Source organism: Notamacropus eugenii, chromosome 5, assembly GCF_028372415.1.
Source record: "Notamacropus eugenii isolate mMacEug1 chromosome 5, mMacEug1.pri_v2, whole genome shotgun sequence".
NCBI classification, from domain to species: domain Eukaryota; kingdom Metazoa; phylum Chordata; class Mammalia; order Diprotodontia; family Macropodidae; genus Notamacropus; species Notamacropus eugenii.
The window spans coordinates 371,082,907-371,371,264 of record NC_092876.1 but is presented as its reverse complement, the minus strand read 5'-3'; the positions used below and the strand labels follow the sequence as shown (position 1 = coordinate 371,371,264).

At 38.3% G+C, this 288,358-nt stretch overlaps 1 protein-coding gene across 4 annotated transcripts; it reads left to right on the top strand.

Annotated features, from left to right (window-relative positions):
* Positions 1 to 163,272: 163,272 nt before the first annotated feature.
* Positions 163,273 to 287,601, top strand: RAI2 (retinoic acid induced 2). 4 transcript variants are annotated; one of them, XM_072614219.1, is made up of 4 exons: positions 163,273 to 163,773; positions 164,813 to 164,887; positions 206,982 to 207,040; positions 285,454 to 287,601. In XM_072614219.1, the coding sequence occupies exons 1-4, from the start codon at positions 163,692 to 163,694 to the stop codon at positions 287,227 to 287,229; spliced, it is 1,992 nt and encodes a 663-aa protein (XP_072470320.1). In that variant the 5' UTR covers positions 163,273 to 163,691; the 3' UTR covers positions 287,230 to 287,601. The 4 variants fall into 4 exon arrangements, with proteins under 4 accessions (XP_072470320.1, XP_072470321.1, XP_072470323.1 ...); XM_072614220.1 differs by lacking the exon at positions 164,813 to 164,887; XM_072614223.1 differs by lacking the exon at positions 206,982 to 207,040 and having other exon boundaries at positions 163,758 to 163,773.
* The last annotated feature ends 757 nt before the right edge of the window (positions 287,602 to 288,358 follow it).

Here is a 288,358-nt window from a genome sequence, read left to right as displayed (position 1 = left end):
AGATGTTGTGAATGGGAAACTCTCAGTAACTTGAGGTCACCTTAGTGGTTATATCAGGGAAGCAATAATCCAAACCTTCAGGCTCACCCATGGTGATGAGGTTAATTGACACGAAAAACAGCCCTGAAGGTAGAACAAACCCAACTGTTCAACAAGTGAGCAAATACAAGTCAAGGCCAGATTTACTTGTGTGACACTGGAAACACAGAAATCAAGTTGTAATGGGAAGCAGAAAGAAAATGTGACAAAGGTCACAGGCCTTGGATTTTTACCAGGTAAAGTCAAGAGGGTTTGGAGAAGCAGTCAGTTCTACAGGTTGGGACAAGGTAGGGAGAAAATCAGGTTAATAACACTAAGGAGACTGCCTGGAGCGTTTAGCCTTGACTGAGTTTGGTGATGTCTCCTTCACTGATGATAAGTTTGTGTATTCAAGCCTCCTTAATATTCCTATATGTTTTTATACATACCACAAAGCAACAACAGCAACCACTACCATACTAAAATTAGACATGGGGAGGCCTGCTCTGTTAAGAATTGCCTTCCCTCCAAAATTTTAAAAACAAATAAATAAGTGAATGATTGAATAGAATAAAAAAATTGTCTTTCCTCTGAGATCACTTCCCATTTACTTGGTATATATTTTGAATATATAATGTTTTTTGCATGTTGTATCCCACTTTCCATCTCACCCCCATTAGAATGTAAACTTCTTGAGGAAAGGGACCATGTTTTTGTTTTTCTTCTTATTTCTAGAGTTTAAGACAGTACCTGGTACGTAGTAGATGCTTGATAAATACTTATGGCTGAACTGTATTTTGTGTCCCAGGATTTCTGAACAAGTTCTTTCCATAAATGAAAGAATTGTGCTGTTGTGTCTGACTCTTTGTGATCCTCATTTGAGGTTTTCTCATCAAAGATACTGAAGTGGTCTGCCATTTCTTTCTCCAATCATTTTATAGGTGAGGAAACTGAGGCAAGCAGAGTTAAGTGACTTGCCCAGGGTCACACACCTAGAAAATATGTGAGGTTAGATTTGAATCCAGGAAAATGAGTCTTCCTGTCTATAGGCCTGGCACTGTATCCTCTGTGCCTCTACTATATTAGCTCCATCAAAAAAACAAAAACAAAAAACCCATGATTTTTAAAAATCATTTAAAAGTATCCTCTTCCTTCAAGATTTTGTTTAGGTGCCACCTTCCTTGTGAAGTCTCCCTTATTTCTGTCTCCTCATCCTTAGTGCTTCCAAATTCTTCTCCAAAAGAAAATGTTTTGGGGGAAAAAGGTGCCAAAAATTGAGTGGTCACCAATTCTATAATAAAAATGTGTAAATGTTGTTAGCAGACAATAAAAATAAAAACATTTAAAAAGTGTGAAAAAACTTAGTGTTGAAGTAACAGTGATGGGACTAAGATCCAGTTAGAAGCTCTTTTCACAGCTCTACTCTTTGGGTGTTCATTTAGTAAGAAAAGCACAGAGAGGCAATGTGGTCATAAAGGATGGAGGGCAGAATAGGATCAGAAAGACCTAGATCCACATCCTACCTTTGATATGTACTGGCTGTGTGATTCCGGGCAAGTCACTTAACCTGTCAGTACCCCTCCCTGCTACCTCCTTCCTAATCCCTTCCTCCCTCAACCCTCCTCCCCCCCAAAATGGAGCAAGCAGAAAGGAGGACAGAGGAAATTCAAATGAGGAGGCAAATTTGGAGGCAAAATGAATTTCGCTCAGCAAAGAAATGGGAACATTCTTTACACAAAAACATTTCATTTTTAGAACATTATCACATTGATATTACTAGAGATATTATTATTCAGTCATTTCCAATTTTTCATGACCTCATTTTGGGGTTTTCTTGGTAAAGGTACTGGAGTGCTTTGCCATTTCCTTCTCAAGCTCATTTTACGGATGAGGAACTGGGACAATCAGGGTTAACTGATTTGCCCAGGGTCACACAGCTCCTAAGTGTGTAAGGCCAATTCTGAACTCAGAAAGATGATCCTTTGTAACTTTAAGCCTGGCACTCTATCCACCTTACCATCTAACTGCTGTACTAGAGAGAGAGAGAGAGAGAGAGAGAGAGAGAGAGAGAGAGAGAGAGAGAGAGAGAGAGAGAGAGAGAGAGGGAGCACTTATTAATTGCTTACTCTCTTCCAGACATTGTACCAAGTGCTGGAGATATACATTATAAACAAACAAGACAGTCCTTGTTCTCAAGGAATTTGAATTCTGATTGGGAAAGACAACAACTCATACACGTAGAATGCAAGTTGGGAGGGTGTTTGATGAGGACAATGACTAAGTGAGCAGATGATATGATGTGGAGCTATTTCCAAAAGCAAGATTTTTGGAGGTGGGGGGAACCTAATGGCAAATATTACAAAACCATTATGATTTTAATTACATTTTTTACCTCATTTTGTCATCAGATACATTTCTAAAAAGTCACAAATAAAGGAAAACTTTGCATATCAAATCTGATTTTCCCATTTATTTACATCATTATTGCAAAAAGTTACAAACATTTCTAATCTTTACACTTGACTGACACATAGAATAAAAATTTAAAAGAAGGTTAACAGTCATTTCTAGCAGCATTTTGCTTTTGCTAATGCATTTAACCCTCCATTGTAATTCCTTGGAACTAAAGTTAGCCAAACAAGCAATCACAGGATCATGGGATCATAGGATTTAGAGCTGGAAGGGACCTTAGAGATCACCCAGACCCACCCCCTCATTTTCTGGATGGGGGAAAATCAATATGAAGTGTGAATTTTGCACACTCAGCAGAAGCACCATATGCCGAAATGCATCATATATTCACATTTCCTTAGGACTTCTTTTCCATTTTCTGGGATCCAAATGTTGAAGCAGCTGCAATGGTTAAACCAATCTCCCCCAGAATTCAGCAAAATTCCTGGGTGGAAGGCCTCATGGAGGTACTTATTCAGAAAGAACTCACCAGTTCACAAAGAACACTGCACTTATTTCTTAAAATGTTCTTTGAAAAAGAAAAAGAAAAATGTTCAGGAGACTCCTTTTCAATCCTCGTTAAGTTTTTAAGTACAAGCAACCTTTGAATGACACCACCAAGGGGTGGGTGGGGTCTTTAAAAATCTATTCCACAATCTAATCTAATGTGCATCTAATGCACATTATCTTTCAATATCTTTATTTTATTATCTTACAATATCTTTCCACTTTCTAGAATATGGATATTATTCAGCTTTGCAAAATATAGTTGCTCTTTAATTGATTAAGTGGTCAATTAAAATAATACACTGAAAGCAAATTGAATTAAAAAATCAGGAAAAGGAACTTGATTTGAAATTATATAGATACATATATACATATATACATACATATACATATATATACATTGTGTGTATATATGCATATGTGTGTGTGTGTGTATATATATATATATATATATATATATATATATATATATATACACATATATATATATATACACACATCCATCCATCCATACATATATACACCTTCATTGTTGCTCAGGTGCACCAACTTCTATTTCTTGAATCCTCCATGTTCAGGCTAAGGAAAGGTGAAATTAATGAGGTTTAAAAAAAAAAATGCTATCTTTAGATTCTCATCTTTTTCAATTAGTCATTTTCCAGACAAACCGCCAGCTGTTCATGGTTTGCTCTTTTATCAGTTCTTGCTAGGATTTCAAAATTCTAGATCTACAAGTACTAGGAAATGTCCTAACTTGCAGTCTAATTGTGCAAGGGTGTATTTTGGTCTCTGCTGCTGTGTCAGAGCAATGCTGGCGTTACCATGGAGATAGAGATGTTTGAGTCTGCTTTGTCACCTTTGCCCTGCTATTTAAAAACACACACTCACTGCAAAGCACTGGCAGCAGAGGGCTTTCTTTAAGAGGTCACCCACCTTTTTCTTTTCTCTCTTTTTTTTTTAACAGCAACTTGACAGATTAATGCCATTTTCATTTATGACTGGTATAAAACATAATGTAAATATCCTCTGACACAGAGCGAACTGGCAGCTTTGTATGTCCTCAAATCCCAATAAAAGAACAAGAACCTTAAAAGTTTCCTGGATCCAGTTCCCCCAATAATTTCTCCTGATTTGTTTCTGCTGTGGATTCTAGAGACTCCTCTGGACACCAGCAGCAGACATTGATCAGAATAAAACTATAAATAAATGAAAATAAACAAAAATAGCTGAAGGAAAATTATCCTTCAAATCGTTACTTTAAAAAGTACTCTTCTATATTACTGTGCCCTCAAAAACTATTAATATAAAGAATTCAGCAGATCATAGGAAGACTTTTATGAATTGGTACAGAGTGAAGTGTAAGCAGAACCAGGAAAATAACATAAAAAAGGACTGTTGTTGTTTAGTCACGTCCAACTCTTTGTGACCACATTTAGGGTTTTCTTGGCAAGAAAATATTGGACTTGTTTGCCATTTTCTTCTCCAACTCATTTTACAAGTGAGTAAATTGAAGCAAACAGGGTTCAGTGACTTGCCCAGGGTCCCATAGGTAGCAAGTGTCTGAGGCCAGTCTTCCTGACTCCAGACCTGGAACTCTAGCTGTCCTATAAAAGACTATGGTTATAACAATGCAATGCCAAATTAAAAAAACAAAACAAAACAAAACTGAAGCTGAGCATTGTTCATTGATCAAGTTTACACCTTTTTAATCTTCTTTATAGAGCTGGGTTACTATGGGTAGAACACTGCTATCTATGGGTTGACTATACTGTCATATTTGATAGATGTGTTGGTTAATTTTGTTGATCTGCTTTTTCCCCTACCTTTTTTATTGTTTCTTATAAGGGATGGGTCCCTGAGAAAAGATTACTGGCTTATGGAGTCATAAAACTTAGGTTCAAACATCACCTCTAATTCTTACTACGTATGTGACCTTAGTTGAGTCTTTTTAACCTCTTTAGTTCTCAGTTTCCTCATTTGTAAAATGAGGTATTGGACTAGATAGTTCTGAGATCCCTTCCACTTAGGAGGTAGGATAGAATATATTTTGAAATGAAGGTGATATAAAAAGACATCAGTAAAAATTTTCCCTCAATAAGCATCATCGTTATTTTATCAAAAGTGGACATTTTTCAATGATACGCAGCTCAGTCATTTTTTTCAGTCACCATGACCCCATTTGGGATTTTCTTCACAAAATTATTGGAACAGTTTGCCATTTCCTTCTCCCGCTCATTTTACAGATAAGGAACTGAGGCAAACAAGGCTAAATGACTTGTCTAGGGTCACACAGTTATTAAGTGTCTGAGGTTAGATTTGAACTCAGGAAGATGAATCTTCATGACTTTAGGCCTCTCTACTACACCACCTAGTTTCCTCTTTTGATGACATAAAAAGCCCCAAAGGATTGCCTTAGAGGATAACTGATTATCCCTATTCCATGTGCACCCAGTTGGGTCCGCATGAAGACCCTGAATCCACATTTGTCAACTTTTTCTATTCTTTTAGTACATCTTAAATGTCCCTTAAGCAAAGAGAAAAAATAGAGACAAATAGGCAAATAGATAAATGATATAAATAGACAGATGAGAGAGACAGAATTGCATATTTACATATATGTGTAGATATATCTCCTGGGAAACACTGAAATACTATTTGTTCATCTTGGTCAGAATTGATCATAGTATAGAGTTATGTATCAGCATAGAGAACAAGCACTAAATTGGGAAAGCTGCAACTGCTATTGAGAATGAGGCCTGCAGATGAGGATATTGGATATTTAATAGTTTCATCTCATCTTCTCAGAATCCTGGCACCGGAGATGTAGAAAGGGAAAAAAATAAACCCGACATAAACCATAAATAAACTGGCTGCCATGACATGGTTGTAAATCTCCATACATGCAGACACAGATAAATTTATTTTTTATCAAATCTCAGCCACAGTAAGCTCACACAAAATGACAGCTCTGTCTCCTTGTGACGGAGGACTGGCCCTCTCAATCTGCCATATTTCTTTCCTGCCCTGACCAAAAGGTCTTTGTGAGGCCAGTGTGATGGGCTAAGGCACGCTGTGTGAGCGATTGGGAAATCGCCTCAGCAACTCATTACATGGGTGGAGAGTGTCCCATTAAACTCAGCAGCCCATCCTGAGAAGCCAGATAAACCCTTGGGTTTTGACTAAGCTCAGAAAAGCACGAAGTGTATTACCACCATTCAGTTTTACAGCATGGATTCCGAACTAACGGCAGGAAACTTAAAATTGCCTGGCAAGGGAATCTGGACATTTCTATCACCTTGCTGTGTGCTTACAATCTTCACGTGGGGCCAAGGCTTCATTATATGACAGGGAAGGGAGATTGCAGGCCCCATTCCCCCCTGGCTCTCCTCAAAACTTAGCTGTCAGATTTTCATCAACAGTCAGCCTTCTAGGAGTCATAATGTTGTCCTGTAATCTGGGCAGCAAGAAAAAGCAAAGGGAAAGATTTCCCCAAGTTTCTATTAAATGAGTATTTCTGAAGGCAGTTCAAAATCATGAGAGACTCCTCAGTTTGAGCTTTGGTTTTCAGAAAGAGATATTTGACAAAAAGGCAAAGGATAGAAAATTTTAGATTATGTTAGTTAAAAAAAGATATAACCATACATATTATTATGAAAATCCAGATGCCATATTCCTTTTATGTGCATAATATTTTGTCCTTTATATTCAACAAACTACAAAATATCACATTATTTCTTTTGCCTTTTATTTGAATAAAGACAAAGATGAAATCTGATATTTCTTTTAATCAAGTGTTAGAGATTTCTAAAAGACCTGTCCCTTCTCTACCCAATCCAATCCAAATCAATAAACATTTCCTATGCTGGTCAATGTGCTAAATGCTGTGGATATAATTAATAAAAAGAAAGCTATTCTCTGAGCTCAAGTAGCTTAAAATCTTAAGGGGAAGGCAACACAGAAAAAGAGGCAGGATGGCTGAGATGGATGGGAACTGGAAGGTATCAGTCACAGACACAGTAGTATATGCAAAGTGGAGGAAGCTCAGAGTCAGGTTTCTGCTGTCTATGAAAAAAGGCATTGGGCAGAGTTTGGTACTCTTTCCTACAGTCCTCCAGTCTGAGGAGAGAAGAGACAGATGGAAATGGTGTCAGTCAAGGTTTCAGCTAGCCACATATTGAGGTTAGAAGTGACGAACTTATCCTAGGAGGGGCAACTTGTTCCAGGGAGGTGAAACCAGGCAAAGTAGCAGATGCAAAGTGGAGACTTCCCCATGGAATCCTAGGAAAATGAGAGCAACATTCACTCTAGTAAGAGCCTAGCACTGTGCCTTACACTTCGTAAGAACTCAATAAATACTTACTGAATTAAGTGGAATATTGATGAAGTTGAAGAAGGATGGGTATAATTTAACATTAAGTGGTTCTCTGGTTGGTGAGGATCAGACAAGTGGGAAAGTCAGCAGTGAGACAGCATCATAGGACTTGTAAGAGATAACCACTATTATGTCCAATCTCCTCCTTATAGAAAGAGACAGGTACACATGGAAGCCCATGCTAAACACCCTGTCTTTGAGTTTCTTACATTATTTTGATATCAATAATGAAACTGCATGAATGTGCTAGACATTGTGTGTGTGTGTGTGTGTGTGTGTGTGTATGAGAGAGAGAGAGAGAGAGAGAGAGAGAGAGAGAGAGAGAGAGAGATACAGAGACAAAAAGGATTCTCCTCAGTTAAAGATTGTTCATTTTTCACTCAAAGGATACCTAGTTACTTTGAGATAAATTAAGATTAAATTAGTTCAGCCAGAAGTGTGCTGGGCTTATTAAAAGCTGATTGTTAAATTTTTTAGTGTATTTATACCTCAGAAATCAGCAAACTTCACATTAGGGCTTGATTTTTTATTTTGTTAATTATCTATGCTTAAGAAAGGATGGAGAAAATGCTAATAATACAGATCAAATTTGTATCTGATGTATATTTTTTTTCAGAAAGCTGATTGTTAAATAAAATTTGCCAGCATACCACTGCCTGATTACAACTATCCTTGCAACACTTCTTAAACCCCATATGGGGTTGTGAAAAATTTGGCAACAGCAAAAGATTTCTCAACGCAAAATGATCAAAAGTTAATTCAAAGTCAAATGCATGATGAATCTCAGGTGTTTTTGCAGCACTTGCCCAAGTTGCTTCTCAGAACTTCACTGAAGCCTTGGTTCTCAACACAAAACATATGCACTTTGCACTGTGCATGCCCTCAGGCCACAGAACACCAACAAGGGGTTGAGAAAAAGTTGAAAAAGCTCTACTCTAGAGAAATTCTTAGTCCATTGTTTTTCTTACTTCTTAGTCAATAGAATGTTTTCAGAGTTATAGACTCCAGTACAATACAGAGTTACAGTAACTCCAGTTATTCACCCTCACCCGCCCATATCAGTCAATCATGAAAAAGTTTGATTCTCTGACTTGAAGAATGGAAAACACTTTCACAATAATAGCACGCAATCATATCGTATTTTCAGGTTTGCAGACTACAATATACATATCATCTCATACAACAAGCCAATGACATAGATGATATTATCCCCATTTTACAGATGAGGAAAGTGAAACTCAAAAGAGTTGATTTATCCAGCTAAAATAGCTTGGACTTCTAAGGGAAGGATTTGAACCCAAGTCTTCTTCACTCTGAGTGCAATGCTTTGTCCACTAAGCCACCCTGTTTCTAACAACCTCTTGAACTGTATAGAAAGTTAAACATCTAAACAGCTCTTTCATTTCTGTTATCTCATTTTGTCCTCTCATTTTCTCCAAAATGAACATTGAGTGGTTTAAGTGACTTACCCCAAATCACAAAGAAAGTTGGGTCCTAGAGTTAGGACTATAATATTGCTTTATCCCCATTCAATTCAGAATACATTCTGGAATTAGATTAGTCAGAGTGATATTAGATTGGAGTTTCTCATTAGATAGTGAGCTCCATGAAAACAGGGACTTTCTTTTCTGTTTCTTTGGAACCTCAGTGCTTAGAACAGTGCCTGGTACATAGTAGGCTCTTCACTAAGGTTTATTGAACAATTGACTAACTGGAGTTCTAGCCTAAGTAGCAAAGGCCTCTTGCATTTAATTTGCAAAAAGAAGGAGGAGAAGGAGGAGAAGAAGAAGGAAAATAAGAAGAAGAAAAAGGAGAAGAAGAAAAAGGAGAAGAAGAAGAAGAGGAAGAAGAAGAAGAAGAAGAAGAAGAAGAGATAATGGAAAGAGGACCTCTAGATGTAGGCTGCCCTAAGATTTGTCTCTTTTCTTATACATAGAGAAGAAGGGAACAGAATGAAATAGAGTTTTGGACAATACTTAAATATTGTATTTGTCAGATAAATGCATAATAAATTTTGTGTAGAGCTGAATTACAAGTACAACACTTTTTAAACCCCAATTTAAGGCAATACCATCTGTGTTTTAAGAAAGTAGGAAAAATAATTTTTTTCACACCAGATACTAGAATCATTAAATCCTCAAATTGGGTTTGAAATTTAGAGATAATGAGTAAAAATGCATTTATTAAGTAACTATTGCTATTTAACTGTGTACCAATTCAGGTAAATGGGCGGTATATGGGTATTCAATGAGGACTAGCTCCCCTGGAGTGAGGGATTGCCCAGGCCCTTTCAGGGCTGCTCATCCACCTTTGATGTCCACCTGACACTTGGTCTGTGGCTCCAAGAAGCTATAGCATGCAAAGAGAACACTCCCTGGTAAACTATTTCAGTAAATGGGCCAGGTTGAGGGTAACCAGTGGATAAAAAAATGTTGGTGAAGCATGTGAAGACGTCTCCCTCTGGAATGGGTAGATGAGAACAATTTGTTCCAACAGCCATGAAAGTGACTGAAACAGGCACTGTGAGTGCTTAGAGCTTGGTCAGACATCAAAGATGGCGAGGTCATTCACTGCATCCTGGATCATCACTGGTCATTCTAACTTTTTTCTTTCACTGGACTGAATTCAATGACTCTGGAAGATAGAGTGAGGCTATTTGTGCAACTCCACCTCATTTAAATCCAGTTCACACACAAGTCAAGACATCACTCATTCATGATGTCATTGGTCTTCTTTGAAAATAAAGGAAACACAACAACAATTGTATGTGTGTCAAACACTATGCTAAGCACTGGGTTATAAAATCAGAAGCAGAGAAAGTTCCTACCATCAAAGAGCCAGAAGACACACATATCAGGGTGGGAGTTAGGGAGGAGAACTTTGGTCCTAAATATTACAGAGATAGTGAGTGGGGATATAGGGAAGTAGACTGAGACACCCCTTCTAGGAATAATGACAGAGTTCATTTAATTATGGTTCCAGAACTAAATACTGAAGGAAAGGAGGTAGACACACATGCATCAACAAAGCCAGTGGCAGGGATGGCAAATAGGGAGTGAAACAAAGCATGACTGGGGTCTCCCTGAAATAGTGGAGTCGGTGACTCGGTCAAGTAGAGTCAGTCAGGTGAGTCAGGCAACAATAGTAGGTCCCAGGGCTGACACTTAAGAGATGAAAAGGTTAAAAATTCCACAGCATGGCTTCTGGTTAGGTGGCTAGGTCACTGATGAGATTGTTGAGAGGTAAAGTTCCCTCAAAAATTTTGTTTTCCTTCTTTTCGGCATAAGAGAGTGCTGACCCCAGGGGCTTCAGGTCCTTAAGGGACCTCTCAGCTCTATGTTCATGAACCTAGGTTCTAGGTTCAGTCTTAGAGGAGCTTAGATAGTTCTTTCTTTCTCATTGTCTCTGAATTTTACATTCCCAGCAGAACCAAATCACTGAAAGAAAATAGGTCTGGCTCATGTCTAGTGTCTCCACACAAGAGGGGAGAAAGATACTCAATGTACAATGTAGATGTAGATGTAGATAGGACAGCTATTTATTTCCTTAGAACAAAAAATGCTTAAAACACAATCACTCATAATCAGTTATTGACAAAACTTTAAACATTAAATGATAACTCATGACACCTATTATGCTCTCCTTGGAAATCAAAATAAGAAACATTTTATGAATCTTCTAAACTTCCATTTTACCTTCACTGTGACTTCACAATTTGAACAAATTCCTCAAGGTTCATGTCTTAATAGAATACTCCTAATTCTAGTCTGCTTTCACTAAGGGACCTAAGAGTTCCCGAGGTCTTGAATCTGGAAATGTCCATGTTAAGAATACTGTTCAGTCACCTGAACAGTCATGGGAAGAACAGAAGAGACAACCAGAGTTCTGAAGTTAGGCATGTGCCCACTGCCATGTATAAGCAGTTACCATATCTTGAGGGGTTAGAAGGATGGGAGGGGAGAGGGTCCTCTCTCCTTGTCTCTCTATTCTCTCTCTTTTTCCCTCTCTCCCTCTCTCTTCTTCTCTCCTCTCTTCTCTCTCTATCTCTGTCTCTCTCTGTCTCTGTCTATCTGTCTGTCTCTCTCTTTCCAGAGAAGTAAAAGAGAGCCTCCAAGAAGTTCCCACATGCACCCCAAATGGGAAAAGAGAAAGCACCAGGGGATGAAGTCACTCCTTTTAAAATCTAATGAGCAGACAGCTATTCCTGGCTCAGTGGTCAGTTGTCTGTGATGTGCTGCCTTCACAGGAATCAAGAGAGTCCTTCAGTGCTGATCATACATGTCCCTAGAAGTAGCTGGGGGAAACTGAGTTCAGGACTCCACATATTCCATGAAGTGTGCTCCAATTCAACCCCTGCTACTCTGGGAAAACAGGAAAATCTCACTGATGCAAAAAAATTAGAGAAAAAACAAGTAGGTATTATAGAAAACTTCAAATTATAAATTATTTTAACATAAATGAAATTTTACTACCATCAAGTGAAGTACTGTAGGGTCCTTAGTTCATCTCTTTAATAAACTGCTAAGAAATATTTCCAATTAGCACAATTATTTGGATGCAAATAGGTGCTTCCAAAGGGCTTGAGGGTACCTGAAAACAAGGCTTCTACTTTTAGAAGTCTGTGGTGTATAAAGGAAGAGCACTGAAGCAGGACTGGAGAAATTTGGGCATTAATTCTGGTCAAGTGTGCAAGTTATTTGACCTCTGTGGGCCTCAGTATCCCCAGTTGTAAAATGAGGGATAAGGATTTAGTCCAAATTACCTTTATGATTCCTTCTTCCCTCATCAAAATTCTACAAAGTCCTTTTAAACATTCCACCCTTGATGTTGTTTACCCTGGCCCTTTCTGTGAACATAGAATTTCTATGAACAAAGCAGACTTCTGTCCGGCTCCTGTTCAACTTCCTCTAACTTGGAATTAGTAGAATTCATTCACCCAAAGGAGTAATTTATTGTTCACTAAATAGAAGGCCCAGTGTTACTTGTCTAGCTGGGAGGCAGCACAGGACAGTGGGGGAAACACCAGAATGGGTATTCCGAAGCCTTATTTAAGTCCCAACCAAAACCCCACCTTCTCTAAGAAGCCTTCCCTAACCCCTTAATTCCAGTGCTCCCCTTTGTTATTTCCTATTTGTCCTGTATGTAGCTAACGTTGTATAAATTTGTTACCATGTTGTCTCCTCCATTAAAATGTAGGTTCCTTGAGGGCAGACTGTTTTTTGCTTCTTTTTGTATCCCCAGCATTTAGCATGGTTTCTGGCACATAGGGGGTGCTTTTAAAAAATGTTTATTGTTTGGTCAATAGTCCCAGATCTGCTACAAGTTTGGACTAGATAAGTTCTAAGATCCTTCCCAGTTCTAATGTTCTATGATTTGTGATCCTTGGTTATTCCTTCCCCAGAGGAAAACAATGTTACTTAACTTTCCTGCTCTGAAAAGTTCTCTGTTCCATATGACATCTCTTTTGCTCTTCTGGTTCTCTTGGTTTGGTCTCGACCAGAATGGCTGCATCTTCATGATATCATTCTCTCAGAGGTTGTTTTCAGTTGTTCTGTTCAATCTTTAAAAAAAAAAAAAATCAAATCAGGCAAAAGCTTGACCCTTGATCATTCATCCCCAATACTATCTGACAAGAGCCTTGTGAATAAATGAGTTTCCAGTGTAGGCAGAGATTACTGTTTTGTTAATTTTGAATAGATGGAAATAGACAGCAATCAACAAACCTTTGGCTAAGGGGAAAAATCCCTTTAACTCACATTTTCCTTCAATTACAAGGAGGACAAAGAAGCACATTGCACCATGTGCTTGAATAGATGCTTTATTATTCAAAACAAGCATCAAAGAGCATTATGTCCCCTATAGAAAATATGCAATCAGTGTTTAATTCAATGGTAGGATGCAAATTTAAATTCCCATAAGGGGAAGGCTGTTAATGCCATTTAAATTGGTTGTAAATTACAGATAATACGCTAGAGACTCGAATACAGATTAGTGGAGTATTGCTTTAGGAATCCAGTCCTACTTTGAACTTATTGTGTATTTATCTATGAAAAATAAGACCTTGAAGGCTTGTTTATAGCTACATTTTATTGCCTATCTTCTTCATTTCTACAGCGAATATTTCACTTTTAAATGCCATGAAATGGTTCAGCTAATGTAAGTAAATGGCATTATGTTCAAGACAGATTCACACTCTTTGCAGAGTAGCATTTCCTCACCAAAATATACATAACATACATATATGTGCATATATGTACATAGAGAGAAGAGGATGAGGGTATAATATATAGAGAATATGTGTGCATTTTCACATGAATTTAATAAAAAGTATTCTTCCTGTCAACTTTTCTAGCATTAGATGTGGTTGACAAATTCTGAGGTTACAAGACAACAGGCATTTTCAGGAACTTGAGACCTGTAATAACTCTTGCCACTTAAGCATGCCAATTACATGAAAATTATCTCCCATTTTCAGAGACTGACTAATTGTCATTGGTCTGCAGTTTGAATAGTATACTTATAGCTGATGAATTCAGAACAAGGCTATCACAGATATCTTGTGCCAAAATTCATCCCATTCAAAGAAGATTTGGGAGCTCCCAACTGGAAAAGGACATTTTCACACTTCTTAGAAGTAATAACTGTTCATTCCTTGCTCTGGATACATCCCTCAGGTAAAAAAAAATAAGTTTCTGCATGTAATAAACTAAATGAGGCTTATAATTCTCAATTTCCCTCTTCTTAGAACGTGTGACATTATTATTTACCAAAAATACAAAATGTAATCTTTGATAAATAATACAGTAAACAAAATGCACAATATGTGTGTGTGTGTGTGTGCTCATCTTTCGTTGCCAAAGAAGACCATGACATCAGAGAAATGATGACATGACTTGCACTTGACCTTGTTTTGAGTGAGGGAGGGCTGTCAGGTCACCAGCCTCACTTCTCCTCCAGAGCCATCTGAATCCACTGACCAGATATTCATCAGGATGACTGGAGATGACCCAGGATGAGACAATTAGGGTTACATATATATTTAATATACATCTGCACAATATATAGACATATATAAATATATATGGTATATTCCAGGATTCAGGATGGTTAGGGGATGGGGTATTTTAGTTAACTTAATATTCAAGTTAAATGAAACTTACTGTATAACACACATAATCCATTTTCCATGAATTTGAATACAACCAGATATCCTTAACTTTAGACCTAGGCTGAACAGATTTTTATTTTTTCTTTAATGATTCAAAACATGCTTCAAAATTTTATAGTAGCTCAGGGCTATTCTGAAGAATTCTCACTGTATAGTGTGCAGAATTTATATAGAATATATAAGATGCATAAAAATACTATGGATACCACATGAATGAGATTAGATGTCCATAACTTGTTCAGGGAGAACATCTTTTTTTGTAATATTCTTAGAATTTAACTTTTTAAAGAGCCACATTATACAGGGTGTCCCAAAAGTCTGTCAAAGCTCAAAGTTGAACTAAGACTTTTGAGATACTCTGCATGTCCTGTTTACATAGAGAAGTAGATACCTTCCCTCCTTCTATGTAAACAGAAGACTTTTAATATCAAAAAGGGAAAAGGAAGAGGAAGTAGCTGTTGGTCTGAGTTTGGTACTTTCACGGACCCAGACTTTCTAGAGCCTCATGGTTTCTGGGAATGGCAATACTAGTTGGTGCTTCAATGCAGTGTGTCTGCAAGAACTATAGGGACTGGACCTATTTTACAAAGAAGAACAAGGAGAGAGCAGCTGTGGGGCTCAGCCTGGGCCTCCTATGGTCCCAGGTCATCTGGAGCCTGATAGATTTTGAAAATGGTTCAGGGGATGCAGTTGTCCTATGATATTATAAAAATATGAGAGTTCCAGGAACTGAAGTAGACCATAGTATTGAGAAGGAAGGAAGGAAGAATTTAATCTGATAGTCTTGGAGCAAAAGCCAGATAGCTATTTTTCAAGTGTGTCAGAGAGCACTGGGGGTCAAACTCAGATAAAAATGGGGGCCATGAAACTATATATAGGGATCCCTTTGGACTGCATATTGTCTTAGAAAACTGCATATTAACTTATACATCTATTATATTTTTATTTATTTTCTTAAATATTTCCCAAGTGTATTTTAATCTAGTTCAGCACATTTGGGAATGTTACTGGCCCTAATGGGACCAGTCTGCTTGTTTTTGACCTCTTCTATATAGATTGAATACTTATTCAGGTAGGAGTTAGAGAAGAAGGATTTGGGGGGCCTTTCCAATTCTGAAATTCTGTGATTAGGTTTGGATCATATGTTTTTATTCTCAGAACTCCTTTAGACCTCAAAAACTATCCTGGATGATAGAGATTTTGTTTATAGAGGTTATTTCTATCAATGCGTTCCATATTAGAAATTAAAACATCTTAGTATCATCATATTCTGAAAGGGTCTCAGGGATTCTGGGGTTCCTGGACCAAGCTGGGACCACTGATATAAATCATATGATATCTGCACTACGGTGCTTTTCTGAATTCAACCTCCAAGTCAGTGATATTTAGTGGTAAGATTATAGCTCTTAGAATCAGGGAAGACCGGGGATTCTCATCCACACATTCCTTCTCCCATCTCCATGACTTTGTATGGGCTGCCCACCAAGCCTAGAACATACTCCTTTCTACTCTCTGCCTTTTAGAATCCTTAACTTCCTTCAGACTTAGCTCAAATGCCTCTTTCTACATAATAACTTTTTATGATTTCTCTAGCAGATAGTGATTCCCCATCAAAATTATCTTTTATATACTTTGTATACAAAATTACCTCATGTATGTTTATATGTGCAGATGTTATTTTCCTTGATAAAATAGAAACTCCTTAGAGGGTAGGAACTGTTTCATTTGTGTGTTTGTATACCCAGCACTTAGCACTATACTTCCCACACAGTAGGCACTTAATACATTCTTGTTGATTAGTTCTAGCTCCAGTTAGGTACAAATTGTGTGATCTTGAGTCTCAGTTTCCTCATTTGGAAAATGGGAATAATGATATTTTTATTATGTGCCTCATAGTCATGGTGAGAAAAATATTCTTTATAGACCTATAAAAAAGTTGGCTATGATTATTGCTTGCATCTGCTTGCATTATTGCATCTGTCTTTTTTTTATAAAAGTACCAAAGTTTGTGAGGTTTTTTTAAAATTATTTCAGCTTTCTAGTTGCTCAGACACTAGACAAGTGGAAGTTTCCTGTTTATAAGAGAAGGAAAAGGAGAGAGATTCATGTAATTTTCAGCTGCATTAAGTCACTCTGATAGAACACCTCATTTCACATTATTCCAAGTCAGGTGCACAGGATATGGAATAAAAAGAACTTTCATATGTGAGCAGCTCCTTGTTTTCAGCTTTGATGTGTTCTGGGCCAGTATATTTCAAATACAAACTAAAAGTGAAGGCAAAGTCTTCACATTTCTTCCTTAAGATCTTTCTTTCTCCAGCTATTCCGGAAGTTTGTTTTTATTAAACCTTATCAGTTTGTGTTGCAGCAGAGAGATTGTCTTCCTTTGGCTCTTAGCCCAGCCTATGAGAGGTAGGTGGATCAGGTGGTCCCCAAAGGTGGAAAGCAGTCCTGAAAAGGGTCTCCATTGTCCAACTCTATAAAGGTAAAGGAAATAGATCATCCTGTGACAATCACACGGGCATCCCTCTCTCAGTCATTGCTGGCAAGATTCTTGCCAGAGTCCTCCTTAATAAGGTGATCCTTCATGCAGAAGAAAGTCATCTACCTGAGATGTGGCTCCCGAAAGGTCCAATACAGTGTTTGCTGACCAACAACTCCAAAAGAAATGCCAGGAGCAGAACAGAGGTCTATACACATTTGTAGATCTGAATGCCTTTGATACTGTTGGTCATTAGGGCTTATGGAAAGTTATGTCAAAATTTGGTTGCCCAGGGAAGTTCATCAGGAGTTTCAGGACAGCATGCTTGCCCATTTTCTAGATAACGGATGATACTCTCCAGCTTTCCCAGGCACCAATGGAACAAAACAAAGTTATATGCATGCTCCCATGCTTCTTAGCATAATGTTTTCAACCATGCTGTCAAATGCCTTCAGTGAAGATGAACTCGGCCTCAAGGTGAGCTACCGCACTGATGATAAATGGTTCAAACTGAAAAGACTACAAGCCAAGACAAAAGTGGAGGAAGTGCTGGTATATGATTTTCTATTTACTGATGATTGTGCACTCAAAGCAGCCTCCGAAGCTTAGATGCATCAAAGTATGGATGGATTCTCTGCTTGTGCTAATTTTGGCCTAACAATACCAAGAAAGCACAGGTGCTCCATTGGCTACCACCACCACCACATCATCCATACATGGAATCATCGGTTACAACAAATGGAGAAGTTTTGAAAACTATGGTATCATAAGTTCACTTACCTTGGCAGTATACATTCCAGAGATGTGCATTGATAATAATGTTGACTCGCACATTGCCAGAGAAAGCTCAGTGTTTGGGTGGCTCTAATGGAAAGCACTGGAGAAAAGAGGTATTAGACTGACTTCCCAACTGAAAGTCTACAGAGCCCTTGTGCTGATCTCATTGTTGTATGCCTGCGAAACCTGGACATACCAGCACTATGCCAGGAAACTGAATTGCTTCCATTTGAATTGTCTTAGGAAGATTCTGAAGATCACCTGGCAGGATAAGATACTGGCCACTGCTATCCTTTCCTGAACGTGGACAAAGAGAGATCTTACCAACTGTACACAAAAGTGTTGAACATGGTTGGGAATTAGTATTTGGGTAGTGATGAAACTCTGCTATTATCATGATATTTCTGTCTGATCATCTGTTTCCCACCAAGCAATCACTACCATTCCTAGCCAGGAAGTATACCTCAACTATTTCCTACTGTTGTTGCATCTCAGTTGCTTCCTGCTGGGCAAAATTGCTACTCCAGTTGATTTTCAATTATCCAGATATCTTCAGGATCCTGTAATATAGTGTCAGCACCCACGAGGGATGTTGTGGTTAGTAAGCCTCTCCCCTGCAGGGGAGGTTAGAGTCTTATTAACTAGCTCTTTTATCTACTTCCACCATCCACTGGGGAAAGATAAATCTCCCCTCTGAACATTGGGCTATATCTCTGGGCTATATATCTTTTGTCCTCTGACTATACTCAGTGATAGCCCTCAATTAAGGTGCTATCTTCAGAGCTACCTGCTACATTGTAGTCTTCTGGTAAATAGAGGGATGGAGGGAGGCATGTAAACTCTACTAATTCATCCTTTTCTGTCAATAGTTATGAAACTCTTCATAGATCTTCTGTAGTAGTAAGGACCCCAACATACACTGGAGGGCTTGCTAAGAACACAGGTTCTTAGATCTGATTTTCTTAAAAGGAAAGCAACTTTTGAAAGTCAACAATCACTTTAATCAAGCACAATATCATTCACTTAGTTAAGGGGAAAAAATCAGCACCCTGAACTTCCAGGAAAATACAGAGAAATAAAAACTGACAAGACTTCCAATTGTCTGACCATACAACACAGATCAACAGACAGATCCAACTGTTTGACCATACATAGTTACCAGAGAGAGAAGCATCAACATCTAGGTTTGCAAAGCCAGGTGGCTCTTTAGTGGCTGCCCAGAGTCTCACCGGGGGAAATAAATACTTCCAATGAGTAAGCCCCCAAACAAAGCCTCACCTCAGAGTATTTATACACTATTCAGAGCAAGAGGGCAGGACCTCCAGTGCCTCAATAGAAATTAACAAAAGGTATTGAGGTCTATTAATGGGCAGGGAAGAAATGTGGTGCCCAGAACTGAACAGGATAATCTAGATGTGACCTTACTGGGGCAAAGTAGAGTGGGACTATCACCTCCTTCATTCTGTACACTATGCTTCTGTTAATATTGTCTGATATTATATTAACTTTTTTAGCTACCTTATTGCACTATTGACTCATCTTGAGCTTCTAAGTCACTAAAACTCCTAGAGTTTTCTTTTCAGAAGGTTATTATCTACCCACTCCATTCATGTGTGGTTGATGTCTTTAAAAATACAAATAGAATATTTTACACTACTAAATTTCACCTCATTATATTCAGGCCAATATTCAAGTTTTTCATGTTAGTTTGTGGTTGATGTTGATGATGTTTAGTTATTTTGAGTTGTGTCCAACTCTTTGTGACCCCTTTTGGGGTTTTCTTGGCAAAGATACTGGAGTTATTCGACACTTTGTTCTCCACTGAATTAAGGCAATTGGAAGTTAAGTGACTTGCCCAGGGTCACAAGTGAGTGTCTGAGGCCAGATCTGAACTCAGCTCTTCCTGACTCCAGGTCAATTATGAAATCTACTGTGCCACCATATTAGTTATCTCTCCTAGTTTTATGTCATCTCAAAATGTGATACACATGTCACATATGTAATTATTCATGTCTTTACTTTTTTAAAGTTAAAAAGCATAGGTCCAAGGATGAGTTCTTGGAATATCCCAGTAAAGACCTACGTCTAAGATAATATTGATCTATTAAGTGACTACTCTTTGGTACTCTGAATCAACCTAACTAAACTATCATATAGCCTAAAACTCTCCATGTTATTTTAGTATCTGAAATTTAGATTAATATCTCTATAGCATCCCTAATATACCAGTCTAAATAACGCAATCTAAAAATGAAATGAGATTAGTTCTTTATTGAACCTATCAGACACTTTGTGATTTCCATTTTATGTTCTATAATTTTGTCTGGAATTTGAGTCAGGTTCATGGGTCTATAATTTTCATTTATTCTTTTCCCTTATTTGAAAATTAAGGAAATATTTACTTACCTTCTTCCAGACATAATCCTAAAGCTCCCTCTTGCTCGCCTTTTAATAATTAGCAAAAATGACTTAACAGTTACATTCTCCAGTCTTTTCAGTACCCTGGGATATAGTTTATCTATGCCCAGTGAGTTGAATACATCAACGGCAGCAAGGTGATCTCTATTTCTCCACTTATGCTTGATTTCAATTTCATTTTTGTTCAGTCCTTTCCAGTACAAAGATCATTCTCATAAGAACACAAAAGAAAATAAGCTATGAAGGCAAAGAGAGGAGATTATTTTCCTTTTCTTGATGTGAATAATGCCATTTTAGAATAAAGTTCCATTTCAGTGTAAACAAGAAGTCACATCTAACCCTTGAGTTTTGCCTTCCTTTATCACCAATCTTAGGCAAGGTCAACAAAAATGACAAACAGAATCAACACCACCTTGGACTCTTTACGACAGCAACAGACTAAAAGATTTGGATGTCTCTGTCCCTTCCTCTGGAACATAACAAACTGCCCTTAAGGCCAGTGGCTGGATGTTTGGAAGGCCAACATGACCGTTTTCCATATACTATAAATACCTGTGGGAAATGGCTAATGTTCAGATGCTCTCTTGCTACATAGGTACTTCCTTTTCTGTGGCACAACTGACACGTTTCCTTGGCTTAGATGGTAATTTTGAATGAAATTAAGTCTTTTACTGAACTGTACCCTAAAAGATTAACAGGGAGTTTTCTTTTTTAAGACAAAGCAAAAGGTAATTTATTAGCTCTGCTTTCTCAGTCATTCATAATCAATCAACTAACTAATAAATATTTATTAAGTACCTACTATATATATCTGAAATCCTATCTACCCTAAATGTGATGCATCATTTCTTTGATCACTTCTTTTCCCCAATATAGCTAACCCTTTTCATAGTCCTCAGCATTCCCTACCAGTATCAGTTCATTCTGAGTTTGTATCTGTGGTCCTGTTTTTACTGGACCACACCATTATTTGCTTGTCTTCATCTTCACTTCTCTGCCCTTACTTCCAGCCTCTATTCACCATTTCAAAACCCTAAATTGGGGGAAGGGCTGTCTGTGTATACATATTGACTTTTTTTCCCCAAAAAACACTCTTCCCTTTTCCTTGTTTCTCTTTGTGTTTTCAGAATTTCATTCTTGAGAGTGGATTCCCATACCTCTTGGTCTGAAGTGTCCTTTTAGAACTTTATAGCATGACCTAGAGGAATAGAGTGATTAGCTTGGAAGCAGGGGAGCCTGGTTTTAAGAGGTCCCACCTCTGACCCTTGCTAGCTATATGACCATGGGCAAGGCATTTACGCATCCTAAACCTCATTTTTCTCATCTCCAAAGTGACTTAATAAAGTATATAAGACCTGCCTTATTTACATTGTTATGTGGTTGAAATAGACAAGGGAAGTGAAGCGGCACGCCAACTCTAAAGCATTGTATAAGTATAAGTAATCGCAAGCAAGGAATTCTACCTATTCTTTTCCTGAAACTTTGCACATGCGTTCTCCCAAAGTCTAGGGCGTGATTCCAAGATGTCATGGATCCTTCCCCTAAGATTCCTATTCAAATCCAAATCAACGATTTCTTTTTGGTTCATGGCAAAGCCAGATCCGAGATAGTGGGAGCCCTGGATGTTTCTTCAACATTTTAAAGGATGAAATAAAGTCAAATCAAAGCAAACCAAGAATTATTAGTTGCTCTGCTTATGAGAGACAGAGAATTCCAACAAGTTCCCCAGCCCTGTCATTACTATATCACGCTTTTAGGTCAAATTCATAATCAGTTTCTAGAACTCTTCATCCATTTCCTTCTTCTGTCCAGGGAGTCTATAATAAAGTCCCAGATAATATTATTTCTGTTTCTGCTTATGTTTATGCAAATGCTCTCCATCACACTTGCCCACCAGAATTGTCACATCAATAAATCTTGATTTATAATGTTCTACACTGACCTAACTTTTATTTCTCCTGATTCTTTTAAATAAGATATACCCAATCTACTCATGTATCCCATTCTCTCATATCTAAAGGAATTTTACCTCATAGGCTTCAGACACTTACTAGTTGTGTGAATCCAGGCACTTAACCCTGTTTGCCTCAGTTTCCTCATCTGTAAAATGAGCTGGAGAAGGAAATGAAAAACTAGTATTTTTGCCAAGAAAAACCTCACATGAGATCACAAAGAATCAAATATGACTGAAAGTACTCAACAACAAATATACCAAGTACTGTGTTAAACTTTACAAATATAACTCAGGGTACATGGCATGACCAGACCTGTGTTTTAAGAATATCAATTTAGCAGCAATGTGGAGAAAGGATTGAAGAAGGGACAATCATAAGTAAAAGAGAACAACCAGAAAGCTAATAAAATAGTCCAGAAGAGAAATGATGGGGCCTGAAGCAAAGTGGTGGCCATGTGAAAAAGACAAATGTGACAGATATTATGAAAGTAGAAATGACAAGACTAGTTAGGCTCTTCTATATGGTAGTTAGTTTAGTATGTCAGCACTCTTTGTTTTTAGTTCAAAGCTCTTTTTATTAAATTCACAAGACTTTGGGTAAATATTTTTTTATATCCCTTATTAGTTTTACTTCATTCTTGGTTAACTGCCACTTCGTTCCTCTCTTTAAAATTGTGGTCCAGAAATTGATGGTCAACAGTTTATAGAGAAGGTAAGCTGTCATTTCAATACTCCACATAACTAACCATAAAGACTTCAAAGATCAAGGATTTTAAAGCAAGGGCTCAGAGTTAAAAATGCTTATCATGATAGTTTCAGCTACTTCTCCACTGAAATATCCTCCCAGTGATGCTTAAGGGGCAGTGAATCATGGGACCTAACAATCTCCAAAGAATCAAAATTTGGGTGATTCAAAGGGCAATGGATCATTGTTAGGGGTTCATAAATAAGCTTCAATATAAAAGAGTGAGAAACAGTCTAGGAGGTAATATCCAAGAGATCTACGAAAGGAAAGGTCAGTCATGTAATGAGAATATGGGACAATAGATGGACAGTCCAAGTAGTACATTGGACCTCCACAGACTAAGAAAAGATGTAGCAGAAGACCTCCAGGATATTCTGCAGGGCCCCTGTAGAGGAAATAGATAAAAGTCACATGAGATAAACGCCACATGAAATGAGAACACATGGATAAATTGCAGTTTGCACCATTGGAGGAAATTCCTGCACTGATGAGTTCATAGAATTGTTGAAGTAAGAAATTGTGAAAAGTAAGCTATGTCACATTGAGAGCCTCTAGACACAATATTTCTCAAATTTTTTAGTCACAGGACCCCTTTATTCTTTTAAAAATTACTTAGCCCCCATCAAAGAACTTCTGTTTACATGTGTTATATCTATTGATATTTTATTAGAAATTTTAAAACTTAATATTATAGAAAAAAACAGTTGTGACCTCATGGATCCTCTTAAAGGGCTTCAGGAATCCCCAGGGGTCCCAGACCACACTCTGAAAACCATCGAATTAGAGTAAAAATCAGAAGAAACCACATGGGAACTGAGGAGTCTGAAAAAGTTTCCTATCAGGATTCTTTTTCCAGGTATCAAATTTTGGATACAGAAGGTTAAAAGGTGTTATCCTCCAGGTAGAACTGTCCTTTGACAGTAGATAGCTGCTCATTTTACACCCTTTCAGGGAGAGAATCCCCATGTGGTGCAGCTTGGAAATTCTTCCTTTTGCTTATCTCCAAAGCTTCATCCAATATATTAAGCCCATTTTCTTCTGTTCTAACTCTAGGGATGACCATTAATAGTTGACCTCTTTAATGACATAACTCTTCTCTCTTCTTTCCCAAAATAACCCTTTCTACCTTTTATAATCTTCAGTGTGCTTTTCTGAAATCCTCTCTAAGAAATCAATTTTATTTCAGTCAATTCAATTTAATTCAACAAACCTTGACTGACGTGAGTCTATTTGAGTCATAGAATTTTTGGTTGAGTTCCAAGGTCTGCCCAAATATAGTTCTTTAGTTTAGTCTAAACACTGACCTTGGGTAAATTTTTTGACGCATCTGAGCTTCATCTTTCACATTTATAAAATGAGGATGCTAGATGTGATATAAGCTGAAAGGTCTCTCCCAGCTCTTCCATTCTATGGTAAATAATGTAATGCTCAAGTAGTATGAGAAAGGGGCAAATTTGCTTTTTTGTATAGTCAAAAAAAAAACCCCTCTATGTTGTCTCTCCCTTTGACACATAGGTTGTCTAGGCTGGTTTCCATCAAAAGAGATCTTAAACCTTTCACCCCACACTTGTGTTTAGTAGCACATTCAATCCCTTAAACTAGCTCAGTCATGAAATAGAATTCCTAATTCAAATAAGGCTATACTACTTACCATAATCCTCCTCCTGACTGCCATATTCAACTCTCACTTACCACAAGAGATCAGAAGCTGTATAAGGGAGGGAACAGAAACTGAGCAATGAAAACTAGGAAAAGAGGAGAGTCAGGAAAATAATCCTAAAAAGTCCAGACTGCTGGCTCAGATTTCAATCAATGAACTAAGATTTCCTGTGGCACCAGGAATTGTAATATTGGAAATAAAGAGCTTGAAAGACAGAAATTTCTGTTGTATTTAGGAAAGAATGAATCTACAAAATGTTTCAAAAAACAAAAACAGGACATACCATCTTAATACTGTAACTTTCCCTATGTTTTGCTAGGTAGTGCACTGGATAGAGTGTTTATTTTGGAGTTATGAAAATCTGAGTTCAAATATAGACACTTAGTGCCTGAGATCCTAAGCAAGCCACTTAATCTCTGTCAGTCTCAGTTTCTTTATATAAGATGGGGTTAATAATAACTTCCCAGGGTTATTGTGAGCATAAAATGAGATATTTGTAAAGCACTTTCCAAAAATAAAAGCATTATATAAACATGGGTTAATGTTATTTTTACTTGTATACTATAAATAGTGTGATTTTTGAAATGCAAAAACATCTCTGAAACTCAGTTTCCTACTCTTTAAAATGAGGGATTTGAACTAGGTGGATCTGTAAGGTCCCTTCCAGTTCTGAAATTAAATCATAAAAGACCTTAGAGATTGAGTCCAACCATCTCATTTTACAAGTAAGGAAACCGAGGCCCAGAAAAGCAGCTTGCCTTCAAAGGTATGGATAATAAATCTGTAGACAAAATGCAAGGAATATTTTAACTTACCAATCAACTAAACAAAATTAAAATAAAAAGGTACACCTTACAAGTCTGCTTGTTTGCTTGTTCTTAATACTTTTAATTTCATTCTACTACTTTCTGAATTTGTGAAAAAAAAAATTGTGGAGCTGCATATATTTACCTTATTCCCCCTCTGAGAAGGTGGATGGTCTTGAGTACAGAAGAAATGGGGGAAGGGGAAAGGAAATGAGATGGAAACTTTCCTTGTTTCTCTTTTTTTCCTCCTAAAAGATATCAAAAGTATATACAGACAAATAAGTAGCATGAAAGGCAGAGAGATAGTTCTATTATGTGGGGGAAAAAGTACATCTCATTGAGTGAAGGAACAAATTAAGGAGTATGAAAGTTGGATATTTAGTCTGGGCAGGATTAGAAGGGAATAATAATTACAGTGATGATTAGGATGATTAGTTATTATTATCAATAATAACTAATATTTACACAACCCTTTAGGCTTTTCAAAACACTTTCATTAATTATCTCATTTCATTTTCACAATACTCCTGTGAGGCAGGTGCTATTAATAACCCCATTTTATAGATAGGGAAGCTGGGGCTCAGAGAGATTAAGTTAATTACCCATCTTTCTTTTAACTGATCCAGAAAGGTTTCAGGAAGAAGGTAACATTTATGGAATGATTTCAAATGATTAGAATAAGAATGACAGGATGCTCCCAGAATTAAAAATAACATCAGATATTATTGAATCTAACTCCCTACCTAATATTTGAATTCCCCCTAAATTTTATCCCCAAAGTGGTCATTCAACATTTGCTTAAAGATCCCCACTGACAGAAGCCCATTTCATTTGGGAAAAAAAAAACCCTAAAACTGTTATGAAGTTGCTTTTCTGTAAGAATATATACTAGACCAAAATCTGTCTCCTTGCAGTAATTTTGATATGATGCAACCGTAAGTTTAATTATCCAATGCTGAACACAGTGCTTGGTACACAATAAGTGCTTAATAAATGTTATTACATTTATTTTCAAATCCAAGCTCCCCTTTCCATCCCATGTCTAATCTTTCCTACAGTACCTCAATGACATCCATTGGTGGTATCAGTACCAACAGTGACACTCTCCAGGGTCTCAGTGTGACTTTACAATCTAAAGTTACTGTAGATCTTTGCTACGCAGAAGATTCAGGAAAAGCAAATATCCACAAGTGTTAGTCAACGTGGTGAAAAACACTAGGACCATCAAGACTCAGTTGGATGGCCATGACCCACAACATGCCAAAGTAAGATGTCACCTAATCTAACTTCTATCACAAAAGGAAATCTTTCTGCAACATGTCCAACAAGTGTCTATCTAGTCTGTACTTAAAAATATTTAGTGACAGAGCACTCACTGTCTCCTGGGACAACCCAATTCAATTTGGGAAAGCTCTACAAGAATCACAGAATTTTAGAAGTCATCTGCCCCAATAACCCCACTTGAGAGATGAAAGCCATAAGAGTTAAGGGATTTGTCCAAGATTACACAACCAATAAATCTGGATTTGGAACCCAGGTCCTGTCCACTACACCATCCTTCCTCAGTTCACTGAGAGTCGATGGGTATAGGTGATTGGGCCAAAGCCACTACTTTTCTGACTCATTCTGAATTATCAGTGTAGTGAAAGAAATTCTCTAGGTCCATTTACATTCTTCAACCTGGTATTTTGTTGTTGTTCAGTCATTTCAGTTGTGTCTGACTCTTTGTGACTCCATTTAGGGTTTTTAGGCTAAGATACTGGATTGGTTTGCCATTTCCTTCTCTAAGTCATTTTATAGATGAGAAAAGTGAGACAGACAGGATTAACTGACTTACCCAGTCACACAGCTAGTAAAGTGTCTGAGGTTGGTTTGGACTGAGGAAGATGAATCTCCCTTACTCCAGGCCTGGCACTCTATCTACTGCAACTCCCAGCTGTCCCTCAATCAGGTATAAGCATGATATAGGATTTTTGTAATCTAGTGTTAGAAAATACCTACTGCCCTCTAGGAAACTTGTAAAATGGTAATTTAGAAATATATCATTTATTTAAATCATTTTCTTTATACTCCTGTCTCTTTTTCATAGTAGTAGCAAGTTTTTTTTTTAAAAAAATCTTATCTTAGAATAATGATTTTAGAGCTTAGTAGAGACCCTAGAAATTCTGTAATTCAATCCTTTCTCTTTCTGTTTTACAGATGAGGAAACTGAGGCACAGAATTGCTCAGATCATACTTTGAGTAAATGTCAGAATAGGAATAGTTTCCCTGCCTGCCAGATCAGTATGCCCTACACACTCTCCTGTTTCTCTCTACATTATCCTAGGAAAGAAAATTCTTTTGAAATCTGAGATCTTTTGTTAAGATGTAAGGTGCGCTTTGGAATCATGCAGATGTTTTGACCAGCAGTACAAAGAACAGATAGTCTTAACCTGGGGCTTACAGATCCCCAAAGGCGTCAGTAGATAAATTTCTAGGAGGTCTATAAACTTGGATGGGAAATATGTACATGTACATGTGTGTATATATGTGTGTATGTATGTGTATATATGTACACATACATACACACACATAAAGATGCAAAGAGAGAAAGAACTAGCTTTATTTTTATTAACTTCTCTTGGAAATTTAGCTTTTCATTAGATTTAAAAGCATTATTCTGAGACAGGTTGCCAAAGGGGTCCAGGACACACACAAAAAGGTTAAGAACTCCTGAACCAAAAGAACAGAATAATATGGCAGAGCCTTGGAGTTGAGTAGGGAAGCTTGGTTTGTTATTCTAGGCCAATAGAGACTCAAGCCTTTTGAACCACTTCCAATTTCTTGAGGGAAATAGGGACACTCTTTATAACTGCTGGCCCCACCTATGCCACTTCGGGTTTGATCACTCCTTCTTCTTCCTTATCTGATGCCAAGAAAATTTTTTATTGGTTTCCCCCAAGGCTTTTCTCTAGGTGAGAATGATATATGGAGACTTGGGGCCATGACATGCCATGGCAGATTTCCCTTCTTGGGGATGTATTGTATACTCACTATAATTTTTTTTATCTCCATAGAGATAAACAACCCAGATGAGCCCAAGTCTCCCCCATCACCTCTCCACCTTTGCTCCATCTGTCTTCTTCTCACACTGGCAATGTCTTCAGCTTGATTGCATCTATCTCTTGTCAGTGAATTTCTCTCAGGAAATCCATTTAAAGAATCATCCAGTCTGACCAGGAGCTCTTCAATCCTGGACAAGTCAAGGTTTGAAGACTTGCTCATAGTCAAGCAAAACAAATTCCCACAGTTGGGTCCTAGAATTGAAAGGTATTCCCCATGATCTACCCTCTTCCCACCAAACTCTGTCTTTCTCATGCTATTTAGCACAGTTCTGAACCAAAACTCTACTTACCTACCCTACCCCCATCCCACATCCTCAAAGATGGCTTGCTCTAAACTCTCTATTCACGGGCAGAGCTGAGCTGACAAAGACATCCTAGGGCCAACAACCAAGAAGCTTTTCAGCCCTGTGTGACATCAGTGGAGGTAAGCAAAGCTGTCTATGTGAAATGAGAGATATTATTTGTCTCTTATGTTAATAATCAGTTATTAAATTAGGACTAAGGGTTTTTTCCCCTTTTCTACTTCCTCATTCAGAAATCAGCCCCTGTAGATTATTCAGGCAGCCTTTGAAGTGAAAGGCTGATAATGAAGGGGAAAACTCAAATCTTTTCAAAAGATAAAGAAATCTTATAGGTGAATTTATGGATTCTGGCTATTTTACTCAGACAGATCTAGGGGAAAGTAGGTGTTCCTTTTTGTCTAGATCAGGGGTGGCGAACCTGCGGCCTTAAGGGCACATGTGGCCTTCTAGGTCCTTGGGTGCGACCTTTTGACTGAATCCAAGTTTTACAGAACAAATCCTTTTATTAAGGGGGTTTGTTCTGTGAAGTTTGAATTCAGACAAAGGGGCCACATGTGGCCTTGAGGCCGCAGGTTCCCACAGGTTCCCCACCTCTGGTCTAGATTACCCTAGGTGGGGCATATGATTTCTTTGACCAAGATGGAGTCATCAGAGTCATGTCCCCCAGACCTTCATTAGAATAAGCCCACCTCTCATTATAAAATTCATTTTCTCTTTACTTGTTAACCAATCAAAGTTAATTGCCACTGTCAGGAATACCTACTCTTCCAAGGGCATAAAAGTATATGAATGGGTTCCATGAAGGGTCTTTGGCATTTGAGAGTGCCACTGACCCCTTTTATTAATTATTGCTTAGCATGATTAATACGATGATTAATTACCCAGAAACTATATCTTTTAGATACTATATTTTAGAAACTTTTAGAAATTATATTTTCACATGTCACACAAAGAAGGGCAAAAGTTACAAGCAGTCCAATGGAAAAGGCAGGGGAGAAAAACAGGAAGATTAAAAAGAAAAAAAGAAAGCAACCATTGTCCCTGACTCAGCTCTGTGTTCTAAACACTTCCCTATTTTCAGGACACTACACATGGCTCATGTCAATTTCCTTCCCACCCAATGATAGACTAGATCCAGGTTTACAATTAGATAACATCTCTTCCACAGAACATCCCCCATCTTCCTGCCACTATTCCATGCATAAAGCAGGCTCTGACACCACCTCACTAGAGTAAAGAATACTTTCAAAGCTCCGAGTATTACAAGAGTTTGCTTCTCTTCCAAAGAAAACATTAAGATGAAGGATTATCAACAAAGCAGAAGGGGGAGTGATTTGGAGAAGCGCAATCTACCCACAGTTTTGTACACAGTACAATGCAGGGTGAGTTGGCCAGCTGGATAAAGATAAGACAGATTATGTGTACCCAGGAGGGCATCCCACACATTACAACTCAGAGAAAAATTGGCATCCCAGAAAAACCTCGGGAACAGTAAGGCCTGAAGATGCTGTGTTCAATGGAATGCATTTCATGGTGTGTGGAAACATACATCTTGCAAAAACTAAATTTCCTTTATCACATGTTCCTTATTTGGATAAGTGGCCAAAATGGAGAACTATGTTGGAGATGAGGCCTAGGCTTAACTGCTTAGGATCTTCCCCTTCACTTCCTTTGGCTGTCTCCCATGCTGTGCCTCATCTCACCTACTGGGCTTCATTTAAGTTCCAGATAAAATCTCACCTATTCCAACCCTTCTTAATTTTAGTGCCTTCCCTCTCCTAATTATTTCTCATATTCTATATATAGCTTGTTTGATTATTGTTTTCCCCCACATTAAATTTTGAACTCCTTGAGGAAAGGGACTCTCCTTTGCTTCTTTTTTTATTCCCAGCTGAGAGAAATGATTATTTCTCTTTCAGACAGGCAAGTCACTTAATGTTGTTCTCCTCAGTTTCCTCATCTGTAAAATGATCTAGAGAAGGAAATGGCAAATCATACCAGTATCTTTGCCAAGAAAAACCCAAATGGGGTCAGGAAGAGTCAGACATGACTGAAAAATGACTGGACAAGTAGTGCACCAAGGAATGAGAAGCTCGACCCTTAAATTTCTGAACCACAAACCAGCAAGGCCATCATAGAGGACAGGAAGTTATTCCCATCTGAATCAAAACTTGTTGAATATCCTTCCCATAGAACGGCTAAGTGTAACTCATTTTGTTAACTTTTAGAGGTTCTAAGGTCTCATTTCATTTTCATCTCAAATTTGAACTACCAGACCAACCTGAGTCTGACCTGGCCTACAAAAATGCTTATTTATGTACAGCAGATTTTCTTCTACTACAAGCCTACCTTTTTTATACTACTCTCTTGGTAGATGAGGCTTGGTTGCTACAGATTATGGAATGCTATCATCTCAAAAGAACTGCAGTTTTGGGTGAGCAAGTGGGCAATGCAGAAACCCATAGTAAGTTTAAGACTGTGATGACTTGGGTAAAAAAAATATTGGTAATAGGGGTGTCCTGTGAAATATTTAACAATTGACACTCCAAGGAAAAAAATTATGCATGACACATTTTTAGATTAATCTGTATTACTAACATTTTCTCTACTACTTTCTTAAGTCTAAACAATCAACAAAATAATAAACCAAGCTCTGATTTGTAGTGTTTGCCAATTTTCTAGCAGTAAATGCTCATAGTGAAAATTTAATAATTGGCTCTCCCAAACCAGTATGAACTGATTTCAGCACAATCCTGCATAAAAGTTATCATGTATGATATATGATGTATGTGTGAGTAGAGAAGGAAGAGGGCCAGTCACATAGTGAGAGATAACAGAGAAGCCAAGTAAGGAGAGTAGCATAGACTGATGACTCAGGTTTCACTGGTATCCATGAAGCTAGTTTGTTCAGTTGTTTTTCAGTCATGTACAACCCTTTAGGATTTTCCTGGCAAACACACAGGAGTGATCAGCCATTTCCTTCTCCCACTCAGAATGAGGAAACTGAGGCAAACAGGATGAAGTGACTTCTCCAGGGTCATACAGCTAGTAAGTGTCTGAGGCCAGAATCGAAGTCATGAACATGAGTCTTCCTGATTCCAAGACCAGTGCTCTGCACCCCCTCACTACCCAACAGTGAGCTTCCTTCCTGGATGGCTGTCTGAATTCATGGCAGACTACTCATCTCCCAATTACCTGCTCCAGCAAAACCCTAAAATTTGAACGAGAACAAAATAATGAACAAGAAATTCAGTAAGAAAATGCAGTTAATGACTTCTTCCACCCCACGACCACACAAAAATCACCCAGAAACCAATAGGCAGTAAGAAAAATGGGTCCTCCAGCAAAGCAAGTACCCAAATAACAAGACATGTATAGCCTCTATATCTCCATGTAGTGTGATCACAGTCAAGAGCTAAACTTTCTAGAACAAAAATAAAATACTTCAAGCATCAGATAGAAGCTGTTCATGCACAACAGTACTACAGCTGGGATCATATAAGACTTGGCAGCTTTTACTATAATTGAGAAATCTTAGTATACAATATTCTCAAAGACAAAAGAGCTAGACTTACAATCAAGAATACCTTACTTAGTAAAAGCCTACAGAGGGAGGAATTGGGACTTTCATGGAATAGAAGACTTTCAAACATTTCCAATGAAAAGATCACAAATGAGTAGGAACTTTGAAAAAAGAACACAAGAGTCCAGAGGAATCCAGAAAGGTAAAATTACTCTCTTCTTAATTAGGATACCTAAGATTAAGAGAATACCAACACTGAAGAAGGAGTAGAGGAAATGGGTGTCAGGTGATCCTCATTTTTATTCAAAACAGAAAAAAACAGGGTGTAGAAATATATCCGATTCAACAGAGGAACAAGTTGGGGTGGTGTTTGAAAGAGTTTAACTTTGGGAAAGGAATAGTCACAAACAAAATAAACTTCCTGATTAAAGAGGAGAAGGGAAGCAGAGAACTAGACTGAACGGGAATGCTTTAGTTTGCCTCTCAGACAATTGGGGAATGGCCAAACAAATTGTGGTATATGGATGTAATGAACTATTATTATGCTATAAAAATTAGAAAAGAGAGGATTTCAGAGAATCCTGGATAGTACGAGATGAGACAGCATAAAGTAAGTAATTTTTACAAGGTTAACAATGTTGTAAAAATGACAGAAACAGAAACTCTAAAAGACTTGAAAACTCTGATCAACACAGAGACCAAACATGTCTCCAGAAGGATCTGTCATGAAGCATTTTACCTACCTTCAAACAGTAGGATGGAGAGGAGATTCAGAGAAATACATTTTTGAACAAGGTCACTGTGTAGATTCATTTTGCATGACTCTTTGTTCGACTGTTGTTCTTTTCTCTTTCTCATTGAGGGTAGGAGTTAAAGGAGGTTAACAATACTGGCGATTCCCTAGCCTCTCTAAAAAAGACATCCTTGTAACGTTGTTCCACATTGGGCCGTGTTCTCTCCTTTCCTCCCCACCTACATCATTCATTGACAGTACACAGCATCCTTTTACACAGAGATTTAGCCAATTGCCCCAATCAGTAACTAGTTGTGTCTGACTCTTTAGACCCTCCTTTGGGGTTGTTCTTGGCAAAGACACTGGAGTGGTTTGCCATTTTCTTCTCCAGTTCATTTTACAAGACTAAGTGACTTGCCAGGGTCACATGGTTAGTAAGTGTCTGATTTGAACTCAGGTCTTCCAGACTCCAGGTCAACCATTATTCACTGCACCATCTAACTGCCCCAGCAGCTAAGTAATATAACTTTGGACGAATCATAGGATCATAGATTAATCTGGAAGAGACCTTAGAAGTCATTTAGTTCATCCCTCACCTTTCACAGATGATGAAAATGAGGTTCGGAGAGGTTAAGTTATTTGCTCCAAGTCATTCAGAGAGCAAGAAACAGAGACCATGTTTCTATCACCTCACTCATTTTATCTCTCCACCTCCTCTTCTTAATCTCTAAAATGAAGAATCTGAACTGAATTCCTAAATTCCCTTCCTGCACCCAACTCCATGAGGAGGGTCTGTTGTGATGAGGATTGGCCGCTGGAAACCAGCACTTTAAATGCCTGAATGCTGAGAAACGCAAGAAGGATGGAGAAGTCATTAATTAGGTTATCACCGCTTTCTCAAACATCACAACTAACTTGCTGATTTTAATGTGCATTTATTTGTCCAGTGGGGCTCGCTCCCGTTAGACTCGATTAAGTGACTAACACAACAACAGATTTTGCCCTGTGGTTTAGCCGCTGGCTGCGGTTGACTGATACCCAAGCTTTTGACTCCCTGCTGCGCATCTAAACTGTACAAGCTGCAGTGAATGCATTTAATCCACATAAAAAGAACACAAACTGCACGTTAGCCTTTTTGAGTCTAGTAATCAGTTTTTCAGTTTACTGTGTGTCATCCTGGTCAAGGAAAGTATGGAAGGATGCAGTGAGAGATGCAGAGAGAGATGTGAAGAAAGGCAATCGGGGATGCAAGGAAGGATGTTGGGAGGGAAAGGGACTTGGTGGACTTTTTTTTTCTAAGTCAGGTGAAAAAGAAGTGTTTGCATTTTAATTGCATTTGATCTTCTAGTTTGATGACCCCTGTAATTTATATATTGTTCAGATTTAGTGCTTGCCGGGCTCCTGCTGCGCAGCTGATAACGTAATTTACTGCCACCCGGCACCCGAACCCATGGGGGGAGCGGGTAAAGGGGAGAAGCGGCGGTGGCTGCGACTACTTTCTCTCTTCCTTCCCTCTAGAGCTGATGCCAATCACCATCTTCGTGTGCAGGTGGGACCGAAAAGACCAATAAATGAAGCCCAGCTTTCCCTTTTGTTTACGTTTAAAGATAGTCATTTGGTTTCCCGCTGCAGATGCTATTAGCGGACGCCTCTGCAGTTTGTGAAGGGAGTGCGGGTGGAGGAAGGATTCTGAGCCATCCCAGGGCTCTTCAGTTAATTGGCTTAAAGCAAATCAGTCAAAAAGAACATTGCGTGCAGGAGTTCCCTCCCTTCATCCTTTGGCCCCTATCCTCCTTCCTCCTTCCTCTCCCCCGCCCCCCACCTGACTTTGCAGGAAAAGAAAGTAGAGGTAGCAAGTTGATAATAACGGTGAGAGAAGTGGAATGAGGACCTTCTGTATGAGTTAGCTTACCCATTATTTAGGGCAGCAGCCTGGCTGGTGATTTTTCAAGCAAACTATGAGCTTAAAGCAAATCTATGAAAGAACAAATTTCTTTCACTGCTATTATTTTCTTTTTCTTCAGGAGCACATTCAACTACCAGGTCCAACTGCTCAAAGAGGACAGAAAATAATGGTTAGGAACCTGGGGAGGAGGGAGCTGCCACAGGGCACTGCTTTTTTCCTACTGAAGGTCTTGCTTTAGTGAAGTCATAGGAACAGAGTTGGAAGGGACCTCAGAGGTCAACTAGTCCAACCTTGTAATTTCTCTCAAGAAAACAATGGAGGGTAAGTCACCTGCCCAAGATCACACAGATAGTGTCACAGGCAGGATTTGAAGTAAGGTTTCCCAGTGTCTGAGGACTGCTAGGTGGATAAGGCATTAGGTTCAGAATCAGAAAAATATCTTCTGGAGTTCAGTCCAGCCTCAAACACTAGTTACGTGACCCTGAGCAAGTTACTTAACCCCATTTGCCTCTGTTTCCTCATCTGCAAAATAATCTGGAGAAGGAAATGACAAACTTTTCCAATATCTATGCCAAGAAAACCCCAAATGGGGCCTCAAAAGTTGGGCACAACTGAAATGACCAACAACTCTCAGTGTCTATACTCTTTTCACATCTCCTTCCTGTACTCCAGACACACACACATATACACACACATACACATTTTTTGAGGGGAGGGGAGTAGACTATTAGAAAGCCTAAGCGACTTTTTGTTTTTTATCACAATCTTCAAGGACCTTTCTAAAACTGAAAGCATTTTCCCTTCTTGTCTGAGCCCAGAATCTCAATCACACCCTCCATTTCACTACTCTTTTCACCCAGCACTGGCAGGTTCCAGCATTCAATTTCCAACCCATGATTATAGGGTACCACCTATATGTATATTAGGCCTGCATACCCATTGTATCACTATAGGTCAGGGGTTCTTAACCTTTTTGGTGTATGGAGTGAAAGCACTTCACAGAATAATACATTTAACCACATAAAATACAACCCATAGGATCACAAATATATTAAAATTCAATTACCAAAACACTTTTTTCTTAAATAAGTTCATATACCCAAGATTAAGAACCCTAGCTCTAGGAAGTAAAATCATCTTTGAACATGATGAGCCCAAAACAACTTGGATGAGTACAGATAGCTTTCTCCTTTGGCATGGTACTCATTATAACATGATACTTTCTCAACATGCATGTTGAGTGAAGGAGTATGGGACAGGCTTGAATATAGAGTACAGGACCTGAGTTCAAGTACTGGCTCTGCCCACTTGTATTATTTTATTTTTGTTCTTCAGTTATTTCAGTCATGTCCAACTCTTAGTGACCCCGTTTGGGGTCTTCTTGGCAGAGATATTGGAATGGTTTGCCATTTCCTTCTCCAGCTCATTTTACATATGAGGAAACTGAGGCAAACAGGATTAAGTGACTTCCTGAGGGTCACACAGCAAATAAGTGTCCAAGACCATGTTTGAACTCAGGAAGATGAGTCTTCCTGACTCCAGGCTTGGTACCCTATCCACATTACCACCTAGCTACAAATGTATAATCCTAGGATGAAGTTACTCCATTGAAGTTTGCTTTAAAACAAATTCTATTGTGTAGTTGGCTATATTTTGTAATATATATTGAGTCATACAGCTCAATACAACATCATGGCATAATGAATAAAGAGTCAGGCTTGGAGTCAGAACGATCGGTTCAAATTCTGCCTCTGCCATATACCAGCAGAATGACCATGAACAAGTCATTTAACCTCTCCATGGTTCAGGCAGTACTCCAAGACTGTAAAATCCTTGTTTCTAAAGGAACTTTCTGTACCAAAGGTTCCCCAACTTAATGGAATGAGAGTTCTGGACCCCTCCAAATTTGATCAATATATTAGTTGCTAAGAATCCATTTTTCTTGAAATCTCAATCTTACATGGAGTTTTGTATATATATATATATATATATATGTATGTATATATATATATATATATAGTGTGTGTGTACGCACATATACATATATATGTATATTAATTTATATTCTATATAATATAAATTTATAATATATAATGTAAATTTATTTTATGACTTTTATACTACTACACCCAACCTTTCAAATTGATATTCCTAAAATACAGGTCTGACCATTTCATATCCCTGCTCAAGAAACTTTAAGACTCTCTATCACCTCTAACCTAAAATAACTTTACTGTTTGGCATTGAAATCTGGATCCAGCCTCCATTTCCAGGCTGATGTTACTTTCCCTCACTTTACATGCTAGCACAGTTGGTATGTTTATTGTTCCAGTACTCGATGTGAGTTGGGTGAAGGTATTTGCCAAAGGTGGATGAGCAGCCCTGACAAAGACTCATCAAGCCTTAACACCAGAGGTGCTAGTCTGCCCTGACCATACACACCATGGGGGTTGTCTTCTGACTTGAGCATAAGGTCTTAATGCACTTTCTAGTACACAGCAAGTACTTAATAGATGTTTGTTGAATTGAATAGAATTATTTCCACTACATGATATAGTGGAAAAGATATGGGGCTGGGAATCACAAACCACATTCAAGTCTTGGCTCTATCACTTAGCTAACTATGTGACCCTGGGCAAGACATCTAACTCTTCTAAACTGAAGTTTCTTCATCTGTAAAATTAGGGGACTGATCCAGATGATCTCAATGTCCTTTTCTGGCTCTGATATTTCTATGCTTCAGTGGTAAATCTGGCAAAGTAAAGCATATATCAGTAAAGTAGGACAGTGCCTAGATGTTCCAGAGCAAGTCTGTATCTCTGAGTCCCTGTTTTTCCTCCTCCTGTCAACCCAACCCACCACTTACATACTTCCACTTTTCCCCACTAATCTCCCATTACTAAAGGACCTAACCTGTAGCCTAATCCATACTGACTACATCGTTGGTGCAGCCCAGAGGAGAATCATAGAATTTTGCTCCAGGATCTCAACAAAATTCCAAGTCTTGCCAAGCAAACAGAATATTCTGGCAAAAGACCAGAGGGCAACAATAGTACTTTTAAAGTCTCTCAGTTTCCTTTATGCTGTGGAGTATTGGCAGTGGAGTTGGTTTCAATTTAAAATTTTCCTTAAAGGAAACTTAGCAAGGGTACATATCCCCCAGTGTGGCTTAAATGAAACACTGACTAATGCTACTCCATGACATGGCCAGCTGACTTCTTTGTGGGGGTAAGTCAAATGAAAGCCATTGCATGTAGAGGAGAGCCTTCAGTGGTTTTGCTCAGAAATTCCCTTAAACTACCAAAATAGGATGAGCATGCTTAATGCCCTCGGTGTCTTTCTAGTAGTTTCCTATGCATTTCTGAGGTGTGACTTTTCTATTCGTTAATGAAGCCATTGTATTATTTTCACTTGAGATATGACATAAAACAAAGAGTGGACCTGACTGAGCAGTTTCCATTGCAGTTATTTTAAGTTATTTCAACCTACCAGGGCCAAAAATAACCGAGATCAAGAAAGAGATAAAACTACTGTTTCAATCATGTGCAGCGGAAACTCCAATGGGTAAAATAACTGGGCAATAGACTAACACGGAGCCAATTTTTTTCCTCAGAAAAATTCTTGGGAACATCTGGTAGACAGCTATAAAGTTTTCTTGTTCTTGTTTGGGTTTTTCAATGTCCACTGGGTTTCTACTAGGTTAAGTGTCTTCTGCTTTTTAAAAGACTATGCTCAAAACACACCATAAATTAAATGATCTGTTAAGAATTGCAAGCATGTCTTGGTTACTTGTCATTTGTACCTGGCTATACTTTAAATGATGATGTTAGGAACATCAGAAACATAGGCTCCAGACATTTTCAATGAGTCCAACAAAGAAGGGAAAAGGTGCTGCCAAATAAATGTTCCTTCATGGAGATTAGGATGTTAATACCTATATTTCCAGCTTTTGATTAGTTGGTTGGTTGTTATCCTTCATTCTTGAAGAGTACCAAAATAACAGCACTGTGCTAGAGACAAGTTTCAGTGTGTCTGACTGTGGCTGATCAAATAAATACAAGCTCTGAAAGCTCTACCATGGTTGGGCACAAATAGTCTGTGTGAATATTTGGGGTGGATATTCTAAATTTTCTCATCCTGCATTTCCTTTGAGCTATTTCAGTTCTACTTTGTTCACATAGAGCACGGCACCTTCTCTAATGTGGGCTTGCCATGCTGAGCCAGTGTCTCCTATGTCACACAATCAATTTCAAAGTTCTTAAGTGAGACTTGAGAGTGTCCCTTATGTTGCTTCTTCTGACCCATTGAATGTGCTCATTTACTAACAATTATAAATAAGTTAAAACTAATATCTACAATTTTTTCCTTCAAAAAACTCATAGTGTCTTGGAGAATTGTGATTTCCATATATCTTAATGGCCTTCCCACTGTATCCAAAACCAAATGGTGGAGCTAAGACATCTATGGACCCAGCTTAAGATTGAGTGTTTTTCACCCAAATACTCCAACCTTAAGGACTCCTTGATACAAATTTCAGAGATACTGAAATTGTCATTTATTTTTAAGAATTCACGACTAGACTTCAAGCAATGAGAAAATCTAGGAAAGTTTTGTCAGTGCCAAGTGTCTAGCAGAAATAAGATAAAGATGGAATTCACAGGCATTTGGTGGGAGTGAGGGTCAAAAGGGACAACAATTTAGCTTCTTGGTTGATTCCTGTCCCATCTCCTCTTTCTTACTTATACCTCTAAAGTATTGGGCCAGTTTCAAGAGGAATCACCTGTTTGGTTACTATGTTCACATGTAGTAATAGCTAACATTTATAACTTTAAGGTTTGCAAAGAGCTTTATATACCATCTCCTTTGGTCTTCACAATAACCATATGAAGTAGGTGCTATTACTATTCTAGTTTACAGATGAGAGAAATGAGAAGTTGCCTTAACCAGCATCCCGAAGCTAATGTCTGAATCAGAACTTGAATTCATATCTTCCTGACTCCAAGTCCAACACTACTTTATCCACTAGACCACCTAGCTGCCTATACTAGATCATAAAGAAAGATAACTAAGAAATAAAAAGCCTATCTCTCATAGTATTTATAGTTTAGTTTAGAAATGTACAGAATTGAGGAAGGGGAAACAGTAAGAAAGAAAAACCTTGCTGGCACTCATCAGCCCTTTGTGTTACTGGACTAAACTAGATTTAGACTTTTGGATAAGTAAGCCTAATCCTGCTCACTAAACTCAACAGAAAAATAAACATCATACATTATTGAAAAGTCTTGGAACCATCATATTATGGAATTTATAGCACTTAGAGCAATTCCTGGAACGTAGTAAGTGCTTTATAAATGTTACCTATTATTGTTGTTGTTTGTAGTTCAGTTATTTCAATTATGGCCAACTCTTCATGACCCCATTTGGGGTTTTCTTGGCAAAGATACTGGATGGTTTGCCATTTCTTCCTCCAATTTATTATCCTTATCATCATCATCATTATTAATCTAAATGCTCTCTTTTCCCTCTCACAATACTCAGCTGCATCTCTACTTCCTCAAGGTACAGTCAGAAGGACCTTCCTTCATAACAGTCCTACTCTACACAATTCAATCCTATTCATCAAAAATTTATTAAGTTTATGCCACTTGTGTGGGGCACTCTGGTTGGCAAGACTTCTCTCTACATTACTGGTATTTGTTGTTTCACAGTCTTCCCATGGATGCCCAACTGTGATTGTAGTTGAAATTTCTGTCTTCCAGGTCTTTGTTGCCACTTTCAAACAGCTGGAACAGGTTTGCCTAATAATGTTGTATGGTCTTGTTGTAACCCATTTTTCCCAAGGAGCTAAACCAGAGGTATTGGCACCCAACTCTGAATTTGCTCCCCCACCCTCTTCCCCTAGGGCCATTTTGACAACAGAGAGATCAAAGAAAGTTTGATCTGTTTAGCTCTTTTTCCCTCATGGTCTTCTGATTATCCCCCAAATCAGTAGTACTCTAGTGCTGAGGAGGAAGAGATAGCAGCAAGTTGGATTTGTTGTTATTGTTTGGTTGTTAGTTCTTTTGTCTTATTTTTCAGTTATTTCATTGATTGAATAAATGGAGAGTACGAAGTGTTGGGAAAAGAGGCTGAGGATTTGAATCATCCCCACAGAGATGAATGGTGGGAGATAGGGAACTGAATGTGTAGTTTGTGACCACCTGCTTTTCTCTGAGAAATAACAGACCAGAAAAAATGCTTGTAAAATGCTTGGCAAATATACGGCATGCTATAAATGCTAAATAATGATTTCCTACAATATTCCAGTATTAACACTTTCCATGTGTGACTAAAGTGAGGAGAATGGGGAAACCTGGCTGGAGGAATCAACAGCTTTCTTTCCAGAGCCACTTGTATTTGCCCTGCAGAGCACATATATCTGATAGCAATATATCTAAATGCCATAGCAGCATACAGAAGAAAGGCAATTCAAAGCCCATGGATAATGGATCATTTCTTTAAAGCTAGAACATACTTCAGAAGCCATCAGTCCAATCCCTTCATTTAACAGATGAGAATAATTAAATGACTTATTCAAAGTCGCACAAGTAGGATCAAGGATGGGATGGCTTCCATCTACCTGGAAAGGTTATTGTGAGGTAGTATTTGTAAAGTGTTTAGCACAGTGCTTGGCACATAGTAGGCACTTAATAAATGCTAATTCCCTTATCTTTCCCTTCCTTCTAAAAGAAGAAGAGAACAAAATAATAAAAATACATAAATACATATTTATATTTCATGTATTTATACATAAATATATAAATAAAAGAGTGGGCTGCTTATTAGCTCAGCAAAAGAGAGAAGCCCTTATTGAACCAGCTTGTTTCTAGAAACCTTCCTATATTTAAAAGGTTATCAAAGAGGGCTGCAAGCAGCAGCTCCTTGAGGGCAGGGACTATTTTTTCATTCCATCTTGTTATTTCTAACGCAACTCAGCTTTGCACCATGTTATTGTTGTTCACTTCTTTAAGTTGTGTACACTTCATCATGATTCCATTGGGAGATTTCTTGTCAAAGGCACTAGAGTGGTTTGCCATTCTTTCTTCAGTTTATTTTACAGATGAGGAAACTAAGGCAAACAGGGTGGAGTGACTTGTCCAGGGTCACACAGTTAGTAAGTGTCTGAGACCAAGTTTGAACTCAGGAAGGTGAGTCTTCCTGACTCCAGGCCTGGAACTCTAATCACTACACCACCTACCACAGTAGGCAATTAATAAATATTTGCCTACTTGGGTTGCAGCAAATCCTGTGATCTTGGAAAAGTCACTTAACATCTGTACATTCAATTTCCTGATCTGTAAAATGGGTTCAGATACCACTTCTCCCCCAGATTCTTGAGACAGTAACTGTAAATATCTTTGTAACCACAAAACTCTGTGAGAATGTATGTTATTGTAATCAAACTGAAAGAAATTCATAGGAATAATTTCAAGGGTTGATTGTGACTGAACCCCAATGTAACTAAATCAGTAATTTGTTGCGTACCACTGAAAACCACTTTATCTAACATGATTTTCATTTGAACTTCACAACAATATGAAACAGACATTGATGTTATTATTATATTTTTTATTATTATATTTACAGACAGGGAAAGTGAGCCACAGAGAGTTGAAATGTTTTACCCACAGTCCCACAACCAACCAGTAAGTGTCAAAGGTAGGACTTGAACCTGGGTCCTTACAATTACAAGTTCAGAATTCTACCCTTTATACCACACTATTATATTTTCTAAATCCTTATGAGAAGAATCATGCCCCACCCCTCCACCCCCAAAATAGGGCAGTGCCATAACCTAAACTTTTCCTCAAGAGGAGTTTGTTTGTTAAGTAAATTAAACAATAAGAAGGATCCCAACAGGGTAAAGTGGGAGAACTGTAATTTGCATAATCAGTCTAGAGGTTGCCTTTGCTTCCCTTATTAAATTCAATGCCTGTGTCTATACCCTGGAATAAAAGAACCACGAAAAGATCCTATGGCTAAGATGAAAAGAAATTTCCTTTATTAGGTTGAACAAGGCATTTTTATATACAAAGGAAGCCTGTCCTGGGTAAAGTTATTTGGGTGTGATGATTTGGACATCAAGATAGGCTAGAAGAACATTTGCAGAATACTTTTTTTTTTAACTTAAAGGCAATCTTTACTATCAGAATCACTTTCATTAATTCATCCATTAATCGATCAAACAATCAGTTTTTGCTTGCCCCAGAGAGTATTTGGCCTTGTATTGTTCAAAGGATTAAGTGCTTTCCTACAAATAAGGCACATATTCACCTGTGGGAGATAGACAAGAGACAGTTCTTGTTGTTCGAAGACTAATAGTCCAACTTGTCGAGAAAGACAAACATAAGATAACTTCCCACAATGCCTATAAATTATCTTTCAGAGTTCAAGACTAAGCAAGAGAGCTATTTTGCCACAATTAAAAGTTTTGACACATTAAAAAAATCCTTGGTACAGGGTTCTTTTTTAGCATAGGGGATTTGGGAGTGAGGCTAGGATGAACCTAGTAGGAGTATCTTAGGTATCCTTAGTGGAGTTTACTTATGATTGAGCTCCAAACCATGCCAAGCTATAAATCACCCCACCACAATCTCATGAGCCCAACAACAACTGGTAAAGATGTGAGATGCCAAAGGGAAAGACAAATAAGAAGAGTTAATGAATAGAAATTAGCTGGTTCATGCCATACCTTTTAGAATCACACAAAATATGTCAAATTCTTCCCCCAGATATCTGCCCTTTGAGCTATCACATCCTCCCTAGGGCATCTAGGTGGATAGAGCGCTGGGCTAGAAGTCAAGAAGACATATATTCAAATCTAGCCTTAGACACTTACTAGTTATGTTATTCTGGACAAGTCACTTAATCTTGGTTTGACTCAGTTTCCACCACTGTAAAATAGAGATAATAATAGTACTTACCTCCCAGAGTTGTTGTGAAGGTCAAATGAGATAATCATTTATAAAGCACTTAGCACTGTGCCGACACATGGCAAGCACTTCATAAATACTGGTTTCCTTCCTCGCTAAGCATCCTCACATCTTTTAACTATTCTTCATATGACCTCTCCTCATATGGCAAGATTTCTAGTCCTCTGACTATTCTGCTTCTCATCCTCAGGTTGTATTTCAATTCATTTGCTTTAAGGTCAGAAAAGAATACATTACCCTAGATATGTCCTGAGAAACTCAATAGTACAATAAGACTTTTCTGAAGACCTGAACGTTATATTTCTACAAATGCAACCTAATATTGTCATTATCTTTTGGGGTAGTTACATCCTATTATTGACTCATGCTGAGTATATAGTCATCCAGTCAAACAAAACCTCTATGCTTTTTTCTTTTTTTAATTTATAGATTTTGCCTTAACAAAACAAAAACTGTACATAATCCCCAAGAACACTTAAGCAGAATAACAATAAAAATTGTGAATGATTATACATAAATGTATAAAATCTGCCATATATTAAAAGAAATGAGGTAATTTAGCTTTAAGGAGGTACCAACATTGTACAGTGAATTTGATTTAAGTTTTATTGTTGTCTTCTTTCATATAGATATAGTCAATGTGTATACTGTTCTTCTGATACTTCACTCCAATCATTTTCACATAAATCTTCCCATATTTCTTCAAATTATTCATTTTTCTTATTCCTTTTGGAACAATAATATTCCATTATGTTGACATACCACAATCTATTCAGACTTTCCCCATACACATTGTTGGAAATATAGTTTGTTTCCAACTTTTTACTTATCCAAATAGTAGTGGTATGAATACTTTTGTGTGGGTGTCTCTTCTTTCTCTTATTTTTTCTAGAGTAATGAGACAACTAAGTCTGAGGGAATGAACATTTTTGTTACTTTTATTGTATGATTCCTTATTATTTTCCAAAATAGTAAAGTCCATTCCCAGCTATAATAGCAGTGAATTAATATGCCTGTTTTCTCCCAGCCCCACCAACATTGAGATTTTTCATCTTTTACTATCTTTGCCTAGTTTAGTGGAAGTGAGATGTTATTGATCCAAAATCTCTCAGAATTGTTTTAATTTGCATTTCTCTACTTATTATCAATCAATAAACATTTAAGTGCCTACTATATTCCAGGCACTGTGATAAGTGCTGGGGATACAAAAAAAAAGGGAAAAGACAGTTCTTGCCTCAAGCAGCTTATAGTGTAATAGGTAGACAACATGCAAGCAGATATATGCAAAGAAAACTATATGCAGAAAAAATAGGAAATAAATAAAAGAAGGAAAGCACTGAAATTTCGAAGAGTTAGAGGAAGCTTCCTGTAGAAAGTGGGATTTTAGTTGGGACTTAAACAAAGCCAGAGAGAACAGTAGTCAGAACAGAGGAGGGAAAACATTCCAGGCATGGAGAGCATTCTAGAGAGAACACTCAGAGCTAAAGAGATGGAGTATCTTGTTCACAGAACAGTCAGAAGGTCAATGCCACTAGATTAAAGAATATGTATTGGAGAATGAAGCATACAAAGACTGGAGAGGTAAGAGGGGGCTAGGCTATGAACACTTCTTCAAGTAATTATTTGTATTTCTACTTTTGAAAATTGTCTATTTATATCTTATGACAATTTTTTGATTTCTTAATCTTATCTAATTTTGCTAATTTCCTATAGATTTGGACATTATACTTTTGTCAGGAATATGTAGTGAAATTTTTTTTCCTCCATCTATAACTGAATCCATTTAGGTTCAAGTTTTTATGATTGTTGTTTGACTTTTCTACCAACATATCTTGTTATATTGTTTTGTATGTTCACTAGAATTCCAGAGAATAACAAAGAGAAGTAAGAATGTTTTCTTAAGTGAAATATGCAAAGAAATAGAAGAAAACAATAGAATGGGAAAGATGAGATGGCTTCAAAAAAATTAGAGATATCAAGGGAACATTTCATTCAAAAATGGAAATAATAAAAGACAAAATGGAAGGGACTTAACAGAAGCAGAAGAGATTAAGCAGAAGTGGCAAGAATACAGAAAAGAATTATACAAGAAAGATCACTGATAACCATGATGGTTTGGTTACTGATCTACAACCAGACATCCTGGAGAATGAAATCAAGTGCACCTTGGGATACATTGCTAACAACAAGACTGTTGGAGATGATGAACTTCCAGCAATTTAAAATCCTAAAAGACAATGCTGTTAAAATACTGTGTTCAGTATACCAGCAGATTTGGAAAACACAACAGTGGCCACTAGATTGGAAGTTCATGGCCCAATCCTAAAGAGCAACGCCAATAAATGTTCAAATTACTGAATAATCATGCTCATTTCACACACCAGCAAGGTTATGCTTGAGCTTCTGTAAGCTAGGCTTCAGTAATATGTAAACCAAGAATTACCAGAAGAACAGGCTGGTTTTAAAAAGGCAGAGGAACTGGAGATCAAATTGCAACATTTACTGGATTATTAAGAAAGCTAGGGAGTTCCAGAAAAACATCTAGTTCTACGTCATTGACTATACTAAAGGCTTTGATTATATAGATCACAACAAAATGTGGCAATTCCTCGAAGAGATGGGAGTACCAGATCATCTTACTCATCTCCTGAGGAATCCACTTGCAGGCCAAGAAGCAATGGTGAAAACCAATCATGGAACAATTGATTGGTTGGTTTAAGACTGAAAAAGAAATACAACAATGCTGGATATTGCAATTTTTTTGTTTAAAAAGTTGGCCAGGAGGAATATCAAAAATCTCGCATATGTAGATGACACCACTCTGATGACAGAAAGTAAAGAGGAATTAAGAAGTCTCTTGATGAAAGTGAAAGAAGATAGTGTAAAATCTGGCCTGAAACTTAACAAATAAAAAACCAAAAAACCAAGATCTTGGCAAGTGGTCTCATCACTTCCTCAAAAATAGAGGGAGAAGAAATGGAAGCAATGTCAGATTTTATATTCTTGGATTCAAAGATCATTGCAGACAGTGAGTGCAGCCATGAAATTAAAAGACACTTGTTCCTTGGAAGGAAAACCATGGCAAATCTGGACAGCATATTAAAAAGCAGAGATATAACTTTGCCAACAAAGTTCTGTAAAATCAAAGCTATGGTTTTTCCAGTAGTAATGTATGGCTGTAAATGGGGACTATGAGGAAAGCTGAATACCACAGAATCAACACTTTTGAATTATGGTGCTGGAAAAAACTTTTGAAAGTCTCTTGAATAGAAAGGAGATCAAATCAGTCAATACTTAGAGAAATTAATTCAGGCTACTTACTAGAAAGTAAAGCTTAAACACTTGGGTCATATAATGAAAAGATGGGACTCATTAGAAAAGACTCTGATGTTGGGAAAGATTTCAGGCAAAGGGAAAAAGGGATGGCAGGGGATGAGAGAGTGTCATTGAAACAACACACATGAACTTGTACAGACTTTGAGAGATAGTGGAGGATAGAAGGGTCTGGCATGCTAAAGGGTCATGAAGAGTCAGACATTATTGAACAACAAAGGAGAAATTCAATCTTACATTCTGCTCATACAGTTAGGTACATGACTCCACACTCCCTTATCTATATCTCTGACTTCTTAATTACTTGATCCAATGTCTTCATTCTTTTCATTTTCTTTGCAGTTCTTAATATTGTTGACTACCCTTGATCAGCCATTTATTCCTTCTTACCTGATCTATTGAAATAGTCTTTTAATCAGTCTCTCTGCCTCTAGAGCTTTCACCCATTCCAATCAAAGTTGCTAAACAAAGTTGCTAAAGTGATTTTCCTAAAGATTACATTGCTAGACCTACTCATTAAACTCCAGTGATTCCCTACAACTTCTAGGATCAAATATCAATTCCAATTTGTCTTTTAATGCCTTCTCAGCCCAGTTCCAACTTTTCCAGTCTTGTTATGTGCTACTCTCCTTCAAATACTCTAGCCTTCCTACTCTTCCTCATGCATGAGACTTCATTTCCCATCTTTTTCCTTTGCACTGGTTGTCCCCCATGCTTGGCACACACTTTCTCCTCACTTCTGTGTTTCATTGTTTTCCTCAAAATTTGGTTCAAGTAATATTTTCTACACAAAAATTTTCTTGATCTCCCCCAACTGCTATTTCTGCCCCCCACTCCTTTACCTTGTATAGCTTTCCTATATACATAGGCATATATTGTATTCTTCCAATAACAGAATGTAAGCTTCTTGAGGTCTGAGACTTTTTGATGTTTGTCTTTGTACCTCTAGCATCAAGGGCAGCTAGGTAGCACAGTGGATAAAGTGGCAAGCCTGGAGTTAGGAAGGTTCATCTTCCTGAGTTCAAATCTGGCCTCAGACACATATTAACTGTGTGACCTTGGGCAAGTCACTTAACCCTGTTTGACTCAGTTTCATCACTTCTGGAGCTGGAGAAGGAAATGGCAAACCACTCCAGTATCTTTGCCAAGAAATCTGTAAATGGGATCATGAAGAATCAGTCATGATTGAAAGCACCAAACAACAATAATAATCCAGAGGAGCTGCTCTTCGCAACTTTTTGTCACTTCAGATTTCTCATAAAACCTATCAAAGACTAAGTTGTTCATGTCCAAATGTGCTCATTCAACCATCTATGATGATGAAAACACATCCCTATAAAAGTGCTGACAAATTAAATCAATCTAATAGCTCTATCCAAAAAGGAAATGAGGTTAATTTGGCATAAGTTGCTAAAATGAACTACTGCACTTGGTATTGCCAACAAAGACTGAGGTAAGGTAAAAGAAATAAATTCAGGACATTTCCTTTCTCTGCTACATTGAGTATGAAGTATAGGAAAGATATTTTAGTGTAAGGATGGTTATCAGCCAAACAAACAAATATTTATTAAAAGTTCTCTAAACTAGGAGGAAGGAAACAAGAATTTATCAGGTACTTCCTATGTGCCAAACACTGCTTAACAATTTATAAATACCGTCTCATTTGATCCTTACAACAGCTTTGGGAGGTAAGTGTTATTATTATTCCATTTTTAGAGCTGAGGAAATTGAGAAAGAAAGGGTAAATGACTTACTCAGGTTCACACAGTTAGTAAGTTTCCAAGGCCAGATATAAACTCATTATCATGCCTTCCTGATTCTGGGCTCAGCCCTCTATCAACTGAGTCACCTAGCTACTGTACAGTGCTATTATACTAATTGCTGTGGTCAACACAGAATTTATATGATCCCTGACATAAATTATTCTATAGTCAATAATATGTCAGCTCCATTTCCACCATTTGATACCCCTAAATACTCCAACATACGTATTAGTGCAATCTACCTTCACTACATACAGCTGGTTCCCTGCAAATGACCTGGAAATGACATAGCTTCTTTCTACAGAGCCAGTCCTTGGTACTTCCAGGAAGATGAATTTTAGTGACAGGGGCTTCCTCCAAGACAATGGACTGGTTCTGACTCTCAGGAGCTGTTTTTGGAGTAGCTTCCCTTCATGCTAGGCAGTGAAAGAAAGATGGCCTTCATTAAGAATTCAATATTTTTCATCTTTCTACCTCTTCACATCTGCCTCTTCCAGTTATACTACTGTCTTACAATCCCCTATTCTCCTTACTATACTAGCTGAAAGAATGATGGTACCATTTATGGAAATAAAGAGATCAAGTAGGAAATAATTTATAGGTAGTAGGAAGTTGGAGATAATTTCTGGAATCATTTGTGTATAAATGATACCTGAAACTATAAAGGTGGGAAGAATCCCTGAGGGAACAATCATAGAAGGAAAAAAAAGCAGTAGACCTGGAGATTTCTTTGGTGACCATTACTACCCTTTGGAAAAGGGAGATTACATTGAAGGAATATAAAATGAACAGAAAAGACAAATGCCTTGGATATCTTGAGTTAAAAGGTTTCAGAAAGGTATTTGTTGTTGAGACATTTTTCAGTCATGTCTGACTCTTTTGGGGTTTTCTTGGCAAAGATACTGGAATGGTCTGCCATTTTCTTCTCCAGATCATTTTACAGATGAAGAAACTGAGGCAAACAGGGTTAAGTGACTTACCCAGGGTCATGCAACTAATGACACTGTTGTTGTTAGTGAATTTATTTATGTGAAATGAATTTATGTGAGGGAGGACTGTGCAAAGTCACCAACCTTGCTATCTCCTCCCGGACTATCTGGGTCCAGGGGCAAAATCTAGATCAAGACAACTGTAGATGACCCTGGATGCAGCAGGAGAACCTGGTATTTTTAAGCTAAGGTCTTTAACAGATGTCAGTTTGATTGAGGCAACACCCACTTGGTGATTAAGGCTAGGTAAGAAATCAGTGACACTAGTGTCAGAAAGATAAGCACAGTCCAAAATAACTCACATACAAATTTAAGGCTTACAGACACTATGATATAGGTAGTAACACATCATTATTTCCATTTTACAAATTGGGAAACTGAGACATTGAAAGTTTAAGTGACTTTCCCATGTTTGATCAACTGAAAAATGATAGCTGGAAACCGACCCCTGGCTTTTGGTTCCAGGTTCAATTCTTCCATCTCTGTTACATCCTTGCTGCCTCTCAAATGGATTAAAAACAGTCTAAAGGTCAACAAAGACAACAAAGGAGAAATGGCCAAATGCTTGGCCTTGAGGAGGTCACTTAAGGTATTTGCAACATCTGAGGCACATAGGCACTTTAGAAAGAAAAGTACTGAGTAGGGGAATAAGTGGCAAAGACTGTACATTCCAAGGGGCTGCACCTGAAGGTGAAAACATTTTTGTTAACCTTTAACAAAGAAAGCAGTGGGAGAGAAGATAAGTTGTCTGCTCCCTGGGGAGGAAACAGATACAATCAAAGAGAGATAAAGAGATTACAGAGAAGCTACTGTAAATGATTCCTTTGCCCCTGTCTTCACTAGGGAATTGATGGATCAACTGTCCCTCCCACTTCTTTTCAGGGCAGTGAAGGTGCAATTCTAGGACGACTGAGAAAAGGGCAACCGAACAACTTGCAAAATTAAGAATGCTATAAATCACCCCAAATAGCGTGGCATTTGTCCAGGAATTCTAAAAGAGTCAGAGAAAAGGAATAACTAAGCTGCTAATGAAAACACTGCGTCTAATTCATCACTGGAAACAGGACTTTAGACTGTACTCAACATTTTAAATGTGAGGGGAGGAGACACTCGCTATTCTGCAGAAACTTATCCATCTGTAGAGGTATATCATGCTCACTGCAGATCCATTGTTTTGATGGCAAAAGGAGACCTTCAGATATCAGTATTAATCATATATCTGATTGAGCTAGGTACTGAAAGAGTTAACTGATAAAGCAACAGAGGAGAGGACGTAGCTTGGTGAATGTTATTCATCTTTTTTTTTCAAGAAGACCATAATGACATCACAAATAAGTGGTGCCTTGACTTGCTTATGAATTGGATTTAAGTGAGACAGAATTGCACAAAGTTGTCAGCCTCACTCTTTTCCAGAGTCATCAAAGTCCAGTGGCAAGACAAAATGAGGATGACTGGAGAAGGTCCTAGATGCAGTAGATGACCTTGGCATCTTCAGTGTTTTTCCAAGTTCTAAGCACTCAACAATGCCTGCTTCAGCCACCTTCATAGTCATTGAAACAAATTGTTCTCATTCACCCATTCTGCCAGGGAAAGTCTTCACATTCTTGGGGTAGACACCCCCATAACTCACTGAGGGCTTTGAAGTCAGTCGGTTTACCCTTAATCTGGTTTAAGCCTGTCTGCTGAGAGGGTTTTACCAGGGTGTAGCTGCTGTTCATGCTACTGCTTCCTGGAGCCACAGGTGAGAGTTGGGGGACAGGTGAATACCAAAGGTGGATGAGTAGCCCTGAAAGGGCAAGCCCTCACACCAGAGGTGCTAGTCCTCTCTGGGCACCCCATACACTCCAAACAAGCCTGGTGAATAAACAAGTATTAATGGAAGATACCAAGTCCTGAAGATCTTCTCTGAGGAACTCATAAGTGGTGACCACCCACTGGTGAACAAGGGGCATCTGAGAAACATCGTGGCAAGATTATAAAACTTCCCAGCACCTAGTAAGTGGTATCTGGTACAAAGCAGGTGATTAATAAATACTTGTGGTGGAAATGAATGGTCTGACAAGGGTTGAAAGATATTTGGGTGTAATTACAGAGCTAACAATAGGGGGAAATGTCAAATTCACTGACTGCCCTTTAGACCCAAGTTTCTTTAATCCAGCAGCCAGACTTAGCATCTCAGAACATCTTATAGGATCATAGATTTATAGCTGGAATAAACCCAGGGATTTATCTAGGTCCTTGGGTGCGGTCTTTCGACTGAGTCCAGATTTTACAGAACAAATCCTTTTATTAAGGGGCTTTGTTCTGTGGAGTCTGGATTCAGCCAAAGGACCACATTTGAAGACCCAGATGGCAACGTGTAGTCTTGAGACCACAGGTTCCCCATCCGTGATAGTCTAACCTTCTTATTTTATAGATAAGGAAAATGGGGTCCAAAGAGGATGACTTATTTAAGATCACACAGGTTCTAAGCAGCAGATCCAGGCTTTAAAGACTCCAAATCCAGGATTCATTGCATGACTTCACTTCATTCACATGACTTCATTCATCACTCAAACACCACTGGAGGAGGAAAAAAAAAAGGAGAGTAATTTCCTTATCTTTCTTCATCTTCCTAATGTTCCCAATCACAGAGACAGAAGAAAACAGCCAGAAAAGAAAAGTTTTCACTGTGGTGTTTTAGTTTTCTCATTTAAATGCAGCCCATTTACTTACCCTCCTTTTAAGGAGGTGAAAGAACGAGGGGAAAAATAAAATGACAAGAGGGAAAGGACGCCAGTTTATTGAGTTTAGATGAGATTAGAACAGAGCTATTTGTTCTTTGTTCTTGAAAAGGACCACTGACATCAGGAGGATAGTGTCTTGATTTGCACATGAATTGGATTTCAGTGAGGCAGAGCTGTGCAAAGTCATCAACCTCACTTTCTCCTCCCAGGTCATCTGAATCCAGTGGCAAGAACTAAGTAAGGATGACTCTAGATGACCCCAGATGCAGTGGGAGACCTTGGCCTTTATTCAGAACAGAGCATAAGGAATTCTGGAAGAACTAGGGAAATTTGCAATCATTTTATCTGGTAGGGGATAAAAACCAACAAGTAGTTGGTTCTTGCTAGCCATCTAGGATGAATTATTCACAGCTTATCCATGTGATAGTTGTTTCTACATAATACACGTTGTCCATGAGATAATTTAATTAATAAACATATGTAATGGTAATTTAACTGGAAAGATCTTTCCCATTCATTAACAGGACCATGTGACCTGCAGGGTCTTATGAAAGCCTGAGTCATGTGAATCTGTGGAGGGAGGAGTTTGCTGAATGAGTGGAACAGGAAGTGTAGAACATGAAGAGATGAAGCTAGAGCAGAGCTCAGAGGAAATTGGTCAGAGCAGTCAGAACTGAGGGAGAGGGAAAGGCAGGTAGGCTCTTGAATGTTGGTTTGTTTATGGAAAGGCTTGATAATGTATATAGACTTCTTGGTTACTATGATGGATTTCTTTGTTACTATGATAGATTTGGCTTTCTGGTGTTAACATTTGGTTTTCTGGTGTCTGAATAAATGTTTTGGTTCTGTCTTCCATGTGGAGAGTCTGTTGTATTTTGTGATTCAGAATTGTGCCAGCATATTCATGGCTGCCATAAGTACTTTGGCACTACAGTATATACCTTACATCAGTATTTTCTCAGTCAGGCATTGCAGTGCATGCTTTTAATCTCTGCTATCAGGGAGGCTGAGGCTGGCACATCTCTTGAGCTAAGCTAATCAAAGCTAAGTCAGAATCAATATAGCAGTCTAAGAGTAGATGAACCAGACTAGGTCAAAAATAGAGAAGGGCAAAGTTTACCACTGGGATCATAGCACAAGAAGGTCTAAGCATAGTCTTGTAATCTTCTAGCCCTTGTGAGATTGGAAGAAGAAGAAGAAGAAGAAGAAGAAGAAGAAGAAGAAGAAGAAGAAGAAGAAGAAGAAGAAGAAGAAGAAGAAGAAGAAGAAGAAGGAGGAGGAGGAGGAGGAGGAGGAGGAGAAGAAGAAGAAGGAGGAGGAGGAGGAGGAGGAGGAGAATGAGGAGGAGGAGAAGAAAAAGGAGGATGAGGAGGAGGACGAGCAGAAGTTAATATTTTTCCATTGTAACATGCTTGAAATGGAATTTTCAAACATTTATAAGTTTAAATTGCTCTAATCTGATTGTTTTTCTAACATACCCCCAATTCAAACTATTTCATCATTAATGAGGTGGTACGGAATAATGGAAAGAATGTTGGACTTGGAGTCCAGAAAGATCTGGTTTTGCATCCCAGCTCTGACACTTCTGAGTGGTAGGACCTTAAGCAAATAAATCCCTTCACTTCTCAGGATTTCAATTCCCTCTCTGTGAAATGGGGATAATAATATTTATGGCACACACCACATAGGGGTGCTATCACAGATGTTATTGTTACATTGTTACATATACATAATAATATTTCTCTCATGATAATATATCAAAAATGGATGATAGGGCTTTTCTGAAATGTATACATACCAAAGACTTATTACTTGGATTCAAACTATATGCAGAAACTTACAAGTGGAATTAACACCTTGAAGCATATAGCTCTTTTATTGCTAAAGCACATTTGTATCTATTAATACTTCCTATCTTCATGTTTTTGTTTTTGTTTTTTTTTACTCAAAACACTTCACAAAGGTGCCATGCCAAATCAGCTAGGTAGGGCAGAAGCACTGGACTTGGAGTCAGGAAGACCTGAATTTGGATCCAGCCTCTAATACTGACTAGCTGACCCTGGGTAAGTCACTTAAACTCTGTTTGCCTCAGTTTCCTTACCTATAAAATGAGCATAATAATAATTAAGTTTACTTCCCAAGATGTGAGGACAATACAATGTATTTGTAAAACATTTCACAAACCATAAAGTGCTACATAAATGTTGGCTATTATTACTATAAAACATACCCTATTGCCTGTAACAATACACATCTTGTTTTTTAATTCAACATCCATTCTTTCCAAAAAATATACCTTTTAGTTCTTTAAAACTCTCATATTCTTCAAACTACTACAAAAACAAAAGTAAAACTCTATATTAACCCAGAAGAAGACTTATAAATATTTCTGTCTAGTGTGGCTCTTTAATACTGAGTGCTCCCTTCTTTATTCTCCTATTTGCCTTTCCTGCTTATAGGACATGCCTATACTATTTGGCTTGTCCTTTTATTCTATTTATCCCTGCTTCTCCTGGCAGAATGGGCAGATGAGAATAATTTGTTCCAATGCCAATGAAGGTGGCTGAAACAGGTACTGTGGAATGCTTAGAGCTTGGCCAGACATCAAAGACACCAAGGTCATCCGTTGCACCCCACGCAGTCACCAATTGTCCTCACTTTTGTCTTACAACTGGACTTAAATGGAAGAGAAAGTGAGGCTGATGACTTTATGCAACTCTGCCTCACTTAAAGTCAACTCATGAGTGAGTCATGACATTGCTCATCATGATCTCACTGATCATCTTTGAAAAGGAAGGACCAACAATAACAACTGAAGAAACGGATGCATAGAAATATCAAATGGCTTGGTCAGATTCTCAGAGTTCATAGGAGATGAGCTCCAGAGTAAAACCAAAGGTTTCTGCTACTCAGTCTGATGCTCTTACAGCTAAAATGCAAGTACTCCTTATAATTAAAATTAAAATAGTCTTATTCTGGCAGGTAAATGAGAGACAAATTTCCACATCAGATGTTCCCATCTCACTGCTACAGACGGGAAACTGCATACAGTAGGAGCAAACATTAAATTAGTTTCTACCTTGTCTCTTTCTATTGAGACAAGTGTTCATACGCTTTTTTGTATCAGGGACCCCTTTGGCAATTAAATGAAGACTATGAACCACTTCTCAGAATAACGTATTTAAATGCATAAAATAAAATACATATGATTGCAAAGGAAACCAATCATACTAAAATATAGTTCTCAAAAAAAGTAAGTTCCCACTTCCCAAATTCAGAACTCGTGTTAAGGCAAATATCATGTAGTGATTTATGACAAAGGGGGAAAGGAAAAGAAGGGAGCACCTCCAATGAGAGCCAACTCAGTTGCCATATTCTTAGAGATGAACACAGAAAAAGCTTCAAAAGGCTATAAAGCCACATGTGGAACTAAGAAGATTAAAAAAAAAATACTAGTGGAACTAGTCCTCTACTAAAAATTCCCACTAAGGTATAAAGGTGACTTTGGGTTGTTAAAGTCAATGCTATTGGCAAAAAAGTACTAAATTTCAAAGCTTCCAGTATAGGGTTCAATGTTAAACTATTACTCTTGTTATCCCAAGTCTAGCTTAGGTTTCAACAGTTTTATCCCTGGAATGTCATAAAGTGATTAATTTCTGGGATCTAACAACTTTTAAAAATCATTTAACAAAGGAGTCCTTAATCTAAGGTCCTTGGACTGCTAGAGGTCCATGAATTTGGATGGGGAAGGGGGAAATTACATTTTTATTTGAATATAAAAGGTTTCCTTTGTAATCCTGTGCATTTAAAGCATTATTATGAGTATTAATATTATTATGAATAAAAATTATATGACAGAAAAGATTAAGAAGTTCTGAATTCTGATCAGTCTTAGAGGATAGGACATACAGCAATGGAAGGAATATTTCTACCAACAAAAGCATGGTTTTTCAAATGTGTAGGGGATTGATCAGGGGGATTTTCTAATCAACTTGATGAAGTTACAGAGCTGATGACTCTTGTTCAGGACTAGATGATAAGAGATATTCTTTTTTGTGCAAAGTGTGGTTTTGCCCAAGGCAAATGATTAAGTATCAGTGAATCTGGTTGACCCCAGAATGAATTGGAGGATTTAGAGCCACTCTTTGGTGTCTCTCTAAGAATGAGTTTCACTGATGGAGGCTTCCTCCAGAATGAACTGATTGACTTTGATTTCCTAGCAGCACAGACTTGGTTGGAACAAGACACACCTAGATCTGCCTTATTAGAGGTAGTCTTTGTCAAGAACTCAGCATTTTCACTTAAAAAAAAAAAGATTTTCCCATCTGATTTCCTTCCAGAGATATCCTAAGAATTTTTAGTTAAGACTTTAGAGAAATGCATAGCAGAGGTCAACATATGTTTGCCTAATTGATCCCAAAGAGGAGTTTCTAGACAAGGTAAGTCTTGAAGTCTTGTTTCTGAAGAACAGTAGGGTTGTCCTATGCAGCATGATCCCAGAGTCTAGCCCACTAGCCAGAGAAGTAGGATTTCCAAGGCAGTGTGCCTCTTTGGGAGAAAAGAAGAAATCATACATGCTGCCCTAGATGTCAGGCAGAGCAGCTTCAAGGGACCAAAAACCAGGTTATGGAGAATCAAGAGACTTGGGCTTGAATTTTGTGACTATAGTAAGCTATTTCAACTTGGTAAATCCAACGGGAAGGGAGTTGCCCATCTAGCTGCTACAAATGTGTTTCCTTCCTTTCAGGGAATACTGAATCCTTAGTGGATCTCTTGGGGAAAGAGGGGTTGTTGAAAAGGGACTCAGCAAATGTATAAGAATACAAGTCATTCCCCAAGTGATAAATGGTCAAAGGATATGAATAGGCAGTTTTCAAAGGAAGAAATTAAAGCTATCTATAGTCATATGAAAAAATGCTGTGAACCGCTATTGATTAGACAGATACAAATCAAAACAACTCTGAAGTACCACATCACACCTACCAGATTGGTTAACATGACAAAACAGGAAGATGATAAATATTGGAGAAGATGTGGGAAAGTTGGAACACTAATTCATTGTTGATGGAGTTGTGAGCTGATCCAACCACTCTGGAGAGCAATTTGGAACTATGCTCAAAGGACTACAAAAATGTGTATACCCCCTGACCCAGTAATATTGCTTCTAGGACTGTATCCCAAAGAGATCATAATAATGGGAAAGGGTCCCACATGTACAAAAATATTTATAGCAACTCTTTTGTGGTGATCAAAAACTGGAAATCAAGGGAATGCCCATCAATTGGGGAATGGCTGAACAAGTTGTGGTATATGAATGCAATGGAATATTATTGTGCTGTAAGAAATGATGACCAGGAAGACTTCAGAGAGGCTTGGAAAGACTTATATGAACTGATGCTGAGTGAAAGGATCAGAACCAGGAGAACTTTGTACACTGCAACAACCACAGTGTGAGAGGAATTTTTCTGGTAGATTTAGTCCTTCACAGCAATGCAAGGATCTAAAAATTTCCAATGAACTTTTGAGGCAAAGCACCTTCCACATCCAGAGAAAGAACTATGGAATTGGATCACAGAATGAAGCAAACCATTTTCTTTTGTGTTCCATTTTGTTTTGCTTTGTCTTATAGTTTCTTCCATTCCTTTTAATTCTTCTATTCAACAAGGCTATGGTGAAATTGTATTTAATAGGAATGTGTGTGTAGAACCTATATAAGATTGCAAGCTATCTCGGGGAGGGAGTGAAGAGGGAGGGGGAAGAGAAGAGGAGGGAGAGGGAAAACCTAAGATATATGGAAGTGATTATAGAACACTGAAAACAAACAAAATAATTATTTAAAAAATTAAAAATTATTGAATATTGGATTATTACCTAAGCAGCAGCTCCATGTTCCATTTCCTTCCAAAGGAAATGCAAACCATGAGGTGACATATCTGGAGTAGCAAATTGCAGAGCTAGATTCAAAGCCAGTTACCCTAGTAACTAATGTATTTGCTGCTATCCCCTGTGGCCTCTCCTTCATGTCTCTGGATCTCCATAATAGAAAGTGACAAAATCAGGATTTGAACTCAAACGATAGATAAAGAGCTACCCTTCTTTCAAGGTGTTATTTTTTTTGAAGGGGCAGGGGTTGAAGACTGACAGGGGGAATGAGGAAGGGAGGGCAGTTAGAGAAGACATAAGAAGAGGAAAAGAAAAAATGAAATATGACAGACACAGAAACGGGGGCTGTAAGGTAGTCTTTGAACAAGTGAAATCAAATTGTAAGATAAATTCAACCTTTGCTTTACTAAGCAGAGATTGCTGTCCTTTGAGGGTCTTATGAGACCCCAGTCAGACGGCTTAGAGACATCTGTTTTGCGCCTTCTACTCCTCGGTGGCACTGACCAAAAATGACATAGATAGATAGATAGATAGATAGATAGATAGATAGATAGATAGATAGATAGATAGATAGATAGATAGATAGACAGACAGATATAGAGAGAGAGACATAGAGACACAGAGGCATAGATATAGATGCTATATGTGTGTATATATACATGCACACACATATATTATATATATATACATATATATAGCTACACACACACACACATGCACAATACACTTTTAAATGGGTTTTTGAGTCTCATAACAGGCCTATGACAGATACTAGAAACTCTAACCACCCCCATTTTGCAGAGAGTGAAACTGAAGCTTTGAGGGATTCCATGATTTCAGAGTTGGAATTTAAACCCGTCTTCCTCACTCTAAACCTAGTAAGCCATCCACCAAACCATGGAGATGACCCATCTCATATGCTCCAGACCCTTTATTGGAAATACTGAAAAGATTAATTTTTATTTTAACTGCCCTCCCTGTTGAGAAACAAGAACTCAACAGATCTGCTTCTTTTCCTTTTTTTATGTGACACATTTTAATTTTATCCCTACATTTCTGTAGGGAACATGAGCCAATATGGCTGTCATTTGTCACTCTCTTGTTTGTGACAAGGCAGAATCAGTGAAATGGTGAGACACAGCAATTTCACAGTTAGCATGGGAATTACTGGGAATTTCATGGTGAGTTTCACAATAATTCCAATCTATTCAATAAGAGAAAACAATGCTGTGTAAATAAATCTCCTAAGCTCTTAGGTAGAACCCGGGAAATTACCTGGTGGAACCCTAAAGTCCAAGCTATTTCTTCTGCTTCCAGGGTTTTGAGATAAAAAAGTAATTAAAGTCCTTCCTAAACTGTTGGGGAAACAGTGGATTTTAAAATTGAAATTGAATGAAGCACTGCTATTCAGAGAAGGTCACATATGGAATCTAAACCAGCTGATGCTATCCCTTTATGGCATTTTCCCCCCAATATTATAATTGTGCTTAAAATTTTTCATTTCAGCTTTTATTTAATTAGTATCGGAAAAATGTGGACTCTTAAGGGCCTGAGCCCAACTGACAGCATGTGTTCATATGACACAAATATTCTGTTTAATGTTCATGCCCTATGCTATTAGTGCCATTTGTTTAGGGTTTGGTTTTATTTTAAACATTGCTCTGAGTAAAAGTTATACCACTAAACTCCATAGGGGTAGTTAATCTGATCTGCTAAAAATGTTGTTTTCAATCTAATCCTCTCCAGGGATTTAATTGGGAAATAAATATCTAACAGATTCTCTCTCTCTCTCTCTCTCTCTCTCTCTCTCTCTCTCTCTCTCTCTCTCTCTCTCTCTCTCTCTCTCTCTCTCTGCCCCTCTGTCTCTCTCTCTGTCTCTCCCTCCCTCTCCCCCTTCCCCCCAACTTCTTGCCTGAATCTCAGCTAAGGATACAGCTTCAGGGATATACAGCTTCCATCCAGCAGGTCATATAATTTATGAAGCCAGGCCCCCATCTTGGAAATGATTGGGTGGAGGAGGACCAGGAATATACCAAGTAATGTCACTTGAGGGACAAAGATGGGGGCGAATAAAGGATGAGCTATTCTGTCAAATGAGCCCTCACTTCCAAATTCTCACAGGTGTGCTGACTACGTTTTCTAAACCAAAACATCATTGAATGAAAAATAATTATCTTTTTATCTTATCTGTAAATGCTTCAGAAGACTGAAGTTCTTAAGAAAAACCCACAAGGCCTAGAATAAATACTAAAATGTAGAAACCTGGGAAGACTTTTATGAGCTGATGCAGAAAGAAAAGAACTGAACCAGGAAAACAATTTATACAATTATAATAATAATATTGCAAAGAAAAAAACTTTCAAAGACTCTAGAAATCTGATCAACCACAGTTCCAGCAGACCAGTGATGAAGCGCACCACTACCCTTTTCTTGACAGATGTGATACAAGCTGCAGAATGAGAAACGCATTTTTGGAAATGGCCAATATGGTATTTGGTTTTGCTTTATGTATATTTGTTTCAATGGTTTGTTTTGTTTTGTTTTACTTCAATTGGTTAGGTGGGAGAGAAAATAAATACTTGTTAGTTGAAAAAAAAATTTTTTTAAATGCATGAATGTTTTCCAAGGCTAACTTAATAGATTTCTAGCATCTTTTCCTTGATTCTATCTACAAGCTATCATATTCTATGGGGCATCACCAAATTTCAGTCTGGGAGCCCTCATAGATGAGGCATCAATAGGCACATAGTCAATTCCATCCAAAAAATGTGCCAACTATAGGCAAAGCACCATGCTATCTGATGAGGATGCAAAGATGAAAAATGGTAGTCTCTGGTAAGGAAATTACAATATAATGGAGGACAAAAGAAGATATCATATAAACACAGCTAAGTGGAATACAAGTAAAAGTCAGACAGGAGAAATCCAGACAAAGTGTTCTGGGAAAAATTGAAGAGGGAGAAATGAAAAGGCTTTCTGCTGAGGTGGGGATCATGAAAGGTTTTATATGGGAAATAGTATGAATCTGACCTTTGAAGGCAGAATAGGATTTCTGTAGGAGAGCTGAGGAAAGAGCATGCTCCAAGCAGGACAGAGTGTCTCCATAAACACTCAGGAAAGAGAAAGAACAGGAGGAGATCTGGGAACAACTAGCAGTTCAATTTGGATGCAACATAGAATATGGGAAGGAAAATGACATATACTGCATAAAAGTAATATGGTTAATCTTCTTTGCCTGAAGAATCCAGCTTTGGGAACTCTAACTTAAGAGCAACTTGGAAACCTTTCTGAATAAGATTTCAAAAATTATTAGCATATTAGGAAAATTTTACCTAACTGGGGCTGCAGTCAGGAAGACCTAAGTTCAAATCTGGCCTCAGGCATTTACTATCTGTGTGACCCTGGGCAAGTTACTTAACCACTATTTGCCTCAGTTCCTCTTCTATAAAATGGGAACATAGTGGAGAAAGAAATGGCAAACCATTCCAGTACATTTGTCAAGAAAGACAAATTCATGGGGTCACGAAGAGTCAGACAAATTTAAAACCATCATTATAAACATATTTCACGTTTATATGGTGCTTTTAGGTTATTTAGTACTTTCTTACTAAGAATGATGTACAGATGAGTAAAGTGAGACTCAGAAAAATTAAGTGACTTCTCCATGGTCACACAGCAAACAGCAGAGTTGGCATTCAAGCACCAGGTCTCTTGATTACAAGTCCGGTGCTCTCTCCACAAGAGCATGCTAACACGTGTGATACAGTGGAAACGTGCTTGATTTCCAAAGCCATCTTCACCCCAAACTACTTCCCAATTTCCTCCACCATGCTCTACTTACCAGTAGCCCTCACTGACAGATCACCACAATTATAATTTCTACAGAAAACACAGCCATGGGTCACCTTCATATAAGGAGGAGAAAAGTGAAATTCTTGTTTAGAATCTTTCAGAAGTCACAGCTAACCCCTTCCCCAAAATCTTTTTCTCCCCAGACCCTCTTCTGTGCAAATCAGAAATGGAAACATCTTTATAAGAATATCAGTGAGCAAATCAACTTTTTATTCAGAAAACTTTTTCCCAGTGTTACAGTGGTCTCTACTAATATTCTTAAGAACTGTTGTTATTGCACAAAATTGCCCTCCCCTCATGAATTACACTCCTCCCTCACCTCTTCCTAATAAAAGCTCTCCCTTTCTTCAAAGCTCAGCTCAGCTCAAGTGCTGGTTCAATTAAAAGGCATTTATTAAGCTTCTATGATGTGCCAGGCATTGAAATAATAGAATTTGCAAAATCTATTATCAAAGGAACTGGTTATTTTAGAAGACATTTACATTTCTTAAACATAAAAATAATTTCAATGTGAACTATAAATATAGTGTTCTCTGAGAGATATTTTTCAGTTTAAGAAATAACAAGGGTGAAAAGTCATTTTAAAATATCATTGCATTTTAAAAGAGGCTTGTATATGAATAACTATAAAATAATTGCTATAGACACACCAAGGGAGCATGAAATTGATTTTGGCAGGGCTCTGAAACCCAAGTTTGAAAATTTTGCACAATTTGTCTCTTTCAATTAAATATGAAATATTAATATGGCACAATCATGGTTGGCATTTGGGATTGGGGTAGGTTATAGAAGATGGTCTCTGTCCTAGGACAACACTCTTCTCTCTCTTCCCCTGTGACTTTTCTCTGAGCTCCTCTAAGTTCTGTTAAGAGCTGAGGCATGGAAAAGATGTAGTGGGTACAGGAGGAGGTAGACTGAATTATTCACCTCTATGGATTGCATACAGAAGCAAGAATAAATATCCCTGAACTTCTTCCTATGGTGCCTCACTACAAAGTCAGGCATAGTTGGTTGTCTGATGACCTGCTCCCTTCACTACTTGTGACATTAATTTGAGAGAACATTAATTTTGAATTTCTGAAGAAACCTAAATATCTCCCTACCTTAAAAAAAAATCTGCCTTATTAAGTTGGTCTGGCACCTGAAATTCTCACAATTAAGGATATCCCATAGCTTTAGAGGAATTATCTTTCCATTGACACACTGTTGAAACATACATAGGGAGTTCTGATATACTGGATAGAGGGCAAGAATAGCAATCAAGAGACAGGGATCCCAGGCTTTGCTCTGCTTCTAAATAATCAAGCAACATTAAGGTAAAAAACTAACCTGACTGAGCTCTTATTTCCTCACTTATAAAATAAGTGGGTTAAACTAGACAATCTTTGTTACTAGACAGACAGAGAGACAGAGAGACAGAGAGACAGACAGACAGACAGATAGATAGATAGATAGATAGATAGATAGATAGATAGATAGATAGATGATAGATAGATGATAGATGATAGATAGATAGATGATAGATAGATAGATAGATGATAGATAGATAGACAGACAGACAGACAGACAGACAGACAGACAGACAGACAGACAGATAGATAGATAGATAGATAGATAGATAGATAGATAGATAGATAAAGGATAGCATAGAGGAAGGTCTTAGTATGTGTCCAGTACTGTACTAAGTACTAAGAATACAAATAGAAGAGAACAAAACAGTTCCTACTCTCTGACCACTGTCACCTTTAATCTACCTTCCCTTTTATCAACCCCTTTTCCATATCTCTTTATCTCCTTCCTTCTTATTTCCCTGATACATAGATTTCTATGTATCAGTATGTGTATACATATTCATACAGGTTCAAACATCACTTACCACCACCACCTCATCTTCCCTCCACTAAAAAAGCTCTTGCAAGCTTTTCATATGTGAGAAAATTTCCCCCATTCTACCTCTCCTTTCCCGCTTTTCCCAGTGCATCCCTTTTTCTCACATCTTTTTTTGGGGGGAGGGAGGGATCAGCCCAACATAATTAACTCACATTTCATGCCCTCTATCTATGGTGAACTCCTTCTAACTGCTCTAGTAGTGAGAAAGTTCTTAGGAGTTATACATGTATCATCATCCCATATAGGAATATAAACAGTTTATTTTCACTGAGTCTCTTATAATTTCTCTTTCATGGTCAGCTTTTTATGGTTCCCTTGAGTCTTGTGTTTGAATGTCAGATTTTCTATTCAGCTCTGTTCTTTTCATCAGGAATGTTTAAAACTCCACTATTTCATTAAATCCTCATTTTCTTCCTGAAGGACTATACTAAATTTCAACGAGTAGGTGATTCTTGGTTGAAATTGTAGCCCCTTTTCTTTCCAGAGTATCATATTCCAAGCCCTCCACTCCTGTTTTAATATGGAATAATGTCATATCTGGTGTGATCCTAACTGTGACTCCATGATATTTGAATTGTTTCTTTCTGACTGCTTGTAACATTTTCTCCTTGACTTGGAACCCCTGTAATTTGGCTATAATAATCTTGGGAGTTTTAATTTTGGGATTTCTTTTAGAAGGTGATCAGTGGATTCTGTCCATTTCTATTTTACCCTCAGAATCTAAGGTATTAGGGCAGCTTTCTTTGATAATTTCTTGAGACATTATGTGTAATTTCTTTTTTTATCATGCCTTTCAGGTAGTCAAACAATTCTTAAATTATCTTCCTTGATGTATTTTCCATGTCGGTTGTTTTTCCTATGATATATTTCACTTTTTCTTCTTCTTTTTTCATTATTTTGATTTTGTTTGATTGTTTCTTGAGGTCTCATGCAGTCATTAGCTTCCACTTTCACAAAAATTCACAGAAGAAAATAATTTCTTAAAAATTAGACTTTTCCCCCATTCTAATTTTTAAGAAATTATTTTCTTCTGTGAATTTTTGTTCCTTCTTTTCCATTGAACCTATTCTGCTTTTTAAGTTCTTTTCTTCAGTATTGTTTGTGCCTCTTTTAACCAAGTTGTTAATTCTCTTTTCATAATTTTCTTGCATTGCTGTCATTTCTTTTCCTAATATTTCCTCTATCACTTATCTCTTTCTTTAACTCTTCCAGGAATTTTTATTGGGCTGGGGTCCAATTAGCATTTTTCTTCGAGGCTTTGTTTGTAGCTGTTTTCACATTGGTGTCTTCTTCTAAGTTTGTCTTGGTCTTCTTTGCTTCTTTTGCTTTTTATAGTCAAGTTCTTTTTTGTTGTTGTTTGCTCATTTTTTTAGTCTATTTTTTTACTTTAACTTTATGTTAAAGTTGGTTTCTGCCCACCTGGGAATAAGAAGGCACTATCCAAAGCTTTAGGATTTTTCATGCTACTGTTTTCAGGGCTAGTTCTAGAAGTCTGTAAGTTTTCAGTGCTTCCAAGGTGGTGTGATCCAGGGAGAGGTGTGATCACTGCTCTCCTGGTCTGCACCCTAGTCCCTATCTAGGAAGGGTCTCTGCTCCCCTGTAGCCACAAGTCCTCCTCTCCACCTTGCAGCTGCAACCCACAAGTGTATGTAGGCAACAGAATTACCAATCAGCACCAGTTGCATCCACTTCCAGAAATAAGTACCCTGTAATCTCTTTCAGGCCAGTTGTCTGACCCCTTTGCTGTCTCTGAGCTGAGAGCTCCAGAAGTTGCTGCTAGTGCAACTGTTGCTAACACCTCCAAGCTTTAACACTGGTGCTCCTGCCATGTTGCTCTTACCCCAGTGTCACAGAGCTCTCCTGCCAACATCCTAAGTTGTCTTAGCCTGGAAAAATGCCTCATTCTGACCTTGTGTTGGCTTTGCTGCTCCAAAATTTGATTTGAGGAGTTATTGTAAAGTAGTTGGGAGGGGAATGCTGGGAGAGTTCAGCTGGGTTGTTGTCTGTACTCTGCCATCTTGGTTCTGCCTCTTGACAATTCCTACTCTCAAGGAGCTTATATTCTAACAGGAAAAGGCAAAGGATAAAAGAGAGCTAGAAAGAGTCAGAGGACAGAGGAGGAAAGAGAGGAAAAATTATATATCTAAGGAGGTCAGATTGATGAGGAGGTGAGAAAATCAAGAGACTTAGTTGAACTGGGAACTGAGAATGAAGGTATTCTGGCTAGGTCTACTCAAGATAAGGTGATCCCAGCCCAGGATTCCACCAATTAGGAGAGAAAGCCCCACAAGGCTGAATAAGAAGTAGAACAGAACAGAAAACTGAGTTAAGCTAAGGTTTTAAGAATCTTCTTCCAGCTACCCCCTTTCCACAAAGTGCAATCAGTACCCTTGTTCAGGATCCCATCGCCTTTCTACTGGGCAAGAGCATGTTCCCTGGACTCCTTCTATTCAGTCTCTCCAGTTTTCAGACCTTTCTTCACCTAGCTGCTAAAACAATATTTCTAAAGTATGAGTTGACCAGGTCACTTTTCTATTCAAGAAGCCACAATGGCTGCCTTTTTCCAAACTCTTCTATTTGACTTTTAAAATAATCCAACTTACCTTTTCAGAAGTATTTCACATTATTCTCCCTTACAATCTCTCCATTGCAGCCAAATTGTTCCATCAACTATTGTCCTTCCACATATAACATTACATCTCCTACCACCATGCTTTTGCACAAAAATGTCTCTCTAAGGCACCTGATTGCACTTAAAGAAAGCTACAACTTCTAAGAGACAGAAATGAGAAGGAAGTGCATTCTAGGCCAGCGAGATGGCCAGGTATTAGAGATAGAAAATGGAGTATCATATGTGAAAAAGAGTAGGAAGAAAAGTTTGATTAAGGTGTGTATAATACATAATATGTCTCTAAAGATAGAATGGGGTTAAGTTGAAAAGAACTTTAAATACCAGCCAGTCAATAAACATTCATTAAGTGCCTTCTACATGCCAGGCATTATACTAAATGCCGAGGATACAAAGGTAAAACACAGCCACTCCTTTCGACAGTGTCATAGTCTAGTAGGGAAAACAAACATGAAGGTTAAAGGGAAGTAGTGGTGTCTACTGAGTAATGGAATGACCTAGGCAGACTTGCATTGTAGAAAAATTACTTTGGCAGCTGTGTGGGGAATTGACTGGAGCCAGTAGGAAATTGAGGCTAGAAGAATAAGAATTGAAGTAATGCAAATGAGAGGTGATCAGGGCCATGTGAATGGAGAGAAGGAAAAGATGCAAGAAATATGGAAGCAGAAACAACAAGGCTTGGCAGTTGATTCAATATACAGGGTAAATGATCATGAGAAGCAGAGATTGATAAAAAAGGTTGTGACCCCGACAGATAAAGGAAGTACATTCTCATATCTCCCAGTTGCTAGTGTCATCCTCTGGGAGAGGATGTCATATTAATTTCGTACATATGTTGTACCTAGTCTTCTGAATACATATACATGCTGTTTTCACTCTAAAAACTTCTCAAGAAATGATGGGGGCAGAGTCAAGATGGTGGAGTGACAGCAACTACTCACCTAAGCTCTAGGACAAATGCCTTCATATACCTCTAAAAAGAAAGTCTGAACAAATTTTGGAGAGGCAGAATCCAGTGGGAGACAGACTCTGGCAAATTTCCAACCCAGGCTGGAAGGTTGAAGGGAAGGATCTGTTGTGCAGGGTTGGAGGAGTGCATAGCACTCAGGCTGTACCAGTGCAGACCCTGTCATAGCAAAGCTGAGCAGGAAACCCCAGTCCATCTGAAGTAGTAGCAATGTGGATTCTCAAACATATCAGCCCAGGATGGGAGTCTAGTTGAATTGAGGGAGAGAGAACAACAGAACTCTGGGTAAGAGCAGTAGCCATTTCTGAGACTGTCAGCCTGCAGATTAAATGCCTCTAAGTCACCTACCTGAATTTCAGGGAGCCAAAACAGTGGAGCGATTGGGAAATGTTCTACTCCTCCCCTTGTTGACCTTGAAAAACCTATGGAATATTTCCCCAGGAAAAATCCCAGAAGAGTGGAATCAGCCAAAGGGGCAAACAGTATCTTAGCCTGTGAGGCTAGGAAAATGTGAAGAGGGGGTCCCTTTTGCTGTGGCTGAAGGAAACCAGTGCAGGACAGTAGTTGTCCCCAGACAGCTCCACAGCAGTGAACCAGGAGGAGATCCTGAACTCCAGGGGGGTGGAGTCCCACAATCTTCAACATCAGGGCCCCAGGAGTACCTTAGCACCCCAAGGGAATAGGGAAGATACCAATGCAAATAGGGTTCATCAACCACTGAGCTGGCCTGTGCTCAAGAGAGGAGACCTCCTGTGGCCAGACCACCCCTCCCCCACACTTAACCCACCTAGCTCCAGGGCAACTCTGGAGAAACTCAGAAAGACTTCATCTGGTCTCTGCTTTGGCACATCAACCAGCTCAGCACCAAGTAAGCTACAACATTCTAGCTCATAGCTGAAAGAACCAGAGGCTACAATACACAAAGTCTCAAGTTCAAAGAACAAGAACAGTGGGACAGAGCCCCTTATGCCCAAGAAGCAGAGACTTTAAAAGCAAGGCAAAGGGCAATCATCATGAGCAAGAAGCAGACCAGAAAAGATAAGACCATGGAATCTTTCTATGGGGACAAGGGCCAAAACCTGAATACCAAAGAGGTCAGCATTGAGACTGGATTCTCATCTGAAACTTCAGAAGGGAATATAAACTAGTCTCAACCCCAAAGAGAATTCTTGGAAGAGCTCAAGAAGGATTTTAAAAACCAAATTAGGGAAGTAGAAGAAAAACTGACCAATGATTTTAAAAATATGAAAAAAGAAATCAAAGAAGTATTTAAAAGGAAAATTGGACTGATGGAAAAGGAAGCACAAAACCTAACAGGGAAATTGGACAAACAGAAGAGGAAGTACAAATACTACCCAGAGAAAATAACTCCTTAAAAGAAACAATTGGACAGATGGGAAAGGAGAGGTGAAAGTTAACTGAAGAAAACAACTTCTTAAAAATTAGAATTGGGCAAGTAGAAGCTAATGACTATATGAGACATCAAGAATCAGTGAAACAGAATGTAAAGAATGAAAAGATAGAAGAAAACATAAAATATCTAATTGGAAAAACAACTGACCTAGAAAACAAATCCAGGAGAGAAAAATCTAAGAATTATTGGTCTACCAGAAAGCCATGAAGATAAAAAGAGCCTGGACAATATTGTCCAAGAAATCATCATGGTAAACTGCCCAGAAGTGCTAGATCCAGAGGGCAAAATAGTCATTAAAAGAATACACCATTCGCCTCCTGAAAGGGATCCTAAAAGGAAAACATCAAGGAATATTGTTGCCAAATTCCAGAACTATCAAGTGAAGGAAAAAATACTACAGGCAGCCAGAAATAAACAATTCAAATATTGAGAAGCTACAGTCACAATCACATAGGACCTTGCAGCTTCTACACTGAACGATCAAAGGGATTGGAATATGATATTCCATAAGGCAAAGGAGGTGAGACTATAACCAAAGATCAATTACTCAGCAAAGTCGAGCATGATATTTCAGGTAAGGAGATGGACATTCAGTGAAATAAGGAATTTACAGACCTTCCTGATGAAAAGGCCAGAGCTCAATAGAAAATTCGATCTTCAAACAGAAGTCCTAAGAGAGGCATAAAAAGGTAAACGGAGGAAAAAAACTTGTTATTCAATATGGACTACCTGTTTACATGCCTATAAGGGAAGATGATATTTGTTAATATTCAGAATTGTACGTATATTATGATATGTAAAAGGAATATACATAGACAGAGGAGGAGTGAGTATAAAGCAAATGATGTGATGATAAAAATATGATTTAAGGGTGCAAAGGGATTGTAATGGGAGATGTGAAAAGGAGGAGGCAGAAAATGGTAAATTACATCACAGGAAGAGGAACAAAAATATATTACAGTAGAGGGAAAGATGAGGGGGATGAGCATTGTTTCAGATTTACTCTCATCTAATTTGATTCAAGGAGGGAACAACAAATTTGGCTAAGTATAGAAATCTAACTAACTTTATAGGCAGTAGGAGGGGAAAGGGGTGAGAAAAGGGAGGGAAGGATAAAAGGGAGAGAAGAAGTAGTAAGGGAAAAAGAGAGTAAAAGGTAGTGGGGTTGAAAGAAGGGAGGGAATATTGAGGGAGGTAGTGGTAAAAAATTATAACTTTATTGTGGAGGGGAAGGGAGAAATAAAAGCATAAATGAGGGGAAAGAGGATGGAGGGAAAGACAGAGATAGTAATCATAACTGTAAATATGAATGTGATGAGCTCTCCCATAAAACAGAGATGGATAACAGAAAGCATTATAAACCATAATCCCATAATATGCTATTAACAAGAAACTCATTTGAAATGGAGGGATACACACAGGGTAAAGGTAAAATGTTGGAGCAGAATATATTGTGCTTCAGTGGATGCAAAAAAAAGCAGGGGTACCAATGCTAATCTCAGACAAAGCAAAAACAGAAATAGATCTAATCAAAAGAGATAAGGAAGGAAACTAGATCTTGTTACAAGGCACCATAGACAATAAAGCAATATCATTACTAAACTATGCTCCAAGTGGCTTACCATTCAAATTCTTAGAGGAGAAGTTAAGGGAGTTACAGGAAGAAATAGACAGCAAAACTGTACTAGTGGGGGACCTCAACTTCCCCCTTTCTGAACTTGATAAATATAACCTCAAAATAAACAAGAAAGAAGTTAAAGAGGTGAATAAAACTGTGGATAAGGTAGATATGATAGATATCTGGAGAAAACTGAATGGGAATAGAAAGGAATATACCTTTTACTCAGCAGTACATGGCACATATACAAAAATTGAGCATGTACTAGGGCATAAAACCTCACAATCCAGTACAGAAAAGCAGAGATAGTCAGTGTATCCTTCTCAGATTATAATGCAATAAAAATTATATGTAATAAAAGCCCATAGAAAGATAAACCAAAAATTGATTAGAAACTAAATAATCTAATCCTAAAGAATGAGTGAGTTAAACAACAAATCATAGATACAATCAACAACTTCACTCAAGAGAATAACAATAATGAGACAACCTACCAAATCTTATGGGATACTGCAAAAGCAGTTCTTAGGGGAGGTTTTAATATCTTTGAATGCCTACATGAATAAAATAGAGAAAGAGGAGATCAATGAATTGGGTATGCCAATGAAAAAGTTGGAAAAAGAACAAACTGAATATCCCCAAGTAAATACCAAATTAGAAACACTGAAAACCAAAAGAGAGAGTAATAAAATTGAAATTAAAAAAAAAACTATTAAACCAATAAATAAAACTGAGTTGATTTTATGAAAAAAACATTAAAATTGATAAACTACTAGTCAATTTTATTTAAAAAAGAAGAAAAGCAAATTACCAATATCAAAAATGAAAAGGGTGAACTCATCTCCAATGACGAGGAAATTAAAACAATAATTAGAAATTACTTTGCCCAACTGTCTGCACTTAAATTTAATGATATAAATGAGATGGACGGATATTTAAAAAAATATAAATTGCTGACATTAACAGAAGAGGGATTTGAATACATAAATAACCCTATCTCAGAAAGAGAAATTGAACAAGCCATCAATGGACTCCCTGGGAAAAAATCTCCAGGGCCAGATGGGTTTACAAGTGAATTCTATCAAACATTTAAAGAACAGTTAATGCAATATTATATAGATTATTGTATATCACAATTGTAAAATCACTATTGATTAGAGAGATGGAAATCAAAATTTGGGAAGTAGGAATCCTCCCAAATTCTTCTTGGTACACATATGATTTTGATACCTAAACCAGGAAAAGCTGAAACAGAAAGAAAATTATAGGCCAATATCTTTAATGAATATAGATGCAAAAATTTCAAATAAGGTATTAGCAAAAAGAATACAACAATTTATCACAAGAATAATACATTATGATCAGGTAGGATTTATGCCAGGAATGCGGGACTGGTTCAATATTAGGACAACTATCAGCATTATTGATCACATCAACAACATAACTAACAGAAACCACATGATTATCTCAATAGATGCAGAAAAAGTTTTTGACAAAATACAACACCCATTCTTATTGAAAACACTGGGCAGCATAAGAACAAATGGAACTTTCCATAAAATAATAAGCAATATCTACCTAAAACCATCAGCAAGCATTATATGCAATGGGGATAAGCTAGATGCATTTCCAATAAGATCAGGGGTAACACAAGGATGTCCTTTATCACCACTGTTATATATACAATGTGGTACTAGAAATGTTAGCTTTATCAATAAGAGAAGAAAAAGAAATTGAAGGAATTAAAAAAGGCAAAGAAGAAACTAAGTTATCACTCTTTGCAAATGATATGATGATATACTTAGAGAATCCCAGAGAATCAAGTAAAAAATTACTTGAAATAATAAATAACTTTGGCAAAGTTGCAGGTTACAAAATAAACTCAGATAAATGATCTGCATTTCTATATGGTACTAACAAAGCCAAACAGCAAGAGATAGAAAGAGAAATACCATTTAAAGCTATGGTATACACTATAAAATGCCTGGGAGTCTCCCTGACAAAACAAATACAGGGACCATATGAACACAATTACAAAACACTTTTTGCACAAATAAAGTCAGATCTAAGTAAGTGCGAAAACATCAGTTGCTCATGGGTAGGCCAAGCTAATATAATAAAAATGACAATTCTGTTTAAATTAGTATACTTATTCAGTGCCATACCAATCAAATGAACAGAATTATTTTCTAGAGTTAGAAAAAATAATATCAAAATTAATCTGGAAGAACAAAAGATCCAGAGTATCAAGGGAACTGATGAAAAGAAATGCCAGGGAAGGTGGCCTAGCCCTACTAGATCTCAAATTTAAAGCAGCAATTATCAAAACCACTTGGTACTGGCTAAGAAATAGAGAAGTAGACCAGTGAAATAGGTTAGGTACTCAAGACACAGTAGTCAATCAATATAGCAATGTAATGTTTGATAAACCCAAGGACCTCAGTTTCTGGGATAAGAACTCACTGTTTGACAAAAGTTGTTGGAAAAACTGGATAACAATGTGGCAGAACCTGGTCATAGACCAATGCTGACACTGTACACAAGAATAAAGTTCAAATGGATACATGATCTAGATATAAAGACTGATACTATAAACAAATTAGGGGAGCAAGGAATAGTGTATTTTTCAGATTTGTGGAGAATGTAGAAAGTTTTGACCAAACAAGAGATAGAGAACATTAGGAAGTACAAAATGGATAATTTTGATTACATTAAACTGAAAAATTTTTGCACAAACAAACCAATGCAATCAAGATTAGGAGGGAAGCAGAAAGCTGGGAAAGAATGTTTGCAACTAGTGTCTGTGATAAAGGACTCATTTCTAAAATATATAGGGAACTGAGTCAAATGTACAAGAATACAAATCATTCCCTTATTGATAAATGGTCAAAGGAAATGAACAGGCAGTTTTCAGAGGCAGAAATTAAGCTATCTATCGTCATATGAAAAAGTGCTCTAAATCACTATTGATTAGAGAGATGCAAATCAAAACAGCTCTGAGGTACCACATCACACTTATCAGATTGGCTAACATGACAAAACAGGAAGATGATAAATGTTGAAGATGTGGGAGAGTTGGAATACTAATTCATTGTTGGTGCAGCTGTGAGCTGACCCAACCATTCTGGAGAGTTATTTGGGCTACAATATGTACATACCCTTTCACCCAGCAATATCACTTCTAGGACTGTATCCACAAGAAATCATAAAAATGGGAAAGGGTCCCAACATGTACAAAAATATTTATAGCTGCTCTCTTTGTGGTGGCCAAAACCTGGAAATCAAGGGGATGCCCATTGATTGGGGAATGGCTGAACAAGTTGTGGTATATGAATGCAATGGAATACTAGTGTGCTATAAGAAATGATGAACAGGAAGATTTGATGCTGAGTGAAAGGAGCAGAACCAGGAACACTTTGTATAGAGCAACAAACACAGTGTGTGAAGAATTTTTCTGGTAGACTTCACAGCAATGCAAGGACCTAAAAAATTCCCAATGGACTCTTGAGGCAAAATGCCTTCCACATCCAGAGAAAGAACTGTGGAATTGGATTGCAGAATGAAGCAGATCATTTTCTCTTCTGTTATGTTTTCTTTTGTTTTATGGTTTCTTCCATTCATTTTAATTCTTCTATGCAACATGATTAAGGTGAAAATGTATTAAAAGGAACTTATGTGTAGATAAAATTGAATGCTCTCTGGGGAGGGATTGAGGAGGAAGGGAGGAAAGAGTGCAAGGGATGGGAAAATATCTAAGATACATGGAAGTGATTGTAGAAAACTGAAAACAAATAAAATAATTTTTAAAAATAAAAATAAATAAAAAGCTTCTCAAGTACAGGATTTGTTTCATTTTTGGCTTTCTATCTCCAGAACTTAGCACACAATGCTTCACACATAATAGGTACTTAAGAAATGTAAAATAGGACAGCTATGTGGGGCAGTGAATAATGTGCCAGGACTGAAGTTGGAAAGACTCATCTTTGTGAGTTCAAATCTGATCTTACTAGCTGTGTGACCCTGGGCAAGTCACTTCACCCTGTTTGCCTCAGTTTCCTAATCTATAAAGTGAGCTGGAGTAGGAAATGACAAATCACTCCAGTATCTTTGCCAAGAAAACCCCAAATGGGATCATGAAGAGTCAAATGTGACTAAAACAACTGAACAACAGCAAACAAAATGTAGAATGGATAAAAAAATTCTTTAAAAAAAAAGCAACCCGGAAGCAGGTAGCAGGTAGTAGACTATTAGCATACAGATTACTAGTAATCTAGCAGTTGTTGTAATAACTAATTATCATAGCAACTAATGTATCAACTAATCTGGATAATAGATTTGATTATTGGATTACTTATTATATTATTACTGAGACTAGGGGCCTGAGAGAAAAGGTTTGGGTTTGGTAAGTTATGATATGTATATGTGATGGACAAAAAGAAAATAGCTGGAGCTCGGAGCTTGGAGCTTGGAGGACATAGGACAGGTCTAGGTGGGTGTACCAAAAAATGGCCCTGAATTAAGAGAATAGAGGGAAGGGGAGAGAGAAAGGGGGATGGGGACTACGTGGAGCAAATATTAAAGGATACTGAAAGATAACTTTTCCTGCTTTAAAATGTTACTTGAGGTCCTCTGTGAAGGAAATTGTCAATCATGAAGTAGTTCAGTGCAGAGGACGGGGCACTGGACTTAGAGTCAGGAGTACTAGTGTTCAAGTCCTGTGCCAGACATTTACTAGCCATGTGTGATATTACGAAAGTCACTCAACCTCTCTATGCTTCCATTTTCTTATCTGTAAAATGAATAGATTGAAGTAGATGGCCTCAGAACTTTTCCAGCTCTAGAGCTCTTTGATCCTAGAAACAGTACAGATATTAAAAATGGCATACTGTGAAGGGTGGTACCATGGACAAAATATCATCTCTGAAGTTAGAGGACCTGGTTCAAATCTAGCCTTTAACACTGTCTATGAAACCTTGGAGAAATCTCTTAATCAACCTGGGTATTCAGTTGTCTCTTCAGTTAAAAAAAAAAAGAGGCTTTGGGCTAAATGGCTTCTGAGGTCTCTTTGAGTTCCAGGTATCCATGCACCTTTCTAAATAGAGCTTTAATTCTTTTATGTTTTATCCCATGGCAAAGTCACCAGAGTTATGTGGGCAAAGCAGCCACCCTTCTCTGTTCCTAACGGTGGTTTATAGCTAAATGCAGAGAATGACTTAACCTCCACTGTGGCTATATGCTCAGCATAGCATAATCTGAGGGCTGAAAAGTCATGCTTAGAGATTCTGGGTCTGAAGTAGAAGGTACATATAGTCAAAAATGTTACAAGCATCATAGAATTTGCAGCATTCTAGAGTTGAAAGGGAAATAACTCATCTACCATCTTATCAAACCCAAAAGAATCCACTTTTCTAAGCATCATAACTAATGTTTATAAAGTACTGCATTATAAAGCCTGCAAACTGCTTTCCATATATTATCCCATTCAATTCTCACAACCACCACAGGAAGGAAATTGTCTAATCATTACCTTTTTACTGATGAGAAAACAACCTGAGAAAAGCTAAGCCGCTTGCCCAGGTATTGCTCATCAAGACCCTAGTGGACCTGGAAAGGCTTGAGTTAACCTCACCATCCTTATATGATATAAGCTTAGGTTGAAGCCACATACCAGTTTGAATTAAATTTGCCTCCAGGTGGATTGAACTAGAACCCAATTAAGATATAACGTCAGCTTGAAAGACCCTGGCAGAGACTCCAGAGAACTTCCTTATTTTTCGCTTTTAGCCTACTTAACAGGAACTTTTACTGTCCTGACAACTGCTTTTTAACTATCTGGAGCACTGATTTTACCTGACAATATTTAAATGTTTTTATTAAAGAGAAGATCTATTCAATCCCTTGGACACCTAAGTGACTGGAGTGGATAGCCCAAGTGGATAGAGGGCCCAGACTGGAGTGATCAGGATCTGAGTTCAAATACGACCTCAGACACTTATTAGCTGCGTGACCCTAGGCAAGTCACTTAACCCTGTTTTCCTCAGTTTCTCATCTATAAAACGAGCTGGAGAAGAAAATAGCAAACCACTCCAGAAAACCCCAAATGGGGTCACAAAGAGTTGGACATAACTAAAACAATTCAACAACATTCAAGCCCTCAGACTCTAAGAGTTTTATTTCACCCAAAGGAGAAGCACAACAAGGACACCAGGGTCTCACAACAAGTAAATGTCAGGATTTTAACTCAGTCTTCCTGACTTTAAGGCTGTCCTTCTACCCAAAGTAGCTTAGTACACATGCAATTTTCCATTTCCATGACCCATGCTGAGCCCCATGCGTGGAATGCACTTCTTCCTGATATGCTCCTCTTAGAATCCCTTGCTTTCTACAAGACTCAGTTCAAATGTCACCTCTTCTTGAGGCCACTCCTTATTATGGCTCTTCCACCCAGTTGTGCCTGGAGATGGGAAGAACAGAGTTCAAATTTTTCTCCATAGAGAGGGCTTTGCTCTGAGCCTCAGTTTCCTCATTTGTAAAGTGGACTCTAAGGTCCCTGCCAGCCCTGTATTCACGACCATATGACCTATGACCTGCTGGCTCTCTTCCAGCTCTCACATGCTATGATTCTATGGTTTTATCTTTGATTATCAGAAAGAGATAAAGGCTCAGGTCCTGGGAAATGAGGCTGTGCAGCAATACTTTTGCTGTGGAGCTGAGTACAAATTTGATTAGTTTCCTAGTAAAGCACAATCGAGAAAGCAAACAAAGGCCTTTTCAGTGACAGGTAAATAGCATTACTGAGATTACTCTGAATACCATGTTTAATCTAATCAAGTCCAGTACCTTGGACAAAGGCAAAGATCACTAAAAGCCAATATGGCTCCATCAAGAAGAGGTCATGAATGATTAACCTCATTTCCTTTTTTGACAAGATAACGAGACTCATTGACCAGAGGAGTTATGTAGATATAGTATACTTAGGTTTCAGCACAGCTACTGGAAATCTTTCATGTTATACTCCTAGATTATGTATAGACAAGACCTCTAGACAAGAACTAGACGATAGTATAATTGGTGGGTTTGGAACTCAGTTGAATTACTCAAACCAAAGAGTAGTCATTAATGGGATGTGTCTCTAGTGGGGTGCCTGAGATCTGTCCCTGTCCCTATGAGTTCAAAATTTTTATCAGTAGTTGAAATGAAGGCAAAATAGCACACTGATCCAATTTGTAGGGGCAGCTAAGTGGCTCAGGGGATAGGGTGCTAGCTCTGGAGTCAGGAAGACTCATCTTCCTGAATTCAAATCCAGCCTTTGACATCTATTTGCTGCGTGACCCTGGGCAAGTTATTTAACCTTGCTTGCCTCGGTTTCCTCATCTGTAAAATAATCTGGAGAAGGAAATGGCAAATCACTCCAGGATCTTTGCCAAAAAAAACCCCAAATGGAGTTACAAAGAGTTGGATACAACTGAAATGACTAAACAACAACAATCAATTTGTGAGTAACCACTTAAAGGAACAGTTAGCATACTGTGTGATAGAGTCTGAATTCAAAAAGGTCTCAATAGAATAGAATGATGGGCCAAATCAAGTAAGAAAATTTAGTAGAGATCAATGTAAAGTTCTTCACAAGATTTAAAAATGAACTCCACAAGTATCAGATAGGGAAAATGGGGTCAGTTAACTGTTCTTGTGAAAAATTCAGTGGCCAGTTAGTTCAACTTGAGTCAAGTAGAACCCTCCCTCTTACAACTATCTTGTAATATATACATATATATATGTATATATATACATATATATTATATATATATAGATACACTGGCTACCCTAGTCCCTAGAGTCTGCAGGTCAGTTAGGTTATATTTTCACCATTTTACCCTTTCCACAGGGCTCTCCAATAACCTTAAGGGTTTAAGGGAGATCTGGGCTCTGTGCAAATGGTTCTAACCACTACTAACAGTTTTTTCCAACTGGAGAAGGGTTTCCAGTACCCTAGTTCCATTAGCCACTAACAGTCAGATTTACTTTTATGAGGAAATATTTACTCAAGGATATAATCACAAATATGATAACTTACTCCCCCAACACATAGGAGGCATAATCCTCTTCTACTTTATACTACTTCAGCCTCTGGGGAGGGGAAGGGGATTATGTTCATTGGCTTGGTTCCCATAGAACACATAGTCCCAGTTCCAAATCCAAAACTCCCCCTGACTCAAGTACCAGGTACCCTGGCTTCTCAGGTTTCCATAACAGTCTGGCTGGCTATAGCATCCTTCCTACAAACTTCGCTTCAAAGTCATCATGGTTAGAACTGGGGATCACCTCTAGTCCATGAAACCGAAGACTAACACCACAAAATAGAAACAAACACCCTCAGACCCATTTCTTGGAGCCAGAGGCAAAAAAAAAGGAGCAAAGGAAGGAAAATCCTTCCTCTCTCTCTCTCTTTTTTTTTTTTGATGAACAGATTTTCTTCTCTTTATTTTTCTGCTGTTTATGTGTGTATTTTCTTTTGTTACATGGCTAATATGGAAATACGTTTTGCATTACTTCACATGTATAATTGATATATTACTTGCCTTATGAGGAGGGATGAGGGAGTGAAAGAATTTGGAACTCAAAATTTAAAAAAAATGAAAGTTAAAATTTTGAAAAATATAATAGGGAAATACTCAACGAAATAAATTAACTAGATTTTTTTAAAATAATCGGTTATAGTTTTAGAGTTATTATGTCATACCTTAAGTTCTCTATCTAGAGTTCAAGGAAATGCTTAAAGGTAAGTTATCATTTCCACCCCTTCCCTGACCTTTGCCATCAAATCTCTTATTATTCCTCATCATGGCCCATCCCAGTTTTTTACTCTTCCCTTCCCTTTATTCTCCCTCCCCAATTATAGCTTGTTTTCTTCCTTTTCTCCAGACTTTATTGAGAAAATTCCATTGGATGTGGTGGGTAGGAAGTCACTGGGGATACATGAGATAACAATTTCAGTAGTGTGGTTGGGATGAAAGCAACATTGACCCATTTTCTTCACATAGTGAGGGTAAAGTTCCAGGTACTTTCTGGGTGATGCTCAGATTGACTTATTATTGAAATGATTTTTATGATTGCTTTATGAAGTTACACGAAAGGATTGCCATAAATACAAAGTATTTTAAACTTGCCATTAGTTTGTTTTATGGGGCAGCAAGGCGGGGTACTGGGACTGGAGTCAGGGAGACCTGAGTTCAAATCCAGCCCCAGACACCCACCAGCTATATGATCTTGGAGAAGTCATTTAACTTGTTTGCCTCAGTTTCCTCATCTGCAAAATGGGCATCAAAACAGCACCTACCTCCCAGGACTATTGTGAAGACCAATGCGATGACTGTAAAGCACTTAGCACAGTACCTGGCATGTTGTTGTTCTTGAGTCATTTTTCAGTTGTGTCTGACTCTCCATGACCCCATCTGGGGTTTTCTTGGCAGAAATACTGAAACTTTTTGCCATTTCTTTCTCCAGCTCATTTTACAGATGAGGAAACCAAGACAAATGAGGTTAAGAGAATTGTTCAGGATCACATAGCTGGTAAGTGACTGAGGCTGAACCTGAACCCAGGCCTGGTGCTCTATACACTATGCCACCAAGTTGCCCCAATTTGTAAGGATCTAAGGCAGCATTCAAACCCAGGCCTTCTTGATTCCATGTCCAGTGCTCTTCCACTCAGCTCTCTGACTCTCTATAACCCAGAGAGGGCAATGGTTGGAATGCTGGGCCTGGCATCAAGACCTGAGTTCAAATTTGGCCACAGATACTACTAGCTGTGTAAACCCTGGGCAAATGACTTAACATCTTTTTGCCTCAGTTTCCTCATCAGTAAAATGGGGACAACAATAGCATCTTCCTCCTAGAACTGTTGTGAGCATCTGACTAGATAATATTTGTAAGCTCTTAGCCTAGTGCCTGGCACGTAGTAGGTGTTTTTTAAAATAAATGTTGTTCCTTTCCCTTCCTCTCTCTGGATGAATGTTTATTGAATTTAATTCAATTAGAACAGTTGCATAAGTAATATCCACAAATGTGAATTCTTCTGCATTTGGCTTAAAATCCTACCCAGTCCTATTGGCTTCCAGTTGCTATAGTAACTTGGTATTTTTTTTATTTTATTTTTTATAAATTTATTTATTTAACTTTTAACATTCATTTTCACAAAATTTTGGGTTCCAAATTTTTTCCCCATTTGTCCCCTCCCCCACCCCAAAACACTGAGCATTCTAATTGCCCCTATCACCAATCTGCCCTCTCTTCTATCATCCCTCCCTTCCCTTGTCCCCATCTTCTCTTTTGATCTGTAGGGCCAGATGACTTTCTGTACCCCATTACCTGTATTTCTTACTTCCTAGTAGCAAGAAGAGTACTTAACAGTTATTCCTAGAACTTTGAGTTCCAACTTCTCTTCATCCTTCCCTCCCCACCCATTCCCTTTGGGAAGGCAAGCAATTCAACATAGGCCATATCTGTGTAATTTTGCAAATGACTTCCATGATAGTCGTGTTGTGTAAGACTAACTATATTTCCCTCCATCCTATCCTGCCCCCCATTGCTTCGATTCTCTCTTTTGATCCTGATCAAAATGATCTTTTGATCTTTTTTGATCTTTTGACTTCAAATTGATCCCTCCTCCCATTGCCATCCCTTCCATCATCCCCCCCCTTATCCCCTTCTCCCCCACTTTCCCGTATTGTAAGATAGGTTTTCATACCAAAATGAGTGTGCATTTTATTCCTTCCTTTAGTTGAATGTGATGAGAGTAATCTTCATGTTTTTCTCTCACCTCCCCTCTTTTTCCCTCCACTAAAAAGTCTTTTGTTTGCCTCTTTTATGAGAGATAATTTGCCCTATTCCATTTCTCCCTTTCTCCTCCCAATATATTTCTCTCTCACCACTTAATTTCATTTTTTTAAGATATGATCCCATCCTATTCCATTCACTCTGTGCTCTGTGTGTGTGTGTGTGTGTGTGTGTGTGTGTATGTAATCCCACTAACTACCTAGACACTAAAAAGTTTCAAGAGTTACAAATATTGTCTTTCCATGTAGGAAGGTAAACAGTTCAACTTTAGTGAAGTCCGTTATGACTTCTCTTTGCTGTTTATCTTTTCATGTTTCTCTTCATTCTTGTGTTTGAAAGTCAAATTTTCTTTTCAGTTCTGATCTTTTCATCAAGAATGCTTGAAAGTCCTCTATTTCATTGAATGACAATATTTTTCCCCTGAAGTATTATACTCAGTTTTGCTGAGTAGGTGATTCTTGGTTTTAGTCCTAGTTCCTTTGACTTCTGGAATATCATATTCCGTGCCCTTTGATCCTTTAATGTAGAAGCTGCTAGATCTTGTGTTATCTTGATTGTATTTCCACAGTACTTGAATTGTTTCTTTCTAGATGCTTGTAATATTTTCTCCTTGACGAGGGAACTCTGGAATTTGGCCACAATGTTCCTAGGAGTTTCTCTTTTTGGATCTCTTTCATGCGGTGTTCTGCGGATTCCTTGAATATTTATTTTGCCCTCTGGTTCTAGAATCTCAGGGCAGTTTTCCTTGATTCATGAAAGATGATGTCTAGGCTCTTTTTTTGATCATGGCTTTCAGGTAATCCCATAATTTGTAAATTGTGTCTCCTGGATCTATTTTCCAGGTCAGTTGTTTTTCCAATGAGATATTTCACATTATCTTCCATTTTTCCCATCTTTTGGTTTTGTTTGATGATTTCTTGGTTTCTCATAAAGTCATTAGCCCCCATCTGTTCCATTCTAATTTTGAAAGAACTATTTTCTTCAGTGAGCTTTTGGACCTCCTTTTCCATTTGGCTAATTCTGCTTTTGAAAGCATTCTTCTCCTCATTGGCTTTTTGAACCTCTTTTACCAATTGAGTTAGCCTATTTTTCAAGGTGTTATTTTCTTCAGCATTTTTTGGGGTCTCCTTTAGCAAGGTGTTGACCTGCTTTTCATGCTTTTCTTGCATCTCTCTTATTTCTCTTCCCAGTTTTTCCTCCACCTCTCTAACTTGATTTTCAAAATCCTTTTTGAGCTTTCCATGGCCTGAGCCCATTGAATATTTATTTTGGATGCTTGGGATACAGAAGCCTTGATTTCTATGTCTTTCCCTGATGGTAAGCATTGTTCTTCCTCCTCTGAAAGGATGAGAGGAGATATCTGTTCACCAAGAAAGTAGCCTTCTATGGTTTTATTTTTTTTCCCTTTTCTGGGCATTTTCCCAGCCAGTGAGTTGACTTCTGAGGTTCCTCTCCACACCCACCTTGCCTCCAGATCCGCCCAGCCAGTGCTTGGGGTCTGAGATTCAAATGCTGCTTCCCAGGCTCAGGGCTTTTGGTGGGGGCGGGGCTGCTATTCAGTGTGAGATTAAGTTCAGGTGCTCAGGTGGGGGTAGGGCCACCACTAGGGGCTCAGTTCCCTCAGCGGGTTTATGCTGAGGCCTTCAACAATGGATCCAAGCTCCTGCCTGCTTTGGGAGCCCCTGTCTGCTGCCGCCTCCACTGCTGCCTCCTGAGGGGGTCCGAGCTATGGGGACACCCTGCTCCGCTCTCACCAGCCAAAAAGACTCTCTTACTGACCTTTGGTGCCTGTGGGTAGAGGGACCTGAGGGCCTGCTGGAGATCCCATCCCTGAAGCCTGCTTGGATCTGCTTCTCTCAGTGCTGTGGCCATGGCAGGGCTGGGCTCTGCTGCAGGTCCAGTGCGCAACGGACCTTTGGGGTCAGTTTTTCCAGTCTCTCTGGAACAGATATCTCCTCCACTCTGTTGTTCTGTGGCTTCTGCTGCTCCAGAATTTGTTGGGAGTTCTTCTTTACAGGTATTTTATGGGCTGTGGGTTAGGAGCTAGCATATGTGTATCTTTCTACTCCACCATCTTGGCTCCTCCCCATCCTTCCTCTCTCATTGGTTCAGTTCTTAGCATCTTAACTGTGGGCGAAAAGGGATCTTCACACTACAAGTGCAGCAGATGAGAGTGGCCAAAAAGTTAGAATCATGAGAGTATGGTGGAAAGAGTGAGGAGGCAGCTCAGTTCACCAGTTTTAAAGAGGTAGACAGCTAATCTACCCATTTGGTAAAGAATGCAGCAAACTCCACATGTTAGGCAATCTAGAAATGATCCAAAGACCCCTCAAAAGTGCCTCCATGTTACATATTGCATGCCCAGACCAGCCCAGGTTACATGTATATCCTCATGTATACTTATTGTCTTCCCCACCTTTGTCTTTGCATCTAGTGCTTAGCACAGGACCTGGTTTTCACTGCTTAAGAAATGCCTGCTGATTGATTTGACCTAGCAGTCAAAAGAAAAAAAAAATCTAATACTATACTAGGCTTTATTCAAAGAGCAATCACACTGAAAAACAGTGAAGTAATAGTTCTACTATGCCTTGGTCAGACCATGTCTGCCATATTGTGTTTGGTTCTGGGCTCCACATGTTAGGAAAGACATAGATTAACCTGAAAGTATACTTCAGAAATATGAAACACTCTGTGCCAGGAATTCTGCTAAGTACTGGAGGTATAAATACAAGCAAAATTAAAGAGAATTTTTGCACTCAAGAGTTTATATTCTAATGAGGGAAAGCAACACATAAAAGAAAGCCAAAAAGGGTAGGGGATAACAATAATGGTAGTAGTAGTAGTAACAGTAGTAACAACAAACATTTATGTCGTGTTTTAAGGCTTGCAAAGTGCTTTGAAATATTTTCTTATTTTAATCTCACACCAACCCTGTGAAGCGGGTGCTATTATTGTCTGCACTTTACAGATGAGGAAACGAAGGTAGGCAGAGGTTAAGTGGTTAAGATCTCGACTTGGTACGAAGTATTTCATAATGACTGAAGCTACCCCAAAGTGCAAGGGACCACCTCAGTTGATAATGGGCTCCACGTCACTGAGGGTTTAAAACAAATACTGAACAACCATTTGCTGATGATGCTTTAGAAAGCATCTTATTTCACCTCCTTTCCATAGCTAAAATCCTGTAATTCTATTTTCTCAGATACAATAAAACAGCCTGTGCAAACTGTACTGGTGAGGAGCAGAGGGTGAGGAAATGCCACCAAATTCAGCCTTCAGGCTATGCCATCTTGTGAAGATGGATTTACATAAATAGGGACAGAGGGCTGGTTTACAAAGCTGCAGAGCAGATTTCTGATTGATGCAGAGTCTGTCATGATGGTAGAGCACCTTTTGAAGGTGATTAACAGTCAACTTTTAATCTTTAGATTCTAACCTTTAGAGAACTTAACAGAATAAAGTTGTGGATTTGCAGACAGGAGATATGAGTTTCGCTTTGGTTCCATTATACATATACCTTACCTCTGTGACTTTAGGGAAAATAACTTCTCTCTAGGCCTCAGTTTTGTCAATCGTAAAAAAGAGGTCAGATAAGATGACCTCTAAGGTCCCTTCTAGCTCAAAAATCTATAATCCCATGAGACTCTGTTTGTTTGTAAAAATACTTGAGCTGCTTCCAGGACCAGCAAGGCTCTGACCCATCCTGTCTTGTCACCTTTGCTAATATCTAGTTGTACCTTAAAACCAGCTCAGTCCTGACTCTATGATCAATCCTGGTGCTCTCAATGAGTTCAGAAATGACTAGTGGCACCCAAAGATGAACTGGCAGTTGGCATTTCTGAGACTGTTATATCAATTGGCACATTGAATACAGGTGCAGTGGAGATTAGCTAATGGTTTGTATTTAATTATGTAGGCAGTGACACAAGACTTTGAGGATGATAAAGCATCAGTAGAGTGAAGGAGAACTGCCAAGGATCATGGAGCACACAGAATAACTTGGGGATGAACTCTTTACCATATCGATTGACTAAAATTTCAGCCCAGGGATCACTATTCCTGGTTCCTGAACAGTGTCACTTTGTTTGAAAGAAACAGCCCAGATTTTACTTGGCAGAACATCATGAGAATAGTCAGATGTGAGTTCTCCAGAGGAAGGCACTGTGAGATGTATTACCCTATAATTTATTCCCAATATAGACATTTTCTTTTTTAAGGATCAGTTAACTTCAATGGAAAGATAGATCCCACTGAGAAAGGGTCAACAAATTCTCAGAGTTCTCTGCCCTTGGGGCCTATCTATGTCTTGTCTTGCTTCCTAGAACTGCCAAGAATCCCTATTATTCAGCATCCATTACTTCATTCTGATTTCCTTAATTGTGAGTTTATTTCTGATTAACTACCCACTACTCTCTACCTCTATTCATCCATACAGTTACTCATTCAATGAACGTTGATTAAGCACTTATTGCATGCACTATCTATGTGCTGAGAAAGAAGTTCAGAAGAGAAACAGTCTCTACCCTCTTGGAATTTAGTCTAGTAAAAATACACAAATACAGATAGTTAAAATATGTATTACAAGCGTGCAAATGAGAAAAGAACTTGACACATATCTATACTATGTAGAGTTTATTAGATATCTTTATGTGTATACAAATATGAATATTTTCTTGTCAGTCTTTATAAAAACCAAAAGAAAAAAAGCAGAAAATGTGAAACAAAGCTAATTTCTGACATGTTGCTCTCACTTTGAACCTTATACATTGCAAGACAGTCTCTCACACAACTATCCTAAGCCTTGCATGTTTTACTTAGTTCTGTAAAGGGGACCAAAGCATCTCTGTTTCATTCAGTTTTTACTCAGCTCAAATTTCGATAGTTACATGGATGGGACCTGTTTTTAAAATGGCATCCTGCCCAACTGAAATTGATTAAAAATCTTGGGATCTATGTAAATCTCTTTCTTGATTCTTCTGGAAACCAGGTGTTAAGAAAGAAGGACGTGGCAATAAGAAATTCTAGAAAAAAGACACAGTTAGAACTTCTAATAGGAACTGCAGTCAAGAAATTCAAAATTTATATTACCAAGTTAGCTAGAATTAATTACTAGTTTGGGCTATTTTTTAGAGGCTGGTAGAGAGATAAGAAAAGGGGATTTTATTCAAGAATCTTATGGATATTCAGTAAGCTCTCATGAAAGCCTAGTGTCTCTGAATTAAGGAACAAATCAAAATTCTTTTACCCATCAGAGATGGTGTGAGCTTTACTGACCAAAATATAAGTGGGAATTCAAAATAAAAGGAATTAAAGTAGTATAGTATAAAAGGGCGATGGAGGACTGAAAGAACCCTGGAGTTCTACTATTTCTCTAGGGAAATAATTGTGTGACCTCAAACAAGCCTTTATTTTTTCTTTTATTTATTTTTTAGGAAGCAACTGGGGTTAAATGACTCTCCCAGGATCACACAGCTTGTAAGTGTCTGAGTCTGGATTTGAATTCAGTTGCTCCTGACTCCAGGCTGAATGCACTATCCACTGAGCTGTCCCAAGAACATCTTTCTAAGTCTAAGTTTCTTCAACTGCAAAATGCCTTAGCCCCTTCCCTCAAGAAGCTCATACTTCAATAGGAAAAATTGTTACATGTACACAAACAAGTGATATAAGGTAAAATGTGATAAAGGATGGACCTAATGTGCTTTAAGAAAACTCAAAGAGAGAGTGGTCATTATTCAAACAGTAAATATTTTTTGAGTACCTAAAACATGTAAGTGCTATGAGAAAAAAGAAAATTAATTTCCTTTGTCTTCTAGAAGCTTATGTTTTCTGTGCCTCAGTTTCCTCATCTGTAAAATAAGTGCCTGTGCTACCTCTATAATAATAATAGTTAGCATTTATATAATTTTTTAAGATTTTCAAAATGTTTTGCAAATATCATCTCTTTTTACACTCACAAAGTGTAATTATAGGGAAGTATAATTATCCCTATTATACAGATAAAGAAAGTGAGGCAGGCAGAAGTTAAATGACTTGCTCATGGGCTTACCACTAGTAAGTGTCTGAATCTGGATTTGAGCTCTAAGCTTCCTAAACTCAAGGCTTCCTGTCTGAACTCAAGCACTCTATCTACTCTGCCTCTCTCATATGATTATTGCTCAGAAAGAGCTTTGTAAAGCACTACACAATGGTTAGTTCTTATAACACTATTCTCACTTAAGGCTTCATAGTGATGTCAATGACTCTAGTCTAGGGCATACTCTCCATCTGACTATGCATCCTGCATACAAAACTTACGTTCTAGGTCATGTGTAATAGGAAAGGAAGAAGGTTGAAATTGGAAAGAGGGAAAGGAAAGTTTCTTATGTAGGACCTAGTAAGTATGAAGGTTTTACTGAGGGATGTAATTTACTATGACATTAATGAGAGCTATTCAGCTGATTTATTTATTCTTTTCTTCCCAGGTCCTATGTCTAGGGGACAAGAAGAAGCTGGAGGTAGAGAGGAAAAGGCCCTCCTTTTCTTCATGCCCAGGAAATGCAGCTTTCCTTTCACAAAAGGGAAAGAAATAAACTCACCATTTTGTAAAGAATTTTGAGAGTCTACATTGGAACCATGGGTAGAGGGAAGGGTCAAATGTGGGAACTGGACATGATTTCATCTTCTCTGCCAAAGTAGACTGGAACTTTCTCTGCACCTTATACTCTCAGACAAGCTGTTTGAGACAATGAGAGGTTAAATGCCTTCCTAGGTCCACACAGTCAGTATGGCAAAGGTAAGTTTGAACCCAAGTCAGCTCACTTCTGAGACTGGCTCTCCCTTCATTTTTTGAACATAGTAAGTGTATAAAATATATCAGAAATCCTTTATATAGGTCCTAGAGTTGCAATTTGGGTCATTAGAAATAAAACAGATGACATTATTCTTGGTACATCAGCAGATGTAAACAATCTGTGTGGCTTTTGTCAGCACAACCCAAGAATAGCACAATGACACTGAAGAAGACCTAGATAGGGACTGTGAAAATGAACAAGGGATAAGATCACTGCCATATGAGTATAAATGAAAGTACCAAGACCTCCAATCAGGGAAGAAGTTTGAGAAGGTAATATGATCAAAATATAATTATTCATTCAATAAACATTTATTAAGAGGCCACTATTTACAAAACACTTTGCCAGGTACTGAAGGAGACACAAAATTTAAGTAGAATTGGATGCCTATCCCCATGAAGTTTACCATCAACCTGGGGGCCAAGACACATAGCACAGAGGGAGTATAAGGTATTTCATGATAACTGCACTAAAAATAAACTGCTATTTCTCCAAAGGGAGAAATCACCACCGAGAATGGAAAACGTGGAATTTGAATATAATTTTAAAGGATGCAATAGGTAAAAAGAGAAAGGGAACTGTAGTCATAGAGAATACTATGAGCAAAGATAAAAACTCAGAAAGCATAGAGAGTTGGGGGGAGGGGTCAAAGAGCAGTCCAGTTTGCTTTGAGTGGCACCGGATTGTCAAGAGTCATGAATGCCAGACAAAGGCTTTATTTTATAAGCAAAAGGGAGCCAGTGAAAATTTTTGAGAAGAGAAGCATCATGACCAGATCAGTAGAGAAGTAAATGGTGTGAAGGATGGATTAGAGGAGAAAAGATTATAGGCAAAGAAACCTCATTGGAGGTTGTCACCTCATTGGAGGCTGTCACTCATTGGAGTCCAAGTCAGGTCATCATTAAGTCCTGCATAATGAGAATGAAGACAGGAAGACAGGTGCTGGAGAGGGCTGAAGCCAACTCCAACAAGCTTGAAAAACAGATTGTTGAATTTTCAGTGTGAGCATTTACACCTCAGAAATTGGCTAATACTACAAATCAGAGCTTGATTTATTATTTTGTTAACTATCTAGACCTAAGAAAGTTACTAATGCAGAATAAGGTTAAAGGAGCATCATGCATATTTTTTTTTAGAAAGCCAGTTGTTAAATATTTATCACACATCACTGGATAAATGTGAGTTATTGTGTAATAGTGGAATAATTATCATATCAGGGGAATTTTATTAATCAGTTACTGTAGATTTTGGCAAAAGGATTTGACAAAATCCCTCAGGTTTGGAATTGACTAGATGATTGGACTCAAAGAACAGGTGTCAGATATATGCAGATAGATAAATAGATAGATAGGTAGATGATGGATGGATGGATAGGTAGATAGATGATGCATAGATAGAAGACAGATAAGTAGAGCATTTTTTTATTAAGCATTTTTTATGGGGAGAGAAAAAATACAAACAAGTAAGCTACTCTCTCCCCTCAAGAATCCTAAATCTAGTGAAGGAAAAAACACATAAAGAGGAACTGAAAAGGGTAGGAATGGTGTGGAGTAGTGTGGAAAGTGTTGTGGAGGCCTGGACCCTAGCAAAATAATTCACAAGCTGATATATCAGACAGAAGGGTAGGTTCCAAGTTATCAGTGTGGAGGAGGTCAATGCGATGCTCTGAGTAGAAGTATCATGGTGAAATGACTTCTTATAATTAGTGACTCAAAGTTAATCACTAATATCTCATAATTAGTGACTTGACTGAAATAGGGTGGAAGATTTATAGTCAATCACTAGGATTTATTCCTTTGCTATGTTCTGTTCAATATTTTTTAGCAATTACTTGAATTAAGGTATAGATGGCATGGTTATAAAATCTGCAGATAGTATATGTTAAATGGTAGAGTCAAGAGCCAAAAAGCTCTCAACAGAGTAGAAAGAGACACTGGATCTAGCGTGAAATCAATCAATCCACCCATCAGTCAACTAGCATTTATTAAGTGCTTATTATGTGTATTATGCTCAGCACTGGGAATAGAAAGGCAAAAAAACATGGACCCAGTTTTTGAGGAATTTACATCCTAATCAGCAAAGCAACATATACACATTCAGGTGTGGACAAAATACAAGGTAATCTTAGAGAGGAAGACACTTATAGCTGAGGGGACAAGGAAAGGTTTCCTGCAGGAGATGACATGCATGGAATCTTAGAGTAAGGAAACCAGGCATTCTGAAAAGTGGGGGTGATGAGGGGAGAGCACTGAAGGCAAGGGAGGTAGAAAGTGGGAAGAAGGCAAAGAATGGAGATGGAGGGTCATCTGTGCCAGTGAGACTGAACTTCCCATATGGAGGGAAGTCAAGTACAGAAAAGCTTTTATTTGATCTAAGATGTATTAGGGAAGCTCTGGGGTTCACTGGTTGGAGGCAGGGAGGTGGGAAACAGTGTACCTGACAGGATTGTTGTTGTTCAGTCATGTCTATCTCTTTATGACTTCCATTTGAGGTTTTCTTGGCAGGGATACTAGAGTGGTTTGAAATTTCCTTCTCCAGATCATTTTACAAATGAGGAAACTGAGGCAAACAGGTTAAGTGACATGCCCAGTGTCACACAGCTAGTGAGTGTCTGAGGTCGGATTTGAACGCAAGTCTTCCTGACTCCAGGCCCAGTGTTCTGTTCACTGAGCCGTCTAGCTTCCCCAAGCTACGTGACACAGTCAGACATATGCTTTTAGAAAATCACTTAACAATTGGGGAGAGGATCAGGTGGAGTGGGGAGAGAATTGAACCAGGGAGACCAATGAAAGATAAATCTAAAGTCTTATATTGGAGTTCAAAAAAATCAATCTCACAAGAGGGAAAATGAATGACTAGATAATAATAGCCTGTGAGTTAAAAATTCAACATCATAGTTAAATCAACTAGCATTGTTCAGTGCTGGAAGCATGGTATCAACAACCCAGGAGGTGATAACCTCACTGTCCTCAGCCTTGTTCTGCCCACATCTACAGTATTGTGTTCTGTTCTGGACACCACATTGTAGGAAGGAAATTGACAAATTAGAAGGCGCACACAGCGGTGAGGGACTTCATGCTCATGCCATTTAAGGAACAATGACAGGAAGTGGGGATGTTTAGCCTGGAGGACATGATAGCCATAGCCAATTATTTGAAGGATTATCACATGAAAGAAGGGTTAAGTTGCTTCTGTTTGGCCACAGAGGGCAAATTAGGGACAATGAATGGAACCCGCAAAGAAATAAACTTAGATTTGGCTTAAGGGAAAAAATTCCTAACAATTAACACTAACCACATGGAGTGAATAAATATGGAACCACCCAGTGAAGCCCATTCCTCCTTCCATTGTTACATGAACAGTTCATACCAACATACATGAAAGAGCCATTCATATTTATCCTCCTCATCTTCAGCTCTTAGCTTCCCCATCTCCCTTTAAGTCTCAGCTAAAATCCCATCTTCTATAGGAAACCTTTCCCATCCCCTCTTAATTCTAGTGACTTCCCTCTTCATATTTTTTTAATTCCCTGTTTATCTTGCATGCAGCTTGTTCGTATGTATGTTTGCCTGTTGTTCCTCCCATTAGATTATGAGCTCTTTGAGGGCCTCCTTTTGTATTCCTAGCACTTAGCATAGTGCCTGGCAAGCAGTAGGTACTTAATAAAGGCTTATTGAGTGACTGACTGATCAGATACAAAGGAGACCTTCTTACAAATAATTTTGTGCGGTTTTGACTAGAGAGGAGTGTCTAGGGATTTGCCTCTAGGTACTAAAATTTAGTAGGTGGCAGCTAGGTGGCAAAGTGGATAGAGAACTGGGTCTGGAGTTAGGAAGACTCATCTTCCCGAGTTCAAATCTGGCCTCAGACACTTACTAGCTTTTTTACCCTGGGCAATTCACGTAACCCTGTTTGCCTTAATTTCCTCCTCTGTGAAATGAGCTGGAGAAGGAATGGCAAACTGCTCCAGTATCTTTGCCAAGAAGACCTTTGTGGGATCACAAAGAGTCAGACATGACTGAAAATGATTGAACAACTAAAATTTAGAGGGCAACAAAATTTAACATCTGTATTCCTTCAGCGATTTAAAAAAAAAAAAGGAAATCATACTAGTTAATTTCCCCCCATGATCAACTTAATTTGCTTTCATTACTCCTTGTATTATTTTTACATCAAAAATTACAAAGGAAATTTGAAAACACATGCTATATTTCCTGCCCCAGGTACCTTCCATGCTACTTGTCCTAGGACATAAGATTGCTAACTATTGTTCTGATATTTTACTCCTCATGTCCATAGCATAGGGTTCTAGAATGGAGGTGTCCAACATGTGGTCCACCAGCCTTTCCCAAACCAAATTGAAATATGGTTGGGAAATATTTAACAAAATAAATAAAAATCGAATAAAGCATAGATAACATTATATTTTAAAACTAACATAATACATGACCCACAGGAATTGGTACACTCTGTTTCGACTTAAGCTTGACACCATTGTTCCAGACCCCCTTGGAAGTATGGCTGACACAGCCTTTGAAAGTTGAAAAAAGCTGACATGCAGAAAAATGGTCTCTGGAAGTGTTATAATCAAGAAGTGTTGCTGATGAAGCATTTATTCTCTCTCCCACCTTCATTCCAAATTAGTTGCAAAGGGCCAGGCTCTCAATTTCCCATGACATTAATAGAAACTTAGCAGGTCCATGGTAGATAATATGTAGCTTAGAGTGAGCACTAGTCTAAATCTCTCTGCTCCAACATATCACCTATCCACATTCTCTGACTTGTGTGTTTAAATGAGAAGAGATGGCCTGGAGATGCTGAAAGAAAATAATGGCTTATATCTATCTGTTCAGTCTAAAAATAAGGGGATAAAGGTGGGAAAGTAATGTGGTTTATATTAGAAATTAGTAAGTAAGATGATTTGCCCCTAACACAGATATAGCCTAATTACCTGGAAGGCAATGCGCCCTTGTAAAAATGTATTAGGCTTGGCAGTCAAAAGAACTGGGTAAGTTCTGATTCTAGTTCTGATAATAAACATGTTCACCTCCTTGAGCCTGTAAAATGAGGGGGTTGGGAAAGATCTTTAAATTCCCTTCCAGCTCTGGGATTCTGTGATTTTTTTTTAAAGCAGTGAGATATTTTTAAAAATTCCTTTAAGAAAAAAAAAAAGTTCTACCCCTTTTAAACTATAGCCCTGAAAATAGTTTTCAAAAAATCAGGTCCAGAGAAATTCTTTTTAGGTCACAAACTTTGCATGGGCCACAAACCCATTTACTAACCACCAACGTTTCCTCTGTTAGCCATCAGTGGCCCCTGTCTGGAACCCTCGTGGTTCTGCTTCTGACTTTCCACATTTTACCACTATACCTCAGGTGCCCCCTGCCATACTGGCCTGTTTTTACCATTGGTGAGTTCCTTCTGCGCTCTCCATTTTGGTGAAGGCCCTAGGCTCGACAATCTTCTTTCCTTGCCTGGCTCTGCTTCAGAATTTCCAGGCTTTGATACTACTCCCCCTCTTATGCACCTTGCCCCTTCCCTCATTCCTCAATTGGAGAGTAAATTCCCTGACTGGAGGCACAGTCTTTCTTTTTGCTCAAATATTTGCATAGTTAGCACTTAACACAATGCCTGATAAATGCTCGATGCCTATTGTCTTGCTGACCCATAGCACTTAATCAAGAGGGCATGGAGATGGGCATGGGCATTCACAGATACTCAATTTCCTATCAATATGAATTTCCATGCAAATGAGACCAAAAGAGAAAAGAAATGGGAGACGGAATGGAATCAGTTTCTCTAGTCCTCTACTTGATTTTTCACTGGGAGCCTGCTAAAATTTAATGGGAGGGGATGGGGAGAAGGAGGATGGCAATGTTTCAGTTTTTTTTTTCTTAAAGCATGCTAGCCCTCACTTCTAACCCAGTTCTCTTTTCTTCCCTGACCCCACTGAAATCTCTGACTGTGATTGGGTGGGTTTATTACCAGGACGGAAGTAAATCTTGTAACAAATCAAAGGTTCTTAAAATCTTTCTGCAAGGCAGAAAAACAACAATGATAAACTAAGGAGAGACATATAAATAGGTACCCATCAAAAAACTAATGACTTTGTGATGCAAACTTTTTCCAAAACCTATTCAGAAGAAAAAGTTTATACTCAGTCCACACAATACTCTGTACTCTGGTCTTCCTTGCTCTATGCCTTGATCTCCTTGAAAGCCAGCCCCCAACCAGGCTTGGAAAAATTGCTTAAACTGCTCAAAGTAGTCCAGCTCTATTGATAGTCTCCATTTATCTCCAGATATACAAGGGACCAGAGCACAAGGGAATCAGATGTGATCTAAAAAACCATGAAGACCAATATGATGGAGGACCAGACATTCTCTCTGATCTTCACCACAAGTGATTCAATTTTTTTGTGGGACTACATTATAAAACAGGAAGATGCTTGGAAGTGGGAAGGGGAAGAGAAGGTTAGGGGAAGAGTATGATGTGTCCAGGTCAGATTGAGGGCTAGCAAAGAGGCAAAGATGATCCTGAGATCCCTCAGGAAAAGAAAAACCTGGAGAACAGCATGTGGAGTGTGGGAGAAGGATTGTAAAAGGGGGGAGGCCTTGTTTTAGTGGTGGAGGAGTGGTCTGCTGATGAATACTCCTATGGGTAAAGATATTTGAGGGGAGTTCTGTGAAAGGAGATGGGGACCATGTGCTTTGTGTTGTTTATAATGCTTGAAAAGATGTCCTGCGTTGGGACTGACAGGAATTGGAATTCCCAGGGACAGCTGACGCTTGAGAGAGTAGGAAAGCATGGGCTCAGGGAGAAGACTTTGAGGTAAATCAGGAAAGAAAGCTACCAAACAAAAACAAACAACCCAAAAGTAAAAATGAATAAACAAGGATCTACATAATCAGGAACTTGGAGAGAGAGGCATTCTGTCATGGGATACTATCCTCTCTGAAAGAACTGGCATTTTTCTCAAAGGGGTGCACAAGAGAAAAAGGGAATCTGTGGGCCAAACTCTGTAAGGTAGTGGTAGAAGTTTTAACCCTATAAGGAATACAGAGAATAGAGAGGGACTAAATAAATATAGGAGTTATAAACCAGAGGATTAAGGACCTAGAGTAGACAGGAAAGGGAGGATAATGAAGTAAGTAAAGGCACAAAAAAATGAAATTTAAAAAACTAATTAACATGGGTAGTTCAAGGAAAGGAGAACAAGAGAATCTACTTAATCGAAAGGAAGAGGGTGGGGAGAATTAAGCCAGACAACAGAAAATAATAAAAACTCCAAAGGGAAAGGGGAAACAAATGGTATGAGAGATCAGAGTTCAGGGGAAGAGATCCAGTGGGGACGGGGACACCTTTTAAAAGATTAACCTAAAGTAACTGAAGAAACATAGTACTGTGTTTGCATTGGAAGAGGAGAAAAAAAGCATAACTTGGAAAAACAGACAATTACAGACAAATGAAGGAAACTACAAACCCTTCATAACTTTTAAGTGTGAATGGATTACCTAATCAAATTTTTAAAGTGACAAATTGGATTTTAAAAACCTTCAATTTATTGCATACAAGAAACACATTTAAAAACAAAGACATACAACATAAAACTAAGGGGATGGGAAAAAATTTTGCACCAAATCAAATTAATCCAAATACAGAGGCAATCGTGATATCTGACAGTAAAAACAAAACATCTAAAAAGTAAAAAAGAGATAAACAAGGAAACAATATTATGCAAAAAGAAACATGGGCAACAAACCAATATCAATGATAAACATATGCTTTAAATGCTTTATTATCCAATTTCATAAATGAAATACTAAGTAAGCTACAAGAAGACATAGATTAACATGATACTGACAGGAAACTTCAATATTCCACTCTCAGTTTTGGATAAGTCTTACAGAAAGATAAACAAAAGGAATAATATAGAACTGAACAAATTGCTAATGAAACTAGAGCAGAAAAACTTATGCATCTACTAAATGAGAGTGCAGAAGACTATTTCTTAGCACCACATGACACTTTCACAAAAATTAAGCATGTATTGAAGAACAAAGATATTACAAATATAAAAAGGTAGAAGTGGTAAACACATCCTTTACAAGCTATAATATACTAAAAGTAGTCATTATTTCAGGGACCACAAAAAACAGGCACAGACCAAATGGAGAACTAATATTAAATCTTAAATAATGCATGGGTCAAAGAACAAATCGTAGAAACAATTAATAATTATGTGAAAGAAAATGATATATGATGATGGAACATATCTAACTTCCTGGAATTCAACTAAAGCATCATCAGGGGAAAAATCTTATTATATGCAGCTATATGCTGACAAAATTGAGAATGCAAAAGAAACAAAGGAATACATTCAAAAATGTAAAATACTCAAACTGTGAGAAGATGAGATAGAAATCTTAAATAATCCCAGAAAAGGAAATTAAAGTAATTGTAAAAGAACTACTGAAGAAAACACTCCTGGTCCTGATGTATTCACTGGAGAATTTTATCAAACTTTTGAAGAACAATAAGTACCCATACTTCACAAATTATTCTCAAAAAATAAAGAAAGAAAGCATTCTATCAAAATCCTTTTCTGAAACAAATATGGTCCTAACACCTATACCATGGAAAGCTAAAACACAGAAGGAAAATTATAGGCCAATATCATTAATGAATAGTGACTCAAAAATTTTAAACAAAATGCTTTCTATAGAAACAGACTGCAGCAATTTATCTAGGAAACCATTTATTATGACCAAGCAAGATTTATACTAGGGATGTAAAGATGGTTCAACATTAAGAAAACAATCCAGTTAATCATGTTAAAGATCAAATCATCCCAAACTATATGAATATCTCAACAGATGGAGAAAAAGTCTTTGACAAAGTACAAAACTCATTTATAATAAAAAATGCAAAATATAGGCATAAAAGGACTTTTTTAATATCATAAAAAAACTTATCTAAAACCAAAAGTATCATGTGCAATGGGGATACACTAGAACCATTTTTAATAAATATGGGAATTAAGAAAGGGCGCCCACTCTCCCTTATTATTATTGTTTGCTATAGTTCTGAAAATGCTAGCAAAAAGAAGACAGGAGAAAGAAATTAAAGTCATAAAGATAAGTAAAGAGGAGATAAAACTATCCGTTTGCTAATGATATGATGGTATACTTGAAAAATTCTAGGGAATTGGCAAAGATACTCATTGAGTTAATTAATAGTTTCAATAAAGTTGCAGGCTACAAAATAAACCTTTAAAAATCTACAGCATTTCAAGGTAATAATAAACAAAATCTAAGAAGCAAAAATAGAAAGAGAAATCCCATTCCAAATAACTACAAAATGCATGAAATAAGTATGAATTGATCTACCAATGCATTTTTTAAAACTGTCTAGATTCAATTATGACGTATTCTTTAAAGGAACAAAGGATAATTTAAAAAGCTGGAGGAATACAGTAGTCATGGCTAGAACATGCCTATATCATAAAAATGAAAATATTTCCAAAATTAATTTATACTTTTAATGTTTTACCAAATTAAAAAGGAGATACTTTATAGAACTTAATAAAATAATAAAAAAAAGTTATTTGAAAAAATAAAAAAATCTAGAATATCAAAGGAAATTATAAAAAATGGCAGGGATGAAGGGGAAATAGCACTTCCAGACCTCAAACAATATTATACAGCAGCAGTCATTAGAACCATCTGGCATTGGTTAAAAATATAGCTAGATCAATGAAATAGACTAGACAAGGGAAAATACAATGGAATGTAATAACCTAGTATTTGATAAAGTGGAAAACACAAATTACCTAGGGAAAAAACTCTTTATTTGATTTTTTAAAAACTATTACAGAACTGAAAAATGGTCTGGCAGAAATAATTAGTTTTAGGCCACTACCTTATATATCCTAAATAAATGTTTGATTTTACTTTTAAAGGTCATACTATTAAAAAAAACAGAAGAGAAACACATCATATACTACCCACAACTATGGGTAAGAAATGCATTCTTAACCAAAGAGGTTGAGGCAATTCCAAAAGATAAAATAGCTAACCTTATATGAAACTAAATAGTTTCCACACAAACAAAATTAATGCACCTAGAATAAGAAGGTAAGAAGTTGAATGGGGAAAAAAAATCTCTATTACCTTTATCTGATAAGGATTTAGTATCCAAGACAAATATATTTTGTGTATTTGCGTGTGCATGTTTGTGAATGTGTGTGTACATATATTTACATATTCATGTGTTTTATATATATGTATATATATATATATATAAACATTCTGTATTCTATAAATGGTAAAATGATATGAATAGAAATGCATAGAAAAGAAATGCAAATCAAAACAACCAATAAGGTTTCATTTCACACTCTGAAATTGCAAAAATGGCAAAAATGGAAACAGTCATTTTTTTTTGACAAGGGAAGACTATGGAATAATAGAAATACTAATCCATTTTTGGTGGAACTGTGAACTAGTACAACCATTTTGGAAAACAGTTTGGAATTATGCAAATAAAGTGACTAAAATACCTATGTCCTTTGAACCAGATATTCCATCAATGGGCTTATACCCCAATGAAGCAATTAAAAAGAAGAAAGATTCCATATGCTCCAAAATACTTATAGCAGCATTTTTGTAATAGCAAAGAATTGGAAACAAAGTAAATACCCATCAATCACAGAATAGTTAAACAAATTGTAACATATTAATGTAATGAAATATTACTGTGACATAATAAAGTATTTATAAATACAGAATACAGATAAATACAGAAAAGCATGAGGAGATCTATAAGTAAGTAGAGGCAAGAAAATAATATACACATTGACTATAACAATGTAAATGGAAAGAATAGTCTCACACACACACACACACACACACACACACACACATCCAAAGTAAATGCAGCAAAATTACAAAAATCAAGCACGAGAGGTCACCCCAACCCACCCTTTCATGTAAGTGAGAGGTCAACAGGGGCTACACATTGCACATATTTTTTAACTTTTTGAATGCAATTATCATTTGTGTTGATTTTTTTTTCTCATTTTTCTTTTTCTTTTGTTTTTGTCTTGAAAAAACACTGTAATGGATGTCTGGAAGGGGAAAAGGAAAGGAAACTAAGGATAACTGTGATGATGTAAAAATAACAGAGATCAATAAAAACTTGTTTAAAAAAACATGCTGATGAGATGGCTTCATTTGTTTCATAAGTTCTTTTATGTACTAGAGGATGTAATTCTTCTACTAAAATGACCATTGTTTTTTCCTGGAAATCAAACAGGTTTGTTTACATGTCACTTACGTGTTGAAGCACAAAGCACATGCCGATCTTGAACATTTTGTAAAAGCAGACCGGGAACATAGCACCCGTCTGCTTTGCAGGCCTGCCTTTACAGAGACCAAATGGTACATTTCTATCTCCTGCTCTAAACGGCATGTCACCAACAAAGAAACCCCCTGCAATTGCAAAGTCAAGCTTTGTACAGAGCTCACAGCAGGCTTCAGACTTGAGATTTATGCCATCCAGGGCCTGGCATCCCTTTTTGCAGCATGTCAAGGGCACTGATGGATGTACAGTATGGAGAAGGCTGCTATTTAAATTTACACGTCATTGTTTTCCCTTTCTGTTGGCTTGGTCAGAATGCCTGGGGTACCCATATGAGTGGGCTACATTCCATATTTGTAAAACAGGCCATCTTGCTGCAAACTGCTGTTTTGTCACTCCACTGAACAGTAAGAACTTGGGGAAATAGATTATATGCCTTATTTTTGTTTAAATACTTGAGCTTCCCTCCCTCTTTTTCCCCTTATCAGCATTTTCCTCAAGGGAATGGAAGAAAGCCAAACTGATCATTTTTAATGCTTTTCCAGAAATGTCCTACATGAAAATGATGCTTCTTACACCTTAATTGTTTACAGAAGCTACAAGCAGTTTCATTTCATGATTTTGGGAACTTGCTATGTAAAAACACTTCAATATATCAAAATGCATTTTTTGTTTTAGTGAATTTCCTCTTTTTCCTGGAATGTTGTGTAGAAATGTTTCTTTGTTCCTGGGATGATATGGGAGCCTGATATGCTTTAAATACCATTCCTTTAAAATCCATAGATCTTCTTTATATCACAGCTCTCATTTGGTGAGGTATTTCTATGCGTTATTGAATTAGCTCATATTTCAATTTAATTTCATACAATATATTTTGTTTATATAGCATCATACCAGCCTCAAATTGTATGCAATATATAACATACATATACATGTTTAAAATGATAAAGGGTGAGCATTCAAAACCCCAGCAAAATTCTCATATTATTAGAGTGATGTAATACAATGTAATGCAATAAAAATGCAATTTGTCCCCAGGACAAATTGGACACAATGCAAAGGTCACTATTTTCAGACCCTAATTTGTGAGACACAGCCTGACATTTACATTGCATATCATTAAGGTCACAGCACATTATGTCATGTGTGAGTTGGACTGATTTTACATAAATTGCATGGTTTCTATATTATGACTTACTTGGATCCCAGTATATTTGCATTATAATGTGAAATCACATGGGTTTCCCCCAACACTACGACATTGGAGGTTCAGCAGACAGAAGAGGGGCTTGAAGGCTATTCTAGGGTATTGTCACTAAACAATCAGCCAGATTCCACCCCATTTAAAGACTAGTTTTGGGGATGTTGCCATTAGACCTAGATGAATACCCTAATTTGGGGAAATGGACTCAAGAGCCATATATTGAAAAGGATTATGCCAACAACAATAAATTCCTCCTTTGAAGCCTCTTCTATAATTTTCTAGTCTTATATTGAAAATTATTTTCTCCTTAGGCTTCTTTGTCAAGAGCCATACATTTCCCAAGAAGTTTCTTCCAGAAAGCTCTTCACTCTCTGACTTTTTTATCATTGTCCCCCAATTCTGCTAATGGTTTTCGCATTGCTTGACCTTCCCTATGCATGAACTTGCCCTTTTTTTCATAGATCTTTCCACTACAGAATCAATCACTGCTTCATCAGTCACGTACTTCATACAATCTTGAATCCCTTCAATAGAATCAAAACTAAAGATGATCTAGGCCAAACCATCCATTTTGTACATGAGAAAACTAGGGGTCAGAAAGAGCTCACAAAAGGGGACAAGTAGCCGAACCAGGATTTGAACCAAGATCCTTTGAATTAAAATCCATAACACTTTCTACTACACTAAGTTACCACCCTGGATCTTATTTGTTGACAAAAGGTAAATAGAGATAGTCTTGGGCCCTTTGACTGAAGTTTTTGATCACCTCAACCTCTTTGAGCTCCATTTTCCTATTAGTGGTATTTTGTTCCACTTCTTTCTTCCAGCCTCCAGTACTCATTCAATCATCATATATACAGTCATATCAAATTTTCCTGATTTTTTATTTGAATTGATTTCATTTTTAATTTGTGAAATAAAAAAGCATTTCCCTAATATAGTACAATAAAAAGATGATTACATATGAAATTGTAAATCAACAAATATGCAACAATATTATCATGCAAATTTCTTTTTTTCTTCCCTCCCCCCTACTCTAGAGATAACTACCATTAGACACAAATAGGTGTATATATATACATATATGTAAATTTATTCTATACATATTTCTTTTTATCAGTTCTTTCTCTAGATGCAGAGAATACCTTTCTTCATATGTCTTTTATACTTAATTTGGGTATTTAGAATAGTCAAAATAACTTATTCAATCAAAGTCATTCTTAAAACAATATTGTGAGGAGGGGGGGAGCAGAGCCGAGATGGTGGAGTGAGAGCAACGACTCACCTAAGCTCTTAGACAAACTCCTTCAGATAGCTCTAAAAAGAGAATCTGACCAAATTTTGGAGGTGCAGAATCCTATAGGAGACAGACTGTGGCAGTTTCACAGCCCAGGACAGATTGGAAGGTCCATGGGAAGGATCTGTTCCACTGGGGTGAGCCTGAAGCAAAACAGCAGGTGGAACCAGTGAAGTGGAAGCCCAGAGTAAGAGATGAACAGAGCTGAGTGAGTGACAACCTCTGAGCCCCAGATATCTGCCACAGCAGCTCCTGAAACTTTCAGCCCTCAGATTAAACATCTGTAAGTCACCTACTTGAACTTCCAGGAGCCAGGTTGGCAGAGTGATCAGTAAATGCTCTCTCCTCCCCCCCTTGATGAGTTGATGACCTCAAAAGAACCATAAAATATTTCCCCAGAAAAATCCTGAATCAGTGGGAACAGCAGAGGAGGCAGATAGTCTCATAACACCTGAGGCTAGGAAAATAGCTAAGGGGGATTCTTCCTACTGTGGCAGAGGTGAACTGGAAAGAGAGAGACCCCAGGTTGATAGAAACTCACACTAGGACCCAGGCAAGCCTCAGTGCTAGGAGAGGAGCCCCAGGAGGGGTGGAAACTTGCACTAGGATCTAGGAGTGCCTCAGCACTCCAGGGGAAACAGGAAGACAATAGGGCAGCTGGGATCACCATCCCCTGAGCTTGCCTTTGCCTCGGTTCAGTTGAGGAGATCTCCCATGACCAGATCACTCTTCCCCCACACTTAACAAGTTAACTCCAGGGCTGATAGGGGAAACACAAAACAAAAAGATAAAAAGACACCTGCTCTTAGCTTTTTCGTACAAGTCAGCTCAATACCAAGTTCCTCAGTTTCCAGCTGAAAGAACCAGAAGCCACAACACACAATCACCATCATGAACAAGAAAAAGCAAAAAAAGAGTGAAAAAACCACAGAATCTTTCTATGTGGACAAAGACCAAATCACAAATACCAAAGAGGTCAGTAGTGAGACTGTACTTCCATCTGAAACTTCAGAAGGGACTATGAACTGCTCTCATGCACAAGTAGCTCTCATGGATCAGCAGAAGAAGGAAATAGCAAAACTAGCCAATGATTTAAAAGTATGAAAAAAGAATTCACTGATGAGAACACCTCTTTAACAAGGAAAATTGAACAAATGGAAAAGGAAACACAAAACCTAACTAGGAAAATTAGACCAATGGAAAAGGAAGTATAAAAATTAAATGGAGAAAATAACTCCTTAAAAGGAACAATTGGACAGATGGAAAAGGAGATGCAAAAGTTAACTGAAGAAAACAATTTGATAAAAATTAGAATTGGACAAGTAGAAACTAATGACTCTATGAGACAGCAAGAATCAGTCTAACAAAACGTAAAAAATAAAAAGATGGAAGAAAATGTAAAATATCTAATTGGAAAAACAACTGACCTGGAAAATAGACCCAGGAGAGAAAATTTAAGAATTATTGGCCTGCCAGAAAGCCACAATGAAAAAAGAGTCTGGACAATATCTTCCAGGAAATCACCAAGGAAAACTGCCCAGAAGTGCTAGATCCAGAGGGCAAAATAGTCATTGAAAGAATCCACCATTCACCTCCAGAAAGGGATACTAAACTCAAAACCCCAGGAAATATAGTTTCCAAATTCCAGAACTATCAAGTGAAGGAGAAAATACTACAGGTAGCCAGAAAGAAACCATTCGAAAATCAAGGAGCTACAGTCAGGATCACACAGGACCTTCCAGTTTCTACATTAAAAGATCGAAGGAATTGGAATATGATATTCCATAAGGCAAAGGAGTAGGGACTACAACCAAGGATCAATTACCCAGCAAAGTTCAGCATAATATTTCAGGCAAGGAAATGGTCATTCAACAAAGTCAAGGATTTCTGGACCTTCCTGCCAAAACCCCAGAGCTTATTAGAAAATTTGATCTTCAAATGCAGGTCTCAAGAGAGACATAAAAAGGTTAACAGGGGGGAAAAAAACCAAAAAATTATTACTCAATTTGGACAAACTGTTTACCTCCTTATGAGGGAATATGATACCTGTTAATCTTGAGAATTGTACATCTATTATGAAATATAAAAGGAATATACATAAAGGGAATGGTATAAAGTAAATGGTCATGTTAAAAATATGATTTAAGCATGCAAAGGGATTGTAACAGGAGGTGTGAAAAGGAGGAAGCAGAAAATGGTAAATTACATCACAGGAAGAAGTACAAAATTATACTAGAGGGAAAGAGGAGAGGGAGATGAGCATTGCTTGAGAGGTATTCTCATCTGATTTGGTTCAAGGAGGGAACAATAAACTTAAGTGTATAATTCTAACTAGCTTTATAGGCAGTAGGAGGGGAACAGGGAAGAAAGGGGAAGGGAAGCTAAACGTGAGGGAAGAAGCAGTAAGGGTAAAGGGGAGTAAAATGGAGGGAGGCTAAAAGAAGGAAGGGAAGGCTGCAGGAGGTGGTGGTGGAAAGTGCAAACTATTGAGGAGAAGAAGGGAGATAGGAGAACCAAAAGTACAATCGGTGGGAAAGAGGATGGAGGGAATTACACAGATTGTAATCATAGCTGTGAATGTGAATGGAATGAACTTTCCCATAAAACAGAGATGGATAGCAGAATGGATTAAAAGCACATAATCCAACAATATGTTGTCTACAAGAAACACATTTGAAACAGGGGGATACACACAGGGTAAAGGTCAAAGATTGGAACAGAATATATTGTGCCTCAGCTGATGTAAGAAAAGCAGGAGTGGCAATCCTAATCTCAGATAAAGCAAAAGCAGAAATAAATCTAATCAAAAGAGATGAGGAAGGAAACTATATCCTGCTAAATAGCACCATAGAAAATGAAGCAATATCATTACTAAACATGTGTGATCCAAGTGATATAGCATCCAGATTCTTAGAGAAGAGGTTGGGGGAGTTAAAGGAAGAAATTGACAGCAAAACTATACTGGGTGGACCTCAACCTCCCCCTCTCTGAACTTGATAAATCTAACCTCAAAACAAACAAGAAAGAGGTTAAGGAGGTAAATAAAACCCTGGATAAGGTAGATATGATAGATCTCTGGAGAAAACTGAATGGGAATAGGAAGCAATATACCTTTTACTCAGGAGTACATGGCACATATACAAAAATTGACCATGAAAACCTCACAATCCAGTGGAGAAAGGCAGAGATAATCAATGCATCCTTCTCAGATCATAATGCAATAAAAACTATATGTAATAAAAGTTAATGGAAAGATAAACCAAAAATCAATTGGAAACTAAATAATCTAATCCTAAAGAAGGAGTGGGTTAAACAACAAATCATAGAAACAACAACTTCATTCAAGAGAATGACAATAATGAGACAACATACCAGATCTTATGGGATACTGCAAAAGCAGTTCTTAGGGGAAGTTTTATATATTTGAATGCCTACATAAATAAAATAGAGAAAGAGGAGATCAATGACTTGGGCTTGCAGTTGAAAAAGCTAGAAAAAGAACAAATTGAAAATCCCCAAGTAAATATCAATTTAGAAATACTGAAAACCAAAGGAGAGATTAATAAAATTGAAATTAAGAAAACTATTGAATTAATAAATAAAACCAATAGTTGGTTTTATGAAAAAACTAATAAAATTGATAAACCTTTGGTCAATTTGATTTAAAAAAGAAAGAAGAAAACCAAATTACAAAAGGGTGAACTCACCTCCAATGAGGAAGAAATGAAAACAATAATTAGAAATTACTTTACCCAACTTTATGCCCACAATTCGACGATCTAAATGAGATGGATGAGTACTTTAAAAAATATAAATTTCCCAGATTAACAGAAAAGGAAATTGAATACTTAAACAACCCCATCTCAGAAAAAGAAGTTGAACAAGTCATCAATAAACTCCTAGGAAAAAATCTCCAGGGCCAGATGGATTTACAAGTGAATTCTATCAAACATTTAAAGAACAGTTAATTCCAATACTACATAGACTATTTTTGAAAACTGTGGAAGAAAGAGTCCTCCTAAATTCTTTTTATGATACAAATATGGTTTTGATACCTAAACCAGGAAGGGACAAAACAGAGAAAGAAAATTATAGACCAATTTCTCTAATGAATATAGATGCAGAAATTTTAAATAAGATTTTAGCAAAACAAATACAGCCTCTTATCATGAGAATAATACATTATGATCAGGTAGGATTCATACCAGGAATGTAGGGCTGATTCAATATTTGGAAAATTATTAGCATTACTGATCATATCAACAACAAAACTAACAAAAACCACATGATTCTCTCAATAGATGCAGAAAAAGCTTTCGACAAAATACAACACCCATTCCTATTAAAAACAATAGAGAACATAGGAATAAAGGGAACTTTCCATAAAATAATAAGCAGTATCTACCTAAAACCTTCAGCAAGCATTGTATGCAATGGGGATAAGCTAGATACATTTCCAATAAGATCAGGGGTGAAACAAAGATGTCCATTATCACCACTATTATTCAATATGGTACTAGAAATGTTAGCTGTAGCAATTAGACAAGATAAAGAAATTGAAGGAATAAGAATAGGCAAAGAAGAAACTAAGTTAGCACTCTTTGCAGATAATACGATGATATACATAGAGAATCCCAGACATTCAAGTGAAAAACTACTTGAAATAATAAACAACTTTGGCAGAGTTGCAGGTTACAAAATAAACCCACACAAATCTGCATTTCTATATGTTAGTAACAAAGTCCAACAGCAAGAGACAGAAAGAGAAATCCCATTTAAAGTTAGGGTAGATACTACAAAATATTTGGGAGTTTACCTGCCAAAACAAACCCAGAGACTATACAAACACAATTACAAGACACTTTTTGCACAAATAAAGTCAGATCTAAGTAAGTGGAAAAACATCAGTTGCTCATGAGTAGGCAAAGCCAATATAATAAAAATGACAATTCTACCTAAATTAATTTATTTATTTAGTGCCATACCAATTAAACTATCAGATAATTATTTTCTAGAGCTGGATAAAATAATATCAAAATTCATCTGGAAGAACATAAGGTCCAGAATATCAAAGGGACTAATGAAAAGAAATGCTAGGGAAGATGGCCTGGCACTACCAGATCTCAAATTGTATTACAAAGCAGCAATTATCAAAACCACTTGGTAATGGCTAAGAAACAGAAGGGTAGACAAGTGGAACAGTCTAGGTACTCAAGACACAGTAGGCAAGGAATATAGCAACCTCCTGTTTGATTATCCCAAGAACTTCTGGGATAAGAACTCACTGTTTGACAAAAATTGCTGGGAAAACTGGATAACAGTGTGGCTGAAACTAGGCAAAGACCCATGCCTGACACCGTACACAAGAAGAAAGTCCAAATGGGTTCACGATCTAGATATAAATATTGATACAATGGAGAAACTGGAGGAGCAAGGAATAGTGTATTTATCAGATTTGTGGAGAAGGGAAGAATTTTTGACTAAAGAAGAGAAAGAAAGCATTATGAAAGCATTACGAAGTGCAAGATGGATAATTTTGATTACATTAAACTGAAAAGTTTTTCATAAGCAAATCCCATGCAACCAAAATTTGGAGGAATGTAGTAAATTGAGAAAGAATTTTTAAAGCTAATCATGGGCATAAAGGCTTCATTTCTAGAATATATAGAGAACTGAGTCAAATGTGCAACAATACAAGTCATTCCCCAATTGGTAAATGGTCAAAGGATATGAACAGGCAATTTTCAGAGGAAGAAATTAAAGATATCTATAATCATATGAAAAAATGTTCTAAATAACTTTTGACTAGAGAGATGCAAATCAAAACAACTCTAAGGTACACATCACACCTATTAGATTGGCAAACATGACAGAACAGGCAAATGATAAATGTTGGAGAGGATGTGGGAGAGTTGGAACACCAGTTCATTGTTGGTGGAGCTGTGAGCTCATCCAACCATTCTGGAGTGCTGTTTGGAACTATGCCCAAAGGGCTACAAAAATGTGCATACCCTTAGACCAAGCTATATCTCTTCTAGGGCTGTATCCCCAGGAGATCATAAAAATGGGAAAGGGTCCCACATGTACAAAAATATTTATAGTAGCACTCTTTGTAGTTGCCAAAAACTGGAAATCAAGGGGATGCCCATCAACTGGGGAATGGATGAATAAATTATGGTACATGAATAAATAAATGATTAACAAGAAGACTTCAGCGAGGCCTGGAAAGACTTATATGAGCTGATGTTGAGCAAAAGGAGTAGAACCAGGAGAACTTTGTGCACAGCAATGACCACAGTGTGTGAGAGTTTTTTCTGGTAGACTCAGATCTTCATGGCAATGCAAGGACATAAAAAAAAAAAATTCCCAATGGTCTTCTAAAGCAAAATGCCTTCCACATTCAGAGAAAGAACTGTGGAATTCAATTGCAGAATATAACAGATCATTTTTGTGCTTGTGTATATGTATTATGTTTTGGTTTTTATACGATTTCTCCCATTTATTTTAGTTCTTCTACACAGCATGACTGTAGTGAAAATGTATTCAATAAGAACGTATGTGTAGATACTATATAGAATTGTATATCATCTTGGGGAGGGAGGGGGTGGGGAGTAGGTAGGGGGAAAAAAATCTAAGTTTCATGGTAGTGGTTGTAGAACATTAAAAATTAAAATTAAAAATTAAAAAAAAAAGGTCAATCATTCAAGGGAAACCTTCCAAAAAAATGATATTTATTAGTCCCAGGCCTAGATTCAGGACGATGGATTCAAATTTGGCTTCAGATACTTGCAAGTTTGTGGCCATGGGTAGGTCACTTGACCCTGATTGCCTCATTTTCTTCACTTGTGAGATGAGTTGGGGAACAAAACAGCCAAGTACTTCAATGTTTTTTCCAAGAGAACCTCAACGGGTTCACAACGAATCAAAAATGACTTAAACCATTGAACATCAACAATAACAACAATCTCTTTATAAAATATAATTAGGAAACAAGGGAGAAAAAATTCATATGTTTATACTGGACAAGCATACCACATAGTAGCAGCAGCTTCTAAAGAATAAATAACTTGTTTCTGTCCCTGTATTAAACTGATTTTAATTATTTCAGTGTCATGTTCTTTAGTTGCAACTTCTAGTTTGGTTTAATTTTTTTAAAATTTGATTAGTGATGAGTAAAATGGATTTTATTAAGAAATATTTTAAAATGACTATTTTTTATTTTATTTAGGAAATTACTAAATGATAATTACAATGAATGTAGTTGGACAGAGCCAAATAATGAGTTTAGGAATATCTTCTACCAGCTTCCTAGATATTCCAAACATTCTTCCAAGCATTGGAAATCAGGACAATAAGAATAAGGTGAAAAAATTCATCTTCTAAAAGTGTTGTTGTTCAGTCATATGTCATGTCTGATTCTTTTTGACCCTATTTGGGGTTCTCTCAGTTCATCTTGCAGAAGAAGAAACAGGCAAGCAAGGTTGAGTGACTCGCTCAGGGTCACGTAGGTAGCGAGTGTCTGAGGCCAGATTTGAACTTAAGAAAGCAAATCTTCTTGATTCCCTTGGATTCTGGACCACCTAACTGTCCCTAACCCATAGTAAAAACAAATGCTTCCTATCTGACTGACTCACATTATGTCCAGAATGGAAAATTCCTGAAATCTAACAATCACATCTTGGAAGCCTATAGGGGCCACTGTAGTAGCCCTATAGGGGCTTTGCAAACTATGGTCAAACATCAAATTTTAACATTTTATTTCAAATATTTCCTTCTAAGTGGAGCTCAGCCATTTTCTGTAATGTATCTCTTACAAATTTTGCTCTTTTGAATGAAATTGTTTTAATGAGTAACATTAATATTTAAATGATGAACCAGTTACACTGCAGTGTGATACCAGCTCAGTGCTATCTCCACTGCTATTAAGTCTTGATCTACATCATATTTCCTGTGATAAGACTCTGAATTCCCATTTACACTAAGGGAATTCATTACTTCCTTTACTTCCCAAATCATCAATTTCATATGAGTCCCTTCTAGTTACCTGCAGAGTGAGTGAGTAGTCAAATGTACAAAATGTCCAGTAAAAATAGTGCTTGGAATGGCTTAAAATGTAATACTAATTGTAATGTCTGGAAAAAACCCCAAAAAACAATAATGCTATTACTGTATACAGTGTTCTCTCTTTTCATTTTACTCTTTGGTATTTCATGCAAGTCTTTCCAGGCTTTTATAAAAACATTAAGATCATCATTTCTTATAGCACAGTAGTATTCCATCATAGTCATATACCACAACTTGTTCAGTCATTCCTCAATTCATGGACATTCCTGCAATTTCCAGGTTTTTTAATCACTACCAAGAGAGCTGCTAAAAACATTTTAGAATGTATAGGTTCTTTTCTTTTTTCCTTCATCATGTTTAGAAGTAGACCAAGTAGTGGTATTGGTGGGTCAAAGGATAATTCCAAATTGCTCTCCTGATATTTAATTTAAATAAAAATAATTAAATTTAAAATAATATCAACTCCATGGAATGGTACTATGGGTCAGTAAGGACTACTGAAAACAAGTTCATAGATTAGAAGTAAATTTAAAAAGCAGTTGGTTAGGATACAGTGATGTTCATTACCACTATTCAAAATAACTACAGGAGCTATAGGTTATTTTGGAATATGTCTACCCAGATTCAGCCAGGAACTATATGGATCCAACTATAAAATACACATTGCAGAAATAAAGATAGGTCTAAATAATTGGAGACACATTAAATGCTAATGGGTAGGTCAAGTAAATATAGTAAAAATGTCAAGCCTGCTCAAATTAATTTACTTATTCAGTGCTGTGCCAAACTTCCAGAGGAATATTTTGTAGAGTTAACAACAATAATAATGAAATTCATGTAAGAGAAAAAAACAAGAAATTATCTTTGGATTCTATTGATGAAGGAAGAGCTCATAACCAAATAAATGATAATAAGGATCATACACGTTAAAATTATTGATCTTTATATAAAATTTAAAATCTTTGCACAAACAAAACTAATGCAGTTAAAATTAGGGGGGGAGACTTTGTAGCTAGTTTCTCTCAGAGACTCATATCCAAGATATAAAAGGAATTGATTCAAAGCTATAAGACAAAGAGCTATTCCTCAGTAAATTAATGATTAAAGGATATGGACAGGCTGTTGTCAAAGAAAGAAATTACAAGCTATCAACAAATATTCCAAATCACTAATAATAAGATAAATGAAAATGTTAGCAAATCTGAGGTTCCATCTCACACCCATAATACTGGAAAAGAGAATAAAGAGGAATATTACAAATATTGAAGGAGCTATGGTAAAATATTAGCTCACTGTTGGTTGAGTTGTTAACTGGTTTAACCATTCTGGAAAGCAATTTGGAACCGTGCCCATCAAGCGCCAAGCTGTTCATACCCATTAATCCACCCATTAACCCATTAATACAACTACATCGCCTATATCTCCCAAAGAAATGAAAGAAACATGGAAAGGATATATATGCAAATAAATATTTATAGCAACTCTTTTAATAGTAACCAAAAACTGGAACTAAAATCCCTTTAGGACATCCTTCAATTTGGGAATGGTTAAACAAATTGTGATATATAACTATAATGGAATATTAGTGTGCCATAATAAATTATTGAATGAACAATTTAAGAGGAAACTGAGAAGACCTTTATGAACTGATGCACAGCAAAATGAATAGAACTAGGAGAACAATTTTCCCAGTGATAAAAATATAGAGAAAAAACAACTTTTAAAAAACAACTTTAGAACTCTGATCAATGCAATGGTAAGGCCCAAGTTCAAAAGAATCAAGATAAAATGTGCTGCTCATCTCCTGACAGAGAGACAATTAACTTAAAATGAAGAAAAAGACACACATTTTAAGATGTGGCCATTGTGGGAATTTGTTTTGCCAGACTTAGAGTTGTGTATTGAGGGCACGATTTTTTAAAAATTTGCTCATTTCAGGGCAGGGAGTAGGAGAGACAAATTCTTTTTTAAAGAAAAGAAAAAACCCATAGGCTATTTATGCTATGGTATGCTCCATTTATTTCAGTATAATTTATTGCAATGTGGTGACATTGCTCTGAATTAAAACTCAGGCACTAAACCACAATACCAAAGAAGAAAGGAAAAAATACGTGGCATCATCTTGCTTTTGTATTTTTAAAAAACTGCATTGGTAAGACACATATGTTATATAATAAAATAATTTTTTAATAGAGTTGCCTGAGACACCAAGAGGGTACATAATTTGTGATTGTGTGTCATATTATGTCATAATATGTCATATTGTATGCTATAGGCAGGACTTGAACCCAGGACTTCCTGACTATAATTCTGAGGCTATCTATTGCATCATATTGTTTCTAATACATATATTTGATGCCATAAATTGTTTTCATAAGAAGTCAAGTGCATATATGTGTTGCAATGAAAGCTTTTAGTAGGGCTTTGAAACACACAGTAGGCCCAATTTTCAAACCTTACCTACAAATACTTTGCCCTGTCTCTGTGGACACTTACTCATACTTTCCAGTCAACATCCTTGGATCTGGAGCCTTTTCTACCTTAGCATATATCAACACATAAGTCCTATATTAACATATAACCATTTAAAATAATGTATAGAGGTCTGTTTCTGAAGTTTGTTTCCATTAATGTCTGGTGCCAGATTACCATATTCTGAAGAACACTCAGGAGGCAATTTAATGAAGAGTCCCTTTCTCCCATTCATATATGCTTAAATCTAAGACATGGAACCCTTGGTCCTATAAATTCTCTGGGCCAGTAAGACAATGAAAAAACCATTGTGAGAATATTGAAAAAGACTTGATGACACAAGCAGTGGAAATACACATCTCAGCCTAGCCACATTGGCCTATATTCATATCTCCAAATCTTGGCACAGTTCTGAGGGAGGTTAGGAGAATCTCCTAAGGAGAGGGCCATTTTGACACAGTATGTCAGAATACTTGTGGGAGTCATTGTACCTACACCACAGTGGTTGCCTGACATGCACCTAAATGGATTAAAAGGAGCTAGTCAATTTTTGTTCCTGGAGGGTGATTGAATATGGCATTATATTTAATAGCACCCGCAGCCAACCAAGACTTTGGAACCAGTTTCAAGCCCACACCTCTGTAGCCATCCAGAACAACTTTCCCTTTTGTCCCCAGTGACACTAATCCTATTTTTTACGTCAAGTTTAGATGTTTTTCCCCTCTAGCACTCACTCTAATTTATGGAGCATATAAAACCCTCACAAAGAGGGTGAGTTTCAGGAAATAACTTTTCCACATGAAGCTGTAATACACATCTTTGAAAAAGAAAAAGCAGCTACCCTATGTCAAGGACCCAGAGTCTGCTATTCTATAAATCTATTACAAGAATAAGATGTGATATCCACCACACACAGGAGTTAAGCTTCCAAAAATTACCATGTAGGACAATTATTGTTACTTTCCCCTCTGTATATAGAGTTCCCCAAGTAGCTAGATACAGGGCAGGACAGGATCATCTAATTGTGTCACCTTGAAAAGGTTACTTTCTCTCTCTAGGACTCAGGACCTTCGTATGACAAAAAAGATCTCTGTGGTCTATGCTTAACATAACATTATATGATTCAGTGAATTCATAGGCCCAGAAATCCTGTGTCTTCTACCTTCCATGACTGACATAATAATCGTGACCTTGGGAAAATCCTTGTTATCTCCATTTTCCCCATACTTACTTCAGTGTATCAAAGACTTCAGATTCAATGTGGGAATACCCTCTTTTGACAGATCAGCAACATATTTATAACTTAGAGAGTTGCTTAAGACTCAGAGAAACTGAGTGATTTGCCTATGGTCAAAGAGGTGTCAGAGGCAGTATTTAAATGGCCTCTTTTTTTCCTATTCATGGAGTGGGAATATTAGTTCAAGTGCCCAGGGAATCCATTGCAGGCTTGAAGGGTACTCCCTTTGTCCAGTGGAGTATAGATCTTGGGAAAGAAGTGATAGATATGATTGCTATGCCAATTATGAATAATGGAAGTGCCATCTCTTGGATTGGCCACAATCACTTAATGAACCAATCAATCAGCAAGCATTTATGAAGCATGTACTATGTAATGAATTTGCCAGGTGCTGGGCATACAAATACAAAAATTAAATAGTCCCCGATATCAATGAATTTAAATTCTACTGGAGAAGAGTAGATATGCATTTATAAAAATAATACAGATCTGTTAGCCCCTGAGGCTTGGGTTCCTTCTGCAACTAAAAGGTGACAACTCTGAGCCTGTGTGAAATAGGTTCAGTCCTGGGGAAATCTAGCCTCAAAGAAGCTCATTTTCTAGCTCTGCACATTCAACTTCAGAGCCCTTAGGAAGATCACTTAAAGCTTAGGTTTGGCTCAATTCTAAGGACTCCTCAAAAGGGATTAACAGAGTCACTTCTAGAAGCTGTACAAGGTGTGTCAGTTACAGGACAACTATTTCTATTTCTTCCCCAAATAAAATGCACATTGATAAAGACTTAAAAATGCAATAAATAACCAGTAATTCCTATTACACTCTTTCAGGAGGTAGACCTTAAATATTAAAACAAGAAATATCCTATGGGACTATTTCAAGCATTTCACTTTCACCTTGGTTCTGCACTGTCTGAAACAACTTATTTAAGATCCACCATCTTTTGTCAAGCCAAGGCATGGCTTGGATTCATGCCCTTGTCAGTGGCTGTAATCATCATAATAAGAAGCACTTTCGATTGCCAGTCCCCTGGACTTCTCAATGACTACAGTCCTTTTAAGTCCACAAAGTAGTAACCAAGTCTAGAAACATTAATCTCAATATCACTGTTAAGGAGTCACCTGTGCTCAAAGAAAGAAACATAAAGCAGAAGAGATAGCTAAGGTTTTGAGAGCCAGGCTCAGGCTTCCCTAATGTAGACCAGAGTCCACGTTTACTGCCATGTACAGGTAGTCACCACTACTGCAAGGGATGGGAAGGGAAAGAACAAATCCCTTCCCCACCCAATCCTGGGCAGTCCCAGTCCCAAGCCACTCATTCAGAAGTGAGGAAGAGATAAGCAAAAGTCGAGTTGTGTCTCTAATAACTATCAAGCGGGCAACTCGTACTTCTGTGGCCAATTCTTTGTGGCAGAGTGCCATTCCATACCCCTACCACTATCACAGAGACCATAAGACCAATAGAGGGATTACTTCATCATCCCAAAATAGAAGTCCTTCAGTACTAAGCCAAATGAGCCACCAGAAGTGATCAGGGGAGCTTAGTTCACCTCCATGCATACTCCATGACATGGCCCATCATGACATCTCCACAACTTCATGGGAAGGGAAATGAAACTTCATGGGGGAGGCAGGAAGGGCAGATGATCTAGAAAGAGCAGATCAAACTGAAGGCATTGGATCTGGTGATTTTCAGTATTCTCCACCCCCCCAGTCACATGAGTCTGTGGGAGAAGCTTATCTAATGGGCGGAGCAGAGAGGAAGTTGGACACAGCAGTTAGAACTGAGGGAGAGAGAGGAAGCAGGCAGTGAGCTGTGAGTGTTTGTTTGTGGGAAGGCCCTAACAGGGGGAAGGTTGGGGATGGTGCTGCCCCCTGCATTGTTATTGTGTATAGATTTCTTTGTTGCTGTCATGGATCTGGCTTTCTGGTGTTGGGATTCGATTTTCTGGTATTTGAATAAATGTTTTGGTTTTGTCTTCCATGTGGAGAGTGTTATGTTTTGTGATTCAGAATTACACTGGCATAGTCATAGCCACCACAGGGTCTGTGAATATCACATTGGTGCTACAGTATAAGACAACTACTTATTTCCTCCAAACAAAATAAATGTTTAAAACTCAAAAGACCCATGTTCCTCCTTGAAAAAGACTTAGAATATTATACAATAACCCTTAACTCACACTATACTACACTAAGAAACTGATACTGAAAACATGAAAGACTTTTTAAGGCTTCTTAAGAGGTATTTCACCTTCACCTGAGTTTCTTATTGTTCACTCCCTCAATTCACTGTCTCTATTGTCTAGCAAGTCAGCACATGGCTTGGATCCGTCCTTCTGCTGATGGCTATCTTCCTTGAGAAGGGTACAGTTAAACTGCTGCCAGTTATCACTAACTGGAACTTGAGTTTCTGAGGTAACCACCACTGGGTTCAAAAAGTTCTTATCTCATAATTAATGTCTGGTCACCTGTGTTCAGAAAAAGAGACAAAGCAGAAGAGGCAGCCAGAGTCTTGAGGTCCAGACTCAGGCCACACAACCCAGCACACTGTGCTCACTGTCATATATGAGTTGCTGCTGCTGCTATTGTTGGTTGGGGGAAGGGAAGGAAAGAAAGGAGAACTTTCCCACCTGAAGGCAAATTGGAAAGAGAGTTCTCAGAGTCTGAGGCTACATGTTCAAAAGAGAGAAAGAAGAGAATGAGAGCAGAAGTCCTTTCCTTTAACTTCCACTAAGTGGGTAGCTCTTGCTGATCAATGGCCAATCCTGTATGGAATAGGATCCACCATGATCACCACCACTGCCATGGTGACCAAGAGAAAAATAAGGATATTGCTCAATCATCCCAAATTCCAAGTCTTTCAGGACTGAATCACACATGCCAACAGATGTGACCAAGGAACCCAATTCAATTCCACTCATGCTCTATGGACTATGCTCTAACCAGAGAAAAGCAACTGTGCTCTCCAAATTACCACCATTACAATAAGATAAAGGAAATTGTGTTCATAAAGGTAAATTGATTTGTCCAAGGATGATGATGATGATGATGGTGATGACAATGACTAGCATTTATGTAACATTTTAAGGTTTGCAAAGTAATTTATATTATCTTATAAGCTACAATAACCCTGGGATGTAAGTGTTATTATTAGTACCATTTTACAGAGAAGGAAATGGAAGAAGGCAGGTGAAGTGATTTGCCCAGTGTCAAACATAATCATAATAGTTAGTATTTATATGGCACTTTAAGTTTTGCAAATATATACTTATTTATGTGTAAAATATAATATATTAATATAAAATATACAACTATACTATTAATATATTAAATTATATTATTGATTGATTTTTATATTTATAGCTATTAAATTAAAATACATTATTAGTATATTAAAAATATTAATAAATAAAATATAAAGATTATATGTTATCTTATTTGATCCTCGTGATAATACTGGAAGATAGTTGTTATTAGCCCCATTTTACACATGAGGAAACTAGTGGTAGGCAGATTAAGTGACTCACCTAGGGTCACCCAGCTAGTGTCTGAGAAAGCATTTGAACTCAAGTTCTCCCAACTCCAAGTCCAACATTCTATCCACTATACTATGTAACTTGTCCAGAGATACTGAAGGTCTATTAGCAGAGAGAAATGAGCTGGAAAGAATTTGCAGGGCAGTGGCAGTCAGCAAAAAGAAAAAGAGAAAGTAGAGGAGAGAGAGAGAAAGATGAGCCACCAGCCCTACAGGTACCTTGGAGCAGAAGACTTGGTTGACTCCACCAAATGTGCCCAACACCAGAAGGACTGAAGAAAGTTCCAAGAAAACATCTGTTTCCTACCCCCCACCACTGCTTTTCCTCCCAGTTCCTATCTGTTAAAAGATACTGTAATGCATTCTGCCATTTCTTTACCCCAATTTTTCCAGTGACCTGAACTAAATCTCAACCACAAAGAGACCAAGGGTTAGTTAGAGATAAATGTAGATACAAACTAAGGCAGAGAACCAAACCTTTGCCAAAATATTAGAAACTTTTCTAACTAAGACTTCAGAGTGTTTGTGTATTCATTTATAAACTTTTTGTTCAATATAAACTCCCTAAAGTAGCAAAGAATCATATGAAACCAAGGCATTATTATATTGTCCCTTTTCTTAAAAAAAGAAACAAAAAAACTATTTTAGCTTGATGTCGCTAACTATTACAAACTTGGCATTAAGTAGCAAATTCTCAAAATAACAAAGATTCAAACTCAGATATTTTCTGCCCATATCCATTGATTTCTCCAATATTCCATGTTGCCTCTCATCAAGTCATTTCAGCAAATGGCTAGTGTGCACTTACTCATGAAAAGCATTGTTCTAGGAGCTAAAGGAGATGAAAGGTGTAATTAAATGTAATTCTGTTGCTGTACAAGGTTAGGATAGTCAACAGTTTCTAGTCAATGGGCTATTTGCCAACTCTACATGTGTCCAGGGATTCTAGACTCAATTTCCCTAACCCTTAGCTGGAATCTCAGGCCCTTGAAAGGCACCACCTCTCCACCATACCCCCTTCAATTCTTCCTTCTCACCCTAGAACAGACTTCCTCCTGAGATTTTGACATATAAAAAATTTATAAGTGCCTCCATCACCATAAATCTCTTAACTATGGGTCTCCAAGAGTCTAGGAGAAATCTTCATCCTTGCCTCCTGCTCCCCTGGATGAAAATGATCCTTTCCTCTTTTGGAGTCTCCCAAACTTTTCCCTCTGGCTTTCAAGAAACAAGAAACTTACTGCTTCCTCCTTTGCCTCAATGGTTCTGAGATTTTTTGTGTCATGGATCACTTTACCTGTCTGATGAAGCCTATGGACTCCCCTGAATAATTTTTAAATGCATAAAATAAAATGCAGATATTAAATTCTTTTTAAAAGTTCAGAAAAATGCTCTAAATCACTATTGATTAGAGAAATGCAAAATAAAACAACTCTGAGGTACCACCTCAGATTGGTTTATATGACAGAAAAGAAAAATGATAAATGTTGGAGAAGATATGGGAAAATTGGAACACTAGTGCTTTATTAGTGAATTGTGAACTGATCCAACTACTCTGGGGAGCAATTTGGAACTTTGCCCAAAGGGCTGTAAAACTGTACAGGAAAAGGAATCACATGTACAAAAATACTTATAGCACCTCTTTCTGTGGTGGCAAAGAATTGAAAATTGAGGGGCTAATCATCAACTGGGGAACAACTGAACAAGTTGTGGTATGTGAGTGTAATGGAATACTATTGTGCTATAAGAAATGATGAGCAGGATGCTTTCAGAAGAACCTGGGAAGACTAACATGAACTGATGCTGAGTGAAATGAGAAGAACCAGGAGAACACTGTACAAAGTAACAGCAATATTGTGCAATGATCAACTATGATAGACTTAGCTCTTTTCAATAATACAACGATCCCAGACAATCCCCAAAGATTCATGATGTAAAATGCTGTCTACATCCAGAGAAAGAACTCTGGAGTCTGAATGCAGATTGAAGAATACTATTTTCACTTTTTTTGTGGTTTTTTCCCTTTTGTTCTGATTCTTCTTTCACAATATGACTAACATGAAAATATGATCATACATGCTTGTACTCTTTGGGAGAGGGAGAGAGAAAAATTTGGAACTCAAAATCTCATAAGAGTTAATGTTGTAAACTAAAAAAAAAATAATTTGAAAAAGACCCTCTTCAGAGGTAAAACTTCAGAGACTCCAAGTTAAGAGACTTCAGAGACTCCAAAACACTCCTGTGTCCAGGAGATCTCAAATCTCTAATCTTAGAAAAAGTCTTCCATCTTTGACTTGACTGTCTTATACTGTTGTGTTTTTTTTTAATGAAGCAGATTCACCAATTCTTTGTAATGACTGGTTTCTTATTTGTGAAGATGTCTTTTCTATCCTTTTACCCTAAACTGGAGCCCCTCCTCCTTGAAAATTAGGTGGACCCAGATGCACAAAATATAGGTTACCAGCATCCCCTCCTTTGAGCCTAGTCTCTCCCTGCTGCCCAGCACATAAAGTACCCTCCCAAACTTCTATTCTCTATCTAGCAGAGGGTATCTCTGATGGTCCTTCCACCACATTCCCTTTCTCAGGCCTTTCCTAACTCCCATGTATCGGTTGAGTAGTAACAACAGACACATCGTGGGGCTAGTCAGTTCTGCCCACCTTTTCTTGACCCTTCCATTTGTTCTGCTGCCTACTTCTCATTGCAGACTAATGGCTCCCGTCCCTCTCCTGGGGCAACTACCGTCTAGACTCCAGGTTCAAATTACAACAACAACAATAACAACCAAAAGAAATTTTTTCTTTAGAAAAAGGAAGGGAAAGCAACTTCAGGATGTTCCTCCAGACACAGAAATAGGTCATTGGAGCTAGGGAGGCCACACAAGGTCGGAGTTCAAACAGAGGAGATCAGAAATACACTGCCTTCTCAGAAGTGGCACCAGCCACTTCCTAGATTGCAGTTATCTTGAAATAAGGCTCCCGTGTTCTGTAAACATGTCAGTCTTATACTTCAGAATTGCTTTATTTTATCTTTTCCTCTACTATTTGGCATAGTCTTACACACACACACACACACACACACACACAAAACTTTATATCTGGTGAACTAAGATTGGTACACACTCGATCTAAGAACCAGAGTCCCAGAGTAGAATCCAGGTGTGGTGGTAGCAGCTGCAAAGATGGCCAAGGAAAGAGTAAGGAAGGCTGAAAATAGAGACATCAGAGATTTGACTTGAAGACCTATTCCCCTTGTTCCTATTTGAGGTACTGTCTTATACCACAACAAGGTAATGCTTTAATGGAAAAAAATGACTTAAAAAATTCTGGAATAGGAGGCCAAGAGCACATTTCCCACTTCTGCTATCAAGGACCTGCCTTCCTTTCACCCTTCCTATCCTGTACCACTGGGAACACCTTTAAGACCCTAGGTCCTTAATTCCTTATCCTAAGATAAGGAGCTTTAAGAAAGGAAGGACTTAAGGTGCTATGGAAATATGAAGACAGGGACTCCAGGACACCACAAAGAGTGAAGTTCTGGAAGAGTAAGATCAACTATTAGAGAAAACCTAAGGCACTCTTCCAAATAACTCTCCAGTTACTCCCTCTCGTATTGGAAATTTATGGTTAATGAAGGGGAGAGAATTAAAGTTCTTCCTCAATACCTTTTGTTAATTTCTATTGAGCCACTGGCTCAGAGGTCAGACTTTGGCCAGCTGCTAAGGAGCCCCTGGCTTTTAAAACCCAGATGCTGATGCTTCTTTCTCTGGTAACTATGTATGTATGTAATGGTCAGAAAGTTGGATCTGTCTGTTGTTCTGTGATGTATGAGTTACTTATGGTCAGACATTGGAAACCCTATCTGTTGATCTTTATTTGTCTGTTTCTCTGAAGTTCAGGGTGCTGACTTTTTCCCCTGAACTAAGTGAATGATATATGTGCTTGATTAAAGTGATTGTTGACCCCTCAAAAGTTGCTTTCCTTTTAGAAAAGCAGATCTAAGAACCTGTACAGCAGGCCCTTCCGTGTATGCCAGGGTCCTTGTTTTTACACCTCCTTTGCCTTCCAAGAGTGCCAGGGGGAAAAATATCTGTTTAAATTCTCACTGTTGTCACCTATTGCCTTTCAAAAGGGTTTCACTTCTTTCCTGGCTCACTGCAGAAACAATCTCACAGCTTTTACAGTATATCTGTCATTCCCCTGATCTACCATGTAAGAACAGTTTTCCTCTCCAATAACCCAGTTTTCCTGTCTAATAACCCTGTCTAAATGTGAACTAACATATGAAATTGGCCCAAGATGACATTCATATCACTACCATTTGCTAGTAATGAGAGAGAGATTCCTAAATGCATGGCCTTATGCTGGAAGTTATACACAAAATAAGTGAAGAAGGCCCTATTGTTGCTCACTGGAGTTTTTACTCTAGAACATGAGTTCTTAACTTTTTCTTCATCATGGACTCTTTTGACAGTCAGGTGAAGTCCATGATACTTTCTCAGCATAATTTTGTTTTTTTCCTTAATTTATAATTGAAGAAAATGTTAAATTTCATTTAGAAGTTAGTGAAAATAAGGATGTAATTTTTCCCCAATCCATGTTCACAGATGCATTGAAATATATGATCCCATGACCTCAGAAGCCCTCATCACCTCTCATGGGGACTGTTGCAAGAGTTTCTAATCTGTCTCCCTACCTCAAGTCTCTCCCTGAATACCCCACACATAGTTTCCAAAGTGATTTTCCTGTAGGAAAAGTCTAAGTATGGCACTCCTTAATGCAACAAAATCCAGTGGCTCCCTATGACTGATAGGCTCAAATACAAATTTCTCTATCATTTAAAGAACAACATAGTCTGACCCTTATCTGCCTCTCTAGCCTTATTACATATTAGTCCCCTTCATATACTCTTCAGTTTAGCCAAACTGGCCCTTTCTCTGTCCCTCACCCATGCAATTCTGTCTCCTGTTTCTGGTCTTGGCACTGGCCATCCCTCATGCCTGACATATAATTTCTCCTCACCTCCACCTCTAAGAATCCCTGCTTCCTTCTAGACTGAGTTCGGTTGTCACCTTCTCCACAAAACCTTTCCTGATGCCCCAAGATGCTAGTGTCCCTCCATAATTCTATACAGGCATATTTTGTATCTCCTTTCTAACTTAGAAATTCCTCAAGGGTAGGGACCATTTGCCACTGGTTCCCAGGCACCTGGCACCATTATGCTTAAATGTTTGTTGTGTGAACTTGGTCAAGTAACTTAACTTTCTGTAATACCAATACGACATTCACAGCACCTACAGGGATCACGAATACACTGGTGCAATTCTGACTCTCCACATGGAAGACAGAACCAAAACAATTATTCAGACATCAGAAAGCCAAATCCATCATAGCAACAAAAATCCATGTTGCCCAATGGACCAATAGAGAAAGATATGCACCATCCCCAAGCCTTCCCCCTGCTAGGTTTCTGACACACCAGCTCCATTAAACAAATCACGATCACAAAATCACTCATGCTAGCTGGCTGCCTGCTCACTCATGTCCTTCCTAGCTCTGATTGCTCTCAAAACTAACTTCCTCTCAGCTCTGCTCTAGTTCCACCTCTTCCTGTTCCACCCATTCAGCAAACTCCTTCCACCACAGGCTCCATGTGACTCAGAGTCATGTGACTCCAGCTTTCGTGTGACCCAGGTAGGTCACATGGGCCTATTAATGAATGAGAAAGATCTTTCCATTTTAAATTACTATTACATCTCCAAAGGAGTTAGTTTCCTTATCTGTAAAAATGAGGGTATTAGAATAGATGCAAACATGTGTCAGAACCATACCAGCTTGGGAGAGCTAATTGTTAAATTTTCAGTGAGAAAAAAAAATCCCAATGGTGGTTCTCAAGGCAAAATGCCTTCCACACTCAGAGAAAGAAATATGGAAGTCATTCGCAAAATGTAGCAGATCATGTTTGTGTATGTGTATGTTTTTGTGTATCATATTTTGATTTGTTATATGATTTCTTTCATCTATTTTAGTCTGACTACATAGCATGACTATAGTGAAAATACACTCAATAGGAAAGTATATGTAGAACCTATTCAGAACTGTATGCAGTCATGGGGAGGGAGGGAGTTAGTGGGGGGTAAGTGTGGGGGGATAAAATCTCAATTGTATGGCAGTGATTGTTAAACATTAAAAAATAATTTAAAAAAATAATAATAATAATAAAAATTTTCAGTGAGAGTATTTACACCTCTGAAATCAACAAATACCATGAATTAGGAATTTATTTATTGTTGTATTGTCTAGACTGAAAGTAATGGAGGAAAAAAGGGGGAAAGGATCTATTTGTACAAAAATATTTCTAAAGGCAATTTTTGTGGTGGCTAAGAATTGGAAATCTAAGGAATGCCCATCAATTGGAGAATGGCCAGACAAGCTATGATTGTGATGGAACATTATTGTGCTATAAGAAATGATAAGCAGGATGATTTCAGAAAAACTTGGAAAGACACATGAATTGATAAATAGTGAAGTGAACAGAGCCAGGAGAAGGTGGTACACAGTAACAGCAATATTGTTCAATGAAGAACTGTGAACGACTTCGCTAGTCCCAGCTACACAATGATCTAAGGCAATCCCAAAGGATTAATAATGCATACTATTGACCTGCAGAGGAAGAATTGATGTTGTTTGAACACAGACTGAAGTGTGCTATTTTTCACTTTCTTTTTTTCATTTTTTTTCTTTTATTTGAGTCTTATGCAAGATTACTATTATGGAAATATTTTTATTATTTATTATATTTATTTAAAATTTTATATATAAATAATATTATTTATTATATTATAATATTTAAGTATATGTATATAAAATATACATAATTGCACATGTATAACCTATATTTGCTTATCATCTCAGGGAAAGGGAGGGACAAGAAGGAGGAAGGGAAGGATAGAATTTGGAATTCAAAACTTTAAATAGAATTTTTTTTAATTAATGTAATAGCAAAAAGAATCAATAAAAATGTTTTAAATTAAAAATATTAAAGTGATAGAAAAAATGTTATAATGTTAACGCAGATTAAACTTTGAGAAGTGTTTGTGTACATTTTTTCTTTCTGGACAGTTGATTGTTACACATTTATCAGCACACCCTTAACAGATGGCCACTGAGTTTCCCCCACAATTTTACTGAGTTGTTCTCAGCTAGAAGAGACTTTAAGTGGAGGAAGTTTTTCTGAATTCCCATGCTAAGCATTAGAAAAAAAATTCTGGTCTTTGAGTTGGGGAATATCTGAGTTCAAAACCCTCTTCAGACACTTACTATATAATCTTAGGCATGTCATTTGATTTCCCTGACTCTCAATTTCCTCTTCTGTTAAAGTGAGGGAAATGGACTCAGTAACCTCTGAAGTCTCTCTAGTTCTAAATCCATGATCCTATGATCCTCTCTACCAATGCATTCAGAGGAAAATCAAACATTTCCGTCACCAAGAAAAGAAAAGGTATTCTTTCCCAAAAGACCAAATAATTGGACTGCAGCAAGGTCAAGATTTATTTTTAAAAGAAAATGAAATATGAAGGAGGAAATAAAGAGAACAATGGTGGACTGAGGTCAATTTCCAGGATCAAGATGTTCTAAAAAGGAAACACTATTTGCATCTGATTGTTTTACCAAGGGCTGAAGAATTCTGCCATAAAGCCACTCAAAGGCAGCAAGCTTGAAATCACAGCATGTTCCTGGTGAAGCCAGATGTCCTACAGCAGAAGATAATTTCTATCTCTATTGCATTCATGGGGGAGGGGGGGGAGGAAAAGAGAAATGATACATGCTAAGATGTCTTTTAAAAAGCAGCATTTGGGGGACTGTCCCTTTAAAGAATTAGTAGTTCAGTTTGGATTAGTTTTCATTATCTATTATATTCAAAGAAGATTATGATCAGCCACTCAGCTGGTGGCTCATCTTTGGCAAGCTGTAACTAAGCCTACAAGTGTGGGCACCTATTCCAAGGGGCTGGAATAGTAAGTTGGTTGCTGGGGCCTGTTGGCTCGACCTCTAGGTTGGATCCTCTCCCATTGGCTGGCAGGCTACTATATGGGATTGGCGCCAATCACATCTTGTTCTCCTTGAACACTTGTCTTAATCATGCACTATGGCAAACAGCTTCACAGCTGCAGGACTGTGGGTCTTCCATAGACAAATGGGCAACATCTTGAATGAATGACATCAATGGTTTCTGATCGAAGAAATTCAGTTTCCTAGAATTTTAAGCTAGAGAGGAATCTTAAGGATCATTAAATTCAATCCTTTCATTTTGCTGATGAGAAAATTGAGGTCCAGAGAGGGTAAAAAGATCATACCCAAGATCACACAAATAGGGAACAGAAGAATTAGAATTTGAACTTAAGACTTTTGATGCCAGATTCATTACTCTTTTCACTCTACCATTGGTCTTAAGAGTTGCTGCCTCTCAACAGATAGTGAGTCAGCTGAATCATGTGCAATTAGTTATTGGTTTTCTCTAGGACACTTGTGCCACTGGTAACCTCATCCTTCTCATCTTTTTGGATTCTGTTCTACCGCATAACTAGTGACACATACATAACTTGTAAGGCTGGGTCTATGCAATATTGCAAAGGAAAGGGCAATCTTTTGTATCCTTGATCCTCATATTTTGCCCTTTTCTGTGGTGTCCATGTCCTGTCATTGTCCAAATTCTCCCTCCAACCCCTACCAAACTAAGGAACTCTATGCAGATTTGTTCTTTTTCAAAAATTTCCCATACTCCAAAATTCTTTCCCCCTTCCCAATAAAACTCACATTTTCCTCCCACTGTTAAGCTCAGCTAGTGTTAAGGTTAAAATTCATCTGATTGAATCAACTTAGAGAGTCATTTGTATTTTGAAGGGAGATACTCCTTAACTCAAATCCTCTGATTTGTGGGATTTAGTCAATGTGCTTCAGTGGAATGAAAATTTTAGGCAATTGGGAAGGTTCTTGAATGGCAAAAGGAACCTTCCCTAATCCCTTAATAAACCAAAGGAATTCTGCCTATAGGCAAAGCTCATCCAGATAACAGTGCAAACCAAAGAAAGGGTTCATTTCCAAAAAGGTCTTGCTCTTTTACAATTTATATGTATGGTCTGAATGCCCTAATTTCCAGGCAGACCTTTATGATATCCTTTGCATTTTATGCACTATCTACTATGACAGAAGTTGGAGTTCCCACCTTGAAATGAGATTTATATTTTTAATTGATAGACTTAATTCTGGGAATAAATTCTAAGGAAATAGGGAGGTGGACATCATGGAATGCTAGCACTCTCCACTAAAGCTGGCACTACTATAATATAATCCTCTTCCTTTTCTTTCAATTGTGTCCAGTATATGAAAATAAAAAATAAAATTTTTTTCCAATCTCATTTTTAAAACCCTGCCATTCACTTTTTGATCTTATTTCAGTCACCAGTTTGACAATGAAGAAACACTTTCATTGTAACTCTGACAACTTATTAACAGTTTGTCACCTCTCTTTTTCTCATCATTAAAATGGACACAGTAATAATACAATATCTTTCATGGCTATAAGGAAAAATAAGAGAAATTATTGCAAAGCACTTTGCAGACATTGTTATTTTTATACCTATTCTCAGAAGATAGATGTAGACAATGGGAGAAGAAAAAACAAGGAGGGCACAAAGCTACAAAAAGCAAAAGATAGTCATAGGAAAAAGAGGGGTCAACCTGGCAGGCTGGAACAATGAAGAAACAAAAACCCAGTGAAATAATGTTCCTGGCCTCTAGCTCTTCCCCAAGTGAAATTCTTGAGGGCACGCAGTGGTCTGTCTCCTATTTCTCCCCGTTCCCTACACACACACTGCAGTCTCTTGCCAACAATACTCCCCAGCCTGTCTCCATGCTGTGCAAATTGCTATATCAATGCTAAATAATAACAGTTCTGAGTTGGTTAAAAAGCCTCCATGGAATGAATGTCTCCCAACCTTCAGCCTCGTCCTCCATCTCCCTGCCTGTCCTCCCCACCCCCATTCCAAAATTTTCCAACACATGTCTTCTTCAGGGTCAACCATATTGATTTGGCTTCACACAGAAAACTGTCTGAATCTCCTCACTTGGAGCAGCCAGATCCTCAGTGAGACTGGATGGTACGTGCAGAATCATGGCACACTGTGGCTGCCTGATACAGAATCGATGTTGTCAAGCAGATTGCATTTGTCTTCACAAATTGAAGTGTGCGTGTGTGTGTGTGTGTGTGTGTGTGTGTGTGTGTAGGGGGAGAGGAGGGAGTACAAATGGTTTCCTTACTGGAAAGCGCTTTTAAACAATGAAATTCTCCTTTGGTGATGTACTTCCAGGGTGGAGCAGTTTGGATCTTTTTAGTCAAAAAGCATAAACAGAAAATTTCTCACTCTGAGGTTCAAGACAGTCATGGATCAGCTTACCACTCACAAATCTGCAGATTCTCCCAATGAATTGGAGCAGACACTGAGCAGGCTTGAACTTTCCCCCTGTTCCTCAGAGGATTTCCATTACATCACTTTTTAGGAAAACTTTAATAATGGCAGACAGTTCAAACTTTTCAGCTCAGTCTTCTTCCCTATGTGGATTCTTGGTTATTTAAGTGTGCCAAGGCTCAGGAACTTCCCACCAAAACTTCATCCTCCCAATAAAGTCTCTTTTCTATTCTTATTAATGAAGAATGGTATATAAATAAATTATAAAATGGTTTAGAAAAATGAGAGGCCGCTAAGTATTAATGGCTTAAATCTGATCTCTCTCTCTCTCTCTCTCTCTCTCTCACACACACACACACACACACACACACACACATACTCCCCTTCTTTTTCCTCCCTCCTTCATTCCTCCAGTCCAGCACCTCCAATTACCCTCTGGACATTTCCCCACACATGGCCTGAAATCACCCTAAACTCTTGCAAATATGTAAAGTCATCACCTTGAACTCACCAAAAAAACCTCCTATCCTGCATTTTCACTTTGGCAGTCTGGTGAAGTCTATAATCCCCTTCAAAACAATGTTTCTAAATGCATAAAATATATACATATACATAATTTATATATAAAATATAAAAATGTGACCAATTATATTGAAATTCAAATATTTTTAAAAGTTCATAGACTGCTTTATTCTCTCAGCTGCCCAGGCTAAAAACTTAATTTCATTGATCCCTCCTTTCTCCTTCTTCTCCCACATCCAATTTGTCACCATGTTTTTACAAAGTCCCTCAAAATCATTCTCCCTGTTTATTCCTGCCCTAATGTCCTAGCACATGGTCACATGAGTACAATAGTCTCAGTTCTAGTATTCTTACTCCCAAACTCTCCCCTTTTAAACCAGCCTATACACTGCTTCCAGATTAATCTTTCTAAAACAATGAGAGACCTTGAATGCTCTCCTTGAAAGGACAAAGCAAATTCAGAACTCCTTAGTCTGACTCTTCAAAATATGACCTCAAATAACCATTCCAATCTTTTCATTTCTGTCCCTCCCCAGACAAACTGTCTGCTCCACACAATCCGATTTACTCACTGCCCCATGGCACAGAAGAAGATACCCTCCTTCCTTTACTCCTTTACTTATACCATTCTTCTTGCCTAGGATGCTCTCTGTTTTCTTTCTACCTATACAAACTCTTATGCTTCCTTCAAGGCACAATTCACATTTCTGCTTCTCTTTGAGTATCCCAGTCAAAAGTAATCTCATTTTTGTAGCCCTATGGGCATAGTTCCAAATTGCTCTCCAGAATGCTTGGATCAGCTCACAGCTCCTCCAACAATGAATTAGTGTTCGAACTCTTCCACATTTTCTCCAACATTTACCATCTTCCTGTTTTGTCATGTTAGCCAATCTGATAGGTGTGACAAAAGTAATCTCTTATAGTCTTTAGTATTTCTGATTTTCTTTTCATAACTCTCTAATTCCATCTTTGTTTCTGACTTTTTATGCCTCTGCTTCTGTCTTTTCATTTGAAAGATAGCATGACATAGTGAATAGAGAAATATCCACCCACTAATTGTGTGATCCTGTTCAAGTCGTTTAACTTCTTGGTGTCCCAGGTAGTTCTCTGAGACAATAAGTTACAGATGTGACATTTTAAATGTTCAGAAGAAGATGGTGGAGAAAAGCCAGGAAGTTGCCTAAGCTCTCCCCAGTTTCCCTTAGAAACAACATTAATTCAAGCCTCTAATTGGATTATGGAGCAACAGAACCTACAAAAAGATAGAGTGGAATAATTTTCCAGGTTAAGAGAGCAAGGGAGGATTTAAGGAAAGATCTGTGCTTATCCAACACAGAGAGTGTCCCCATATGCCAATGAGAGGAGGTTCTTAGATACACCACTGATCAGCTCCTGAGGACCTGCAGTCCCGGTTCAGCAGGTAAGTAGCACAGCAGGACAACTGAGAGGCCTCCAGCCCAGGCTCAGCAGACAAATTGCTAGCCCCAGAACCACAGCAAAGCAGGCACTACTAGGCCAGGCCACCTCAGCACAATGGATAAGCTGCCAGCACCTGAGCCCTATCAAACAAAGCCAGTGACCAGACCTCTGGCCCCCCAACACAAGAAGCTTGGGACAGTGCCTTTGTGCCCCAGGAGCAGAGCTCAACTTTAGAATCCAGGGAATAGGCTAAAAAATGAGCAAGAAACAGAAAGGAAAGAGCTCTGATCATAGAAAGCTACTATGGCAACAGAGAGGATCAAAACACAAAATTAAAAGAGGACAACAAATGTCTACATGCAAAACCTCAAAGGGGAATATGAATTTTTTCAAGTATTCTTGATGAAAAGACAAGAACTGAAAAGAAAATTTTTAACTTTCAAACACAAGAATCAAGAGAAGCATGAAAAGGTAAACAGGAAAGAAAAATCATAAGGAACTTACTAAAATTGAACTGTTCAATAGTTTTCTTACTTTCAATTTCACTAACCTCTCTTTTGATTTTCAGAATTTCTAATTTGGTCTTTAATTAGACAGCTTTAATTTGTTCTTTTTTTCTAACTTTTGTAGTTGCATGCCCAATTCATTGGTTTCCTCTTTCTCTATTTTATTTATGTAAGTATGTAGAGATATAAAATTTCCCCTAAGTTCTGCTTTGGCTGAAACCCATTAATTTTAGTATGTTGTCTCATTATTGTCATTCTCTTTGGTGAAATTATTGTTTCTATGATTTGTTATTTGGCCCACTCACTCTTTAGGATTAGATTATTTACTTTTCAAACAATTTTTCATCTAACTTTCCATGGACCTTTATTACACAAGGTTTTTTTTGGCATCATGATCTGAAGAGGATGTATTTAATATTTCTGCCTTTCTGCATTGGATTGTGATGTTTTTATGCCCTATAGCATATAGTCAGTTTTTGTGTAGGTGTCATGTGCCACTGAGAAAAAGGTATCTTCTTTCCCATCCCCATTCAATTGTTTCCAGAGGTCTATCATACCTAACTTTTCTAAAATTCTCTTCACTTCCTTAACTTCTTTCTTGTTTCTTTTGTGCTTAGATTTACCTAGTTTTGAGATGGGGAGGTTGAAGTCCCTGACTAGTATAGTTTTGCTGTCTATTTCTTCCTGTAAATCACTTACCTTCTCCTCTAAGATTTTGGATGTTATACCACTTGGTACACATATGATTGGTATTGATATCACTTTATTATCTATGGTACTTTTTAGGAAGATGTTTGCAATTATAATTGCTAACCCTGCTTGTTGTTTTTTTACTTCAGTTGAAGCTTAATATATTCTGCTCCAGTCTTTGACCTTTACTCTGTGTGTTCCTCTCTGTTTCAAATGTGTTTCTTGTAAACAATGTATTGTAGGATTATACTTTTAATCCACTCTGCTATCCTCTTCCTTTTTTGGGGAGAGTTCATACCATTCCATTCACAGTTATGATTGCTAACTGTGTATTTCCCTCCATTCTATTTTCCTCACTGTTTATGATTTTCTCTCTCTTTTTACCTTTCCCTCCTCATCAGTGTTTTACTTCTGACCAGCTTCTTTCAGTCTACTCTCTTTTCCATCAGTATCCCTCCCTCTGTTCACCAAGAAAGTAACCTTCTATTGTCTTACTTTTTTCCCTTTTTTTGGGCATTTTCCCAACCAGTTACTTGACTTTTGGGTCCTTTGTCAAGAGTAGGGTATATTCTGGAGTAAGATCTCAGTTCCTCCAAGGTGGCACAAGCATGTACACTGTTCTGGGAGCAGGGAGAAATTTTTGTGCCTAGAATCTGTGAGTAGTAGAGTTTCTTCTCCACAACCACCTTGCCTCCAGTTCCACCAAGTGAGCACTAGGGGCTGAGATTCAGATGAGCTGCTCAATTCCCCCAGGGGTTTTAAGATCAGGCCTGGATATGGGCTGCTGCCTGCCTTAGGAGCCCCTGCCTGCTGCTACCTCTTCTGCTGCTGCCTGAGGCCAGAGCTATGGGGAGACCTTGCTCCCTTCTCAGCCAGCTGAAAAAACTCTCTCACAGATCTTTGGTGTCTGTAGGTTGAGGGAATCTACACTCACTGGGGATTTTGTCCCTGAAGTCTGCTCAATCCTGCTCTTCCTAGTGTTGTGCAGCCAAGGTTGGGCTGGGCTCTGCTCTGCATCTGGTGAGACAGACCTTTCCCACTGGCCTTTCAGGTCACCCTGGGCTATAAATCTCCTTCACTCCATTGTTCTGTGGCTTCTGCTGCTCTTGGATTTGTTGAGAGTCTTTCTTTACAGGTATTTTATGGGTGGGGGGGGAAGAGCTAGTGTATATGTGTCTTTCTACTCCACCATCTTGGCTCCACCCCCCAAAGCAAAATTTTAGTAAAGAGATTATAGCAGTTTATCATAGCATAATACCATATGACCAGGTGGGATTTATACCAGGAACGTAGAGTTGATTGATTAGAAAAACTATCATCATAATTGATCATATAAATAACAAAGCTAACAGAAATGATATGATTATCTCAATAGATGCAAAAAAAGCTTTTGACAAAATACAGTACACATTCCTATTAAAAACACTAGAGAGCATAGGAATAAATGGAGTTTTCTGTAAAATGATAAGTAATATCTATCTAAAACCATCAGCTAGCATTATATTTAATGGGAATAAGCTAGAAGCTTTCCCAATAAGATCGGGGGTGAAATAAAGATGCCTTTTATCACCACTGTTATTCAATATTGTCCTAGGAATGGTATACTTAGAGAATCCTAGATAACCAACTAAAAAATACTTGGAATAATTAGCAACTTTAGCAAAGTTTCAGGATGTAACATAAATCCATTTAAATCATTAACATTTCCATATATTCCCAACAAATCCCAGTAGCAAGAGACAGAAAGCAAAAATCCATTTAAAATAACTGTAGACAATATAAAATATTTGGGAGTCTACTTTCCAAGACAAATCCAGGAGCTAAATGAACACAATTACAAAACACTTTTCACACAAATAAAGTCAGATCTAAACCATTAGGAAAATGTCAATTGGTCATGTGTAGGTTGAGCTAATATAATAAAAATGAAAATTCTACCTAAATTAACTTACTTATTTTGTGACATACTAATCAAACTACCAAAAATTTACTTTATAGAGCTAGAAAAATAATAACAAAATTCATCTGGAAGAACAAAATATCAAGAAGATTAAGGGAAATCAATAGGAAAAATGCAAAGGAAAGTGGCCTATCTATACCAGATCCAAAACTATAACATAAAGCAGCAATCATAAAAACTATTTGGCACTCACTAAGAAATAGAGTGGTGGATCAATGGAATAGGCTGGGTTCACAACAAACAGTAATAAATGACTATAGCAATTGACTGTTTGATTACCCCAAAGACTCCAGTTTCAGGGACAAGAAGTCATTATTTGACAAAAATTGCTGGGAAAACTGGAAAATAGTATGATAGAAACTAGGCATAGACACTACACCAAGATAAAGTCAAAATGGGTACATGATTTAGACATAAAGAGTGATACCATAAGCAAATTAGGAGAGTAAAGAATAGTTTACCTGTCAGATCTATGAACAAGGGAAGAATTTATGACCAAATAAGAGACAGAAAATGTTATGAAATGCAAAATGGATAATTTTGATTGTATTAAATTAAAAAAGTTTTCCACAAACAAAGGCAATGTAGCCAAGATTAGGGAAGCAGAAAGCTAGGAAACAATTTTTACAGTCAATGTTTCTGATTTCCAAAATATATAGAAAACTGACTTAAATTTGTAAGAATACAAATCATTCCTCAATTGATACATGATAATGGGCAGTTTTCAGATGAAAAATTAAAGCCATTTGTAGTCATATAAAAATAATCTAAATCACTATTGATTAGAGAACTGCAAATTAAAACAACCTTGAGGCACCCATCACACCTACCAGATTGGTTAATATGACAAAACAGGAAGATGATAAATGTTGGAGAAGATATGGGAAAATTGGAACACTAACGTATTGCTGGTGGAGTTATGAACTGATCCAACCATTCTGGAGAACAATTTGAAACTATGTCCAAAGGGCTATAAAACTGTGCATACCTTTTGATCCAACAATACCTTGATTAGGTCTACATCCCAAAGACATCATAAGAAAGGGGAAAGCATCCACATGTACAAAAATAATTAGAGCAACTCTTTTTGTGGTGCCAAAAAACTTGAAAATTGAGGGGATGCTATCAATTGGGGAATGGCTGAACAAGTTGTGGTATATGAATATGTGGTCAGGGAATATTATTGTGCTATAAGAAATGAAGAGCAAGTGGATTTCAGAAAAACCTGAAAAGACTTATAGGAACAGATGTTGAGATGTGAACAGGTGCGAAATCAGGAGAACACTATACACAGTAACAGCAACATTGTGTGAAGATCAACTATGATAGATTTAACCCTTCTCAGGAATACAATGATCCAAGACAACTCCAAAAGAAGACTCATGATGGAAAATGCTAACAAAATCCAGAGGAAAAACTACGAAGAATGAATGCAGATCAAAGTGTACTATTTTCACTTCTTTTTTGTTTTTTTTCTCATGGTTTTTCCCTTTTGTTCTGATTTTTCTTTCACAATATAACTAATGGGGAAATATGTTTAACATGTTTGCTGTTTTGAGGAAGGCAGAGAGGGAGGAAGAAATCAAAATCTTATAAAAGTGAATGTTGAAAACTATCTTTACATGTAATTAGAAAAAATAAAATACTATTAAGTGTGAAAAAAAGATTTTTAAAAATCCACTGGACTAATAAATAAAAATATTGCCTGTTTACTGTGTGAACCATTTGGTTGCCAAAGGGTACAAACTTATTAGAAAGAAAAAAAGTTCGAGACATAATTTCTGAGTAATTAATAATTTCATTAATAATGCTAGCCTTTTAATAAAAGATGACAGTGATACTCTTGGAGGCCAAAGACCCTCATGGAAGCAGGCTTAAGGTTTATGTGCCCTTGAAATTGTTCCACAACTCTGATTGGTTAACAAGTAATGAGAAAAATTGAATGTTGCAATCAGGGGCTGGACCTATACTAATAATCTTTGATTGTGTAATTTAGTTCTAAATTGCCTAGCCTTGGGCAATTTAATGTAAGAATTTATTACCAGCCAAATCTGTGTAGAGCAGAAGGACTTCCCCACCTTAGATTAAATTCTTTGTAAAGCTGAGTAGCATTATCCACAACTGAGGATAAAATTAATTCAACTTTCACAGACTGAGTTTTGCCACGAGGGTTTTAGAAAAACTGGGGAACTCTGGATATCTTGAAATCATTGGTTATTAATAATCGTTTCTCTCACAGAGCACATATGGTTCTACCTGGGCAGAGGAAATTCCTCACCAGGTAGAAATCACTGATCAGGAATATAGTTACAGAGAGGATTCTGTGAAGATGGCAGAGTAGGTCCGAAAATACCAAGCTCTCAAGATTTTCTCCCACAAAAGAATTAAAATAGCACTTTAGGGTAAACAAAGTGTGGGTGGAGATAAATAAGAATAGGAGCACAACTGAGGTCTTCCTGGGACCATTTGAGAAGATCGGAAGAAAAATAGTTTTGGTCCCTGTGAAGAGTAAACATGTCCAGGCTAGGTTCTGTTTTAACACCAAGCAACAAGCCCTGAGGCTAGTTGGTTTGAGAAGCAACCTTAGCCCCAGACACAGGAACTTAGACTCCCAAGATAGCGAGGGGACTTGGGCATTTGAGCCCAGGGAGACTGAGGGAATCTCTGCTGATAAGGAACACCAGTGGGGAAAAGGATTCAGCATATGCCAGGTGAGTGCAGAAGCAGTGGGGCAGAAAGCCTCTGGCTATGGGCACTTATCAGAGGTTGGAGATTTGGCTTTGGTTTCAGACAGAAGGGGGAGAACTGAAGATCTGGGAAAAGAGGTGCCATTTCCCATACCCCAGGGCTAGAGATGATTACTATTACCACAAAAATTGCACAGGCAAAGGAGAAAGAATCCAACCACAGAAAGCCATTATGGGAATAGAGATGCCTGGGTTTACCTTCAGAGGAGGATATTGAAGTAAAAAAAACCCCAAAGAGTAACTAATATCAATGGTCACCTGCCCAAAAGGAATTCTTAGAAGATCTTTAAAGAGTTTAAAAACCAAATGACAGAAATGGAAGAAAATGTAAAGAAAAATAAGAATAATCCAAGAAAACAAGAAGGTTATGAAAGGAAAGTCAACCAATTAGAAAAGGAAATCCAAAATCTTTTTTTTTTAATTTTTTAACACGGTTTATAATAGATAAAACAATTCAAATTTTTGGTCAGGCGATACTTCTTTTTAAAGCATTTACAATATGGACCACAAAAGAATTTTTTTTAAACATTAACCAACTGAAACACAAATAATATTTAAGCTGCTAACTTCACAAGCTCTTGACCTAATTGTCTCCACAGTATTGCTAAGAATTAAATGACCCTAACTTATTGTTGTTGGTCTAAAGTCCTATGCCTAATAGTTTAATTTTAGACTTAACCCCGGATGTTCCCCTACCAATAATCTATAATTGAATAGATCTGATATTAAATTTGCAAAGCTTTTGACTATAGGAAATTGCCACCAAGAGTAGGGACATTGCAGGGATACAATATCTCCCCAACTTCATGTCAGTTCCAGGCAGGATTAGATTATTCACTTGCATTCAGTCAGGCTTAAGGTCTGCCAGGTGTCAGTGGGGAAATTGAGTCAGGAGAATCCTACCTCAGCTCAGGCTGAACAGCCGCTCTCCCACCCTTCCCACGAGATCACCTTTTGCTGTTCATACCAGCATCTCACCAGCTTACTGACGTCATGGGTTGGAGGCTCAGATTGCCTTTCTTGCTACCCATACCTGGAGTTAGACTCAGAAAAAGTCACTTAATAGTCCCACAGCATCTAAAAAATGGCAAGTTCCAATAACTAGGTTTCAAATATGATTATAATTTTCATTTTGGCTAGGGAATATCTATTGAGGAAAGTCTTAAGTCGCTTACATGCCTTTCTATACATGTTCTAGTTCTTGATTAAATAGCAATCATAAAATCAAATTTACTATTAAAACCTTAACTTTTCCATCAATGCCAAATTTTACTTCCTCTAGGAAATTTAGACTGAAATTCTCTTCCCCAAACTAAAGATGTCATTGATTTATTCTCAGTAATTAATTCAGTCAATTGTTTTGATACTAATTGCTTTCCCTTCACTTTGTAACATGTGCAATTTTTCTCCCCATCACTCCCCTCCCCCTGCTTCCTAATATCTTGCATTCTGATTACTCCTTCCCTCAATGTACCCTCTCTTCTATCACACCCCACACTTCCCTTATCCCCATCTTCTCTCTTTTCTTGTAAGGCAAGATAAATTTCTATACCCCATTCCCTGTAGTTTTTATTTCCCAATTATATGCAATAAAAATTCTCAACATTCATTTCTAATACTTTGAATTCCAACTTCTCTTTTTACCCCACTCCCTCCCCAGCCCCACTGAGAAGGGAAACAATTGAATACATACTAAATATGTGTTCTTTTGAAAAAGACTTCCATAATAATCATGTTGTGTAGTACTAATTATATTGCCCTCTGTCCTATTCTATTCCTCCTTATTTTTTTCCCCTACAATTGACCTTGTCCCTTCTTGAAAGTATTTATTTCTTGTGACTCCCTTCTCCCATTTGCCCTCCCTTCTAACAATTCCCTCATCCCACTTGTCACCTCTTTTCCTTCTTTCCTGTGGTGTGATATAAATTTTCATATCAAATTTAGCAAGCATGATATTCTCTCCTTCAGCCACATGTGGAGAGAGTAGCTTTATTTTCCTCCCCTCCCCTTCTCTCTTATCTCCTCCATTGAATAAGATTTTTCTTATCTCTTTTATGAGTTATAGCCTGTCCCTTTCCATTTCTCCCTTTCTCTTCCCAAAATTTTCCTCCTTCACCCCTTAATTTTTTATTTTATTTTTTGTGTGGATATCATCTCTCCTGATATAACACACCCTGTACTCTCTATCTATGTGTATGTGTGTGTGTGTATGTACAATCTCTCCACCTACCCAGACACTAAGAAAATATTCGAGTTAAAAATATTTTCTTTCCATGTAGTAATGTAAGCAGTTCAGCTTTAGAGAATCTTTTATGATTTTTCTTTCCTATTTACCTTAACATGCTTCTTTTGATTCTTGCCTTGTGAGGTCAAAGTTTTCTATACAAATCTGGTCTTTTCCTCAACAAGAATGATTGTATATATCATTGAAAGACCATTTTTTCCTTGAAGTATTATACTCAGATTTGCAGAATAGGTGATTTGCAGTTCCTTTGACTTCTGAAATATCTCATTTCAAGCCCTTCAATCCCTTAATGTTGAAGCTGCCAGATCCTGTGTTATCCTGATTGTATTTCCACAGTACTCAAATTGTTTCTTTCTAGCTGCTTGCAGTATTTTCTCCTTGATCTGGGAACTCTGAAATTTGGCCACAATATTCATAAGAGTTTCTCTGTTTGGGTCTTTTTCAGGAAGTGATTGGTGAATTCTTTCAATATTTATTTTGCCCTCTGATTCTAGAACATCAGGGCAGTTTTCCTTGATAATTTCATGGAAGATAATGTCTAGGCTCTTTTTTTGATCGTGGCTTTCAGGTAGTCCTATAATTTTTAAATTATTTCTCCTGGATCTATTTTCCAGGTCAGTTGTTTTTCCAATGAGTTGTTCCACATCTTCTTCTATTTTTTCAAATTTTTGGTTTTGTTCACTAACTGCTTGGTTTAACTCAAAGTCATTCATTTCCCTGAACTCAATTCTCTCTTTCAACAAATTATTTTGTTCAGTGAGCTTTTGAACCTTCTCCTCCATTTGGTTAATTCTGCTTTTTAAAATCTCCTTCTCGTTGGCTTTTTGGACCTTTTTTTCCAATTGAGTTAGCCTCTTTTTAAAGCTATTATTTTCCTCAGCATTTTTTTGGTTCTCCTTTAGTAAACCATTAACTTGTTTTTAAGGTCTTCTATTGCCTGAGCCCAATTTAAGTTCCCTTTGGAGGCAGGGGCCTCGACTTCCTCTGACAGTATACTTTGTTCTTCCTCATCTGAAAGGATGGGGGGAGACACCTGTTCTCCAAGAAAGTAACCTTCTGTGGTCTTATTTTTCTTCCCTTTTTTGGGCATTTTCCCAGCCAGTACATTGACTTCTGAGTTTCCTCTCCACAACTGCTTTGCCTCCAGTTCCACCAAGCCAGCCCTGGGGACCAAGGTTCAAATAAGCTGTTCCCAAGCCTCAGGGGCTTTAGGCAGGGGCAGGGCTGCTATTTGGTGTGAGATTAAAATCAGCTGCTCAGGTGGGGGCAGGGCCATCACACAGTTCCCTCAGGGGGTTTACAATGAGACCTTCAACAGTGGATGCAGGCTATTGCCTGCTTTGGGAGCCCTGTCCACTGCTGCTTTTACTGCTGCCTCCTGAGGAGACCTGAGTTATGGGGACACCCCGCTCCCCTCTCAGTCAGCTGAAAAGACCCTCTCACTGACCTTTGGCACCTGTAGGTTGAGAGATCTGCGCTGCTGCTGGAGATTCTGTCCCTGAAGCCTGCTCAGATATGCTTCTCTCAGTGCCTCATGGCCAAGGCAGGGCTGGGCTCTGCTCCAGGTCTGGTGTGCAACAGACCTTTCCTGTTGGTCTTTCAGGACTCTCTGGGACAGAAATCTCCTCCACTCTGTTGTTCTGTGGCTTCTGCTGCTCTAGAATTTGTTGAGAGTTCTTCTTTACAGGTATTTTATGGGTTGTGGGGTAAGAGCTAAGCGTATGTGTTTCTTTCTACTCCGCTATCTTGGCTCCTCCCCTTGGAAATCCAGAATCTTAAGGAAGAAAAGGACACCATGAAAATTAGAATTGGGCAAAGTGAAACCAGTGAAACTATAAGAGATCAAGAAATAATCAACCAAAATATAAATAGTGAAAAAGTAGAAGAGAAAGTGAAACATCTTATAAGAAAAACAACAGATTTGGAGAATAAATCAAGAAAAGAAAATATTAAAATAATTAGACTAACTGAAGGTTATTATCAAAAAAAGAATCTTGACACAATAATACAAGAAAAAATTAAAGAAAGTTGTCCTGAAGCATTAGAACAAGGGGGGGGGGGGAGTAGAAATAGAAAAAAAAAACCAAAAGATCAACACTTAAAAGAGATCCTGTGAGGAAAACTCATAGGAATATCATAATCAGATTTTGAAATCCCCAGCTAGATTAAAAACATCAAGATTAAAACAGGTGGCACCACAATTAGACTCATACAAGACCTAGCAGCAGAGATATTGAAGGACTACAGGTCTTGGAACACAATATATCAATGAGAGAAAGAACTGGGGCTCTGGCCAAAAATATCATACCCTGCAAAGTTAAGTATTATTCTGACTGAAAAAAAAAAAAGAACATTTGATAAACTCTCAGATTTTCAAGACTTTGTTAACAAAAATCCTGAACTTAATAGAAGATTCGACATACAAGAGGAATATAAGGCATATATGAAAGACTCATCATAAGGGATTCATAAAGACAGACTGTTTACTTTTTATATATGTAAAATGTATGTCTGAGATGCTTATTAATAATTGGGTAACTCATAAAAAGATTGGAATAAAAATGACTATGATATTAATTTTAAAAGAAAAATCATTTAGGAACAGCTAAAAAGAGTAATTATTATATTCAAAAGATGTGAGACAAAGAACTGACACAGGAATTAGATGGGGGAGGAAGGCTGGTAGTTCTGGTAACCTACTTTCATTGGGAATGGGTTTGAGAGGGAACAATACATATATATATTTATAAGAGTATATAAGTCTTCTAAATTTATAAGAAATAAAGTGGTAGAGGCATAGGGAGAGGGGAGGACAAGGGAGGGATCTTTACAGGGGAGGGTAAGGGAATAGGTGAAAGGGGGTATAGAAGGGTGTTTAGATTTATGGGAATGGAAAGATAAGGGAGGGTTCCTTGGAAGGGGGTAGGCAGGTAATAGGAGGGCAAGGTAGTGAGAAGAATTTAAGTAGAGGAGGAAGGAGGGACAGGAAACGAGATAAGCTCAAACATAAAAAAACAAAGATCAGGAGCAGAATATGCTGGGGTAAGTATATGTCTATATATGTATGTATATATGTATATAGCTATAGCTATATAAAGAAATATCTAAATTTTATTGTAGCCTTCGGGGGGGGAGAAGGGGAAAAAAAGCAAAGTAAGAAAGTGCATAGCAGAGAACAAAAGAACTCACAAGAAAGCAAGAAAGATGGACAGTTTTCAACAGAAGTATTATTTATCATACAGGCTTTCTTGAAATGAAAATTTATTGTTACACAATTTGAATCCTTTCTTTATGTTCTGCTATACATATGACATGCTTTTTTAAAAACTTTGTATTTAAGTTCCAATATTTAAGTTAAGTTTTTGTTTCTTTTTTCTATTCTATATTTGTGTTCTGGCATTTGAGTCTAAAATAAAATTTTAAAAATAAAATTTTAAAAATACATTTACAATAATATTTCCTCCTCTCCTTCTCCCCCTAATACACTGACAGAAACTATATGTTATACTGTTTTGTATTGACTACAGATCCTGTCCAACACAACTTCTCAGTAAATATTTGTCAAATGACAATGGGTAACTGAAAGAATTTAGTATGTTTAGGTAACATATGCCTAACCCTTAAGATTGACCTCAAAAAGGATTAAAAGGCCCTTTTGTAATGTGCCCCTTAGTGTCTCTGACAGTCAAACTACTAAGCTTGTCAGTAGATTATCAGTCAGATCCTGTTATATTGAGGTAATTTTTATGCTCTTTAGAAGTACAAAATATTTGATTAAAGTTTTTTTGATGAGCTAATTAAAACTTGGCAATTAAGACAGGTCTCAGAAAGGCGTCTATAAAGAAACATTTTTTAAAGATAATTCAAATTACTCTATAGTGATGGCTCCCTAGCTACTAGGATCAGGAAATCATAGATATGCTGGGAAATGTTTAACAATATCCTCCATGAAGTATATATATGTATGACACACTTTTAAGTTTAAACTGTATCATTTACACTGTTTCCACCACTTTCTTATGTCTAGACAATCAACAAAATGATAAATCAAGTCCTGATTTGTTGTGGTTGCCAATTTTTGAGGTATAAATGCTCACACTGAATACTGAGCACACCTGTGCAAGAAATCTATTTAAAACAATTATGGAGTAGCAACTTCAACAAGCATTTGTTAACCTCCACTGGATATAAGGCAATGTTCTGCCACCTTACCTTCCTAAAGCTTATAGGTGTTTCCAACAAAGAGAAGGGCATAGCAGCCAATGACCTATGTGATCTTAAGCAACTCAATGAATCTACAAAATGAGATCATTGAAATAGATATTTTCTAAGACCCTCAAAGTCTGCAAGTCTAAGATTCAAATGGTGTCAATAATTATACCTATAGTACAGGTAGTTTTATTAGGGTCAAAACAGAAATGAAACCACTTCAGATCACCAATGAGGTAAAATTTCATGTGAATAAATGTAAATTCCTGTATTTAGTTTCAAAAAGTCAACTGTACATTAATAGGATTATGCATACATGACTAGAAAATTAGCTATATAGTAGAGACCTAGAGGGGTCTAATGGACTATAAGTTTAATATCAGTCAATAGTACAACACAACAACCCCAGAAACTAACGTGATTTTCCTTAGGCTGCATTAATAGCCACAGAGTACTCCGAATGAGGGAAACTGTAGTCCTACGTTGCTTGGTATTAATCAGACCATTTCTTATGTATTTTGTTTAGTTATAGGTACCATTTTATAGGAAGACCACTTGTAAGATGAGAAGCATCCCAAGGAAGAGGAGAAGAATGGTGAGGATATTTGAGAGCATGTCCTTTGAGAACCAATTGAAGGAGTTGGTGATATTTAGCCTGGAAAAGACATAGAGGGGACAGGATAGCTGTCTCCCAATATTGAAATAGTTGTTTCAACCACCACAGCATGCCTTTCACAGAAATGCAAGGACCTAAAAAATTCCCAATGGACTCTTGAGACAAAATTCCTTCCACATCCAGAGAAAGAACTATTGGAACTGGATGGCAGAATGAAGCAGACTATTTTCTCTTGTATTATGTTTTGTTTTGTTCTGTTTTCATGGTTTCTCCCATTCATTTTAATTCTTCTATGCAACATGACTAAGGTGAAAATGTGTTTAATAAAAATTTTAAAAAGATTCTGAAAAAAAAGAAATAGTTGTAATGTAACAGTAAGATTATACTTGTTCTGCTTGACCCTATGAGCAGAGCTCAGACCAAAGGATAAAAGTTACTGGGATGTGGGATTCAAATTCACTATAAGTGAGGGGAAAACTCTCCAACAATTAGTTCTGTCCAAAATTGAACCGGGCAGCTTTCTGGATTAGTGATCATTGCAGATTTTCAAACAGAAGCTTCAAAACCATTTGTTGGTGATTTTGTGAATGCAATTTATGATTTGGTAGGGATTGAACCAAATGACCTTTGAGATGGAGATCCCTTCCATCATGGTCTACGGTGCTATGGCAGAAGTTTTTAACCTTTATTTGTCATGAACCTTTTTGGCAGTCTGGAGAAGTCTTTTGGCCCCTTTCTAGGATAATACTTTTAAATGTATAAAATAAAATATGTAGAATTACAAAAGTAGCCAATTATATTGAAATAAGCATGTGGTTTGTTTGAGGATTTTTTGCCAATCCAGTTCACAGATTTCATAAACTCTATATAGATCCTTCCATGTTTTTGTTTTGATTTCAGTCAAGTCCAACTCTTCATGAGTTTTCTTGGTAAAGATACTGGAGTGGTTTGCCATTTTCTTCTCCAGATCATTTTACAGATGAGGAAATAGAGGTCAACAAGATTAAGTGATTAACCCAGAGTCATACAGCCAGTAAGTGTCTCAGGCTGCATTTGAACTCAGGAAGATGAGCTTTCCTAACTCCAGGTCTAGCACACAAACCACGATATCACTCAGCTGCCCTTCTTTCTATGTACCCCAGGTTAATAATCCTATTTTAAGATAAAGGAAATGTCAGTAACCACAGATGGGTATGTAGATAAAAGTCATAATGACCACTTACATATTATCAGTATTGATATAATTACTTGTAGTTGGACATTATAGGTTATTCTGTAGTTTATATATCTTTTTAAGAGTTTTTCTGAACCTCAAGGTTCAGTGGAAATGGAAAATTGCTGCCAAAAGATTATAATTTGAGTGGTGAATAAATCTAAATTATCAGAATAGTTGCTTCAATTTTCCGTTAAGAATTACAGGACTGGCAGTAACTATAACAAGTAAAATAATAATTGTATCATCTCTACACCCCCAGACTTCATTGGGTCAGGAGAAGATGCCTAGGAATGTAGGCAGAGGGCGTCTCCAGAGTATAGACTAAAGAAGTAGGTTTGGAAAGGTTTTATTTTCCTAAGGAGCTTTGCAAAGTTAGGCCTGCCTCTGTTCTGCAGAACTGTCAAGTTATTGATGCCAGTGCCTTGCCCTACAAGTGAAGTGAGCCAATTATTCTTCTCAATGAATCATCTCTGCATCACATGAATGATATCTTGTGGACATGAACTTAGATTCTTTCATACTGAGTAATAATTTATATAAACTTACTAATTCTTACACCAGTCATTTATAAACCTGATATTCTTTCCAAAATCATTGGCATCTCACCTTCTCTCACAGTTGTGATTTAATAGCTGGACTCTGAGGTGAAGGCTCACATTATTAAAGTATCATAACTTCACACATTTTTAAGAAAGGAAGCAATGGCTCTGCTTGTGGATTAGGCACTTGGATGTACTCCATTAATTCTTTCAGTTATGCTGGAGCTTCTTATAGAGTTTAGAAATGTAAGTGATATTGGAGATCATCTATTATTTTACAATCTAGGAAAATCAAGCCCTGAAAAAGCAAAATGGTAAGAAGAATAGTTAGGACTCAAACACAGCACCTCACACTTGAAGGTTCTTTCCACTATACCATGCTTCCTTTACCCTGTTCAGTTATTTTTGAGTTGTGTCTGACTCTTCCTGACCCTATTTGGGGTCTCCTCCTCCTGCCTTTCACTCTTTTCTCAATCCCTTTCAATCTGGCTTTAGATCTCCGGACTCATGTGATACTACTCTCCCCAAAGTTATCAAGGCTCTCCTAATTGTCAAATCTGATCAAAGTCTTTTCTCAATCATCCTTGTTCAGTGTGTGTGTGTGTGTGTGTGTGTGTGTGTGTGTGTGTGTGTGTGTGTGTGTGATTCCTTGAATTTCTTTCTACCTATCTGACCATTCCTTCTCATTCTCCTTTACTAGATTATCAAATATGTCCCACACCATAACTGTAAATCTGTCCTAATCACTTCCTTGGCTTCAATTATTTTTTCCATGTAAATTGCTCTCAGATCTATATATCCAACTCTTAGATGAACTCTAGAATGATATGAACAACTGTATGTGGGACCATAGGCATCTTAAACTCAATATGTCCAAAATAGAATTCACCATCCTCTACCAACCCACCCACCCTAGCCCCCCCAAAAAACTCACCCATCTTTTCATTATTTGAATTGATAAAGCATTTTTCCAGTTATCATGGTTCCCGACATCTAAGTCATCCTTAGTTCCTCATTCACTTTCATTCCCCATATAATCTATGCTACCAAAACAAAACCTCATATCTCCTATCCTCATAACCCCACTTCTTATGGACACCTAGTTTAGGTCCTCACAACCTCTCACCCAGACAACTGTAATGGGATCCTAACTGTGCTTTAGTCAAATTGATCTATTTAGTACATTATATACAACATCCATTTCCTGTGCTGTACTTTGTACAATCTGTATCCCCATGATAATTCTATGTTTTCTTCTCATTTTTTCATTTAGAATCCCTAGACCACTTCAAAGTTCAACTCAAGAACCAAATCTAAAATGAGACCCTCTGTGCCCCTCCCAATGGACTTGTGCTGCTCCACCTGGAAATTACAGACAGTTCTCACTTGAAATAAGTGGATAGTTCAGTTCTGCAGATCTCCACATGAAGCAATTTTGCCCAAGGACTTGGGAGAGGGGAAAAAGGGAGGGAGGGAGAAAGAGAGGCAGGAAGGAGGCTTCATGGACCAGTGAATGGAGAGGTTGCTACAATTCAAGGGCATGTTTAGCCTGGGGACAGAGAATCAAGAGTAAGAAGCAGAAAACTCATGCTGGGTCCAGCCATTTTGGGGACCTGTCCAGAACCAAGAGGAAGAACACAGTGAGTGGAGGGGAGAAATAGATATGTGGGGGCCCTGACTCATAGTGGGTGGGTAGATAAAAGTCTCTCTTGGCACTGGAGATCTCAAACAAAGTCACCTTCCCATGGCAGCCATGGTGGTCTCTCTGTACATCCATTCTTTTACTTTCATTTGGAGAGTTTATCTTTTTTTTAGGGATTTTTAGAGGAGTAAGGGGAATGAGAGGCCAGAGAGTGCCAAGTTCTGGGACAGAAGTATATATAGAGAGAGCACAGTACTGTACAGTAATGTTAACATAGGTGTTTTAAAAATAATTTTTATTAAAATTAAAGTTTAATAATTTTAATAATTTTCCAAATTCTTTAAGTGATGTCACATTTGCCTAATGCAAATTTACATAAAATAACTGTCTGTAAAATGAATTTGCTTTGTATTTATTTCATATTTACATGTATCTATACATGTTGCTTTCCCCCAGTAGAGTAAGAAGTTTCTTTGAGGTTTGGAATGATTCATTTTGTCTTTGTACTCCCAGTACATATATTTATATACTGGCAAATAATTACAAAATATCAAGAACAGTAAATGCTGGTTGATTGAATGCCAGAGCAATATCTTTCTAAATGGTGCCCTAGCATTCCCAAAGTATTTTAACTCCTAGAAAACAGTTTAACCAGGGATATTATCTTCCTAATAGGCTCCAAATTGGTCTCTACTTCCAGTTGATTTTCTCTGTAATTCATCCCTTATATTCCTAAAATCAAGATCTGCCCATTTCCCTCCTATTAAAAAATCTTATATGGATCCCTGTTGCCTCTAAGATAGGACAGGATATTTAAAGTTCTCCACAATATGACTTCCTCTCCTACAGGAAATATTTCCTCTCTCTTTTGAAATTGTTTTATATAGCTGTGTATGTAATAATAATAACTAACATTTGTATAATATTTACTATGTGCCAGACACTGTTTTAAGTGCTTTACAATTATTATCTCATTTGATCTTCCCAATGAGTTAACATGCTGTTATTTATATAGATGAAGAAAATGAGAAAAACAGAGGTTAAGTGACTCTCCTAGGCCACATAGCTGGTGTGTGAGGTTGGATTTGAATGCAAGTCTTTCTGACTTCAGGCCCAGCACCCCATCCACTGTACCATGTAGCTTCTATGTGAAAGGTGGTGTTCATCCTTCCTTTTCAAAGAGGATCAAATAGTGGATAATGATGGGTGATGTCTTGATTTGAGAGTGAATTGAATTTAAGTGAGGCAGAGCTGTTCAAAGTCATTAGCCTCACTCTGTTCCAGAATCACTGAAGTTCAGTGGCAAGACAAAAGTTAAGACAATTGGCAATGGTCCAGGGTGCAGGAGATGACCTTGGTTTCTTTGATGTCTAAGCAAGCTCTAAGTGTTCTACTGCTCCTGCTTCAGTCACCTTCACGACTCTTGGAACAAACTGCTCTCTTCTGCCCATTCTTCTGAGGGGAGTGTTCACATGCTTGGGGTAGACAACCCCCCAACTCACCAATGGGTTTGAGGCCCTTTGTTTGCTCTGGTTTAGCCTGGGGTGTGGCTGTTGTGCATGCTACAGCTTTTTAGAGTCACAGGTGAGAGTTGGATGAAGTAGAAAACAAAGGTGGATGTGCAGCCCTGAAAAGGACTTGGCAAGCCCTCACATCAGAGGTGATACTCCTCCCTGAACACCCCTATGCCCATAAAAAAACAACCTGGTGGCTTCTCTCTGTGTGAAAGGTAGTAGAGCTCTAATGGACAGAAATTCAACCTAGGAGTCAGGAAGACCTATGTTCAAGTTCAACTGACTGTGTGATCCTTGGATGCATCACAATGTCTCTGCCCCAGGCAATTCTTAAAGTCAATAAGTTATAGAACCTTCATTACTACATCAATGAAATTATTAGTACCTCTTCCTTCTTCAAAAAAGAAAAAAGACCAAATTTTGTATGATAAAGAGTACTTCACATCTCTGTATATCCAGCATCTAGGACAGTGTTTCCCACCTTTATAAAGGTTGTTAAACTGAATTGAACGCATATAAATGAACATAGAAAATAATTTCTAAAATGTATTTATCAAAATACATAGACATTTCATATTGAATGGTAAAACAGTTCAGATTTTTGTTCTCCATACCTTGGACTAGTCATTTGACCTCAATACCCTTTACTTCCCTCATCTATAAAATGAGAGGGTTAGACAAAATGATTTCTAAAGTCTTTGCAGCAAGTTTCTCTGATAAATATCTCATACCCAAGATAAATAAGTAATTGATTCAAATTTGTAAGAATAAGAACTAGTCCCCAGTGGTCAAAGGACATGAACAGGCAGTTTTTGAAGGAAGATATACAAGTTATCAACTGTCGTTCAGTAGCTTACTTGTGTCCCACTCTTTGTGACCCCATGGACGATAGCATGAGAATACTGTCCATGGGGTTTTCTTGCAAAGATACTGGAGTGTTTGTCATTTTCTTCTACAGTAGATTAAGGCAAATAGAGGCTAAGTGACTTGTCCAGGGTCACACAACTAACTCTATCCACTGAGCCACCTACTTGCCTCAAATTATCAATAGTCATTTTGAAAAACAAACAAAAACTTCAAATCACTAATAATCAGAAAACATGCAAATTAAAGTAGCTCATAGCACCTATCTCCCAGGGCTGTTGTGAGGATTTAATGAGTTAATATATGTAATGCACTTGACATAGTGTCTGGCAATAGTAGGCATCGTCTAAATGCTTATTCCCTTCCCCTTCCCTTCACAGGTTCTACTTCATACACATCAGACTGAAAAAGATGACAAAAGAGTAAAATAACAGATGTTATAAGGATTGTGGGAAAACAAGGACATTAATGCACTGTTGGTAGAACTGTAAACTGGCCCAGCCATTCTGGAAAGCAGTGTGGAACTATACCCAAAAGTCATTAAACTGAGCATACTCTTTGACTCAATTCTAGGAATAAAACCCAAGGAGATGAAAGAAACAGGAAAAGAACCCATATGTACAAAAATATTAATAGCAGTGCTTTTTGCAGTGGCAAAGAACTAGAAACCAAGGTACTATCCATCCAATGGGGAATGGAGTTGCAGAGAAATTTGTGAAGATATATGCGAATTGAGAAAGAGTGAAGTAAGCAGAACTGGGAGAACAAAATTGTTGGACACAATAACAACACTGTAAAGACAAATACCTTTGAAAGACATAAAGAAGTCCGATTAATGCAATGACTAATCACAATTCCAGAGGACAAATGAGGAAGTATGTTACCTACTTTCAGAGAGAGAGGTGATGGACTCAAGATATAGAAGAAGACAAAGTTTTGGATATGGTCAACACAGGAATTTGTTTTGCTTATTTGTACATATTTGTAACAAAGGTTTTCTTTTTTCTTTTTTAAGGGAAAGAGATAAGAAAAATAGAAAGTAAATTTTGTTTAATTGAAAACATCAAATAAAATGAAAGTTACATAAAAATATATAACAAAAATGATCTCTAATGCCTTTTTAGATCTAAAGCATAATAATCACCTTATACGAGGTCTCTGCTTTGCTTTATATATTTGTGAGGGTTTTTTCTAGAGGTTTGTTTTAAGAGTAGTCTCTTTGAAGAAGAGTTTCCATTTAGATAAAAAGCCCATAACCCACATAATCTGCATTTTTTGAAATGGTCTACCCATCAGGAAGTCAGATTGGGGAAATACTGTGGTATAATAATTATAGCAATTAAAGTGAAACATGTTTTGTAATTTACAAAGCCCTCTACATCTCCTCTCCATGATTTACTAGCCATGTTATGCTGAACAAATGAAACCCTGAGACTAAAGTTCCTTGTCTGTAAGACAAAAAGCATATGAAGAAGCATCAGGGGGACACTGAAAAGAAGACTGATCTTGGAATCAAGAACATCTGGCTTCCAGTCATCCTGACTCTGACATATACTAGCTGAATGACCATGAGCAAGTCACTTAACTTTTCATTGCCCCAGGTAAATCTCTAATATTTTAAGTGATGGAAGGCCATATCTTCAAATGTGGAGGAAGATTCCACACAGGGAATTCCCCATGTCAAGTCCAAGGTCTGGAACCAAAAAAAAAAAAATGGTATAAATAACACTTGCATTTCCTGTGTCACAAAGTTGTCATCAAAAAAGCAATGGACACCTTAAAGTACTAAATGAATGTGACTTTTAATAAAAAGATTAACATCTTTTGGTCTTATTACGAAATCTATCCTTCCCTCTCCTCTCTCTCTCGAAACTTCCCTTGTAACAGAGAACACAAATGAGAGGAAAAAAAGCTGTTTAACAAAGTTAAATAAACACATCATGTCTCTAGTATTTGCAGTGTTCTACATACATAGTACTGCACCTTTGCAAAGAAAAGAGGGAGGCATACTTCTCATCTGTTCTTCAGGTTTAGTCATTACAGTTACATAGCATTCCATTCCATGTTTTTATCTTTCCATTTACATTGTGGTACTAATTTTATATATATATATATATATATATATATATATGAAGTACACTAAGATTTTTGAGGCACCCTGTATGTACATACAATACATATATATGTATATATGTATATATATATATAACTTAAATCTTACATCATATATACATATATATATCACCCCCCTGATTCTGTTGACTTTGCATCAGTCCATGAAAGTCTTTCTCATGCTTATCTGTAATCTACATATTCATCATTATTTATAGAGCAGTAATATTCCCTTAGTTGTGCACCATGATTTGTTTAGCCATTTTCCAATCAATGAGCATTTCCTTTGTTTTCAGAAGAATGTGACTTATTATTATAGGTAATGGAAAGTGACTTGTTATTGTAGGTAATAGAAATATTGTCATCTCTTATTTTACAGAGAGAGGCAGAATGAATAAGGAGTGAACTCAGAATCCTGATGACTGTGGTTAAAGGCCCACATCAGATACATATGGATAGTAATGCTAGGTAAATAAGTTAATAATTTCTCAATGATGCAAGCAATTTTCTAGGATTTGAAGTTGCTGCACAACTGCAGAATTGAATTTCCTCAGTGACAAAAAAAGTTTAATTACAAATGAGGAAATTGGGGTTTGAAAGACATTAAGCAACATTTCTGGAGTCACTTAACTATTACTAGCAGTCTTCCTGGAGTCAGGAAGACTTATCTTCAAGAGTTCAAATCTGGCCTGGGATACTCAGACAGCTTTGAGATCCTGGACAAGACATTTAAACATGTTTGCCTCATTTTCCTCATCTGTACATGAGCTAGAGAAGGAAATAACCACTCCAGCATGGAGAAGCTAAGTGGCACAGTGGGTACAGTGCCAGACCTAGAGTCAGGAAGACTCATCTTCCTGGGTTGAAATCTGGCCTCAGACATTTACTAGCTGTGTTACCCTGACCACATCACTTAACCCTGTTTGCCTCAGTTTCCTTATCTGTAAAATGAGCTGGAGAAGAAAGTGGCAAACCACTCCAGTATTTTTGTCACCCAAACCCCAAATGGGGTCTTGAAGAATCAGATACAGTTCAACAACAAACTCCTTGGTTCGTTTATAGGGGAAACATTCTTACCTAGTGAAAGAAAAAGGAAGGAAGGAAGGAAGAAGGAAGAGAGGGAGAGGGAGAAAGAAAGAGAAGAAGGTAAAAGGAAGGAAGGAAGGAAGGAAGGAAGGAAGGAAGGAAGGAAGGAAGGAAGGAAGGAAAGTCAAGGAAAAAATAAGAAGACCAGAACCAGAATTCAGTTCCAGCTCTCCAGATATCCAATCCAGGCCTCTCTTCTACTAACCCCACAAGTACCAATGGCATAAAGAAAAGACTCAGGAAAAACATCACTATGCAGAAATGGATAACCAAGCACAAATTATTAGACAATAGTAAACCTTCGTATAACGTCCTATGCATGCCATTGACTACAATACATTAGGATATAAATAGGATTTTCTATTGGGGAAAACAAAAGGGAGATCTTCAAAACAGTATTAGAATTCATTTCCAGCCAGCCCTACTCTCTCCAACCTATCCCCTCTAAAAGAAAAAAACTCCCTTCATTTGGTAATCATTGCCCAATAATTGACATTTATTTAGAGAAACAGCATGGTTCAGTGTTGGAAAGTGCATTGGAGACAGAAGTCCTTGGCTCAAATTTTATCTCAAATACTGCTCAATTAACATTACAGAGCCTCAGTTTCCTGATCTCTAAAAGGGAACACTAAAATTTGCATTAATCATCTCACATGGTAGATATAAAAATGCTTTGTCAGCCTTGAAGTACTATATGGATTGTGATTTATTAAGCACCCTTCCTATGCAGTAAACACCAATGGTAGAGAATCAGAGATAAATATCATTTATTAACAACAATAACAATGAAATAATAGCAATAATAACTGACCTTTATATAATACATAGAATGTCATCTCCTTGAAAGTAAGGGTTGATTCATTCTCTCTCTCTCTCCTCTCTCTCTCTCTCTCTCTCTCTCTCTCTACATATATATATAGTACAACACGTATTAACCACTGAATAAACATATATTCATTGATTGTATAAAGATTTGCAAAGCACTTTACATAATGTCTTATTTGAGCTTCAAAACAGCCCTGAGAGGAAGGCTTTATAACAGATAAGGAAATTGAAACTCAGAGAAATCGAGACACGTGGTGGAGTTAGGTGGTTGTAGTGTGCAGAAAGAGTGACGGACCTAGGGTCAGTGAGACCTGAGTTTAACTCAGGCCTCAAATACTTACTACTTGTGTGACCTTAGGTAAGTCACTTATCTTCTATCTACTTCAATATCCTTATCTGAAAAATAGAAATAATAATAATGACACTTACCTCCCAGATTTGTAATGAGCATAAAATGAGAAAATATCTCTAAAGTGCTTTGCAAATCTTAAAACATTATATAAATGCTAGCTGTCGTCATTGTCAATGGTGATACAACCTGCAAGCCTAGAAAACAAGATCTGATTCTAGCTCTGTCAGACTCCCAGTCCAGCACTCTATTCACTATATTAAACCATCTGTGTACATAATGGAAAGAGAATACATCCGTTCATTTACCAGAGAGATAACTGATATATCCCATATCTGAAGTCATTTTTTTCAGCAGAATGTGGTTCTTAGGTTTTAAAAATGTCTGCAAAACTCTACGTACTTATATCAGACTACTAATTCAGGAGCTCTACAATCTAACATCTGCCCTGCTATGCAGTGCTTGTGCAATCTTTGAGGAACCACATTTCTGATCAACCCCCCCGGTTTTTTCCTCTATAAAATATGAACAATTATAGTCACCTACCTGGCAAGTATATGTAATGAAATTAGATAATGTCTATAAAGTGCCTGGGAGGGCAGTACTTCATTATCATTGTCTACTTGATTAATTTTAAAATAATTGCAGGTAAGGGCATTTTGTAGATTTCTTTTACCATCCTTTATCAGATCTACTTCTGCCAGCCCTGGGAACAGAGCAAGAACAAAGTAAACACACCTGAAAGCCTTCCAATTTTCTTTCTTACAATCAGAGAATTTTAGAGCTGTCAGGGACTTTAGAGATTATCCTGTCCTATCCTTTTGGGTTTAGTTTATTTCTTTGAGACCAAATTCACACTGTCTCAGATTTCACCAATAATGGCAACAGTAGGCAGATGAGGTTGCATTTTAGATTTGCTTCTTTCCTTTTCTGCCATTCAGTCATCCCATCATCTGCAAAGATAGAGTTTTTCCATCTTAGTGCCCTAAACTAACACCATCACCACCTACTTCAACTAACTTCCACCAGCTCCTCTCCATCATACCCATTTTCTATTCCTCTTTCCTTCCTCTGTTTCATATAAATGACCACAGAAGCCTACAAAACTAGTTTCTTTTTTCTTTCTTTCTTTTTTAAATTTATTTAAGTTTTCAATACTCATTTCCACAAAATTTTGAGTTCCACATTTTCTCCCCATTTCACCCCAAAACGTCAAGCATTCTAATTACCCCTATCAACAATCTGGCCTCCCTTCTAACATCCCTCCCTTCCCTTATCCCCATCTTGTCTTTTGTCCTGTAGGGCAAGATAAATTTCTATACCCCATTACCTGTATTTCTCATTTCCTAGTTGTATGCAAGGACAATACTCAAAAGTTGTTCCTAAAACTTTGAGTTCCAGGGGCAGAGCCAAGATGGCGGACTAGAAAGACACACTTATGCAGGGTCCTCCCCACAGACCATAAAATACCTATAGAGAGGGACTCTCAACAAATTCTAGAGCACCAGAAGTGGAGAACAACAGAGTGGAGGAGATTTCCAGTCCACAGTGACCTGAAAGGCCCACGGAAACGTCGGCTGCACCAGATGCGGAGCTGAGTGCAGAGCCCAGCCCAGCCTTGGCTGAGCCACGGTGCAACCAGACGCTGGGAGGAGGACACCTCGGGGGCGGAATCTCCAGTCCCAGTAGTGGGGACTCAGATCATTTGGCCCACAGGTGCCAAAGGTCAGTGACAGAGTTTAATCAGCAGGCCAGGAAGGGAGAAGGGCTTTCCCATAGCTCCAGCAGCAGGCAGCAGCCACAGAGCCTGCACAGCAGCCAGTAGGGAAGCTCTGTAGTTGAATCATAAAAACCCCTAGGGGTATTGAAGAGCTGAATCTTACCTCAGCCCTGGGTGGAGGACCTGGCCAAGCTGGTCTTTGTCTCAAACTAAATGGCAGTCCTGCCCATCCAGCTTATCTGAAAATCAGCCTCTAGTGCTGACGTGGGAAATGGAAGCCTGGTGGCTATGGAGAGGTATCTGCTAAGATTCTGGGCTTAAAAATCCCTCTCTGCATCCAGACCAGTACACGCTTGATTGTGCAACCTTGGAGGAACTGAGATCTCACAGATTCCCAGACTATACCCTACTCTTGACAAAGGACCCAAAAGTCAAGTAACTGGTTGGGAAAATGCCCAAAAAAGGGAAAAAAAAATAAGACTATAGAAGGTTACTTTCTTGGTGAACAGATATCTTCTCCCATCCTTTTGGATGAGGAAGAACAATGCTTACCATCAGGGAAAGACATAAAAGTCAAGGCTTCAGTATCCCAAACATTCAAAATAAATATTCAGTGGTCTCAGGCCATGGAAAAGCTCAAAAAGGATTTTGAAAATCAAGTTAGAGAGGTAGAGGAAAAACTGGGAAGAGAAATGAGAGAGATGAAAGAAAAGCATGAAAAGCAGGTCAACACCTTGCTAAAGGAGACCCAAAAAAATGCTGAAGAAAATAACACCTTGAAAAATAGGCAACTCAACTGGCAAAAGAGATTCAAAAAGCCAATGAGGAAAAGAATGCTTTAAAAAGCAGAATTAGCTAAATGGAAAAGGAGGTCCAAAAGCTCACTGAAGAAAATAGTTCTTTCAAAATTAGAATGGAACAGATGGAGGCTAAGGACTTTATGAGAAACCAAGAAATCACAAAACAAAACCAAAAGAATGAAAAAATGAATGAGAATATGAAATATCTCATTGGAAAAACAACTGACCTGGAAAATAGATCCAGGAGACACAATTTACAAATTATGGGATTACCTGAAAGCCATGATCAAAAAAAGAGCCTAGACATCATCTTTCATGAAATTATCAAGGAAAACTGCCCTGAGATTCTAGAACCAGGGGGCAAAATAAGTATTCAAGGAATCCACAGATTATCGCCTGAAAGAGATTAAAAAAGAGAAACTCCTAGGAACACTGTGGCCAAATTTCAGAGTTCTCAGGTCAAGGAGAAAATATTGCAAGCAGCTAGAAAGAAACAATTCAAGTATTGAGGAAATACAATCAGGATAACACAAGATCTAGCAGCTTCTACATTAAGGGATTGAAGGGCATGGAATATACTATTCCAGAAGTCAAAGGAACTAGGACTAAAACCAAGAATCACCTACTCAGCAAAACTGAGTATAATACTTCAGGGGAAAAAATGGTCTTTCAATGAAATTGAGGACTTTTAAGCATTCTTGATGAAAAGACCAGAGCTGAAAAGAAAATTTGACTTTCAAACACAAGAATGAAGAGAAGCATGAAAAGGTAAACAGCAAAGAGAAGTCATAAGGGACTTACTAAAGTTGAACTGTTTACATTCCTACATGGAAAGACAATATTTGTAACTCTCAAAACTTTTCAGTATCTGGGTAGTGGGTGGGATTACACACACACACACACACACACACACACACACAGCACAGAGTGAATTGAATAGGATGGGATCATATCTTTAAAAAAATGAAATTAAGCAGTGAGAGAAATATATTGGGAGGAGAAGGGGAGAAATGGAATGGGGCAAATTATCTCTCATAAAAGAGGCAAGCAAAAGACTTTTCAGTGGAGGGAAAAAGAGGGGAGGTGAGAGAAAAACAGGAAGTTTACTCTCATCAATTAGACTAAAGGATGGAATAAAATGCACACTCATTTTGGTATGAAAACCTATCTTACAATACAGGAAAGTGGGGGAGAAGGGGATAAGCAGAGTGGGGAGGATGATGGAAGGGACGGCAGTGGGAAGAGGGAGCAATTAGAAGTCAACGCTCTTGGAGAGGGACAGGATCCAAAGAGAGAATAGAAGCAATGGGGGGCAGGATAGGATGGAGGGAAATATAGTTAGTCTTACACAACATGACTATTAGAGAAGTCATTTGCAAAACTACACAGATATGGCCTATATTGAATTGCTTGCCTTCCAAAGGGAATGGGTGGGGAGGGAGGGATGAAGAGAAGTTGGAAGTCAAAGTTTTAGGAACAACTGTCCAGTACTGTTCTTACTACTAGGAAATAAGAAATACAGGGAATGGGGTATAGAAAGTTATCTGGCCCTACAGGTCAAAAGAGAAGATGGGGACAAGGGAAGGGAGGGATGTTAGAAGAGAGGGCAGATCAGTGATAGGGGCAATTAGAATGCTCAGCGTCTTGGGGTGGGAGGAGGGGACAAAAGGGGAGAAAATTTGGAACCCAAAATTTTGTGAAAATGAATGTTAAAAGTTAAATAAATAAATTAGAAAAACAAAACAAAACAAAAAAACTTTTGAGTTCCAACTTCTCTTCCTCCCTCCCTCCCCACCCACCCCCATTGGGAAGGCAAGCAATTCAATACAGGCCATATCTGTGTAGTTTTGCAAATGACTTCCATAATAGTCGTGTTGTGTAAGACTAACTATATTTCCCTCTATCCTACCCTGCCCTCCATGTCTTCTGTTCTCTCTTTTGACCCTGTCCCTCCCCAAGAGCGTTGACTTCTAATTGCTCCCTCCTCCCACTGCCCTCCCTTCCATCATCCCCCCCACCCTGCTTATCTCCTTCTCCCCCACTTTCCTGTATTGTAAGATAGGTTTTCATACCAAAATGAGTGTGCATTTTATTCCTTCCTTTAGTCGAATGTGATGAGAGTAAGCTTCATGTTTTTTCTCTCTCACCTGCCCCCTTTTTCCCTCCACTGAAAAGTCTTTTACTTGCCTCTTTTGTGAGAGATGATTTGCCCCATTCCATTTCTCCCTGTCTCCTCCCAATATATTTCTCTCTCATCCCTTAATTTTATTTTTTTAACATATGATCCCATCCTATTCAACTCTCCCTGTGCTCTCTGTCTGTATGTGTGTGTGTGTGTGTGTGTGTGTGTGTGTGTGTGTGTGTGTAATCCCACCTACTACCCAGATACTGAAAAAAGTTTCAAGAGTTACAAATACTGTCTTTCCATGTAAGAATGTAAACAGTTCAGCTTTAGTAAGTCCCTTACGACTTCTCTTTGCTGTTTACCTTTTCATGCTTCTCTTCATTCTTGTGTTTGAAAGTCAAATTTTCTTTTCAGCTCTGGTCTTTCCATCAAGAATGCTTGAAAGTCCTCTATTTCATTGAAAAACTATTTTTTCCCCTGAAGTATTATACTCAGTTTTGCTAGGTAGGTGATTCTTGGTTTTAGTCCTAGTTCCTTTGACTTCTGGAATAGTATATTCCATGCCCTTCAATCCCTTAATGTAGAAGCTGCTAGATCTTGTGTTATCCTGATTGTATTTCCTCAATACTTGAATTGTTTCTTTCTAGCTGCTTGCAATATTTTCTCCTTGACCTGGGAACTCTGAAATTTGGCCACAGTGTTCCTAGGAGTTTCTCTTTTTGGATCTCTTTCAGGAGGGGATCGGTGGATTCTTTCAATATTTATTTTGCCCTCTGGTTCTAGAATCTCAGGGCAGTTTTCCTTGATAATTTCATGAAAGATGATGTCTAGGCTCTTTTTTTGATCATGGCTTTCAGGTAATCCCATAATTTGTAAATTGTGTCTCCTGGATCTATTTTCCAGGTCAGTTGTTTTTCCAATGAGATATTTCACATTCTCATTCATTTTTTCATTCTTTTGGTTTTGTTTTGTGATTTCTTGGTTTCTCATAAAGTCATTAGCCTCCATCTGTTCCATTCTAATTTTGAGAAGTATTTTCTTCAGGGAGCTTTTGAACCTCCTTTTCCATTTAGCTAATTCTGCTTTTTAAAGCATTCTTCTCCTCATTGGCTTTTTGAACCTCTTTTGCCAATTGAGTTAGCCTATTTTTCAAGGTGTTATTTTCTTCAGAATTTTTTGGGGTCTCCTTTAGCAAGGTGTTGATCCACTTTTCATGATGTTCTTGCATCACTCTCATTTCTCTTCCCAATTTTTCCTCCACCTCTCTTACTTGATTTTCAAAATCCTTTTTGAGCTCTTCCATGGCCTGAAACCACTGAATATTTATTTTAGATGTTTGGGATACGGAAGCCTTGATTTTTATGTCTTTCCCTGATGGTAAGCACTGTTCTTCCTCATCCAAAAGGATGGGAGAAGATATCTGTTCACCAAGAAAGTAACCTTCTATAGTCTTACTTTTTTTTTCCCTTTTTTGGGCATTTTCCCAACCAGTTACTTGACTTTTGAGTCCTTTGTCAAGAGTAGGGTATGCTCTGGGGATCTGTAAGATCTCAGTTCTTCCAAGGTGGCACAATCAAGCGTGTACACTGGTCTGGGAGGAGTGAGAGATTTTTGTGCCCAGAATCTTAGCAGATTTTCCTCTGCACCAGCACCTGGCCTCCAGTTCAGATAAGCTGTGGGGGCAGGGCTGCCATTCAGTGTGAGATAAAGATCAGCTGGTGCATGGCCTCTACACAGGGCTGAGGTAAGAATCAGCTGCTCAGTGCCCCCAGGGGTTTTATGATCCAACAATGGATGTGGGCTGCTGTAGGGGCTGCTGTGGGAACTGCTGCCACCTGCCCAATGTGGCCTCTGGGGCAACTGTCTGAGGCTAGAGCTATGAGACCCTTCTCCTTTCTCAGCCAGCTGAAAAAACTCTGTCACTGACCTTGGGTGCCTGTGGGTTAAGGGATCTTCAAACCACTGTTACTGGGACTGGAGATTCCATCCCCAAGGCGTGGTCATCCTCCTCCCAGAGCCGAGCCAAGGCTGGGCTGGGCTCTGTTCCATGCAAGGTGCGACAGACATTTCCCATGGGCCTTTCAGGTCACCTTGGGCTGGAAATCTCCACTCTGTTGTTCTGTGGCTTCTGCTGCTCTAGAATTTGTTGAGAGTCTTTCTTTACATGTATTTTATGGGCTGTGGGGGGAGAGCTAGCATATGTGTATCTTTTTACTCCATCATCTTGGCTCTGCCCCCCCAAAACTACAATTTCTTAAAAGCAGTGTTAACACATTATTAACAAACCTTAGGCTGCTAGCAGGATGGGGGAGGGGGGTGGAAACATTGTGGATAGTGTTTCCTGGCCAGATAGCTCTGTTCTCCTCAGTTCTCTGTTCTTGCTCTTATAACACTGCCGCACCTAAGTTTCTGTTTCCATGGAAGCTTTCATTAGACAGAGGACAGACACTTTTCCTAAATGCCTTTTGAGTCTGGGACCAGGGGTGTGCTGGTAAATGTTTTACAACTTTAGGGGTAGGATAGGATATTCAAGACACTTTTCGATTTAATTTGCTTTATTAACACTTTCTTACATTTAGAAAATCAAAATCAATGAAGCCATGATTATTTGCCAATTGCTGAGGTGTAAATGCTCACACTGAAAATTAAACAATCTGTTCTTGGGAAAAGATTCTAGCTGGCTCCAACACACTGCTGGATTAGGACCCTGATGTCTGCAGCACAGTGTAGTTAAGGACCTAGGTTCAAGCTGCACTGCCTATTAGCTATATTATGTTAGATGTCACTTAACCTTGCTCAATTGATTTGGAGAGAATATGTGTACTATCCACCTCAGAATGTGGTGAGAATCAAATAAGATGATTTAATTAAACTCAAAAAATTAAGTTCCTACTATGTGCACATCCCTGTGCCAGTTCTAGGAGCACAAAGCAGAAAAAAGATTCAGTCCCTAACCTCAAGGAACTTAGAGACTACTAAGTGAGACATGCCATGCACACACAATTAAGCATGATGTGAAGTAAAACATGATAGCACTAAAGGAGAGATCCAACCTAAGTACTCTAGGAAAAACTGGGGAGGGAGAGATCACTTTCAGTGGCTGAGATCAGGGAAGGAATCACTGAGGATATGGCACCTGAGCTGAGCTTTGAAAGAAGAGAAGGATTTTACTAGCCAGAGAACAGGAGGGAGTGCATTCCAGGTGAATGCACAAAGGCGGGAGACAGCAGGATGAGATCCGGGAACAGCTGTTTGTGCGCTAGGACTGGAACATAAAGTGCTGAAAGGGCCCAATTTGAAATAAGGCTAGAAAGGTAGATGGGAGTCAGACTGGGTGTGGATGACCTTAAATGCCAAACTAAGGGGACTTTTTTTTTTTTTATCCTGCAAGAAATGGAAAGTCACTGAGGTTTATGAAGGGGAATATGGGCTTTATACTTGTAAAGTCCTATATAAATCTTGACTCTTAGTTTTTCTTGTTATTTTTTGGTAGGTATCTATGTCAATGTATTTCTGTGAAGGATAATCCACCTATCCCATATTCTGTCTCTGAAAGTGGCAGCAAAGAACATAGGTCACCCTCTATAACCCTTTGTAGAGGTTTTATCAGAATTAAAAGCTTAGGAATGTTCCCTCTCGCCCCCCAAAAAATTGCTATCTATTTTAATGACCCATGAACTTGTCTAAGTACATCAATTCAACTAGATACTTTTAGCGGTGACCGCAGCAAGGCTTTTAACCTCACATAACCTCAGTCTGCTCATCTGTAACAGGGGGTAATAATATTTTCACTGTTAAATAAGGTGGTTGGGGCGGAAAGTGTTCTGCATTAAAGTATTTTATAAATGAGAATTGTTGTTGCTATCAGTCAAACTCTGCAAGGTCTTTAGCACCTAGGAGACCACACTAACCACTATCACTACCACTACAACCACTCCAGCAGAATGCAATTGCCCTGGGAGCAGAGCATAATACCTCGCACATAAGTAGGTGATTAATAAAGGCTTGTTGAATTTGAACTAGATTGAACTCAAATATTTGGCAGTGTTCTCATTTTAGATCCTTGGATTCCAAATTCAGGCTTCTATGACACATTTATGGAAGAACACATTTCCTTCTAAAGATGTTATTAATCAGTGGATGGGGAGGCAGAATTAAGACCTCCACTGTTGTTATTTCATAATTATTTTTCCCTCTCTGCCCTGATATAAGTTGTATACTGCTAAATTTTACCTTATTCCTCCTTTCAGAAAAGAAAATTAAGTTTCTCCCCTCCCCCAAAAAATGCCACATTGGGCTCAAAAGACAAATCGGTTAGAAATAGACCCTTTTGAAGTGGAAATTTGTGTTCCCACACTAACTATAACTGGACCTGTCTCCAACCTGTCTTCCTTATCCTGGATAAGGAAGCACCATAAGCAACACCAAATTCTATATCAGAATATAGAATCACAACACTTTCAATGTTGGGATTTATATAGGTTCAAAATTTCTGAAGGGAGAATGAAATTCAGGATTCTCGGTGCCTTAAAAAATGTCTGATTTGTTCAATCTTATCCTCTAAAAAGTGTTTTTTCGGTTTCGATTTAAAAAAAAAAACAGGCAAAACTGTTACAGATTTTAATGTAATGTGGCTGCATCCTGTGCTTTAGCAGCACTATTTTCTGTGGTTGAGGCTTTTTTTTTTTTTTTTTGGATGGCCTATACAACTACCAGTACTGGGTCCATCTAGAAATGGTTTTCATATTCTAAGATCTTATTTTAGAGAGGGAATTCTACTTTTGGGATGTGAGAGATCTTTCTTAAAACCTCAATCGGCATTTGAAATTTCTCTTTGTGTCTATCTCTCCTTCAGGTTCCTGTAGCCTTCCTTCTATCCCTCTCTTTATCCTTTCCTTTCCTTTCTTCTCAGACATCATGGCCTTTTCCTCCCATCCTGACTGTAGTTGTCATCCTTCTCATGTCTGGATTTGATTTCCAGTCTTCTGTTTCCCTCACCCTTCCGTCCCCCAAACCCACAGCTTCCCTTCACTGCTTTTTCATGTCTTCAAGTTCTCTTAAGGCGAGACCCCAGGCGACTCCTTCACCGTCTCTCCTTGTTCCCTTCCCTTTGGTCACCTCTTCCTCCAGCTTGGCCCACAGAGGAGGTGAGGACACCTGCCTCAGCTTCTTCTACTCTTTTCCGCTTTTTCCCCTTTTCCTTTTCCTATCCTGCTCCCTTCTCTTCCTCCTCCTCTCAGTCCTCCTACACCTCCCCCAAGCCCTCCCCTTCCCCGCCTCCTCCCTCCCACTTGGCTCCAGCCAGGGAGAGAGAGCGAGCCAGAGAGCTGGAGAGATAGACACAGACACACAGACACGCTCACGCACATACACACACACACACGCACACGCACACTCAGACTCCCGGCGGTGGCGACAGCGACAGCGGCTGCGACTCCTCCAGCTGTGCACCCCCCGCCAGGCGGGCGGCGGCCCCGCGGAGACGGAAGGGCAGGCAGACTAGAAGCCCGAGAGTTCCAGCCTCAGCCCGGGCCCCGGCCCCCCTCCCCCCGGAGGAGGCAGCAGCCGCTGGGAGCCCCAGGGTTGGAAGGGGGTGCTGGTGTGGGGGCAGGGTGGGGGGCAGCCGCTGTCCCCTGATCCCTCTGCTGGCGGCGGCGGCAGCAGCGGCCGCAGCGGCAGCAGCGGCAGAGGCAGACGCCACCAGCGAGGTGACACTGCGGTCCATGGAAGGAGCTCCCTTGCGAGCTCCCAGCGGCTGCAGCGGCGGCGACAGCATCTCTGCGGGTCCGGAACCAGCAGCGCGAGGTAAAAGTCCGGCCAGCGATTACAGCTCAGGGAGAGCGGGGATGGAGGAGGAGGGAAAGGCAGCGCTCGGAGGCACCGAGCTATGCAGAGCCACATACAGACACATACACCCACACAATCACCCACTCTCCCCCCACCCCCACCCCCGCACACAACATACACCACAGCGCGGATGTGTTGCGTAGCTGTCACACCTACGGTAGCGGTAGCAATATCCATCCAAGTGGTAGCGTGGTGGAAGGTAGGTAGGGAGTCCAAGTCCCAGAAGAAATCGTAGCAGCGGTGAGCCAGGGTGGGGGGAAGGGGCGGGGGATCGAGGAGAGGTTGTGCTGGGTCGTGATAGTTGATTTTTGTTGTTTGGGGATGGGAGGTGGGGGACGAGGAAAGAAAGGAGGAAGGGGAAGAGTTGAGAAGGAAAGGAGATGGTTACAAGATACCGATAACGAAAGCAACGGGCCCCGGGGAGCCCGGGGGGGGGGGGGGGGCGCTAAATCAGAGGTGGGATCCGCGAAGTGGCAAACTGATTATAGGGAGAGGTCCAGGTTGGTCTGTTTACGGGGCAGGATTGGGGTACTTTGGTGCCTGGAGGCGTTGATGGTGCCATTGAGAAAGAAAAGGCAGCGGTTATTTAGGGGAGGAAATGTAGGGTGGGGGAGTGGGTTGTCCTGTCATTTCTTAGAAGGTAATGTTAAAAGACCGACAACTAGAATAGGGTGGGTACTTCGCAGGTTGTCCCTGCTGACAGGTCGGTCTCCCCAAAGAGTATGATGCTTGGTGGGGACTTAGGACTAGCCTACGTTCTATTGGAACAGAAAGGCGGCTTTGTAGGGGGCTGCAGGGTGGGGTGGGGCGGGGCAGGGGTAGGAAAGTGATTTTTTTGTATGTGTGTAGTCATTTTGGGCAGATACTGAGCTAGAGGATTGAACGGGAGAAGGCTGGTAGGGCAGATGCAGCAGCGTTTGAAGTGACTCTTTAGTAATAAAATTGCGTTTGGGAAAAGAGATTATGGAGCTGCAGCTTTTTTTTTTTTTTGCCCTAGCCGGAAGAAAATTATGCCTTCCAGGCTCCTTCAAAAAATGGATTCTATTGACGTATATCATGCCGCACTGGAAAGGTTGGTTGAAACTTGGATTCTGCCAGATTCCTCTTTGTGACTTTTTGCTAGCGCATAGAATCCCGAGCCATAGGCCAAATCGCCCGATTCATGCTTATCATCCCCCTACCTTTTCCCCAGAAATAAACGTCATCTTTTGCCCAGGCATCAAATGCCTAGAACTGAGACATACAGATTCTTGGGGTAACAGGGTTTCCCAGTTTGGGCTGTCTGCCACGTTCAGGGCTCAACAGCTTTACCGTTCCTTGAATTTGGATGCATTTCAGTTCTGCCTTTGGTGTGTCTTTTCCAGCCGAAGGAGTTAATTTCGTTTGTGCAGAGGGTTGTTTGTGGGGAAGGTGGAGAGAGAAGGTTGTTTTGGGTGTGTATATGTGTGTGTGTGTGTGTGTGTGTGTGTGTGTGTGTGTGTGTGTTTCTTTTAATCCATAACTATTGTTCCACCGGTGCCCGAAAGAGGTTTGCATGGTTAGTGAAATGAAATCCCGTCACAGTTGCTGTTTAGGGTTAGAAATGTTGCCAAACAGCTGCTGCTTTGTGTTTGAGAGAGAGAGAGAGAGAGAGAGAGAGAGAGAGAGAGAGAGAGAGAGAGAGAGAGAGAGAGAGAGAAGGTGTGCGGTGGAAAGGATTGTCACCCTGTACATAGCACAAATTTGGTCTCCCTCTGCAGCCTGCCAAACTTTTATGAATATTCCTTTTGTAAGAATGAAAAGCTTAATTGATTCAGTACACTTTCCAAGTGAGCAAGCATCTTTACATTAACAATGGCTTAAGAACTAAAATCAAAAAGGGAGGGGGAGGAATAAAAAATGAACACCATGGTTAATAATTAATTTTTATTAATTTATTAATCACTATCAGCCCGTATTGTATTTAGCTCTTTCTTCCAAAGTCAGGTAGAAGAAATGCATACAGAACCAAGCTGAATTTGCAGCAAAACCTAGGAATTTGTTAGCTCCATGGATAAGATTTCTGGGAATGGAAATTCTCATCTCTCCTCTTTGTAATGGACCCAATGATTGCTTGCTCTGAACTAGGCAATCATGGCTTATGAGCTGCTGCGTCAGTGCTCAGCATCCTGAGCTCACATTATCTGGCATTTTAAAGTATGTGTAAATATTTTGCTGAAGATAAGCTACATCAACAAAATGATACCCGGTAGAGACCAAGTGTGCAGTGATGGTAAATAGATATGACCAAGCAAAGTTTTGATAACCACTTATTCTCATGACCCCTTCTATTTCATTTTTCTTTGTTTTTGTTGGTTTAACATTATCTCATATCCTCTGGTATTATCCCTTTATTTAGCTGATTCTTGAAAGCTTATCTTTGGAGCACAATTGAAAAACAGCCAGCAGGAAGAAAATCTTTTCTATCACATATACTTCCCTTACTTTTGAAGAGCAATTTAAGTGCCCTCATATTCAATATGATCTCTATAAATCCTAGGAAGGGCAGGTTATTATCTCTATTTTACAGATAAAATTGAGGTTCAAAAGGTTATAAGGACTTGTCCAAGGTCTCACAGATAGTTGATTACAACCAAGTCTTCTCACTTCTGGTTCTTTGCTCCTTCCACCACAGCACACTTCCTCTTCAGTTAAGTGACTTTGATAAGTTTAAAAATATAGTAATAAATGTATCTTTGTTACATGAGGTGAGAGCCATCTTTTATAGCTTTTGTAGTAAGGAGAAGGAAGGAATGAGACAGAGACAGAGAGACAGAGACAGAGACAGAGAGAGACAGAGACAGAGAAAGAAAAGGAGAGAGAGAGAGGGAGAGAGAGAGAAGAAGGGAGAAAGGAAGGGAACAATTTACTAGAGTCCCTCTATATTTGTGTATAATGAAAATACTTTTTATCTTGTCTCTTTAATGTTTTTTTTCAAGGGTGAACGTATGGAATTCTGCCACTGTGGGGAACTGGTGATGTTCCAGAAATCACAGAATAAGGCATATTAAGTGTCAGCTTCCATACCCCACTGTAACAATGAACTTGCAGTCACATCCTGCTATAGACTGCTATAGACTGGGAATGTGCTTTAGAGCAGGTTGACAGTTGTTTGGTTTCTTTGCAGTACGGGCAGATGTCCACTAGGGGCTTCATTGAAACAGTTGTCGCATCTTGCATGTGACCAAAGGCAGCAATTAAACTGACTCAAGGTGCCATTTTGCCCCCAATCATGCCACCTTTTTGTGCAAAGAAGTCACAGATTTCCAAGAGTTTTGTCAGTCTGGAAAGCCCAGTACCAGGAACGAAGAAGAAGATAATTTTCTAGGGCATGCTGTTTGCTAATAAGAGAATGAGAGATTGGAAAATACTGTTTGTGTTTATACTCACATGTATGTTCTGAAGACAATCACATTGGTCATTTGCCAGTTGCAGAAAAAGTTGCAAGACCTTACATGACAAGGGGGAGGACAGAGTAATATCAAATGGGATAATGATTGTAAACTGCTTTGTGAATCATAAACTGCTCTGATAAGCTATCATTATTATTGGGAGTATAATAACAGGCGATATCAGGAGATCTGTTATTAAAATGTCTTGAAGTTCAAGGTGGAAGACAACTTGGTGTAGTGGAAAATGGGCTGAATTTGAAGTTAGAAATATAAGCCCCTGCTCTGTCTCCTACTATCAGTATGACCTTGAGCAAATGTATTTTCTCTGGGTTTCAGTTTCTCCATTTATAAGTGAGGGGGTTGAGTTGACCAGTGAGGTCCCTTTTACCTCTAAATTTATTGAGCATTTATGATTAGGACCCAAATCAATATGGTCCTCAAAAGAGGAATATTATATCTGCTTTACAATGTAGTTAAAAAATAAAACCTCCATTTCTATAGCTGTTAAGTGACTAGATGACTGAAGTAGGAAATAGTGAAGGTCTTTTACCTTTAGGATAGGGATTAAAGTAGTGGGAACAAGTAAGAGCAATAGAGAATTCCCATACTGTCTCAATGGCCAGAACAGAAAAACAGTCCCACTGCACTCCCTTGGTAGGAGATTTATCAGGAAAGACATATTTCCCTGAAAGGGAAGATGCCTTAAGTAGGCTTTTGCTTTCCAGCTCCTCCCACATCTGCAGGATCTGGCCAAATATGTAGATTTTAATATGGTAGATAACTTTCCAATAGCCTGTCCAAATCCCAGTCTTTGCTGGAAATAGTTTAAAGAGGTGACATTCCCCCTCTATTTCCTCAAGCTCCTGCTTTTTTTCCCCAATGAGGGCATAGTTTCTGGTCCCTCAACAAAAGGAGGTACTTGATTTAAAATAAAATTTCACTTGGCTGATCTGAGATCCTTTTCCCACATGGGAAGTCTAAGAAGATATGTTTCATTCAGTTTTTCTTATGTTGAATAAAATCTAGATATGTTAGTTGGAATATTGGTATGTCAGAAGATTGTGAATTACTTTCATAGGACCTTTAAGCTAGAAAGTATCTTAGAAATTATCTAGATCACTGTTTCCCAAATTGTATTTTCTGGGTCTCTGGTGTTCTGCACAGTGTTAATGGAATTTCCATGAGAAAATGTCTGTGTTCATACTATTTCTCCCTTAAGAAAAAAACATGAAATTATTTATTCATCAAAAGTGCTTATTGTGACATCAGTTTTATTAGGCTTAATTCCCTCCCTTCTGTTCTAGAACATCCCTGATTCCTACCCCTTTTTTTGAGCCAGCTAATTATAAGATCTATTGATATATTTTAAGCCAAAAATGTTTTATGATCAGATTGGTCTGGAAAATGTTGATCCCTCTTCTCTGATAAATGTTTAATCCCTCTTCTTTAAAATAAGGACACTGTGGCATGGAGAAGAGAGATGATCTACTTAAAGCCACACAGCTAGTATACAGCAGAGAAAATTGGCTTCCAATTTCCTATTTTGATACTCATAACTTTGTTTTCTGAAGGGTAATATTTTTAGCAAATGAGGCCCAGAGATAATGTGCTTCTACCTCTCCCAATATTTGGTTTTCCACACTGCACGTTGAAAGATAGAAGTTGCTGGAATCCCAAATATATTCAATGCCCCAAGGGTCCTTAAATGACAAATCATTGTATTTATACCTGAGAGCTCCTGGGGCCTGGGACCTCAAAAAGGATCAGGGAAATGTGGACAACAAAATGGGAGCTGACTGAGACTAGTTGAGAAATCATGACAAGAAGAGGACAGGAGAAATTAAGGGTGGGGGAGAAATGTTTAATCATGCTGTCCTCATGAAGAAAAGTTTGTGCTAGGTCAGGTTCAGGATTAAGAATGATTTTTAGTTGAGGACTAAATAGACAAATGTGAAGTTCAGTGATAGACTTCACATTGCCCAAGATAATGCAGGTAACAGGTAACAGGTGACAGAATCAAGATTTACTCCAAATCCTATGTTCTTGCCACTGTAGTGGAGAGTTTTCCAGAGGGCACAAGGGCAAGACTGGTAATTAATCTTTGGATAACCCCACCAATGGTTGCTATCTTAAATCCTGTTACCTGATTATCTTCCTAAACTCATGTCATCTTGCAGATGATATCTATGACTATATAGCCACTATTTATCACCCTCTCAACAGAAGACCAGTCTTTCATTTTCAAGTGCTTACTGGACAACCACGGCTGCCCACACATCATGGCTTTGCTATCACTTCTGTATAAATGTCTCTCAGATCTGTATCTCCAATCCGAATGCTTCTCCTGAGTGCCAACTCCATACTTCCATCTGCTTTCAGAACACTAGGGAGGCAGCATGGGTACAGTGGAATAGCATTGGTTCTGAAATCAGACTCTGGGTTCCAGTCCCTACCTCTGATGCTGACCACTTGTGTGACCTTGGGAAAATCACTTAACCTCTCTAGATGTCATCTTTACCTTGAGTAGGTTGGACTAAATTGCCTTGGTATCTCTTCCAGTTATGATTCCTACTAGTACCTCAAGCCCAGCATGTCAAAAACTGAACTCATTTTCTACTCCAAATTTGCCCCTTCACTTCTTTCTTTTCACTGATGTTACCTCCATCCTCCCAGTCATCCAAGTGCTTTGGTTCTCTGCTTTTTGACTCAATTCCCTGTATCCAAATTGGTTGCAAAGTACTGTTGATTGTCTCTGGTCAGTTTCTCTCACATCTGTCCCTTTTCCCCATTTCCATCATAGTTCAAACCCTCATCACCTCTCTGCTGGATTATTGTAATGGTCTCCTAACTGACTTTCCTGTCTCTAGTCTATCCCCTTCTCCAGTCTATCCTTTTACACTGTTAATTCAGTAATATTCCTACAACACTGTTTTGTAAACCTCTACTCAAGCTTTTCAGTGGCTCTTCATTAGCTACCAAAATAAAATGGAAACTCCTTAGCCTGGGATTTTAGGTCTCCACAATTTGGCTTCAATCTACCACTCAAAACCTTCTCACACTATTTTCTGTTATATACACTAAGCCAATTGTACTACTTATTCAGCTAATTGAACTGCTAATTACCCCTTATTCTTGCCCTACCCTCTTCTCTCTCAGACTCAATATTAAAATGAATTTCTTACTTCCACCATCTCCATACAGTTTTCCCATATCTTCTCCTTTCCCAACGCTACCCTAGTGAAAGTAATATCTTCCCACCTTGAACTTCTCCTTATCACATGCTCCCTTGTGTCATAGTTACATATATGTGTGTGTTGCCATTCAGTCATTTCAGTTCTTTCCTCTCTTCACGACCCCATTTGGGGTTTTCTTGGCAAGGATACTGGAGCAATTTTTCATTTCCTTCTCCACCTCACTTTACAGGTGAGCAACTGGGGCAAACAGGGTCAAGTGATTTGCCCAGGGTCACACAACTAGGAAATGTCTGAGGCCAAATCTGAATTCCAGAAGATAAGTTTTCCTGCCCCCAGACCCAGCACTGTCCACTGGGCCACCTAGCTGCCTCTGCGTATGTGTATATGTATATACATATATTCTTATATGTAAATATATTTCTGTATGTGTGTTTATATATATATGTGTGTGTGTATGTGTATATCTGCATTAGGTAAACATATGCAGATATATCCATATCTGTATCTGGTTTATCCCTCTAGAGTATAAGCTCCTTGAAAACATCTTTGTATGCCCAGTGGCTAGCACAGAGCCATATATATAATATATATAATAGGTGCTTTAAATTTTTCTGTCGATTCAGTTTTAACGTAAGCAAGACTCGATTGTAAGTTCCTTTACTGGATTATACAATAGGGTGTCAAGGGAGGTGAAACCATACATTATTAATCCTTTCATTTATCCTAGTGACTTAGCAAGGCACTCTGCACAATTGATACCTAATAAATGTTTGTTGAATGAATGACTCAAGATCCCTTATTATGTGATTTGAAATTGTGGATTTAACTCAGCTAGAACACTACTGTATCACACACCTTTAGGTACCCTAGGCAGGATATAATAACAGCTAGTAAAGAAATTAAATTGGCAGCAGCAATAGTATTTCTGAGCTCCATACATGATCCTTCTTCTTATCAATAGGCCAGGAATACAAACTTGGGTTCAGACAAGCACACACACACACACACACACACACACACACACACACACACATCCATATACCTAATTTAATAATGTTTCCTGTATCTGGTTCACTAAATTAGATTGCAAATATGTAATTGTCATTGAAATAACTTGGATGAATTTGGTGATCATCTATCACAGATTATTGTCTGAACAAGCAAGGTTGGTGGTGGACCAGGATCCTAATTCTACCTACCATCTTAGAAACAGTTCTCCCAATACAGAAAAAATTACAGTACTCAAAACCCCCATGTCTCTGTTGCTTCACAATATTCCGTGATGCAGGGGATCTTTTGGAAAGCTCACTAATTTCATTTCAACAGCTGAAAAATCAACAAGCATTTATCAAATACCTATAACATGCAAAGCACTCTGCTAGGTTCTGGAGTACAAGGATAAGACATTCTTTGTCTTCAAGTAGCTTATATTCTGCTAAGGTTATGTAACATGTATACAAATAAGTAAATACATAGTATCTACGAAGTTATTTCAGGGGGATAGAACTCTAACAACTGAAGAATCACACAGATACACAGAAACATACAAATGCCCACATATACACACGCCACGCAAATTAGTGCGGTGATTTTGAGATATTCTGGTTCATGATTCAATGAGTGAATTTTGGACAGTACAAAATTCAAACTGTCACATCCCCTCCCTTCTGAGCATTGGTATGACTGGTAGGCTATTTCCAGGAACTATGCATAGCAGCCTAACGCCTGTTGGTTGTTGACTACTGGAGTGGAGAGAAGTGAGGTATCCTGATTAGAATATATCTATTCCTTCCAGTTCTGTTGAAGATACATATACTGCTTCAAAAATACGATGCAATGCAGAGAAGAGGTTTTTCAAGGGGCAAAGAGAAAGGAGGAATTTTATAGCCTATGTAAAGTATTCAAATGATATTTTGAGTCTTCATCCTGCAAGCCTGTATATTTAGAGACTGGCTGAAAAAACTTTCAAGAGATAGGGTCCTAAGGTCCAATTCTGACCATATATCACTGCACTCTCAAAAAGCTATCTTCAGTAGCTTTCTGGTCCCTAGGATAAAATGCATACTCCTCAGCTTACCATTTCATCTCTCTTCATTGTGGTCCCAGTCTACCTTTCTGAACCTATTTCCTACTACTCTCCTTCATGCATTCTATATATCAGTCAAATTTGGAGTATTAACTCTTTCCCCAAAGCAATAGTCAATTTCCTGCCACCAAGTATATGTACAAATAGTCCTCCTTGCCCAAAATGAATTTCTTCTTCATCTCAGTTTCAGAATTTTTATCTTCCTTCAAGACCCAATTCAGACTCCATTTGATTCTCCATTCATATGGCTACTGCCTTAGGCCAGGTCCTAATCAGCTTTCACCAGAACTAAGGCCTCTTATATCCAGTGTCTCCTCTCTCTAATATTCTCCTACACATAAAATTCCAAAATAATCTTCCAATGGCCCAAGTGTGACCATATTACTCAAAAATCTTCAGTAGCTCATTAATCTTGGGATACAAGATGGTCTACTAGAAAAGGCCCTACTTTTAGATCTGGGTTCCAATCTTAAATGTGCCATTGGACTTTGCATAAGTCACTTTTTGCCTCAGTTTCCTCATCTATAAAATGAAAGTGTTGGATCAGATGTCATCTAAAGCTCCTTACAATCTATGATTCGTATTGGCTCTCAGATAAAACACGCATTCCATCAGTCTAAGACTCTCATTCTTAATTATTTTATATTATTCCTTTTCATGCTCTTTAAAAAAAAAAAGAAAAGAAAACCTGTCTATTAGCTTGTTCTACAACTCAATATTCCCTTGAAGAGCCTATTTTCATACACAGAACATACTCCTTCACCTCCTGCCTCTTAGAATCTCCAGCTTCCTTTGAAATAAGCCTTTAAGGCTTATTTCAGGTGTCACCTATTATGCAAGCTTTTCCTAATTCCTTCCTCCTCCCCACTCCCAGTTGTTAGTGCTTCTTCTTCAAAATATCTTGCATTTGTGTGTACATATTTTATTTCTTCCTTAGAATATAAGCTCGTTGAAGGCAGGCACTACAATTATCCCTTCCACATTGCAATCGTGGTTTGGATATATCAAGGGTTGGCATAAGAAATTAAAAGAGAATATTTGGGGAGTTTTTCAGAAGCTGCAGACAACATGCAAAGGCCAGCACACAACACAGAAAAAGCTCAGAAATTCAAAATGCATAAAATATATGTATAATATTGTATATCAACATATTTTATATTTTAATACCATTTATTTAATACCAATTATAATTCAGACTTCTTCTCTGGTCCAAAGGGAGGGATAAAATAATTTACACAGATTTTCCAGATTATGGGGTGCCACATCTCTAACCCCAGCTATGTGGAAGGGATAACTGTATTTGTTTTCCTACATTTGGATTCCCAGGGCTTTCCATGCTATATGTATTTAATAAAAGTTTACTGAATTTAATTCAATTGAATTTTTCATTTTCCCATGATTTATCAGGAAAGTTATGGTTTTCCAAACCTCTAGTCAGCTTCTGGTCAGTTCATAACTTATAATGATTCATAATTTAAAGCTGGAAGGGACCTTAATATTTAAAGATGAAAAGAACCTTAGAGTTCATCTCACACAGCTTCTGTATCTTATGAGTAAAGACCCCGTAACCCTTGAGATGAAGGCCACACAGGTAATTTGAACTCAAAACCTCTGGCTCCAAATCCAAGGTTGTTTCCATGGTGCTGGAATGTTTTCCAAAGAATGGGTCAAAGCAAGACTGATCCACAGCAAATTGTGACAGAGCCTTGCCTCTGTTAGGAATCCCTTTTTTTCCATAAAGTGCCCTCATACCCCACTCCCCATCAAAAAGTTGCTTGTATTAACTTTCTTAAACATTAAAGTACTTGCTGCTGCTTGCTGCTGTTAGAGAACCTTGACATCAGGAAGGTTATGCCATGACATGCAAATGAAATGGATTTAATTGAGTGAAGGTGTCACCAGCCTCGCTTTCTCCTCTGGAGTCATCTAGGTCCAGTGGCCAGATATGAATCAGGACAACTGGAAATGACCCAGGATGCAGTGGGGGACCTTGGCCTTGTGAAGCTAAGATCTTTAACAGGTCTCAGTTTGACTGAGGCTTATTAAGATATCAATGACTAATAAAAGCTTAAAGTGTTACCCTTCCTAGGGGAGGGGGGAGGGAATAAGAATTTATATGGTAGCTGCTATGTGCCAGGTACTATGCTAAACACATTAGAGATATTTTCTCATTCCTAGGGATCTTTGCATTTTGATAGTATACAATTAAGAGATAAAGATCTATGGATAGAACTTTAGGCATCTTCCAGTAAGATGAGGAAAGAGAAGAGATGGATATAAAGTTCTAACTAGAAGAAAAGATTAAAAAATAACCCTAACAGCTCTTTTCTGTCAACTTTGGTCTTAAAATCCCTTTTATATAATTGACACTTATACAGCGCTTTACCTACAGTATCTCATTTGATCATCATAATAGAATTACATCTTTGAGACAGTACATGAATTGCCCCAAGTCACAGAACTAGTCTGTGTCAAAAGTAAAATAGGAATTTGGGTGTCCCCTTGCCCTAAGTTCACACTTAATTCCCATACTCTATTGCTTACATGAGGGTAAGACTCTGAAACTGATGTCCCATGTATGATTTCTGGATCATCCACAGTTTTCCTTTTTCTAGGCTATTCCCTCTTCCAGTATTACGTACAATGGAGTCTTGGCAAAAGGCAAACAGAATTTGAAGGTCATTCCCATGAGAGACTTTTCCACTGGATCATTTTATATTTGGTATAAGTAGAAAACTCCTGGGGCCTTTATTCAGTGTAGGGCCCCCTTATATGAATAGATGAAATAATGAAATTGGGATCAAAGATGATGATTGATAAGATTGGGTGAGCCCTGGGGCTCACAGGTCACATAGGGCACTTCCCCCAAAACAGGAACTTTGGCTGACCTCACCCAGGCTTGTTGGAAGGAGGTCATTTTCTTTCCCATGGTAAAGGCAGATTGTTTACAGGAGCACACGAAGAATATTGCATTCCAGGGGAAAAATAATTAATTAGCAGCCAGAGCTCTGAAAAGCCTCTCCAGCTGCACTCCCTCAACTGTTCATTTTCAGCATCCGAATCAACCCTGGGTGGCAAGAAGGGTTCCTTTATTATTGGTGGTGGTAGTGATGGTGGTGGTAGTGGTGGTGATGGTTGTTGTTCTGCTTTTTGTGAGGAGGGGGTTTCTTCCACCCCCCTCAACCTCTCGCCTTTGTGTATCTGACTACTTCCCTTCGAAATTCAGAGAAAGGAATGGCAATCTCGAAAGGCTCTTGACAGTTTTGTAGTATAACCATCAGGCACTGCCTTTCAGAATCCTTTGTATTTTCAAGAGCCAAGTTGTAAGATGATGGCGCACCCTGGGCGTTCATCAGCTGCCAACCTTGCATTCCTCTGGCACGTCTATGCACTGACAATTCATCCTGGTGCAACATTCTAGAGCTGAAGGGAGGGCTTTTAGGAAATTGCTAATAGTGACCACTACGTCTGCCCCTAAGAAGCTTTGAAAACAGTTTATTGAAGGAGAAAACAAAGCAACAAAAACCTCCAGCCCAATCTAATACCTAGACTTAGGGCTCCGAATTCCTTTTGCCCACTATTAAACGAAACAGGGGAGCCAATATGCAAGCCATTGTCTCAGCATCAAGGGCATTTGGAAAGTTAGAAAGGCAGAACCAAAAGAATGGGCTTCCTGTATTGCAGCCCAAAGATGGATCGGTTTGAGGGCATCCAGCAAACCTTCGGGGACTCAGCAAGCCCTTCTTCTTTTGGAGGGTCCCCTTTAAAATGATATTCTTTGAATGCTGGAAGATGAGCGCCCAGCTGGACAGAGTGTGTAGAGACGACTTTTCCCAGGGTCAGTGTTTTTCTGTAATTGCAGGCGAAGCAAAATAGAGCAGTGTATTGATCTTGGTCTCATATGGAATTGAATATAAAAACATTTTATTTTGCCATATATTAATTTCTATCCCATGAACCATGTAAAGGGAAACTTTATTTTTTTAATTAATCTTCCTTGCCCCCAGTGCTACTTCCTCAGAGCACCGATTACCCAGTGAGAAGCTATTTCACCTCAGCAGAAAGAAGATAATGATTATTTATTAGTTTCTCATTAGACCAACCATTGATTTCAAAGGAAATAGGGTCTTCACATAGTGAGTGCTGTTATTCACATTCAGGAAGGTCAAATATTTGGACTTTATTCAGAGCAATATTTGGCATTAGATTTGTGATTTTAAAATTGAATTTAAAGATTAATGTGTATATATACATATATCTGCTTAATATACCTCTGTATGCAGTTTTTAGTATGCTTATTAGGATTGTAAAACTTTAGAATTAGATGAGTCCTTAGAAATCCTCTGGCCCAAATCCTCATTTTACAGGGATTGGAAACTGAGGCCCAGACTGATTAAATAGCTTGCCCATTTAGTAACTGGCCAATGTAGTGAAACATTCTGAGTCCAAATTTCAATATTTATTCCATCATATCACCCTGATATATTTATGCACTTAATTTGTACCTAACAATATTAAAATTTTGACAGATATGTCTATAAGATTGTATTATCTAGGTAGTTATTGTATTTTATGTTTGTTTAAGCAGATAATTGCATAAATAATTGGTAATTTCTGGAAACAGCCTGCTAGCTTAAGTTTCCTCGGGTCTGTCATATAGAAGAGACTTTTCCTTTCTTAATTCTTTTTCACATTCTCTTGATTCAAGTCCATACTCCCAAATCATCTGACACTTTTCTTCTGTTTCCCCTATTCCACACACTATAATTTCTAATAGAATGTTCTCTTAGCTTAAGCCAATTAATTTGACCCTTTAGTGTACTTGGGAGAGAACTGATCAAAAGATAGTAATAGCTTTGCTTCAGATTTTAGCATCTCTTTTACCCTCCACTAACTTCTAAATTTTACAGTCCTGTTGAGAGTATGAATCTGTTCTGGGAAGATAGATATATTTTGCAAAATTACTAGAAATGGAAGCCTTTTTTCTAAGTAGATTTTTCTTTTTTAAAATTTGTTTCTACTCAGTAATCCTCTTTAGGTCATAACTTTCTGGGATATTCAATGTCAGTAGAGATTCTCAGATCTACTAACTGGGACCTGATGATTTTTTGATTAAAAAATGTTAATAGGAAAATGCAATTAGTTTACACTGATAGTTTTCTAAGAAATAAACTTTGTTTTTTCACATGAAACTCCCAAGGATCTTTTTTCTAAGTCTTCTAAGCCTAGTAAAGAAAGACTGATTAAGATGGAAAAATACCATCCATGTCAATATGGCCCAGGCAGCCAAGTCCTTTAATTTCAGGGGGCAGACAGCTTGAGGCCCTGGAGGGGAAGGGGGAAGTGTTCTCTTGGACATGTCTATTTATTTTTCAGATAAGCCAAGGGAAGGAGATCCTTTCTGAAACTGTCCTATAAAAGTCTAGAATTTAAATTTTTAGAAAACACCATATTTATAACTTTTTTGCTGTTGTTTACACCACCTTCATCTCAGGATATATGCCAAGGGTATGCTGGTAATAATTTAACAATCCAGTCTCTGAAAATATACCCATGACACACTTTTAACTTTCAAGTTAAACTTGCATTATTAATTGCATTATTAATTTTCTCCATCATTTTCTTCAGTTTGGACAATCAATAAAATAAAAAAAAAACAAGCCTAGATTTGTAGTGTTTGCCAATCTCCAAAATATAAATGCTCATTGAAAATTTAACAATCAGAATTGGTCAGAGCTGACTTTAGTGCACCACCAATATCCTTCTCCACCACCTCCTTACTCCCATCCAACTTTTATTGCAAAGATTTAAGAAGACAGACATAAAAAAGTTCAGCAAAAGCAATATATTGATCATGACAAACAGTAAATGTATTATTTCACACCCATAGTCCCACACCTCTGTAAAGAGGAAAATACATTTTTCCCCCAGTTCTCCTTAGTAGTCAAGATTGGTCATTATAATTGCATAGAATTAAGTTTCAGATTTCTGCAAAAAATTTTCCCTAGAATCAAAACTTAAATGTAGTACTTCTCCAGGCTTAGCTTGTATGCAAGGAAACTATGATAGGGGAATTGTGTACACACACATATACACACACACAGAGGCCAAATAATGCTTGTTATCTGAGTGTCAGAAGAAGCAGTTTTAGTCTTCAGTGTCACAGTTAAAAGGGAGGTTTAGAATTCTGTTTTAAAGGAAAAAGTATTTTCAGTATATTTAGTCTGGGAAGATAAATAATTGATTAAAAACATATGACATTTGGTAATTCTTAGGGTTCAATTGCTAGCAGATCTCAAGACAGGGCACATATGATGGATGCGACACTGCTAAAGGAAACAGGACCATAAATCTGGGGCCTAAAGACCAGTTCCATCGGATAGAACATTGCCTCTGCTGCTAACGCACACCCGAGGAATGGTGTGTTGTTAGTCAAAATAATGGCAGTGAGAATGACTGTGAAAAACATTTAGGTCCTTGTCATAAAAATGCAAACAGTCTTCCTGCAATAGGGATAAGCTAAGTAAACTCTATTGCAGCTGTATCAAGTAGAAACAGATTTGAATTTGGACCTTTTTTATAAAAAAAAATTGAGATGCTTATTTATAGCAAGTTGGACAAAGTCTGCCACTATCTTTCACAGTTCTGGAAGAGTGTTTCCCAGATGGCGCCATTATTAAGCTCGGCTGAACCTGTCCTGACTTTGAACAGTTTATGGTGACTGGAGATAAACCTGGATTTATTTTTGCAGATTAAAATGGTCATTGATTAGTTAACCATTGATGGATGGGAATAGTGTTAGCCCACATGATATATTTTGTGTTTTATGAATTATTATACATAGTAGGGATGAGTGAAAAAAATTTGAAATAGAGGCATACTTGATCGATTTTTATCATTTTTCTCTGAGCATTTAAATTTTGATAAGAAAAAATAAATAAGATAAATGTGCAAAAGTGAACTGATATTTTTAAATTTTGGCAAAAGAAAATTTTAATAAAAGAGTCCCCCCTCTACTAGGCTTCTGAAATGATTCTATATTTTTAAAAAATGTGCAAGAACAATTCAAATTCACTACAGGAAAAAAACTTATTCAAAATCTACTCACTTTTCAGATGATAATATCTTTAAATATTAAAATATTCAGGTCTGAAAGTTTGCTTAAGGATCTTTCATATTTCATCCTTTGTATTTTTAAGAAGGTTCCCACATACTTACAATTAGTAATGCCAGTAAGACAATGCTTGTCCTTATTATTCATACCTAGACCTTAAGCCTTATTTACACGATTATGATATAAGTTTAATTCATTCAAGCTAACATGTACCAAGTGCCTCTGTGTAAAGCACTGTGCTTAGGGGCTGAGGGTAATGGAAAGTGTCGATAAGATTCATTCTCTGCCCTTGAAACTTACAGGCTAGTAGGAGGATAAGGCACATACACAGATAAGTATAATACATTAAAGTGGTGCAGAAAAAAATGTGTGGTAAGAGATGGGGGAGGAGGAAAATTGTTACCCCCAGAAGGTCAGAAAAAGGTGGATAGAGTATCATGTGAGTTGGGTTTTAAAGGTAGGTTAGTAATTCAGCAGGGGAAAGGGGGAAAGGCACAATATTCTAGGCATGGCATGAGAAAAGACATAGGGGCCAAAAAAAATATGCAGTATGTCCAGTCAATACCTCAATTTCCTTACCACCTATTCTCTCAATAACATCTGCAATCTGGCTTCTGCCCCCCACTACTTTATTAAAGTTATTCTCTCTAAGATCACCAGTGACCTCTTAATCACTAAATTCAAAAGCAGTCTAATTTGTCTAAACTCAAGCATAGAGTATAGAGGAGTGTAGTATGAGATGAAGATGGAAACTAATCATATTAACGACAGTAAGAATAGCTCATATTTCTATAGCACTGCAAGGTTTGCAAATCACTTCCTATATACATATATACATACATACCTAGAGTCTTAGAGTAGTTTTAAGCTATACCAAGAAGACTTTGGGGATATACCTTATTGTCTCATTTGAAAGACAGAAAGGCATTAGATGGTGAAGGACTATGAATAAAATAATAAAGTTGGAACTTTGTTCAGGGAGTTATCGAAGCCTTATGAGCAGAGGAGTGTTAGAACAGCATCTGAGTTTCGAGAAATTTGCCTGGCAGTGAGATAGATAATGGAGTGGAGGTGAGAAGATCTATAAGATCATTACAATAATAATCAGGCAGATGGTATTGAGGGCCTCTTCGAAGTTACTCGTAGTAAGAATAGAACAGAAAGGGGCACATGCAGGAGAGTGCACTGGTTGCATCGAGAGGACTTGACAACTAGGAGAAAGAAAAAGAAAGAGAAAGAAAAGATAACACCAAAGCTTTGAACATGACAGATGAAATGAATGATGACAGAAATAGTAATATTGGAAGAAGGAATAGATTTGGGGAAAAATTAAACTTCAGGGGGTTTGGGGAGAGCAAATGCATTTATTAAGTGCCTACCATGGTAGGCCACGCACTGTACTAAGCACTTTTTACAGATATCTCATCTGAGCCTCACAACAGCCCTGTTGTTATTATCCCCATTTCACACTTGAGAAAACTGAGGCCAGCAGAGGTTGAGTGACTTGCCAAGGGTCACACAGCTAATAAGTGAATCGACCAGGGCAAATTCATTAGCATAAATAAAAGACACCTCAAAAGGTACGCCCCAATGGTAGTGAATCAACAACTCTCTGTCTCTGTCTCTCTCTGTCTGTGTCTCTGTGTCTCTTTGTCTCTGTCTCTGTCTTTGTCTCTCTCTCTCTCTCTCTCTCTCTCTCTCTCTCTCTCTCTCTCTCTCTCTCTCTCTCTCTCTCTCTCTCTCTCTCTTTCTATCTTTCTGGCTCTGGCTCTCTCTGGCTCTACCTAAAATATAACTTTTTCCATTCTCCCCTAAGTTTGTTTTTTTTTAATGATGTGACCTTTTATATTTCAGCTTTATGTCCTAAGCTCCTGTGGAGCTTATTATGGTATATGGTTTAAGTTACTGGTCTAAAGCTAATTTCTGCCAAACTGCATGAAGGCAACATATTAATATGCTAAATAAACTAAGAAAAATTTCAGTTGATAGCCAGATTATAGGTCATATTTATGAGATAGATTGATGATGAAACAGGCTTCTTAAATTATTTGTAAAAATTTCATCACCTAATTTCTGAGGAAAAAATGGTAAAACAAAAGCAAAAACAAACAGACAGAGAAGCCAGAGCCACAATAGTCCAAAGGGATCACACAATCAGACATTGACAAGATTAGATAACCTGACTGTTTTTTCAACACTGTTAGGATCATGTGAAAACACAGGAGACTGTCTCTTACAGTTCTACATAGTTGTTCTGTGCTGTTTTGTTCTGGAGTGTATGTGTATAAGCTTGTGTGTGTATGTGTGTGTGTGTGTGTGTGTATACACACATATGTGGAGGGATCATGTGGGCATAGAAAGTTATAAAATTCCTTGGGGGATTTTCTGATGAAAAACAATTCAAGACCTGCCAGTGTAATATAATGATCCTTCCCTGGGGTGATAACATTAGAATAGAGGTTAAAGAAAAAGAAGAAAGATATCCACATATTCAAGAAAATGAGACTTACTGGACATTGGATCTAAAGATTTCCAACCTTCTTTTGAGGCTCTTAAATTCAAATTCTCCTTGAGAAATCGGCTTATGTCAAGTTGCCACCTTAGATGGTCCCAGAGAATGGTATGGTCATTCTGCTTTCCTGAAGGTATGACCAGTTGCATAAATACTGGTTGGAAATCAGGATGTAGTGACCCATGCAAGTTGTGAGGAAAAGCCATAAACCCAAAGAAAAAGTTCATTCCATGATTTAACTACCCATATATATGTGTGTCTATGTGTGTGTGTGTGTGTGTGTATATATATATATATATATATACATATATGCACACATATATATATACACACACACACATATATAAAATGTATCCTGATTCCCTGACCTTATACATTACATAAAAAATTCGTATGTGTGTATATGTCTGTGTATGTATCCTGATTCCCTGACCCTATCCAGCACGTTAAAAAAAAGTCCCTACAAAGAATAGAATATTGTCAATCTTTGTCTCAGTGTTCTTGGACTTAGGTTCAAGGAAAGGCATTTTTTTAAGTGATATAATTCAGTGCTAAACTGTTGCCTCCTGCTATTCAGCCAGTCAGTCAACAATATTTACCCAGCCCAGCTAAGGAGAGTTCAGAGTTCACTAAAGTGAAACTATGATATGCTCAGACTCATTTCCACACTCCTTATCCCTTGAGACATCCCTATCCCAATCAGAATGCTTATTCAAGCAGCAATTTATATCTGGTCACTCCCTTGGCAGTTGTTTCTTAATGCGTTAATTGTAATTATCAGGTCCTTGGAGAGAAGATGTAGAGTTAGGTTGTTTGAAGGAAAAGGCAATATTCCCAGCCACTGGTTGGACATGCATGATGATTAATGAAAGCTTGGATGGAAACAACCTTTCCCCTCCTGTATCTAGTATAGCCAATAAGATGAAAAACGAGCAAGAAATACAACTGGGAAGGAAACATCAAATTAGCAAAGAAATGGATAATGTGGCTATGGTTTGTATCTTTTTATTCAGTGCATTCCAAGGACATCTTGATGTCTTTCCCTTTTAGGAGTGTCATGGGGTGAGGAGAAGGATAGAGGTGAAAGGGTAGATGATGGGAAGAAAGAACAGGGAAAATGGGGATTTGATATTGGCTACCTTAGCTCAATGAACAATATTGAACATCTTTTGTCTATTTCTTGAAAAATGACTGCAGTGTAGTAGACCAACACGCAAAATGGAAGTCAGGAAACAGGATTTCTAGTCCTGCCTATGACAGTAACTGATTTCATGACCTTGAATAAGTTCAGGGATCGCAAAGGTCCCCTAATCCAAATACATCGTTTTATAGAAGAGGAAGTGGAGGCCCAGAGATACTAAGTGCCTTATATAACATCATAAAATGTAAAAGTAGAAGGATTTGAACTCAGGACCTCTGATTCCCAATCTAGAGCTACTTTTACAGTACCACCTGGGTTCATCTCTCTGAGTCTTGGTTTCTTCATTTGCAAAAATAAGAGAATTGGACTAGACAATCTTTAAAGTTCTTGCTCTAGGGCAGTTACTTGAATCACAGGATAGCACACCAGCCCTAGAGTCAGGAGGGCTTGAGTTCAGATCTGGCCTTAGATATTTACTAGCTGTGTGACCCCAGACAAGTCACTGAACCCTGATTGCCCCCAAAAAATAAAATTATTTCTCTGACATTGTATAAGAGTAGCTGTAGTGAGTCAGAGAACGGGATACATTTAGGATTAGACACTGAGCTATTTTAAGAGCATTTGTGGAACAGGGGAGGGAAGACTGTGGAACATTAACTGTAGTTACTATTTGAAAATCAGGGGGATTGGTTTTATATTCATGAGAATAATAGGCTTATTCTCTAGGAATCAGAAGTTGATCCTATTCTAATATCATGATGTTTGCAGTATTTATCTAACAACTCATTTATATCTAGCCCTAATACTGCAGTATAATGAGGAACTCTAGTTTCTAACATTGAATAGACATGAATATAAGAACAGACTGTAATTTTATCAATGTGAGGGGCTCCCAGTGTGAAAATTCCTTTCACCAATATACGAATCCTAGAGAGTTGCCTGAGGCAGGGACATACTAGTAAAATGCCTTGCATGGGATCACAGGCTGCTAAGGATCAGAGCTGGGACTTCTCCAACTACAGCCTTCTAGCTACCATACCATGTTGCCTCTATAAAACTCTGAGAATATCTTCTTTGAAAACATAATTTTAAAAAAAGTCTGGAAGTCATCTCACTATATTCATATGCAAATCCATATTCTTTTCATAACACTTGAGTTTCACAGGAGCAATAAGGAATTAGAGGTTTTCCAGTGTAACTTTGGTACCTAGCAAGTTCTTGAACAGGACCATGTTCAATTAATTTTGATGATGACAAGGCCCCAACCCTCTCTGGCCAATGTTTCTTTTATTATATTTTATTGGTCATTAGGTGTAGAATATAAGTCACATGCCACATCTCCATGCCAAAGCAAAAACCTATGTAAAACAATCCTATTCTACCTCATTTCAAAGAGAGCCCTTCCCATGTTATCATCTGAATTATCATCCAAAGTACTGCTACTACCACCTCCTTCCATCCTCACTCCCTCATATACGCTGGAAGTAAAATCTGAGATTCTTCTAGGTTACCATGTAACATCTAATAGACCCCGAGATTTCACCTCATACCCAGCACGTTGGCAAAGATGATAAAAGATGGGAACAATTAGTGTTGGAGGGTCTGTGGAAAGATAGAAGCGTATATTGTTGATAGACCTATGAACCGATCAAATCAATCTGGAAAGGAATATGAATTTATTCAAAAGGGTATGTAAAGTGTCCATACAATTTGACCCACTGACTAGGCATTGACCAAGAAGGTCAGTGACAAAAAGAAAGATATCAAAATATTTATAGCAGCACTTGTTACAGTAGCCAAGAACCAGAAACAAAACAAAATAGATGTCCATTGATTGGAGAATGTCTTAATTAATTTGGTACATGGATGCAATGAAATATTACTGTGGTATAAGGAATAATGAATATAATTAATACAGAGAAGAGTGGGAAAATGTACGTGGGCTGATACCAAGTGAAGTAAGCAGAATTGGGAAAATAATATACAAAATCACTACTACAATACGAATGGAAAGGAAAACAGTAAAACAATCTAGACTAAGTTGTTGTTGTTGGTTCAGTTGTATCCAACTCTTCATGACCCCATTTGGAAATTTCTTGGCAAAGATACTGGAGTGGTTTGCCATTTCCTTCCCCAACTCATTTTACAGATGAGAAAACTAACTTGCCCAACATCACACAGCTAGTAAGTGGCTGAGGCTGAATTTGAACTAAGGTCTCTCTGACTCCAGGCCAGTGCTTAGCCACTTACCTAGGTACTACAAAATTAAAATGCTTTGCCCCTCAAGAAGAGTTAGGAAAAAATACTTCCCCCAGCTTCTTTGCAGAGATAGGGGATCATGGGGGGAGAAGCCTACATATAAAGTCAATTTTTTTATTTGTTGATTAGTTTTGCTGATTTTTTTTCCCCACATTTTTCCCCTTTTTTTATAATGGAGGATCTCTGCAAAGGGATTCAGGAATGGATATAGTAAGAAATGTAGGTGTTATAAAAACAAAAAATAGCAGTAAAATTTTATTTTTTAAAAATTATCAGAACTATAATCTAATTGATCCATTTTATTTTTAAAATAAGTTTTTTGATATCTTTTTGTAGTTTCATCACAATCCTTTCCCTATCCTCCTAGTCACACCTCCAAACTGAACCTTCTCTGCCACAAACAAAAAGTCCAAATCTGACAATATCAATATTCTGTCCCACATATACTGTATTCTATCCAGAGAGGTCTTCCATCTCTCTACTTTGAGATAGCAGGTATATTTTATCATGTTATGTGGGCCTTTCACTGCTTTTTCAATTACTCATACTTTGATTTCTTTGTTGTGTATATTCTTCTGGTTCTCCTTATTTTGTTCAGTGTCAGTTCATACAAATCTTCCCACATTTCTCCTGGTTTCTCTCTCATATTCATTATTTCTTCCTACATACTAATGTACCATTACATTCATAATTGCAATCCACTATCATCACCATCAAAGTTTTCATTATCACCACCACCATCACCATCATCATCAAAAAGTATTTATTAAGCACCTAATTGCATGCAGCCAAACTCTAGATTTTGTAGATTTTTGCACTAAGAAAGGGGACCTTGATGCAGATACTGATACATATTCTTATCATGAAGAAGAAAAACATTCAAACCAGACTAATGGACACTGACATTTTAATATCATATTCTGGCCTAAGGGCAGTTATCATCAAAATTCACTGAACAAACCTGGTTGAGCAACATCATTGACATATAGTTTGCTAATAAAACATGGCATCTAGCTTAGCCCAGTGGCTAGTGACTAGACACAGTTCAGCCAGTGTGCTGGAATGCCACAACTGATGTCTGTGATACTGTGGACCATCATTTGGTGGTATGACTGGAAAGTCTCCAAAACATATAAATGGTCAGGCAAGAAAAATAAGACTGAATTTTCTAACTAATTGACTCTCTTTAAGTTGTTGTCACCATGGCTATTCTTTGGATTAAAGTTTTGTCTATAACAAAGCAATCAACCAATCAATAAATATTTATTAAATGACTGTGGTGTGTCACGTATTGGTTAAGTTCTGGAGACAGAGACAAAATTAATAAATAATATAGAAACCTTTATTACTATATTCTTATTACATTACATATACTTATTAACTATAGTATTATATATACTTGTTACTATTCTCTTGTCCATTTGAATCCCATAAGTATTTATTAACTATAAATATTATTATTAACTGCCTATTTAATAGACTAGGGATTGCTAGGGATTGGGAATACAAAGGCAAAATGAAAAAGTCCACCTTCAAGGATTTTATATTCTAATGGAAACATACAAACAGATAAGTCTGTATGTGACAGGGAGGCTGCACATGAGCTGAACATTAAAGGAAGCAAAGAATTCTAAGGTCAAAGTGAAGGAGTGCATACCAGGTATGAGGCACAGCCTGGGCAAAGAGATAGAAGTAAAATGCTAAGTAAAGACTATATTCTGGTATGTTGTCTTTGATTCAAGTCTAGAACTGTTCCAAAGAGAAAAGGAAAAAAAACAGAAAAAAACAACATACTATTTCAGCAGGCTATTAAATGGTCATAAAAAGTTATTTTGTACACTGGGCATTTTTGCCCCTCGCTCTCCACGTTCAATTCCATGTTGCCAAATTGGAAGTGCTCCCAAGGACTGCTGTCTGCCTTGGCCTCCCCTCAGAGACGCACTGGACTGGACTCTGTCTCGGTTGTTTGGAAATATGTTTGGTTTCTATCCCTGTTGGTTAACAAACCAACAGCAAGATGGATGCTTTGGTTGCCCTGATGGAAGCAGAAGAAACTCAGGCTGGCCAAAAGTTACTGTCGTAGACAATGTTTGTTGTTCATCTATTTTCAAAGAGGACCAATGACATCATGGCATGATGTCTTGCTGTACACAGGGATTAGATTTAAGTGAGGTAGAGTTGCACAAAGTCATCAGCCTCACTCTTTCTTCCAGAGTCAGCTGTGGAAGCATAGGACTGAGAGTCAAAAGACCTGGATTCAAATTCAAGTTGTGGCACTTACTTATTGAAGGACTTTAAACAGCTGGTCTCTTCAATTTTTCAGTTCTCTTTCTCCTCTTATAAAGTGAAGGGGATAGACCAGATGCCCTCCAAGGTTCCTTGGGATCCAAATGTATAATTACTCTACAATAGGGGGCTAAAACTGGGGGCCTGCCGGTTACCTACAACCCCCTAAACTTTCAAAGCCTGACCACATGAAAATGTAATTGGAAAATGTTTAGCAAAATAAACAAAAGTACAGTAAAACATAGATAATGTTAATGTGTGGTTTTTAAAGTCAATGTGCATTTCTATTTGACACCACTGCTGTAGAATATAGATGTCCCCTCAAAACAAGGAAAAAGGGAAGTATTTGTGTAGCACCTACCGTGTACCAGGCACTATGCTTAATGTTTTGTTGGGGGCAGGGGGAGTTTAGGTGTTGTTTTTAACAAATATTATCATATTTGATCCCCATAATAACCCTACAAAGTAAGTGCTATTATTATCCCCATTTTGCAGTTGAAAAAACTGAGACAGAGAGTAAATAACTTACCCCAAGTCAAATAGGTAGATGGAGCAGTAGATAGATAAAGTGCCAGGTCTATAGTCAGGAAGATGCTTCCTGAGTTCAAACCATAATTACTAGCTGTGTAACTCTGGGTAAATCACTTAACTCTATTTGCCTCAGTTTCCCCATCTGAAAAATAAGCTGGAAAAGGAAATGGCAAATAACTCTAGTATCTTTGCCAAGAAAACCCCAAATGGGGTCACGAAGACTTGGACGTGACTGAAACAGCTGAACAACAACCAGGGTCACACAGATAATAATTATCTGAGGCTAGATTTGAACTCAAGTCTTCTTAACTCCAAGATCCAGTACTGTATCCATTACACTACCAAACTGCCTCTGAAACTAAAAATTATATCTTTCAGTGCTTCTGAACATTGATGGCCAAAGAATATAGTGAAGCATTCCAGAACAAATTCTAGAGTTAAGAACTAAATTATTGCCTTTAAAAGTAGCCAAACAATTCCATATGACTTTAGATCCAAAGACCCCAAAACTAGAAAGGTGTATAGACAGAAGAGAGTATAACCTCATTTCTTTTTGACTGGATAGTATTATATAATCTGTTTAGTTCCAGAACTGTTTAAATTCTGTGGTTATGCTAGACCTTTATTACACCAAATGTAACTTAAAACAATCTAGGGTTTAGAAATCTTTTTTTTTTCTATACAGGAATTGATTTTTTTTTGTTTCAAATTTAAGATCAAGCCATATTTTGTCAGGATGTCTTAGTAGAAAAGTGCAACTAGATAGCACAGTGGGTAGAGTGCTAGACCTAGAGTCAGGAAGACTCATCCTCCTTAGTTCAAATCTGGCCTCAGACAACTACAGGGCAAGTCACTTAAACCTGTTTGCCTCAGTTTCCTCATCTGAAAAATGACCTGTAGAAGAAATGGCAAAACCACTTGAGTATCTTGGCCAAGGAAACCCAAAATAAACCCAAAATGGGGTCATGAAGAGTTGGAGATGACTGAAAAGTGATTGAACAACAACAACCTATTAGAAAGAGCTCTGAATTTGACTATTTAGTACCAACATGACTTTTGGACAAGTTACTTAACCTTTCAAAGCCTTAATTTCCTCATCTTCAAAATAAGGAGACTGGAAAATCTGGTCTCTAAGCTCTCTTCCTGATCTAAAGAAAAAGGTTCTTCATAATCATGTTTTAATATGCATCAACAAGACCTAGCTAACTTTATTGTTGTTTAAAGTACGAAAAAAATACAGAATAATTTGCAACAAAGACTCAAATTATAATTTATAAATGACAGAGATCTATTCTTTATAACTGTTTTGAAGCTCAATTTCAGTTTTTAAATGTTTCCTTTTTTCTCCTGTTTCTCTTGCAAAACAATAACTAAATGAACAATATGACATAAAGCTCAGGGCAGAACAATTTTTAAAAGAGAAGTTTAATAAAACATTTTTCTTGTTAGACCCTGGTGTTATCTTTAAGATTAAAAATAAACAGCAAACTCATGTTTTTAAAAGTTATGTTTAAAAAAACTACTCAGGGAAATTAAATAACACTATCCCACTATCCCATATCAAAGAATAAAAGTAGCATGGGAATAAAAACACTGAGATTCCAATCTTGTGACCTCCAAACCTTTTATTGCATTGTAAGGATGGGCAATCTAGAAATAGATCAGGAAAAGAGAAGAGGAAAAGATGGCAGGTACAGAGAATGGCCTACAACACTTTGAGACAAAGGACTAAGAAGCAGTATAGAATTCTAATGACTTTCTGCAAACTATGTGGCCTATTCCTGCCATGAAAGAAACAGTAGAGCCCACAATGAGTCTTTGGCCATCAGAACACTGCTCCCTAGGCCTCTGCTTCCCAGGATGTTCCCAGAAGTGAAAATAAGGCTGACTGTTTATATTGTCCCCACATCCCCTTCTCTCCAAGAATGGCTAATTTAACTCCAAGAAGATTGCTTGGTTGCCTCAGGATTGAGGGAGATTTCATATGAAAAATGAGGCAGCATGCCTTAGCAGCTGCCTTAGAGCCAGGAAGACTTTCTGTATAACATTAAAAGAATTTTTTTTGTTTTTTTCTGATAATTTTTTTAATCTGATATCTCAAACATTCAAACCACAAAATATGGTGAACCCCCAAAGTTGCTGACCTGGGTAGAGGTAGTTTCTTCAACAATTAAATCCTAAGTCTGGCTTGCATCCCACTAAATCATTACTTATTGTTTTCTCTTTACTCATGATAGTACAGAGCTGACCCAAGGTCCTTCAAGGCAATACCAATGAAGCATTGTCTTGGGCCAGTAGGAGGACCTCTAGTATGGATTTGGGGATTGACTTAGATAGATTAGTCAACAGGCATTTTTGAAAGTAAGTATAAGGGAGTTATGCTTGAAAGCCCTGGACCCAATCAAAGAAAAAGGGCCAGACAAGAAAGAGTTGACCTAATTGTTAAAGATGTAGCCCCAGAGGAACCACTATGTTCCTCATAAAGAGATCTCTTGTCTCTACAGCTTGTCTGTGAACTTTTCAAGAGGAGAGACTTTATATTACAATATTACTCTGTCCACCTGAGGTATTCAATGTCAGAACTTGCCAAGACCTTAGAAGTTCTAATCTAAGTCCATAATCTTGCACAGAGTAAATGTCTAATTATGCCATGTGCCCTTGCATCCTGGGCAAGTCGTCCTGATGAATATTAGGCCACTGGACCCAAATGGCTCAGGAGAGGAAAGTGAGATTGGTGACCTTACACAGCCCTCCTTCACTCAAATCAAAGTCAACTGCAAGTCATGTCATCATCTTGATGTCATGGTCCTCTTCCAGAATGAAGGACAAAGACAACAATCCTGGTGCCGTCTTTTAGACTAAAGATATTCTTAGCCTTTTTTGTGTCATGGACACCTTTGTGACAGTCTGGTGAAGTAGGAGTCTCTTATCAGAATGTTGTTTTTAAATACGTTGTGTTACAAAGGAAACTACTTATGTTGAAATAAAGTTATTAATTTTTTTTTGAAAGTAAGTTTGCAGATCTCAGAACTCTTTTTTGAATCAGGGGTCCCTGTTCTGTAGTTAGGTCCTAGACTTTCAAGAACCACTGATCCCTTACCCTATGTCTATCAATCATTCAAGGACAAACACAGCTATGTCTAAAAATGCTCATCACTAGAAGGTGATACTATCTGTGTTGGTAGAAGGAGCACCTACTTTAAAAAAATGACAGGTCCTAAAAACATGGGCCTTAGAGTCGGAAGGGGATCTTGGGAGTTGTCTAGTTGCAACACCAGTTCAATACTCACAGCAGCCACTATGGATATGCATATGTATTTCCAGGGTAAATTTGCAAAATATAAAACTCTCTTCCTCAAAGACAAAACCAAAATATTTATTCAGATACCAGAAAGCCAATTCCACCATGATAACAATGAAGTTTGTACACATTACTAATAAAAGGAGCACCACCATCCCCAAGTCGTCCTTCCATCAGGCCTCCCCACAAACAAGCTCCCCTAGGCAAAATTCCACCCTCTCTCACCCACACTAGTGGCTCTACCTCACTCTCTCTCGGCTCCACTGGCTGGGTCAAAGCTCAAAGCAGGTCACATGGGTCTATTAAGGGGCAAGGAAGGTCTTCAGATTCCCTTAATATTACGCTAGTCCACTTACCTCACTTTATGCTTGAGGAAACTGAGGCTCAGAAAGGTGAAGAGGTTTACCTAAAAGTCTCTCAGGGTATAAGTGGTGAGCCAGGAGTTGACTTGGAGTTTTACTGACTCCAAATCCAGTCTTCTGTCCCTCTATATCATACCACCTCCTCAAAGTACAGAAAGAATGATAAGAAGGAATATGAGAAATCATCTAATTTATTACAATAAGGAAACTGAGGCTTAATGGAGTAAAGAAACTTTCTTAAAGTCACACAGATAGTAAATAAGTGGCAATGATGGGATTCAAACCCATGTGCTCCAACAATGCCTCCTGTTTTGCTAATATGTTGTTTCTTATATTCAGTATATCATTCAGCAAATTTTTTTTTCCTTCTTAAAGCAGTGGTAGAGTACGGTTTATGGCTTAGTCTTTACTTAATTGTCTTTTTGACTTGGGAAAACCAAAAATAAAACTAGATAAAGACATACTCTAAAAAAAAGCCCCTATTTTAAAAATACCTTATATGGCATTTTTTCTGATTATAGATATTGACAATATACTTTGTTAGTTCTGTTGGCAGAGAGGGGATGGGAGGAAATAGTGTGCTTTTAATTTTTTTCTTTCTTTGTTTCTGCTTTGAGACCCTGCAGCTGCCACTACTGACCGGAAGAAGGAGTCCATGCCTATTTCCTTTCAGACACATGGCTTGAAAGCAGGTCTGTTGTCAAGCATTTGGCTGCCCTAGCACCCAGAGTCGATAAAGTGCTGAGGGTATCACCTCTGTCAAAGGCAGGGAGAGAACTGACCTTATCTCTTTTAGTGAGGTCTCTGCTGCCTTAAGCAGAGAAACAGAACTGGAAACATTATGGAATGAGACAGAGACAATACAACTGCGACAAGTGCTCTGAGCCTGTTGATGTTTCTGGTAAGCCAGAGCCAAGCAGATTCATTAAAACATCACATCAAATGGGGACATTTTTTCTTGGACTTCTCACAGCATCCCCTTGCCAGTCTGTGATTGATATGGTTCCCTAATAGGTTGCATTGGCTTTTTAGCTGTTTCTTCCCACTATCCACACCTGCCTTTTTCTCTTTCTGCATTGAGGGCACAGCTAACTATGGAACACATATTGTAACCCATTTGGAATGGTATGAGAAATGAGCTCATTCTGTGCCTCTGTCCATGGAGCACTGACTGATTGAATACATGCCAGACTGTCAGAACTATGAAACTGAAATTCCCTAATCCTCCCTTGCCCAGAACTGCTCTCTGGGAAAGAAATAACATCTAATAGGAAATGTGTTGCTAGAACTGAAGATAAGATTTCACAGCTGGTACTTCATTAATGAACAAAATGGAATACACAAGACTGTAGAGGATGGAACTTATAGGAAACGTGTTTTCTCAATCTTAGGTTCAAAAGCTGTGTTCCTGGGTCCAGGCGATTAATAAAAATATTTATATTTTAGCTATGTATAATGCATTTTTGTTTCTATTGAAATGAACTATTTGTATACACAGATGTTTCCTGTGGACTTTATATCATTGCTTATACTTTTTCTGAAATAACATTTCCAACTGAAAACAAAATCTCATGCTATCAACTTAAGCCCTTCACAAAATCTATTTGTCTGAATGAGCATGTATTTATTCCTAGGGTGGTTTTATTTGGTCTGGTTTGCTTTTTTCATTTTTTAAAAGTGTGAGGGCATTTAAAAAAATAAACCTAGACTCTATATTCTGTCTCTTATAAGTAGATCCAAGATTGAGAAATTATTACAATGTTTTCTCTTGGCATCTAGTGCATTTTGGGACCCATTCACACAATTGCTCTCATGGCTGATATATGATAAGCTCACAGTGTTCATTTCACAGGAGTCATCATAAATGATGTCTGCCCTTTTGCACACACCTGGTGGTGTTCTCATTCTGCCTTTACAAACTTCCCAAAGCATTGTTCTAATAGAGGAGGCAGTTCGGCCCTTTAACTCCAGCCTCACTGGAATATTCTCTAGTTTGGCTTCTATGACCCTTCTCTTAGCACTCGGAAAGAAATTAAAAATATAAACCATAGGAGAGTATACCAAAGGAAGGAAATGTGGTTTTACATATCAGCAATATTTTTTATGATGATCCTGCCTTAATTGAAAAATGGCATAAAGCCCTTATGAAAAATTAAGCTTTGGGAATTGCTACCTAATATCTCAGTGATGAATGCATATTTTTTATCCATTGGTGGTTACTGTCAGGGAATTTTAAAATAATAGGGCAGTATGTTGAAATAAGAAATCATTCTGTATCATTTGAGGGGGCATGGCACCATCCTGTCTGGCTAACACTACTCTAAGAGCCTCAGTGCCAGGGGCTGAGCAAACTGGATCCTTTTTAATAGAATTTACGTCCAAACCAGTAAATGAGTTTTGATGCTGCGTGTGGTTACCAAGAAGAACACTGAATGTACTCAGAGTTCTAACACTCTTGGGAAAAACTGCACTTGGGAGGAATGAAGCACCTGGTTTCTTTGGACAAGAATGAAACTGTGACTGGCAATGGCGAAAGTCCTACTACACAGATCAAATGGTCCTTTCTCACCATTAGCTGTAAGACTGCAGGAAATGGCTAGCAATGCATGGTAGGAAATTGGCCCTCTAAACCAATATTTATCATTTTTGCTGTTGTTTTTAAGTCCTTTCAATTGTGTCTGTCTCTCCATGGCTCCATTTGGGGTTCTCTTTGGTAAGTATACTGGAGTGGTTTGCCATTTCCTTCTCCATCTCATTTTACAGATTGGGAATCTAAGGCAAACAGCATTAAGGAACTTACCCAGGGTCACACAGCTAGTAAGTGTCTGAGGCTGAATTTGAACTCAGGTCTTCCTCATTCCAGGCCCAGCACTCTATTCACTGTGCCACCTAGCTGCGCATATTTATCATACAACATGCTATAACTGGAGCTACCCCTGCCGCCACTCTGAGCAATAAGTCAGGCTTAGGGTTACCACCTTGGTGGTAAGAACTCTCTGTGTAACCTCCAACAAATCATTGAACCTCTCGAGGTCTTGGTTTCCTCATCTGTAAAAAGAGGGGATTGTCTTAGACAACCCGTAAGATGCCTTCAGCCTCCAAAAAGTGATACCTCGCAACTAGAACAAGTGGAGAATCAATTATTTCATAAGCAGTTATTTAGCTTCCTGTATGGGTCACACAATGTGCTTGTTGCTAGGAATATAAAATAAAAATGGTATAATGTCTGTCCTCTAGAAACTTACATTATTCTGGGAAAAATAGCATATTTACATGTAAGTATAACATGGATGTAGCATCAACTCCCAACACTTCCTTTTCTCTGGGTTGGGTCTGGCTCTCTAATACCACCCACACCAATGCTGACAGGTGTAGGGTTCCCAGATTAGTGGCTGCTCATTTTCATAATCCTAAGGATAACCATGGTAGGGAGAAATGCTACATCTACTACTCACAATTGACTGTAGCTCCTGAGCCCCAACTGATGTGCTTCCCATTTAAACAAATCACTTAAGAAAACACTATTAACTCTGGATCATGAAGTATTTTACTAAACAAGAAGGTCAAAATAAAAATAATTATATCAGCCTACCCATAAACATGGGTGTACTCTTCCACTAATGTATACAGTGTCCATGTGAGAAAGTGGGCACCAAATTACAGAAATCCTAACAGAGTGACACAGGAGTAGGGAAAACCACATGTCCAGCACAACTTATAAGTCTGTATTATAGTTCTTGATGGCCTTAGGGAACAGTCTGTGCTGTTGCTAGATGAGATCTTGGCTCTTCTGAGCTTCTCCTGTCTCTCACAGGTCAGAGCCACCTCTCCACTGGCAGCTGCTTTCAGGCCTCTGAAGCAGTGTTAAGTTCTTTTGTTAAAAACAGAGACCCTAAGCTTAAGAGTCTTCAGAAATATTCAGGAGCTCTTGTGTGGGGTCTGATAGCTTACTCAGAATAGTTTCCCTGATTCTGAAATACATATTTATTTAGTTTTGAATACATATTCATTTAGGTTCTCAAGCCATATGTAGCAGTAAAGAGCAATGCAGGTAAATATCTGAGGTATTTCCAACTTGTGAGAACCTGCAGCATATAAGGCAGTCTAGCCTTTGTCTTCCCAGTCAGATCTTCAGCAGAGAATCCTCTTTCCTCCAATCAGCTTCCAAAGAGTAAAGCTCTTTGGAACTCCAATCAGATCTGTTCCCCAAAGCAGCTGCAAATTCTGCCTTTCTCTGTTTAACTTTTCTCAGTTGGGTTCAACTCAAAAAAGTTGCTTTTTTTTCCTTCTTTGTCTGTTTCAAATTACTACTTCACTTTTACTCCTTTTTCATTTTGTTTTGTCTCTCCTGTGCATGATTCTTGTTTAGTTACTGACTCCTGCTGCCAAAGTAGTGTCTGCTAGAGTTAAGCGTCTCACTTCCACCTTATAGTGGAAAGCCAAAATTCAAATTGTCATTAATAGCACAGAGAAGAAATATACAATTGACTCATATTTATAAAAAAAAAAATGTTAGTTATCTACATTTCCCAACTATGGGCCCCAAAGTCCCCAAAACCATCATATGTAAATGAACTGCTGGACAACAAGACACTGGAGAGAGAGTTATGACTAAGAAGAGCAGACTTTCACACTTAAAGATGGAAGGCACTCCAGCCATATTTTCCTTTAGTAAGTCCTTTTTTCTCTCAAAAACTGTTTTCTCTCAAGTTCTCACAGTGCTTTCCTTTGAAGGTATCTTTTCTTTCAGGTCCTCTTAGAACTGTCTATACTTCTAAGTTATTTTTCTGAAATGCTGTTTATTCTTACACATGTCCTTTTTTGCCTCTTTCAAAAAATAAAAATGTCCACATCCAAAAGGGAAAGTACCATAAGTGTGTGTGTGTGTGTGTATCTGTGTATTTGGCATTGAACCACCAAACCACTGCTAAATACATATGTATGTGTGTGTGTATACACACACACATACATATATATACATACATATATATATTTAGCAGTGGCTTGGTGATTCAGTGTTATGCTGTGTACCAAAGGCAGCCAGGTGGTGCAATGGATAAAACACTGAGTGTAGAGTCAGGAAAACCTGAGTTTAAATTTGGCCTCAGATGCTTACTAGCTCTATGACTCCAGGCAAATCATTTAATCTATGTCTACCTCAGTTTCCTTAACTGTAAAATGGGGATAATAATAGCACCTACCTCACAGAATTGTTGTCAGGAGTAAAAGAGATAATATTTATAAAGTGTTTAGTGCAGGCATATAATAGATGCTTAATAAATGCATACTTCCTGTGCAGATAAGCAGAATTGTTACTTACTCTTACTTGTTTCTTTTATCCTTCAGTGTGGAAATCTGCTCTCCTTGGGCATGATTCTCTCTCCAGCCACACAATGGCTCTTTCTGTCTGGGAGGGATTTTCTTCTCAAACAGCCCAGAGAAAAAAGGGGATGAAAATGTTGAAAACTCCATCTAATATACCAGTTCAGCTGGTCACAACACTCTCCAGTTACTGCTGCCTCATTCAGTCATTGCCTAGATCTGGGTACAATTTATCTCTCCGAGCTAAGAAGTTGTAAAAATGAATCAATAATTCTCCTTTTTCAGTCCAGAGACCCCAGCCAGAGATGGATTAGTAATGCAAAGGTTAGCCATGTTTACCATAATGACTGGCTTACAGGCAAAGTAAACAGTAGGGCAAATCAGGTTTTAGAAAACATAGATAAGTTTGGGGAAAGAAGTATTGGGGGAGGGGAGTGAGAGAGAGAGAAACAAAGACAGAAAGACAGAGAGACCAAGAGACAGAAAAAACGGAGAAATCACTGCCTCGGGTCATCAATCTGGGGGTGTTGTCCTTCTCAACACTCTTCATACGCATTCCCAAGCACAGTCCTGGTGCCAGAGTCCAGAGGAGAGCTAGTGGTTACTTCCCTCCACACCATTTTTCTCTCAGTCCACTTGACTTTACTGATCTTAACTGATCTTAGGTCGCCTTCAGCACTGGTGTATTATCCCCCCTTATGGGTTCATTTTCCCCTAATTCCTTAGGATAAGAAGGACCTGTTTATAAGTCAAAGACTGATTGTCAGTCACAGGTCAAGATGACATCTTGGGAGATCTAGGAGGGAAAATATGGGTGTGATTTCTGCCCAAACTAGCAGACATCCATTTCAGTGTCTTGATTTTCTCAGAACACGAAGACAGTGTACAAATTAAGTAGAAAGTATGGGGGAGGTGGTAGGGGTGGGGGTGACAATGACTATGATAGGTCCATTAATTACTGGAGGGGCCAAGAAAAGCTCCATGTAGGAAGTAGCACTTGAGCTGAGCTTTGGAGGAAGCTAGGAATTTTGCAAGGTGGAGGTGAGGAGGGGGTACATTCCTGGCATGAGAGACACCCTGTGCAAATACCTAGAAATCAAAGAAAGAATGCTTTGGGGGAGGAACAACCAGAAGGCCTGTTTGACTGAACTGCAAAATGAAAGAAGGGGGATTTTAATAAGAAAAATTCCAAGTCCTTTCCATTCTCCACAACCTACTGGTTACCTTGTCATGCCCAGCTCTGCCTTCTTGGGACAGAACTATAAATTTAAAATAGAGCCAGAAGCAGATCTCAAAGCTCCATAAAAGTGACAGCTGGCAAATGACAGCAGTAGGCCAAGTAGTTAGGTAGCACAATAGACAGGGAGCCAGACCTACAATTAGAAAGACCTAAGTTCAAATCCATCCTTGGACACCTACTAGTTGTGTGATCCTGGGCAGGTCACTTCATTTCTTTTTACCTCAATTTCCTTGACTTTAAAATTGGGGTAACAATAGCACCTACTTCCCAGGGTTGTTGTGAGGGTGAAATAAGTTAATAAAGGTAAAGCATTTAGCACTATGCTTGGTACATGGTAGGCACTTGATAAATACTCATTCCTTCCTCCCAAGCCTCTCTTACTTCCTCTCAAGGCAGACAGCCTGGAAAAAAATTTCAGGAATACAACGGCAGAGGACAAGCTGCTACCTTCTTGTCTAGCAGAGAAGCCTGGATTTCTCAGCTGTCTGTATAAACACCAGAAAGTTGACAAATCTAAGCCTGTTCACTACCAGCAAAGGAAGTGGAATTAACAAAAGGGCAAGGAGAACATCCACGGTAATTAACTACTAGATTTGTGCAGAGAAAGCCAAATTAGACATCTTGCTCAAAAGATATAGGTGTGACCTCTATTCCGAAGGAGCTTACCTTGTAGTTGGGAACACACACACACACACACACACACACACACACACACACACACACACACACACACCCCAGCTGGAAAAAAACATGTTTATTTAACAATAAAGCAGCCAGTTAATATAAACTGAGTATAGACATCCTATAGAAGAGGAACAAACTGTTAGATTAAGTTGGTCAAAAAAGACCAAGCAAAGAAGAGGTCCTGTGCCACCTTCTAGGGGAATTCTTGGGAGATTTTGTTTTTTGGTGTTTGGTGTTTGGTGTTTGTGTGTTAAGTGACTTGCCCAGGGTCACATAGCTAGTGAGTATCAAGTGTCAGATCCTCTCGCCCCCAGAGCTGGTGCTCTATCCACTGCTCCACCTAGCAGCCTACAGGGGAATTCTTTAGTGGTTAGCGCTCTCTTCCTTCTCCCCAAATAATTATATGGAATATGAGGCTTGGAATCAGGAAGACCTGAGTTCAAGTCCAGTTTCAGACACTTACTAGCTATATGACCCTAGGCAAGTCATTTAACCCTGTTTGCCTCAATTTCCTCATCTGTAAAATGAGCTGCAAAAGAAAATGGTAAAACCACTCCAGTATCTTTCCCAAGAAAACCCTAAATGGACTCATGAAGAATTGGGCATGACTGAACAATAACTCCCTTCTCTCTCCCAAGTATTATGCATATTTACATATCTGTCTCTTTGTCCCTGAAACCTAGAAAAATGCTCTGCACATTTCATTTTAGAGAGGAGATAGGTGAAACAGTCATGTGATTTCATCTGTGGTGTGCTTCTGGTATGGAAAGCTCTACAAACAATGCAGGTCATCAACTTAACCATGATTTATAGTACATCTTTTAATATCATCAATATCTTCAGCTTATATCCCGCCATTATCCTTGAATATATCCCTTCCTCTCATCTACCCAGGATACTATACCTTCTAACAAAGAATAAAAAAGAATAAAAAGAAGAAATGATCAGGTCAGCAAAACTATCTAATACATCAGCTGAGTCTGACAATGTCCTCCCAGCCCTAGTTCCCCATCTCCGAAAAGAAAGAAGGGAGGTACATTTTCTTTTCTTCTCTCTTCTCCAAGGTCATTGTATCACAAATTATTCAGTTTCAATTCTTCGTTGTTTGCTTTGTAACTTTGAAACAGTAATAGTTTGAAATAGTAATAGTTTTAGAAAGAGTTGCCTAGGGCTATTCTTGGGGCAAGAAGCTAAGTGATTTCCCTGAAGGTCACTCAGCTATTATTATGTGTCTTCCTGAATACAAGGCTGGATCTCTCTCCACTAGGTCATGCTGTCTCATAAATATAACCAGAGCTGAAAAGGACCTCAGAGACCATGTAGTCCAACCCCTTCCTTTTATAGTTTAAGAAACTGAGGCCCAGGGAGATTAATTGATTTTTCTAAGGTCAGTGTCAGAGGCTGCTTTGGTGTTGCTGTTCAGTTGTTCACAGTCATGTCCAATTCTTCATGACTCCATATGGGGTTTTCTTGGCCAAAATACTGGAGTGGTTTGCCATTTCCTTCTCCAACTCATTTTACCAACCACAGTTCCAGAGGACCGAGAATGAAACATGCCATCTACCTCCTGACAGAGAGGTTATGGACTCAGGCAATAGATGCAGATTGAGACAAATTCATCTGTCCTTACCGGTTAGTGTGGTTAATCATTGTGTTGATTAGAGTCCTTAGGTGCTTCAAAGTTGTTTGTCATTACAGTGATGTTATTATGTAAACTGTTGGTCTGGTTCTGCTTACTTCCCTTTTCATCAAACTCATATGTATCTTCCCTTGTTTCTCTGAAACTGTATTTGGGCAGCATTGTATAGGGAAATTCCTGTAATGAGAAGTCAAATGGGTAAGCTATGGTTCATTGGTTGAGAACCTTGAATGTCAAGCTGAGTGTCAAAACTATAGACAAGAATGTGTGACTACATTCACGCTTCTAAACCATTTATCTCCTCTTCCCATTGAGAATTCAATAGAACTTTTAAATCAATTATTTTTCATCTTTTTGGTGCCATGGATCCCTTTGGCGGCCATTCTATAGAAGCCTATGACCCCCCTTCTCAGAATAATATTTTTAAATGCATAATACATAAGATTTATATATATATGTATATATATGTGTGTATGTATATATACATATAGATATACATGCATACATATATATATATATATATATATGTAATTGGTTTCCTTTGTAAAAAATAGGCTCATGGACCCCCTGAAATCTACCTACAGACTCCATCTTAGGAACCCCTATTTTAGATTTGTCGAATTTCCATTTATGTAATTTTTCAGATATGTGGTTCTATAAAATCATAGACTCTGGGTCTGTTTATTAAGAACTGTAGGAAATCTTAGAGGAAGGTAGGTGAGCAGACCATTGGACCTGGGATCACAAGGACATGAGTTCTGCCTCAGAAAATAGATATGTGACCCTGGCAAATCATTTACTTTTCTGGGCTTCAATTTCTTCATCTATAAAATGGGGATAGTAATAGCCTCTATTTCTTAGGGTTATTATGAGGATAAAATGAGATGATGTATTTGTAAAGTGCTTTGCAAACCTTAAAATGACATATAAATAGTATTATTATTATTTAATAATATACTACAAATACTATTATTATTTTTAAAATACTTTAAATGCTGTTATAATTTAATCCTAACACCCATTTAACAGATAAGGAAATTGAGGTCCAGAGAGGTAAACTCACTTGCCCAAATCATAAAGCTAGTTATTGGCAGAGCTGACATTAGAATCCAAATCACTGAAGCCTGGCTCAATGCTCTTTCTACTGTCCCACTTCCTTCTGCCCCCAGGACTAATTAATGTCTAGATTTCCAGTCTTTCTCACAAGCGCCTGCTGCCATGTACTGCTATGTTTCAAAAACACAAGGGCAAATACAAGACCTGTCTTTTTACTACTCTCTTTTCCTTCTGCTGTTGAAAAGACCATCTCTGTAAAATGTTAACTTGAAAAAAATAAATAAACATTTAGAACTGCAGCATAAAAATATGGTAGTTCAAAAGTGCTGTATACAGGCTGCTGACAAAAATTGAGGGAGAGAAATGTTTTTTGTTGTTGTTGTTGTTCTGACCAATGTGAAAAACATTCTATGCTTTAGTTCCAATTATTAAGATGATAGAGATTTTAAAATAGCAACTGCCAATCTGAGTTTCTTAAGGAAGTTAATGATTTAGATTTTAGTCTGCATCTTTTAATTTGATTTTTTAAAGTTGCTGATGAGGTAAGTACCTATGTGTAATGGCATATATATGTTTAGCTGTTTTTCAGTTGTGTCTGACTCTTTGTGACCCCTTTTGGGAGTTTTTTTGGCAAAGATACCACTTTGTGTTATATATGTAGATATATGTGTATATCTACATATATGTATATACACATACATACATATATAGACAACTAAGTGGATTAGTGGAAAAAGCATGGGGCCTACAGGCAGGAAGACCTGAGTTTAAATTTGGCTTCAGACACTTACTGTGTGACCCTGGGTAAATCACTTAATCCTGTTTGCCTCCATTTCCTTAACTGTAAAGTAAGCTAAAGGAGAAAATGGCAAGCTTACTTTATGTATATGTGTATATACATACATGTATTTACATATATAATATAAAGTGTTATTTATATGGTATTTAGTACTTTAAGGTTTGCAAAGTACTTTGCAAATATGATCTCATTTGACCTTTACAACATTCTCTATGAGGTAGGCATTATTATTATCATCATTTTACAGATGAGGAAACTGAGACTGAGAGATGGTAAGTGAATAGGTCTAGGTTACACAACAAATAAGAATCTGAGGTCATATCTGACTTCCTGACTTTGGTTCCAGGGCTCTGTCCATGGTGACACTCAGTTGTATTCATGGTATGACTTGAAAGTGATTTAAAAAAAAAAAAAGTGTAGCCCAAGTATTGGTTGGGGAACAATCAAAATAAAGCAGAGAGACCAAATTAGCTTTTCTCTTGGGATTATTTGAAAAGACTCAAATCAGGGTAAATGCTGAACTCTGCTGAAATACCCAAAGAAATATTTTTGTTTTGTTTGCTTTGGGTAGACTTTTGGCCGTTGGCCAAAGGTAACACACCATCAGTGAAAATCTCTGCACCCATGAGAGCTTTTTCAGAGATATATTCCTGTCATCCCATTTCCTTGCTCCTCAGAAACAGAAAAGGCTGGAGATGTGCTGGTTCTCCCTGGTTTCCATGGAGCAGAAGTCTAGGAGGACAACAAAATATACAAGCCAGTGCACAAACCAACCCACTTGTACTTGAAGAGTCAAAGGGTGATGGAAGAAAATTAGTTCTAGAAGAATGAGCTTGCTATTATGAATAATAATAGACTTGCATTGTGATTGCTTCGGTTTCATATCATATAACCCCACAGGAGATAATTATGGAAAAGAAAGAAGAGGCAATTGTGAACATCGTCATGGAGGTTATGGTATGCTGAGGGAAGTAATGTGGTCCAATGGAAATAGTTATGGATTTGGAAATAGGAGATGTGGGTTCAATTCCCCACAAATTTTCTGGGCAGCCTTCAACAAATTTTTTTTTATTATTGTTTCATTTTTTTTATTATTTTTTTAAAATTATTTTATCTGTTTTTAGTGTTCTACAACCACTTCCATATATCTTAGATTTTTCCCCTCCCTCCTACCTCCCCACCCCCTCCCTGAGACAGCATACAATTTTATATAGGTTCTGCACATACATTCCTATTAAATACATTTTCACCTTACTCATGTTGCATAGAAGAATTAAAATGAATGGGACAAATCATAACACAAACCAAAACATAATACAAAAAAAAGTCATCTGCTACATTCTGTGATCAAATTCCACAGTTCTTTTCCTGAACATGGAAGGCATTTTGCCTTAAGAGACCATTGGGAACTATTTAAGTCCTTGCATTGCAATGAAGTACTAAGTCTACAAGAAAAATTCCTCACACACTATGGTTGTTGCTGTGTACAAAGTTCTCCTGGTTCTGCTCCTTTCACTCAGCATCAGTTCATATAAGCCTCATCTTCGTGTCCATCGTTTCTTATAGCACAATAGTATTCCACTGCATTCATATACTACAATTTCTTCAGCCATTCCCCAATTGATGGGCATGTCCTCAATTTCCAGTTTTGGGGCACCACAAAGACAGCTGCTATAAATATTTTTGTACATGTGGGTCCCCTTCCCATTTTTATGATCTCTTGGGGATACAGTCCTAGAAGTGGTATTACTGGGTCAAAGACTATGCACATTTTTGTAGCCCTTTGGGCATAGTTCCAAATTGCTCTCTAGAATGGTTGGATAAGCTCACAGCTCCACCAACAATGAATTAGCGTTCCAACTCTCTCACATTTTCTTCAACGTTTATCATCTTCCTGTATTGTCATGGTATTCAATCTGATAAGCATGATGTGGTATCTCAGAGTTGTTTTGATTTGCATCTCTCTAATCAATAGTGATTTAGTGAATTTTTTCATATGACTATAGATAGCTTGAATTTCTTCCTCTGAAAACTGCCTGTTCATATCCTTTGACCATGTATCAGTAGGGGAATGACTTATATTCTTTTACATTTGATTCATTTCTCTATACATTTTAGAAATGAGGCCTTTATCACAGACACTAGTTGCAAAAATTCTTTCCCAGTTTTCTGCTTCCCTCCTAATCTCGATTGCATGCAAACCTTTTCAGTTTAATGTAATCAAAATTATCCATTTTGCACTTCACAATGCTTTATTCTTCCCTTCTCCATAAATCTGATAAATACACCATTCCTTGCTCCACTAATTTGTCCATAGTATCAATCTTTATACCTAGATCATGTACTCATTTGGACTTTGTTTTTCTGTATGGTGTAAGGCATTGATCTATGCCTAGTTTCTGCCACACTGTTATCCAGTATTCCCAGCAATTTCTGTGGAACGGTGAGTTCTTATCCCAAAGCTGGGGTCCTTAGGTTTATCAAACAGTAGATTGATATATTCATTGACTACTGTGTCTTGAGTACCTAACATTTTTCACTGGTCTATCCTTCTGTTTCTTAGTCAGTACCAAGTCATTTTGATAATTCCTACATTATAATACAATTGCACAAATCTTACAAAATAATACAATTGAGATCTGGTAGAGCTAGGCCACCTTCCCTAGCATTTCTTTTCAAGAGTTCCCTTGATATTCTGGACCTTCTGTTCTTCCAGATTAATTTTGATATTATTTTTTCCATCTATAAAAAAGTATGATCTGATAGTTTAATTGGCATGATACTACATAAGGAAACTGATTTAGGTAAAATTGTCATTTTTATTATATTGGCTTGGCCTACCCATGAGCAACTGATGTTTTTTCCACTTACTTAGATCTGACTTTATTTGTGCTTAAAGTGTCTTGTAGTTGTGTTCATATAGTCCCTTGGTTTGTTTTGGCAAGTAAACTCCCAAATATTTTATAGTGTCTATCCTAGCTTTAAATGGGATTTCTCTTGCTATCTCTTGCTGTTGGGCTTTGTTACTAATATATAGAAATGTAGAAGATTTGTGTGGATTTATGTTGTAACCTGCAACTTTGCCAACTTAGTTTCTTCTTTGCCTATTCTAATTCCTTCAATTTCTTTTTTTTCTCTTATTGCCACAGCCAACATTTCTAGTACCATATTGTATAATAGTGATGACAATGGACATCTTTGTTTCACCCCTGATCTTATTGGGAATGCATCTAGCTTATCTCCATTGCATATAATGTTTGCTGAAGGTTTTAGGTAGACACTGCTTATTATTTTATGGAAAGTTCCATTTATTCCTATGTTCTCCAGTGTTTTCAATAGGAATGGGTGCTGTATTTTGTCAAAAGCTTTTTCTGCATCTATTGAGATAATCATATGGTTGCTGTTAGTTTTGTTGTTGATATGATCAATAATGCTAATAGTTTTCCTAATATTGAACCAGCCCCGCATTCCTGGTATAAATCCTACCTGATCATAATTTATTATTCTCATGATTAATTGCTGTATTCCTTTTGCCAAAATCTTATTTAAAATTTTTGCATCATTGTTCTATAATTTTATTTCTCTGTTTTGACTCTTCATGGTTTAGGTATCAAAACCATATTTGTATCATAAAAAGAATTTGAGAGGACTCCTTCCCCAATTTTCCCAAATATTTTATATAGTATTGGAATTAGCTGTTCTTTAAATGTTTGATAGAATATACTTGTAAATACATCTGGCCCTGGAGATTTTGCCCGAGGGAGTTCATTGTTGGCTTGTTCAATTTCTTTTTCTGAAATGGGGTTATTCAAGTATTCAACTTCCTCTTCTGTTAATCTGGGCAATTTATATTTTTTAAAATACTCATCCATCTCATTTACATTGTCAAATTTATGGGCATACAGTTGGGTAAAGTAATTTCTAATTATTGTTTTAATTTCCTCCTCATTGGAGGTGAGTTCACCCTTTTGTAATTTGGTTTTCTTATTTCTTTTTTTAATCAAATTGACCAAAGGTTTATCAATTTTATTGGTTCTTTCATGAAACCAACTCTTAGTTTTATTTATTAGTTCAATTGTTTTCTTAATTTCAGTTTTATTAATCTCTACTTTGGTTTTCAGTATTTCTAATTTGGTATTTACTTGGGGATTTTCAATTTGTTCTTTTTCTAGCTTTTTCAACTGCATGCCCAATTCATTGATCACCTCTTTCTCTATTTTATTCATGTAGGCATTCAAAGATATAAAGCTTCTCCTAAGAACTGCTTTTGCAGTGTCCCACAAGATTTGGTAGGTTGTCTCATTGTTGTCATTCTCTTGAATGAAGTTGTTGATTGTTTCTATGATTTATTGTTTAACCCACTCATTCATTAGGATTAGATTGTTTAATTTCTAATTAATTTTTGGTCTATATTTCCATATTCTTTTATTACATATAATTTTTATTACATGAGAAGAACGAATTATTCTGAGAAGAATGCATTGACTATCTCTGCCTTTCTGCACTGGATTGTGAGGTTTAATGTCCTAGTACATGGTCAATTTTTGTATCTGTGCCATGTACTGCTGAAAGAAAAATATATTTCTTTCTATCCCCATTCAGTTTTTTCCAGAGATCTATCATATCTACCTTATCCACAGTTTTTTTTCACCTCCTTAGCTTCTTTCTTGTTTATTGTGAGGTTAGATTTGTGAAGTTCAGAGAGGGGGAAGTTGAGGTCCCCCACTAGTATAGTTTTGCTGTCTATTTCTTCCTGTAGCTCCCTTAACTTCTCTAAGAATTTGGATGCTATATCACTTGGAGCATACATGTTTAGTAATGATATTGCTTCATTGTCTATGGTACCTTTTAGCAGGATATAGTTTCCTTCCCTATCTCTTTTGATTAGATCTATTTCTGCTTTTGCTTTGTCTGAGATTAGGATTGCTACCCCTGCTTTTTTTACATCAAATGAAGCACAATATATTCTGCTCCAACCTTTTATCTTTACCGGGGAAACATACAGGGGAAAAGAAAAACTTGTTACTCAATATGAGCAAACTGTTTGCATCCCTACAAGGGCAGATGAGACTTGTTAATCTTGAGAATTGCATGTTCATTATGTGTGTTTCCCTCCATTTCACATGTGTTTCTTGTAAACAACATATTATTGGATTATGGTTTTTAATCCATTCTGCTATCCATCTCTGTTTTATGAGAGAGTTCAGCCCATTCACATTCACAGTTATGATTGCTAACTGTGTTGTGTAAGACTAACTATATTTCCCTCCATCCTATCCTGCCCCCCATTGCTTCTATTCTCTCTTTTGATCCTGTCCCTCCCCAAGAGTGTTGACTTCAGATTGCTCTCTCCTCCCATTGCCCTCCCTTCCATCATTCCCCCCCACACACCCTGCTTATCCCCTTCTCCCCCACTTTCCTGTAGTGTAAGATAGGTTTTCATACCAAAATGAGTATGCATTTTATTCCTTCCTTTAGTGGAATGTGATGAGAGTAAACTTCATGTTTTTATCTCACCTCTCTTCTTTTTCCCTCCACTAAAAAGTCTTTTGCTTGCCTCTTTTATGAGAGATAATTTGCCCCATTCCATTTCTCCCTTTCTCCTCCCAATATATTTCCCTCCATCCTCTTTCCCACCATTTGTGCTTTTAGTTCTCCCTTTTCCTCCACAACAGAGTTATAATTTTTTACCACCTCCTCCCTCAGTCTTCCCTCCCTTCTTTCAGCTCCCCTCCCTTTTACTCTCCTTTACACTTACTACTTCTTCCCTCTCTTTTAGCCTCCCTTCCCCTTTCTTTCCCCCTTCACCTCCTACAATCTACAGAGCACGTTAGATTTATGTACTCAAATTGGGTGTTCCCTCCTTAAACCAAATCAGATCAGAGTACCTCTCAAACAAAGCTCATCTCCCTCCCCTCTTTCCCTCTACTGTAATATAATTTTATGCCTCTTCCTGTGAGGTAATTTACCATTTTCTGCCTCCTCCTTTTCGCATCTCCTGTTACAATCCCTTAGCACCCTTACATAACATTTTTATCATTACATCATTTACTTTATACTTGTTCCCTCTATCTATGTATATCCATTTTATATTTCATAATGAACATGCAATTCCCAAGATTAACAAGTATCATCTTCCCTTGCAGGGATGCAAACAGTTTGCTCATATTGAGTAACAAGTTTTTCTTTTCCCCTGTATACCTTTTCAAGCCTCTCTTGAGACCTTCATTTGAAGATCGAATTTTCTATTGAGTTCTAGTCTTTTTATCAGGAAGGTCTGGAAATTCCTTATTTCACTGAATGTCCATCTCCTTGTCTGAAATGTAATGCTCAACTTTGCTAGGTAATTGATTCTTGGTTGTAGAACCAGCTCCTTTGCTTTGCAGAATATAATATTCCAATGCCTTCGATCTTTTAATGCAAGGTCCTGTATGATCCTGACTGTAGCTCCTCAATGTCTGAATGGTTTCTTTCTGGCTGCCTGTAGTATTTTCTCCTCCACTTGATAGTTCTGGAATTCGGCAACAATATTCCTTGGTGTTTTCCATTTGGGATCCCTTTCGGGAGGTGAGCAATGGATTCTTTCAATGATTGTTTTGCCTTCTGGATCTAGGGCTTCTGGGAAGTGTTCCTTGATGATTTCTTGGAAAATATTGTCCAGACTCTTTTTTTCATCATGACTTTCTGGTAAGCCAATAATTCTTAGATTTTCTCTCCTGGATCTATTTTCCAGGTCAGTTGTTTTTCCAATTAAATATTTTACATTTTCATCTATCTTTTCATTCTTTAGATTTTGTTTGACTGATTCTTGATGTCTCAATAAGTCATTAGCTTCTACTTGCCTAATTCTAATTTTTTATCAAATTTTTTTCTTCTGTTAACTTTTGCATCTCCTTTTTGATCTGTCCAATTATTCCTTTTAAGGAATTATTTTCTCCAATTAGTTTTTGTACTTCCTTTTCCATTTGCCCAATTTTCCCAGTTAGGTCTTCTGCTTCCTTTTCCATTTGCCAATTTTCCTTTTTAAGGAGCTGTTCTCTTCGGTGAATTTTTATCTCATACTTTTAAAGTCGTTGGCCAGTTTTTCTTCTATTTCTGTAATTTGGCTTTTAAAATCCTTCTTCAGCTCTTCCAAGAGTGGTCTTTTTTTTTTTATTAATTTATTTAACTTTTAACATTCATTTTCACAAAATTTTGGGTTCCAAATTTTCTCCCCATTTGTCCCCTCCCCCACCCCAAAACACCGAGCATTCTAATTGCCCCTGTCACCAATCTGCCCTCTCTTCTATCATCCCTCCCTTCCTTTGTCCCCATCTTCTCTTTTGTCCTGTAGGGCCAGATAACTTTCTATACCCCTTTACCTGTATTTCTTATTTCCTAGTAGCAAGAACAGTACTCGACAGTTTTTCCTAATACTTTGAGTTCCAACTTCTCTTCATCCCTCCCTCCCCACCCATTCCCTTTGGAAGGCAAGCAGTTTCAATATAGGCCATATCTGTGTAGTTTTGCAAATGACTTCTCTAATAGTCATGTTGTGTAAGACTAACTATATTTCCCTCCATCCTATCCTGCCCCCCATTGCTTCTATTCTCTCTTTTGATCCTGTCCCTCCCCAAGAGTGTTGACTTCAGATTGCTCTCTCCTCCCATTGCCCTCCCTTCCATCATTCCCCCCCACACACCCTGCTTATCCCCTTCTCCCCCACTTTCCTGTAGTGTAAGATAGGTTTTCATACCAAAATGAGTATGCATTTTATTCCTTCCTTTAGTGGAATGTGATGAGAGTAAACTTCATGTTTTTATCTCACCTCTCTTCTTTTTCCCTCCACTAAAAAGTCTTTTGCTTGCCTCTTTTATGAGAGATAATTTGCCCCATTCCATTTCTCCCTTTCTCCTCCCAATATATTTCTCTCTCACCACTTAATTTCATTTTTTTAAAGATATGATCCCATCCTATTCAATTCACTCTGTGCTCTGTGTGTGTGTGTGTGTGTGCACGTGTGTGTGTGTGTGTGTGTGTGTAATCCCACCCACTACCCTGATACTGAAAAGTTTCAAGAGTTACAAATATTGTCTTTCCATGTAGGAATGTAAGCAGTTCAACTTTAGTAAGTCCCTTATGACTTTTCTTTGCTGTTTACCTTTTCATGCTTCTCTTCATTCTTGTGTTTGAAAGTCAAATTTTCTTTTCAGTTCTGATCTTTTCATCAAGAATGCTTGAAAGTCCTCTATTTCATTGAAAGACCATTTTTCCCCCTGAAGTATTATACTCAGTTTTGCTGGGTAGGTGATTCTTGGTTTTAGTCCTAGTTCCTTTGACTTCTGGAATAGTATATTCCATGCCCTTCGATCCCTTAATGTAGAAGCTGCTAGATCTTGTGTTATCCTGATTGTATTTCCTCAATACTTGAATTGTTTCTTTCTAGCTGCTTATAATATTTTCTCCTTGACCTGGGAACTCTGAAATTTGGCCACAATGTTCCTAGGAGTTTCTCTTTTTGGATCTCTTTCAGGAGGGGATTGGTGGATTCTTTCAATATTTATTTTGCCTCCTGATTCTAGAATATCAGGGGAGTTTTCCTTGATAATTTCATGAAAGATGATGTCTAGGCTCTTCTTTTGATCATGTCTTTCAGGTAGTCCCATAATTTGTAAATTGTCTCTCCTGGATCTATTTTCCAGGTCAGTTGTTTTTCCAATGAGATATTTCATATTCTCTTCCATTTTTTCATTCTTTTGGTTTTGTTTTGTGATTTCTTGGTTTCTCATAAAGTCATTAGCCTCCATCTGTTCCATTCTAATTTTGAAAGAACTATTTTCTTCAGTGAGCTTTTGGACTTCCTTTTCCATTTAGCTAATTCTGCTTTTGAAAGCATTCTTCTCCTCATTGGCTTTTTGAACCTCTTTTGCCAATTGAGTTAGCCTATTTTTCAAGGTGTTATTTTCTTCAGCATTTTTTTGGGTCTCCTTTAGCAAGATGTTGACCTGCTTTTCATGCTTTTCTTTCATCTCTCTCATTTCTCTTCCCAGTTTTTCTTCCACCTCTCTAACTTGATTTTCAAAATCCTTTTTGAGCTCTTCCATGGCCTGAGCCCATTGAGTGGGCTGGGATACAGAAGCCTTGACTTCTGTGTCTTTCCCTGATGGTAAGCATTGTTCTTCCTCATCAGAAAGGAAGGGAGGAAATATCTGTTCACCAAGAAAGTAACCTTCTATAGTCTTATTTTTTTTCCCCTTTTCTGGGCATTTTCCCAGGCAGTGAGTTGACTTCTGAGGTTCCTCTCCACACCCACCTTGCCTCCAGATCCACCCAGACAGCGCTTGGGGTCTGAGGTTCAAATGCTACTTCCCAGGGCTTTTGGCGGGGGTGGGGCTGCTATTCAGTGTGAGATTAAGTTCAGGTGCTCAGGTGGGGGTAGGGCCACCACTAGGGGCTCAGTTCCCTCAGGGCATTTATGCTGAGACCTTCAACAATGGATCCAAGCTCCTGCCTGCTGTGACGGACCTTTCACATCAGGTTTTCAGGTCTCTCTGGAACAGAAATCTCATCTGCTCCGTTGTTCTGTGGCTTCTGCTGCTCCAGAATTGGTTGGGAGTTCTTCTTTACAGATATTTGATGGGCTGTGGGTTCGGAGCTAGCATATGTGTGGCTTTCTACTCCTCCATCTTGACTCCTCCCCCCAAGAGTGCTCTTTGTGCTTGGAACTAGTTCATAGACCCTTCTGAAGTTTCAGATGGGAGTACAGTCTCAATGTTGACCTCCTCAGTGTTCGTGTTTTGGTCCTTATCCCCATAGAAAGATTCTATGGTCTTTTCTTTCCTGCTTTGCTTCTTACTCATGATGAGGCTTTTTGTGTTGTGGCCTCTAGTTCTGTCAGCTAGAAGTTGAAGAACCTGGTGCTGAGCTGGCTGGTGTGAGGAGGCAGAGGCCAGTTGAAGTCTTTTTGTGTTTCCCTGAATTTGCCCTGGAGCTAACTTGTTAAGTGTTCGGGAGGGCTGGTCTGGTCATGGGACATCTCCTCAGCTGAGCTAGAGCAAAGACAAGCTCAGCAATTGGTGATCCCAGCTGTCCTAGTGTCTTCCCATTTCCCCTGGGGTGCTGAGGCACACCTGGGGTCCTGGTGTTGGTGGTTGTGAGGCTCCACACCCCTGGGGCTCCTAATCTCCTCCCGTTTCACTGAGGTAGGGCTGTCTGGGACAGCTCTGGTCCTGCATTGTTGCCTTTCCACCACAGCAAGAAGAATTCTCCTTAGTGATTTTCCTGGCCTCATGTGTTACAAGAGTGTTTGCCCCTTCTGCTGAGTCCACCGATCCAGGATTTTTCTGGGGAAATATTTTATGGCTCTTTCAAGGTCAAGAAGGGGAGGGAGGCAAGAGCATTTTCTGATCACTCCACCATTTTGGCTCCCAGAAGTTCAAGTAGGTAACTTACAGACATTTTATCTGCAGGCTAATAGTCTCAGCAGCAACCACTGCAGATACCTGGGGCTCCTCTGCTCTCACTCACTCAGTTTCACTGGACTCCCATCCTGGGCTGTTATGCCTGAGATTCTCCTTCGACAAATTATTTAAGGTCTATAGGTCTCAATTTCTATGTGTATTAAATAAGGGGTTTGGTCTTGACAACCTTTAAAGATCCTTCTAGTTCTAATAATCCATGAATAAAGAAAAAACAGAAGACCTATCCAATGCCTATGTATACAACCCACCTCTTCCAGAAATTCAGCTGACTTTGCTACACAGTCACCTGCTGTGCAGAAAATGAGAACAGTGTTTTCAGAGGGTGGGACCCCAAAGGAAATTGTTTGCAGCATACAAAAGTGAGGAGCAGAACGTACATGAAGAAAATAGGACATTTATAGGAAAGGGGGGTGGGGAGAAGGAGGGAGGAGAAAATAGAAGACATTTCATCACAAGGCATTCACAGGGGAATTTACTAAAACGATGCTGGGTACCCTCTTCAAAAACAGGTGGAAAAGATGTTTCCTAACAGTTTTTAAGGGGAGGAAAAGGACACAGTCTGATGTCTTTGTTTACTTCCATAGCTGTTTGCTTTCTGAGATGTCACCATCAAACAGGGATTTTAGCATGAGTGATGATGCTGCTAATGATGATGATGATGATGTTGATGCTGATGATGAGCAATGGAAGAAGTGAATGATTACCCATAGTACCCCTGGAGCTCATTGCTAATGCTTAAATTATAGGAAAAGACTTGCTGCCTCCCCATTCCCCAGTGAGTAGGCTAGATCTCCCAGGCTCACTTTTGTTGCCTCCAAAGTGTTCTTTTATCCTGCTTTATACTATCCTCTGCCCTCTCCCTGGATATTTAGACTGCTTCTCACTTCTTTTTCCTCCTGCAGAAATGCTAGCCCTCTCTCATTCCAAAACTGATTGGCATTTCTCCCAGTATGGAGCAGTGAGGACAGTTTGTTGTGAGGTGCAGCATGTTTCTTCTCTCTAGGTCAAAGCATTAAAATCCCAGGGTGGATTCTAATTTTTGCTGAGTAGTGTTTTATATGCAATAAAGGACCTGGAATGGAGACGAGTCATGGGGTCATAGATCTTAGAGCAAGTGTTCTTAACCTAGGGTCCACTGACACCCAAAGATTCTGTGGATAGACTTCAGGGGATCTGAGCACTTGTCAATATAATTAGTTTCCTTTGTTATTCTGTCTTTTTTTATCTTGTGTATTTTTTAAAAAATATATTTTGAGAAAACCTCACAGGGAACAAAAGAGGTATGTGCCACAAATAAGGTTTAAAAGAAATTTTATCTAGAAGGGCCCTTCAAGGTCATCTGGTCCAATCCCTCCCTCTCCCATTTTACAGATGGGGTAAACAGAATTTTAGAATCAGAAGAGACATCAGAGGCCATTTATTCCAACCGAAATCTGAGAAAGAATCCCCACCATAACACCTTTGACCAGTAATCTTAACTGGTTGTCCCTCAAGTCTCCATCTTGTATCTTCTTACCTTTTTCATCTACACTCTTTTTCTGAATGATATCATTGACTTTCATGGATTTAGTTGTTGTCTCTATGCAGATGACATATACATACTGTTTTTTCCTTTCTTCTATATAATATCTATATCTCCATATATCTCTAATATAATTTTTATTCATATATTAATACCTTTCATATATAGTTATAACATGTCAATAATATATTTTTATAAATAATCTTCATATCTATATATCTCTCATTTATATATATTTACACACACACATATACACATAGTTATCCTTTCTTGAGCTCCATTCGTTACTCTCCAACAGTTTATAGGCCATTTTGAATTGATTACTTCAAAAGTATCCCAAACTCAACATGACCATAAAGAAATTCATTATCTTTCTGTAAATTCATCCTCTTCTTGCCTTCTCTATTTTTGCCAAGGAAAATTTTTTAAAAAGAAGTTGTTGTTTTTTTTTAATCAAAGCAGAGCTTCAGAAGAAAGGAAAAATCAAATTAAATAGTGCATCCCCTCTATCTCACTTGAAAGTTTTAATGAATGGGTCATATACATGACAGCAGCAAACTTAATACATTATTAATTATTTTTTATTTGAATTTGTATTTAGCATAACTTCCTGTATGGAAATTGAGCTCTTTTCAGTGATTTCTTTAGGTCAGTTAGAAAATCTCTTTCTCCTCTTATTTTTCCTCCCCCTCCTCTTAGTGGAATGGGCTGGAGACATTCAGGCAGATTCCAAAGATGCCTTACTTATTCAAAGGGAGTCATGTGTGCCCTGGAAGAATCTGGCTAATTTCATGGCCACAGTGTCTGCAGGATACACCCCCATATGCCATATAGGGATCAGTTAAAGACACTAGAGATGTCTGGCCTACATATGAAAGGACTTATGGAGAGACATGATAACTATATTTAAGCATTTGAAGGGATTATTAGAATCACAGAGTTCATAGAATCTAAAAAGTTGGGAAGGACTTGAGTAAGAACACTACTAGAACATTCAAAAATCATCCAGCCTCTGCTTGAAGACTTCTAGTGATGTGAAAACAATGATTTCTTGATGCAATCCACGCTACCTTTGAATACTTCTAATCCTTAGGAAATTTTCCCTTCCACCTGACCTAACTCTGCTCCTCTGAAGCATCTGCCCACTGTATTCAATTTGGTTCTCAAAGACCAAGCAGGACAAATATATAGGCTAAACTACTAGGTAGCACAGTGATTAGCATGCAGGGCTAATCTGCATGCTAGGAAAACTCAAGTTCAAATCCAGACTTAAACACTTGATCTGTAACCCTGAGTAAGTCACTTATCATCTATTTGCCTCAATTTCCTCAACTGTAAAATGGAGATAATAATAGTACTTACTTCCCACAGTTGTGAGGATCAAATAAAATAATATTTGCAAAGCACTTAACACAGTATCTGGCACATATAAGGCGTTCAATAAATGCTTCTTTCCTTCTTTCCTAAGTAGTGAAGAACACTGAAGGGGATTGAGATAGGAAGAGTCCATCATAGAGAGCAGCATAAGGTCCCTCAGAAGCAGAAAAGCTTAGGCCTCTGTAAAGAGTTCTGTCTGGCTAGAGTAGACAGTAGAGTATTCAGCAGAGCAGAATAATATGAAGGAAAGATGGGAAGGTAGGATGGTACCAGTTTGTGAATCTAAGGTATTTTAAAGTATAGGTGATAGGGACCCCATGAAGGATCTTAAGTAGAAAAAGGCCATGGTCAGGTATAAACCTAAGGGAAATTAGTCTATATTGCATGAATTAAGTTAATCTCAGTTCTTGAGCTCCTTGAGGAGGGAAGCAGGTAAAGATAAGAAGATATGTTAAGAGGTTAGAGTTAATTATGCTTAGCTCCAGAAGGCAGGATTAAGAACAGTGAGTGGAAATGAGCCAGATTTCAGTTGATTTAATGGGGAAATGCCCTAATAATTACAGCTATCCAAAAGTAGAATGGAGTGCCTCCCTTGGAAGGTCCTGCATTGCCCATTATTAGAAATCTTTGAGTAGAGCCTGGATAACCACTCTTCCTATACACTATAGGAAGGATTCTTGAGCTGATTAAAGCTGTCTTTAACAGCTAGGGAGTTCTGTGATCCCCTGACATCTGTTCTTGCTGGAGATGGGTACTAAGTAGAATTGCATTGACCTGGAGCTTGCTGCTCCCCCAGCACCCAGGGCTAGGACCAAAGACCTTGTTGGACCAATACCCCAAGTTTCAGCACCTGAGGAGGCTGACAATTAACAGCCTCTCTCGAATTCCTTCCATGCCCTCACAACCAGTACCTCCCCTAATTACAAATATATGTGGATAGATACTCTCCCCATCCAGGTCCCCTGGGGGGAGCTGTCTCTCCAGGCACCCCAGGGCAGCCAAAGAAGCAGGAGGCACTGCCAGATCATATGCCTCCAGGGATATCTACTCAGGAGAAGCTAGGCCCTGGACACCTTTTGTGATGTTGTAGTCATAGCAATATCATAGATTATTTAGCACTTCATGGAAAGGAAAGGAAGGGGAGGGAAGGGGAGGGGAGGGAAGGGGAGGGGAAGGGGAGGGGAAGGGGAGGGGAAGGGAGGGGAGGGGAAGGAAAGGAAAGGACACTTATTGCTACAAGCCAGGCACTTTGCTAAATGCTTTACAAGTATTGTTTCCTTAGATCTTCACAATAGCTCTGGGGCATAGCTATACCATCTCCATTTACAAGTGAGGAAACTGAAGTAGACAGAGGGATTCAGAGACTTGCTTAGGGTTCACACAGCTAGTAAGTGTCTGAGGCTGGATTTGAATTAAAGTCTTCTTGACTACAGGTACAGTGTTCTATCCATACTTCTACTACTTTCTCATTGCATTTTTTTCCCCTCAGCTATGTGGAACTCCTGTCCCTAATTGCTTTAGCTGTCACTATGATAAAAGAGAGAGAGAGAGAGAGAGAGACAGAGAGAGAGACAGAGAGAGAGAGAGAGAGAGAGGAAGAAGGAAGGAAGGAAGGAAGGAAGGAAGGAAGGAAGGAAGGAAGGAAGGAAGGAAGGAAGGAAGGAAGGGAGGGAGGGAGGGAGGGAGGAAGGGAGGAAGGGAGGGAGGGGAGGAAGGGAGGGAGGGAGGATGGAAAGAAAGATAAAGTTGGGTTATCTAGGTAATCCCATGGGCTTCTATCTTGAAAACCACAATGGTTTCACCAGATTTCTCCCCAAATTTCCAAGCCACTCCCTCTCACCTTGGTTTCAACCTATGGAGTTAGAGAATCTGGATATATCTCCATTTGACTATTTATTATACTTGTGATCTTGAGAAAATCAGTTCCATTTTCTGGGCCTTGGTTTCTCCTTCTGTAAAATTAAGGTCTTGGAGACTAGGTGATGCCTAAGAGTACTTCCAGGTCAAAATTTGAAGATCCTGTGACCACAAGGAAATTTGGTTACCTCTTTTTCTATCATCCCTCAGTGTCAGGACCAGTGACATTAGACGAAAAATGAATTATTTAAGCCACCATAAAGGATTTTTTATTGTTGTTTTAAAGGAATTGTGTAGCAAAACTTTTGTGGAGGAAAATTCCATCAAGCAGATAATCCCACCTACTCTGACAAAAAAAAAAAAGCTTTTTTTCACACAGAAGTTTGCGATAAGCATAGTGTACCTTTACTGAGAAAATGGAAGCTGTCTTGACTTGACCAGAGGATATTATTCAACTGTAACCAAGAAAAAAGAACAGTTTTTCCTATTAGCCAAGAAAAGAACAAGAATAGTTGTTTTGATGGTTGTTGTTGAGATTTGAATGGGGAGTGGTAGCAGTTTAAAAATCCCATTTTGTCTTTGGCACCTCGCTGCACAGGCAAATTTGTAAGTGTGCAAACTGTGAAATGACATCCTCTTAACCTTTCTGGATTCACTGTTTGCCTGGACCAATCTGTGACAATACACCATGCACATCTTCTCATCGTTTTGCTGTTTCACTGATTGTGGAAAATGCCTAGTTAAAACTAGGTCAGAGAGGTTCATGACTTCACTTTGCCATTAATAGATGTCTGAATGGCACAGTCGGTGCCTCTGAATGTGACATTTGTACAAAACAAAGGGGATTACCCACTAATGATCTGAAGCAAGAGTTCTTAGTTTCTCTAGCATACTGTTGGGAAGATTTTGTCAAATAAAAGCAAATGCAAAATACTGAAAATATGTGTTTAAAAGCAAACAAAAGCTGGATATTCTCACTTTTAGTCTGGCACTTGTCTCTCTTGATCCTGCTCCTGAGGTGGTTATTCACCACTTTGCTTTGTCTTTTATGCAAAAGAAAAAATAACATATCCTTTCTCCTCCAGATGGAACACCCTCACAGCCCCATTGCATCCCAACTCCTAGTCATCCCTTCGTATAACTGCCTTAGAAATAGCTCATTTCTTCCTTCTTGTTTCTACCTCCTCCTTCTCCTGCCCACTCTTCCTAGTGTTGGCTTTTGTAGTCAAATTATTTACAGTAGCTCTGGAGAGCATTTTAGGATGCCGCTTATTTAGTAGGCCCTGTGGAAAGTAAAACTGTGTCACATTATAATGAAGCGAATGCAATCTAATTCAACAGACATTTATGAAGAGTTTATTGGGTACGAGGCACTGTTCTGACTTCTGGAGGAATTGCAAAAGTGAAGAAAATAGGGTCCTTTCCCCAAAGATCTCAGTGCCTAAGGAAAAGAAAAAGTACTAAGACTGGAAGAGTTGTATAACTTTAGGCTGAAGGCTTCTGGGAGCAGATTGGGACTAGCTACACCTTGAAGGCTGGGTGAGATTTTAATAACCAGAGGTAGGTGGAGTAGAGTACATTCTAAGCGGATCCATAACTAGGTTGGAATGACTGAATCTTTGTTCTAGGTCATTGAAATTTAGTGTACGAGTGAAACTTGTAATTACTTTAGCAATATAGAAACAACTGAATTTAGCACATGGTATTTAGAAAGAATAATTAGTTGCATGATAAGATCACAGGAGCATAATTTTAGGACCTGGAAGAGATTTCATAGATCAACTCTCATCTTTACAACTGAATAGACCAAGACCTGTTAAGGTTTAAGTGACTTGTTCGGGTCAGACAACTAGTAACTGTAGCAACTTAAGGAGGGTCCCACCTTCTTTCTATCTCCCTCATTGTGATGACTTCCCTATCAGCAACTCATGGTTTTCTGGGATTCTCCCTCCACCATCAACTGAAAGTCCATAAAAGTTGATCGGAGAGTAGAGTTTATGAAGCTTGTCCTGGATGTCAAAATTGTTGGTTACAGTTCTGACTCTAGATATAAGAAAAGACTTGCAATTAGTGTAGGAAGGAAGAAAGGAAATGCAGCTGTGTCAGAAAGGTCTAGATATTGTGTGTGTGTGTGTGTGTGTGTGTGTGTGTGTGTTCATCCTTCATTGCCAAAGAAGACCATGCCATCAGAGAAATGATGACATGACTTGCACTTGACTTTGTTTTGAGTGAGAGAGGGCTGTGCAGGTCACCAGCCTCACTTCTCCTCCGCAGCCATCTGAATCCAGTGACCAGATACTCATCAGGATGACTGGAGATGACCCAGGATGAGGCAATTGGGGTTAAGTGACTTGCCCAAGTTCACACAGCTAGTGAGTGTCAAGTGTCTGAGGTGAGATTTGAACTCAGGTTCTTCTGACTCCTGCACTGGTGCTTTATCCACTGCACCACCTAGCATTCAGTAAAAGAATTTCATTCTCTCTTATTAGGTAATACTATCAAAACAGCATCCATCTACAATAATTTTCTTAAAGCTAATTAACACCAAAAAAAACTTCCCTTTTTTCTCATTCCTACCAACAAAAAGCGAAGCCACAACCCAGTATAGGATGTTCTATGTATTTTCATAATTAATTAGAAAAACAACTTCAAATTCCTTTGAAGTTCTACAGGAGCCCAGAGATTCCTCACCATTGGCTCCACAACTGCTTAGGGAAGGAGAAAGGATAAATCATCCTAAAATCAGGCCATAAAAATTCTCTGAAATAACAGCCAGGTAATAAATTAACATATACATGACCTTTAAAATGATCATTACCAGGAAACAAAATTCAGCAAACATCTGGGCTGCTGCCTGTCACTGAATGATGTGATGCAAGATGCAGCCACTAGAAAGACATTTTCAAATGAGTCTTAAATTCAGAAAGCTGTCTTTTTTTTATTATTTTTAAATCAACTCCTTTGTTTGACAAAGCCTAATTTCACTAGAATTGACAGGGCTCCTTTTCACATGAGTCCATTTAACAAATGAGAGTGAATAACCGTCTCCTGCAATTTCATCTAATTCAATTTGACAGCCAAACCAGGTAGGTATAATAATGCTTTATACATTACAAAGAGCTACCCTTCCCTGGAGGTGGCACAAATGCTTTCCATGTGCATCATGGCAGGCCTCATGGCTCAGGATGGGCACTCAGGGTGTACAGCTCCCTTTTCCTGACTTTAAGCTAGTATCTCTGAATGTACCTTGGACATATGGAGCCATGACAAATACCATAGAAAAATAAAGGCATGTGCACACCCATTTCATTGTGAATAGGGATTTGGGAATGCCCCAAACCCAGGTTACTTTATACCAATGATTTTTAGCATAACTAGCATTACTAGAGTATCTTCCCTAGGAGCTCAAATTCCCCTTCACATGGATTACTCCAGTGTTCTCACACTACCTTTAATGAATAATAGAACTTGACTGGTATGTTTTTGCTTGTCCTCCTTTAACTGGATATTAATCAAGCATTATTAAGTACCTATAAATCATCCTAAAATCAGGCCATAAAAATTCTCTAAAATAACAGCCAGGTAATAAGTTAACATATACATGACCTTTGAAATGACCATTACCCGGAGACAGGATTCAGCAAACATCTGGGCTACTGCCTGTCAGGTAATGTGCTAAGTACACAGCTAGGTGGCACAGTGCATAGTGTGCCAGGTCCAGAGACAGGAGGACTCCTGAATTCAAATCGGGCCTCAAAATCTTCCTAGCTGTGTGGCACTGGACAAGTCATTTAACTTGGTTTGTCACAGTTTCCTCATCTGCAAAATGAGCTGGATTGTAAATGGCAAACCATTCTAGTTTCTTTGACCAAAAAAAAGAAAGAAAAACAACCCCAAATGGGGTGATGAAGAGTCAAATATGACTGAAAAACAACTGAACAACAATAACTAAGTGCTATGGATACAGAAATAAAAATGAAACCATCCCTGCCCATGTAAAGAACTGAGGTCTTCCTGACTTTCTGGACTACCAGGTCCAACACATTCCAATGTGGCATTTAGTGGCCTTATTGGACTATATGACTTTCAAGGTCCCATGCATTGCTATATCTGTGATCCTCTTTCATCTTGAAATCTATGATCTTCTTATGCCTATGAATCACACAGTTCAACAAGTAGAAAATGATTCTCAATAACTGAAGGAAATTGAAGGGGACCTTTTTATCTGAAACCTGTCCTGTACATTCTGTACAATGACACCAATAATGAACTAAAAAGTACTGAACACTATGCAAGGCACTAGGAATACAAAGACAAAAAGAAAATAAGAAGAAAAAAAGAAATTGTCCATGGGATATATTAGTAAGCATTTAACAACTGGCTGGAGAGGGGGAGGATTTTGCCCGCCACACACTTTTAAATTTAATTTACGTTGTTACATTTTCTCCATCATTTTCTTGAGTCTAGACAACAAAACAGTAAATCAAACCCTGATTTGTAGCTTTTACTGTTTTCTGAGATGTGACTGCTCACACTGAAAATTTAACAATGGGCTCTTCCCTCAAGGACTTTTTGTGCTGCACTCTGGATCTGTAGCCAATTTTCATTTACCCAGACTGGTTAGGGGATGCACTGTTCTTGTTAGCTGAATATCCTGCCTAACTGAAAATTACCCTGCACACAAATTAACCATATTCAGAGAAATGCAATGGAATATTCTTTCATTTCTCTTTTATGATCTAAAAGTCACATGTAGATTTTAAAATGCCTCAGAGTCATCATTATGAAAATTACTTCTCACCCAGCACTGTGAAAGAAATTTTGGTAGCTGCAACTTTCTGGTTATTTGGGCTGTGGATAAACAGCCTACTCAAAAGAAATTTAGATATAAAATTTATATACAGTATAGAAATGTATTTATATATACATATGTATATGTGTATATTTATTTATTTCCCCCTAAAATAAATCCAGTACATCATGAGTCATCTCTATCTGCCACTTAACTTACCGGTCAGATATCTATGGTAATTGGAAGGTGAGTACATCAATAATCCTCCTCCTTCTACAACCAGCCAGATCCTGGAATTCCACTAACACCTGTCTTTACCACCAGGCAAAACCAAGAACTTCTCATCTGCCCTGCTACAATACAATATTCCCTCCCCTTCTCCTGACCCCCACCCCAGTCCCTTGCACCACTTACTCAAGTACTGTTAATCAAATGAACATGAGGTACCTTCTGTTAAGGACAGGACCATCAGTTTCCCCATAGCCTTCCTCAGAATCCCTTTGATTCCATGATTATGTGATCTTCTTCAGCCAGAGTTCTCTTCCCTGGCCACCATTTGCAATTCTCTCATACCCATTCACATCAGCCTTCATCCCTCTTCCACCCTACCCTATCCTTCCATTATATTTTCTAAACCCCTGGTTGTATTATTAACAAAATGCTCTTCATAGAACCATGTCCTCACCCCAGAAATTACTTTCCTTATGTATTTGGCCTTCTAATTACATTTTATTCCCCCTAATATAAGTTGCTAAAGAGCAGGGACTGACTGTTTTTGTCTTTGTATCTCCAGGAGTGAGAACAGTACCTAGAATATAGTAGGCAGTTAATAAATGTTTGTTAAATTGAATTATCTCCCCAAAGTGAAGGAGTATTCAATTAGTTGCAGGCATATAGGCAGCAAAACTAGATAATTAAGATACTCTCCACCCCGCCTCCCCAATTCAATTTAAGGCCTATATTATGCGATTTTGTCATCTTCATTACTCAAATTAACCAGAAAATTGTCAGCTCTGTCCTTTACATGTTGTTGCATAGATAGCCTCTTAAGAGAATTGATTTAAAGCGGTGATGTCAAATTCAAATAGAAACAGGACCACTAAATGCAACATAAAGATCCTGGCAGACATACTTCTTTGATTTTAAAATGTAATAGTATCTAAGTTTAATATATTTTTGTTTTATTAAATATTTCCCAATTACATTTTAATCTGGCCACAATTAGGATTGTTGTGGGACCATATGCTGCCAGTACACTTTCTATTTCACAACTCTGATTTAGAACTGGACATGACCTATAGTGATCCAAACCCTTTCACTTTACAGATGAAGAAACTGGAACGAAAAAGACTTAACCAAGTAGCACAGGTAGGATTTGAACCCAAGTCCTCTGAATCCAAATTCACCGCTTTTTTCATAGCACAATGTACGTCCTTGAACCTCAGTTACAATTCCCCCATCTTCTTCCTAAATCATAGAAAGTCAGATTTGGAGATACATTGAGGATCTCTAGACATTGCAAGGAGCAGCTAGGGAGCATAGTGGCACAGGATAGTGTGCCAGGCTTGGAGTCAAGAAGACTCATCCATCTGAGTTCAAATCTGGCCTCAGACACTTCCTAGCTGTGTGACCCTGGGCAAGTCACTTAACCCTGTTTGCCTAATTTATAAAATGATCTGGAGAAGGAAATGGCAAACTACTCCAGTATCTTGGTCAAGAACACCCCCCAAATGGGATCAATGGGTTTATTCATCACTGAAATAACTCAACAACAACAACAATGTAACCTTGAACAAGGTACTTTGTGGGCCTTGATTTGCAAAGGTATAAAATGAAAGGATTGAACAATATGAGCTCTAAGATGACCTTCCAGGGATTTAGAAATAGAATTACTTTGGCTCACTAGTCCTTTCAAACTTAAAGCAGTATTATAGCAGATGTTCTATCTTCCAAATAGTCTTCTAACGAGCATTTATTAAGTCACTCTATTCTAGGCACTGTGCTAAATGATGGAAATTTGCAACAACAACAAAAAAAAGGCAAAACACCATCCTTGTCCACAAAAAGCTCATATTGTAATGGGAGAGACAAGTTCTGATCTAATTATCAACCTTGTGGATCTTCTGTAAATCCTAAAGGCCTAGCTGAGCAACTTTATTTGATTGTAGAATTCTTGGTTTTAAACTGTCTGCTGCTGAGGCTCCCCTGCTGAAGACCCTTTTCTAAGCAACTGGGTGGTATGGCGAATAGAGCAATGGACCTAGAGCCTGAAAAACCTGGATTCCAATCCTCTGAACCTGGGCAAGTCATTTAATATCTCCTTTCCTCAGTTTCCTCATTTGTAAATGGGGATAATAACACCTGCCTTGCAGGGCTATTGTGAGGATGATGTGCAAAGTACTTTTCAAACCTTAAATGTAAAATTTAAATGCTAGTTATTACTATTGTTATTACTTTCTGAAGCGTTCAGTTCAATGATATAGTATAATTCAGTTCAATTCAATCATTAGGATATAAAAGGCACTAAAGGATGTTGGGAATGTTATTGTTCTTTCTTCATTTTGAAGAGGATCAGTGACATCATGAGGTGATTTGGATTTAAGTGAGGCAGAGTCACACAAAGTCAGCCTCACTCTCTCTTCCAGAATCATTGAAGTCCTGTGGCAAGATAAAAGTCAGTAGAATTGTCGATGGCCTGGGATGCAGTGGATGACCTTGGTGTCTTTGATGTCTGACCAGTCTCTAAGCCTTCCACAGCACCTTCTTCAGTTTTCATGGCCATTGGAATAAAATGTTTTCATCCACCACTGGGGGAAGTCTTCATATGACTGGGATAGACATTCCCCTAATTCACTGACAGCTGGTCGATTACCCTCCACCTAATGTAGCCCATCTCCCAAGACAGTTTCACCAGTATTGGCCACTGCACATGCTACAGCTTCTTGGAGCCACAGATAAGAGTTGGGTAAAAGATAGAAACCAAAGATGAATGAGCAGCCCTGAAAAGGGATACTGGGAATACAAAAAGGAAAAATGAAGTAGTACTATCCTCTGGAAGCTTACAACTTTAATAAGGAGAAAGGTATGCACACAAGCAATTTTAATACAAGGTAGAATGTGACGTTTGTTCTCTTACCCTATTGTATTACAGGCCAGACAATCAGACGAATGAGGATTTTAAGATGCCTGGGGCAAATAATATCTAAAGTATTTTGGATATACTTGACCTTTATAGAGAGAATCATGGAATCAAGACGTTAATGCCAAAAATTCAGCATGCTGAATAACAACAGAACAGAATATGATTCTAAATGACTAAAACTAATAAAATGACTAAAAACTAATTCCTTGCCTTAGGGTCCCAGTTCATTATCTTGGTAGAGATTTTGTAAATTTATTTTTTACTTAGAAATAAATGGCAGCTGTCATGAAATCAAAGAAAGATATTTTGAAGCAAGTCCAAAGAAGTATATTAGGTACAAAATATCCACTGAATATTGTGCCTTCTCCTCAGGCATGCTGACCTTCAGGCAGGACTCACAGAGACAGGGAAAGAAGATTCAGTTGAACAGAAGGCATCTTTCCCTTTCCCCAACCTCCTACCTACATTGCCTTCATTGTTAAGCACCCTGAAGGAAGCCCATCTTGGCTTAGTAAATACAGATGACAGGGGAAAGAGGACCTTTGAGATGGAAAGACCCAACATTTTGGAATGAGGGCTTAGGAAGGCACTGTGGTATAAAGAAAAAAGAAGTCAGTCCTAAAGTAAGGTTTTTGGAATTTCAGGGCCTCTTGTTTCCAATATAAATAAAAATAAATGTCTTTTTGTTCAATATAATAGACAGTGTGTTTGCAAAATAAGTTCCTGCTGCCCATATTTATAGCATTACAGCTTTAGGCCTGAAAGGACCTTTAAGGCCATCTAATCCAATCCCCTCATTTTACATGAAAGTTGATCTTTTCTAGAAAAGGGACTAGAAAATATTGTGTTAATCTAATTATAATATTGCAACAAGTGATCCTTTTATTTAGTAGGGGGTTCAGTCTCATAAGTAAATCTGAATAGAAGCCACTGGCAGATGAAAAAAATGATAAGCCAGCCCTCCAGGTGACCTTGGAGGTCACTTAAAGGTGAGTTAATGAGGCTAGAAGGGCATTTCTGAGAGGAACCCAGCTGCAGAAGAGAAACATGGACCTAGAGAATAGGAAGCCTTGTGAAGCTGGGAGAGCAGAAGTTTATTTGTGAGGAAACTGAGGCCAAGAAGTGAAGTGGTCTTACCCAAGACTACAAGTGGCAGGTGGAAAAATAAATTTTTTCTAGACTGGCGCTCTCCTTTCCATCTAGGACTTATTTTGTCAGTCAACTGATATGCTTTTCAGACTTATTTTACAAGAAAGATTTATTTCATCTTTGCCTCAGGGCCTTTGGGACCCTTATCTGGGTCCCAGTTTTTTCATCTTTAAAAAACGAGGTTGGACTAAATAATGTCTAATTTCCCTTTCACAGATTCCATAGTCCTAGTTCAATCCTAGCAACATTTATTCTGTAAACAGTTTCTCTGATCCTTTGCCTGTAGGCAAAGTAGAAATAGAGGAGATTTTTTTGCCACAGATTTTAAGTTGTTTCTTATCTATTTAGAAACATCCTGGATGAATGTGTAGGGCTGTATGTTTACTGCTCCATCTAGATGATCATTAAAGCAAGGGGATTTCTAAAGGAACTCATTTTTTTTCTTCTGGTGGAAGCAACCCAATATATCTCCCTGCCGTTGATGTTGATTGATAAAAGTTCATTATCTTTACGTCCCTGGACAGTACATGGGTCTCTCTCATTGACCTGGTGATATTTCAGAGTGATGATCACTTTTCTTGGATAGTCTCCAGATTTGTAAAGAACTGATAGCAAAGTTATAGTTTGTGGGAGAATGTCTGGTAGCAACTACTTTTGTGTCCCATTCATCAAGGCATTGACTGATTTATGGTTTCTACCTTCTGGCTTATTTCTCTTATTGTTCTGTATTGCTTAAATGTTTTCATTTGCTTGTGTCCATCTTTAATAATTTCATTTTTTGAAATTCCAGTTAAGGGATGAAAGTATTAAATGTCAACAATTTTTTTTTTTTTGCCAAGTTCAGTAACTAAAAATAATTCTTCTTTACTTATTTATGTCATGTTATTCACAGAAATAATGGAACTGGAGAATTTCTCCTACCATATCACGGATGGTCACAAAATTCTAGCTTGGATTTTTTTTAATAGAAATGATTGATTCTCACGAAATCATCTGGGATATATTTGTAATGTAGAACCCTTTCTAATCTAATTTTAGCCAGAATCAGAAGTTATTTTGAACTTTTAAAGTATTATTTAAAGCTTAGATTTTTATATAGTAAACCCTCTTCCAACCTGAGAGTCAGACAAGCATGGTGGATGGAGAGTGCTCAGCCCTGGAGTCAATAAGACCTGGATCCACACTCTGCCTCCTATATATACAGATTATGTGATTGCAGGCATGTCACTTAACCATTCCATGACCCAGGCAATTCATTAAGATTGTTAGTAATAATAAAAACTTAACATATATCTACATCTATTTTTGTTGTTGTTTAGTCATTCAGTCATGTCCAACTCTTTGTGACCCCATAGCATGCCAGTCTATTCCGTCTTTCACCATCTCTTAAGGTCTGTCCAAGTTCATGTTTGTTGTTTCCATGACACTACCTATCACTCTTACCATCTGCCCTCATCTTCTCCTTTTACCTTCAATCTTTCCCAACATCAGGCTGTTTTCTAGTGAGTCCCATCTTCTAATTATGTGGCCAAAGTATTTAAAACTTCAGATTCTGTATTTAACCTTCTGGTGAATTAATTTCTTTAAGTACTGACTGATTCCTTGCTGTCCAACGGATTCTCAAAAAGTCTATTACCACAATTTAAAAACATCAGTTCTACAGCACTCAACTTTCCTTATAGTCCAGCTCTCACAGTCATACATTGCTACTTGGAAAAGCCATAGCTTTGAGTATACAGAACTTTGTCGGGAAGGTTATGTCTCTGCTTTTTAGAATGTTGGTCCAGATTTGCCATAGCTTTCCTCCCATGGAGCAAGAGCATTTTAATTTCATGGCTGCAGTGACTGTCCACAGTGATGGTTAAATATTGCTTCCATTTCTTCTTCCTCTGTTTGCCAGAAAGTAATAGGACCAGTTGCCAAGATCTTAGTTTGTTTTTTTTTATGTTAAGCTTCAGATCAGCTTTTATACTCTCCTCTTGCACCCTCATCAAGAGGCTTCTTAATTCCTCTTCACTTTCTGCCATCAGAGTGAAAGCATATGCATGTCTGAAACTGTTGATAGTTCTCTTGGCAACTTTAATTCCAGCTTTGGATTCATCCAGTCTGGCATTTCATGTGATGTACTCTGTTCAGTAAATAAGGTAACAATATATAGCCTTGTAGTACTCTTTTTCTAGTCCTTAAACCAATCAGTTATGTCATGATCGATTCTCACTGCTGTTTCTTAGCATGCATAGGACTCAGAAGACAAGTATGGTGATCTGGTACTCCCATCCCCTTGAGAAATTGCTTATTTTGTTGTGATCCACACAGTCAAAGCCTTTAGTATAGTCGATGAAGCAGAAATGATGTTTTATCAGTTACCCCCTTGCTTTCTCCATAATCCAATGAATGTTGGCAATTTGGTCCCTAGTTCCTCTGCTTGTCTGAAAACCAGTCTACTTTTCTTGTAATTCTTAGTTCACATATAGCTGAAGCCTATAGAATTGCTTTAATCATTTTAGTACTGTCCATGGAGTTTTCTTGGCAAAAGCACTGGAGTAGTTTGTCATATCCTTCTCTGGTGGATCACTTTTAGTCAGAACTCTCCACTATGACCTATCTGTCTTGGGCAACCGTACACGACATAGTTTAATTTCACTGAGCTATGCAAGCTCTGCCATCACAAAAAGTCAGTGATCTGGGTGGGGGTGGGGGGCGGGTATCTATATTTACAATGCTTTAGTATGTGCCAGGCACTACTGAACACTTTACAATTATCTCACTTGATCCTCACCACAACCCTGGGAGGTAGGTGCTTTTATTACCCCCATTTTGCAGATGAGAAAACTGAGGCAAACAGAGATTAAGTAACTTGCCAGGGTCACAAAGCTAAGTGTCTGAAACCAAATTTGAACTCTGATCTTCCTGACTCCAGGCCCAGAACTAAATCTATCCAGTGTACCACCTAGCTGCACCATTGCATAAATTGTAGAGCAGGTTCCTACTTGAATGAACGGAGGGAGTTTCCTCACTGTTAGTTCCCCAGACTAATGAAATCACAAATCAGAACAAATATATATGTATATGCATGTATATATTATACATGTGTGTATATATGTGTGTGTATGTACATATATGTATACATATACACATAGTATGTATATGCATTTTAATGTAAGGGCTAAGGGATTTCTTTTTTTTTTCCAAACTCTCCAACATCAAAGGTAATCTAGATGCTGTGCACCATACATTTTTATATATGTTTAGTTATTATTAAAACCAGAGGTCTTGGCTATTCCAGTCACATAAATTCTAAAACAGCTTTCAATTTATATTCACAGGGGTAAAAATAAGAAACAGAGAATTACAGCAGTCACCTTTAATAATAGGAATTCAGCAATGAAATTTAGACTTTAAAAAGGAGAGATTTTTACAAATGTGGATTCAGAGCTCTTCAATAAGCTTATTTAATTGATTGTAATGAGGCTGAACATCTTGTTAGAAAAACAAGTCTTGAAAGTGAGGATTGACTATTAAATGGAAAAGTAAAGGCATGTAGGTACTAAACGTAGGGACAGAGAGGATTTTTTCTTGGACAGAGTCTAATACTATTAGTGATTTTGTTGGCCCTATGTGAATTTTTCCTGACTGTTTCCTAGAATCAGAGGGAGTAGGGTGGATCATCTAGCCCAATGGCGTCAAACCATACATAAGGATCCCTGTAGGCCACATATTGACTTAGTTTTAAAATGTAACATTATCTGTGTTTTACCATATTTTCATTTATTTTGTTAAACATTTCCCAAGTACATTTTAATCTGGTTTGGGCCTCACTCAGGAGTGTTGTGGTCTTGCCAGTGGGCAGCGGGTTTGACACTGCTCATCTAACCCTTTCCTCTCTCTAGAGGCCAGTGTTTCCCAACTGTTAATCCTCAGCAGATTTTTACCAGTCTGAGGTTTTACTACCTATAATTTTTTTTTAATGTAGCCCTTGACAATTTCCTGAAGTTCTGGGTTCACATAGGCTTCTTGAATCTTGGCTTAGAGATATATTTACTAGTCAGTCAGTGGAATTTTAGTAATGGAATTAAACTTAGATTTAAATTCTTACTCTATCACTTGTTGCCTACATAACTTAGGTTGAACAAGTTATTTTAACTCTATTGGCCTTAGTTTCCTCATCTGTAAAATGAATGGCTTAAATGCCATCTGAATTCCCTTCCATTTCTCTAATGATCCTCTCTCCTCTAAGTTTCATCCTACCCCATGGTCCATTATTATTCTATCCAATCATTTTCCTACCATTCCCTTAGTTTATGGCCTAACATTTAGACCATTTGCCTCCCCTTCTCTGGGGAAGCTGTGCTGCTCAGCTATGGTAATCCTGAACACTAACTATGTACCTGTTAGAAACTAAACCAAGCTATGTCCCAAAAATATGAAAAAAAAAAGGGAAAAGGATTATTTCTACAAAAATATTTATAGCAGTTCTTTTTGTGGTGGCTAAGAACTGGAAATAGGAGGTATGCCCATCAATTGGGGAATGGCTAAGCAAGCTGTGATATATGATTGTAATGGAATATTATTGTGCTATAAGAAATGAAAAGGAGGATGATTTCAGAAAAACCTGGAAAGACTTGGATAAACTGATGCATAGTGAAATGAGCAGAATCAGGAGAACATTGTATGTAGTAATAGCAATATTATTCAATAAAGAATTCTGAATGACTTAGCTATTCTTAGCAATACAATGATCCAAGACAATCCTAAAGGACTCACAATGAAGCATACTATCTGCCTCGAGAGAAAGAACTGATATTGTTTGAATACAGACTTAAGCATGCTATTTTTCACTTTCATTTTTTTTCTTTTATTCAAGTCTTCTTATACAAGATGACTAATTGTAAAGCCAATCACAGCAACACACTTGAAGACTGCTGCTGCTGTGAATGATTTCACGGATTTAATCGCATAGTATAATGAACTCTCTATTTATTCAGCAACAAACTAAACATTGTTCAATAAAGTAAAGCATAACATTCATAACAACATGCTTAAGTAAAACACATATATAATGTATATGTTTGTGTGTGTGTGTGTATATATATATATATATATATATATATATATATATAGTAACAATAGCAATATCCTTAATCAATACCAAGTATCCAAGTAAAGTCCTTTTGCAAAATACCACACTATCCACCCCTAGGTCACGGTAAGAACAATCTTCTTAATTAATATCGAGTGTCCAAGTAAAGTCCTCTTTCATCTTAACTCGAGGTTGACTTCCAAGTCCCATGGCTCTTCCTTTGCAGGCTGACCACTCTTGCCTGGATTCACACATAGGCAGCTCTCTGCTCCTGCTCCACGTCTCAGCTCATGGGGACTGCTCCACTCCACAGCTTCTGCCTCTGGGAAAACAAAGCTCAGCTGGGTAACAAGAATACCACCACCAGTACCATCATCTCAATTCACTTATAAAGACCAACAGATAGGGCTTCTGTATGAGAAATAAACACAGACAGGACTTCCTCCCAGTTCTCAGAGGTCTTCTTTTCCACTCAGAGGTCTCCCTCTCAGCTCTCTTCTTCTTAACACCGACTCACCCCTTCAATGCTGGCTCTCTTTACATCTGCTTCTCTCAGCTCTGGCTCTCTTTATATACAATTCTACTCAGCATCTGATTGGCTAGAACCCACATGTATCTGATCGGTTAGAGCCCACTTGCACATGTCTAATTGGTTAAAACCTTCTCTACAATATAATACATATATATATATATATATATATATAGTGTTTCTAGTCAAAGACTCTTCATTGATCCAATCAAAGGCAAGATTCAATCAGAGGCACTTGATTGGCTAAAACTCAAAGAGCAAAAAGATCCTACTTTGTTTGCCATTACACTAATATGGAAATGTTTTACGTAATTGTACATGTATAACCTATTCCTGATTGCTTACCATCTTGAGAAGAAGGAGGGGTGCAAGGGAAGGAGGGATAGAATGTGGAATTCAAAACTTTAAATAAAAATGTTTAAAATTTTTTTCTAATTTTAAACATTTATTTTTTAAAAAAAAGAATACTAAAAATAAATAGATATGTAGATAGATTTTCCTGCAGGATTATGCTTAGTTCCAAAGGGTAAATTATTCCTGGGTGTAAGGCTGTGTCTTTCGCCTTTTGTAATATTGTGTTCCAAGATTTCCTTTCACTTATTGTTGAAGCTGCTATGTCTTGTGTGGTCCTAATCATACTTCCTTGGTACCTGTTGGTACTTGAACCCTTTCTTTCTGACTATTTGTAGTATTTTTTTTTTTACCTAGAAGCTCTTGTTTTTGGTTCTTTTACTTTGCAAAGGCTTTCAGGAGGTGATTGATGGATTATTTCTATTTCCATATTGTCCTCTAGTTCTAATAGATGTGGGCAGTTTTCATTGATGATTCATTGAAATATAATTTCTAGATTTTTTATTAAGTTTTTCAGGGAGTCTAATTATTCTTAAATTATTTCTCCTTGTTTTTCAGGTAAGTTATTTTTGATAGTAGATGCTTATTTTTTTTTCTTTTATTTTTTCAATCTTTCTTGTCTCAAGGAGTCATTTGTTTCTGTTTGGTCTATTCTAATTTTCATGGAATCAGTTATTTGGGTGATTTATCATTTGCTGTTCCAAGTTAATTGTTCTCTTTACAATTCTTTCCTCCAGAGCTTTTATTTCATTTTTTAAAATTTCTTGCTGTTTCTTCAAAGTAGTCGTGTAGTCCTTGTGGAAAAATACATTTTTGTTTGTTTGCTTTATTTTTACTTTGCGGCACTGCTTTCAGTTGTTGTGGAGTTTCTTCTTCTAGAATGCTTTTGTTTTTGTATCATTGTATAACAATTATTTACAGTAATTAGTGTTTTCTTCTATTTAATCATCTCTCTCTCCAGCTTTAGTTCCTGAATTAGAACTTTGCTGCAAGGCTAGGATCTGCCTGCCCTCTGTCATATTTTTGTTACAGTGACTTGGCTCTGCTTGTTCTCAAACTGCTTGTGTTCTTGTATTAATCTCAACATCCCAGAAAGGATGCTGGTAAGTTTTATGTCCCCTTGGCTCTTTGAGATTCAGAGGCTATGTCTTCAGGACCCCCAATGATTTTTTTGCCTGGAGTGTCTTACTCTGAATTCTGCCACATCAGGATTAGTCTCTCCTATTTTTTCTGCTGCAAATGGCTTTTCAGGTCCATGCTGTGGGTTTCTGACTACCCCAGGGCTTTCTTACAGAAGCCTTGTGCTCTTACTGCCTCTACATACAGACTCTTGAAGGCCATAAGTATTTCTCAGTACTGGCAATCTTTAATCTTATTTGCCTGTGCTGGTGCAGGTTCTTCTGGAAGACCTCATTTCCTTTTGCCCATAAGCTTTTGGCTATCTGTTGTGCAATTCTGGGGCAGACAAAATCATTCCTGGTAGTTTTTCATTGGATTTCTTGCCCATTATTTGTCCTAGTGCTATTTTTAGGTCTTCATGGTAAAGGTATGTGGGAGCTAGACTGCCTGCCTTCATTCAAAGAGCCATTTCTGCCCACAATTCACCTCCATTCAGGCCTAGTCTTGTCAATGTATTTTAGTATGGCAAAGCTGCATTTGTGAAATTTGTGAAATATTAAAAGAATCAGAAGGCAACCTCTCACACAGTATCAAAATTCAAAGCTGGAAGAAAACTCAGAGGCCATGTACCCAATCCCCTCATTTTGTAGAGAAAGAAATTTAGTTATGATATTAAGTAACTTGTCTACTATGGTATAAGTAGTAATTACAAACCAGACCAGTCCATTAGACTCCAGATCCTGTTCTTTAGTCATCCCAAGTACTATCTGCCATTAAACCATGTCTGTTTGCACTGGGGCAAGTCAAAGGCATAAATGGGAAAACTTAAAAAAAAAGACAGAGGGAAAGTGAGATGAAGGGAGAGACAGAAAAAATAAAGAAAGAAAAGATATATTCAAGAGAATGATAAGCTGTGTATATAGAATTCCTCTGCAGTCACTCACTGGCAATAACAAGGAGAGTTAACTTAAGGTAAAATTATTCCTATTATTCCTTTTCCTGTACCTAACCCTCCATTCAAACCGTGCTTTCTTCTTTTTCCTCTGAACACATCTTATAGTTTAAATTTATAGCTTTGTTCATACTATTCTCTGTATCTAGAAGGTACCCTTTACCCTCTTTAGCTTCTGAAATTTTTCCCATTCATTCTTTTTTTCTTTAACAACCTTTTCCCAAGACCTCTTCTATTACTTTAGTTTATAATTTTCTAACGTGTCCTATAGATATGTATATTATAGATAGATGTGTTTCTGCATTATCATTTACAAAACGGTGAACTCCATGATAGGAAGGAGCATGCATCTAGCACAGAAATACAGTAGGCCTTCAGTAAATGTGTGCTGAATGGAGTAGAATGGAATCTCTCCCATTTCACTTCTCCAAGACCTTTCTCCATCCTTCCCACATACACATAAACACATCCACAAGCTCAGCTACAACCATATCCAAACCCAAACTGATATTCACAGATCTATTGCTTGGGGGAGCTGGCTCTTATCATAGTGATCTGATAAAGTTATTTATCCAATGAATTACCCTCTCAACAGAGACCACTACTTGATTCAGAGGAGATGGGTTGCTAATGGTGGAATCACTGAGGATAATGTTTGTAGGAAGGGCAGGCGTAGCCCCTTTAGTCATGCCATACATGCCTGTACACTTTATACACAAAACTAACCCTGAGTACCTGAGCTATGGGTTACTTCACAACACACGTGCACATAACTGCACATGTGCGTGCACACACACACACACACACACACACACACACACACCTGAAGCTAGATCTATATCATATTATCACATTTCTTAAAAGAAACTTTGTGTGACTGGATACACTTGACATAATTCCAGTTGGGTCAATAGCTCTGACTCATTCCCTCCCTCAAACTTTCAAAACCAAACAATAAAGGAAAACAACTATCTAAATTATGGTGACGTGCACAAGTACCATGATTTTGTGTTCTAGAATTGCTGCTACTGGGATGGCCAGCCAAAGAACCCATCTGATGTGGTAGAAAGACAATTTTAGGGCCATTTTTGTAACAATGATGCAAATTGCACAGGATAGAAAGAGTAATTAAAAGCAGGAACTTTCCTCTCATGAAGAACTGAAGCATGGTCTTTGTTTGAACAAATTCAAGGCTGGGAGCTTAAATTTGATCCAGTGGACATTCTGATCAGAACTGAATGAAACTGATGGGCACAGCAAGGCCTACTGGTATCTTGCAGGCCTTGCTAATCAGTCCCACTTAAATATGTTCTCTTCTTTGCCTTCTTAGCATCATTGTACTTGACTCACACTATACACACACACACACACACACACATATAAAATTATACATATGCACTATGTATTTTATTGTAGGTTGCACTATAAATGTTCTCAAGCAACAGTGACAAACTTAAATAGGGAGGAGCCACTAAGCTGCACGTAAGGATACCTGTGGGCATATCCCTCAGTAGTCTATTTGGCACCTTTGTTCTTTGATTTTTATTGAATATCGCACCCTCATGATATCCAATTAGGCAAGTATAGATTGAGCACCAAATTACTGGACTCTGAGGTCCTATCCAGCTCTAAATCTATGGGCCTATGAGCTTTTGCTCATGCTCATAATGAAAGGATTAGATCAGATAACCCTTAAGATCTCTCAACAGCTGTAAATCTTATGATTGCATTATGGAAAAGTGGTGAGTTCCCTGTCATTGGAAGTATTCAAGAAGGCACTGGATAAGTACTTGTAAGGGATATAGTTGGGACTTGTGTTCTGTCTGTGGCTCATACTAGATAACCTCTGAGCATCAGATTCACAGGTTAAGACACTGAAACAACAGGTGAATAAATCCTTTCTAACAGTATAAAGTTCAAACCTGCTCAGTCCTTGAGGAGAGAAATCAAGTCTTCTATTTGTTTTCTCTCCCTCTCTTCTCTCCAATCTCCCATCAGTCATTTTTGCCCCTATCTTCTGAAAGAAATAACATAAATCTCCAAGTTTACAGGAACCAATAAGGTTATCTAGTCCAACCCTTACCTGAACTATGAATCTTGCCCACAATATCCCAGACAAGTGGTCACATAGCTTCCAATTAAAATCCTCTGGTTAGAGGAAACTCAGCCCCAAGGGACCTCATTTCATTTTTGGATAGCTCTCACAGCTGGAAGGAAATTTTTCCTTATAGTCAGCCAAGTTCTGTCTCCCTGTAACTTCTCCCTGTCAATTCCAGTTTTGTCCTCTGGGGTTGAGCAGAATGAGTCTAATCCCTATTCCACAATGGACAACCCTTCAAATATTTGAAGAAAGCCATTTTTCCTCTTTCTGGCTAAACTGCCCCAATTCCTTCCAGCTCTCCTTATATATGACATAGTTTTGAATCCCCTCACTATTCAAGAGTCTTAGAATCATATACCAGTGCTAGGGGTACAACGGGGGATAGGGGTGTGGCATGGGTCTTAAAGATCATATGATCTGGCCATTTTTATGTTTTAAAAAATTGAACCAAGAGAGATAAATTGACACATAAAATCACACAATTAGAACTAGTACTTGGATATAGGGTCTTTTAACTCCAAGTCTACATCATAGGATAATAAGTGCATTTTAGGGTTAGGGTTCGGGTTTGTCATCATCATCATCATCATCATCATCATCATCATCATCATCATTATTACTCCTCCCTCAGTTTACATAATATAACTGGATTTCAACAAGACAATTTGGCAAAGGCAAGAGTTCCTTCTAACACTTGGGCTCTTACCTTTCAACATTTTAGTCCAAGTTACAGGTTTCTTAAGGGCAAGCAAGAGCTTTGCTCTTTCTCTCTTCTAGTGCCTAGCACAATACGTAACACACAGTAAATTCTGAATGAACGTTTGTTGAAGGAATGCACAATGAATGAGGTTTGGCTGATGCCAGATTGCTAGTTCTTTGCCTCCCTGTGGAGTGCCAGGGATAACTTTCTTCCTCACCCTCCCATACCTCCCCACAAGGTAGGGATGCCACGAGAGACTGAGTATTCCTCAGGGATTAGGTTGGCCTCATGCTGAGTGGGAAAGTCACTATCTTTTTCTTCCATCTGGCAGCACACACCACCAAGTGTTTTGAACAAGTCAGTGACAAGCTGGAAAGAAAGTCTTTTAGTAGATATGTATGCAGTTTAGAAGCAAGAACTGATCCTGTTACATCTATTTGAGGTAGAAAGCTGGCATGGTTCATTTCCCTAGGGAAAGAAGGCCATGTCCAACACAAAAACTTGGCTTTAAGTAGTTGAGATGCTTCTTCTAGTATCATTTCTAGACATTGTGTTCCTGATCTTTCTCTCTGGAGTCAGTCAGCAGCATCTGTTGCATGTATAGCCCTGTCTTGGAGACTAGAAGGTGAGCCAATGGAAACAAAATAAAGCAGTTTGGCCAATTACTAGGGTGTGGCAGCTCTGGACTTTGCCATGGGCTCAGTAGCTATCAGTAGTGATGTTGAAAGAGTCCAAAACCATGTTCTAGCTGCCTCCCATTAAGAGAAATGGCACTGAAGCGCCCATACCTTTCTACTCAGAGATATTCCTGCAGGGCATGTACTCCAAGAAGGTCAAAGACCGAAAGAAAGGCTGTGTATAACAAAATTTTCATTGTGAAACCTTTTTATTAAACATCTTTTTTTTCAATTAACAAACACTTATTTTGTGCTTTTTGTGGTAGTAAAAAGTATTAGAAGCAAAATGGGTGTCCATCAGTAGGAAAATGGCTACACAATGTTTGATCTATGCATGAATGAAGTACTCTTCAGCCACAAGAAATTCTCTGTCTTCAGAGAAACTTGGAAAGACACATAAACCCATGCTAAGTGAAGTAAATACATCAGGAAAGGTACACAAATACATACATACACACACAGATGTGTCTATATGTGTATGTGTAAATACACATACATATACACATACACATACATGTGCACATAAATATACATATAATTGAGCATTGTGTAATTATAATGACCAATCTCAGACCAAGAGAAAAGTTGAGAAAATGCATCACCCTCCGTTCATTGGAGAGCTGTAGGGGAATCACGGAGATGAAATGTTGTATATGTTGTTAGGTGCAAAGAATCAATTTTGCTGGAATGTTTTAGGTTTGTTGCTTTTGTTTTGGTCATTTTTATAAGAGAGACTAGCTGAGTAGGGGAAGAAATGATTATTTGGAAATTACTGTGATAAAAAACCCAAAGAGCAAAAAACAAGACTCCTAGGAGGTGCAGTAGATAGAGTATTGGGCCTAGAGTCAGGAAGACTCATCTTCCTGAATTCAGACACTTACTAGCTGTGAAACCCTGGGCAAGTCACTTAACTTTGTCTCAGTTTCCTCATCTTTAAAATGAACTGGAGAAGGAAATGGCAAAATACTTCAGTATCTTTGACAAGGAAAACCCCAAAGAGGGTCATGACATGACTGAACAACAACAAAAGGTACAATAAAAAGAGAAAAAACAATGAGGAAAGCAGCAGATCCAGTTCTGGGATAATTAGACATCCAGGAAGCCAAAACTCAAATGAATCCAAATGTTGAGCTGACACCAAAATCTGAGTTCCTTCCCTGCTGACTTAGTTTCCTCAGGAGCTCGGACTCTTCCTACTTTGAAGGGCTCTGCCTCTGTCTGGTTTTGCTCTCAAGGTAATTAATCTGCCTTACTCTACTCCCATTCCCAACATAAGATAGAAGTTCCATCTGCCAACTTAGGAGGGTTTGAACCTGCCAGACCTTCACAGCCTCATGAGGAGGAGGAGGAGGAGAAGGAGCAGAATATTGAACAGTTTCATTTCTATGTGGAGAATACCTCAACAAATCTCTGACAAGAGCAAGACTCTTTACTGGACATGGTTTCCACAAGGGTGTAAAGTAGGCGAAGTTGATTCCTTGTGCATCTTTTTGTGTCCCTTTAATCAGCAAGGTCTCTGGTATCCTCAGGATATCTATGTCAGCTCTCCACCTAGCCTACATTTACTGTATTCCAAAATTCTGTCTTACTGCTCCAAAGTCTCATTCCTTAGGTGTCCTGATCAAATTTATCTGATGCTAAGGACTAAGGAGATTGCAATGTTACCCTTCTCAAGGGATATTTGAATTTTAAAAGAGGATACTTGTTGAAGCAATAATTTTACTACAAAAATAATAACAATAATTTAACTACAAAAAGTTGTTCCAGTCGTGGAATTTCAGATAGTGGGACAGGCAATTTTGGTCTCCCTCACACCCACCCTGCAGATGTGCCTTCCTAGCATCCCTCAAATTGCATCATATTTATGACATACTCCCTCTTTCAGTATCAGTATAGGTATCAAAAGTACCAAGTATTTCCCTATGCTGCCTCTTACAGTGGATCCATGGGGGTGAGATAGAGGAGGGGGGAGGGAGAGAGAGAGAAATGTTCTGAGTCTAGGAGATTATTCTAGCTCCATCTATGGGTTTCATTGAGAATCTAAATTTCTAATTTCCTCCCAGAAGACCATTTCTACTCTCCTCAGACTTTCTTCCTTAGACTTTCTTCTATAATCCCATTCCCTCTGCCCCACCAGGAGTCAGAGAGAAATGGTCAAATTCCAGCAAATTAGTGGACAATTTTACTCAATGGTTTCTTTACATAACTAATGACAAGTTTGCACCATTGCAGTCTTCCTCCTAACCCTCATCCCTGATGCTCTGGGCAGCAACCAAGCTGTCTTGGTCTAATGCCATTACCTTATGACCAACATAAGCAACTATTTGAGCAATCAATTAATCAGAGGCTGTTATCATATCAAATTAATGATATTTTAGTATTTTCCAATTGCAGTAAAAACGATTTTTAGCAATTTTTTAAAATGTTGAGTTCCAAATTCTCTCCCTCCCTTCCTTCCCCACTTCCTGAGACAGTATGCAATTTGATGTAGGTTCCATAAGAACATCAAATTATGCTTGCCTTTTAGACATCTAAAATCAAATATTCTATAGACATTTGAAATTCAACAGATCCAAAACTGAACTGATCATTATCCCCTCAACTGCTCCCATTTTCCAAACCTCTCTATTACTGTTGAGGGGACTACCATCCTCCAAGTCACCTGAGCTCACAACCCAGGTTTGTTGCTGTCCTCTCTCAACCCAATCCCCACATTCAAGCCAAGTCCTGCTGTTTCTACCTTCATAATATCGCTCCTATTCACCCCTTCTCTCCTCTGACATAGCAACCACCCTGGTGAAGGCCTTCATCACCTCATTTCTGGATTACTGCAATAAACTAATGAGGGTCTGTCTGCCTCAAATTTTTCTAAACTCCTGTCCATCCTCCAGTCATCTGTCAAAGTGATCTTCCTAAAACACAGATCTGACTATATCACAAATACACCCTCACTCAATAACCTCTAGTGGGTTCTTTATCACTTCCAAGATCAAATATTGCTTAGCATCCAAGATCCTGCTTAGTGTTCAAAGTCTTTTATAACCCGAACCCTTCCTATCTTTCAAATCTTACTCCTTACTCTCCTTACATACTTTTTTGATCTAGTGATATTGGCTTTCATACATTGCTCACATATGACAGTCCCACCTCCAAGAGTTTCTGCTGGATATCCTCCATACATTCAGTATCTGGAGTGGTCTCCCTCCTTATCTCTACCTCCTGGCTGTCCTGACTTCCTTAAAAGCTCAGCTAAAGTCTCACCTGTTGCAAGAACATTTTCCAATCTTCTTTGATCTTACTGCCTTCCCTCTGAGATTCCCCCACCAATTTATCCTGTCTATATCTTGTTTGTAACTAACCATTTGCGTGTTTTCTCCCCCATTACATTGTGAGCTCCTTAGAGGCTGGAACTGGTTTTTTGCCTGTCTTTGTATCCCCAGCACTTAGCAGAGTGCCTGGAATATAGTAAATAATAAATTCTAGTTGATTTACTGATTGACTCTTTTGCTCTCAGAGTGAATTTTTGAAGGTCTCGACACTCTTTTGATGAAGCAGATGCATTTTAATGTAGTAATGAAAGGCAGTGGAATTTAGTGATGCAATCACTACTTTTCAAATTGGAAGATGCAGGTTTGGATCCTAGCTCTGCCATTTACTTATGATGTGACTCTAGAAGTAGTGTAATAGAAAACACAGAGGATTGGGAGTCAAGAAAATTAGTACGTTTAACTATGGACCAGTCACTTCATTCTTTCTTTGCCAAGAAAACCCCAAATGGGATCACTAAGAGTCGGACATGACTAAAACAACTGAACTACAACAATAACAACCAAACTGTAATGAAACACTAATTAAGCACTACGTGCAATGCACCATGCTAAGCACACTACAAATATCATTTCACTTAATCCTCACAAACAACCTTAGGTTCTATTATTGGGTACAAAGTACTATTATTACCCCATTTTTCAGTTGAGAAAACTGAGGCAGATAGAGGTTAAGTGGCTTGCTCAGGGTCACATATCTAGTAAGAGTCCGAGGGTAGATTTTAAGTGGGGGATTGGACCAGATGTTCTCCAAAGTTCCCGACAGCTCTAAATCCTATGACCCTTATGTCTTTAAGCCTTATTTCCCTCATCTGGAAAATAGAGATAATGATATTTGTATCACCTCCTTCACAAGGTTTGTTATGAAAAAAGTGCCATGTAAAGTGTTATATAACTGGGATCTGTGGGCTGGTATTCCTCTCAGATAGAGTGATCACACAGCTGAAGAAAGAACCTTAGACTTGGAGTCAAGAGAGTCCTGGGTTCAAATCCAGACTCCAAAACTGTGTAACTTTGGACAGCTCTCCTCTTTTATCTTATCAACAAAATGGGGATATTATCTTACCTGTAGAACTGACCTCATTGAATGTTTACAAATATCTTATGAAATAAGTCTACAATGCTTTGTGAACACATTAATTTCCATATAAGTGCCCTTTTTACCAGCAACCTACTGACAAGAAAGCTATGACTTGGAGAAGCATCAACCCAGGAACTAAACTGAAGATCAATCAAGCATATCAAGCATATAATGGGGCAGGTAGGTGATGCAGTGTATAGAGTACTGGATCTAGAGTCAGGAAGATTCATCTTCCTGAATTCAGTTCTGGCCTCAGACTAGGTATGTGCCCCTGTGCAAGTCACTTAGCCCTGTTTCTCTCAGTTTTCTCATCTGTAAAACGAGCTGGAGAAGGAAATGACAAACCACTCTAGTATCTTTTCCAAAAAAACAAACAAACCCAAAAGGTGTCTTGAAGAGTCAGACACAACTGAAAACCAACCAAACAACAACAAAGATACATAGTAAGAACATCTATGTAGAGCTGGAAGGGGTCTTTGAAAGCATCTCTTTCACCCCCTCCCCTCCCCACCTTTATGTATAGATGAAGAAACTGAGACTTAGAGAGGTTAGAAAGACTTGCCCAATGTCACCTATATAATAAATGGCCAAGTGAGGATTTGAACCCAGGCTTTCCATGTCCAGTATTCTTTCCACTGTACCATATCTTTTGTCATATTGTTACGGTGTGCCCATGTTTGGATATGTAAACACCCCATGACTGTTAGAGGAAGTCCACCCATAACTGTTGAGTAAATAAGATCCAGAATCTTCACTGCATCAAGCCAAATAAACATAGTGCAGCCTTCATTCTTTCTCCCTACCCCCCTCCTAGATTTACCAGACTGATTTTGTATTGTTTATATTATATTAGCTCTGACAAGATGCCTGATGTAAGATAAATACAGTGAATTAGTGAGAACTTCAAAAGGCATGCTTAGCTCTAGGCCCCTTCCTAATGGGGCTGCTTTCTCCAATCTGCTCGCCTGCAGGCCAGAGGACTCTTTGAACAAAACAGAATTCCAGAAAGGAGATGCACTGCCTAAAACCTGAATCTTCCCAAGGCTCGGCTTTCTGTATTTCCTGCATACTTCTCAGGTTGAGGGTTTATTTTTTTTAGCCTGATGAGCTGAAGTGGTGTTTATTTTGATTTGTCTCTGAGTTGGAACGGGAGATCACCAAATAGAAACCCCTGCCGTGATTCAGCACAGGACTGAATCAGATTCTGGATGATGTAAATAATATTCAAAGAACATTCCTTGGGGTCACAGTTAGAATTTGGCAAATGGAAGCATGTGCCCATCCCAACCATCTCTTGTCATTCTGCTTTTTTGGAAGCTGATGAGCTCTAACTTAGTTGAACCACTGACCCCTCATAGGGATCCCTGTTGGGCCAAGCAACACTGTCTGTTTCTTCTGTGAGATGCAGATGATAATACAATATCCCCTTCAGAGGGGGTATTCAGTTCAATCAACTTTACTTAAATAATAACTGTATTTCGAGGCAATGGGCTCTGGAGGCCTTGGGAATACAGATGAAAAATTACACAGCTCCTATTCTTAAGAAGCCTGTGACCTAGTAGACAGGATATGATGTATACAAAAAATAATTATGATACAAAGGATATGATAAGGGCAAAGAAGAGATCCAGATGAGGTACTCTAGAAAAATTTGGGGAAAGATCACTTTCATTCAAGTAGTTAGAGGGTGATCAAAGAAGCCTTCATGCAGGAGATAGCATCTGTTGGGAGCAGGGGGAACCAATCCAATAATGCTCTACAAATGTTCTGTTCATCATGGCCTGTGTCAGAGGCTAGGTATTTTGTGGCAGGTACTGTCTTTGGGGTAGAAGAACACCTTAGATGTTTTCAAAAGTGGCTGAGGTGGAGGCAATTTATTTAAGCACTATCATCTTCCTTAAAATTCATACTACCTGGGAAATCATACTAACAGAGGGGAGACCTTTTGTTCACTCCCACAGCCTAGGAGGAAGGGAAGGAAGGAAAAAAGGAAGGAAAGGCAGAACGGAGGAAGAGGAATGAAGGAAAAGAGGGACAGAGGAAAAGGAAGGCAAAGGAGGGAGAAAGGAAGAGAGGAAAGAAGAAAAAAGAAAGGAAGAAGGGAGGGAGGTAGGAAGGAAAAGAGGGAAGGAGAAAGGAAGAGAGGAAAGAAGAAAAAAGAAAGAAAGGAGAGAGGGAGGAAGGAAGGATTTGTTAAGTACCAACTTAATAGCCAGGCACTGTGCTAAGCACTTTACAAATATTATCCCATTTGATCTTCACAACAAGGAAAGTGGTACTGTAATTCCCATTTTATAGATAAGAAAACTGAGGCAGGTAGAGGTTAAATGACTTTTCCAGAGACTCACAACTAATAAGTGTTTGAGGCAAAATTTGAACTCATGTCTTCCTGTGTCCAGGTCTAGCACTCTATACACTACACCGGTGGTGTCAAACTCAAATAGAAAGTTTGGAGGGGCAGAGGACAATTTTGACTTAGAAAACCACATATTAACATTATCAGTGTTCTATTGTGTTTTTTTTATTCTATTAAAAATTTCCCAATTAATTTTTAATCGTTAGGGCTTTACTGGGGGTGTTGGGGGGCCATGGTAAGGCCCCATATTTGGCACTTCTGCATTATACTGTCTAGCCAATAAGTGGCACTCCTAGAGACCACTCTTCCAAGAGCATACAAAGCATGAGCTCTCCTCCCACTCCCTATCTCAGTATCTGATAGAGCTAATAGGACCTCCCTAGTCACTCTCCCCTTTCATGCTGAAATAACTGAGGATAAATTACTTTGTGATCTGACACATCTGTATACAGCCAACAGTGTTGCCAACAGGGTTTATACAGCCTTAGTCATAGTCAGAAAGGTGACTGCCTCTGTGGTGTGATTTCAGTACCTATTAAGTAAGGGCTCATCACCCCCAAAATTATATCACTAACATATGTTGGTTCTGGAAATTGTATTGTTTAGCATTTATTCTTTTGATTAAGGACAAGCAGGGAATAACACATTTTATGGGTAGGACACAGATGCCAAATCTCCTTGTTCCCAGTCCCTGAGATGATTCTATAAACATCTGGGAGTTATCACCACTCCTTTATGAAATGATGCTCACAAGTGGCACAATACTTTGAGAGGCATTGTGGTACAATGGAAGGAGTTGGATTTGGACCCAGGGGACTTGGAATCAAATCCTGACTCTGCTGTGTATTAGCTATGTGACCTTGGAAACATAGTTTAACTTCTCTGGTCCCCAATTCCTCATCTGTTAAATGAGGTTGGATAACATGAATTTGTAATATACTGAGGAAGCACTATTGTGTGACTTCCTCTAGAGACAGCTAGGTGGTGCAAAGGATGGAGTTCTGGGTCTGGCATCAGGAAGACTTGAATTCAAATCCACCCTCAGACCCTTACTAGCTAAGGGACCCTAAGCAAGTCATTTAACCTCTGTCTCAGTTTTCTCAACTGTAAAATGGAGGTAATAATAGCACCTAGTATCCAATAATAGGACTCAAGGCTGTTGTGACGATCAAGTGAGATAATATTTGGAGGGTGCTTAGCACAGTACGTTGAACATAATGCTTAATTAATGCTTGTCTCATTCCCTTTTATAGTTATTGTGGTCATCAGTCATGTCCAGCTCTTCATGGTCCCTTTTGGGATTTTCTTGGCAGAGATACTGGAGTGGCTTGCCATTTCCTTGGTTTGCCATTTCCTTCTCCAACTCATTTTACAAATGAAGAAACTGAGGCAAACTGGGTTAAATGACTTGCCTAGAATTACACTGCTAGTAAGTATATGAGACCAAAGTTGAATTCAGGAAAATGAATCTTCCTGACTCTAGGCCCAGAACTCTATCCACTGGGCCACCCTATCTGCACAGGAGTAGAAGTCGATATTGTGTGCATTCTAGGACAGATGTCTGGCAAAAGATGAATGATGTTAGGAGAAGGGTGCAAAGTATTCAAGGGCAAAGGACAGTGTTGAGTTGAAATGGAGAGCTATAGAGTTGAGACTGGAAGGGGAGAAAAGTGAAATCAGAGGAGAAAACAGGCTGCAAAAGAACTGAGGGATAGAGGGCTTACAGGTCTTCATAGGAGGAAACAATAGATTTAGGAATGGTGAAACATAGGTAAAGATGGAATGATCAAAGGAGAGAATATTGTGATCAGCAAGAAAAATGTCCCAGTTTCTAATTAAAGAAGTGGAATGGCTGTGCATAATGGCAAGGTCCCTAGATGTGACTGAGATGGAGTGGAATAGCTCTGGGATTTCAGTAAGCTGAAGAATTAGTAGAGGAGAGAGTTTTAGGGAATATCTAGTCTATATAGATATTAAAGACTTCTATTTTAAGGGAAGAGGTTGGGGAGGAGAGGAAGATAGTGAGCCAAGAGTTGAGCTCCTTGACAAAGGAGAGACAATGACCTGTAGGCTCAGTATAGGGCAACTGCCATAATTTGGAAAATACAAAGGTATTTGGGAGAGGATAGTAGCAACAAGCTTGTGGTTGTAATGTGCACAATTAGTCAGCAGCTTTTCATCAGGCCTGAACCAAAAACCATTAAGCAGGTCAGATGGAAGCTCACCATTATTAATCTGATCCAGCCCCTTATTTGCCATTCAAGAACACATTACTGATTATAGAGGACTTTTCCACAGAAACCCTCCTAAGACCAAGTGACTCAAGAGCCTACAGGTCTGGAGTGTTAGAAGGCTGGGTCCCTATTAATTTTCTGAGCTGATGTTGCCCCTATGGCATTTATCCAATTCAAATTTCACTCCTGGGGACAATGCCTTGTCTTGGTGTTTTCCCAGATGATAAATTTCTTGAGTGAAGATTCTGCTGATCTGTGCCTCCTTGGGAGATGGGGAGGTAGGAATGGTGATGGAGCAATCTGGAGGGCTAAATCTAACCATTTTGGAAGGAAGAGGGAGTCACTATTGATAAGAATGCCCACAAAAGTATCCACTATTATTCACTACTAGCATAGTATCTAGGCAACTAAGTGGTGCAATGGATTAAATGCCAGGCTTGGAATCAAGAAGACTGGCTGTGTGCCCCTGGGTAAGTCCCTTAAACCTGTTTGCCTCAGTTTTCTCATCTGTAAAAATGAAATGGAGAAAGAAATATCAAACCACTCCAGTATCTTTGCCAAGAAAATTCCAAATGGGATGACAAAGAGTCAGACATGATTAAAAAGAGACTGAACAACAAGTATAGTATCTTAGAAAAAGGGAAATATGCTCTCAGTTTAATACCTTATTAGTTATTTAGACTAAGATTTATCAGATTCTTTTGATATGAGGAGTATCTTTAAGGGTGCTTGCCAACGGTAGGGGAAGAGGAGAGTTTATCATTAAAAGAGGAATGAGCCCAGAAAGGAAAGGTTAGGTGTACTATCTCATCCATTCTATTTCACAGTTTTGCTAGCAGCCAAACATTGTTTATTTTAAAGCATGATACAGGCAATCCAGCTTCTCTTATAAAAGAGAAATTTTGTCCCCCACCAACTTTAAGAGTGTCTTTACTAACTCCAGCACCAAGATGTGGAGCCTTGGGTTTGGGGAGTTGTATGGGGAGAGGTTCCACCAAACTGTCTAAGAAGGGACAAATTGGTCCAGGTCAGAAATGGACTAAGTGGGATTAGGCCCATGAGTAGCCCTTGTCTTCCAGCATGGTTGAGGTAGAAAGATTCTGTCTCCAAAAAAGGAAAGACAAGAAGGGAAGGTGAGAAGGGAAGGGAAGGGAAGGGAAGGGAAGGAAGAATAAGAAGAGAGGGCAAAGCAACAGAAGGCAATATTTAAAAATTTTCTTCAGAATCTCTACAAAGCTCTATCTAACTCTTCATTCTTTGTTAGTTAAACCTGCCTTTCCTCGAACACCAGCATTCAAGGTTGACAGAAAACGTTTTTATTTAATTTTGAAGTGATACCATTTTGTTTCATTAGATAACTATTTTCTACTATTTTCCCACTGCATTTACAATACAAAATGCAAAGAACAAATGTGGAGTTGAAATGGCTTATTATCAAGTTGAAATTGAGAATGGAGGAAAGTGAAGTCAGAGGAAAATAAAGGGCTGAGAAAGAATCAAATGGTGGCGATATTAGGGGCCTCATGAGAATGTAGAATAGATTCAGGAGAAAGATAGAATAAGAAGAGATGGAGAGGTGAGGAGAGAGGTTGTGGTCACGTAGGAGGTGATTATTTCTGTTGTATTTCTTCTATCTTATGGGTTAAATAGATTTTTGTGGTCTGGCCTGGGAACATAACCATCATTTATAACACCGTTTCTATGGGAAAATATGTTATACTTTCCAAACAACAGACTTACAAATGAAATTTTGGAACATTACTATTCATAAGTCGGGGACTGCCTATACAAACAAATGCAGACTCATAAATAAGTGTTTATTGGCATTACCTACAGCCAAAATGTTTAAAACCTTTGTTTCTGTGTTGTGTTCTCATATTTTTGCCAAATTAATCTAGGGCTTGTTTTTGTTGCTGCTGAATAAAATTTACCTTAATTGTAACTTTCCCAGAAATGATCTTTTAACCATGTTTAGAAGTTCTTGGCCATTCATATATTGAAAGTAAAGAGAATTGGGAATCAGCTGGGTTCTGGTCTTTAGCTCTGCTCCTAATTCCCTGGGTTAGGCATTTCCCTTTCTGTGTGCCTCAGTTTCCTTGGGTGAAAAATGAAGCGATTGAACTCCCTAAGGTCCTTTTTACCTTTTTTATAATTCTTCGGTCTTTGCTTAAAGCATCACAGTGTAGTTTAAAGGGTTCTGAACCTCTTAGATTCCTTCCAATTTTAAGGCCACACTGTAGATACATAGAATATGTCTCCCACTGCATCTGGGGCCATCTCCCATCACCCTGACTCATGTCTTGCCACTGGACCCAGAGGACTTTGGAGGAGAGAGTGAGGTTGATGATTTTGTATCCCTGCCTCACTTAAATCCAATTCACTTGCAAATCATGGTATCACCCTCCTGATGCCACTGATCCTCTTTAGGAAGGAAGGGCAAAGAACCACAATATGGTAACAAAACCTTTGTCTTTGTACCTTCATGTTCAAAGCATAGGGCTTTCTGTCCCCAAGGGAAAACACATGGAAAGATGGAATTAATATTTCCCATTAGTGACCCTAGTGGTATTTGCATGTTCCAGGGGAAAGAGAAACTCATAATTCCAATCTTGGAAGGGTAGAAATCCAAACCCTCGTCCAGTTAATCCTCAGAGTGTCTTTTTTGCAGTGCTTTGGTCTCTGGATAGCATCTTCCTAATGATTTGGGATCACAAACAGTTGCCCCCTCAGGAATGGAAATTGAACCTTTGCCTCTGAATTTAATTAGAAATATTTTCTCTTCCAAATGTTGTTTTATTTTTGCGTCTTTGAACCAGACTCTGGGTGTTTCTTTGCAGCTAGAACAAACTCATAGGAGTGTAGTTTTGTTTTGAGGCTTTGGGTTTTTTTATTTTTCAGTTTTTTGTTGTTTTTTTTAACATTATAGACTCTGACAGCAGCCCTGACTCCTTAAATGGGCACAGCCCTTAACAAAAATGAAACTCCCCAAATGGATACCTGCCTACAAGCTTTGAAAGGGACCCTGTTTACCTGGACAGAAAATCTCTGGGACCTCAGTGGGAGATAGTCCTTTAGAATCTCAGATGACTCATACTAGAACTAAATGTATATTTTCTATCTCCAGCAGCTGTTCCTCATAATTCTCTCTTATGATGCTAAATTATGACCCTGAGGCTTTCATGTAGATTGGTCAAGAGGTGGTAAGAGCTTCTTTTCCTCATTCAGTTTCTGAGGTTATAGTCCCAGGATAATGAGTCTCCATAATGCCACTGAGCAGGGTCAGCTTCATAAACAGGAGATGTGTGTGGTGGTGTGGTATGTCTAGTAGGAGTTGGGGGATGAGAGGGGAAGAATACCCTTGTTTCTGAGCCTTCTCCTCTGAGTAGGAACTGATTTTTTTTCACTAGTTTGCTATCCTGGAAGATATAACTTTAGTATCAATTGACCAACAATCAATGAACAACCATTTATTGAGTACTTACTGTTTGACAGACATAGTAAGTATCTCTGTCTCTCTGTCTCTCCTGCTTTGCCCTACAACCAGAAATATAACGTTTTCCAATGTCTTTATTTTCTCTGTCCCTTGGAGGCCTTGCCTGGTTTGTTGTTTTCTGAGGTTTGAGTCTTTTCTATTTAGATCACTCAATTTAACAAACAATTATTGAGTACCTTCTGTGAGCAAGGGATTGAATTTATAGGAATGCTGAGAATAAGGATATAAGAGCATTAGAGAGGCAAGATGACATAGTCCCTGGGCGTTAGAAAGAGATGAATTCAAGTCTTGCCACTAATATATAAAATACTAGCACTGTGACCATGAGCAAATCATTTCACCCCTCAATCCAACTAAGATTAGAAGTTAAAAACAGATTACAAATCTGCATCAACAGAGGGAGTTTTTATGTCAGAAGTTCTCTATGTTGAATAAAAATCAAAGGATTAGGCAAAACAAAAAACAAAAAAACCATGACCCTTGCCCTCAAGAACATTATTATCTAGTAGCAGAGATAAAGCACACATAGAGAGAGCTACAATACCAGGTCGGATGTGAATGGGGTCCAAAGTGTTAAGGAAATTTCAAAGGGATAGGAGGATTGGAGAGGAGGGGGAAAGATTGCAAAGCTTCCCTGGAGGACACATTTGAGGTGTAACTTGAGGGATTGGAAGTGATTATGTAGACAGAGGCAGGAACCAGGAGATGAGAAAGGAATCCCATGTAGAAGGAACAGCATGAAAAGACACACAGAGTTGAGAGACTCTGTATAGGAACCCCTTCATTTTACGGATGAGAAGACTAAGACTCAGAGAGACAGAATGGCATGCCCAGAGTCACAGAGGTAATGGAGATAGGGTAGAGAATACAAAATCAGGTCCCTTATGCTTTGTGCCATTCTAAGAATTAGAAACGGAAAGAATGGGGGTAGCTAGGTATCACAGTCAATAGAGCCATGGCCCTGGAGTCAGGAGGACCTGAGTTCAAATTCAACCTCAGACTAGCTATGTGACCCAAGGCAAATTACTTAACCCCAAATGCCTTTAGGAAAAAAAAAAGAAATGATTGTTTTTAGTTCTCAGATCTCTTCTCTCTTCCCCTTTCCTTTCCAATAGAGGGAGTCTCCAGTGATATATGTGTGCTCTTTAAAAATGACCCTCTGGGCTTACTCCAAAGCCCAGCCAAGTTGGAGACTATCGCCAAGAAAACTTTCCTTCAAACAGACAGTTCCAGAACAGTGACCTTTATTGTGGTCAAGACCTTGATCTTGAGCATGAAGAAGAGTAATAAGGGAGTCAGGAGACTATGCCTAGCTCAGCCACCAGCTGGTTGACATTGGCACTTTATCAACAGGAAACACCCACTTCACAAAGATCCAAACAACCAGAAGACAATTCTAGCCAACATTGGCTCTGAATCCAAGCCCTATAGCTTACTACCTATGTGATTTGGGCCTAATGATTGAACTTGGCCTTCCTTTCCTCATCTGTAAAATGAGGGAAGACTTTAAGGGTCCTCCCAGCTTTAAATCTATGATCTTGTAATTGGGGTAGTAAGGAGAAGCCCCAAAATTGCTGGGGTAGAAAGCTATAACGTTAATATTTTTTTTAATGTTGGTCCTTGGTGATCTCTTTTCCTGCTTTTTTTCCTCTTTGTACATTCTGTACTTTACTTTTATAAGAAGGAAACAGATGAAAAGTGAACAAGTTAATGTCATGGATTTCTTCCAAATTAATGAAATAAAATAATTCCAGGGTTTGTCAAGAGTCAAATATAGACTCAGTCCCATCTTTTACACTATCATCTTTTCTAGACCAGAGGTTGGCAATCTATAGCGTGGCCTACTGCATTGTTTATGTACTGGAAACAAGCTAAGAAATGATTTTTATATCAAGTTTTATTGTATTTGAAAATGTAAAAATAATTCTTAGCTCACAGCTATACGAAAATAGGCAGATTTGGCCCTCTGGCTATAGTTTGCCCACCTCTGTTCTAGAGTATCATGCAATGGTATTGAACTTTCATAGTGACAGTTCTGAGACATTTCAAGATCTTAAATTGCCTTCTGAATCACCAGAGAAATATGTGAATTTTGGGCAGCTAGGTGATGAAATGGATGGAGCTCTGGGCTTGGAATCAGGAAGACTCATCTTCATAAATTCAAATCTGGTCTCAGATACTCACTAACTGTGTGACCCTGGGCAAGCACTTAACCCTGTTTGCCTCAGTTTCCTCATCTGTAAAATGAACTGGAGAAGGAAATGGCAAGTCATTCCAGTACCTTTGCCAAGAAAACCCCAAATGGGATCACAAAAAGTAGGGCATGACTGAACAACAGCAGTTCTAATTTTAGTATATTTTGATATTTGAAATCTTGGTTATGTGTATTGCAAAGTGGGCAACTGTTACTAGTCATCCTCTGTGTGAAAAGTACTATACAGCAGAGGTATCAAACTGAACCAGATTGAAACATAATTGAGAAATATTTAGCAAAATAAATAAAAATACAATGCAACATAGATAATGTTAATTTGTGGGATTCTAAGTCAATATGTGGTCTTCCATTTCTATTTCAGTTTGACACCACCACTATACAGAACTAAGTCAGCATTGGAGTTCAGGAAAAAATCAGACTCTGAAAGAATATATGTTTAGATTGTTTCCTATGTTCCACTAATTGACTCTGTATGTCTACAATTATACTGTAGAGTCTGTCTCTGTTTACATAGTCCTTGGGATCTTAATCCTCTGGCACATTCCTACTACAGTATTTCACAGGCAATAAAATATACTACATAAAAATCAATGGATTCAATCAAATAGAGTTTCTAATCCAGTCAAATAGGGACAGAAAAGAACCCTTGGGAAAATTAATTCATTTCTCTGGACCTCAGTTTCCATATCTGTAAAATAATAAGGGGAAAATTAAGAGTGATTTAGTGGAAACATTCATTGGCCCTGGAGTCAGAGGGCCCACTTTTAAATTCCACCTTTGACACTTAATTATCTGTATGACTTTAAGCAAATTATTCAATCCCCCATGAAATGTGGGGGTTGTCCTTGATGACCTCTGAAGTCCCTTCTCAATCTAAGATCCCAGATGAGGAAACAGCTCTTGTTCATGGAACATAATGCTATCATATCACCACGAGACATCTATCCCAATAACTGAGCATTATGATGGACTTGGATAAATGAAAAGGCCAAGCACTGTGCTAAGTGCTAAGTATACAACAGAAAAGGGAGAAACCCCCTTTTCTCGAAGAACTCACATTCCAATAGGGAGATAAAACACATATAAGGTGAGTTCAACCTTAGGGCAGATGGTAAAACCTGTGGTCTCAAGGCACAGCTGCAGGGCAGATGGCAATGCATTTTCTTTAGTTTCATTTCCATGGATAAATTCAAATTCATTTCTGACATAGAACCCTTTGACAATGCCAAGGATTCTGGAGGTAAGAATGTTTGGGGCTTTGTTTTGTTTTTCCTCTCTGAGCTTTTTATAGGAGCTGGATGATGGTTGTGGGGTTGGTGGAAAGAAGTGGTCAATGGCCAAGGGTAGAAGTGGGTGAGAGGGCAGGATGCTCCTATTCCATGCTCCCTGGGCACAAGGTGGTGGACCACCTCTGTCAAACTATGAGGGGCTGTGGCAGTTTGTGCTACTTAATTGGGGCATCAGTGGATAAAGCACTGAATTTAGAGTCAGGAAGACCTGAATTCAAATCTGGCCTCTAGCTAAGATCCTGAGCAAATCATTTAACCTCTATTTGCCTCAGTTTCTCCATATGTAAAATAGGAATAATAACAGTACCTTCCTTCCATGGTTATTGTGAGGATCAAATGAGATAATATTTGCAAAGTACTTTGAAAACTTTAAAGGGCTGTATAAATGCTAGTTATCTCTCCCCACTTTATGGCTTCAGCTAGGTTAGTAACCCTACCTGTTGGTAACAAGGTGGCAACTAATCAGTACCAGGTATTGTCTTATCAATAAGAAAATTGAGGCTTAAATAAATTAAGTGACTTTCCTACCATCTTATAACTAGTTAATGGCAGAATTAGGACTAGAACTCAGGTTTTTGGATTGATCTTCATCACTGAAATGAATTAAGATCTGATTCAAGATCTTCATAGAATCAATCCATGGAGTTAGGATTGAAAGAGATCTGCTCCTTCCCTCTGATTTGACAGGACCACCCCTGGTCAGGCTTTACCTGGTATAGATGACTCTTTTTTCTTGGTTAAAAGTTTCAAGTATATTCTCTTATTAGGCAGAACTTATACTGCAAAATTTGTGATAATTCTAACTATTTGCAAATCAACTGTGCTTTCTGCAATAGTCCATGTAATTTCTTAACAGTCCATTTCTTTTAACTCAATATCCTAACATTTGTATTGCTTTCCTACCCGTTTCACCCTCTTCTTCCTTGTATCTTGCTATCTTTTGGCCCATTCTCCATTTTTATATATTTGTATATAATGCGCTAACCCAAAGAGAGAAAGCTGTCCTTTTCAGTCTCTGAAAGTCTTATCATTTAATTCAAAAGAACAAACATTTTGCCAAGAACCTACTATACAGTAAGTATATGACTTTAACTCATAACAGTGATACATTTAGGGTTTTTGTTATGTGTAGGGGGGGAGCAAGGTAAGGAGGAGTGCTGGCATGCATGTATACATATGTATATCACACAGCTAGGAAGTGTCTGCGGCTGGATTTGAACTTAGGTCTATCCTAACTTCGGAACCAGTGCTTTATCCACTATACTACCTTGCTGCACCTCACCCTTATTTTGGGTTTTTTTTTTAAACCTACTATATGCAAGATATTGTGCTAAATGCTTTCTCCCATCAATCTTTCAACATGGCAGGAGATAATTTGAATTTCTCCCTCTCCCATTCCTGATTGCTATCTTCTGTCTCCTTAAATTGGAGATTACCTTTAAATTGTAAAATAATTTTGCCTTGCTCTAACCTAGCCTTCTTTCAGTCTTCTAGTGACTTACTGGGTAGAGTGATTTCCCAATCTCTCAATCTAGCTCTCAACCTAGGTAGCTCAGTGAATAGTGCTCAGGGAATGGAACCAGGAAGACCCGAGTTCAAATGTGCCCTCAGATACTTACTAGTTATGTGACTTAGTTATACTTAACCTCAGTTTCCTCATCTGTAAAAAAGGAAAAATAATTCACAGGGTTGTTGTGAGGATCAAATGAGATAATACATATAAAGCACATAACACAGTACCTGGTGCAGAGGAAGCAATATTTCCTAGATTTCCCAATTTCTTTTTGTATCTTCTGCTCTTCTAAAGTGTTCAAAAAATATCCCCACTCATCCCACTGTCAAAAGCATCAATTTTTTCCATTTGCTTTTTCTTCCTGCCTCTGCATTAGTCTTATTGACTCTTCCTCCAGCTTCTCTGGCAAAATTTCTATGCAGATGTTCTGATCAGTTGCTGATCTGCATTGTACAGGGAGTTGGCTCACAGGGGAATGTTCTACATAGATGCAATCACATATCTGGACTTCTCCCCCAAAATATTCTTACCAGAGTGTTATTGTCTTATCAGTCCTTTCTTTTCTCCTGATCAGTCAATCAGCTGTATGAAGCATGGATCGGACTGGACAGAAGGCCAAAGGGTAGTCGACTGCAGTAGATAATGAGGACTTGAAATAGGGTGGTAGCGATACGAGAGAAGAGAAAGTATGACAAAAGATGTTGTGGAAATAGAAACAACATGACTTGGCATCAGATTGGATATGTTGGGTGAAGGAAAGTAAAGAGGAGAGGATGACATCAGCTTTATTAGCCTGAATGAGTAAAGGGCTAGTGAAGCCCTTGAAGGTAGTAGGGAATCTCAGAAGAAAGGTGAGTTGGGGACAGGGATGAAAATGAGATCTTGAGGTTGAGGTGGCCATGGGACATCCAGTTAGAAATGCCCAGTGGGCAGACGGTGATGCAAGACCAGAGCTGAGGAGAGAGACAAGGGGCAGTTTTCCAATAACTACACAATAATAATAGCAGCTGACATTATATAGTGCTTATTATGCATCTGGCACTGTGATAAGCCCTTTAAAATTATTATCTCATTTGATCCTCACAACAACCCTGGGAGATAGGTGCTATTATTATCCTCATTTTACAGATGAGGAAACTGAGGCACATAGAGGCTAAATGATTTGCCCAGGGTCCCAGCACTAGGAAGTATCTGAGGCCAGCTTTGAACCCAGGTCTTCCTGACTCCACACTTAATGTGCTGTCCATGGCACCACCCCTTTCTGACACACTGCTGTGTCATGAAGGTTGAGTCCTCTGCCATCTTGGTTGGCTTTTTCAGCAAGATTCCCACAAATATGTGGTAAGCAGTTTAGTAATGTCAGTAGTCTTCAGTTTAGCACTCTCCTTCTCTTAAAAATAAGATCATAAATTTAAAGCAAGAAGATATTTTAGAGTTAATTTAGTCCAAATTCCTCCTTTAACAGATGATGGAACTAGAGGAGGTTAAATGTGACTTGCCTGTGTCAAACATGTAGTAAATAGCAGAGAGAAGATTTAACTCAGGTGCCCTGATTCTGGATCAAGTGTTTTATCACTTCAGCATGCCAGCCATGTACCAAATCAGATAAGTATGGATAGGATTATAGAGCTTGGGATCACAAATAGAGACTTGAAAGGGATCTCAAAGATCATAGACCAACTCCTTCATTTTAGAGATAAGGACACTAAAATTCAATGAGATTAAGTGATTTGCCAAGGTCACACAGGTAATAAGTAGGAGAGTCAGGATTTGAATCCAGGTACTCTGAGGCACCTAGGTGGCACAGTAGATGGCATCCTTGATCTGGAGACCAGATGACTTGAGTTCAAATCTGTCTGCCTCAGTTTCCTCATCTGCAAAGTAATCATAGCACCTACCTCCCAGGATTGTGATAAGGGTGAAACAAGATAATATTTAAGATGTCTTGCAAACCTTAAAATGTTACATAAATGTTACCTAGTGTTAATCAGTCCAGCACTCTACCCATTGTTGTCACACTGCCCACAATAACAGTTATTTCTATAGGGCTTCAAAGTTTGTCAAGTGACTTAGATACATTCTCTTACTTCAGCCTCACAACAATCCTGGGAGGTGAGTTGGACAGGTTATTATTATCCCCATGTTATAAATGAGAAAACTGAGGTTCAATGAGATTGTTTTCTGCCACTGGTCACATAGCTCAAGACCTCCTAACTCTTAAGAACAGCACTTCTTCCACTCTCCACGTGCTGAGTGAATGCTCAATAATACAATGAACTGTATTAGGTGCAGAAGAAGATACAAAATGGATTAAGTTAGTTCTCTTGTCTTCAAGAGGTCCACAACACAACTAATGAGTTTTTTTAAGTGACTCATTTTAAGATTTTTTTTCTAATTACATGTAAAAATAATTTTTACCATCTTTTTTTTTTAATTTTGAGTTCCAAATTTTCTCCCTCCCTCCATTCCCTCCCCTTCATTGAGAAGGCAAGCAATTGGATATAGGTTATATATGTATAGTCGTGCAAAACATATTTCCATATTGATCATGTTGTGAAAAAAAACATAGACAAAAAAATAAAGATTTTTTTTTTTAAAAGTAGGCTTCAATATGCCTTCAGACTCCCATCAGTTCTTTCTCTGGAGGCAGTTCTTTCATCCTAGGTCCTTCAGAATTCTCTATTGCTGAGAATAGCTAAGTCATTCACAGTTGATCGTTGTACAATGTTGCTGTTATTGTATACAAAGTTCTCCTGGTTGTGCTCACTTCAGTTTGCATCAGTTCATGTAACTTTTTCCAGGTTTTTCTTAAAGCATCCTGCTTGTCATTTCTTATAGCAACTCATATGTACATACATACATATATATATATATATATATATATCTCACATTTTTGTAGTACCTCTAAGTATTCAGAGCATTTTCCTCATCTCTGAATATGTAATGAAACCATCATCACCTACCAAGGGAAAGTAACCCCCAAAACTATAGCATAACAGAAAATGTGTCAAGTATATGAGAAACAGAGACCACATGCAGGGCAGCACAGAGGACAGAGTATGGAACTTAGATGCAAGAAGACCTGAGTTCAAAATCCTGCCTCAGATAGCTATGTGATCCTGGGCAAATTACTTAACCTGCCTCCACCTCAGTTTCCTCATCTGTAAAATGGGAATAATAATGACACCTACCTCCCAGAGTTGACCCCATGTTGAGGATCAAATGAGACATTGGTAAAGTACTTTGCAAACTTTAAAGTATTAAATAACTTCTAGATATTATCTAGATAATATATAGCATATTATATATATATATATAAAACCTAAATCGTATATAAACTGGAAAATATATATTATATAGCACATATAACATATATGTAATTTCTAGATAATACATATTATGTTATATATTATTATATATTCTTGTTTTATTGTACTACTCACTTCACTTCTCTTTCATATGTCAATAAATAACAGTCAAAAGTCTTGTCCAACATCCTCAGGAGTCTTGTAGAAGTTGGCAGTGAGGCCATCAGTCTCAGGAACACTTATGTTTTCCAATAGCTTGTTTACGCTGCTTAGGCTATGATGTTACCTGTAAAAAATTTGTTTCTTCTTTTGACTGGTACCCTGTCCCACTCTCCAACACGTGACATCCTCACCCCTTGCCACTGTTTTTCCCCTCTTGATGTGCTTTTCCTTGTTCCTAAAAAAGTTCTAGAAAGAGCATATCTATTACCTAAAGTGTCCTTTTTGTACATGATCTTAATTTGTCCATTCTTATTTTCTGAAACCCAGCACCACAATGTCTCTCCATTCATTTATAGTCCAAGACATCTGTAGGCCATGTCTTTATTTGTGTCTAGCATCCTCTTCTCTAATCACTTGACTTATCCATAAAATGTGATTTATTCCCAGATTTTCATCATTCTCCTTTATGTGTCCTCACCTTTATGTGTTTTTCTATGTTCTCTATTAAGCACTTCTACAGTTGGGAACATCTATTTTTACTTTTCCCCCCAAGTGTTTCGCTTTCCTCCTTTTCTTCAGAGCTTTCTTCATATCAAATTTTAACATGTCCCACCACTCTCTGACATCTTGAAAAGTGAAATGCGCTTTCCCTCCCTTTGATCATTCTTATGATATTTTTAATTTCTTCCCGTTCTAACAGGAATCTGCTCATCCCCCTATACCTCTGCCAAATTTCCTGACTTTTGAGAAATTAATTCCAGCCATCACCCTATCATGCTTAGAAAAGCTAGTATCCTTTGTTACATAAATACTCTGTTCTCTCTTGCACAAAAATTTGTCAATTCCACCGGCCTTCTTCTTCTAGTTAAATAAGTCTATTCCATATTGTAAGCATGTGTCTCTAATCAAGCGTTCTTTAATCCTGTATTCTTAGAGATTAATTCTAGGGATTTGACCTCATAAGTTACATTTGGTTCCTTCAAGTACTATCACCTTTCTTTGAGATGCAGTCCCAATCCATGTACAAGTTCAAGAAGGCATCCCATGAGGTCAATGGTCTTCAAAAATGGAGGATGTGAACAACAAAAATGCAAATTTCATTCCAACAGTACTCAAGAAGAATATTCCAAAAAAGTCACCACATTAGTGAATTTTTCACTTTCATTTTTCATGGAATGAAGATATTAACACATTTCATTATTTCTCCTCCCCAGTTTCCTTTTTTTTATACTTCAAACTCAAATTTCAGATTTCTTGAACATTTAACCACCAGGTGGTGCTATTAGCCACTAACCTGATTCTAGTTACCAAAAGGACTGGGAAGGCACTAAAGAAGTCCCTTGTTCACATTGTCGTTTAGTGGTGTGCTCTTTCAACTCCAAAGAGAGCTCCAGGAAATGCTAAACTTTCTGTGATTCCCAGAGAACCTGTAGACCTCCTATTGCCCAGATTCACTTATCTCTTGGGAGTGTAGTTAATGTGGATTTATTCAATCAGAATAATTCCCAGCCCCCTCTCCATGAGGAAACTCAACCTAATCCTGAATCTGATATATGACTGACCTCTACTCATACCCATGCCACATAGACAGACATGTTAAGCACATGCAGTACTTTTATTCATATGTATAGACTCAACAAAAAGGAAGGAAATTAGAAATACATTTAAACAGTATAAGTTTTATGCATCTTCTCCCAGACTTGGGCAGTTTGTAAGTATTCAGTAAGCATGCTCCAAAGACTTGCTCGCTTGGTGAATAGAAAAGTACAATTCAGTTTGTTTAAACCCATACCACCAGTTCCCAACTTTAGAGGCAGCTAGGTGGCACAGTAGACAGAAAGCATCAGGAAGACCCCAATTCAAACATGGCCTCAGACACTTATTAGCTTTGTTACCCTGGTCAAGACCTCTATTTGCCTCATGTCCCTCAACTAAAATCTGGAGATAAATAATAACAACTGCCTACCAGGATTGTTGTGAATGATACATTTTTTAAAACACTTAACACAGTGCCTGGCATGTATCAGTCCCTTCCCTTGATATCTCCTTCTCTTCTCCCTTCTGATTCTCTTCCTTCCCTTCTCCCAACTGATATTCTACTTATATCATCCAGAAGTGTCGCAGTAAATTGGGGTAGAAATAGGGCAAGGAATACTGGTCCAATATTGCCACTTTTTCACATTTACAAGGTAGTTTTGTCACAGGCAGCATCTTCTGATCCTATCTCCAGGCACTTTGTGATGTGCTATTTCTGTGTCAGGTTTTGAAGGACTTCTGGCATATGTATTTATTGGTGAAATAGTAGAATATAGTCCAGGCTAAGTAGATATGAATGGAAAGTATCTCCTTCCCATCATCATCTTTTCTTCTCTACACTTCTGTATCCGAAAATTCCCCTATCTCTTCTTGCATCTAAATTCTGCCTTACAGACAACTGTTAGCCATGGAAGAGATTGGAGCTAGGGAATTATATAGAGTATAAATTGAAAGCAAAAGTCATCCCTTAATATGATTGTGATGTAATCTGACCATACTGAACCCTTTCCCTAGGGGAAGATCTAACAGAGAAACAGAAATAGTTAAAATGACTAATAGATCTATGAGATACCTCCATTCAACACCACAGGAACTCTACCAGCCACTGTGTACATCATCTACTATAATTTACTTATGATTGGTATATTTAAAGGTTCCTGAGGTCCACTTCCCTTAAACTACTATTTGCGAGAAAGGTTCTACCTCCCTTTGTCCTCCTGAGTAAAAAACAATGCTACTCCTAAGTATTCTTGCTATTCTGACAAGTGTGTCTTGTAGTTCAGACAGGACTTGTAGTTCTCTGTCTTGTTGTTCAGACAGGACTGGTTTTTCTGGAGATGCCATGTTTCCATGCTACTTTGCTTCTCAGGGACCCAGAACAGTCAGGTGGCAGAATGGTGTGCTGGGACCAACCCTAACCAGAGCCAATTAGTTGTGAGCATTTACCTTTCCAAAATCTACAAATCAGGGCTTGATTTATTGCTTTGATGATTATCTCTAGACTTAAGAAAGTGGTGGAGAAAATGTTAATAATTCAGATTAAAATATAAAGTATGCAATTGGTACACTTCTCTTTCCCCACACCCCTAAAACTGGTTATTAAACATTTGCCGGCACAGTCTGAGTACATGTATCCTTGTATCCTTTTCTCCCATTGATATATTGTCAATAAACCCTATCATTAGAATTAAGGAGTGTGTGATTCTATTCCTTGATGCCTAGAATTGGACTAATTCATACTTTATTCCCCTATTGATCAGTGTGAAGAGCCTGCAAACTTCATGTGCAGGAAGTTTTCTTTACTGTATTTAGCCTTCTTCCTTGTGCCCAAATTACAATGTTCTTTCTTGTCAGAGTCCCGTGTGTTACATATGCCCACCTACGTTTTTATATTTTTTTATACTGTGTTAGATCATAGGATTTAGAGCTGGAGGGGACCTTTGGGATCATCTAGTCTTCTTCACTACAGATGAGCAAGCTGGGTCACATGGTTAACAAAAAGCAAAGCTGGGCTTCAAACTCAGGTCTCTTTGCACTCTACCACCTGGTTCAAACAAAACAGGATTGAAGAATCCTTTTTTTTTTTTTTTTAAGTTTCGTGGGTAATTTGTTCCTCGGTTTTAAGTTACACTGTCCCCATAGTTGCATATGATCTTGTTTAAATCATCCAAACTCCCCTAGGAATCCTGTGCCCTTCTTTGAGGTGGTCTCCTTCAAGTTCTCCTTCCCTCATTCATCATCATCATCATCATCATCATCATCATCATCATCATCATCACCATTGCTAGTATTTATACAGTGCTTTAAGATTTGCAACATGCTTTTACTGTGTTATCTCATTTGATCCTCAAAACATCCCAGTGAGATAAATGTTATTATCCCCCATTTTACAGACAAAAAATGAGAGTAGGTAAGTGATGTGCCCAGGGTCACACAGCTGGTACCTGAGTTTGAATTCAAACTCAGGTCTTCCTTATTCCAAGGCCAACACTCTTGTCCACTCCCTCTAATCATAACTTCTCAATCATATAAACTGAAATTTTGCCATTTATAAAGCACTTTACACCATTACGTTTTGGAGTCTGCTCCAGGAAAGGAAAAGGGGAGGGGGGACTCAAGACTTCTAGAACAATGTTCTGGTAATTCATCAAACAAAGATCTAATCTCTGTTTTCATTTTCTTTACCTGCCTTACATTATCATGTTAGGTTCAATGCTATTTCTCCCTTCTTGAATGCGCCCTCTGTCTGAGGTTCAGGGTCTGTCTAAAGTAGATTTGTTCCCATCTTCTTTGGTTTTTCCTGCCATTTGTTTCTCTGAACAGTACAGCCTTCTTTCTTTTCCTTCTCTGTAGACTTTAGACAGGACTGCCCCTTCTAAAGTTAGCATTCCCTATCTCCTTTCCTCTGGAGGAGGTATCATGTCTAACTGGACAGGCCTCCTTTTTCACTGTGGCATGCTATGGGGGTGGGGGGAAGGGCAGTGTGCATTGAGGTGCCCTTCTTCACCAAAAAGGATACAGGTCCTTTTTTATAAGAAATGATGCTATGTTCTTTTTCTCCACACCTAAAGCCCTTTCTCACTGCATATTTCTAACTGCCCAAGTGATTTCTGGAGTCACTTTAACTGCCCCCCATGCCAACTATAACCCTTATCTGTCTCTAAATGAAAAGTATCAGGAAGATAGTCATTGCCCTTACCACATTTTTGCATCAAACTTATTTTCCCAAGTCCCAAAATACAAATTCTGAACTTCTTGCCTATCTAGAAATTGGTAGCACATTGCAATATCATTTTCATCAGTTCAGGTCATAGTGTCTCCAATAGACAATCTTGTTCCTGAATAAAATGAAAGAATTGTTGACCTTGTCCCTGCTAAAGAGGAAATCATCTTAGGGCTATTCTTCAGGCCTAGTTCTCTCTTCCCCAGTCTTCCCACCCCCACATGCAGTCTCTAAAATAAATCCAATTTCTTTACTGATCTGAAGTTCTCGTTAAACTCCTTACTTCCTGGCATTTGAATTACTGCAAATATGTCCCTTGGGTCTATCACAATTGAATAATTGGGATACCTAAAATTTAATCTCCTGCTGGGCAGCTAGTCTCTTCCTATGTGAAACCAATTCTCACAAGTTTTCCCTGCCTCCATCTCTCCCCCTGATGGGGTCTTCCCATTGTCATTTTCTCCTCAGAAAAGCAGCCTGGGTTCTTTTGCCTTTTCTTCCCCCTTCTATCCTCTTTTCATTCTTTAGCTCTTATGGAAGACAAAAATAAACTGACCTGAACTATCTCCTTTCTTTTATTTTTCTTTTCTTCCTTTTTTCTTGACATAGACAAGTAGGTAGGGCAACAAATAGAGTGCTGCACCTGAAATCAGGAAGACTTACCTTCCTGAGTCCAAATCTGATCTCAGACATTTACTAGCTGTGTGACCCTGAGCAAGTCACTTAACCCTGTTTGCCTCAATTTCCTCATCTGTAAAAGGAGCTGGAGAAGGAAATGTCAAACCACTCCAGGATTTTCACCAAGAAAACCCCACATGGGTTCACAAAGAGTCAGACATGACTAAAAGACTGAACAACAATGAGAAATAAGACATAGGATCATTGAGACATTAAGACATAGGTAGGTGGCTATAGAAGACCTAAGTTTTAATCCTACCTCAGGCAATTACTAGCTGTATGACCCTGGGCAAGTCTTCTAACCTCTCTATGCCTCAGTTTCCTCATCTGTAAAATTGAGATGATAATAGCGTCTGCCTTGTTGGGTTTTGGGAAGATCAACAAAGATAATAAATGAAACATGCTTTGTAAACCCTAAAGTGCATAAATATTAATTATTATTATTATTTAGAGTTAGAAGGGACTTCAGAGATCAAATAGCCTAACCTCATTTTACCGATGAGGAAACTGAGACCCTAGGAGATACAGTGATCTGATATAGCTGAGGTTTGAACACAGGGCCTCTGATTCCAAAACCAGAATTCTCCCTTTTATCTTATTTCTCTTCCTCTTCCTCTATCCTATTATGCACCTCTGTCTCAACTACTGCTCTGAATGATAATTTCACTTTTGGTTCAGACATTGAAATATCACAACCTAGTTTCCTTCAGGAGCTGGGTCTGTGGACTTCAGTGAAGTTACAGGGTCTCAGTGATTCATAAAATAAGGGTACAGCTGCTTCATAAAACTGATGAGAATAGAGTGGCTGTGCATGACTTCCCATGGCCCCTCGATCTCCAGTGCTAAGTCAGATATAGGGCTATTCTTCAGGCCTAGTCCTCTCTCCTCCACTCCCCCCACCCCCACATCTAGTCTCTAAAATAAATCCAATTTCTTTATGGATCTGAAGTAATACTTCACCATATGAAGTAATTATGTTAACAGGAACTGTTAGGAAACCACCTGGGACTAACATTTCTGTTTTCCTTGTAGCATCTTTAACGCAAACCCAAGATTAAATTTAGAAAAATAAATTTTCTGAGGACCTTGGGAGCTAAGAAGTATATATTTCCCTAACAAAAAAAACAAAACAAACTACACCATATTTTCATTTTTTCCTTGGCTCAAGGGTAGGAGGACAGGAAATGTGACTTATCAAGAAGCAAAGCATATATTGAGACTTCTAAGCCAGACACATTGGTGGTGGTTCTGTAGGTTCTCAAAACTCCCCACTTTGTCTCTGTGTTTGAACTACAAAGCCTGAAAAAGCAGGTTGCCAGTAGGTTTCATGTGAGATCGACGGAAGCTGACAAATGTAGGCTGAGCACTGTTCTCCCATAATTACATTCCTGGGCTGATTTTCTTGGTTTATATGTCATGTTTAATATGTCAGATTTCCATACTTCAACTTGAGATCAAATAAGCTGTCTCGCAGTAGGCTACACTGTCTACTGTTTATCACCAAGGTAGTAGCATATGCGAAACAAAAAAGATAGGTATGTTTATATGTGAGTTGGCAAATGCACTACAGAATGTCAGATTTGACTAACATGACAGTGTAGGAATTTCAAAGGAGAAAACTTGCTCATTACCCACTTAGAAAGTGGTAGATCTGAGACTGGCATGTCAAACCTCATAGGGGCCACCTCTTTTTTGTGACACCCAAAGGTTTTGTCACTTGAGTGATAGTAATTATGAAGGTAAATACACAGTACTTCAGTCAGTTAACAGAAAGGAGCTGTGAAACTGGCAAAGATAACAGAAGATGGAAATAGTAGGGGTTGGAGGGGTTGTGAGAAGACAGATGGGAGAACTAAGAAAGATCAATGTCATGGAAACCTTTTGATCCCTGCGTAAATTGGATTTAAGTGAGGCAGAGTTGCATGTAGTCGGCAGCCTCACTCTCTCCTCCAGAGCCAGGAGGAGAGAGTTCCTGGGAGGAAAGGGTGGTCACTAATACCAAAAGCTTCAATAAACTCAAGAAGGGATAGGGACTGAGAAAAGATCATTAGATTCAGTAGTTAAGAATACTTTGGCAATCTTTGAGAAGGAAGTTTCAGTTCAGTGGTTACAGTCAAGAAACTACCTCAAAGAGGTTTGGGAGTGTGTGGGTGGTCAGGAAACAGAAAAAAACAGGAATCTTTCTAGGCATTTGATAGCGAAAGTGATACAGAATGATATTTTGAGGGGAAGTCAAATGCAGATTTTTCTAACAATAAGCAAGATCTTGGCATGTTTGCAGGCATCAGGGAAAGAGCTACCAGACAGGGGAAGATTGAAAATGAGACAAAATTTAAAGCAATTAATGGGGCAGAGGAGGATGTGGATCAAGGTCAAAGGCAGAGAAGGACAACCTCTTCTAAGACTAGAATTAAAGAGGAGAAGACAGATGAAGATGTAGAGAGGATCTGAGGCACAGACAAGGGGAAATAAGGGAAATCTCAATGAGTGGTCTAAATTTTCTCAGGAAAATCAGAGGCAAGATCATCTTCCATATCACTGAGGTGGCATTGAGGGCTTAAGGAGAGAGGAGAAGCATTTCAAAGAAGTAGGATAGTGACTCAGTCAGAGAAGAGTAAAAAAGATCACTTTGGATGAGATTAAACAACATGAATCTGTGGTAAACCCAACTGACAGAATTGCATGTACTTCCTCCAGTAGCTCAGGAGTCTAAGCACAGAAAGTAGGGGTGACCTAAAGCTGAAGGTCAATGGGATGTGAATAGCTGGAGCACAAGGGGATTAAGGGCTCAAGAGTGAAACAGAGTACATAGTTAAACCACTAACAATGGGATCCAGACTGAGGAAAGGAGAGAAGGAAGGAACGAAAGGATTAGAGGCTCATTGAGGAGGGAAAATAGGTTTAAAGGGAATGAAGTAAAGGGGAAGATGAAAAGACAGGAGATTACAATCAGAGAGAGGATTTGAGTTATTAATTTTCTATGAATATATTAGTTTCACATAAAAAGGGAGACTCATATTTTCCACAGTTAATATTTTCCCAGATTGAGTATTCTAAAGCCTAGAAATTAGAAACTGGGTCCCAAGGCTGTGTATCTGTATTGTCAAGAAAAGATTTTTCTTTGATGCCATTTGAAACAAAGAAAGTTAAGGAAGAATCACTGAGTATTTGAAAGAGTCCAGAGGACTAGTGATCAAGAGGCATGGGTTCTAAGTTTACTCAGGGAGTAACTAGCTATGTAACCCTGGGCAAGTGACTACTTCTCTGTAAAATGATGGGATTGAAACAGATGCCCTCTGAAGTCCTTTTTAATGATACCATTCTAAAAAGGATAACAAAAAAATTTAAGCACAATCCTTTGTTGAGGCTAGAAAATCTGATGATGGCAGGGACCCCTTCTTCTTCCAAACCTTTTGTAACCTTGAAGTCCAAGAACTGAGCTTCCTCTGATATGGACAGCAGTTCATAGATGCAGTTAGGACAAACTAGTTATCTTCCTCAGTTTAAAAAATCTGTTTGGTGCCCATGACCCCTTAATGTTTGTTCTTCTAAACAATATAGTTTGGTTTAGGGCTTTTTCTTGACAGCTTTATGGGTATTTGTTCTTCACGAAGATGAGATAATAATTACAATCCAATTTATATTGCACTTTAAGGTTTACAAAGTGTTTTCCCTGTATCAAGCCCATAAAGTGGGTGGTCAGTCCACAAGCATTATTAAACACTTACAATGTACGAGGCACTGGGAAAAGAAAGGCAAAAATGAAGCATTCCTTACCATCAAGAAGTTTAAAATGTGGAAACAACATTCCACATTTAAATGTAGAAACAAATTTCCAGAAATTTTCTTAAAAGATGTTTAATTAAGACGTAAGCCAGTAGGCCAATAAGATATCGCTTGATCAGTGAGTAGCATTAAGATTATATGTATTTTTGTCTGAATAAAGCTCATTCAACTGTTTCTGAACTATTTTGATATAAGTGCTTAAAAATTCATATTTTAAAAAATAAACAGACTATATATGGTCCAGTTGTCATCAATGAAACATTCACACAGCCCACACGTACATATATATTTCTGCTTGTATAGCCCACTATTGTAAAAACATGAGTGTTCCTTTAAATTAGGGCCGTGGTTCTTAAAAGCTGGAACTTCAAGTAGTGGGACATAGTCTTGGGCAGGAAACATCTTTTGGTGTCCCATACTTTGCAAGACAGAGGTGGCTTTTGCCATGCAAGTTGGAGCAGTCTTGAACACATGGCATTGTGATCGTAATCTCTCTAAACTAGTTTCTTTCAAAACAAGACCCAAATTGTAGCCAGCAATAGATGTTGAAAGCAAGACATCTGTTGTAAAATGCAGTGTTGGCCACAGTGAGTCTTCTTCCTATGACCTATAGCAAGGAGGCATAGTGGACAGAGCTCTGGGGTTGGAGTCAGTAAGTTGCAAGTTCAAATTTGACCTCTGACCCTTACTAGTTGTGTGACCCTAGGCAAGTCACTTAACCCTGTTTCCCTCAGTTTATTCCTCTGTAAAACGGGGATAAAGCACCTACGTCCTAGGATTGTGGTGAGGATCAAATAAGATGATAACTGTAAAGTACTTATCACAGTCCCTGGCACATAGTAAGCCCTACATAAACGTTAGCTATAATAATTATTATTATTATTTTGAAGTTGACATCTGTTGTAAAAGTCAGAATCAGCCACAGTGATTACTGCGGCTGTGACTTTTAGCAAGATAGAGTACTGGGCTTGGAGTTGGGAAGACCTAAGTTCAAATCCAATTTCAGATGCATATTAGCTGTGTGAGCCAGAGCAAGTCACTTAACCACTGTTTGCCTTAATTTCCACCCTCTGTAAAATGGGGATAATAATAGCATTTACCTCCCAGGGTTGCTGTGAGAATCAAATGAGAAAATATTTGTAAAACACTAAGCAAATCTGAAGTTACCACATAAATATTATTGTACATGTGTATATTCAATATTATTTTACAAGATAATAGCAAAACTACCCCCATTTGTTTGTGTACTCCTTGGCACTTTCATTATCCCTGTTTTCTTTTCAAGATTTCTTTCCATTCAGCTGAGGGGACATTTTGCTGCAGCCCAGCAATTGCAAGCAGTGATCCGGATGATGCTATTCATTTCACAGATGAGGAGGCAGACACTCGGAGTGGGGTGACGGGCTTGCTCCCAGGCTGCAGCCTGCCTTCTCTTGACTCCCCAAAGCTGTGCTCTGTGTTCAGCCCCCATGCTGTCTCCTCTCATCCCCACTGCGAAAGCAGCTTAATTATGCACACCCTGCTGATGCTGCATGGGAGCATTATATTCCTATCTGAGAGATGGCACATTCAGAGGTGAATTTTTCATTAATGTGAAGTTCTCTAAAGGCTAAAGATTAATTTAGGCATTAAATAATTTTTCCCAATAGAGGGAAGCGATCCTGGAGCATGTCTAGGTAGGTGAGAAGAGTTAATTTGAAGAGATAAAGAGAGTTATAAATCTGAAGCTAGAAGTAATCTCAGACTAGACTGACCACCTCAGTTTTTTTTAGAAGAGGAAATGGAAGGTTTGGGGAGGTTACTTGGGTCACACAGGTAACAGGTGTCAGAGGTGGGGTCTGAACCCAGCTCCTCTGCCCCTAGAGATAGTGGTCTTTCCACTGTGACAGATTACAAGAAATAGTGAAGTCTCACCTTATTTACTGTTGCTTTTCAGTCGTGTTCAACTCTTCATGACCCCAGTTGGGGCTTTCTTGGCAACAGGGAGTGGTTTGCCATGTTCTTCTGCAGCTCATTTTACAAATGAGAAAACTGAGTCAAACAGGATCACACAACTAATAAGTGGAGGAGGCTGGATTTTAACTCAGGTCTTTCCAACTCCAGGTTTGGTGTTCTATCCACTGCACCGCCTACCTGTCCATCTCCCATTATGGAAGAGGGCTTTTCCAGTCTTCCTTAATCCTAGTGCCTAGTGTCCCTTGAAATTATCTCCAAGTTATTTTAGATTACATATATGTATACATGTATACATATTCATACATATATACACACATACATACATGCACATATACATAATATTTATATGCAAATATATTTTCTGTTGTATATCTATGTTCTACATATATATCCTATGTGTTTTATATATCATACATTTATAATATGTACATCTTTTATTTTATATTGAATTATATAATTATATGAATTTAATTAAATTAACAGATTTTAAATATATATATACATATACACACATATGAATCATATAGTGCATCTGTGCATTTGCGTACACATGTATACACATACATACACACATATCTGTGTGTGTGTGTGTGTGTGTATCACAGCCTAGTGAAGGAGACGTTACAAACATTCAAACAACTATGTAAAAATTTGAATGCAGGGACTGTTGTGGGGGCAGGGAGGGTTTCATCTTTTCCCATATCCCTAGTGCCTTACCACAATGCCTGTCATATAGTAGGCACTTCATCAATGCTTATTGACTTGACTTGGGCATGGAGAGAGTCCTTTGGGTTGTTTTCTCGCCAAGGCCCAGCTTAGCCTCCCTTTATATATATAAGCATACGTTTTGATCTGTTGTACACTTTCCCAAGTGCTGTCATGTTTTTAATATCTCATATAAACCTCATAACAACTCAATAAGGAAGAGCGGTCAAATGTTTAACCCCATTTCACAGATGAGAAAACTAAGGTTGGGTTTCCGTTAATGTGCTTTGCACATTCTAAAGGACTAAATAAACGCCTATTATTATTGCTATCGTTACATTGAATTCCCAAGAAAATTAAGTGACTTTCTCAAGGTCCAGGTTTTATGGGATTTACTTGAATGAAAAAGTCAGAATCATTTGACAGAGTATTTGTGCCTGAGGTAACAGTTAGTATTTGGCAGGGAAGAACTGAACCAAAGGTCTCCTGACTCCCAGGTTTGTGGATTTTCCAGTAGATCACTCACTATCCCTCCATAGGATCAAATAATCTATGAGTAAAATAAGCATCCTCAATTCATTCTCTAAACATAGGCAACTGTTCTAATATTTATCTTGCAAGCAAACCAACAGTCTTCAAACAAAATCACCCATGTTGATTTTTATGCCGAAATACAAAACTATGGTGAGTAATATTAACTTGGAAAAACAACAGTACCTAGAGGCGGATTCTCTCAAGTTTCCAGTATGCTTAATAAAAACAGAATCTTTCTGCTTCATTTCACTTGTAAGTTAGACCCCAAATCAAAAATAATCTGTTTTATTGCACTTATTTTCATTACTAGCTCAGTCTTTCATTTGTTTATTATGCTTCCTTTAATTTCCAGTTTGGTCTTAGTTAATTTCAATTTCACTATCTGTAATTCTGCAAAGACTTATTTTGCTGACATCTTTGGCCAACACAAAACACAAATGGTATTTCCAAGTTCTCAGTGATTAATGTTTAAGAACAAAATGTTTTAGGAAAGGCCTAGATCCCTTTTATGTGGGTATAAAGGAGGAGGAAAGAGCAAGTCTCCAAGTCATGATGCAAGATACTTTTAAAAGCTGAAATTAAGGTTTTCAACTCTCCAGAAGACAGTTAAGTCATTTTTAAACTGGTTAGTTAATACATTACTCTGTCTACTTCAGAACAGAGTAATCTCCACCCCTGAAGCCCAAACTCTGATACAGTCCACTGCCTGTACCCCTCATTGGGTAAATTTTAAGTGTGTATGTATATATGCTGCTAGGTTGTACAATGTATCCAGGTCTGGAGTCAGGAACACCTAAGTTCAAAGCCAACTTTAGACGCTCACTAGCTGTGTAACCCTGGGCAAGCTGCTTAATCTTTATTCATCTCAGCCCCTCATCTGTAAAATGGGGACATACTGGAAAAGGAAATGGCAAATCACTCCAGTATCTTTGCCAAGAAAACCTCATAGGGGGTCACATGGGGTCACAAAGAATCAGACACAATTGAATGACTGAACAATAACCACATTAGGCAGTTAGGTGGTGTAATGGAAAGTTACATGGAAGATTACAATGGAAGATTGAAAAAGGAAGACCTGAGCTTGAATTCTACTTCAGACATTTACTAGCTGTGTCACCCTGGGCAAGTCACTTTTAACTCTTCTCAGATTCAGTTTATTCATTTATAAAATGATGATAATAAAACCTACCTTCCAGGGTTGTTAGAGCCTCAAATGAGATAACATATGTAAAGCTCTTTGCAGACTCTTAAAACATTATAAAAATATTAGTTCTTATCATTACTCATTATATCATCTTATTCTCCAAGTAGATTATAAACTCCATGAGGGCAGAGGCCATACCTTATGTACTTTGTATAAATATTTATTGTCTAATTTGTTGATGAAATTAAAAAATAGATGGCTAATGTGCCAGAGGTATTTGTGTGTGTGATATTCTCTGAGTTATTTAATATGCAAGTGATATTTTTTTCCCAAGTGGGTAAACCAATATGGTTATTGTACACAAATATTCCCTGGTGCTCTTCCAGACTTTAAGTCTATGCGATAGACATCCATTCTTTTTCAGTTTGATTTTGTTCTATTAATTCAGTCACCCTTGTTTTATAAACTGAAATCTCTCTGCCCTCACATGTCAATAATTCATTATAAATGGGGAAAGGGTTCGTAGATTTAGAGCTGGATCAGACCATTCATTGAGTCTATTCCATTCATTTTTGGAAAAGGAAACTGAGACCTAGGGAGGCAAAATGATTTGCCTGAGGGTCACACAGCTATCCAAGGCAAAATTTAAATTAAAAAATTTAAATTCCTGACTCCAAGAACTACACTCTATCCAGCATGACCTAGGGAGGACATGGTATAGGGGGAGAAGTACAATCTGAGCTAGCTTGTTTTTTTAATTATTGATTATAGAATGTTTAAAGAAACCATGTTTTATAACCTCAGTATATATCCTGTTGTTATTATTCAGTCATGTCCAACATTTTGTGACCCTATTTAGGGTTTTCTTGACAAAGATACGGGAGTGGTTTGTCATTTCCTTCTCCAGCTCATTTTTACAGAAGAGGAACTGAGGTAAATGGGATTAAGTGACTTGCCCAGAATAACACAGCTAGTAAGTGTCTGAGGCCAGTTTTGCACTCAGGAAGATGAGTCTTTCTGAATACAAGACTCCATCCACTGCATCACCTAGCTGCCTCAAGACCCTGCTAGACCTGAGTAGGTAAAAGTCATCTGTGGACTTAGCACTTTGGCAACATCAGAAACAAAAACCAGATAAATTTATTCTCAAGGGAGTGGGAGGTACGAGCAAAAACTGTTTATGGGGAGACTGGCAGACTGTATTCCCTGAAAATCTCAAGTGGCACATGTGGCACATGTCCCCAGTACCTTTGATGCATTGTGGACAGTCTGCCCACTTGGGCCTATACAGTAAGGAAAGAATGTAGGGGTGATGGACAGAACTCTGGGATAAGAACCAGGCAAGGCATTGAACCAGAGGCTACATGTCCTTACCCCCCCCCAAAAATTCCTATCATTCCCCTCCACACACAGATGCTTCAATTACCTTATTGTAGTTATAGCTTGAGCAATACATAGGTATACACATATGTATATCTATACATACATACATACAAAATTAGATGGAAAAACAATTTTTAATATTTTTTTTAATTTTGAGTACCAAGTTCCCATCTTCTTCCCCTCCCCCCTCATTGAGAAGGCAAGCAATTTGGTATAGGTTATATATATGCAGTCATCAAAATATTTCTCCATATTAGTCATGTTGTAAAAGAAAGCACAGAACAAAAATAAAACCCCATGAAAAAGTAAAGTTTTAAAAAAGTATACTTCAATCTGTATTCAGATTGTATAAGTTCTTTCTCTTGCATTTTTTAATGCAAGTCCTTCAGAATTGTCTTGGTTCTTTGTATTGCTGAGAATAGTAAGCCATTCGCAGTTGATCATTGTACAATATTGTTGTTACTTTATGCTGTATTCTCCTGGTTCTACTCAGTTCATTTTGCATTAGTTCTTGTAACTCCAGGTTTTTCTAAAGGCATCCTGCTCATCATTTCTTATGGCACAGTAGTATTCCATCACAATCATATACCACAACTTATTCAGCTATTCCTTAATTGATGGGCATCCCCTCAATTTCCAATTTTTTGCCATCACAAAAAGCTTTGTTACAAATATTTTTGCGCATATAGGTCCTTTTCCTTTTTTAAAAAAAATCTCTTTGTAATATAGACCTAGCAGTGGTATTGCTGGGTCAAAGGATATGCACAGAAGAACTTGTATATTTCTTAATTTTTTATTTATTTTAAATTTATGAACATAAATTTTTAAACATATTTTTTAAGGTACTTGAAAAAGTTTGCTTCTTAAGTATGCTGAACTTTACCCCTAGAGTTTTGTTTATATTACATTAGTACTGTACTTGTCTCTCACCTTTAGAATATAATCTCTTTGGAACTAGAGATATTTTCATTCTTTGTGCTTGCATCCCCAGGGCCTAACACAGTGCCTGACACATAGTAGGTACTTAAAAAGTGTTTGTTGATTAATTGATTTTTTCAAAACTAATCTTCAGAAGAGTACTTTGTGTCAGAATGATCACAAGCTGTGAAGGAATGAGTGAGGTCCAAATTAATTTGGTTCTACTAAATACTTATTTATACCTTGGTTGAGAGTGAAAAGAAAATTGATTTTATAGACCAAGAAATGAATTGTGTAATTTGGCTGCATATATGCATAGACTTGATTCATGAAGTTATCCTGTTTTTAAAGTTTTGTTCATTTTCACACAAATCTTCTGTTAAGGTCCAGTTTGGATTTTAGTTAGTTTAGTTACTTGAATATCAGTCTGTGGATGGTAGGTTATAAATTCCCCCTTTCACTCATATATTTCTTCATGAGTGTTTATTGAACACTCATTCTTTTCAAAGAATTCTTTATTCTCAGGACCTCCTACGTAGTAAGTGCTCAGCAAAAAAGATCTGTAAACAACATTTAAGAACAAGTTATATCTTCTCACCACTTATGAGGATTTTTGAGCCTGTTAACCACACAGCATAGCCTTGTTTAGCCTCATTGTGAACAGCTTTGTGACCTTAATAAAGATGTCTTTAAGTGCCCCTTAAAAATTGTTTCTAGTATGTGTACAAACAGAATTGTTACATTTGAGAAGTGTATGGAAATTTTTGGAAAATCCTGGATATCTTATCATCTTCATTGTTAATGTATTGGGAATCCCTCAGCTGCCTTGCTCTCCTGAGAATAGTATCAAATGTGTTGGTACTTTCATGAAGTCAGGTGTGTGAAAAAGATGGTTTGTGTCAGTAAATGTAGTAGCTCCTTCTTATGTTTTGTGTTATGTATTACAATTAAATAGAAAGTTTTTTTTTTTAATCCAGACATTTGAATTTATGCTAGTGTTACTATATTCCACTCCCCTTCCCCATCTTCCCATGGTTCCCTCAAATTCAGTGGCATTCAATTTAACATTCCCTTCCTGCCATTTTTGATGTTGCTTGCAGTCTCAATAATGTTACAATCATCATATACAGTAGTTTATTGAAGTTTGAATTTATATAAACAACACAAAGGATATGGCTGGAAAGCAAAGTAGTCTGAGCAGTCAGTGTACTTGGGATTAGAGGGACAGGGAGGGGATGGGAGAGTTTCCTCCTTCTTTCATGGAGTTATGACTTTTCAACTAGGCAGCTAAGGGATGTGATGGACAGAGTCAGAGTCTTAAGTCACTTTAAAGTTGTACATTTTTATAATGCTATTGTCATTTCATAGATTATTCTTCTCCTCCACTCACATCATTCTGCATCAGTTTGTACAAATCTTCCCAGGCTTCTCTGAAGCCATCCCTTTCATTATTTCTTACAGCACAATAGCATCCCTTCATATCTGTACATACCATATTCTGTTCAGAAGTTCCCAAATTAAGTGGCACACCCTTTAGTTTATTTTTTTACCACCACAAAAAGAATTAATATAAATACTTTTGTGCATGGGAGTCCTTTTCCTGTTACTTTGATCTCTTTAGGCTATAGACCTAATAGTGGTATTCCTGGGTTAAAGGGCATGCACAATTTAGTAATTTTGGGAGCATACTTTTAAATGGAGCAATCTATTTAAACCCACCATTCTCACACAGGTCCTCTATTAAGGTCCAGTTTGGATTTTAGTTACTTAGAAGCGGTAACACTTTAAATATATCTGATCCATTGATTTGTATGTTAAATTCTTCCTTGCTAGAATCATAAATGAAAGCCAAGAAGCTGGGCAGAACTGGGCTGTGGAAGAGTATAGGGAGAGGGTGATATCAGAGGACCACTATCCTTTCATCATTCTCTGCTTAGTCATCAATCTTTCCCCAACCTCCCCACAAGAAGCTTGAATACTACCCTCTGGGACTCTGAGCTCTCACAGATGAGCATTTACCTTATCCTGCCAGGAAGCAGGTCTATACACCATTCCTGCCTATGGCCATACCATGTCATTGGCACCCCCTCCCAACTCTCCTTTATATGTCTTCTCCCATTAAAATGTAATTTCCTTGAGAACAGAGACTGTCTTGCTTATTTGTGTCAGTATACCCAGTGCTTTTTAGCATAGTGCCTGGCACTTCAGTAAACATTTGATTAAGTAAACACTTAATAAATATTTTCTCAAATGAGATAGCATGCAAAGTACTCTGCAAACCTTAAAACACTATAGAAATGCTCATTATTATTATCTAATAATCACATTATTATTACTGTTATTGTTGTCATTATATATAGTAAATATAATCTTGCAGTTGGGCAGCTAGTGGCACAGTGGATAGAGTGCCAGGTGTGGAGTCAAAAAAAAACTCATCTTCTTGAGTTCAAATCCTGCTTCAGACATATACTAATGGGTATGATCCTGGACAAATCGCTAAGCCCTAAGTAGGTGTTTGTTCAAAAGGTTCTTGTGAATTGAATTAAATTAAGCTAAGATTCTTTAAGCAGAGGACAGGATCTTTTTTTCTGGTGTGATATCCCATCCAGTCCCAGGATCTTTGTAGTTAGTTTATGGATTCCAACCAAGTTAGGAATTTTTTAATGGAATAATAATTTTCTAAACTTCAGTATGAGATGCCATGCTGGTAAAAGTTCAGAAGATTTAATTGCTGAGCAAGTAATCCATTGTTATTATAGTCTTTAGGACAAGAAAACTTTTTTTTCACCATTTTTACCCAAATGGAATTTGTTTCTGGAATATTCAGTGCATCTCTGGGCTAAGAAAGATAATAAGAGACATAGCTTCAGGTAGTACTCTTACCTGCACCTAATGTACAATGGGAGAGGGAGGAGGGAAAAAATAAGTATTTATGAAGTGCTTGCTATGTTCTAGTCACTTTGCCAAGTCTTTACAAATATTATTTCATTTTTTTCACAACAGTTCTGGGAGGTAGGTGCTATTATTATTCCTACTTTACAGATGAGGAAATTGAGAGAGTCAGAGGTTAAGAGACTTGGCCAGGGTCATACAACTACTTATTGTTTGAGGCTAGATTTGAACTCCCATCTTCCTGACTGTAGGCTCAACACTCTATCTGCCTTTCCAACTGCCTCTGATGGTTTTCTATAATACTCAGCAAATCAGCATGATATTATTGATTTAACCTCAGAAAAGTAAAAGACCAAGAAGTATGGGGGCCACCGAGACTAGCAGGTTCTAGAAAAGAATCTCAGAAGTCATCTAGTCCACCTCTTTCATTTGATAGAGATTTGAACCTCTTTTGCAGTTTCTGGGACATAACATTCCCTCTTCTGTCTCTGTCCTTTGCATGGACTATCCCCCATGCTTAGAATACTCTCCCTCTTCATCTCTGCCTCTCAGTTTCCCTGGCTTCCTTCAAGATTCAGCTCAGGTCCCACTTTCTAAAAGAGGAACCCTAACAGGTCCCCTCAGTTTCTTGTACCTTCCTCTCTTAGGTTGCCTTCTACTCACTCGGTATATATCTTATATGTTCCTAGTAATTTACACATTAGAATTTGAGCTCCTTGCAGGTAGGAACTGTTTTGGATAATTCTTTGTATCTCCAGCATCTAGTACAATGTTTTGCATTCAAAATCTTGAATGACTAATTGACCAGGTATCCAATCTGTAAACTTCACTGAAAAATTCTAAACACGAACAAACTCTGTTTCCCTGCATTTCCCTGAGAGCTAAAATCTCAGACAACATCCTACTCCCCTCAATGACAGATCATATTCATGGGGTCAAAATCAAATACTTGAAAATATTGGACGTTTCCCAGGAGAATCACTTCAGAATCATGCTATGGCCAAAAGGAGCATTGTATGGCCTTTAGAAGTGACAACCAAAAGGGGTATGCAGAAGTATGGATAGATCCATATAAGAAATCAGCCAAGCTAAAAATGAAGAACTCAGAAAGATGTGGGCACATTGATACCAAGTGTGTAAAAAGCAGCTTCATAAATTCAATGTAACAAATATTTATTAAAGCACCCACGATGTGCTAGGTACTAACTAGATACTGAGAATACAAAGATAAAATAAGCACAGTCAAGAAGTTTCTCATCTATGATGATTTAGCCATTATTATCTCATTTTATCCTCATAACAACCCTGGGAAGTAGGTATTATTATTATCTCCATTTTAGAGATGAGGCAGATATGAGTACACAGAAGTTAAGTGACTTGCCCAAGGTCACACAGCTAATAAGTATCTGATGGCAAGGTCTTCCTGACTGCAGGACTACAATCCATTCTGCCATAAAGTGCTAGCCTGGAGTCAGGAAGATTAATCTGAGTTCAAAGACAGTGGTATATACTACACTCTGGTTCTTAGTATTATCAATTCTTTGACTCCCTCATAAGGTTTCCATCTTTACACATTATGGTTTCTCACCCTTATTCCCCATCCTCCTTTCTTAGGAAATGGCTTTAAATATTTCAACCCTTCTCATGGGGGCATAACTCCAATGGGTAAATGCTCCAGTGGCAATTACTCTTCCCCCAGCTATTTAGAAGGTTTTGAGGTGTAGGGGGAGAGGGGTGACATGATCAGATGTGCATTTTAGGAAAATCACTTCAGTGGCTGAATGGAGCTTCCTGTTGCCTCCAGGAGCAAATTTTAAAAAATTCTCTCTTTTGACATTCAAAGCCATTTATAATCTTCCCCCTCCCACTTTTCCAGTGTTTACCCAGTGACACTGGCTATTCCATGAACAGGACACTCCATCTCTTGACTGATCCCCATACCTGGAACACTCTTCTTCCTCAGCTCTGACTTCTGATCTCCCTGGCTTCTTCTAAAGTCCCACCTTCTCCTGGAAGCCTTCCCCAGTTCCTCTGAATTCGAGTTCTTTCCCTTTTCAATTATTTCCTAATTATTCTGTCTTTAGCTGCTTTGTATTTGTTTACATGTTATCTCCCCCACTGGATTTTAAGCTCTTTGAGGTCAAGGAATGTCTTTTGCTTCTTTTTGTATTCCCAGCATTTAGCACTGTGCCTGACCCAAAGTAGGTGCTCAGTAAATGTTTATTGATTGGCTAACTGACTCAGGATTATCCCTAAGAACCCTGAGGAGAGAACAAGCCTGACCAGCCAGCAAAAATCAGGATTGGGAGAGTAAGAGTGAGTGGCCAGGCCTTAGTAAGCATGCTACATAAGATTCACCATGGGCTTCATAAACTCTGTCCGCCCCAGATAGTCTTGCTTTGTGGGAACAGAGTTTCTGTACATGATGGGAGAGAGGAAGAAAGCAAGGGGCAAGTGGTTATGAAAAGGGCAAACTTGGTAATGGCTGAAGACAATCAAAGTTAAGGTAAGATTATCCCCAAATAAGTAAATCAGAGATAAAGGTAGATCTTCCTAATTGGAATGGAGGATCATTGACTTCATCCAGCTAACTCTAACTTGGGTGGGGGAGGGCACAGTCAGACAGACAGACAAGAAAGAGAGAGAGAGACAGAGAGAATTGAGGGATGACCTCATTTAATCCCATTTCAAAAAAGAAAAAAATGCTCTCAAAATAACCCACTCTCTGCCACCAAGGAAACAAATTAGCACCTCCTCTTCTTGACAAAGTGCAACTGTTCATTAGTTAATGGTTCTTTTTTTGATGCCTATTTGATTTGAAGAGGTTTTTCGAGGCCTCTGCCTAGAGTTAATGAATAGCTTTGCTTCTGAGCTCTTGGGAATGAGCCCCAGCCTCCTCCCCAATCATTACTTAGCAGTCTTAGCTCATCCTCCAGGGACTACAACTTGCCCTTTTAACCCTAATTTCATTTGCTGGGTTTTATTCTATCACTGTCACTGTAGCTTTATGATTGCCAAGCATAACGGTCCTAGAGGGACCGTCTCAGCCCGGTTTCAATGTGCCCAGCTTGGTAGAAGACTGTTTTTCTGCTTATTATTGGGCAGGTGAGCTCTGCTAGGGAACCAGAAGATGGCAGGTTGAAGGCCAAGGCTTTGGGGCAAAAGAAGGATCATGGAAGTAAGAAGAGGGTTCTCTAGGCAGGATTCTAAGATTTTAGAATTATTAGAAACTTTTGTAGAATTATTATTATTATTAGAATCTTTTCTAGAACAGACCAGTGGAATTATTCCTCCCTCTTAGGTGCTCTAGTTAGAATAGGACTTATTTTGGGAATAATATAAAAAATAGCCCACATTTTGGGCTGCTAGGTGGCTTAGTGATTAGAGTTTAGGGCCTAGCATCAGGAAGACCAGATTCAAATCAGGCTTAGGACACTGTATGACCCTGGGCAAGTCACTTAACCCTATTTACCTCAGTTTCCTCATCTGTAAAATGAGTTGGAGAAGGAAATGGCAAACCACTCCAGTATCTTTGCCAAAAAAAAACAAAAAACCCAAACCCAAATGAGGTCATGAAGAGTCAGACACAACTGAAATGAATGATCAACAACACATGAGGGAACTGAGGCTAAGACAGAGTAAGGGACCTACCATTAAGGGTCCATGGTCATACTTGCACTCAGGGCACTCAGTCTGATGTACCACCTAACTGCCCCCAGCTCAGGAATTTAGAAATGAGGTACTGCAATATTATACCTATTTCACATATGAGGAAACTGATGCAATCCACCTAGATTAACCTTCCTAAATTCTGCTCCCTGCTCTCTTAGCTTCTGATCTTTCCTCATCTTGTCTAGCTATAGGGGACTGTCCAAGTAAGCTAATAAACTCATTTGAACTTACACGTCAATGTCATCATCACCCACCCCTTTAAGAAAATTTACCTTAACCATAAGAAATCATATAATCTGAATACAGTTGTAGGCTGGGGGCAGATGAAGAAAGTTAGGAAAATGAAGCCTAGTACTAAGTTTTTGAGTTGACAAAGTAAGCCTTGTGTTCTCATACCCACCTTGTCAGTTAGTAGATTGTAATCTTACCCAGGCCATAAATCACGTTTTATGCAATTTTGTCAACAAAGAGTAGGCATTTAATAAATAACTGTTCAGTGAATCAACTCACAACACGCACACACACGCACACGCACATAGACACACACACTCAAATCCTAGTTGGTCCCTGACCACCAAATTTGAAGATGGTCAGACAATAGAACCCACACATTGGAAACCATTGGTCTCTAATAGCCTAATTGAAGGCCTAGTTGATGTCTGTGTGAAAGGTATTACATAAACATCATGAGCAATACCATGATCAATAGTATCTTGTTTCTCCCTTACTAAATTCTAAATTTTCTATCCTTAAGATTATATGTATATGTCTTCATTTTTCTTTGCCTCATTACAGGGGTGACCCCCTGGCTGCTTCTTAAACAGGCCTATCAATAAATGGGCATTACCTCACTCTAAGTGAGTACCTTGGCCTAAAGGGGCCAAGTTCTTCCGGTGCATCCTGGGCCATCTCCAGGCATCCTAATGAATATCTGGTCACCGGATCCAGATGGCTCTGGAGGAGAAGTGAGGCTGGTGACCTGCACAGCCCTCCCTCACTCAAAACAAAGTCAAGTGCAAGTCCTGTCATCAGTTCTCTGATGGCATGGTCTTCTTCAAAAATGAAGGATGAACACAACAACAACAACAATCTGGTAGAGGAGATGAAACAGGTAAACAAATAAACTAACACCCCTCTACAAAGATAAACCAATTACTAGACAGTGGCTAAAATGCTAGAATTGAAATTAGGAAGCCCTAAATTCAAATCCTATCTCAGATTCTTGCTATCTATAAGACCCTCAGCAAGTCACTTAGCCTCTGTCTGTATCAGTTTCCTTATCTATAAAATGAAGGCAATAATAGCCTCTACTTCACAGGGCTATTGTGAAGATAAGATGAGATAACCTATGTAAAGTGCTTTGTAAATGCCAATATTATTTTTGTTATTATTGGTGGTGGTGGTGGTTGTTAAGGTTATTATTATCATTATTGTGACTACTACTGTCTAAACTTGCTTGTCCTGGAGAGACCCCACTGTCATCTTGGCTAGGGACCCTGGCTCCCTGATATTTAAATGGACAGGTGCCAAGTGGCATAATTGCTTGTTTCTTTCCAGAAAGAGTAGGACTTTCAGTACCCTTAGTGTCCTAAACCACTTCTCTTATTCTTTCACCACAGGGAGAAAAAGTTTCTGCCTTAGAGGAGATCTTTTTTTAATTTCCTTCTCGATTATTAGACTTGGCTGATTTATTTGTAAGACCAATGTATACATTTTATTTTGTTGGGAACTGAAAGCTGTTCATTTCAGGGTATTGGTGGCAAGATAATTTCCTAGCACGAGTCATTATAGATAGGTAGAGAATTTGAATTGGAGAAGTCTTGTCCAGCCTAAATGAAGATGTGGACTTGGTGCTATTTAAATTTTTATTAAGTGTCAACAAGGGCTCTAGGCGCTGTACAGATTCCAGAATTAGACATGGTCCCTGCCTTCTCCATGGTAACAATGCTAAATATGGACAAGTTTCCATGGTGATTAGTATCACAGGCTGCAGTCCTTACTTTAGGAACCACATATGCTTGTTTTCTTCTGTACCGAGTAGAATTCAAAGACACATTAGTATAGGGTCATCCTGACCCTGAGAACTCAATGACTTAGGGACAAATGCTTTCAAAAAGCACCACAGTTCTGCAGCCCCCAAAACCAGTTCCTCTGATAGACCTTCTCTTCCTTTTCTCCCTTCTCAAGTCAGGTTAAAATTTGAGGAGGTCAGGTGACATATTAGCTAGTTAGAGAAAATGTAAGCCAGCTTTGATTTGTATTCTTTACCTCTTAGCAAGAGATCTACTTCTCACTATTGGCATGATCAGGCTCTGGGGAAAAGGATTTCCTATTATTGGGAAGAAAGACTGATGAAACACGCCTGCACACACACACACACACACACACACACACACACACACACACACACACACACACACACATACACATACACACACACAATGACAAAATCACTTGTTCGAAGCATTGCCATCCCCATCTGTTCTCATATTGCATATGATCACTCTTTTGCATTGTCTGTTCTATTTACAGGAGACTCGTTGATATAAAAAGATTTTTTAAAAAATAGTTTGCAGGCCCAGACCCCCTTCCCTCCCTCTCCTGAGAGGATTCCAATCTGCATGGAGTTTTTTAAAGCTGATTTTTCAGGAAAGCTAGCTATTGTTACCTTTCTAAGAAAAAAACAAGATTGGTCTTAACATCTCTTAACTGGACCACATAGCTGCTTAGAATAAAGCTTTGGGGTTTTATGTTTTAAGGTAAGTCCTAGCTCAAATCTTACCTTCTGCAAGAAGTTGTTTCCAATTTCCCTTAATGCTAGTGCCTTCCCTCTGAGCTTACCTTCAGTTTATCCTGTGTCTATTTTACTTGTATGTAGATGTTTGTATGCTGTCCCCACCATCAGATTAGGAGCTCCTTGAGGACAGGGACTGTTTTTCCCTTTCTTTGTATCCAGCGTTTAGCACAGTGCCTAGTATTATATAAATGTTAGCTATTATTTTTATTATTATTTTCCCTTTCTTTGTATCCCTAGCATTTGACTTAGTGCCTACCATATAGAAGACTTTCTTTGACTTGACATGACTTTAAGAGGTTAAACAGAGAAGCTGAGTCCCTGGGGGAACAAGACTCTGAGCTCTGATTTTTTCATTTGACTTCACTTTAGTAGTTTAGTCATTAAATCATCTGTGTTTATAGCTCAATAATCTGTTAAATTCACTAGTGTCCTCCACCCACAGATGACTGTGTATGTTTGTATATATTAAAGGAGATATCAGTAATGTTTACATATATAGATAATCTCCATGCTACAGTTAGCTAAAATGTGGAAACATTTAAAAGGATGGGTGGTTAAGTTTTTTTTTGGAAGGATTAGGGTTTTTTGTTTTGCTTGGGGAGGGGGAGGTTGTGATAGCCATTTGTAAAGCAGTCACAAATATTATTTTAATGGAGATTTACACCATGCTTAAAATATATTTTTGTGTTCCAGGCCAAGTTATGTTGGTGCAAATGCCTTTGGTCGACCAGGAACAACAGGAATTCTGGTAACAGCAATGTAAACTCTCATTCTGTGAAAACGCCCAAATCCCATACAATGGAGGAATTATACAAGGACACCCAAAACCTACCCATGGATGTTACCAGCTCTCCTCCCTCCTTGGCCAATAACAAACTGGAAAATGGTGTGGCCCAGCTGATCACTGCTGAGGCATGGAATATCAACTCAACAGACTTGATGAAAAAAGCACTTTCTCCACTAGTGACTGTTCCAGCCCCTTCCATCCTGACCCCTCCAGCAGAATCACAAAGCGGGGTAGCCCTGAAAGTCGCAGCAACTGTGCTTCAGCCAATTTGCTTAGGGGACAGCCCAGTGGTCCTGCCAATACATTTGCAAGTCGCAGGAAGCACCACACCTCAGATCAGTCCCAACAATAATACCCCCTATGTCATGACTACCCAAGGTCCAGTGCCTCTGCCTGTCCTCTTAGAGCAGCATGTGTTCCAACATTTAAATTCTCCACTGGTCTTGCCTCAAAGTGCTGCCTGCCCCACCAATCCCATTCACAACAATCTTTTCCAAGGGACTTCTGCCCCTGTGGGACAACCCCAGCTGCTAGATCAGAAACCCCCCAGTCAACCCCAAGAACCTGTATTACCCCCAGTATTTCAGACACCAGGGTTTGCTGCTGTTCTTCAGGACTTGTTTCCTTCCCAGGGGACTTTAGGTTCATCATCTTGTCAACCTCCTCCAGATTATGCTTCTGTCCCACCTCAGCCTTTTAGCTCGCCACTATCTCCTCTGGTCCCACCAGCCACTCTCCTGGTGCCATATCCTGTGATTGTCCCCTTGCCAGTGCCGGTTCCTATTCCCATTCCTATTCCAATAGCTGTGCCCCATGGTTCTGAATCCAAACTCAGCCCTGACTTCCCAAAGCCACCCTCCTTTGGTATGTATTCCTGTAAAGGTACTCAAACCCCTCTAGAGAAGGAAGAGATAAAACCCTTCAACTTTCTCCAGCAACGGGAGTTTTCCCAACTCAGCCGCCACACAGTGATCAAAATGGGCAATGAGAACGAGGCCCTGGACCTTTCCATGAAGTCCATGCCCTTGCTCAAAGCAAGCGAGGTCAACCTACCATCATACCCTGAAGATAGTGCACTAGATCTATCCCTCTCTTCCTCCCGAAAGGCAGGAGGTTCTGGGACTCTCCCTGAGGCAGTCATGTGTCCCAGTTCAGCCATGGACAGTCCAGTCCTTCCCTTGATGGAGAAACTGTCAGGCACAGTTATCCCTTTCACCCAGCCTAAGCCACTTGAAACCACCATCAAAGACAGCCGCAATAGCAGCAGCAGCAACAGCAACTCGTCTGAGCTCCTGAGGCAACAGCAGAAGTGGCTGGTGGACCAGACCAGCCGTCCAGGCTGCGAACCCAAGACTGGAAATAACATTGAGATAGTAAGCACGTCACAGACGGCCAAAGTGATCGTCTCTGTCAAGGATGCAGTGCCCACAATTTTTTGTGGCAAGATCAAAGGCCTCTCAGGGGTGTCCACCAAAAACTTTTCCTTCAAGAGAGACCTTCCCCAGGATTCTGTGCTGCAATGCTATGATGTTAAAGGCCAAGCAGAGTCCAGGGAAAATGCAGAATCCCTTAGGAAACCCATCAAAAACAGGAGTGTAAAGTTAAAGAAAATGAACTCCCAGGAGATACACATTCTTCCAATCAAAAAGCAACGGCTGGCTGCCTTTTTTCCAAGAAAGTAAATTATGGCTTTTAAAAAAATTAAGATTATAATATTATGGGGAAAGATGCACATGGTTTAAAAAAAGCATTTAAAACTTAAACTATCTTTGTAAGTTATTTTTTGGGGTTAGTGGGGAGGTGGGAGGAAAGGATCAGCTCTAGATTCCCTGTAAGCTGATTTGGCTTTTTTTTTTTAATTTTCAACTTTTCCTGAAAGAGTAAATAAAAGCAACCTATTTTTCCAGTGGATTGCACATTTTTGCAGCTTTAATGGAATAACAGATGAGTCAGAGGGGGTAAAAGCTATTTTCACTGCCATAAAGTGCTTTGATGATGTAATTCCTAATAATGGGTAGGATGAATATTTCAAAATAAATGTTTGTATGTGCTAATTGGTTGCAGCATTCTGTCATTTGTAAGTTTGCTTTGATTAACTGGGTAGGTTTGGCTCAAAGTCTGTAAACTGTGAAGCATTTATCTGGGTTATAACTCTAAGCTGTTAGGTTCCAACAGACTGAGAAAAATTCTATTACCCAATAGCACCATCAGGAAACTGCTAGACATACTACATATGATCACTTCACCCCTTTGGGGCCTCTCTTTCCTAATCTGAAAAGTGAGAGGTTTCTAAACTCTAAATTCTATGGATTCTATTTGAATTTTCCTTAGAAACAAACAGAAGAGAAGTAACGTTTAGGGAGGCAAGCTCATATGATAGAAAGTTAGCCCAGACTCTAATAAAAGAGAACATGGATTCAAATTCTGCCTCGGGCTCTATCTAAGTAACCTTGAGCAATATTTAACTACCCTAGGCCTCAATTTCCTCATTTTTAAAATGAGGTTAGGTAAGAGGACCTTGGAGGAGGACCCTTTCAGCTCTAAATCTATAATCCCAGCATCTCTGTTGCTGAATCTGTTTTGAAAGCACCCAAAATTCAAAGGTGCTACTTAGACTGGTCTGACTAATAGAAAACCCTTGGGGTGGTCATACAAGATAGAAAGAAAGTTGGTTGCCAAATGGGTAAAGAGAATTCTCATTTTTCCCAGCCTGAATCAAGATATATGGGACAGAAAGCATTGTTCTTTGTTAGTTTAACTATTTCTTGATGGACGCCCACATAAGGAAAAGAAACACTGTAACACTGTCAC

What these genes read in the sequence shown, in the direction of transcription:
- RAI2 (XM_072614219.1), top strand. Translation starts at nt 163,692, where the DNA reads ATGGAAGGAGCTCCCTTGCGAGCTCCCAGCGGCTGCAGCGGCGGCGAC. An exon ending in TATCATGCCGCACTGGAAAG is followed by an intron (nt 164,888 to 206,981) that starts GTTGGTTGAAAC and finishes TTATTCATGTAG; the next exon opens with GCATTCAAAGATATAAAGCT. An exon ending in GCAGTGTCCCACAAGATTTG is followed by an intron (nt 207,041 to 285,453) that starts GTAGGTTGTCTC and finishes TTTGTGTTCCAG; the next exon opens with GCCAAGTTATGTTGGTGCAA.